The sequence below is a fragment of the Molothrus ater genome, chromosome 11 (assembly GCF_012460135.2).
Source record: "Molothrus ater isolate BHLD 08-10-18 breed brown headed cowbird chromosome 11, BPBGC_Mater_1.1, whole genome shotgun sequence".
In the NCBI taxonomy this organism is placed as follows: domain Eukaryota; kingdom Metazoa; phylum Chordata; class Aves; order Passeriformes; family Icteridae; genus Molothrus; species Molothrus ater.
Window position 1 is genome coordinate 15,323,424 of NC_050488.2, and position 288,358 is coordinate 15,611,781.

The 288,358-nt window shown below is 45.7% G+C and overlaps 2 protein-coding genes across 4 annotated transcripts; one reads left to right on the top strand and one right to left on the bottom strand.

Annotated features, from left to right (window-relative positions):
- Positions 1 to 18,632: 18,632 nt before the first annotated feature.
- On the top strand, positions 18,633 to 103,329 carry SLC25A26 (solute carrier family 25 member 26). 3 transcript variants are annotated; one of them, XM_036391331.2, is made up of 10 exons: positions 18,633 to 18,747; positions 22,474 to 22,630; positions 24,167 to 24,276; positions 37,487 to 37,591; positions 38,779 to 38,826; positions 76,180 to 76,224; positions 86,936 to 87,005; positions 94,851 to 94,915; positions 96,273 to 96,346; positions 100,687 to 103,329. In XM_036391331.2, exons 1-10 carry the CDS (start codon positions 18,715 to 18,717, stop codon positions 100,781 to 100,783), a joined length of 804 nt encoding a protein of 267 aa, XP_036247224.1. In that variant the 5' UTR covers positions 18,633 to 18,714; the 3' UTR covers positions 100,784 to 103,329. The 3 variants fall into 3 exon arrangements, with proteins under 3 accessions (XP_036247224.1, XP_036247225.1, XP_036247227.1); XM_036391332.2 differs by lacking the exons at positions 37,487 to 37,591; positions 38,779 to 38,826; XM_036391334.2 differs by lacking the exons at positions 22,474 to 22,630; positions 24,167 to 24,276.
- On the bottom strand, positions 103,125 to 197,137 carry LRIG1 (leucine rich repeats and immunoglobulin like domains 1). Its single transcript, XM_036391207.2, has 19 exons — positions 196,676 to 197,137; positions 161,653 to 161,724; positions 157,029 to 157,103; positions 139,171 to 139,308; positions 137,996 to 138,139; positions 135,625 to 135,768; positions 134,308 to 134,451; positions 129,834 to 129,977; positions 125,664 to 125,744; positions 120,895 to 120,966; positions 119,552 to 119,623; positions 117,339 to 117,502; positions 115,084 to 115,404; positions 113,039 to 113,320; positions 110,923 to 111,342; positions 109,554 to 109,676; positions 108,818 to 108,964; positions 107,465 to 107,737; positions 103,125 to 107,245 (listed from the first exon to the last, which is right to left on the bottom strand). Exons 1-19 carry the CDS (start codon positions 196,840 to 196,842, stop codon positions 107,013 to 107,015), a joined length of 3,216 nt encoding a protein of 1,071 aa, XP_036247100.2. The 5' UTR covers positions 196,843 to 197,137; the 3' UTR covers positions 103,125 to 107,012.
- Positions 197,138 to 288,358: the final 91,221 nt, after the last annotated feature.

Sequence of the window (288,358 nt, forward strand, 5' to 3'; positions counted from 1 at the left end):
GCACTGCATTTAACTCAGAGTTGATTATTCTGTGCACAGAGAAATGCCTCCTCTCCCTGTTCTGGACTCACGTGTGTGATTAGAGCTCATCAGTGCAGCCCCACGCCTGTGACAAGGACAGACAATGAGCATGGATGCAATTCCCTCTCCTTTCAAGTGTGAACTTCCAAATTAAGGCACTGCAGGGTACAGGGATGACCAGACTTAAAAAGTTCCTGTGCATACTCTGGAATAATAAAAATAATAATTACAGTATCTGTATTTCTGGCACAGCCTCCCCATCTTGTTTCCTGTAAAGAATAAAAGGCAATAAGGAATAAACAGGCTTCACTTAAGGGCACTCTCTGGCTTTGCAGGCTTCAGAAGAGCTTGGGCTCCAGTCTTGACATGGGAGAATCAGAAAGGGGGGATGGAGAACTGAAACAGCCTCCTCCAAAGCCAAAATATGCAAAATCAATATACACACAATAGATTTTTAAGCAGCAGTTGGTGTGTAATTTTTAATTACCTAGAATATTTCCAATCAGACAAACACAAGACACTGTCAGAAGAGCATTAAAACAAGCCTTGAGGCATCAACTGAGCTGCAGAAAAAGTCCAAGGCCCTTTAGAAACCAAATGTACACATTGGAAGATGATGTCATTTTCTGGAAAACAATCTCAGTCTGAATAAGCATGAAGGAAGGATACTGTCAAATGAAACAGTGGTCAGGACCACACAAACCCCAACATTTGGCACATTTGCAAGGAATTGTGATGCTGTGTCAGGGAGCTGCTCCCAGGCTGCCTGGTCAGGCCATTCCAGCACTGTCAGCAAAATCACCTCTTATCTCCCAACTCCTTCCACGCAGATAAAGCAGTTGTGGTCAGGGCATATTTTAGTAAGATTCAGAGTGGTAACATCTGGCAAATTCACATGTCAAGTGAAGCCCCTGTTCCCAGAGCTTTTTGTTTCCCTTAGATAACAATGGCTGAGAGGTTATCAGCAGGGAATGGACACACCTCTCCCAGTGGCACCACAGGCAGGGACCCTCAGAAACTCCCAGCAATGGGAAACTTCCCATGGGAAGCCAGCTCTGATAATCCTGCTGAGAGGAGAAGAACTGGCAAGTTTCTCTCTCTACAAAACAGAAGGAAAAGGAAAAGGGCCCTGGAAAGTCACAGGAAGGTAAATACCAACTTCTTGTCACCAGGCTCCTTCCGCTGGTCCTGGGAAGGGCCTCTCAGCTGCTCTCACCAAAGGCTCTGCTCCACAATGTCAAACAAAACAAGGGGGTCAGGGCTCTCCCTTTGAGATCCCAGCCTGCTGGAGACACTGGAAAGTGAGTCTGTAGGAAAGGGTGAGAGGAGCTGCAAAAGCCACTCACCTGGACCTGTAAAGCTGTTTAGTTTGGGTTTGATGGTGGTGTATGGACAGCCTGACAGGTGCAGCTGGGTGTGGACAAAGACCCACTCCCTGACCTTCTGGAGCTGCTGTTTCACATCTCTCCAGGGGCTTTGCTTTGGCTTTGACTTGCAGTTAACAGGAAAAGGAAAAGGAAAACTGAAGTTAGACAACTTTCCTCCCCACTGCTGATCTCCTCTGTCATCCCCATCCAACCCACTCCTGTCCCCAGCTTGTAGAAGGGAATATGGAGCAGGATTTCAGGTGGTTTTACAGGACATAGGCAGCACTGTGGAGTGATGGCAAAGGGGGATGTGCAGGAGTTCTGGGACAGTCAACATGTGTCCCAAGAGCTGTGAGAGTCTGTGCTCCCTCCAGCCCTCTGCTCCCTGTCCCTACCCTGTCACCCATGTCCTTTGGTTTCTTTGTCCTTCTCTGAGTAGCCTAAGCAGACTGAGAAGCTCTCTTCTTTGAATTAGTGCTGGTCCAGACTGGCTGGGAGGGGAGGGAAAGCAGGTCCAGCACTAATGTTACATCCACACTTCTCCTAGGAGGGACAACCCCCCTCAAGTTTCACTAACTCCAGACCTTTGGAAGAGACCAGGTCTGTTAATACTCCTTTTTAAAAAGAAGGACCTAAATCACCAGAATGAGTGAAGCAAACAGTGGCTGAAGAAACCATGTTTCCTGGTTCCAGCCATACTCTATGGGAATATCAGGGAGGCTTCTCTGGGACAATTTGGAAATGCACAATTATTTGAGGAGCTTAGGGCCATTCTGTTGTAAATTTTTTCTTAGCTCTGCTTCCTGAGTCACTAAGTCATTGCACTGGCCCACAAAATGAGTTGAGAACAGATGTGAATCATTCCAGTGTCAGGGGGCTGGATTATAACCACAACTACAGGCATAATTAAGATTTTCCTTCATTTCTCTTATGAGCTAAAATGGAAATATTAGATTAACTCAGCTGTGCTGTACGACTAACAGCAGAGGGTCTGAAAGACATGTTCATGTGCAAAGGTCACTGCATCATTATTTTACTCACTTTACCCAGTATTTTAAATGTGTGTTTTCTGTCTTTCCCAGGCCTTTCATCTTCAATTGTCCAGGCAGCCAGTAAGGCAGAATAAATGAGGAGCATTCAAAAATTGTACATTTTAAGGCTTTCTATCATTATGCAAAATCTATATCATCATTAATCACTTCTTTTCTTAATGAATTTGGGGACTCATGTTTCTGCTGCTAAGTACTCAAAGGAGTTATTAAATTTATGGCTGTCTGGTTACCCCATCTGTTTCCATAAAAATTTACTGCAATTATTATTTCAGCAGAATTTCTAAACCTTCCAAGACTTAAGAACAGGGAATGCTACTGTAAGCATGAGGGGGAGCTAATGGCATATGAGTGGCAAAAAACCACCTAAAATCCAGATTAAACCAGCCTTGCCTGTAGTTTGCACGAGGGTTAAGGCGAGAAAAGGAAGACTGACAAAATTAGGAGAGCTGGAAAAATTCCTGTCCATCCAGGTCCAGCTGTCCACTGCTGGCTAGGTACTAGGAAAATATTTAGTCCATTTTTCTGAAGCAGGCAGCTCCAGAAGCACGTGGGCAGAGGTTTGAGCACACAGAGAGAGGCCATGGGGCACTGGGGTGGCAGCTGGAGGACAGAACCAGTCCTGGGAGGAATTTCTGGGAACAGGACTCAGCTTCCTCCTGCCAGAGCCCTGGTGTCAGGGGGCCTCTGGATTTTACTACACCAAAGCTGTGGCCAGGAGCATTGCTGCCCTATTCCTGGCAGAAATAAGCTGCAGAATAAAAACCTGTGCTGCTGCAGGAGTCTGGAGGGACCCTTCACCTTGGAGAGTGCACACCAGGTGTTTAAGGCTGTCTCCTGGAGAAGGACCAGGGTCACACCTTTCTGCTGCACAGAGCCACGCTGCTCTCCTGCACAGAAGAACCCTTTGCTCTGCACGAGTTTCACAGGTGTGTGGCTGTTTGTAATAAAATGGGACAAACAATATTTTTATGGTCAAAGGGCTGTGTTTTGTTCCTCATCTGCCATGATATGCTCCTGTGGGGCATCACAGCCTCTTGGGTGCTGTATGTGGTCATATCAGTGAAATTGCCCCTTCAAATGGCTTCTCTGGACCCATTATGCACCTGCTTATTATCAAATTAGGAGGATCCCTGAGTCTTTATTTTCACTGTATTTATGCCAGGATAAATTTTTGCAGCTGATAAATTTCCATCTGCTTTCATGAACAGTGGGATGGGCTTTTCCTTCTCAGGAAGGAAAAGTTGTCGGGTGTTGCCCAAGCTAAAGCAAAAACAATGATCCAAGAAGGATTGACTGACTGGAAGGGGTTGACTCTGGTGTGCCTGAATTGCCCAGAAGGAAGATAATGAAGAGAATGAGAAGAGCAATTGCTTCAATAAATAAACTGGAACATGTGTGAGACCAATACCACCAGGGGCTGATATATGCCAAGAAGTCTGTTTTTAACATCTGCTCTTCAGCAGCCTTAATATGTTATGACCAGATCAATAAATCTTCTGCTGCTGGTGTCAGATATCCAGCAGCAGCCAGAGAATAGGGAGGAAATACACACAAAGAATATAACATGCTTACATATTCACTGATCCACATGTTCAGGCATTTCTGTGCAGGTGCATTGTTGTACTAGTGGAAGGAATAATGTGAAATCAATGCAAAATAAGTGTTTAAGTAGCCCTGATAAAGAGGAGCCATGAGTAGCTTATACTCACTCCCTAAAATCTCTTTTTCTGCAGAACATAAGCTAGAGGGTTGCTGTGTTGCTGGCAGCTCATATCCCACTCAGTGCATCCACAGATGCAGTATTTTCCTTACCCCACCACAATTAAAAGGGTTTTTACCTCTTAACGAGGTTTTTATGTGCTGCAAAAGGCTGCAGGGAAGCAGGTGAGGTAGTGTAGGCATAATGGCCATTTTTAAAAGCATTCTTACCAACATGCAGCCAGGTCAGGCAGAGAAGAAGAGCAGGGAACAAAAAAAAAGAAGATGAAAGGAGGGGCTGAGAAAAAAAATTTTGTCTGTGGTGCTGGCAGAGTTTACAGCTGCAGCAGGATGGACACAAATGTTTGTTTTCTCCTCTGCTTCAGGGTATTGCCCTGCAGTGCCTGGGACAAGCCCCACGGATGCTCCTCAGCCTCCCCAGCTTGCCCTCCAGCCCTGAGCTCCAGCCACAGCTGGACTCAGGCCTGGGAGAAGCTGAAAATAGAGTTTAACATGAATATCTGCAGTTCAGGTGCAGTCAGAGCTGTGCAAGGTTCTGCTGGGCCCATCTCCTTCCCTCACAGTGGAGCAATGCTGGAGAGCACCCACAGCATTTTCTTGCAGGGAAGAAAGGATGTGAGAAACCAGATCTCTTTCTTCACTCCATTTACTTTTCAAGCCCGGGGGGGCTGCACTGAAGGACTTGGCACAAAGATTGATGTCTGGCCTATGGCATTAAGCAGAACTTGTTCATTTAAGACAGGACAGTGGCTTGGAAGAATAGAAGGTTGTGACCTCTCTGATGCAGCAGCAGTTCTCCTGACAGAAGGTGATAAATAAAGGAGTCAGTGCCACAGAGTGTATCTGAAAGCTTTGCACTGAGCAATGTGAAGAATGCTTGCTGTGACCTCAAGAACCTTTACATCAAGAAACCTCCTGGGCACGTGGGGGTAAAAAGGTCTTGTTTTAAGTGCTGCCATGGCTGGGTTCTGGGGGATAGCAGTGAGTCCAAAAGCCTGCTTCATTTACTGCAGATGTCTGATTTTTTTTCCCTCAATATGGCTCCAATGTGCTTTATTTAATGACAGACACGGACCTGGAAAGCGAGGAACTTTCAGCTTTTGAGTTTATTTAGCCACTTAAGAGAAAACCATCTGGAAATGGTAGATTTCAGATTCTTTTTATTTCTGTGTAAATAGCAGGGCTCTTTCAGAAAGCCAGGTGCTCTGATGGGTGTTACTGTAATAACTGCTCAAAGTCCAGTTGTCTCTATATTACAGCTGGAACATGGAACTGTGGCTCCTGCTTCTTCCAGAAACCAGGATCAAAGTTTTTGTAGAATCACAGAATGATTTGGGTTGGAAGAGACTTTAAATATCTAGTTCTAACCCCTGTGCCATGGGAATTTTCAGGAGTTAATTCCTAGGACAGCAAACCAGCCTGCCTTAGACTTCAGGTGCTCAGACATCCATAGTGGGGACAGTGTCCACGGTAGGAATGCCAAAGGAGCTCACTTGTTTGATCATTCCTGATATGAAACAAACAAATGTTTATTAATAAGCACAATACAGCCCAAACTAAGGCAAAGTACTGATAACCCCCAGACTACCATAAAAATTGTAAGTTAGAGACAAAAAACCACGGAGCTGCCTTAAAAATCTAAGGAGGTTGAGAAATGTAACACGCTTGGGTTCTTTTTTTTTTTGCCTGTAGAGCTTTGAGCTTTTCACTCAAAATGAAGACTAAATGAAATGAAGACTGCTCTAACATCACCTGTCTCCAGGGACTGAGGCAGCTCAGAAAAAAAATCAGTGTTGTAGGAGAGCTGTAATGAATTTGCTGGAGCTGGCAATGGCACTTTAATGGCAGTCCCTGTGCTTGCTGTGGGCAGATGTTACAGCCCAGGTCTGCACAGTTGCTTCCCACCTGCAAACACCCTGAGCAGCCTGATGGAGAGCAGCTGAGCTGGATGTGAGGCATCATCACACTCCCAGCATCCAAAACTCCAAAACTCCTCATCCAAAACTCATCCCAAGAGACGTGCCTGCAGCCAAGGAAATCTTGGAATTGGAGCCTGCCTGAATTTTCTGGTTCTGCACACACTGCAGTGCTGTCCAACATTCACCCTTTCTTCCTCCTCTAGAATCACATTTCCAGTAATTCCAAGTGTGGTTTCCTGCTGGGTGAGGACTGTGAGAGGACTCTGTGCCAAAATCCTCTCTGCAGCTTTTGGAACCACTGATTAATTGGATGCCTTTTGTAGAAAGGGGGAGAGCCAGCAGGACACAAACACAGAACATAAAAGCCTTTGGGATAGGGGTGAAAAATGGCATTTTCCATTCCAGGAGAGCAGGCAGAGCTTTGGGAAGAGGCAGGGGCAATGCCCCTGCCCAGGAGGGCTTATTGCTTTTGCTGTGCACTCATTCCTTGACTTTTCCTGGCAGCTCATTCCTGGTTGGAATTCCTGAACATTCCTGGTTGGAACATCCCTGGGGGAACACCCCATGGACAGTGTGCAAAAAGGAGTTTTTTAAGTCTTAAGGCTCATATCAAAAGACATGTGATCCAGATCTCAGGTCTCCCTGCTGAGGCCCAGGAAGACTTAAGGTATGGACTCTGACACCCTAAACAGTGAAAGATTCCCTTCCCTCTGAGGGTCTTACAGCCCATTCTGTCAGCCACCCTGCAGAATCCATGTCTCTCTCCTGCTGCTTTTATAAACAGTAATGAGGGAATGATGCTGCTGTCTAATAATCCAATAATCATTACTCTGTACTTGGAGGGAAAACCAGCCTTTGTGACAATGAGTAATGCCATTGCAATATACAGTGTCTGAGCTAGAGATAAGCATGGCTGAGAAATAAGCTGCAGCATCAGATCCAAATTCAGCCTGCATGTTCTTCAGGACCTTTAGACCTGGAGATGAAAAGTCCTCCAGCTCTGGGGACAGTGGCTGTTCATCTTGGTTCCCTCCTGCTTTCTGGTTTTTGCTGCCTCCTTTCACCAAGTCCACTGAATTCAGTGAGAAAACACTCAGAAAGCTGAGTAGGATTTCCTTTTGCCTTGCCCATCTGGCCATCTCCTTTGCTGTCTGTGTATTTTGGGGTAAATGATGGGCAAAATGGGCTGTAAGTACCCCTGTAAGCAGTCTTTTCCATTTGAGTTCCCATAGCATATATTGTGAGTTTGTGAGAATTATACTAGCAAGATTTTTACAGCCATTTGGTGTGAGCGTATGTCCTTCCAGGGTGCTTTTCAGCAGTTGCTTAAAATATGGGGAGCAGATACCACTGTCCCTTATTGCTTTTTGCAATTCTTTTATCTCATGAGGTGGGATAGCCCCCATGTTCTAGGACCACCAGCTTGCTGGCTGAATAGCACAGGCATAGCTAAAGGATTTAGACTTTCTTTACAAATTTGGCGTCTGAGTTCATGCCAGTCTGCTAGTTGAAAATTATCAAAATATTTTGGTGAGTTTTCTAATTTTTGGATTAATGCTGAAGGATTTTCAGGGTTTCGTGTCTCATTTTGGGTCGAGAAATCTGTCCCAAAGACTGGGGGGACTCTGTTTGGGACCAGTTCTTTTTCGGAATTCTTTTGTGTCGGGATCAAAGGGTTGGCATTTGCAGGGGCAAAATAATTCTCTGTCTGTCCTGTATTTATTAAAGCAGCTGTCGTATTCAACCCCCCCCCCCCCCCCTTCGCCCCCCTCGTTGCAGGGTTTGTGTGCACGGATGTGGCTGTGCGGAGGAATCGTGACACAAAGTAGTCCCACTCGGTGCTGGGAGAGTGGAAGGAGAAAACACGGTTGGGTCTTCGAGGAGATGCGGCCGTGATACGGTGCTGCTCGGGTCGGCTGCGGGATGCGGCGGCGGAGGGAGGGAAGCAGGCGGCGGAGGTGCGGGACGGGGCAGCGGAGGCACATTCGGCATCGGCTGTGCGGGGTTGCGCGCTGCGGAGGGATCTCACTGTGCTTCGGCTTCTCAAGGTCCGGCAGAGCCGGCAGAGGGAGAGACGCGGAAGGATACATGCAAGGCGCTGCAGAATCTGGCTGCTTTGGTGCCGTCTGTAGAGCCGGTGGCGGCGGAAGCGGCGTGACAGGGAACAGGGATGCCGGCTGTGGCTAGACAGCGGCAGGCAGCGGCTCGGAACCGGGACCGGGCTGTACCAAAGCTGCGGCGAAAGCGGGAGGGGGGGAGCGGGGGGGGGGGGGGGTGTGGCGGGGCCGTGGAGAGAGAACTGCTGCGTGCGGCTGATCCCGGAAGCGGCGCTGTGGTTGGATGAGACGGCGCGCAGTGATACTGCTGGTGTGGGGGGTGTAGCAACTGCGCATGCGTAGGTTTCGTCACTCGGTCAGCGTGGAGCCATGGCGGGCGGCCGGCCGGCCGGCCGGCCGCCCTCGTTAGCGGAAAATAAACCCGGGATGGTGGGCAGCAAGGGCAGGAGCGGAAAAGCGACCGCGGGTGGCGGCGGGGCGGCCTTGTTTGCGGGAAATGAACCCGGGGTGGCGGGCGGCAAGGGCAGGAGCGGAAAAGCGACCGCGGGCGGCGGCGGGGCGGCCTCGTTTGCGGGAAATAAACCCGGGGTGGCGGGTGGCGGGAGGCAGGAGGAGCGGCATGGGGGCGGCGGGAGTCTGCTGAGGGGCGGCCAGCCATCATGAGCGGCGGGCTGGTCGGCGGCTGAAGCCGCGGTCTGGGTTGGGGTGCCTGCCGCCCTGGCGGGCAGGGGCGGCGCTGACGGGAGGCTGGGCTGGAGCGGCGGCAGGCACGAGAGACGCTGCAGCCACCGCTGAAGACGCCGCGGCGCCGGCACGGGGGGGCTGGGGGGGCTGGGGCGCCCCGGTCCCAGCGCAAGCAGGGCCATGCCGGGACCAGAGGATTGCGCTGAAACGCCGGCAGGGACGGGATTAAACATGGGAGTTTGCCCTGCCGCGGGGCCCGTGGGCTGCTCGGGGTGTGCTGCCAGGGTGGGGGGGCTGGGCTTCCCCAGGGCTTCCTGCCCCAACGTGCGCAGGGGGCGCTGAGAACGGCAGCGCGGCAGCGACGGACGCGGACGGGATTGCGGCCACCAGCGGCGCTGGACTGGCGGGGACGAAGGGGACTTGGGGGGGGGGGGGGAAGGGGCCGCATTCGCGGGTAGTGGGGGGGAGCGGACAAGGGCGGGGACAAAAGGGGGCGTGGCCGAGGTGACGTGGGTGGGCGGGATTAGAGGACGGCAGCCGTGGGAGGGGCTTCGAGGGCAGGGGGCCGGAGCGGCAGGAGTGAGCAAGACTGTGGCTACCGGAGCCGTGGGGTCCGACGGGCTCATGGCCCGTTCGAGACTCGAGCAGAAGCAGAGGTGGGCGGGGCCAGTGCTGCGGGCATCCCCCCTGGAGCAAAGACTTCAGCCAGCACCCTGCAAGCTGGGACCGGCTCCACGGCAGTCAGATCCCGGCAACAGATACTATTAAAAAACCTTGGTCCCTCTGTGTCCCAGAAATTCCATTTACGACAGTCGCGCTTTACGGCAGTTTTACGACAGTCGCACTTTACGGCCCCGTTTACGACAGTCGCGCTTTACGGCCCCGTTTACGACAGTCGCGCTTTACGGCACCTTTTACGACAGTCGCGCTTTACGGCGCCTTTTACGACAGTCGCGCTTTACGGCACCTTTTACGACAGTTTTGCTTTACGGCAGCTTTACGACAGTCGCGCTTTACGGCCCCTTTTACGACATTCGCGCTTTACGGCCCCTTTTACGACAGTCGCGCTTTACGGCCCCTTTTACGACAGTCGCGCTTTACGGCACCTTTTACGACAGTTTTGCTTTACGGCACCTTTTACGACAGTTTTGCTTTACGGCAGCTTTTACGACAGTTTTGCTTTACGGCAGCTTTTACGACAGTCGCGCTTTACGGCCCCTTTTACGACAGTCGCGCTTTACGGCAGCTTTTACGACAGTCGCGCTTTACGGCCCCTTTTACGACAGTCGCGCTTTACGGCAGCTTTTACGACAGTCGCGCTTTACGGCAACTTTACGACAGTCGCGCTTTACGGCACCTTTTACGACAGTCGCGCTTTACGGCAGCTTTACGACAGTTTTGCTTTACGGCAGCTTTACGACAGTCGCGCTTTACGGCCCCTTTTACGACAGTCGCGCTTTACGGCCGCTTTTACGACACTCACGCTTTACGGCAGCTTTTACGACAGTCGCGCTTTACGGCAGCTTTACGACAGTCGCGCTTTACGGCCGCTTTTACGACAGTCGCGCTTTACGGCAGCTTTACGACAGTCGCGCTTTGCGGCACCTTTTACAACAGTCGCGCTTTACGGCCCCTTTTACGACAGTCGCGCTTTACGGCAGCTTTTACGACAGTTTTGCTTTACGGCAGCTTTTACGACAGTCGCGCTTTACGGCCCCTTTTACGACAGTCGCGCTTTACGGCAGCTTTTACGACAGTCGCGCTTTACGGCCCCTTTTACGACAGTCGCGCTTTACGGCAGCTTTTACGACAGTCGCGCTTTACGGCACCTTTTACGACAGTTTTGCTTTACGGCAGCTTTACGACAGTCGCGCTTTACGGCCCCTTTTACGACAGTCGCGCTTTACGGCCCCTTTTACGACAGTCGCGCTTTACGGCAGCTTTTACGACACTCACGCTTTACGGCCGCTTTTACGACACTCACGCTTTACGGCCGCTTTTACGACAGTCGCGCTTTACGGCAGTTTTGCGACAGTCGCGCTTTTTATTTTGTTTTTTTAATAAAGTTTTTTATAATTTTTGAGGGGTTTTTGTGGGTTTTTTTGGGGTTTTTTTTTTTTTTTTGGTGCTTCTGAAGACCAGCTCAAGCCCTTCACGGCACTTTATGGTTTTTACTTTATTTTGTTTTTTATGTATTTTTAATAATTTTTTTAAATTTTTAAGGTTTTTTTCTTTAATTTTTTTTTTCTAATTTTTATTTTTTTATTTTATTTGCTGCTGCCCAAGACCAGCTCAAGCCCTTTACAGCACTTTAAGGTTTTTACTTTATTTTGTTTTTTATATATTTTTAATTAATTTTATTTTTTAATTTTTAAGGGTTTTTTTCTTTAATTTTTTTTTTTTTTTTTAAATTTGGTGCTGCCCGAGACCAGCTCAAGCACTTTACAGCACTTTACGGTTTTTACTTTTTTTGTTTTTTATGTATTTTTAAGTAATTTTATTTTTTAATTTTTAAGTTATTTTTTCTTTAATTTTTTTTTTTCTAATTTTTTTTCATAATTTTTTTTTTTATTTTATTCGGTGCTGCCCAAGACCAGCTCAAGCCCTTTACGGCACTTTATGGTTTTTACTTTATTTGGTTTTTTATGTATTTTTAATAATTTTTTTAAATTTTTAAGTTTGTTTTTTTTTTTTGTATTTTTTTTTATTTGGTGCTGCCCAAGACGAGCTCAAGCCCTTTACAGCACTTTACGCTTTTTACTTTTTTTTGTTTTTTATGTATTTTTAAGTAATTTTATTTTTAATTTTTAAGGGTTTTTTTCTTTAATTTTTTTTTCCTAATTTTTTTTTTTTTATTTGGTGCTGCCCAAGACCAGCTCAAGCCCTTTACGGCAGTTTATGGTTTTTACTTTATTTTGTTTTTTATGTGTTTTTAATATTTTTTTTTTTAATTTTTAAGGTTTTTTTTCTTTAATTTTTTTTTTTAATTTTTTTTTTATTTTATTCGGTGCTGCCCAAGACCAGCTCAAGCCCTTTACTGGCACTTTATGGTTTTTACTTTATTTTGTTTTTTATGTATTTTTAATTTTTTTTTTAATTTTTAAGTTTTTTTTTCTTTAATTTTTTTATTTTAATTTTTTTTTTTTTACTTTTATTTGCTGCTGCCCAAGACCAGCTCAAGCCCTTTATGGCACTTTATGGTTTTTACTTTATTTTGTTTTTTATGTATTTTTAATTTTTTTTTTAATTTTTAAGTTTTTTTTTCTTTAATTTTTTATTTTAATTTTTTTTTTTTTACTTTTATTTGCTGCTGCCCAAGACCAGCTCAAGCCCTTTATGGCACTTTATGGTTTTTACTTTATTTTGGTTTTCATGTATTTTTAATTTTTTTTTTTTTTTTTTTATTTTTAAGGGTTTTTTTCTTTAATTTTTTTTTCTTTTAATTTTTTTTTTTTAATTTGGTTCTGCCCAAGACGAGCTCAAGCCCTTTACGGCACTTTATGGTTTTTACTTTATTTTGTTTTTTATGTATTTTTAATTTTTTTTTTTAATTTTTAAGGTTTTTTTTTTTCTTTAATTTTTTATTTTAATTTTTTTTTATTTTATTCGGTGCTGCCCAAGACGAGCTCAAGCCCTTTACGGCACTTTATGGTTTTTACTTTATTTTGTTTTTTATGTATTTTTAATTTTTTTTTTTTTAATTTTTAAGTTTTTTTTTTCTTTAATTTTTTATTTTAATTTTTTTTTTATTTTATTCAGTGCTGCCCAAGACCAGCTCAAGCCCTTTATGGCACTTTATGGTTTTTACTTTATTTTGGTTTTTATGTATTTTTAATTAATTTTATTTTTTAATTTTTAAGGGTTTTTTTCTTTAATTTTTTTTTGCTTTTAATTTTTTTTTTTTATTTGGTGCTGCCCAAGACGAGCTCAAGCCCTTTACGGCACTTTATGGTTTTTACTTTATTTTGTTTTTTATGTATTTTTTTTTTTTTTAATTTTTAAGGTTTTTTTTTTTCTTTAATTTTTTATTTTAATTTTTTTTTTTTATTTGGTGCTGCCCAAGACCAGCTCAAGCCCTTTACGGCACTTTACACTTTTTACTTTTTTTTGGTTTTTATGTATTTTTAAGTAATTTTATTTTTAATTTTTAAGGGTTTTTTTTATTTTTTAATTTTTAAGTTATTTTTTTCTTTAATTTTTATTTTAAATTTTTCTATTTTAAAATATTTTTATTTTATTTTATTTGGTGTTGCCCAGACCAGCTCAAGCCAGTGATTGTGGTGCTGTTTGAGGGTCCCCAGGACGAGCGAAGGGCTGAGAATCTTGGCTCCTCCTTTCAGAAGGCTGATTTATTATTTTATGATATCTGTTCTATTAAATGATAATGAGACATTAGACTTTGAAAATATTGGGCTTTGTGTTTTCTCAGATCATTGCACCTGCGTAAGCAGTGATAAAAGATATAATTGTTAGATGTGGTGATTGTTTAGTAATTAAATATAATTCTTATATAACCATAAGAAGATTCGTGAGAAACTATGTTGGAAATTTAAAGGGGCCTATGTGTTTAGGCCTATGAAATCTGTGTATACAATATAACAATATAGGTTTAATAATTAACATGAAAGTTATGTAATGATAGAGTATAAAACACGTTCACCTCGAATGTATGGTCGGAATCAGATTTGGGTGGAAACTACCCCGATTCCCAGAGCTCTTAAATAAAAAGTACCGCATCTAATCACTTATGTGGTTATGTGTTTTTGAATGCTAACAGAACTATACTAAAGAAAGAGCAAGGAGACATCAGAAAGCTAGAAAGGAATAAATAATAAAAACCCATGACTGCTCACAGCCTTGACACAGCTGGACCATGATTGGTCATCAAGTAGAAACAATGCACAGGACACTAATCAAGATGCCCCTGTTGCTAAACCATCTCCAGCCCACACTCCACAGCCAGCAGATTGTTATTGTTTCCATTTCTTTTCAGAGGCTTCTCAGGAGAAAAATCCAGCAAAAGGATTTTCATCAAACACATCATTGCCAGGTGATGGCACAGGCAGCATCGGCCGGACGAGGTCACTGTGTCATCCCTGCCAGCCCAGGTGTCACAGCAAGGAGGAGAGAGCTCACCCTGTGCTCACCCTGTGCTCACACAGCCCTGCCAAGGGACCGGCTGCCAAAACAGAGCCGTGCCATGCATGCCAGTGTCTGCATGGCAGAGAGAGGACATGAAAAGCCACTGAGGAAGCTGCCACCTCCTCCCTGGGCTCTGCCCTGCAGGCCTGGGCCATGGGCAGCCACTTTGAGAAGGCTGCATTTGCTGCCCATCAGCTGCTCTGTGTCTGACAGGAGTTTAAACGCCCAGGTTTGGGTTGGTGCTGAGCAGAGGGCAGTGAGGAGAAAGGGAGAAGGCTGTGCTGCAGAGCAGGTGGATCCAGGCAGAGCCAGTTTGGGGAGCAGCCTTGTCTAACAGCATTTCATCTTCCAGTTCTACTACGTTTCATTTCATTTTGCACTTCTGCTAGAACTGCATGGCAACAGGTTTCAAATATCCTCCTCAGTCCCAGCAGCCTGCTTGAAAGTGCTGTGTATTTATCAGACCATTGATGGTCCTTCTGAAAGGTGAGTCTCACTGGCTGCATCCAAACCTTGTGCTTAAAGAGCATTCCTAATTAAAGCAGTTTGGGCCCTTTTGGGGAAGAAGGGGCTGCAAAGCATTGCCTAAAGCATTTTCTACTCCAATTTCATTGTGAGGAAATACACCTGAATGCAGGGATTAGGATTGAGACAAATATGAGTTTGGTGGCTCAATTTTTCCTTGAGAGATTGAGAAACACAGGAAGCCCAAGTGATGATCCCAGAGGGTTGAACACAGAGGTTTCATCCTCCCAGAAATACAAGGGCCTTAAAACCACTGTTAATCTGCTGACATCTTTTCATTTTAGAAATGCCTTAAAGCTGTTTTCTTCAACAATTTTGGAATGTGAGCTGAAACAAAACCATCCAGGCTGAACCAGAGGGATAACTCCTGAGAAAAACACCCCGTCCCCTCTGCAGGGTGAGGAGCTGAGCCAGCATTTCTAGAAATAAATCATCACCCCCAGCTCAGAGTCTGCGGAAGGATGTGCAGTGTCCCCCTGCTCCCAAACAGCCCAGGACAGCTGTGACTCCCCCAGCACTCACTGGGCTACCCACAGAGCCTTTGCTGTGCTGCCTGTGGGGCCAGTGCCCACCCCTGCTCTTGCCACCATCCTAGACTCTGGCTCGTGCCCCACACCCCCAGGACAAAATTTGCAGTTTGTCCCACAGAAAGAGCCAGGACAGTGAAGGAAAGGGGGTGCATCCTGCCAAACCTGCTCACACAGACATGTGACAGCAGGCAGGAAAGGTGCAGAGCAGGAAGGGCGCAGGCAGCAGTGCTCTCAGGGGCTGCACATCTGGTTCCAGGTGTGGAGATGGCAAGAGACCCCATCTTGGGGGCTGTAGCCCCAAATCCCCAGGATGGGAGATGCTCACAGGCCAGCAGGCAGCCCAGAACAGCTCAGTGTGCCCCGGATTTGGGGTTACCCATTCAGCAGCCATGGTGCTGGGCACGGCTGTGGGCCCAACCCTCATCCTGCTCCCAACCCGGGGATCACCCAAAACCCCAGTGCCAGGGTGCTGCCACCCCGCCCACCCCACCCACATCCCTGCAGCTCTTCCATGAGGTTTTGGCGGTGCCTGGAGCAGGGAGGCGGCCCCGGGCCACCATCCTGCCGCGGTGCGTGGGAGGACAGGCCGTGCTGGTGGCACCCAGGGCTCCGACCCCCCCGACACACACCGTCCCCCTCAGAGGCCGTGCGGGGCTCCCGTGGCTCCTGCGGGGTGCTGCGGGCAGCGAGCTGAGTTTTCGGGGTTCAGCCGAGCGGGAGCGGGGCTGTGATGCCGCTGGGGTCCCCCGGCGGTCACACCGGCCCCGGGGTCCCGCCGCGATGCCCTCGGCGCCCGTCCCACGGGCCGCTCCCCCCGCTCGGTGCTGCTCGCTCGGCACCGCGGCGGCCGCGCTCTTCCTCCTCCTGAGCGCCCCGCTCTGCCCGGCCCCAGAGCGGCCTCCTCGCTCCTCCTCCAGCCCCGCTACCGGGGCCAGGCAGCGGCCACGGGGGCTCGGCACGGCGGGGACGGCGGGGACAGCCCCGCGGCGCGCCTGCCTCCACCCGCTCCCTGCACATCCTCCCCGGGATGAGGCATGGGCAGAACGCTGGGAAAAGGCACTGCCAGCGGCGCAGGATGGCACAAAGCCCCTGAAATATGTTTGGAGGGGTGGGCAGGGCTTGAGCCGCCCACTCCTGGGGACCCGCTGCCCTCCTTGGGGCCCAGAGAGACGGAGCTGCGAGCACCGGGCACCCACAGTGGCACTCGTGTCACCACAGCTGTGTGTGCCCGCCTGCAGGGAGGGAATTTGAGGTCAGAGGCTCCCGGGAAGGGGTCGGGAAGGGGGGAGACTTTTCCCAGCAGGACAGGCTCGGACAGCACCGCAGGTCCTGGGTGCGGCCCCAGAGGTTTTACTCTTCGTGGCCGGGAGCGAGGGGGGCCCACACGGGTGTGGTGGCTCGAGCTGCCAGGGTGATTAACAGCAATTAATTACAGATGAGCAGCGGCCACCCTCTGCTGTCCAAGTGCCTGGCAGCTCCAGAGCTGCTCAGGAGATAGATGGAGGAGCAGATTCCTGGAGGAGGAGGAGGAGGATAAGGATAAGGATGGAGCGCTGTGCCAAGCCCCACTCCTGACTGTTCCTCACCCTTGGCACCGCTGCCCATCCCTGCAGTGCTAAGGACTGTTCCCCCCACCTCCTGCCCCAGCCCTCCAGCACATCTTCTGTAGCCAATGCCTCTTCTTCATGGAAGCAGTTCCAATTTATTTTCTGTAAGGGGAAAAAAAAAATCTACTGCCTCGAAAGCACTGCAAGTATCCACATTGTTCTCCTGCACTGTTTTCCTTAGAAAAAAAGGAATTTTTGGAGCTGCAGAAGCATTGAGTCACCTCCAACTCAAAAATGAGTGTATCCAACTCACTCTTTATAACCCCTCCCAGCTCTCAAATAGTGGCTTTCAGTGACCTTTCCTTTTAGTGAAGGCCAGCTTGTTATTTTGGGGGTGAATTTCCCTGCTGATTCCCTGCTCTGCCTTTCCCCTGTGTTGCTCTGCCATGAAGCTGCTGTCACCATTCCTGTTCCAAGTTGGAAAACCAGGGTGACCACCACCCTGTTCCCATTGTGACAACCAGGGTGACCACCATCCCTTCCCAGTGGGACAACCACCCATTCCCAGGGGGACAACCAGGGCGACCACCACCCTGTGGTACTCCCTCCAGTTGTGTGTAACCATGGGGAGAGCCAAACCCCTGGCAGCCTTTCCCAGCTTCACATGGATGGCCCAAAACCATCACTTTCTGATAACACAGCCATGAATTATAAAATCCTGGCAGCACTGGCCATTTGTACAGGTGGCGGTATAACCACGTGTACAATGATATTGAGATATATATATCATCATATATATATATATATATCAATATATATTCATACATATTGATATATTCACATATATGAATATATCATATTAATATTCAATATATTAATATATTCATAGATAGATATCATTCAGATGCTCAGAAATGAACAGCAGCTTTCTAGAAAACTGCTCTCAAAAAGCTTCACCCATGGGTGTCATAGGAAGACACACATAAAAACCTGACCTTTCCTAGTGAAACAGCTGATCCACTTCTCTGCATGGGAATTCATGGAATCCTGGATGCTGAGAATTGTAAACTTTCTGTGCTGAAAGGCACAGACCCACAAGAGAGCACTGCATTTGATCTGAGGATGTGAAGAAGGCCTCCAAAATTGATTGCTAGTGCTGGATTATGGGTGTAGTTGGTTAGAAGTGAGTAATATCACAGGGTGGAAAACTTGGAATTTGAGATTTTAAAATATAGAAATAAATACGAAGCAAGATGGAGGTTTTAGGGTGGAGGCAGGTTGTTCTTCTTTACTTATTCTTCATGGGTTTGGGTGGCATTTTGTAATTGGGCAGAAAAGTCCCCATTGTGGGCTCTTTGGGATCAGTTACTGGGTAAAAAGGAAAATAATCTAGGTAGCAGTTCTTAATTGGATAGTGTAGTCTTAAATGACTTTGTAACAAGAGATACATTTTGTGCCTTGCTAATGAAAAGCTGCCAAACTCATGGTTGTGAGACTGTTTTACTGATAAGAAATAATATTATTTTATATTAAATTAAATACAAACATTAAATACTGTCTCAAGTGCCTTTCAATGCAGATCCAGAGAAACCCATAGGAATAAACACCTCATTTATATTCTGTAAGAGTAATTGTTTGTCATCCCTGTATATTCTCTTTCTTGTAGCAAGTTTTTCCTTAATATTACAAATGTCTTGGAAGCACATACAGAACCCAGTCCTTTTCACAGAGTACCTCTGCAGGACCTGAACTAGTTTGGATCACTACAAAACACTGAACCCACATGCAAAAAGCACGAGACATGTAGGATTCAGGGTGAGCCTGGAAATCAGTCAAAACTTCTAATATAATCTTTAAACAAAATCTTGGCTACCTGAAGCAGAGAGGTGCAAATCACCTCTGTGCTACAGACCCTGCTGCCGATTTTAGCAGATCTCTGCACCAGCTAGTTAATTAACGCTCGGCGCTAATTAGCGCTAATTACTGGGAACTGCCCGCCCTGCGCATGCACCGAGCCCCGCGCATGCGCAGAGAGATCCGCGCCCACGTGACCGCGGGCCGGAACGCCAATATGGCTGCGCCCATCTGCGCGCACGGGGCAGGCCCGGAGCGCCGGGACGGGCCCCGCTGATCCCGGCCCGCCAGCCCCGCATGGAGCCGCGGGAGTCCTGGGCGGCCTTGGCGGTGAGTGAGTGAGTGAGTGAGTGAGTGAGCGAGTGGGCCAGAAATAGGCTGTTATACCCGGTGTGCAAGAGTAGAGGTATTTTTAGGGAATATAAATTATATGTGTATATATAATATATTTTTATATTTTTAAGATATTATATATATATTTATATATAGTATGTATACATATATTTTAGTATAATATGAATAATGTATATATTATGTATATAATATAGATTATATAATGTATATATGCACATATATATGCACACATATATTCACATATATATCTTATATATATATACATACCTGTGTATGTGTATATATATTTTCTTTGCGCAGAAAGCGTTGCTGGCTGGCAAATCCACAAAAATCCAGCACTGCCACCACCAAAACTTTTCACTGTTTCTGCTCTTTGCTGAATAAAAGCATTAATGTTCATTGGCTACAAGTTGCACAGGTTCTCTTATTAATTAGTATTGTATCTTGTGTTGGCTAATGAGTCTCTGGCTTGCCATGGCAATTAATCCACAGGCTCAGTCATTCTCATCCTTTAGGTCAGTGGGTTTCCTGTGATGTGCCCCTGCTGGAATTCCCTTTTACCCAATGGGAGCTGAATCTGCTCAGTTGAGGAGCTGTCTTTATTAATTTCTTCCTTTTCTTTGGGGTTCTGCCAAATGTCCTTGTGGCCCATAAATTCTGCATCCTTTGTGTCTGCCATCAGTGGTACATCCTTCTCCCCAGCACTTGTTAACCTCCCTCTAGGTCTGACATTATTGAAACATATGGAGCCCTGAAATTAGCAATTCAACTGACAAGTATTTTGGCTTTCTAACACAGGACATCACATAGAGCCTGTTGGTTCCTGTGTTTCAACAATTTGTTGTTGATCAGGCTGGAAAGTTACAAGGCCCTAACATCAAGAAACATCCTTACTTTGGAAAATATTACATATTCCACATTTTGCAGATGTCCTGCCTAGGCATTGCCAAGGTGGTGAGCTGAGCTCAGGGACGGCCACAGTTTGTAGCTTCAGCAGCCACTCCAGAGCCACAGGGAGCTCCTGGCCCTGTCTGTGAAGCATTGCCCTCCCTAAAAGCTGCTTTTCCATGTGTGGGCTCAGCAAGGGGGTAAAGCCCAGTCACCACAGCTCCACTGGAAACAGCCAGTGAGTTCTGTGTGGAAAATCAGGGATGTGGTGCCTTGGGGAAAGCTGCAGCAGAGGAGAGCTCAGCTGCCTGCCCCCCAATGCTCTGAGGCACATGCATGTGAGCAGTGAGGTCGTGGCTCCATGAGCTGGAATTAGGTCCTGGTTTTGCTTAATCATTGTGATGGTGTTTATGGGGTCATTGTATCTCCTGAGTTGGAAGGGACCCACAAGGGTCATCCATCCCAGCTCCTGTCCCTGCCCAAGACACCCCAGCAATCCCACCCTGTGCCCAGGAGCACTGTCCAAAGCCTCCTGGAGCTCTGGCAGCCTCGGGGCTGTGCCCATTCCCTGGGGAGCCTGGGCAGTGCCAGCACCTCTGGGGTCGAACCTTTCCCTGATCCCAACCCCAGCTCCCCTGGCACAGCCCCAGCTGCTCCCTGGGCCCTGTCCCTGATCAGGGAGCAGAGCTTGGAGCTGCCCCTCCACTTCCCTTGGGAGGAAGCTGCAGAGTCCTGTGAGCTCTGATCCCCCTCCAGCTCCTGGTGAAGGTTCTTTTGATAACCCTGCTGTTGCTGACAGCTGGGGAAGGAGATGTGTGCTGGGTACCTGATGAACCAAAAGCCATTTCTCTTTTCTGCAGTTACTGCAAACACACAGCTATTGTCACCCCCTGGCAGGTGCTCTGTTAGCTACCTCATGAATTTAAATGACATTTAAGATACAGAACTTTGAGAACTTAAAGAAGCAATTAGTAACTTTTGATTCATGTTTTAACAGATGGCCAGATTAAATCTGATCAATGCTATTTTGAGCAGATAAGGATTTTGATGAAAAAGAGTGAAGAAGAATCAATGCATTCAAAATAGCCAACTAGATTAAAAGAGTAATTAACTTATTGATTAAACCTTTAGTGCTAGATAGTGAACACCTCTCTGAATCCTCTGTTACCCTGAAAAAAAATCATTGGTGTCACACACATGTGATTTGTTTTCAGGCAGAGTTAAAAATCTCTGCAGCTGTTTCTTGGGATCTATATGAGGTAGCCTTCAAACTGTGTTTTCTGAATAGCACTGCAGCTAAATAATGTCTCATAATGGATTGATGTTAACTATTGATGGTGTTTTCTTTTGAATCAGTTTTTCTGTTTATTTCAGCCTTTTCCTCATGGTTATTGTGAAATAATTATTTTCTACAATCAGCCATGTCATGGGGTAATTAAAAAAACCCCAAAATCCCAGTCATCTAGGAACACAGGTGATGGGAATAGATTGAGCCCTAGTTGAATCAATTTTTTAGGGTTTTATTTTATGAATTCTTTGGATAAAACCCTTCCCCTTTATGAGTTTGAAAACTCATTTAATATGATTTCCTTAAGGGAGTACCTTAAGGGTACTCCCTTTATGAGTTTGAAAACTCATTTAATATGATTTCCTTAAGGGAGTACCTTAAGGGAGTCTACAAGAAAGGTGGAGAGAGCACGTGGTGACAGGACAAGGGGGAATATTTTCAAACTGACAGAGAGTAGGTTTAGATTAGATTTTAGAGAAATATTATTGACTTTGAGGGTGGTGAGGCCCTGGCACAGGTTGCCTAGAGAAGTTGTGGCTGCCCCATCCCTGGAAGTGTCCAAGGACAGGCTGGATGGGGCTTGGGACAACCTGGGATAGTGGAAGGTGTCCCCCATGGCAGGGGGCTGGAGCTAGATCTTTAAGGTCCTTTCCTGTTGTTGTTCTATCTCTAGAGTCCCATACTGCTGCTATCAGATTTCTAAAGTCCCATACCTCCTCAGTGTGTTCTTGTGGCCATAGATCTTCACAGCACAGACTCCTTCTTCTGCATGCTGCTCCTTCTTAGTCCAGGACTCCTTCAAGGCTCTCCCTGACTGCTTAACCTGTCCCCTTTTATCCCAGTTATCTTCATTAGCCACAGCTGCAGCCCATCAAGGACAACCAGGACCTCCCAGGGCAGAGCCTATATACAGATTTTCAAGTACAGATATTCAAGTACAATACATTTCCTCTACTATACTTTCTAATCTAAACCTTTCAATGATTTACCATTTTTGCTTTCTCTCGGATTTTATCAAAAAAGATCTGAAAAAAGAAAGCTTATCTTAGGCTTTGTTTGACAAAGGCAGTGAGGGAGTGTGAACACTTTAAATGAAAACATATGCTGGAAAAATGTGGATGTGCTTTCTAGAGATGCCTAAGGTGGGGAGCAGAATTGCTTCAGTTTTTCCCTGATTTTATCACACAGCTGCTGGAGGTGTTGGTCATTCTGTGCTGTCTCTTCAAAAGTGACATCCACTGTCTGGCTTTTCTATGGATGGGGAAGTGTTGCATTGCTTTGACTGCACTATTCAAAACACCAAGACCGTTTTGAAAATACCTTAAAAATTGTTTAAAAGTTGTAATATCTGTTACTTTCTTTTGTTGTGGAAGCTGTTGAGTTGTGTGTAAGACTATCAGTTTATAAACTAACCTCAGGAAGAACACAGTCAGCAGTGCTCTGGGTTACACATGCCTCAGTTACTCACATAAGCACCACTTATGTGAGAATATTAATTCACTTTTCTCCATGGTTTTGTCGTGTAGGCTGGTGGAGTTGCTGGTGTGTGTGTTGACTTGATCCTTTTTCCCCTGGATACTGTAAAAACAAGACTTCAGAGTCCTCAAGGATTTAGGAAAGCTGGTGGTTTTCGTGGCATCTATGCTGGTGTTCCTTCCACTGCAATAGGATCCTTTCCAAATGGTAAATTTTCTGTGGATTGTGCTTTGTCTTCTTTAAGTAGTAATTTGTCTCACATAGGACATTCATGTCTGTGGCTTCCTCTCCTGTGGGTGCCTGGATTTTTTGAGTCCATGTCCAGCTGTGAGGAGCAGTTTCTAGAATTGCAGCATTGGGCAAACTTGAGCAAGACTGGAGTGAAGGATGCTGCAGATTTGCTCTGGAAAGCAACCCTAATTCCTTGGAAGCATTTCTGGATATAAGCCTGTCCTTACTTACAGGAGCACACTAAAGCACTTCTGGGTGCTTGTGTCTTGCTTGTCCTGAACACTTTTGTCATGACCCACTCTTTCTTGGCACTGGAAATGAATGGAATTTCCAAGTGCTTGAGCACTGCAGGTGTTTGAGTTAATTGCCCTGGGGATGCTCTGCCCATCTCCCTGAAACAGCAATACTTATATTGTAAAGACATCAGGAATACTTTTGAAACTAAGGCTTTACAAAAGTAGATACCTTTAGTCCCTGCAGAGAAAAGGCATCTGAAATTCCTCATGCATTTGTCCATTTTGTCTTTGTAGGGAGGGATGAAAAAAACAGCAATCTGTGCTGTAAATGTTAGGAGAACTTTGCTGACAAATCCACTGACACCTTCAGATGTTTGATGTCCTTCATAAGGTGATATAAAAAAATTCAGTTCTTTATCCTCGCTGCTCTGTTATCTCCTTTTGAGGTGATAAGCATCTTTTGATTAGTAGAAGGCAATTCACATGGCCCTTCTCTACAATTAAAATATGTTCCCCCGCAAGACATGTCATTTTTTCAGTATTTACATCTCCAAAATCTGCACTGTAGTTTTATCTTTCCAACATATGACAGAGAACTGAAATTATCTTTAGGAAAAGGAATAACCCTTAAGGTGTAAGTGCCTTTGTAGTTGACTGTTACAGTGAATAAACAGCTCAAGTTGCTGTGCTCAGTTTAGTTTTGTGCATTTCTTGTTCGTTGCACAGAACTTTTACAAATCCTTCAGAAGCTTGGAAAAAATGTTATGGAGCTAAATTCAAAATATTTAACTGACAACAGCTAGGAAGAAGTTATTAATAAACTGCTACTGAAACAGTTTTGTACATTGCAGGATAACATAACTGTATCAATTTATGTTTTTTGGGTTTGTTTTTCATTTCAATTGATCAACTGATTGATTGTTCTTCCCTTCCTCCCCTAGTCAAAAAAAGAACCATTCATTCAATTCAACCAAGAGATGATCCCTCTACTCTATTTATGGATATGGAAGATATCAGTCTTTCAAAATGTGCTGGCCATCCATGGCTAATTAATTCATCTTTCTGTAGCTCCCTACTAAAAGTGGCCCGGAGTCCTGACACCTTTGATATTAATGGGAGGTTTGCCGGGGTAGCCAGAAGCATCAACTCCTGAAGGAATTCTCTCACAGATTCTGTTGATACTGCTGTACTGTTTTGGTGTAAAAATACCCTGATTTTAACTACAGCCCTGTGATGGAGGAACAGTGCAATGATTGCATGTGTTCTTGAATTTCAGCTGCTGCTTTTTTTATCACCTACGAAAATGTGAAATCCGTGCTGCCCCATGGATCTTCATCTTACTTGTCCCCTGCAACACACATGGTGGCTGCCTCCCTTGGGGAAGTGGTAAGAAGGAAATTCATCTGTTGTGTGTCCAGGGGAGGAGAGGATACCATTCAGTTATGGGAGCTCAGGTTTGGTGTCATATCTTGTGGCAGTTCTTACAGCAGCCTGGTTTCTCACTGTTGGCACAGTGTCTGGGGCTGGGTGTTGAGCTCTGAACACCCCAGGCTGTTCCTGCCAGCCTTGGCCACCTCTGCTCTCCTGTTTTTGGCACAGTGTGTCCTGATAAAATGGGGAGCAGGTGGTCTCTGCAGGTTTGAGGTAAGGAAATGGGCTGTATGGAGACAAACAGGCTTTTCTGGCTCTTTTGCAACTCAAACTTAGCTGATGGCACAGTGCAGAAGAATCTGTTGTGTCTGTGGTTCCATACTATTTACTGCTCTTATTAACTGACTTTTTTTCTTTCCTTTCCCATGGGGTGGGCTTAGCTTTGGTGTATATTGGTCCCAAGCTCCCAGGGGTGTGGAGATGCCATTTATTTCAGCTGAACACCAGGTGCCTCACTACTACAGCACAGCTATTTCCCATGGGAAGCAGCTCAGCTCTCCCTGCTCTCTGTGGGATCAGCTTTGACACCCAAGTCAATTTTATTCTTCTGTGGAAATGTTACTGATTAGATTGAATGAGATTTAGTCAAGAAACTTAATTTAACATACCAAGTACATGAAGATAGATGAGTACAGCACTTATAACCTGGTAGGTTAGATACTGGTAGGGGTAGATAGAAGGTGATAGAGGCAGGGCTGGGTGGGATTTGTTTGTGTGGCTGCCTCAGGTGGATTCTTCCTGAGCTTGGTTAGAGCCTGTGCTGGCAAGTTGTAATTTCTAACTTAAGGCAATGCACAGAACTTATTTCCATGAAGATTCTCTGAAGGCTGTTAGAAATCAGCAGGAGGTTATTTACCACCAATGCACAGCCCTAAAACTCCTTGTTTGCCTGATGTGTCATAGAACAGCAGATCCAGGAGGTGTTTTGAGCTTCTCAAGTGCTATTTGCAGAATCAAGCAAAGTGACAATGGGGCTTATGAACAGGTGCCAGTGCTTTGCAATAAAATCCACCAGAAGAAAGTCTCTTCTTTGTGGAATAGGTTATTCATGGTACCTTCCCTGTGCCTGTGAGGATCCTGTAGAAAATTACAGCCAAGAAATTGAATCAGCAGTAGCCAAAGCCCGGTTGGCTACAGATGACTCCTTCCTACAGAGCCTGTTGCCATTTGTTCCCTGGGCTGGTCTGTGACCTTTACAGCTCAGGCACTTGCTGCTTTCATGTTGGGGCTGGCAGAGGTGGTACAGCACAGGTAAATGAGCTGCTCAGGGCTGTCCCCCGTGCTTGGCTCTGACTACTCTATATGCCATTATACAGAAATGTGGAATGGTAGCCACTGAAATGCCAGTGGCTTTATCATGTGGGAATTATCATGTTGTAACAGCCATTTTCCACCTAATTTTCCTGGCTTTTTTCCACCTCATTTGCTGGCTTTTCTTCTCTTGGAGTGATGAGTGTGAGGAGAGGACTAAGCTCTAAAATAACTGAGATAGCTATTTAGAGATTTGCTACAACAAATCTCTAATACAATAGCACAAAGCAAGACCTTCTCATGTATGTTTTATGTAAAGTCTTAGTTGAGCAATAGAAATACATAAACTAGTCCAAATTGCATCAGGGTGAAAGTTATAATTACAGTTTTATTGATTAATCATTAAGTTTCAATCAGGGCATAACCACTGGGACTATTATTTTGTCAGTAGTCTTTTTGATAATATGTACTTTTCTTCCATTTTATACTTCATGATTTAAATTGCTTCTCAATGTGAAGCATTAAGCCAAAGACTGTCATGTTGGGATTCTTAAGGCATGGCTCTGTATTTCCACACTGTTTTTTTACAAAACAGAGAAATTAGAATTTAGAGCAAGAAAGTGTTGATGAATTTCTAGGTTTGCTGTTACTCACTGGTGAGTATAAATGAGTCAGGTAACCTTCTTGTGCACCAATAAAATGTGAGTCTGTGCAAATCTTAAATGCGTGAGAAATCAGTCAAATGGGAACTTTTAGTTTTTATAACAGCCACTTTCCTGTATTGTTTACAGGCTGTGGAAATTTACAGGAGAAACAGTCCCTGGAGCTGGTTTGGTCCATTTTTCCAGTTCCAGGCTGGGAGAGACAAAGCCAAGCAATAAAAAGGCAGGGGTTGTAGCAGTGTTGTGTTTTGTTTTGTTTTGTTTCCTTTTAGGCAGGAGGAATATAGAAAGCTAATCTCATCTCCAGAGTGAGATAAAGAAAAGTGCACACAAAATCTCACCTTGTCAAGCATAATTATTTTTTTTCTATAACTGAATCTCTCTGTATAGAGACTCTGAATATCCCATAATATATTAAAAACTGCTTACAAAGGCACATCCAAAACTCTAGAGGGCAGATACATGTTGTATCATCTCATCAAGGAAGGAGAAGGTTGAAGGATACATGAGTTGGCAGTAGGGGAAAAGCGCTTATTATACCACTTGTGTAACTGAAATCTGGAGATAGAAAACACACTTAGTGCATCCAGGAATTTGGAATTTTTCATCTTGACTCTGCTTTGCCCTGTATGTTTAGTCTGCCCGTATCTTTACAGTGAGCTGCCAAATGTGCTTGGAAAACGTGATATCATAGGGAGTGGGAAGGAAAACCAGATGTTCTGAAATGTTACTTTTAATATTCTAAGGTGGTATAAGTAACTCTGAGAAGGAGCAGCATTTTTAAGCTCTTAGTGCCCATTTTCAGTAGTAACCAGGTGTGTCTTGCAGGCCCAGAGTTAACTGTACAGATTTTTTAATGTCAGTTTAATATGAGTGTGTGTATTAATTACAAGAAACTTTGCTGAATGGAAGTTCCCCCTCTGAGCCTCTCCTACCAAGCCCCTGCAAATGTGGTTTTATGGGACAAGTTTAGGATTGTCCTTGTTTGACCAATGAGATTTCCCTCAGGAGTGCCAAACGGGTTGGATTCAGCACAGCTAATTTGGATTCAGCACAGATAATTTTCCATCCCACTGGCTTTACCATGGAGGTGAGATTAAAGTTGTTTGACTCACATTCCAGAGGAGGAAGCTGACAACAGCCCTTTTCCATCTAATATTTAGATATTGTTATGGTTACAATATGGGCTTTGCAAGATATTAGTGAAAGTTTTGGGTTGTTGCCTGTAAATTGTGGGTTCTCTCTTATCTTTTGTTCTTGATTGGCTATTTTTGATGACATTGTCTTTCTTTTTTTTCTCTACTTTGCAAGACAGCAAGCCACCTTGACTTTCAGAGAGGAAGTGAGGGGGAGGACTGAGGACCAGCATGGGAGGGAGATGTCCTATATTTTTGGCAGCTGGTGGCAATGACCCTGCTCTGGATCTTCACCAGCTGAGGTTATTGAGCTGCCTTTGTCCTTGTGCAAGTTTCTAGAGTACTTTGGGATTAAAACTCTGGAGATTTGAAAAGCTCAAAAATTTGTCACTTCAGTGAGGAGAAGGGATCAGGTGACTGCACAGGGCAAGGTGAGGACAGGTATTTCAAGGTGAAATTCCAAACTCACTTGGAATTCCAGTGCGTTACCACTTGAGGTACTTCTGTGATAAGAGCAAAGTGTGTGGTTCATCTGTGATTACATCTGACCCTTCATATTAATAACTTTGGAATTTTTTTATCTGCTGTTGGGATGTATCAAATAGGAACACTTCTTAATGCAGGAGTTATCTTTCTGGGGAATTCATTTACCCTTCTCTTCTAGTATGAACTTGTTTCTTAGAAGAAGCAAGCTCACATACAAGCAAGTTTACAGTTTTACAAATCATGATTCTGTAGAATGACTTTTTGAGTGTGCTTTTAATTCAAACAAAAGAGGAAAGTGTATGTTTATTTTATGCTTGTGGGGTTTTATTTCTGCATAAAAAGAGGCATTTTAGACATGATGGACAACACTCTTGTCTATCTCTGTCCATCACTCAGCCACTTCATCCCTCTGCCCTGGCAGCATTGTTTGAAACAGTTAACCAGTTTCAGTTTCAGAGAAGAGGGGAATCTCCAAAAGGCTATTGGTGTGGATTCCAGGAGAGTAACTGGCTAGGTCAGAGAAGAAAGTTGTTATTAATGCCTGTTCTGAGGAGAAGGCAGAAGCGTGAGTCAGACAAATCCGCAGAGTAATGGAATGAAAATCTCCAGCAGGATAATTGGCCAGGGCTTTACAGCATGATAAGCTCTGGAAGATCAGCTTGCAAGAGCCCAATCTAACAGAGACAAGACAGCCACTCACATCAGACATGAAATTAAGATTTTAGGTATTTCAAACTCTAAAACTTGCAGTGTTGGAAGATGTGACTTTTCAGTTCAACAGGAAAGTTGGACACTTTGGGGAGAGCTGATTTTAGTTCAGCAAAGAGATAAAGTACTTATGTCTAGACTTTGGGCTAATGGCTTTGAATATTTTTGCTATCCCTTTTCTAGAAGCTGAACTAATAAATGGACAAAACTGTTCTGCATTTTATGCTTTGCATCCTATCTGCTCTCAACCAGTGTGGCATGTGCTGGCAGATCATAGTATTCATAAGCTGTGTGCAAATGACAGCAGTCAAAGTGTGATGGGACCTTTCCCACAATACTGAAACTTTTTTTTTCTATTTTCATTGATCAGTGCCTGTCATTTTAGCTGTGACTGTGCCTTTTGTGCTGTGCAAATCTGGCTGCACACAGGCTTTGAGAAAGGGAATACTCCAACCCTGGCAAGATGAGCAGTGGTGGGGAGTGCAGCAATGTAGGTGGTCTTCTGAATTAGTTGTGGTGGGGTTTGAAACATTCATACATGAATCTATGTGAGGTCAGGTCTGCAATACAGATGCTGTAGGATTTTTGCCAAATCCTTATGCAGAAGCAGTGGTTAGGAGATGGTTGGGAAGGTGAGACTGCTGCCTTTGAGAGGTAGTGGAGAAAGAGCAGAGGACGGCTGGAAACTCGGAGCAGCGGTTGGGAATTGGTTGTAAAGATGAATGGGGGCATGAATCCACAAATGCTGCCAACAAATTCATCATACAATTAGAGGCTGAAATAGCAAATTAAGAACTGTCAAATACCTAGCCAGCCACCCACACTGATCTTCTCTTGTGTGCTCCATGCTAACTGCACATAGTGCATCCTCTCCATCAGCTGCTCTCCCCACACTGCTTTGTGTAACCTGCTCAGTTCAGGGCTTAGAGAACATGCTGCTTTACAGTACAGCATGGTGGTTTCATGTCTTTTGATCACAGGGCTGATAATCAGTTGCTTTAGAAATATTTGTAGCTCAGAGTGTCTTCAGAGGAAAGCAAATTTGGATTAAAAAGTATTATAAGTGTAAAGTATTTCCTGATGGATTTCCTGACTTACTGTACCAGTCAGCTTTGGAAATGTTTGAGACACTTTGGAATAAACTTACCTTCAGCAATGTTCTATACAGAGTGTGTCAGGAATAACTCTGAATAGCTCCATATGTGGACAAGCCCATAATTCTTTAAGTGAAAGGGCTGAAGGAAAGAGTAAGATATCAATTAAAGGAAAAATACTTAATAAAATGTAGTTGAAATTTCCATATTCTGGGCCAATGTAACCCCAAGAGAGCGAGAAAATTGCAAAATACTAGCCTTCTTTCAGCAGGAGACTTAATGTATTTTCAGAAAATACTGCCTGTGTTCTCTTGCCTGGAATCTCATTACTGTCTGTCCTCCTGTAACTCAGCCTGACCCCACTTGGCTGCTTGGACACAGTTTTATGCTGGATGGGATGCACCACACTGCTTTTGCTGAAAGAATGGTTTGGCTGCAGGATTTAATGAGTTTCTTAAGCCTTTTAAAATAAATTTAACAGACTTTCATGGTGAAAGTGTTGCTGGAATAGATTGGATCATGCAGATGGTTCTGTACATTGACTTAAGGGTCTATTTTTCTTAGGTTTTAAGGATTTCTGTCTTGAAATGTGGTAGTAATTTATGACTCAAGCATCCACCAGGTTAAGGAAGATTTTTTTTCAAGTCATTCAGCTGCCTGATTTTGCTGGTTGAGTTTAAACCAACTGCTTGTGATTGTACTGAGGAACTTCAAAGTCTCTGGGACACAGCTTGTGCTGGAGTACAAGAGGTGTGTAACATCAGGCTACTTTTGGTAAGTTTTAGGTCTAGTTTTAAAACGAAACAAAACTCTACATTGCTTAAATGTTAAAAGACCAATTGATTTTCGCAAAACACAGAAACTTTAAAAACATCTGCAGTGAGAAGTACTTCTGCAAAGCTGTTTTTAGTGTCAGCCTTGTCAGCTTCACAAACTTTCCCTGTTCTCTGCCTGTCAGCTGATGTAACTGGAATAAGAGTTTCTCCTTGCTGTGAACAGAGCTTGGCACAAATTCCCAGTGCTGGAGGACAAAAGTTTTCTGAGGTGTATCTGACACAGCTGAAGGAAAGGTAGGCAGGGAACCCACAGCAGGATTTGCTTGGAATGGATCTGGGCAACTGAAGAGCCATGTGTGGGGAAGGAAATCTGAGAGGGGCAGGAGCCCAGTAGCCCTGAGAGGGCTCCTGAAATGATGGATGATCCCAGCTGGGGATTTCAGGCAGCTGAGGTGAAAAGGCTCAGCCAAGATGGCCATTGTGAAGGAACAAGTGTGTGGTGCTGCAAATGATGCTCTGAAGCAGGAAGGAGGCAGCTCTGGGAAAGAATAAAACAGAGCTGTCATAGATTTGAAATGACAGGATGAAATAAATCTGCAAAACAGCTCTGCAGATTCCAGGTAAAGTCATCTAAGGTGGGAACGTGGAGGAAGTTGAAAGTGTTTGTGCAGAAATTCCAGTTTTCCAAATGCTTGTGACATTTGGTCCCTGTGAATGGTCTCATCTCTCTGAAATAATATGTTGTTAAGCTCTGGGAGGTGCTGAGATCTGAGGGATCTTGCTGGGTGAGATTGTTCTTTGAAGAAATGTTTCCTGCCAGCATACAGGGGAACTGCAGTTAAATTAATGAAGACCTGGTTGTGTCAGTCAGAGGAAAAGATTGGACAAAGAGCTTGGCATTGTCTAAACTTTCCCATCCAGAGCCCATTAGTCAAAACTTGTTCTCTCCGTGGGGTTTAAATTAGGAGTGGAGTCACCTGTTGATGACCCCAGCAGCTTTACACAGGATGACTTTCACTGGGCAGGAAGGGCACTCTGTGCTGTGGGGGGGGGGAAAATAAGATTTAGCATATTCTGAGGCTTTGTGCTGAAGGTGAACGCTTTCCCTGGGGCTGGCATTTAAAGACAGTGGACAGGACATGCAGGGGGCACTTTCTGTCATCCCTGGAGACAATTCCCTCATTAAAACAGGAGTTAACTCTTCCATTCTGCATTCTCTGTGCTCCAGCAGCTGGCACAGCCTGCTGACAAGCACGTGTGGAAGGATTTGTTCACAGCTGCAGTTGTGACCCACAGTGAGCTACTGACCAGAGAAACTTGTATTTTTGTTCTGTCTTGGTCAAAAGTGCAGCAGTTATTTAGATGAAGGTTTATTGGTGGTTGAAATGTTTTGGGTCTGTGATTGCAGCAGTTCAGGTGCTCTGTCCAAGGAATATATGAAATCATATATATGAATATGAGGATATTTCACGTTCCTCCTCTTTTCTGCTCATTTTTCTGGTGATGGGAAGGGTGAGGCAGTTCATCTTCCCTCTGCAGCTCACAGCTCATGATCCCTGCTAGCAAATGTTTCCAACCCAAGAGCTCTAACCACAGTTAGAGCCACTTATTTGGAGGATGAAATACTTTGCTAATCTCATAATATTGCAGTCATTTTTCCCTTCTGTTGATGAGGGGCATCCCAGGGAGAGCTGAGGAACCAAGCATAAATTTACAGGGTTTGGAGAGGCATGGAAAGCTGCAGTGCTGAATTCAAGTTTTGTTGAGAGTCTTTGACGTGAACCAAGAGGGAAATTTCCCCTTTATTCTCCAGATCCAATGGAAATCAGTGCAATTTAAGACCTTTCAGTTTTAAACTTGACTATTATTTTAATAATTCAGTTATCTGAGAAAGGGAAAAGGACATTTTTCATGTTTCAGATTAAAAATAGTAACTTCCTACTTGGAAGGGAGCATCTGACATAGAAACTGATACACTGAGATTATGACATATTAATCTATTTGGGAAGCAGCTTTTTTTTATATTAAAAAAAACCCAGAAACAAAAAGCAAACTTGAGCTCCAAGGTAACTTTTGTCTGCAGCAGTATGGTCAGGGCTAATGCAGGTTACACTTAAAAACCCCAAAACCCCAATTTGTTGCTGCTTCTCTTTGAACGGGGTCTTAGAGTTGTTCTATTTTTCTTGCTTATTTTACATTCTGTTCAGCAGGCAATCCTTCTGACCTTCAGAAATGGGGTGAGAGATTAGGATTTTGTTAGCAGATTGACTGCAGCCTAAACATATGTCCTTTGATAAATCATAGCATCTTTGTTGTTGTCATTTTTGTGCAGCAGCTTTTCCTCCCTAATGGGTTAGTGATTATCTTGCACAGGTATTGGGAGGTTTAGCCTGAAGTTTCTGCTCTCTGGATGCAAAATTTTATAGTGTCATCAATTGTATTTTTATTTGATTAGGAATAAACTTATGCAAATGAAATTTAAGAGAAACCGTCCCCAGGCATATTTTGTGTTAAGTATTTAACTGGTATGGTGAACATCAATTAAAGCTTCCCAGCCTACCTAGACAGATAAAGTCCTTAAAACTAACATCCTGTTGAGAACTTTAAATATTAAAATCCTTTAGGAAATGGTTCTAAAGGGTTTAAAACCGCATCAAAAGAAAAGATTTCTGGAGTTTACTCCATGTTTCTGTACTAAATTTTCATGTAGGCTGATCTATGCAAGCCAGAGATTTGCTCAGAGTCACTGAGTGCAGGTTCCTAAATCACCAGCCACTCACAAATTCCTTAGCCGGTCTTTGTCCTCACGCTGCCCTTCTCCTGCCATGGAGCAGAATGGCTGGCTAATTAATAAGTGGAAAAATATTTGGTCTTGATGCTCACCTAAGCTGAGTGCAGAGAACAGTCCAGCTCATTAGCCAGGAGCTCACCAGGTGCCACAAACGAGGCTCTTGCTGCAGTGGGTTTAGAGCAGGGCTAATGCCTGTCTCTTATTAAAGATAACAAGTGCTCAGACTCGATGGCTGTGGGAGCTTTTGGGAGTGTGTGAGTCAGATCATCAGCTGTGCAGGGTGCTGCAGGAGGAGAAAAATGAGATAAATGCTTCCTCAAGCTGCTCTCCCTAGAGCTGCAGAGCTCAAAGTGTTGTACTAGCTGTGTCCCTGCTTCTGAGGAAAACTGTGCTTAAACCTGTGCACCAGCCCAGCTTAAATGCCCAGCCTAAGCCCTTAACAGCCATTGTGGCACCTGCTCTGTCCTCTTCCAAATGCTCCTGGATACACCTTGTGCCCAGCTCACAGGGTTAGTGGTCAAACTGGAGTGGAGGTGCCTAAAAACAAATCTCTGTGTTATCTTTGATTCTCTACCAAACCCTACAAATCCAGCCAGGGGGAAGACACTTTTCCTGGAGCACAGAGGGTGGAAGGAAAAGGCTGTTAATCCAAATAAGATATGTTAATATTTGGATCATAATATAGCACAGAAGACCAGGAGTTGTTGTGTTCTTTTCTGAAGATGTTGGCAGTGTCCCTTTGCACTGAGCCTCTGTGTAAGCAGGACCGTGACCACTTTGTTCTTTTTTATTATACAAAGAAAAGTGCTGGGTACCCCTGTGCTGAATTAGATGAATCTGCCTGATTCTGAACAGCTGCTCCAGCTTTAGGTGGGATTGGCCCCTATGCAGAAGTTCCAGTTTTAAGATCAGGTGTTTCCAGTAAACTTAGGTGAGCCCATAGGAAAGGCTTTGGGAGGAGGTGCTATTTTTTTTTTTCCTGGTGTTATTTACAGCAGATCTTATTTTCTGTTTGCTACGGCCACATTTATACTGGAACAAACTGTTTAAATCGGTGTATATATAAAGTTTCATGGCACTTTGGAGACTTTATTTGCTCTGGTCATTCTTCACAGCAGCCAGGACAGTCTGGTTCCAACACAAATCCACCAGGAGATGGCAGCGTTGGTTCGTGCAAGGAGTGCCCGAAAGTTAGAACGCTTTCCCTCACTGACAGAGGAAAGGAATTACCTTAATTTAATCACAACATACTCGGTCTTAGCAATACATAGATAAATGTTAATGAAATACACCTGTTTTTAGCTTTTGTTCCCGACTGGCTAATGCAAGTCAGTAAATTAAAATTAAATTAAAAATGCACCTAGGTTTTTGTCTAAATACTGGAGTCACCCTCTGACCCAGTAAAGATTTGAGACAAGGATTTTGAAATTCAGTACTCTCTTGCTCAGAAGTGGTCATTGCATTAAAAAGCCGGAAAGGTATAGATGCTAATATTGTCATTTCTGCACACCTGCTCTGTAAACTATTAATAACTTTGCTTGTAGCTGTAAAATCAGGTTTCCATATGGCTTAAATTTGAAAATTCTTGAGCCTTTTGTTTCAGTATTATTGTTTTCCTGCCCTTGTGGTGTATATACATGTGCATTGACTTTGTGTTACCTGACCTGATAGATAAGGAAGGAGATTACAGGGCAGCACCTGAACTTTCCCAGGATCTTTATTCTGTCTTTTTGCTCCCATCAAAAGATGGGAATAGCCCCTGGCTCCAGAGTTTGCTTGGGAAAATGAGCATGGCCCCAGCCAATGGGGTGCTGCTGTTGCCTGATGCCCTAATGTCAGCTGGGGTGGCTGAGCCCCCACTGTTGGGCCCTCCTCATGGCTCTGCAGATGGTCAGCACAGAGCTGATTTGTCACCAGGTCATCCCCAAATCCAGCAGGAATGGCCTGAGCTTGGTGGGCTCTATTGTGCTCCTCTGTGTCAAGCAACAGGCTGTGTGAACAGCCAAGAGATTCAAAAGCAATTTCTTGCTGGGTGACTGGGGAGCTGGTTGGGCACCCTGTGTGAGTTCTGTCTGTGTTAATCATGTGGTGGGTGCAGGTAAAAGTGTGGGACAGCTGCACGCTGCATCCCTCACCCTCCCTGGGCCTTTGCTCACGACTTTCACACCTGAAAATTGAAGTGTGGGCTCTCTAGGTGCAGTGTTACTGGTGCTGCTTGAACACCCTTGTCCAAGAAAGCAAAGCCTGGAGAGGTGCATTGTGTTCTCTTACCTTTGGCAGGATTACCTGGAGGTGCTGCAGTGATTGGGATCAGAGAGAGGTAGAATTGAGATCTTCTGTACCCACCAGCCAGGCTGTTACTTTTTTAATAAGATACATGTGAACTTAATCTTGCATACTTCCCTTCAGAGCCCTGTTCTCCACATCAAAAGCCTGCAGGGGTTGTTGTTGACAGGAAGGTGCATGTGTAGGAACAAACAAGGCTGTAAGTTCAGGAGCACAGTGAAAATGTCACCCTGCAGTCTGATGTTGGCAGCTGCAACTCGTGGCTTTTTGAATTCCAGAAGTGCCCTATGGAAGCAATCTGACAGCACTGCCCAGGTGACATGAGCCCTTATTTCCTTTCAGAACAGCACAGTGTAATCATTGTTTTTGTTCTTGTGCAGCCACAGACTCCCTTGTAAGCACAGATTCAAATGGAAGGAACATCAAAGTTAATTTGAAATGAAATGTACCCCAAGTAGTCAGGGGGAAATGGAGACATTACTTTGTAGCCACCCTTCTCCTGCCAAAACTGCAGCACCCCAGATGTCAGGAAGCCACGCTGAGCTCTTTGTCTGCTCTTGATTGACTAGATTGTTTTCATCCCAGCCTTTTTAAAGCTTTCCTCCTGCCTCTGTATTTTTAAGGAATAAAAAGCTAATATAAGGACATGGAGTGTTATGAAGCATGAAGTTCTATAAATATTTATGCTGAACTATCAAAAAAACTTGACAGTTCTTATTTTCTTGACAGATTGGGGTCACTTGTTATTTTTGACCCTGAGAATTGAAGAGCACATGGAGTTAGATCTGTTTGTAATGACTTTTGGATATTGTTGTCCAGTAAACTTGTAGGAATGTAACAGGATAACATTTTTTTTCTTGGTGTCTTTGTGAAAATGAAACCTAAACCTTGTACTGTGTTACCCACAAATGACCACTCAAGTTATTGTGTCTGTGCAATCTCCAGTGAATTCCTGTACTTTCTTTGGCACACATGGATTTCCCAGTTAGCTGCTTGGTTTGCCCCTTCAGATGGACAGCTTTCACCTGGGCTGCTCTGCACTTGAAGCACTCTGTGATCACTTTTGTGTCTAGGAGCTACAGTTTATTCCTGAGCCTAGCACAGAATGGTCTCAAGGCAGGCTAAAAATCTGGCAAAGCCCTATGGGGTCTGCAGTGTTTTGCCACCAGTCCCATCACTGCTTTAAGTATCCCTGGAGCCAACTGAAGACAAACTCTGCTTCTAATTTTGAGTGCTGATTAATAGGCATTTTCTAGAGAGATGAGAGGCTTGTAACTCCCACACTTCAGGACCCTCATTCTGTGAAATGATGTGCACACAAGCTTAATTTAACCCTTGTCTGAAGCCAAAGTGGCAGGTGAATATTTAAAATCCAAGCCTGTTTTTTTTCAGCAAAGCTGGAGCTTTGTGGCAGCAGCCACATTATTACATCCAGCTGTAGAGTCCAGGAAATTCATTCTGCAGGAAGGGATCAATCCAATGCCTTACCTTGAATGAAGCATGGTGGGTATTTTAAGGTAAACCTTGGAATATGTCATGTCTAAAGCTGATCAGAATGGCTCCTGCTATCACTAGAGGGCACAAAGGAATTACCAAAGAAAGAAGTTTGTTGGTTTTGTAGTCCTGAATCTCCACTTTAAATCTGTGAACGTGGGGGGAACAGTCAATTCCTGTGACTGCCAACAGAAAGGATGGATTCAAATTTTGGTTTTATCAGTGATTTTCTCAAATCAATTCTACTGCTGCTTTTGAAGTTAAAAATGCCAAGGGTGCTTCCATGTTCCTGTTAGTATAACTTTATGATCAGAAAGTACCTGGCTCCCAGAACAAATACAGAAGCTGCTCATGGGACACCTTTTAAGCCCTATAATGACAAACCTGATTTCCCCATTTGCCAGGTTTGTGTTCTGGGAAGGAGTGTTTGCTGTATGAGGAGAAGCCAGCCCTGGCTGCCTGACCCCAGGTTCTTTTGCAGGTTGCCTGTCTCATCCGGGTTCCGTCCGAGGTTGTCAAGCAGAGGGCCCAGGTTTCTCCTTCCTCCAGCACTCTCCGGATCCTCTCCCACACCTTGTACCATGAGGTGAGTTCAGAGCAAAATTCTCAACATTTTCATCCTTCCCACTCACTGCCATACATGTCCAGAAGCATTCCTACAACTTTATCTCAGTTCTGGGCCTTCCCAGCACTTTTCCATCTATTGTTCTGCTCTTAAAAGTGATTGGCATGTTATGATTGAGGAAACCAAGCCTCCACCTCCACCTGGGACATGTTTCAAGCAACTCTTTTTTCTCCTCTTTTTATATGGGATACCTACATTTGAAGATGATGGGAAAAAAAAAAAAAGGATTTAGCTTCCAGATTCCAAAGCTCTGCTTGTATTTATGCAAACAGTCCTTGTCTGGGGCAGCAGGACATGGAGTCTCTGTGTGCAGTTTGGTGAATGGTTCCCAGTTTTTGAAGCTGGATTTGGAGGGGGTGACCAAAAGGCAAGATTTCAGAGAGGCTCTGGAGGAGCCAGGAGGAGTTCTGGGAATGAGTGCTCATTTAGTATTAGTTACTTCTGAAAAATAAGGGGCTTTGTCTTCTTTTCAGGAGTTCTGCTGGTCCCTCCTGTGAAAACCTGTTCATTTCTGTTTTAGCAGAGTTTCACAAGGGGGGATTTTCAAGCTGTGTTCCATAAGAGAAAGTGGCTTCTAAAAACAGTGTGGAGAAAAATAGTATAATACATTTTCTAAGTGTAAAACCCAGGGAAAGGAAGACATAAATATGACCTTCAAATGATCCACTTGATTTTTATTTGCTTTCAAATGGAAACTGTTGTGATAACCCTGCACCCTTCTTCTGTGACTTGATTCTGCTTTAAAAGCTGATTCTGTCAAAACCATATGTTTTTCCCTTTCCATATAGCTGGCTAGAGAACCATAAGCCTTGCCAAACACTTGAATTAAGTGCCCTATAATAATAAACAACATAATTTTATATGCACTTATAAAATGAGTTTTAATTGTTTTGAGTATTTTCAGCTGGTTAAAAATACAAAACATTTGTCTTGATAAGGGCTCTGAATCAAGGCTAAGGAGGTGAAAATAAAACCCTCTAGCACTGTAAATAATGGAATACAGTGTACAGTGTTATAATCAATACAGTCAATTTGAAGCTGAGGTGTGACACTTTAGGGCTATAATGCTTGCCTCATAATCACCAATAAATTGTGGTCTTTGACAAACTCATTCCCCCTGGATGATGCTTTCTTTTGTTGCTTTACAGGGTATTCAAGGCCTTTATCGGGGTTATAAAAGCACCGTATTAAGAGAGGTAAAACACTTGTCTTTTTCTCTTTTATTTTGGTTTCTTTTCAATTGCTTCCTTTGCCTCAGTTTTCTAACAAGAGATAATAGTACAGCTGAGATCAGGTGCTCTAACCTTAAGCTCTAAATCCCAGCCTATTTCATTCTAGGTAAGTTACCAGCCTGTAATTTCAATAGAATACTGATAATGAGCACTAAGCAAACCTTTGAGTCGTGTAAAAATTCATTTGCCATGCTGTCTCCCAGTTCTGTTGCTGCTGAATTGAAAAAGGATGGAAAGGTATATGTTAACATGGGAAAACCATAAACTAAAGTACTGGAAACTTTCTCAAGTCTTGTGATTGCATCATGTGAACTATATATGCCAACAATGGTGAACTGGTGGCATCAGGCCAAGTTTAGCACAGACAGATTTAGGCTTTCTTTAAATATATTCGTCAGCAGATGCCAAGGGATTATTTGTCATCTGTATATAGAGAGGATTGTGCTCTCTCTAATTTTTTTCTTTTTTTTTTTTTAATGTGTGAAAGAAATGCATTTAGTCACCCAGTCTGTAGATTTGATATGGCATTACTTAACTCTAAATCAGAAGTATTTCACTGTTAGGAAAAAAAAAATAGGGCTAAAAATATTTTGGTCCACTCAGAAGAAAATAGTTCCTAAACTAAAATCTTTTATAAATGTACTGTGAATTCCAGGATTAGTGTCATGGAAGTGCTTGATATACTGTGTGAACTGAAGGGAGTTTATAAATAAGTAGAAAAACCTACTGATAAACTCCCTGTCTAAAATTGTTTCAATATCAGATCCCAGGAGATCATCTTTTGACAAAACAGAAATTGCATGATGTATGTGTACCTGAAATAGAGAGATCAGTTGGTTCCTAGGAAAACATCAAATCACAGAAAGGTTTGGGTTGGAAGGGACCATAAAACCCATCTTGTTCTACCCCTCACCTTCCACTATCCCAGGCTGGGTTACCCCAAGTCCTGTCCAACCTGGCTTTGAACTGGGGATGGAGCAGCCACAGCTGCTCTGGGCACCCTGTGCCAGGGGCTCCCCACCCTCACAGGGAGGAATTCTTTCCTGGCATGGGGCTGGACACAGCCTGGGTTCCAGGAAGGGCACCAGGGACATTCTGGGGCTCTCCATGGGACATTTTGGACGTGCTGTGTGGGTTTGTCTCCTTATGTAACTCAAGTGAATAAAGGTTAGGTTTGGATACCTAAAGGTAGGTTTGGATCTTCCCTCTTCTGTTTTAAACACAGGCTCAGTTCTGTTGTCTGTGTTGCCACTGATAATAAAGCCAGTTGCAGAGGCTTTTTAATCTTCATTCAATAGCTCTGTTTTTTGAAGCCTTGCTTCATGCTGAAAACTGTTTTCAGGACAGTTGTGTTGGCCAGCTCTTGTTACAAGTACAGAATAAAGATGGGTGTTACCTAAAACAAGAAACACCAAACTTAGTGTTCCTAAAGTGCTGACAAATGCACTGCAGTTTATTGTAGCAGTTTTAAGAGTTTAAAAAATTAGTTATTTGTGCAAAGATGACACCTGCTTTTCTGAAATGTAACCCCCACCACAGCTTTGTCCTGTACTTATTTTCTGGCTCACTAAATGTGTTATTCACTCAGATTTCATTTGCTGATGGGCAAAAAAGGCGAATGAATACGAATCATTTTGATTTCTCAGAGGGGTTCTGAATAAATGAATAAATTTAGATCCCATTGAGTACAGATTTTGCATACTAACAGGTAGATAAAGCACATGGATGCTACTGTGTGCTATTCTCCTTAAAATTTGTTTTGGCATATGTCAGGGTGGTAATTAATTTGCAGACCATATTCATGGCACAGTGTGTGACCCTGCTGAGATAACTTTGTTTACTCAAAATGGCAACACTTTGTTGGAAATTTAATGGGAGTCCTCTTCATTATGTATATTCATAAAAGATCCTTCAGAACTGATTTCAGTTGAAGTATTGCTTTTTGGAAGAATCTGTCCAATAGAATGAGAAATAAGTGACTACTAAATGAAATGTGCTTTCTCTTAAAAATGAAGCAAATCATAGGTGATGTTTAAAAAGAAAAAAATAACTTTGAATTTAACACTGTTAAGACTGTTGCATTTTTCTGACACTAAATTTTGTAAAGCAATGTCCACTCGAGTAACAGCTTTTTGCACCTTCAGCTGGAGCTGCTGTAAGCCTGACATTTAATCTTGGTATTTTTCCTTCTCTTTGAGTACACTTCTTCCTTTAGGGTCTTTATTTTCAGATAAAAATCTATATTAATACGTTATTAGACACATCCTGGTAGCTACATAGCATATATCAGGTGGTACTTAATTCCAGCTGACTTTTATACTTACAAGGTTTGTTTACATGCTTTGGTTCTCTGCCTACATAAACCCCTCTGTTTAGTTGTAATGGAGTGGGAATTTTTGGATAGAGAGTCTTCAATACATGATTTTTCATTAAAAGAAAATTGGAAGAGGCTGGGAATATTGATGCTTTTCAGATGATTATATTCTTGTGTTGGCAAAGTTCTTGAGCTGGTGTTTAAGAAAGGTTAATTTTAGCTATTGTATTGGGATAAAATTTTGTGTATTATATCAAGAAGATTTCTGGACAGGGATCTGCTTGCCAGTTGATTGAATTTCAGTGAAAATAAATCTGTTTATAAATGGAGTGTGGTGTGGAAGCCTCATCTTCTTGCTTTGGTGTAGAAGATCTTTTCAGGCAAGCCTTACTCTGCTCCATGTAATTGGCTTTAGCTGCTGTGCTGGTGCAAGGTTTCATCCTTCAGTTTTGATTCTCACTCTGACTTATCCCCTTCATCTTCTCAGAATGTTTTCTGAGCAGATGGATATTAGAAGAGAAAGAAGATGGCTGAATACATAATGCTTTTGGAAATAACTTTGAGTGAACCTCCAGGCTTGAAAGTTTTGGCTGTGACTCTTTTCACCTTTTTGGTGCCTCTTCTCTCACATCTCCATTACATTTTGGTCTTTACATCTTCCTTTGATGGAGTTACACTGAACTAATCCTAAAATGGAAGGGGAGGTGAGGTACAGTGCATCATTCTGTTGGCAGCAGAAGCCTGACAGAGACATCTGTGCTCCAAGAGGAAGGCTTTTGTAATAAAGCACAAAGTGGGAGTATGGTTATTAGGTTGCTCAATGAGACTTTGAATAAATGGCAGAAATCAGAGGCTGTGAAATGATGTGGAATTCCCATGATGTCATTTCCAAAGCAAATCCAAGTGAGAATTGCCCCTTCCTATGGCTGTAGTGTACCAGTGTGCAGCACTGTGGAAACTGGATCATGCTACTAAGATCAATCAATGAACAGGTAAATTTATTCACATCTTCCACGACAGAGAAAAGTTAACTGGTAAAATTTCCAGCCATCTCATAATAAGGCAGGAGCAGACTATAAATCCACTGCAAATCCTTTAGAATTCCTAAATGGGAATGGAGTTCTGCTGCTGAGATCTTATATAGGCAAATGGAGCCAGATTTTTAATTCCTGCATAATTCATTTTATTAACTATGACCAAGTAGAACATCTGTTAAAATTCCATAATGTTCAGTTCATGGGAAAAAGAAAGAAACCCCTGAGTTCCCACTGGAGCTCTTCCATTTCCTTTCCTGTTACAGGACTCCAGCAGATGTCTTAGAGGACATTCTTGTAAATGAGGGGACAGCACAAAAGAAAAGGAAGTGCTTTGTCCCTTTCCCTGTGTACAGTGAGTTACTTCACTGGCATGTCTGTGTGCAGGTTGCAGCTTCTCAGTAAATCTGGTGTCCCTTTTGTCTTGAATTACCAGGGTTTGGAAGAAGTGAATGAATCCAGAGTGGGTGTTCTGTGTGCTTTTAATCCAGTTTGTCACCTGTGAAAATACTGCAGATGGCCTGGCCTCTAGCTTGGAAGTAGATTCAAAAGAAGCTAAATTATTATTAAACTTTCTTTAAGACAAAGGGGATGGAGAATGACTGGCTCTCTGTAACTCACAGATGTCTTGGAAAGAGACTGAGAGTCACTTTCAAATGTCAGTCTTTGCTGTGCAGGTAGCCCTGGCTGAGCTGGTCTATTGTAGAAACAGGGGAATAATGTGCTCTGACTCCATGATTCAGAAGGCTGAACAATTGCTTTATTCAGCTTTACTATATTACTAATAGTATACTAAATTACATCCTAAAGAGATACTGTACTAAGGAACACTATACTACATGGATACTAAAGAAAAACCTGTGACTGTCTGCAGACAGCCAGGACACAGCTTTGACCCAGCTGGCCAAGGAATCACAACAACCTTCTCCAGTGTCCAATTAACAAATCACTTGGGGTAAACAATGTCCATAACACATTCCACATGTGCAAAACAACAAGAGCAGCAAGTAGAGATAAGAATTGTTCTCTTCTCTTCTCTGAGCTTCTCACTACCTTCCCCAGGAAAAATCCTGGGAGAAGAATTATGCCTCTCTCTGTTCAGAGACTGTGAATACCACACTTGTCCTCTTAGACTTTTCTGGGACAATTCAAGCTCTGCTTGTGTTGGCCTCCATTCAGGTGGAGGTGGCAGTGATGCTTTACTTGTTGATGTTGTTTCAGATCTCAGAGCTCTGAGATTGAAAGGAAACTCCTGACAAACCTGACCCCACTTGGGGACCACATGCTCCTGGCTTTGGTTTAGGTGAGGCAGCCCAGCTGTCACCTTGGGCAGTCCCAGCTCTTTAAGGTAGAGCAGCTGTGGGTTGGTTTGGGGTTTGTGGTTTTCCCTTCAGTAAATGCAAGGCAGAGAGCCCTGAGTGGATAAAGGCACTGCTGCTGTCTTGGGAGGGAGGGAATGGTAGAATAACTTTGGGAGGAGAGGGACAGCCAGTGCAAAGTGTGCTGTGGCAGCAGTGTGACAAACAGCAGCAAATTCCAGAGAGCCAAGCAGAACTAACATCTCCTGAGGAGGAGGAGGTACTGCTTGTTGTATGTGTTCCACAGAACTGCTGTCCTTTCACAAGGTGTCTCTCAAAAGGGCTGTGGAGGACCTGCAGCGCAGCCTTTGCAGATGAGGAAGGAGCTAGAAGTAAAAAACCCCAACAAACAAACAAACCCCCCCCAAACCCCACAAACAAACAAATAAACAAAAAACCCACAACAAAATACTCTTAAACAACTTACTGCCTAGAAGAGGAAAACTAAAGCAACTAGCAGCAAAATGGGCCTTAAAGGCACACCTGCTTGAGTTCTCCTAATTTTAAAGGGTTGTTGAACAAAGGATGCTGAGGGAGTTTGTATAAAAATGTAAAACCCAGCTGAGATATGTTGACCCTGTTGACTGAGGGTTGGAGGGGATTTCTGAGGGCTGAGCTCAATAGGGCACACTGCAAACAGGGAGTTTGTTTATCCATTTAAGGTAGTTGTGCATGCTTTTCTTTTGTTAGGACATCTTTATATAAATATCCTGTTCTCTGAGCTGTTAGAGAGGTTTTTTTTTTTTTTAAGTTTATCTCTGTTGCTGTAGGACAGAAAGAATGTTATTAATACATTCTTTCACTTGCACAATTAAAACTTTGATCTTTTGTCGTTCTCTGTGTATTACAGAGCAGATGTCGATAGAAATAGGCAAACAGGACACTATCTTAGTACAATATTTGGAAAAATAAACATCCTCCTTAGTGAAATATGTGCAGTATCTGTCTTTTGTTCCCTTCTGGAAAACTGAGCTGGCTTTTTGTTATTTTGTGACTCTAGATAGGTTAGGTTTAACCAGGAATTTGCCAGGCAGGAGCTGTAACACTGGGTTTTGACTTTTACTGAGCAGCCAGCATTTCTTTGGCTTGGGTGTTTCCATATAGAGCATCAGCAGTCTCATGAAAGGGACAGGGGCTGTAAAATGGATTAAAGAGCTTTGTGGAAAATTGTGCAGAGCTTGTGTGACTTCAGGATTAATGGGAGGAAGTTGAAAAATAAGTCCCTGCTTCCCACTCTAACATCACTTTGTCTTGGAGAGCCCATCACTGGAGTTGTATCAGCTCCTGTATCACTTTTATCATCCTAGGTATCAATATTCAAGGGGTTTTCATTTTGAGGGGGCTGTGAGGGTTAAAGGGGATTCTTCAGGGGTGGGAGCAGAGACAAGTCTGGGATAAGGCCTCAGGCACACCCTAGTTTGTGACCTGGAACAGCAGTAAATGGGTAAAATGAATAACTGCTGCTGTAGGTTGTGCTCATTACCTTCTCCCTGCAAATGCTGGAATAGTACTTGGAGATGAAAATGGAGATCTCACAAAGCAGCTGTAAATGACTTTTACAGACTACAAAATAACCCTGGTATTCCTAATTTACCAGTTGTGGGAAATGGGTTTTGTGACACGCCTGAATGGTGGGCAGAATCCTAAAGCAAATTCCTTGACATTTGGGAGGAAGGAATGAGGGTTTTTTGGCTTTTTTTTGGTCAAGCATGTTTACAAGCAAGATGTTCTGGTTGAACACTCTCTTGCTCAGGTGCAGTGTCCATACAGCCTGGCCAGAAGCAGAATTCAGCCATCCTTGATGCCATGGATGTGCTGTTTACCAGTGGAGCACACAGTCACTGCACCTCTCTGACATCAGTGGGTCTATTCAGATGAAAAGAATTCCATATATGCAGAGTATTCCTGTATTTTGAAAGCCACAGCCTTGCAGCTGGGGTCTTTGAAGAGAAAACCACTTGGAAAGCCATGTGCACTCAGAGCACAGGCTGTGATTTGATAATGCAGATTCTTTCCAGCTCAATGTGGGTGCAAGCAGAGTCTTGCAGGAAGCGTGTCCTGCTCCAGGCTTCCAACAAAGATACCATTTCCATACATTCTCAAAGCAGCTTGCTAAAGTGTTTCTGCAAATGCAGCATTCATGGTGTCGGAATGTGTTTTGTGGGTGGGTAGCAGCACTGTGGGCAAGAATAAGTTGGGAAGAAAATAATACTATGAAGAAAAAGTTCTATTTTTCTCTGTGCTGTGATATTTTTGTTTCTTTTGTTGTTTTTTTGGTTTTTTTGGTTTTTTGGTTGATTTGGTTTTGTCTTTTAAATAACCTAGGAACTCTGTTTGCTACACTGATTGTTTTGATTTCTGTGTTTCACAATGGTTTGAATTTTTGGCTGAGTGGTGGCTTTTAGTTTTAATTCCTCAGCTGCATTCCAACATGGACAACTGTATTTTGTCTGTGTAAATACTTTCTGTAGGTCTCAGTTCCTGTTTTGCTAAGTTGTAGATCCATCCTGCTGATGGTGGAGGTTTGGTGGGCTGTTTCTGGTGAAGGCCACATTTTGTTGGTGGGTGAAGCAACTTCTGCATGTGTGTGCTGAAGTAGGTAATTCTCTAACCCCAGAAAGTGTAGGGCATATGTTTATATAAAATATGTACAAATATACATGGGGATACTTCTATATGTAAAATATGGTATAGCTTTTAATAATTTCTTGTCAAGGGTCTTGGACTCTCTGAAGCAACTAGTCCTGTAAATGTGTGTGATTGGTCTGGAACAGCAAGCAATTTAGCAATTTCCTGAAAGTACAGGACTGTTTTTCAAGGATGAAATTCTTGCCTGAAGTAGACCAAAACATGATTTTACAGTGCAAGACTTCCACTTGCAGGATCACGCTGCTGTCAATTTTAATAGCACTTACCTGTTTTTTCATACTTAGGGTACTGTTTTCTGGTTTCTCTGCACCTGCTAAAAACAGAAGCACAGTTAAAAGAATCAGCAATCTGATACTTGAATCTGTACCCAAAGATTATGGTGAAGGTGTGAAAAAGAAACCAGATCTATGGCAGAGAGCTCATTTAATTTATCAATTATGCTGAGGATTGGAAGAATGGCTAGAGAAGCACTTGTGAAAGAGTGCCACAAGAAAAGTTCTTCCAAGTGTTTAAGACATATCATACTTCAATTATTTTGAAAGACTACCTGCTTATTATCTAGCAGGAAATAGGAATTGCTCCCACTGTTTTGAGTGCTGGAGAAGTGCCCCTCAAAAGAGAAAATGCTGAAAGCCATAACTTGCTTCAGGATGTTTTAAAGGCTGGTTTTAGCGGATGGAATAAATGAAACAGCTTTCTTAGCTTGGTCAAAGGGGAATCTCGGGAGTGCGGCAGGAATTCACCCTTGCATTAAATATTTGGGGAAATATTTGGGGCAGGAAAAGGGAAATCAGAGAATTCCCGTGGCTCCCTGGCCGTGGCACTGCCCGCGCTCGGCCAGCAGAGGGCAGCAGCAACCGCGCCTGCGGCACCCCGGGCGGAGTTTGGGGTGAAATCCGCGGATTTGGGGAGTGACCCCTTCATCCCGGGGATCCTGGGATCGCTGCTTTCATCCCGGGGATCCTGGGAGTGACCCCTTCATCCCGCGGATCCTGGGATCGCTGCTTTCATCCCGCGGATCCTGGGAGTGACCCCTTCATCCCGGGCAGTGACCCCTTCATCCCGGGGATCCTGGGAGTGACCCCTTCATCCCGGGGATCCTGGGAGTGACCCCTTCATCCCGCGGATCCTGGGAGTGACCCCTTCATCCCGGGCAGTGACCCCTTCATCCCGCGGATCCTGGGAGTGACCCCTTCATCCCGGGCAGTGACCCCTTCATCCCGGGGATCCTGGGAGTGACCCCTTCATCCCGGGGATCCTGGGATCGCTGCTTTCATCCCGGGGATCCTGGGATCGCTGCTTTCATCCCGGGGATCCTGGGAGTGACCCCTTCATCCCGGGCAGTGACCCCTTCATCCTGCGGATCCTGGGATCGCTGCTTTCATCCCGGGGATCCGGGCATCGATGATTTCATCCCTCCCCTCATCCTGCCTGCAAAGCAAACCCAACATCTGAAATGTGAAATTGTAGATTTGATGTTGGGAACTAGCCCTGCTGAGTTTCACTTGTGTGAGGTTTAGCTTGGGACTGACTTTATGGGCTCCTATTTTTTAGCTTTGGTGAGGTTTTTATTTGATACAAATAGGTTATATGAGGTCTGTAGCATTCTCTGTGTATTCTTGTCCCATGGAATAATGCCCATGTGCCATGAAAAAGAGAAGGGAGAATGTCTGATCCCAGCACCTGGCAATATCTGTGCTGAGTCTTCATGGGCTGTATAATCTATTTCAAATTTTACTTCAGCATCTGTTAGTATTCTGCATTTCTTTAGTTTATCTGTTTCTAAGAAAAATACAACTAAATTTATAATTTTTGGGACAATGTGGTGTGCACCTTAATTTGAAAATCTCGCGTCACTTCTTGGTGATAATATAGTTGGAAATGCAACTATATTGCATTGCATATTGTGGGAGGTGGAGCAGAGTGGTAACATGATTTTCATAACTTTTATAGAAACTTAGGTAAAGCAGGCCTGGTGTGTGTACTGCAGATGGAAGTGGTGCTATTAAACCAGGCTCTTATCTCACTTTTATTTTTCTGTTAATTTTATGGAAGCCAATAAAGCATAAGCTCTGCACATTTTCTTATTATGTTGGTTGAATATGTGAAAATTGTGTTCTTGCTTTTCAAAGCCAGCAGGTCCAGAGCTTGCCCTGAGTGTTTTGGCATGGCTGCAGTGCTGGGGTCCCTCTGCCAGATCTGGCTGTCCCAGGCTTGAATCCTTCCCAGTTAAAGGCTGCTAGTGATGCACAATATGTGACATGGCTAGATTTCTGTCCTGGGGAGACTGAGGCATCTCAGTGCTCTTTCAGACAGAGCAAAGCCTCAAAAAGAGAGGGAATCATAAGCCAGGATATTACCCCTGCTCTCCCATGGGAGAACAGCCAGTACATTGTGTTCTGTGGTTTCATTTCAGTCTCTTAATGTAAAAGAGAGGGGCAAATGAAGAAGGTTCCGTGAGCATCAGAATAATGTGCTCATACCTCAGTGGGAGGTTATCTGCTCCCTTCTTGCTTTTGCTGATATGAAATCCTGAAGTGCAATAAAACATTTTAGGAGGCTCATGAAATACAAGGCCATAAGGCACTTCACTGAATCTTGTCTTGCTGACTTTAATGTACTGAATGCCAATTAAAGCAAAATTTAGCCCATTATTAGTTTTGCCACTGGCTACATACCTCAGAAGTTTTGGGTGGATGTTTCTTACCCCAGCATTTTGCCTCCTGGCCTGTGCAGCTGTGCTGCTGATATCCTTTCTATTTCTGGAAGTGACCCATGCAGTTAGGTCAGTTTGTTTTAGCCTCACTCCTTGTTGCTGAAGTAGAATAGCACATTTCCCCTAACTGCATGAAATCCAGGGTAGACAATCTTGATAAATATGATTAATGGGCCTCTCTGCTTTGCTCTGCAGCTGAAGGGTTCCTGAGCTCCTGTGTCAGCTGGGCAGCAGCTCCCCAAACCAGCCTTTACACAGAAAGGTTCAATTGTCTCTCTGTGTCTCAGGTTCAATTATCTTGTTAAAAGTATTCCCTGATTTCCCTGATTTTGTCTTTGCTATTGAAATACAGTAATAAGAGACTGAAGGTGTATTATTGGCAGGAAAAGCAGTTCATAAATATGGGCGAGTTTGGATTTCTTAACTCAGTCCTGTTACCTAGAGGTTTGTTTGTTATGGATCCCAGGACAGAATTTAAATCTGGGGTTAGTGAGGTGTAGAATTCCTTGTCCTGATCAGCAGAACAGGAACTATTACAGGGGACAGTGAAAAGTGGTGGCAGCTTTGAGTCAATTATAACCTGTCAATACTTGGCATATATTTCTAAGTTACTGTCGTGTTTATCTCCCATAATGTGACTTAAAGATGGTGTTCATAGAATTTGACAGAAGATGCTTTCTGAAGTATTGTCAGAAGGAAAATCAAATTAGTATCATATTATCTTGGTGAAAAATGTTACCTAGAGACTTCAGCAGTGACACAACTGCTCCTTCACAAATGCAATTAATATGGGGGGAGGGGGGAAATCCCTATAAAATAAAATGTGTGATTGGTATTGAGGCAGACTGAGCTTGCACCTCTCTGTTAATCAGCAAGCTCTCAAATTTGTGAGGGTATTGCGCAGGTTATCCTTAAAATTCAGAGCCCCTGCATGTGGGAATTGCTGGCTGCAGCTCAGGCTGGATCCATCCAGCTTTCCTGATGACTGCTCTGCCATTGTAATTGCAGCACAGCAGCACTCTCAATAATTGAGTACAAGTCTTAATAGCAAATAATCCTCTTGAAGTTGTTCCCCCTCCATTGCAATCAGAGGAGAGCTTTGTTAAGGCATTAACGAACAAATTAGCTACTAAATACTGGTAATAACCTATTTCCCAAAGATTGCTTTTTAATTATAGCCTAAGCTGTGTGATTCCTGAAATCACTTCTTTGGCAAACCAGTGTTGGTGATAATTTCCAACCATAGTAAGTAATTGCCAAAAAAAGTAGTTTTTAAGTCTTCACTGATATCTGAACAGACTTTGTTTCTCTATTCCTGCCTGCAGAAATACTTTTTCAGTGTTTCTTTTCACTGCTGCTAGAATTTTAATTTAAATGTATTAGGCTGTGCTGTGAAATTATTGTTGTACTTCCACGTACAATATGTGGCTTCATTAGATTTTTAGATTGTGTAGATATTTTTTCACTTAAGCATTACAAGAAACTTTTCCTGTGAGGGAGAAGGAATTAACCACTTTATTTTTTTAATGTATTGGTTAATGCAAACTATTTATTTTGCTAATCTGTGTCACAGTAACTAATTAGAAAAGTAAATTATGTTTGGGCTTTGGCAAGAAGGGATGTTTTTGGTATATTGGTTGTTTTTCCTCCCCAGATTTCAATAAAGGCTTCACATCTTCCAGTATATCATTCCACTTCCCTTCAGACCTGACTTTTTTATAAGGGAGCACAGCCATCAAAATTGGCACGCATTAAGCTTGATAATTAGTTCAATATAGTGACCAATTCTGTGAATTATGAGTTCAAAGCAACACATGGACATGGATGAAATCAGATTTTGGCATTTCTCACTTAGATTGTTTCAGGACACTGCTGGAGCTTCTTTGATCTGTAAATAACAACTGTGGTTCAGTGTCTTGCTTAAAATACATCAAACGCATTCATGACTTTTGCTTTTACATGTAGATCTGACTACTAGTTCCAGTTTTGGATCAGACTAATAAAACTCTTCATGTTTTGAGATTTCCTAGAGAAAGCTACCAAAGAGAGCTCCTCTCATTCTTTGTATTTTAAGAAAAGCAGCAAAGACTTCTCTGGTGTGATGTGCACCCCAGAGTACATCAACAGCTGCTTTGTGAAGCCAGAAGTGACCATGTCCTGTGGTGCAGATCCTCTGCAGCCTGCTGGCAATGTGTGTCTTCCTCTCCTCTTTCAGCTAAAACAAGTGAACCAAGGGTTTATTTTCTCTGTGCCATGTGGTAATCTCATTTCCCTGCTGTATCCTGTACAGACCAGTGTTTTTGCTCATTCTGACCTTTTTTGGGGTTTCAGCTGTGCTGTGGCAGCCAGCAGACAAGTGGCTGGAGATGACCAGGCAGGCTCTATTTGCTGCTCCTTAAAGATGCACACAGGTGCTGCCTGGTTCAGTCAGAGCCACTTGCAATAGTTGGGTGTCTGCACTTCCCCAGGCCTTTCAGCTGGTTATAAAGAGTTGTGTGATTTCTTGGTAGCAAAGGAAATTGCAGCTCATTGTCCAGAAATAATAACCAGAAGAGCCTCTAACAAAGGTGTGGGCAGAGATGATGTTTCAGAAAGAAATTCTCACCATTGGTAGCCTTGGCACAGCTTCATCCCACACCTGCCCTGCTTGGCAGAGGTCTTCACTTCTGCATCAGGGAAAGTAAAAAAGCTGTACACATCCACAGTCCCCTGAGTTATGTAGGTACAGTGTGATATTCCCCAGAGTATTTACCTTTTTAGTGCTCTGAAAAATATGCATGTTTTTGAGTGCTTCCACTCCATCCTGAAGTGATGAGTGGAAATTCCATTTTGGATTCACAGCTCTGTCACCAATATTCTCTTATTGTTTTTTCACTTTGCTCATAAGTCTAGATGTGTGTTTAATTTGTTAATTTTGAATTTTAGACGGTTGAGAGATGCTTATTCTGAATATTTAATGGTACTAACTGTTATTTTGAGGGCATGTGGTGTCTGAAGGAATGCAATTAGAAACTAAGCTCAGGAATTTCTGTGGCAGGTCAGGCACTTCTGGCCTCAGCTGTCTTTGACTGGAAGGAGAATAAAGCTCACAGTGCCTCTGCAGATCACTGAAGCATCCCCTTCCCTGATGTTATGATACAGGTCATACACTCTGTTGAGAGACAATATGAATGTGCCTGGTGGGTAAATGTTCTCTGGGTACACTTGGATGTTACTGTTTCTTCTCACCTTTTATGATCCACATCTCTCAGACTGATGGGAATATGTGAAGTATGAGCTGCTTTGAAAACACAGGATTGTGTCTACATCTGACAACCATGGAAAAAATGTCTGAGGCATGAGCTGGATGCTGTGCTGAAGTTTCAAACACCAGCCAACAAAAGAGCCCTGATGTGTTTGTTTTCATTCCTGTGCTTTTCAGAGCCTGTTTCATGATTGTTGATGCTTGATTCAGAATTTTAGGAGGGTGTTTGAAGAAGGCAGTGTAGTTGTGTGACTTAAGAGGCTGATGAACCACCATGGCCTCTGTGACAGAGGGCAAACTCACCTTGCCTTAGTAGTCCAGATGCCCGTGAGAGAAAATAAATTAGGAAAAACAACAATTAGAGAAGCATTTTGAAAACAGTTAAATCTAAATTCTTCAGGTTGGCAAATTCTGCCATTCTATCTCCTGGGATAGAATTCTGCCCAAGTTTCCACTGGGCTGTGCCTTGTTCAGAGGGGTGAAAGGCAAGATGCAAAAGAGCTTTAGTTCTTTGTTTTGCTCTAATATTTGAGTCAATGTGTGGCACAGATCCACGGGTCAGGTGAACAGAAATTGTGCAGTTGGAATTTATCTGGGCTTTAAGTTAACCTGTGACTCACCCCGGCAGTGGTACAGCATTACAAATGTAGCCTTCAAGGAAGGATGAACAAATTTCCTAAGCCATTGGGCACAAACAAAACCTTCAAAATCAGCCAAAAATACCTCCTTGTTGCACTGTTCCCTCACCCCTCATGCCCTGGGATGTATTTATTCTGGCGAAGGCCAGGAAAATTCAATCTGTCCATTTGTGCTCAGAGTGACTCAAGGTACCTCTCCTTGTTTTGTCCAGCCTGTGTTCAGTTCTGTGTCCTGTAAAAGATTTCCTGACCACCAAGTGTGATGAATCTCAGCTCAGCATATGAATATCAGGGCTTTGACAAATTAACCTCTTTTGTTAATGTACTTCAGCAGAAGGGAGCATAAGGAAGGGAGTGCAAAATCATGGTTTCTTGACAGTCCCAGCTGTTTAGGAATTAACTAATTCAGGCCACAGGAATCTTGTGCATTACTAAGGGACCTGAAAAGAATGTGTCCTCTCATCTGTGATTTTATTTTACCTTCATGCTTTCCCAAAACCCCTCAGACACACAGAGCTCCCACTAACAGTGAGGAAGGAGCTTAGAACTTCCAGAAACAAATAAAGCTCAAGTGTATGAGCTGGAAATGGATCTTGTGTGTGTAAGGGTGTAAACTACTCTTATTTCTTTTCCTAACAAAAGAATTTCCTTTCTCTGGATTTTCCCCCTATTTTGAATTCAGAAGGGGAGCAGAGCTGAGTAGCAGTGGTAGGAAGAAGCCAGTCAAGGATCCCATAGGAACTTTGTCCTAAGAGGCCAGCTGGAAGATCCTTCATGGATTATGGGGCAGACACTGAACCATGGGACTTCTTGCACAGGTTCATGTTTGTCCTCTCAGTCCCCTTAGAACTGATGGTCTTGATTGAGAGAAAATGGCCTAGAATGACTTAAAGTATTTGTTTTCCAAAGGCCCATGAATTGCCAACATAGGGAGTACTTTTACTGTAACAAAACACTGTGTATTTAAAGAGAATTCTTTCTTTTTGAGGAGAAATGTGACCTTGATTAAATTACTTCTATTTTTAATCAACTTTAAGGTCCCTGGAACCTCTGAAGTTCTCAGCAGCTGTTCCTCAGATGTCTCATGGCCTCTTGGCCTCACAGATTTCCCCATCTCCTTGGGAGGACTGAGGACTCTGAACATCCTAAACAGCCAGAGATAACATTTTGTGGCCAAGAAAGACTCAGTGGTGCCCTGAGCTCAGGAAAACACTCTGTAAATGTTCCCCAGAGCCTCCCCACAGAGGCTGTGTGTTAGAGAACCCTGCTAAAGAGCACTTCAGCCTCAATAGTTGTACACTGATCCCCAAACACTGGATCTTCTGTCTGCTGCCAATCTTGCTTTTGTGCATTGTGTTTCCTCTGAGAGCAGAGTGCAGGCAGAATCTCTTCTGCTCTTGCTTTGCTCTTTAATCCAGCACCACAAACCAGAAACCCTCGAGGTTTAAGCAGCTTCACCGTTTATTTACACAGGTCTGCAGCAGCTTTTTGTTTTCTTTGCTGTTTCACCTGTGGTTTTCCCCCTCTGCTGTGTTTTGGATGGTTCTGTATTCTGGAATTTTGTTTAGGAAATTTGTAGGAAATTCTGGAATTTTGTTCAGCTGCCTGCATGCAGCCTCCCTGTGCATCCAGCTCATCACCTCTGCACGTGGGGCAGTGCAGGACCAGCATCCTGCTCCCAAAGCCATGCTCCCTTTTCCTTACTGATGTAGCTCTGCAAACAGCACAGCCACAGCTTACCGTGCATCTGTACCCACAGCACCTCTGCTTCTCTTTGTGCTGACTCAAGCTCTGCTTTTGTGGCCCCAAAACTCCTTGCTCCAGCCCTGAGCTGTTGGTGGAGCAGATGGTGCCACATGCTGGCACTTCCCAGGTGCTGCTTGCCAGCCCATTGGTTGCCTGTTGACTCCTTCTGCAATTTTCCTGCAAAATGAGGTCCCCAGATTGAGTCTCTTGGCTCAACCAAGATGCCTACAGATGGGTTTGAGGCATTTCTTTGATGTTCACGTGAGTTTTAAGAGCTCTGTGTTTGCTGCTGTTCTATTTGCCTAAAATCAGATGATGAGTTCAAAAGCTGAGGAGGAGGGGAAAAGAGGGGGATTTGTGAACCACTTCAATAGCAAAGCAATCTAAAAATGGAGCTCTGTCCACTCAGAGAGAAGATGTCACTAAATATCCCATTGAATGGCTCATGTTCCATTACTTACTGGTAAAGCAGTGAAATAATGAATTTTACAGCAAGATTATAAACCTATAGTAGAGATGGAAACCTTAGTACTGATCAAGTATTATTATCCCAGTGATTAACTAAAAGTTTACCATCCAGACATTGTGTAGTTGCAGCTGATGGAAAGCAAAACCCAACAAGGCCAGTGAAATTTGGATCAGGACCATGTAACAATAGTATTACTAATTGGCAAAGGCATTGGGTTTTACTGTATGAACCAAATATTACCATTTATTGTGTGTCAGGTATCCATTGAAAATACATGGGCTGCAGCCCAAATAGCTGTGGAGATTAACAAGTTGAAGTTTAGTTCAGGGCACCCTGGAACCACTGAGGTATGAAAAATGAGGAATACTTGTTGGTGCAAAATGTCCTCAGACTTCATCAGTGCAGATGTCCTTTCAGGAGTTGTTATAGATAATCTGTGACCAAACCATGAGGCACATCTGAGGCACCTTTTCCTGCTAAATATGAGACTTTAATTGAAGATTTAGTTATGGAATTTTGTCTGTATGAGGAGAATTCCGTAGTTTATTATAGTGAAATGCCTGAAATAGCAAAAAAAAAAAAAAAAAAAAAAAAAAAAGCCTATGAAGGAGGATCAGGAAGTCTAAAAGCAAGATATTAGAATTGCATGGTGTTGTGTGAGCATTGGGTTGTTGCCTTTAACCAGTGAGAATCAGACTTGCAAATGCTGTGTGTTTGCAGAGGTGGAGGTTTTTTCATTGTTGGTTTATTTACAATTAATTGTATCCATGCCAGATAACGGTCACAGGTACTTGAATGGGATTAGAAATCTCTTTTTTTAAGAGATGTCTGGTACTTTGCTGTTTTTAAGCTTTAGCACATTCAGTGGAGTTTTATGTAAATCTGTCAATGTCATTTTCACCACTGGTGATGTTATTTCTGACTGCAAGCAGTACTATTTAATTCTGTCAAAGGTGTTTCCGTAATTAAATTTATAGTGAAGCTTAATAACAGTTCAGAGAACATAAAGCTCCCAATGTGTTTTAGTTCTATTTGAAAATGGATACCCAGGCTAGAGCTTGGATCAGAGACAGTAAAATTGGATAGTGTTTTGAGACTCTAAAGTTCTTCTGTTCAATCACACCTTGGCATTTCATGTCACTGGGTTGGAAAAGATTTTTGTACAAGCAGGTTTGGAAGTGTTTTAATACATTGAGAGAAAAAAACCACAATGAAACAGAACTGTTGGCATTTCTGAGTATCAAGAGCTGTTCTGCTCTACAAGCTCCTGTTAGCTTCAGTGTGAACTGCTTGACTGAGAAGTTTGCAGGGTCAGGCTGCTACCAGGCATGGAGGTGGAAGATATCCTGATTTCCTTACTTGATGCAGCATGTTGAATTATCAGGAAGTTACCAGTACCTTGTCTCTCTCCTTCTTGTATTTTTCCACGAGAATAATCAAGAGATAAAAGAAGTTTGTTGCTTAGTAAAGAAATTATTAAATAGTCTTTTGACTATATAAAAGAAATTACAGCATTAGAAAATCCTGTTGACCAAAAGTATTTTTCAAGGTTTTAGGAATAAAGTATCATGAATATGGACATAGTGCAAATGCCCAGATGCCAGAGCTTGAATAAACTTTTTGATCAAGGATGCAGGTGTATTTTTGGATGAAAGAATGCAGCATTGAGCATTGCTTCCTTTTTAGCCTGAGCTTTACCCCAATATATCCTTTAATGCCTGTGCTCAGACTAACAGAAAACCTTTGATTACCAGTGCCTATAAAGAGCAGATGGTATCTCCTGACTGTGTTTTAATATGAGTATGGACTGAGACTGTGCATATTTTAAATCAACTGTGTCTGTAAACTCCATTCAGTGTTACCTGTGCTTTGAAGAACTTCAGATATTTAATATGGCTACAGACATCCCATAAATTCTTATTCACCCCACCTGCTTCCATGTGCAAAGTTCCTGCTGTTGCAAGCAGAGCTTTGATGAATATTTCGATTGCACTATAAAGTTCTTGCCTTCAAAGATATGGATTTTCCTAATGGAAAAAGCTTTGTTTCTGTTCAGAAACACAAGGAGAAAAGGACTGTCTTATGTCTGCAGCTCTCTGGCATTGCAAGTGGGGCGGGAATGAAGAGTTATTCCTAGAGCTGTAAAGAGCAGCCAATAAAGGCTCCTATTACCCCAAAAGATTGATCAAAAAACCCCAAATTTAGTCTATGCTTTAGATCTTTGGTACTAAAGCCATCTCTCTCCAGAGCTCTGACATGACTGCAGCCTTGCTCTGTGTTTGTGACATGCTTGTTAATCCTGTGACCTTCCCTCCCTGCTCTCCTCCACCTTTCCAACCATCCATCAGAAGCATCAGAAGTCCCAGTTATGGGAACCTGGCTGGGCTTTCTTTGTTTTCCCTCTCCAGGAATCAGCTATTTAGAAGGAGATAGAGTTTTACATATGCAGCTGTGTGAAACTACAGCACCCTTTTCTGAAAGGGGATGTTTTACTGCCTCATTAATACCAGCTAGAAGTCCAGCTTTGCAGCATTACATCAACAGGAGCAAGGTGGAAACACTAGTGTCAGCCCTGGGCTGAGGTTTCATTGGTGCTTTTGAGTGTTGTTCCTGTCTTTGTAAAGCTGCAGGGTTCTTGGGAGAGCTGTGTGCCCCATATCTGGCCAGGAGGTTTATAGAACTTCAGACTCATCAGTTATCATCTTCCTTGTCTTTCTTCACAGATGACCTCTTTGTGAGGCTCTCCAGCAGAGAGCTGTTTGATCAGGGTTGACTTTGTGAGGTCTCCCCTACAACTTCCTGGCAGATGTCATAATTTAATGGTTTAATTTTATCCTGGAGCATTTGGGTTCCATGGAAAATCTCTGGTATGTGTGTACATCCACCCCTGTAAGAGGAAGCAGAGATCTTGCACCTATTGAAGATGGTTGTGCTACAATCTGACCTTTTACCATCCTGATAGAGGGCTCAACAAGAAACCTGGATCACCTACTTGCTGTTCTAGGCTTCAAAACCAAACTGGAAATTTGCAGACATAATATGAATGTTCCCTGTGTTGCTGGTGAATAAGATCCACAGATGAGATGCATTCTTAAAGAAAATGCTTATCCAGAGGGTTTTTTCCTTCAGGGAATGAATGCCTCTGAGTGCAGCAGTAATTGTGAACAGAAGGGGGTTGTGTTCTCAGGTGGGCTTCACGTGTGTTCTCATTGCACATCTGAGCTGGCACATTGTGTTTGGGTCCTTCAGCCACTGCTGGAATATGAATAATCCACAGAAACCTCATCAAAAGCAAAGCCTTACTGTTATCTGACTGTCCTCCCAGCAAAAGGTCATCTTTGAGCTGGTGACCTCCCAGGCCAATGGGCAAGATGAAGGGCTGCCATTTTTCCCAGATGTCAGATCCAGAGAGATTGAGTGCTTTGCTTGAGGTTATGCTGTGAACTTCCTATGCAGTTGGGGAATTCTCCTCATTGCCAGAGCAGTTTCAGGAATGAAAGACCATCCTGCTGCCTCACTTAAGGGTTTTTGTTGTGGCCTAACAGTTGAGCACACACGTGGCATTTTGCAGAGTGTGCTGAGGGTGAAGCTGTCACCCTGACTGACTCTGCTGATGATTTTCTCTGAAATTCAGTATACATGTGTGGGGATTTCTCTCCTGCTCACTTTTGAGCCCCAGATGAACAAAGCCCTGCAGCTCAGGCTCCTGCTGCACACACATAGTGCCTCAGACTACAGAGGCTTGCACACTCTTAGGGCTGTACTTGTTTCCCACAATTTTCTGCGTGTTTGTCTCTAAACGAACCATGAAATGATTCAGTGCCCGCATGTGGTTTTAATAACAAGCGTATGTGGGCAAATGAGAAAACACAGAATGTTTGACTGTGGAAGTTTCCAGCACACACAATGGGTTAAAATTGAAGTAGGTTTGTAGTACAGTGTTGTCAGAGTTGGTTAATTACTTTGGGTGAGATGATATTTTAGGTGATATGTTTCTCTCTAACCTTGTAACAACTGTTGAGTGGTGGAAGACTATGCTTAATTAAGGGCAGCTTTGGAGCAATAATCTCCAGCTTGATCTTTACTGGGATCTGATTGTTTTTCTGGGAAGTTTGTGTCATGTTGTTGGTTTTTCGGCTTTTTTGTTTGGCTGCTGTTGTTGATGGCTGTTGGGGGTTTTGGCTTTTTGAGGGAGAAAGAAAGAAAGAAAGAAAGTGCTGCAAGTGGCTTTCTGATTGTGTTTGGCTGAGAGTTATGTCAAGGGCCTTTGCTTCCACATCTTGAAAACTACAACTGTTGTAGATCCATCATGGCTATAGGTGGTCTTTTCAGAGTCCAGAGAAATCCTCCCTTTGCCATGTATCCTTATTTGCAAAATGCTTCTGTGTCCCTTGTTATTATTTTGTTAGAGTCAAATAAGTTCTCAGATTTTTGAACTCTGCTTTTCTGTTCTCTTTTCCTACCTCAGACATGTTCATCTGTGATATTCCCTCTTCCACACTTCACTGAAGGGAGATTTACATCCCACCGCCCTGAGATCAGAAGAAATTTGTTGCCATTAGACAAGAGAATCTCTCAGACCACTCTGAATTTCTGTTTTCTTTTGCTCCCAGACTTGAAGGGTTAATGTTGGTTTAGACTTAAACAGCTTTTTCTAACAATCTGACTTAAGCTTGCTGATGAAAAGCACAGTGAGAATTGCCTTTGGCAGTCTTTGATGTCCTTGTGCAGGAAAGGGGGGGGAAGAGCAATGGAAAAGCCACAGGAAGGTAAAATGATAAATAAAGACAAGTACTTGAAAATTTTCTGCAAGCAGGAGAAGAAAAATCTGTTCCTATGCCCATGATGAGGAGGTGAAGAAGTAATGACTTAAATTGCTCTGGGGAACCATCCAACAAAGCAGCACCTGAGCTGATCATCTGTGCAGCCCATCCATCAGGAGAGGCTGCTGATGCAGGTTAGACAGGCTGGCTGGGAACAGGTCCTGCCCTTGGTCAGTGGCCTTCAGATCTTATTTTCTCTAGCAAAGTAATTCCTGTGAAAGGCAGGTGCAGGTGGAAGAGGAAAAGAAATGCCAGGAGCAGAGCAATTCCTCCTCTGGCAGCTGTACTTGTGGTGTTGTGTAGAATAAGAGATTTAGGTAAAACAGGTGGGTAAAGCCTTTAGAGTTTGTTAAATTCCATGTTTCTCCAGTTGTTATTAGAAGAGTTATTATTGGAAGAGTTGTTTTTTCTCTGGGAGTTTTTTCCACTGTCTTCAGTGTCAAAGTGAGTGTGGAGGTCCCTGAACTAGGTGCAGAGGTGTGTGTATAAGCTGTGCTTCCTTGGTTTCTTCCCACTCATTTTGGAGCACCAAACTTGCTTGCAAAGAGGAGATACATGAGTGTAGCTCTGCTGGATGCTCTGCTCAGTGTAGAGGTTAGAAATAACAGCACAAAAACTGTGTTAAAATTTGCTGTAAATCCTTCAACCTTTATGTGCCTAACATAAGTAAAACTTCCAAAAAGTGTTCTTGGCCCAGGATTTTGAAACATCCAGGCATCTAAGCTGGGGCAGGCCCCGTGGTGTGTGGTTTTGGGGGTACAGAAGGTTTCTGGAGCACACTGAGCTGAGGAAGAGCAGTTCCCACAGCTGCTCCTGCTTTCTGCCCCGCTGTGGAACTGGATCCCACCCCAGGCAGCTTGTGGGACTTCTCACAAAGCAAGGGCTGTAGCATCCAGGCAAATACTTGCGTGTTCCAGAAGGGAAATGCACTTCTCTGAGGCACAAACATCCCACGGTGCTGCAGATGATAACACCTGTATGCAGTTATTTTATCTCTGGGCTCATCGGGCCTTAGGAGCAGAGCCATATCTTAAAGGAGCTGTCACAGCAATCCCTCTTTGCCCCCAAGGTGTCTCCTGAAGTGCTCCTGCAGGTAATTAATCACCTAATAAAACACATTCTTTGACAGTAGGTGGAATTTGGAAATTAATTTGCACCCCTTAAATGAGGCTTCTAAAACTATAATTATCACGAAAGAGAGAAACGAGCTGTGTCAGGTGTATAAATGATTTATTTATCAATAATAAACTGTCACCAAAGTGGCACTTAGCTTGCAGTGGCTGTGCTGCATTTCTTTAAGGTGAATTAAGCAATGACATTTGCCTTCCTTCCTGTATTTGCAGGTCTTGGGGCAAATCTTCAGTTGTTTGTGAAGTGTTTGGTACAAAAGTGACCTGTAGCAATATTATAGCTGCCTTTCCAAAGTTCTCTTCCTTTAATGTGTGATCAGTTCTTGCTGCCCCATCAATCCCTGCTGGATGTCCTTATCCACTGAGGAGCCTCTGGCCTCACCAGAACTTGTGCAGCCCAGCTGGCCATTTGGATTTCTCATTATCTCTCCAAATGGTGGATTTTATGAGTTGGATGTTGGTAGCAACAGGAAATAAAAAAGGGAGGAAGTTTTAACTCATTGGCTGTACTGCATATGGAATAAGTTACCTGGAATAATAGGAAATCCAAGATATCTGCTTCTCTCTCTCCTTTTTTTTTTTTTTTATGATACAGGTTAAAAGATGTAGGTTGAGAGAGAGAGCAATTAAAAAAAAATCCAGATAAATGTGAGAACAGTAACATTTTAAAAGCAAATAGTTCACAAAAATATTTACCTTCAAAAATACCCTTTCAAAAATGTGTTACCAAAGTGTTTGACTGTGCACCAAAGCATCTGAAAACTTATTTTATCTGCATGTGCAAAGGGGACATGGGCTTCACTGCAGCCTTCCCTGCAAAATTGCCACTAACAACTGTTCTAGTTGCTCCAGCTGAAATGTATTTGTTGCTGACAGTGTAATTGGCTGGCTTCAAAGGGCATACAGTGCATATAGTCTGTGGGACATGGAAGAAAATGGTCTCATTATTACATATTAATCTTGCATTATTGGTGCATTTATTTCTGAAAAAGCCCAAGAGGATTTCTATTCATTCGTGTCAGACTGGCTTCTCTAATGCACAGCTCCAGGGAAGGGCCCTGCCTCATTATTTCCCCCAGACTTGTTTGCTTGAATTTGAGTTGACTTCAGAAAGGGGTGAGGGTGCTCAGCATCACTGGCTTGGTTCAAAATTTCTGCACACAGTGAGATTTCTTGAATTAAAATCCCTTGAGAAAAAATGGAGCAAGGGTGCAATCAGTTACAGTGCCCTTCTGATTTACATTTTAGTTGTGCCATTTCCTGCACCACAAGTGACTTCTGCTGCAAAGCATCACAAACACAAACAAAACAGGGTGCCATTCAAAAAAAGCCCCTGTGATTAAATTGGCAATGCCATATTGTAGCTGTGAGAAATGACAGATTGCAAACAACTCATGTGAGCAAAAAAACACTTGTGATGCTGGCTCCTCACTTAGGGGTGTGAGTTGGCATAATGCTCTGCAAAATCCTTTCCATATAAACTAACAGGTTTCTTCTTTTAAGTTTTACCACAAGGTATTTGTCCTGTATTGCAGAGGTTTTTGGAAGTGTGCTGGAAATATTTTTCATGCAAACCAAGTGGCAAAAATTAAACGTTCAGGAATGCAGCTGAAGGGGCAGTCCAAGCACCCTAAGCATGTCCTAGTTTGCTTGAAATATGGTTGCCCTTTCCAGGCACTCAATTCATCTTGAGGCCAATTTTAACAGTGCTCAGTGCAGAAATGGCTGTTATGACATGCCCTAAACCAGCTCTGGTTCAGCTTGTGTAAATTCTACATGTGGGGTGCTTTTGGAGCTGACAGGTGGAATTTTATTGTGATCCTATTTAACTATTCTACCACAGTAAAGGCTTTCGGAATTTATCTTACTGAGCTGCTCTGTGTTGCAAAGCAAAAGCATGAGGTTTTAAAATTTTTTGTTGTTTTTTAATCACATCTTGTAAGGGCTCTTGTTCAGGGTAGGTTCTCCCCAGTGTTCAGCTGGGCACTCTTCAGCTGGTCTGTGGGCACAAACCATCATGTCAGGGTCTTTTGTGTGTACAGGAAATTTCCAACATAACAGGCTGTTTCCACCATGTCTATCAGCATTTCAGAATGAATTTGGGAACCTCCTTTCCACCCCAGATTAGTCCTGGGCCTGTGACAATAATGGAAATTCCATGCCCATGGCAGGGGGATTGGAATGAGATGATCTTTAAGATCACTTCCAACCCAAACTATTCTGTGGGTCTATGACTTCCAGACAAACTCAGGTCATTCACTGGCATCAGGTCAGCTGAGTTTTTAAAATTGCATGTGAGAGCACAGAATCTGCACAGTTCTGCAGGTTTCTTAATTCTTTTCATGATCCCAGAGCCCACTACCAGCACATGGTGATACTATTTAAAGAAAGGTGTTAATGGAATTACATCCTTTGATTGAAAGCCACAGTTGATTTTTGCTCTTGCATGAGTTCTGCAGATTTTGGTTGTTTTGTCTGAAGTGGTCTATTAGCACTTGCCCTGAGATAAAAATTGCTTTTTAAGTGAAGAAAGGATTTTGGCATGAGTCAGAAAATCCCAGGGAAGATAAATGAATAGTGTAATTAAAATGCCTTGAGGCTGAAACATTACGGGAATTGTAATGTATAGTTTGCTAATCTCATTAGAAAAAATCCTGCTTTAAGTCACCTGGTTATATTATATGCTGCTAGCACCAGCCTGCTCCTTCTCAGCCCCAAAAGTCACAAAATTATACTGCAAAAGGCACTTGCTTTGACATCAGCAAAGCAAGTGTATTAGGCAATAGCATTTCTTTCCTTCCTTTTCTCTTTGGTTCTTAATTTGCTTGGTAATTTTTCTTTACTGCACTACCTGGTGCCCAGTTCCCTGAGTCCAAGCTGCACTGCAACTTCTGGGACACCGTGTCTTTGATCAGGATCAATATTTTTTATTTCAGATGCTGCTTCACAGTTTTGTTGAATTAATTTAGGCAGATATATCCCAGCCAGGCTCAGGGTGAAAGGAGCATTATCAGTGCATTATGGGGATTGAGTAGCACCCAAAATAAGCCACCCAATCCATTCATGAGGCTGCAGGAATAGAAACAGTTTTAGAGACCTAAGGGTAGGTTTCCCTGAAAGTTTCTACCCTACTGTCCAGTGACAAGGTGAAATTTCAGGAGATTCCTCATGGCTAGGAAATGTCTGACTATTTATCCAAGCGACATTTTTGCATTCAATTTTCTGTCCTCTCAAGTAATGCCTGTTAGCATGAAAATTATTTAATTTCTGACTGCTTCCCAGCTGGAAAACAATTGGGAAGACTGTGGTCCAAATCATATGTATGTAAATCCCATTGATTTTGTCTGTGTATTGCATTCAAAATCCTGCACCTACCCACACAACCTGAGCCATTGCACTGTGAGTTTTTTACCTGTGACAGCAGGGAACTGGCAAATCTGCTGTGATGGGCATTTGACACGGCTGCAAAACCAGTGAGGAAAAGAAATCATCTCAGTCAAACCTTTTGGGTGCAGAATTTCAATGGATTGAAGCTGTGAGAGCAGCATTTCCCATGCCGTGGCATTTCCCATCCCGTTCCCTCTGGAGGCCGTGCTGCAGTGGGCGTGCAGCTTGGCTTTCTCCTTCTGCTGTCAATGTTTTCCACAGAAGGAGGTTCCTTAAAGGCACCATCAGTGCAGCAGAAGCTGTGCTCAGACCTGCTGTGTGTGAGAGAGAGAGAGAGGCAGTGGTGGGGCCTGATCCCATCGTGGGGCCTGATCCCATCGTGGGGCCTGATCCCATCGTGGGGCCCTGCAAGGCCCTGCTTGGATGCTGGAGCTTCTTGGTGGAGCTCCAGTCGTGTTGTTCCCTTGGCTTGTCCTCTCTTGGGTGCTTGAGATCACTTTGAGCTCCTCACTGTGTATCTAAAGGAACACACAGAAAAGATTAGGCTGTTAGCTGGCTTTTCTCATCAGTCACCATGTTGGTTGCAGCCCCAAATTAGCAGAACACTTTGTTCAGGCTTCAGCTCTACAAAACACTTTGGCCCAGCTCCAGCTCTGGAAGAGCTTTTGCATTAAAGGGAAGTTGGGAGTGTGAAGAAGAGCATGGAGTTTTGAGAACTTGTGTTTGGTATTTAACACTTTAAAGGTTAACCTTGTTGCCATTCGCCAATGGTGAAGGCTGTCATGGTTTAACCCCAGCTGGCAGCTCATCCCCACATGGGGTGGGGGAAGGATTGGAAGGGGGAAATTGAGAAAACTTGTGAGTGGATAGAAATAGTTGCACAAGTAAAGCAAAAGCCAAGCAAAGCTACACAATGAATTAATTGGCTGTGAGGACAGGCAGGTGATCAGCCATCCCCCGGACAGCAGGGACATCTCACCTCATGGGGACTTGGAAGACAAATGCCATCGTCTGAACATCCCCCCCTTCCTGCTTCTTCCCCAGCATGACACCACATGGTCTGGGATGTCCCTTGGGGTGGTTGGGTCAGCTGTCCCTGCTATGTGTCCTGTGCACCCCCAGCCCCCTCTCTGGCGGGATTAGGAGCAGGAAGGGCCTTGTCTGTGTGAGCCCTGCCCAGCAATAACTAAAACATCCCTGAGTTATCAACACCATTTCCAGCACAAATCCAAAACACAGCCCCATACTGGCTGCTGGGAAGAAAATTAGCTCTGGCACAGCTAAGCATGTGCTTGAGTACTTTGCCAAATGTGGAGGGGATGATTTATATGGTAAAGTGGAAACTTGGTAGCATCTACTTTGGTGATCACAGCTCCAAGCAGGATTTCACAGAAGAAGCCTGAGCTGCTGTTGTGCTCTGCAGTTCAGTTCCCTCAGGCCCTGCTGATAGCCCAGAGCTACTCCTGGGCTGTGTGAACAGGACTGCAGGATGAGCAAATGAACAAAATAAGGGTTTGTGTGTGCTGGGATGTTCCAGCTGTTTAGCTGTCTTGCCCACCAAAGCCCCCTTGTTCCCCTTGATCTTATTCCCAGGCTTTTGTAGCCTCACGCACTTTCCTCCCATCCGAGCTGGGCAACCAAGTGTGAGAATTTGTTCTGGTTTAGCTGTATGGTTAAACATTGTGGCTATGAGAGATTCTCAGACAGAAATGAGGTGCCTGTATAGAGTCATGCAAAGGAGCTCAAAGGCTTATGATGAAAGCATCTTCTCCATAATTGGATTAAAACAAATCATTGAGAGTCGTGGCTTTTATTTCCACAGTTCTTACACTGTGATACCATTGTACAAGGAGGGTTTAGGCTCCTTTGAGGCAGCCTGCAAGAGGCTCCTGAAAGCAAACCCTCCCTGCTCTGTGCACACTGGATTTGTGCAGCCAGCACAAATTGAAGTTTTTTCCCAGCTTGCTGACAGGCAGGAAGTTGGGGGATGCAGCCTTTCCCAGGGGCTGGATTGCCATGGATGAGGCTGCACGTGCACACCTGGGAGGGCAGAGAGTCCCAGGTGGCCCAGCAGTGTCCAACCCCACATCCTACAGCTGCTACCTTGGGCTGGGGCTGGAAGAAATGCTCCATTAGGAGCAGAGTAACTCTCCAGCTGCATCAGCAGGGAGGTCTGCTGGGTCCAGGGGGCTTCCTGTTTAAATAGTTACAGAGTCTGCAGAATTGGTTAAACTGTCAGAAAAGAGTTATAGAGGGTAAAAAAAAAATAATAAAGGAACCATCCTTCCTGTATCTGTATGTGCATTGTCTAAGGGCTCCTTTGGGATCAGCCAAACGCTTGCTGGGATTTTTCAGTTCACTGTAATGAGTTTTAGATTAGGTCTTTTGTAATGTAGAATCAGATTAAAGTTTGTGGAATTGTAGCTGTAGTGCAGGAGAGTTTTAATAGGTAAAAGTTAAGGGGAATCTTTGTCATAAGATCATTTCACTTCTGCAAGATCATGTCCTGTGGTTGGGCAAAAGCAATGCAACTGTTAATGAAAACAGCTGAAAATGGCACCCACAGAAGGAAACTTAGTAAAGCCCCATTTTGTGAGATACAAAATTCTGAATCTAAAGTAAAATACCTTTGCATGAACAGTATTTCCTGAATTTGACATTAGTCTGCATTCTTTCTCTCTACCACATGATGGAGATAATGGTGTAAGATACACAAACAGTACTGCACAGGCCTTACACTTCAGGGACAGAAGTTTCAGCTTGGTTTATAGTAGTTGTTCCATTAATGTTGGTTTTTCACTACCACTGATGGAGTAGTTTTCTCAATAATATCCATGAAGCGTTTTGTTTAAAACAATGTTTGCTTATATTTATTTTTTGGTGCAGTTTGGATTTTTCTTTTTTTTCCTCCACAAGGGCAAAGAAGCAGGAATACCCTTACCAAATAAGCAAGGGTAGCAATGGAGCAGAATGCCAAAGTCTGTATTTGGTAAAACATTAAAAAAAACTTGGTTAGCTTGCATTAACTGTATTGGGACTTAAAATTGTACTTAAAAGTTAATGATTTGGGCTCAGATATAATTAAGACTGTTGTGTATTTCTGTAAAAGCAGGGAATTTGCAGCAGTTCCTGTTAAACAAGTTTAAAAAAAGGAGATCCTAGAGCCTGCTCTCACCATGAATGGGGTCCTTGCATCCTGGTAGAATCCAGATTAGTTGATTTTTGTGTTGTGCTGTAGAACCTTTGCATCCACCCTCTCCTCTTTTCTCCATCTTGAGTATCAGTCCTGATCCAGAAGCTGCCAAAGCCACATGTGCAAAATTCCCAGTGATTTCAATGCCTTTGGATCAGGCCAATATCCAAAGGCAGAGATGGATTTCCTCTTGGAAATTTTTTTTAGTGATACTCAGAAAACTCCTGGCAAGGGATGTATTTAATTTTTATGGTGAGAGCTGCTGTGTGATATTTGTAATCATAATGTAGTAACAAGACATTTGTAACAGAACTGGTATAGGTTGAGATATATCCAAGATGGGAGAAACACATGTTTCTTCCCAGTCTGGTTTTTTTTTGGCTTTTTTTTTTTCTTGTGGCTGTTACTCTGAGGACAAGAGTTCCTTTGCTGATGTCAGTGCAATTACAGCTGCACTGTTTTCCAGTTTCTTAGACTGAATATTTGCTGGATGAAGCAATACTCTCACTCCTCTCCACAGATCCACCTGCCCTGTGATTCAAACATGCTGTCTTTGAGTCAAATCCTGGGTTCAGTTTTGGGCCCCTCACTGCAAGAAAGACCTTGAGGGGCTGGAGCTTGTCCAGAGAAGGGAAAGGAGCTGGGGAAAGGTCTGGAGCACAAGGAGAGGCTGAGGGAGCTGGGGATGCTCAGCCTGGAGAGAAGGAGGCTCAGGTGGGACCTCCTCACTCTCAGTAACTCCCTGAAAGGAGCAGCCAGGTGGGGATCAGTCTCTGCTCCCAGGTGACAAGTGCCAGGGGGAGAATGAAAGGCCTCAAGCTGCACCAGGGGAGGTTCAGATTGGACAGCAGGAAAAATTCATTCACTGGAAGAGTTGTCAAGCATTGGAGGAGGCTGCCTAGGGAAGTGGTTGAATTCTCATCCCTGGAGGGATTTAAAAGCATGTAGATGTGGCACTTGGGATGTGGTTTAGTGATGTGCTTGGCAGTGCTGGGTTAACAGTTGGACTCAATAATCATAGGGGTCTTTCCCAACCTAAATGGTTCTATGGTTTTGTGAATCTGTACTGCTTGTTTAATTCCTTGTGCTTAGGTTCTTTTATAACCTGCAAAATTCTCACTTGAGGAATTGTTCAACTCTGATGCTGCAAATCCATCTCTCCAGTGTCCACCAGTGAATGGTTTCTTTCTTTGATTAGAGTTTCCAAATTTGTATTTAGAGGCTTTTCCTTTATAGGTACCTTCCATAAGGCATCTTAAAAAGATATATTTATGTTTAAAATGCCTCATGTATGAAAAACATCCATTAAAATGCTCTCAGAGTCAGGGAACTGATGCTGCCCAGACTGTCTGTGTGTGCACCCACGGGTCAATGTGATAACTCCTCCAAATGTTAGGAGTTTTCCCTCAGAAGACTTCTTCCAGAAATGCTGCTCTCCATGCTCTTGGGTTCTGCCCCTGTTTCTTTCCTGAGAACAAAGATTAGTCCTTCATGCTCCTAAACTCAATGCATGTGCATGACTTAAAGGCATTACCTACCAATAAATGGGAGATTAGCTGTGGCTTGTGCATTTCCTGATCACTGCAGGTTTTTTCAGATGGCTCGTTGTTATCCCGTTTCCTTTAACGATGGGACACTTTAATGAGTTTGCCATCTGACATACATCTGCTTCCTGTTAAACAATACCTTCATTCTTCTGGAGCTGCTAAACTCATCTTTTATCCTACAAGATGTTTATCTGAGCCCTGAAAACAGCATGTACCAATCGGTGTCAGCATATTCATTTACTTGCTGAGGGGTGTTCTTAATATGTTGTTGAAAATTAATAGCAAAACAGGCATCTCCTTTAATGCTTATTTGCTGGAAAATGGGAGAACATGGATATTATTTGTGTAATTAGGGGCTGGTCAGTCCAGCTCATGTTTGAAATCCAATAAAATCGACTTTTGTGGCTGACAGTATACAATCTCTAACAGTTATTCTGTTCTCCCAGCAGAGTAAGAAGGGGGTGGTTCAAGAAGGGGCTGGGGTGGAATGTGAGGCTGTTAATGTTGTTTCTGTGAGGAAAGAGCCTTCAATAGCTCAATGATGGTCTGTCTCACGCGTGTGCAAAGTTAGGGCTCTGTGATCATCAGGATCTCTTAAATCAATCCAGCCTGCATTGAGTTTGTGCATCTGCCTCAGTGCCTCTCTTTTTCCCATGTTTTGGAAACATGCAGTTATGCTGGATCTCTGACGATGTCTTTCCCCTTCGCTGGTCAATATTGCCCCTGCAGAAAGACATTTTTTCCTTTATTTTTCTTTGCTTTTTTAATCACAGAATCTTTTTCTCATGGAGGGAAAACTTAATTTTCCTTTTACTTATCTTTTCTATGTGATATCACATATAAGTTGCTTTTATAATGAGTGTGTGATGCTATTTAAGAGGAAATGTGGATGTGAAGTTCTGCCACACAGGTCCACAGGACATCTGTGAGAATGGCTTGTAACCAAATTAAGCAACCCTGTGGGGCACATAATGTTTTGTCTAGGAAAGGAATTTAGTTCCAACCATTCACATATGCCAGGTGACAAGTGGAAATACTTTGGGGTTAGAGCTGGGGAAACATAGGAAGCAAGGTGCAAATATTTATTTGAGAGTTAGCAGATGCCTGAACCAGAAAAATGACTGTAATTCAGGAATTTTGAATTTTTTCCCATTTATAGCTTGCAGTTTTCTCCCAGCTCACACAGGGTTAATGTTATTTGCTTGAAAATGAGGGAATTGCTGATTACTTCAGGTGGCTGCTGGTGCATGATCTGAAACCTTTGTTTTAATCATACTCTTGGCATTGTTGAGATTGATGTTTCTACCACCCTAAACGCCATTCCTTTGCCTCTGGCAGTGCTGCAGAGCTGGTGTTCTGCACTGAAGGGCTGTGAAAAGTTGTTTGTTGCAAATGCAACTTGATCGTTTTCCCTGTGATGGCTGAGCTTCCCGTGGGGTTCCACCACTTCTCTGGCTTGGGGCAGCCTTACAGGAAGGTGCTGTGTGTGAACTTGGTCCTTCACTGTTTTCCTTAAGGAGTGAAGCCAAAACCTCTTCCCTGGTCATTGCCATGCCAGCTTTGTTAAACCCGCCTGAAAAGCTTTGTTTGTTTTTGCATCAGTGTTTATTAACAAAGCCCTCCATCATTTGTTTAACACATAAACTTGTCCATTCTTTCCCCACGCTCCCAACCTTCCATCTCACAGAGCTAGCTGCAGGAGCACAGCTGATGGCTTTGACAGTCTTTCATTTATGTTCAGGTTGCAAATTACTTCTTTAGAATTCAGTTCCTTGTGGAGTCTGCAGTTTTTCAAGGAGGGCCTGGAGGACAATATTAATTGAAGCTTTGCAAGAAAAGAAGTCTACTTTGTCAGCTCTGGGGTATCCCATCGATGATGGGTGTTAAACACCTTCACCTTCAGTCAGCAGAAAAGTTGTGAAACCTCCAAATCTTCTTGATGGTGGCTATTGCTATGACCTCTGATGTGACCAGGGGCCAGGCTTGCCTCATTTCATGCTGTCTTTACAAAGTCCATCCTGGGGAAAGTATAGTTATAGCTGGAACATCAGTTTATCCTAATCCAGATGTACTGGGCAAGTGTGTGAGGAATTTTGGGAGGGCAAGACACTGAACCAAATTTGCTGGGATTATTAACAGAGATGTGTAACTCGAGTGGGCTGACAGGGTTGTTTTATTCTGCTTTAACTTGAACCTATTAAAAAACCCTTCTATCCTTTATAAAGAAGCTAGAAAAAAAGGGATTGTAAAAGGGACTTAGGTAAAGGGGAAATTGATCTGAAATTTGCTGTGTATGTATCCTTAGAAAACAATATATTTTTGCTATACAGAAGTGGGTTATTAGACTTTTCTTTGCAATTACAGTGGAGAAGGCACAGTTTGGCACAGCAGCTCAGTACTCCTCATAAATACAGACTTGGACAGTGATGGCCCCTCTGTCCCTGTCCTGGTGAGTGCAGGTGACAGGTTGGGTGCAAGTTTGAGAGCTGCCCCTCGAGGATGAAATGGGTTCTCCCTGAAGAGAGCAGATGTTCTTGCTGCTGGCCTTTGTGACATTCACACTCTCAAAATCCTCTTCAGAAGTGTTTGCTTTTCTCTCGTTGCTGTTAATGTAGGGAGCAGTGGGGGTGTGGGTGAGAGCAGTTTCTGGGATGGAGGTGCATTTTCAGGGACACTGAGAAAGCTCTTACAAGGTGAGTCTGTTCCTCCTCTGGCTGTTTGTGCCAATCTCTCCTCCAGTATTTACTCTAACGTTTATAAAAATAGATAAGTCTTCTGGAGAGCAAAGCCTGCTGAACTGGGTACAGGGAAAACCTGAATAAACAAACATGTGCCACAGATTAGTAAGAACATCTGTAGGTTTTATATTGTTTTGAGAACACATACCACAGTTTTTCAATTCTTGTGCTTTTCTAGTTTCTCCCTTTCTTTCTGTCTCTCTCTTTTCTTCTTCTTCTTTTTAAATATATTGCTAATAAAGGTTGGAGGTAGGAAGCACAGCTGGACTCTGCATGACATGCCACTGTTTAATTTCTAGCTCGGAGGATGAGAAGAAGAGTAGTTTTATTGTATCCTAGAAGAGAATAAAGCCACATGCAAATTCCAGCCATGGACATCTGTTTCCTCTTTGTGTGAAAGAATTCTCATATTTGGAAGGGAATCCCAGTTCTGAAGGGGCTGATGAGGTTTTGGGTTTTTTTTCTTTTGGTTCTTTCCCCCATTCTTTGCCACTCCTTCAGCTTGCTGTCCTTGCTCTGGCTGCTGTTTTCCTTGGGACAATGTCAGCTTGCAATTTACCATCAGATATCAACTGGGTGAATTTTCAGTGTTATATATACACAATACTTTAAAGTGTTGTGTTGTAGTTACAAAGAGCATTATTAAGTTCCTCCTTAAATTTCTTTAATTAAACAGTATTTGGTGGGAGGACTTTTACTCTGTCATCAATCTTCAGTACTTACGGGTTGGTATTTTTCTTTGGAAGCAAGATGTGTCTGCTGCTCTGGTGGGGAAGTGCAGCTATTTCTAAAAGTAACTTGTTAAACATAATCATTTAAAATTCTTTGTATCAGGGGAATTAAGTAGATGTGTAGAAATAAGCATCTGCAAAGTTCATTACCTTAAGTTAGGCATCAGGTGCTAAGGACTGCAGGGACCAGAGTAAATGATAATTTCACTAACCTATAAAACATTTTAGAATAATTATTTGCAGCTGTCTGGGGGCTTTAAATTTGCTTTTTGTGTGTGTTTAAGGGTTGACTCTGATGAACAAACAGCATAGTTATATAACATTAGGCCAGACATGAGAACTGGTACTCTCTGTCTATTTTATATTAATGTCAAATGAGAGGTTGCTGGAGCTTGCCAGGGTTTCATATTTGCTGGCAGCAAGTTACCCACATGTGTGGACCACATTTTCATTGTTGCCTTAGCCTATTTCAGGCAGAAATATCTCTGCCTAACAGGGTGTGATTTTGTTCATTGCTGAAGAGCTTTTCTTTTAAGAAGAAGCAAAATACAAAAAGGAATGAAATGCTGTAAGTGTTCAAATTAAGAAGTGTCCCCAGACTGCAGGATTTTGTCACGTCTGCCGTGGAGGAAGAATAAAGGGCAATAAGCCATCTAAAGGCTTTTCATGGTCAGATGAGCCACCCTCTCAGAGCTATTTCTTTTTGCATATATTAATGCTACTTTTGGGTGTGGGCTGTTTAGTCTGGTCTCTGAGGAAGATGAGGCTTATGCAAGCAGGGTGTTTGCACACATGGACACACAGCAGCCTGCACAGCCCTTCCACATCTTGACCACAGAAATGTGGTGGGAGGGCAGAGGCTGCGAAGATAAACAGGAGTTCTGATAACTTTCTTGAGGGGAAAATAAAGGTGATGAAAGGGTTTGAGGGAAGGCTTTCAGTAGGAGATGAACTTCCAACGAGGGCTGTGGAATAGATCTGGAGAAGAAATGTGATGGAGGTCCCTGTCATGGGAAGATTGCCGAAGGCGACTTGGAAATGATTTGGCTTCAGAGAATCTGATGACAAAACCCAAATCCACAGGAAGACAGACTCCCTTTCATTGCAATACCCATGGAATTGCTTGTGTGGGTTTTGTTTTTAAGTCAGGATGTCAGACAGGATCCAATGGGTGACTGCAATAAATGTAGGAGATCTCCTTAGGATCTTAGTGCAGCAAAGGTGCTGCTGCCCTGCTTGGTGGTGGTGGTGCTTCCTATTTTGTCTGTGTTTTGCAAGTCTTTAAACTCCAGTAAAAGCATGACTTAGGAATGTTTGAATGTTTAGAGCCTTATCCTGCAGAGAGGAGGGAGCCCAGTGGCTGTGCAGGTCACCCTGGCACACATCTGAAATCTGCATCCCATGGGGCACGTGGGGAAAAGGGAAACCCAAAATCCCCATCCAGCCCCGAGCAGGACACGGAAAGCAAACACCACTAACACTGAAAATCAAACAGCACTTGTGAACAAGCTTCCCCTTTGATTGAAATGCTTCTAGCTAAGTAGATATAAAGGGGATTATGTCACAAGCTTCCCTTGTTGTCTTATTAACAGCTGCTTAATTTTACCACTCATTCACGAGCATAAAAAAAGCAAAACTTGGAGGCTGTATTTGAAAGCTTGTTTTGTTTGGTGTACAGCTGGATACAGAGCGTTTCCTTTTCTCTTTTTTAACAAATTTGAAGCAAATGTATTGGTTTTATTGTCACTTATATTTCTCTATTTTTTTGGTCTAGATCATAGAAGATTATGTTGCTTTTCATTTTACATTGCAAAGAAATCATTCCATATAATTTCAGTTCAACAATGCTGCAGTAGCATGTGGGTGTGTATATATCTTCTCATAAATATATTACCACACATTACTGTCAAAGAGCTGGGCTTTTTCACCCAGTATTAAAAATGAAATTTAATTGCTACACTAGAGTTCCAAGACCCTGATAAATAAGAGCCATGTCTGACCTTTATTGTGGGGCTCTGAGATGCCACCAGGGATATTGCTCGTTGTCCAAGATGACAAACTTCCTCTGAGATTTCAGTTTGTCAGCTCAATGTACAGCAGTGACATTGATTTCTTCTCACTGCCATTTCCTGCCTGAATAGATAACAAATTTTCTGTGGCAGGTGTCTGTCAAGTTTAGTTTTGCCTGGCAGATTAACTTAATAGACTCATTTATTAATCATTACTTGCAGCACAGAGAAGCAGACAATACTCTTTGTCTCCTGTGATGTTGAATGGCTGTTCCATTTCAGATTCCTTTGTGTAGCCTGAATTTGGCTTTAATAAGCCATTCATATCTCTAGTGAATGTTTTTAACCTGACATCACTCAGAGCAAAGATATCTGCATTAAATAAGCATGATCCATTTTGTGTATCTACTCCTTTTCATGGTAAAAGATGTGTAAGTGCTTTCTGAGACTAAATAATTTGATATATGAACTGCCAAATCAGCCTAAACAAGGGGGAAATGAAGAAAGATAAAAGTAGAAGAAAACAGGTAGTTGGAGGAAGATTTGAGCCTGGGGTTGACTGGCTAACAAAGCAGAGATAATGCAGCTTTAAGAAGGGGCAAAGCAGACCTGCAGATACAGCTGTAGGGCAATCCTAGGACAGCCCAGTGCTTTCCTGGAGACCCTTTCCTCTGAATATCTGGACAGATATTCAGCCTGGAGATTGCAAAGGCAGAGTTGGTACCAGAGGTAGGTATTAGACAGGACTTCTCTGAGTGGTGAAGGACAAGGAAGAATTTAGTGGAGGGCTTTGCAAAGGAGGAAATACAATAGAAGGCATAACCTTGGAAAGTGATGCCTCTTGTTGCACAGTGTTTCAGTGTGTTCACAATGCAAACTGAGTGATGAGCTGAGGTTTTTATCAGGGCAGGATCTGTGAAGGACATGGAAATGCACAGGCACTCCTGGGACAGGAGGCAGCAGGAATGAGCCTAGGCAGAGATGCAGAGGAGCTGCTGCTGGACAGGAGAACCCCGTGTCACAGGCAGTGAGAGCCACCAAGCTTCTCCCTTTTAGCTGGGCTGTGGTAGCATCTCACAACCTGCCTTTAGTTCTGGTTCATGGGAGACCATGAGACATGTTCAGGAGCATTTCTGCAGCTGATGCCCAAGAGCAGAGCCCTGGTTGCAGCACAGGAGCTCAGTATCTGTGAGAGTCTGCGTTGCTGAGGATGTTTTTTGCCAAGCTGTGTTCCTGGCCTTGGGAACGTGTTTCTTGAACCATCCTTATGGCTTTCTTGGCTGGCTGACAAACCCAGAATGTCCCTGCACTAGATCACACTGCTTATTGCACTTCTAGGCCACCCTGGTAACAATACATTAACCTCTCAGCAGGGAATGTGATAAACGAAGTAAAACTGCTTTAGTGAAACCAGTCATTTAATGGCAGCATCCATAAAGTGTCCGTAAAGATTTGTAAGTGTAATAAGCTGCAGTTCACTGGCAGAACAATAACTGTTCCTAATTTAGCTAGTTGAGGAACATGCTAACCCAATTTACTTTTGTAACATTATGTTGTTGTTCTTTTTTTTTTTCTTTTCCCACCTCTCCAGATTCCTTTCTCTCTGGTACAGTTTCCCCTCTGGGAGTCCTTAAAGGTAAGTTCTCTTTTAGAGATGGAAATATAAGTTATACATTTTGCAAAGGTTTGCCATGGTAACTTATCTAACTCCATTATTGTGATTATGGGTATATTCAAGAATCAGTAATAATGTGCCAACTTACCTGTGCATGTGAAGATCATATGCCTGAATATCTGAAAAATAACAGGGAATATCTAACCACTGATCTATGGCATGCAGGCTAGATTTTACTCCCAGAATGCCAGAAATTTTATCTTCAGCTCTAACATTTTTAACTGCTTTAAAAGTGTGGGAACCACCTTGTGTTGTGTGATTTCTTTTTTTTTAATTTATTTTATTTTAATTTTTTTAGTGTTTTGGTCTTCATGGTAAAAGGAAATTGCAAATGAGAAAACTGTTTCAGCCTGGGTTTTGTAAACATCACTGAAAAGATATTTTGGTTGGCTGCATGTACTTTATTTTAAGGTCATTTAAAGAAGGTGTCAACCATGATGTTTTAACAGTGCAGTTGTTGCCATGGTCAGAGACAGGATCTAGATTTTTGAGTGGAGGGTTGGATTTGAAGATGTAATTTCTCCTCTGTATGTCCTTGAACTCACTGCAAAAAGTGAAAGGAAGGGTTTTTCGAGTACTTGGAGGTCATGGGGTGGAAGCAAAGAGAATTATTGCAAATCATTAAAAACATTCTAGCAAATTATATTTATAAAAGAGGAGCTGGAGAGAGAAACTTCTTGGTAGAAGTGCTGGACTCCTGAGCAAGCTCAGCACAGAGCCCCAGAGTGGGACCTTGTGTGCTGGACTGGGACAGCAGTTTGTCCTCTTGCTGTGTGTCTGTAGCTGGGGCTGTTTGGGGGGGACAAGCCCACAGAGTGAATATTTGCATGTGGAGGCTTCAGGGAGTTCAATTTAAAGGTGAATCCACAGGCAGGAGGAGCATGAAAATCATCAAGAGCTTTGGCAGAAGTGAGGATTCTGTGGGTACTCCATGAGCTCAGCCTGCTGTGGGGTCTGGGTCTCATCCCACTGCTCAGGGGAGCTGGGGCTGCCTTTTTAGGAATCTGCTTCCCTGGCAGTGTCCAGGAATGGCTTTCTATAAACTCCTCAGCAGTGGTGCTGGCCCAGCCTGCTGGTGCTTAGTGCAGCAGGCATGTGTGGGAGCAAGAGGTGGCAGTGCTTAAAGGGGAGAAGTGTGGTGTCCATGCCAAAACCACATAAAGCAGCACCATCATGTAGCTGTTTGCAGAATGTAAAGTTGTTTTAACTAATGTCCACCTAGCTGTGACAGTAAAATGTACTGTTTACATTACAGGCTCTAAAGAAGACAGTTTGAATTTAGCTAACTACAGGAGTGAGTCACTCAGGATGAGGCATCATGTTTAATCTCAGGAGGTCAGTGCAGATCTGAAGAGAAACAAAACTTGTGTCAGTTTGTCCCACAAACCTGTTGCATTATATTCTTCTGATGTGAAGTCAGGGGTAGAAAACTGCAAAAATTAGTCTGGCATACTCAGTCACTTTGGCTCAGCCCAGGGAGAGAGCTCAGGGTTTGTCATGTCAAAGCCAGGCAGTGAAAGCAGAACACATTTTGTTTATCTGAGGGAAGCTCTTAAAAATTGTCCTGACAGTATAACAAAGGACAAAAATCATTATGGTCCCATCAAGAGGATGGATGTGGCCAGGAACATCACTGGAGTATGGCTGAGGGTGTTGGGCTCTTCACCTTCTCATGGGTGCACAAAGGGAGCATGAACAGACAGTAATTGCAAAGAAATAGAAATGCAAAGGACAAGAGAAAAGTGGCACAAAGCCTGAACAGAAGAGTTATTGAGATGATGCCTGAGGGACTGTTCTGCACTGGATTAATAGGATTACTTGAGAAAGTAACTGTGGGAGCAGTTCTGTATGATGTGTGTGGGCCATCTCACTGAGGAGAGTAGAACAAGAGCTGTGGCTGTGTCATATTTAAAACCATTACTGTGAAGTGACATGAGCTGATGGAAGAGACTGATTCCCTGAACAAGGTAATCACCATAAAAATAAGGAAAGTCATTCCACTGTGAAAGGACAGTTAGAGAGGCACATGGAAGAAGAAGAGAGGTTCCTTTTCCTTCAGATGTGTGCTGACTGCAGCCTGCAGCAGGGTGTTAAGCTTAAAGAAGCCTAATAAAGGCTTGTCATAGGTAGCAAATGGTGTGTTTCTATACCCCATTTTCTCTATCTGCTTTACTCCAAGCTGCTCTGGTTATTCCTTATGCTTTAGTCACAGAGTTTACATGCACAGTTTTCTCCTGTCTGTGGATGTGCACCAGCTGTCCCCCATGAGAGCTGCATGCCATGCACTGAGCTATGGTAAAAGAAGAAGAACATTGTATAGAGTACTGAACTATAAGGTTACCTTGGCTGTGGGTGCTGGCAAAGGGAGGATTGCAGTAATTAGCAAGAAACAGAGACTGCTTCAAATACTGGCATTACTGATAGTGACTCAGGTGAACACACAGTTCAGGAACAGGCAATAGGCTCCTTCCTTAGGTAACGATGACTCAAGAAACAACAGTAAAGAAATTATGGTGCTTTCAATTTTAAAAAGTATTTTCTTTTTTTAAAAATATTTTATTTAGGTAGCATCCACTTCCATAAGGAAAACAGTCTTGAATTCTTCTCAGAGTTCAGGGAAAGAAATGCTGTTACAAATTTTATTCACTTTCTGCTACACCAATCCTCAGAAGAGCACCATGGTTGAATATCACTGTGACAGTTTGGTCAGGTTTAGGTTCTTTTATGTGGGGTTAATGCTTCTGATCCCATCTCAAAGCCAGGTGGCCCTGAAGAAAGGCAACAGAGCATAGATGTGGTTTGCTTCCCAAATACCAGCCAAGCACAGAGCCTTCCATATTAGTTCAGGTTTTGGAATTAAAGTTGTAAGATACAGTCCCCTTGTTTGCTGCCCTGGAATTTCCAGGGTGCCAGTTTTCAGAATTTTCAGTAAGTTGCTTTGGAAATACTATATGTGTGTTCCTTACTGTGGGAATTTCACATTGTGGGCTGTGTGTTTGGCATGAAATTGTTGTGGGTTACAGGAGCCTGGTGCAGCTCCTGTTCTCACCCTGCTGCCAGGGCTGTGCAGTCTCTGCTCAGATGACTCTGGCCCTGTGGAGCCCATCCCTTCTGTCTCATCTTTATTCTCTTCTGTTCAGACATTTTATTCAGTGCTTACAATCATCATATCCGAGTTCCTACTAGCAGCACTAGTGATTTATCATTTGTTTCATGTTTTAATCCTTCTCTTTTAGAACTAACTGAGAAAAAAAGACAACTTTCAGTTCTGCTGGGGGGCTATTACATACAGGGCATCAGGTGTTTTGTTTTGGTTTGTTTTTTTTTCAATAAATAGCATTTTAAAACCCTACAGAAAATCAAGAGCCTCTGGTTAGGTTTGAGCCCAGAAACATCTTGTCAAAAATGCCCATTTCTTATGTCTCAGTGGCAGTGGTCAGGTCCCTCAGAGAACAGTGCTGTAAGATAAACCCTTCTCAGGTGAAACAAGACTCAGTCCTCTTGGGTTTTATGTTTCTGCATGTTGGCTGTGCTTCAGAGCCTCTGAGAGTTACTCAAATGCAGCTGCACAGGGAGAATGGTCTCTTTATAGAGCAAATGTATTGTATGTCTGCAGAAAAGGCTTTGGTAGCCAGGGAGGAGGGAAGGAGCAGGCAGGACAGGAGGACATAGGTCTCAAATGAGTTGACTTGAAAAACAAGGGGGTTTTTGTTTGTTTAGTTGCTGGATTTTTTTAAGGAAAACAAACCTACTATCCTGGGAACCTTTTGTCTTTCCCATTGGACAGGTCTGACTCTTAAGATGAGACACTTGGACATTGCTAAGACTGTGGAACATCAGGGTCAGCCAGTCCTGCCCCTCTCTGGGAGGGCAGACACACACTGTGCTGCTCTGCTGGCCCAGGAGCTACAAAGAAAGATAAAAATCTTCAATTGACCGTGCTCAAGATGATGTCTGACTCTTCTGGCACTCACTAGGGCCAGGATTTCCCTCTTTGAGTGCTGAGCAAAGTTTAGAGCTCTCAGACTTTCTGCAGTTCTAGTGAGTCCACAAGTTTTTTTTGTCTCTGGTTTTAGCAATAAAATAATTTTCTCAAATCTGTAGGTCTCACAAATTAAAAGGTGTTACACAAAAAGAGAATGGGGAGAGTCCAGTTGTTCCCTGGTGAGGCTGAGCAGGATCAGAAAATTGGTTGGGTCAGAACAGGAATTCCATGGGCTGGTTCTGAGCTGGTTTCTGGCCACACAATGGAGAGCAAATTTGGGATTAGGTCCTTTGCTTTCTGTTCAGGTGCAGCTGTGACTGTAGGCACGAGGCACTTGTGTGGAGGGGAATGTGCTGGCGAACTGAACCATAGATCGAGAGGGAAAAGGCACCTGTGCTCATTTGCTTGGTTCTCTTGGTTCCCTCTCCACAGAGCTCAGCTGCTGGGGGCTGGGGTAGGCAGCAGAGGGTGTGAACTGATTTTAGGGTCAGCTCAGCCTTGCTCTTGGTCATCAGTGCAGATAGATTTTGAGACACATCTTGAAGCTTGCTGCGCAAAGACTGCTTGGTGGCTTTCTGTGGAGAGCGAGCATTCTAACCTTGGTTGAAGCTCATTGCACCTGATTTTTAAAGTTAATAAGAATGAAAGGTTTACAGAATACTTCTGCCCAGGCAGCTGGGGTTCTCAGCAGTAATATGTGTTTATAACTCCACCATTGAATCAATAAACCACATGCTATTTCCCTCCTAAAATTTACAGTCAGATCTGTGGCTGCTTAACAGGGCAAGTAGAAAATAGAGGCATGTAGCCAAACTGGGCCTTAAATGGCTCTTTCCCTGCCCTACAGGTAGGTGACCATTTTCCCCTTTTCCTGGAGAAACAGTCTAGTATTTCTTTGCTCTGTGCTCAGCTGCATATAAGTCAAGAGCAAATGAAAGCCAGGCCCAGCTTTAAAGCCATTTCCTCCCAGGCAGTGCAGTAAGTGTTCTACCATGCCTTGCTCCCTCTTGGACTGACAGTTGGGCTGATTTTGGGATTAAATCCTCATGGTTAGATAGCACTGTCTGCCATTTGCTTAGGTGCTGAATCAGGAGAAGAGCTTTGCACGGGGTGCTGGGGGTGGGATGTAACGTGTCCATGCCATGAGCAGAGCTGCTGCATTTTTCTCACAAAGGAACAATGCACCCAACAGCTGTTGAGCAAACAGCCCTGGCTTTATTGCTGCCACAATAAGTGTCATTCACACCATCCTGGGGCACAGCCCGAGGAATGCTGCACACCATCTGCACCAAAGGCAGAGAAACAAATGCAAGCCTTGCTCACAGCACTGCAGGCACGTTTGGGAAAAGTCAGATGGCCTTGGATCATCAATACAGCATTTCAACAGAGCAGAGGAAAACAGGCTCACACAGTCTGTAGATACAGAGCCAGATTGTGATGCCCTCTTGGGCATGCCCAGGCCACAAGAGGTTCTCTACAAGTTGCTAAGCTTGCCAGTGACATCTGGGGATGTCTGAATATTGAAGATTTGATTTGGACACTGGTTATTTGCTGAAGAATCTTAGCAGATTTATGTAACTCTTCCATGTAATTTATTCACACATACCTACGAAGCACAGATCTGTTAGGTAAGAGCAGTGCAGGTGTTCAACAAAAACCCTGCTGGCTTTAAAGTGATTTTTCAGAAGTGCATTTTCCCCCCTTATATGTCCCTTTGTGCCATGGAAACTGAGTGTAGCTGTTCTGCCTTGCCATGGGAACACTGCTTCGAAGAACATTTCCTTTAACCAGGCTTTTAGCACATCCATTTTGATTTACATCCAAATGGGTCACAGACATCAATGCAGTATTATATGGGCAGAAAAAGGGAATGAAATGCTTTTAACATGAAAAATATGCTCTTGCATATAGGCCAACTTTTGTTCTCTTTCAATTTATCTAGGATTTGGGTGGGTTTAATTCTAGGACTGAATTCAGTACTGGCATAAGTGAGCACAACTCCATTAGTGCAAATGGAGGCTCAGCATTTATGTCAACAGTGAACTTAGATCATTGAATTTTTCCCATGTTTGGGCTTGCATGTTTCCTGCAAGATAATATACACATGTACTTGCCCATATGCTGCACATATGCACATAAAAATCCACTGAGGAGGACATTTGGCTCTTTGCTCCATGTTGACTTTCTGTATAGAAACAGCAATCAACTTGTGAAGTTTTTGCTTCTCCTGTAGCTAATGTGCCATGCATCTGTAAGGGTCAGCCATGCAGAATGCCACGTTGTGAGTAAAATCCCTGGCAGGAAAGGCAAACATGAAAATTGCTTTTCTTTCCTCAGTCTGCAGGACCTCACATGCACACAGATCCATGTGATTGATTTGTACTGATTTTTTTTCTCCCCTGTTACCATGAAGTTTAACACTGTTGTGAACAGAGGGGCACACAGAGATACTATAGATACTTATCATTGGAATGAATTGTAATATTTATTCAGCTGCAGGCCTCAAGGGTGGTATATGCCATGAGTTCTGCTTGAAGAATAGCAAGGCCAAGGCAGAGATGTCTTATTCTCTGCAATGCTTCCTGCAGCATTGGTGGTGTTGGGCTGGTCATCAGGTTTGAGAGATGTGGGTATTGCATTTTCCTGGATTACCAAATCTTAGATGTCCTGAATATAGACCATGACCTGGCTGTGCTGGGAACACAAAGCTGACAGCTGATTTTTGCACAAACTTTTACTGTAAATGTGTGGCAAAGATGACAGGCATGCACAGGTAAGAGTTGTGTGCCCTGGTCAAAGGTTATTGGCCATCTGGAGGCCAGGTGTCCTCAGCACTGAGGAGTCCATGTTTGTGGGCACCAAATACTTCCCCCCACTATTTAAAAGCAGAGGTAATATTTTGGTAATATTTTCTTTTTTTTTTTTTAGATTGAGGGGCCTTTGGTATATCTTGAGAGTGACTTTTCCAATGCTTACTCTACCCAACAAAAAGGGATGTCCTTGTTTTCTCAGTATCAAAAGAGCTAAATAACATTTGTGGTGAGAATTAGGGGACACTGGCCTATGGAGCAGGATGAAATGGGATCTCTAGGAAGAAAAGTAGGGCTCTGCCCACGAATAAAACTTGACCCTTCTCTGTGAACATTATCCCTGTGAATAATTGGAAATATGCAGTCAGGCTTCCTGCTGTGTGCCATCCCCTGAGGCCACACCCGCTGTATTGCCTTACACGTGCAGCAATGCACAGTGAGATTTACATATATATCACAGAAAAGTGTTTACAAAAAAAAATTACCATGTGATTGAGCTGGGAAGCTGCAGAGGGCCCCAACTGTATGAGTTTCCATGCACTTCAGCCAGAAGATTTATTTCCAATTTGTTATTCATAAGGGAAGAGAGAGAGAGATTGGGATGGGGTCCTTTGAAGTGGAAAACAAAGTCTTCTATTCAGCCTTCAGCTTAATAGAATACACATGACACAGGCTTGGCATGGCGGCCCTTTCATGTAATGTGCTCCTTGTCATTCTGCTTCCCTAGGCTGTGAGTGCTAGTGGGAATGGCTACTGCCCTGGAAAAGTCAGGTTGTCCCCTGCAGCCTTCTGCTGCAGGAGCACAGTGTGAGCAGGTAGGAGCCTTTTTGGTGATGGCAGTGGGGGACCCAGGCTGAGCCAGCTGCTGCAGTCGTGTTGCTCGTGATTCCTGGCTTGTGTTTCGTCCTGCAGGAGCACATGGAGACAGAGCAGTGTCCCTGGGGCTTCTGCAGGCATTACATGGGCACTTCTGCCCTGTTTTGGAGCCCCTTGGACTCTGAGCTCTGCCTGACCTGAGCTCTCCCCATTATATCCCCGAGTGAAGGCTTTTCTGCCTCTCTGCAGCACCTAGGATGGCAGTGTCCCCCCTAAGCACTGTACCACTGCAGTACCCAGCAATTTTGTTCAAAGTCAGTGTTTTAGGCAGATGTGTATATGGACCTTCTGTTTCTTTCCAGGAACAAGGCCCTGGTTTTATAGTAATCTACAGGCCCCTAACAGCTTCTGTGCTTTGCCATGTCTTAATGGTATTAAAACCTGCTCAAAGGGCAAGTTTTACAGGCCTGACTTACCAGCCCTGTCAATTAGTTGGTCCATGGGCTATGAGAGAAAACATGTGTGACCTCCAGCACGTCATCCTGGCCCACAGCATCGTGTGGTTAGAAAGAATTTGGACAGGAGTCCTGCCCAGGTCCTCTTGGCCCTGTGACACTTGTTCCTCTTGGCTTCCTCCAGGATCATGTCCTCGTGCCCTGCTTCCCTCTTGCTCTTCTGCATGTTCAGGTTTGGAGCTCTGGGTGAATCACCGAAATTGGAGATGGAAAGAAACACATGAAGTCATCTCATCCTGCCCTTGCCAGTGCAGGATTATTCCCTACAGTTCAGTCTTGAGTGCCTTCTCCAGTCTATTTTTAAATGACTCAAAGGAGAGGGCTTTCCTCTCCTCCCTGGGGAGGCTGGCTCCGTGGTTCAGTAGACCTCACTGTTGGGGAATTTGCTTCCTGTTCTCCAGCCTCAATTCTCCTTTTCCCTAACTTAATTGAACTGTTCTTGGCTCCACCCTTTTAAAGCATTTTCCATCTTGCATGGCTGTTGCAAATACCTGTTGTCAATTTGCAGGCGTAATGGATGGGAATTCATCACTGTTTGCCTTGCTTGGCAGAGGCTCTTTGTGCAGAGCTGCCCTGAGCAGCCAGGCTTTATCAGAAACTAGATTTCAGAGCTACATGCCAAGAAATCAGAATGACCTTTTCCTTCTTCTTTGGACAATGACATTAACATAAAACCCCATCATGACTGAGAATAGGCTGGGCTTCTGGCAAAGCCATGAATGTCTGTATTAATGGGCTGGTTTTCCTCTTAGTCCTCCAGCAGCTCTTGCACAGTGCATTTTTACATGGCAGCAGTAACTGTTCTGAGTTCTTGGGCTCAGCTGTAGATATACAGATGTTTGGAAAACGTGTAAAAAAACCAAATACAATAATTCTGTTTCTATCAAAAGAAAGCTGTGGCTCCAGAAGCTCAGTTTTTAAACCCTGGCTTTCAATTCAAGGTTTCTTAAGCACCTGAAGTGTTTTGCAGATGGGTGCTGAAGGTGAGATTTATGCTTTTACAGTACCCAGATACTCTGGAAGGTAGTTTGTCCAGGGGAGTGTGTCCTTCTTCCATCAGGGCTGAGTTGCAAGAGAACTGTATGTCCAAAGACTGTAAGTTATTCCAGAAAAACATATTATGGTTTTGAAGAATTATGAATCCCTATTTATTTATTTATGAAATGAAAATCAGTTTCTGCTGTGGGTGATGGCAGAATAGCAGCCCATACCAAAAACACCAGGAAAAGAATGGCTAGCATTAGAGAGGCTGGAACCCCTCTAGTGCTTTCGTACAGCAGAGCTGCAGCTATTTAACTGTGGCAAGGTACCAAACAACATTGTGGCTGGCCATTGTTGCTTGAACAGTTTGATTTTTAAAACATTCAACTGAAATATAACCGCCAGCCAAGCTGGGAGAAGCGAGTCACGAGGACAGCATGTTAAATGAAGAGTCAGCAAACGAGAGCAGAGCTCTCCTGCTCCAGTGGAAAGTGGCTGCACTGCAGACCAGGAGCCCAAGAGCAATAACCTCAGCCTAGCACTGCTATCCAGTTGCTTCTAAGAAAATTTTATAGAACAGAAGTAATATGACTTTAAAAAGAAGGAGAATGCCACAGCTATAAATAAATTGCTGATTTCTCAGTGGTGGGCCTCAGAAGGGCTGTGGATCCCATCCCTTTTTGCTCAGTACTGATCCTCACATAAAACCAGAAACCTCTCCTCCAGAGCTTCCCATGTGAAGTGTTTCAGGAGATGAGGAAGGGGTGATGGAGCAGGGTGCAGGAGGGGAGAGCACAGAGACTGCAGCTGCCAGAGAAAGCCCCTGCCAGCAGACACTGGCCATGGCTGCAGATACTCACAGGGCTCATCAGATTGTGTGATGTGACTTGAGAGGTGGCTTTGGAAGGCACTGTTCTTGCTGGGGCTTTCAATGTGTGTGTTTAAATGCTGCTGTGAGGAAATGGATGGGAGCAGGGTGTGTGGGGAGGAGGGTGTGTGGTCCCTAACGACGCCAAGTGAAAAACAGAGCCACACCTGCTTTGGGGTATAATGGGAGTGATAAGAGCAATTTCTTAATGATGGGGTTTTTTGGGGAGTGTGAGGGGAAGGGTTGGTTTAAGAAATGTAGGGGAGCAAACAGGACTTGTGTCTGGTGGAAGCTGTTCATTTTAAATGGGAGCCTTTTGTACGTCTGGGCTGAGCTGATACTGGTTCTTGCATGCCGCCCTCACGCTCAGTGTTTTGCTTTGTGCTGTTTTATCTGCCAAAAAGAAAATAAATTCACAAAATATTTGCAAAATTGCATGGCCACAGGCTTAAATACATACATATGAATTCCCTGAAAGCAATTTGCTTCAAGCCTTCCTCAGTTCCAGACGTCTTTCTCACTCCATCTGCTTGTTCAAGTACACAAGTTCCTTGGGAAAAATCACTTATTACATCACTCAAAAATGCCACAAAAATAGCTTTTCACTTAAGTTCCCATCCTCAGAGTTAACTCACATGGGGATCAGATAGATTCAAACATTTAATAACTTTTTATTTTCCTTTCTCTTTAAACACAGGATCTCTGGTCATGGAAGCAGGGTCACGTGGTGGATTCTTGGCAGTCAGCAGTCTGTGGAGCTTTTGCAGGTGCAAAGGATTATATGTTATACTGGGAAAGACTAAAGAAGAAAGGGAAAAATGTGCAAATCTATTAAGTATAGCAGAACAACATTCCTTTGTAATTCAAGTTTGTTTAGAAGAAAATGGATCCAGTTGTTGTTTTGAAATGGGAAAGTCAGCAAAGGAAAGAGAAGAAAAAAAAAAAAGACTCAGCCAGGGTGTCTGTTTGAAAGACAACCAATTTGTTTTTGACAAATTTCTGTTATTTAAAAACTGTGGGCCTGTCAGTCAGGCTTTGTGATTGTTTCAAAGTTGATTTGTAAAATCCTCATCCAGGAGAAACTCCGTTTGGGTGGGGGTTTGTGCAGCTGTTCGCTCCGAGCGCTTCCCCAGGGGCTGAAGTGATTGCAGGGGCCGTGATTCACCATTCCTGTGACAGCTCTGACAGCCACCTAGATTAACTGGAGGCAGCAGAGCAGAGGGCCAGCACTGCTCAGCCTGGAGGCAAAAGCCTTCTGCAGCAAAAAAACCCCCAGAGGATGAAACATCTGGGCAATCTCCAGACACTACAACAAGAATTAAGGGTGGCAGAACACAATACTGCGCTATTTGTTACCAAACAAGCCAGAAGTTAATTGAATTCTTCAGTAGGCTTCTTGCTTGATTTTAGCCTACTGTACTTGCTTCCAAAAAAACAAAAAGAGGAAAAAGAAAAATCAATTAATGACTCATCAGTATAGCTGACAAGTTTGAGGGAGGAGAGATTCAACTGTCTTAATAGAAAAAACAGATTAATAGTAAAGGGATGGATAGCCAGAGCTTTTTCCCCAAGGAGCTAAAATACATTTTGAGATTCCAAACTAGTAACAGAATATGTGGAAAAAATAAATCCTGTTTAAAGAGAAATTATAGCATTTCTTGAAATGGAGATTATCAAAAGCAAAGCTTGTTCTTTGAGAACTTACAAACTTGGAGCCATTACATTGTATGTAATTTTTTTTAAAATAAGTTCTGTTAGGGGAAATGAAGTATTAATAGCAGCAGAATTCCAGCAGAGACTGAGGATTGTTTTGGAGGGCACTGAAGCTGCACAGCTGAGGGGAGGCAGCGTGGCTGTGGCTGCACAGGGTTAAGACATCGGGTGTGTGAGCAGTGAGGGAATGGTTGAGGTAGAACTGATTCCATTCTGGGGCTGAGGGAATATTTTAGGTGACCTCTTGTAGTCTTGTCCAGCTGTATTTTTTCTGTTTATGCTGATGGGAAGGGAGTTTTATTCTGCTTAAGATCCTGCTGTTGGATTTTACACTGACTTCGTCAATCAGTGCAAACAAAGTAAAAGCAAATGAAGCAGATTGTTCATTTTCGTTTTGAAACAAATCAAACTAACGTACTAAAAAGGCTTTAAAATGCAATCTGTATGTCTGCAGGTGTGAGGGGGCTCGTTAATTTAACACTGCTGATTTCTTTACAGTTAGATTGATACAAAAACTGTGTTCAGGCATGTTCAGAGAGCTGGAAAGGTTATCTGATTTACCCAAAGACTTGCAGAGTCATTTCCTGAGGTCAAATTTGGTGCCTCAATTGGGAATTTAGCTCAGTGCCTCCAATTCTTTTTCTGTATGCCCTGATTCTGACCAGTTGTGCTTGGACTTGCTACTGTTTAATAGATGTTCAGCAGTGTCTGCTCCTTGTCTAGCAGAAATCTTGCAGGAGGAGCCTCCAGAGGCACAGCTGTGCATGGACATGTGGCACTGTCCTTTGGCACAGGCTGGGGACACCAACACTTCGTGTTGGAGGAGACACCAGGTCCTGGAGACTCCAGCACAGAGACTTCCAGGTCTGTGTGGTGGTAGATGAGACACTTCAGCCTGGTTGCCTTCCTAGGCTCTACTCCCCAAGCACAAATCTCTGCAGAGCAGGAGTCCGATTTTGTAGCTCATGTTTTAATTGGTGAGGATAAATATTCTCTGGGTTACCCTTCCTCCAGCCAGCTTTTCCCTCTCTTTGTCTCCCTATTATTTCCTTTTCACCAGCAGTATTGTAATCTTCCTTTCTCATGTGTCCTTTGAGGAGCTGCTTCAAAGCTCAGGAGGTTGAGCTCTTTTTGGATCAGAACCTTCCCCTCTGCCTCCCTCTGAGATATGTTAACAAGCTGGCTCTGATATTGATCTATTCTGGTACTGCATCCATTCTGTTTCACTGAAAATATTTAGCCTTCTTGCTGAGGGGAGGTAGTGGAAAAATAATTTCCTGCATTCTGAACAATGGATTCCAGAGTTAAAAATTATTAACTACCTACATGTAGCTTCAGATGAGGGAAGAAAAGGCCAACCAAACTCTTTATCCCTTTCTCTCCATCCCAAAACAAAAAAAAAAACCAAAAAAAACCTCAGCAGTACCCTGTGAATAAAACAAGATGGATGTATGCACAGAAGTGATTTTAAATCACTGTGGTGTTATCCTTAAAAGGAGAATGTTATCCAAAAAACAACCTTTGCACACAGATATGCCCTCAAATGCCACCATGGTGGTGGTGGGATGGTGAAATCACACAGACAGGCTTTTCTCCCGTGTTCTTTGCTTGAATTCAATGCTTTCTAAAAATATGTTAGAGGTCCTGAGGGGCAGGGTAATAAGCTGAAAGCAACTGAAAGAAAAGTCCTGTTTAGCTTCCCTTTATGGCACACACACATGTGTGTGTGTGTCTGTATGATTTGGTTATAACTATTTGGTGAAGACAGAACCAAGAGCAACAATCTGTTGAATTCCATCCCCAGTGCCTGTGAAATGGCAGCAGTTTCAGCCCTCACATATAAAATGGATGTATGTGATCCATGGGCTTTTTATGGAAATGTAATAGGCATGAACATAAATATCAGAGATTCAGAATCCTCTCTGACTCATCTGTTAATAATTTAATCCCTCAAGGCCTTGTCCAGCTTTATCATCATCTTTGGTGTCTTAACAGAGATGTTTGGAGTATTTGGGGAGTGGGAAAAGGTGATACCTGAGCAGAAGAACCCAAAGGTAGATCTAGATGAGATTTTAAGCCTGAGGTTGTGTTTGAACCAAACCTTGCCTCTGGGCTTGGACTGCCTGGCTGTACCAGCCCAGCCCTGCAGTGTGCCAAGGCAGGCTGTCCCTGGAGAGCTGCTGGGCTTCCTGTGCTCTCCATGCAAGTGGGACAGTGGCAAGGAGATCCTGCCACTGGGTATTAGCTGTTGGAAAAGAAAAGCACTGCCCTGGAGCATTGAGGTGATCCCCAGCTTGTCAAAGAACCTGAATATCCATTTAATGTGACTGCAAATTGCCCCTGTTAAGATGCCTTCTTTCTCACTGCCATAAGAAAAAGTGTGGCTTAACATTAATAATTAATGCTCTGTGGTGACAAAGTCACCAGGAATGGAGGTGCAAGTCCAGTGAGTCATAATGCACTAAGGAGAGCTTTTTGCACATGAACAGGGAGGATTTCCCATCACTTTTGTTTTGATCTAATCGGCTCTGACAAGATTACACACTGTGTCTAAAAGCCTCTTTAACTCTATAGCTCTGAATAAATTTTTGAGTAGTTCTCAAGATTTCCCTGCAGAGTCTGCCTGGAACATGCTCCTAGGCCTGAATTGGTTAAATCTCTGGAGGGAGCAGTGCTTTGTCTTGGTATTTCTGCTGAAATCCAAAGAGGTTCTTGGATCACTTTGCTCTACTATAGGCAGGTGTCGTTCCCACACTGATAAAGGGCCAGAATAAACTTCCTCCTAAAAAAATTGAACATGATACCAGTAAAATAAAAGTTAAAATAAGAACTTATTGATTGAAGAGTTCTGAAAAATGCCATTTGTGAACTTGGAGATCAGTCAGTGTAAGAGGATGCTACGAGGTTTAGCATTGGACCTGAGCCGCTCAGTTTTTCAACCCATGTCTTGGTTTTGAGACAAATTTCAGGGGAAAACGCCCTGGAATGAGCATTTCCTCTAAAGAGAAGGGCTCCAATAATCCCTTTTTGCCAATGAGAGAAATGGATACCAGGGTGAAAGTGAAAAACCCCTGTTTATTAACAAAAAACAAGGTCCTGGGTGACCTCCAGGTGTCAGTACAGAAATTAATAATGAAGAAAGCCAATAGTACAGTTTGACCTGAATAGTTTTTCTTTTCCTAAGATGGGCTAATCCCAACAAGGAACAAATTCCTGTCTCTTGAAATGAGCTTGACCTACAGATCAGGGGTGGTATGGCAGAAGAGAGAGCAGAGGTCTGGGCATATGACAGGAACTCAGACTCAGGGAGAAGCCCTGTAATGGCCAGAAGGATTCCCTGAACCCTGCAGAAAAGGTGGGAGAAGTTAAAATGGTACAGAAAAGCAAGATGCCAAAACTGAAGGAGAATTTGTCTCCCTTCATAGGTTTTATTTGAGGATTGTGTCTAAGTACCTGGAAACATTTTCCTGTAGCAGCAAATTCTACAGGCTGTGAGAACCTAGGGTTATGTATTGTTCCCAGGTGAAGTATTTCCCTCACTTCTGATGCTTTTATTTGTGTATGACAGCTAAAATGGTAAAAAAACGCCAGCAGCAACCTAGGGGAATATTTTAAGTCTTCAATTCTTTTTATTCTTATTGCCAAGTAAAGGTAAATCATGCTCTGCAGATGTCTGTCACCAGCACTTCCATCAAGGACTGGTCACTGGGAAAGTGTGAGTAGCAGGGGGATTTTCTGTTTAACACCCTGCCTTGGTAAAGTGTGAATATACAGTGACCATTGTAACTTCTTGGGAGATGGGTGATGAATTTTCCACTACTGCATGAAGGTTTATTTTCCCAATAGAGGAATTTGCTCTGCTAGAAGTATTAATGAGCCAAGAGCCTTCTCTCATGTGAAAATCCATCTTTAAGCCTGCTTGCTGAGCCCAAGTCATCCCCAGCTCTGTCGAGGGCAAGGGAGAGAGGAGCCTTGAGTTGGTGAGTGAGCCTGGACACAGACTGCCTGCAAAGGTGCCTTTTTCTCCATCAGCTCTGCAGAGAAACCAGGGTGATTTAGGACTGGGAGACTCCATGTGTCTCAGCCTTTCTTGTCCATGTGAAACACTGATGCTTTTCCTGGTTGCTGATTAGTGGAGCAGTCTCCAGCCTCATGTGGCAGCTCTTGGTGAGTTCAGTGACAGCAGGAACTGAATGATTATTAAATATTTAAGTGTTTTAAAGATCTGTTGGGCCCTATTGTGGATTAGTGCAGTGCACAGCTTTCCTATTTTCAATGAATAGACTGGCTTTAACAGTTTATGTCTGTTGTATCAATCTGGTGATTAGAAGCTTTATTCTCTTCCTGGATACCTGTGTACTAAGTTTAAGAGGTCAATCTAAAATTATCTTGGACATTTAGAGTTAAGGCTGGAGAACATTCTTTTTGTCAGACTCTCTGCCTTCAATAAAGAGCAGTCCTCAACAAATGCTAGCTTTAATCTCATGTTTTTGTCAAGCATATACAAACTTGCTTTTAATTTAGCCGCTATCCTGCTGCTTGTTGTGCTTATGAAGCATTTTATTGTTGCTGTTGCCATTCTGAACTGATTGGTAAATCTGTACCAAATACTTCCCAGTGATGGAAAAAGAAACATTGAAATGTTAATAACGAAAGAGTAGGGAAGATCCAGATGTCAACTGCGGAAAAAATGAAAACCAATCAGCCTTGATTAAACTTTTCAGATAAGAATTTGGGAACATGATGTCAGGATAAATTGTGTTTGTTCTAACTATTCTATCAGCCAAGACTGAAGCTGCTGCCAATAAGAAACTCTCAGGAGTAAATGCATAAAAAAGTTACAGGGATCTGATAAGGGACATAAGTTAGTCTTACTAAAGTGTTGCCATCAGAGCTGGGTGATGCTTTGAGATTTTTTTGCTTGACACAGGCCTGACAGCCATGTGGTTCACTGTTTAATTTTAGCTTGGTCTGTGGGCAAAGGAAGGGCTTCTACATCCAGACTTGTAAAGCCACTATTTTCCATGGAGATTATTTTTACCATTCTAAAAATACATTGCTGACATGAGTACCAAAGTTTCTATCCGGACCATTCTCAAAGCCTTTCGGTCACTTACGCAAAAACTGGCTCACAATAAAAAGATTTTCTGACCTTAAAGAAGGTCCAAGAATGGACTGGAATTTGGTTTAACTTGCTCATACTTTCTGCTTTGACTTCTTGCATACAGCCCATTTTTCTGCTTTTTAGTGAGGTATCACTGCTAGAAAGCTTCCGGCAGAGGGAACCACGTGGGCCAACCCGACGGGAGTGGAAGCTGCTCCTAACGCCAGGCATTTGGGGCTGCTCACTAACTCCACTTTCCTGCTATTCTGGTTTGAGATCCAGGGGGCTGCACATGTGCCTTACTGCATCTCCTGAACTGTCCTGGGACATTCCTTAATTAACTGTAAGAAGTCAAGTAGAGTGCCAGCTGGCCCAGCCTGTTCTGTCATAAAACAGGGGTTTAATATGTTCAAGTTAAGGTGGTTGAGAAAGAGAGATGCAGGTAAAAACACAAGCCAGCAGGGTAATTTTTTTTTTTCATTACTTTAAAGATTTTAGAAGAAATGCTTTTTTCCCTTCTCCCATCCCAAGAAAAGAGAGATCAATTTTTCTACATTCCATAAAACTTGGAACAGAAAATAGATTATTTTTAGCTTATTCCCTGGGCACTGTGTAGGCTTCAGTCTTTGGAGTCACTTTGTTCCTGGCTGCAGCAGATACAGGATTTATACAAGCTCCAGAGAAAAGAAAAAATTAGGAGCAAGAAAGATTTCAGAACAAATCTCTTGCTCTCTTTTCTCCCCCCTTTCTTCCCATTTCATTCTTCACTTACTGCTGCTCCTGCATTTTAGAAGTTTCCTTCACTTTGGCTCTTCCTCAGCATGAATTACTCTTGAAATATTTTGAACAGATGAGGGAAAGATTAGAATTGATTTTAGGATGGGGAAATAAGAGAAAGGAATAAAATCTGGGAGGAAAAGCAGCAGAGCTGGTCCCTAGATAGCACAAGAGGCCAGGCTGCAGTAACAGGGTTAAAATACAGAGCCAGACACACACGTTTGGGGGCGAGACATGCAGATGGATAAGCTGAAGATTTCTGGCTGTCAGGAGGAAAGCCACAGCTGAGCTGGCTGGGGCAAGTGACAGTAATGAGCTCCAAGGGTGAAGTTTGGGAGAGAGTAGAGAATAAAAATGCCCCTGAGGGTAAGATGGCTCTTGTGACAGCAGACTTCTGACAATTTCCTGAGACCCTTGTGCAGCCTCACATTGTTGTTATCCAAAGTGGAGCTGATTTAATCTGCTGGAGATGAGCTCCATCCCAAACAATGACTTGTGTTTTTTCCTTGGAACAGTCCCAGATCCAGTCTGTGTGTATCTAGTGAGTAGCCCAAGCATATGTGTTTCAGATACAGAGCATGATTCTGTCTTTCCAGCATTTAAATGGTCAGACTTTAATTCTCTAGGCAGAACACAGTGTGGCTGGTTTATTTTCCCATCTCTGCAAATGAGCAAGCAGTTTTTTTCTTTCCAAACTCGCTGTAGATGTTGGAGGTGGAATCTGTTATCCTTACAACCTTCCTATGTTCATGTATGCACAGAGCACAGAACAAAAAGACAGTAATGTCCCTGGGGGTGTTTGGGTTTACAGTTTAGCAGCAGAGGGCTGTTTTCTAAAATCAATACACGGTAACAAAAGGTCTGTGTCCAGACCTTGGACAGACGTACCTGTGAGGGAACGTGCTGTAGGCATTAATAACAGAGCAGTGTTGACCACAGCCCTGGGAATTATAGGCAGTGTGGCATTCATATTCACACAACAATGTCTCACTTGTGCTTGGTGGTTTAATTTTCTCAGGTGGGTTTGCAGCTGCAGTCACCACACCGCTCGACGTAGCAAAGACAAGAATTATGTTGGCAAAGGTAAGGGGGAGGGAAGGAGGCCACCAGACAGGCCAGGGAATGGCCTGGCCATGCCAGGGTTTCTGTAGGGTCCTTACAGAATGAAATCCAGCACCTATTAATAATCATTTCTGCTCCTGTCCTAGAAGGCAGGAGTAGATGTGAACAGGCACTGCATGCAGAACTAATGAAATTGTTGTGTTCCTTTCCTTGAATGCTTCTCTGGTCCCTTCCCAAGGGAGCTGTCTGAAACAGACCTGGGCTTGTGCTCAGCTTCCAGACTCTCATGCAGTGTCTTTAGAAGAAAAGCCTTGCAGAGTCAGAGTTAACTCAATGTTAAACTGCCCATCAGGGATTTATTCTGCTGTTTTGATATGTCTGTATGTATTTTCTGAGGAGGACTTGGATTTTCTGTTGTAAAATGTTAAACTATAGAGATTGTGATGGCCAACATCAGCCAACCAGGGCAGAAGGAAGATTGCTTGTAAGATCAGTAAGTTTAATAAGTTTAGAAATTGCTGGTGAGTCTGGTGTTCCCATTGTCATCTCACTGACCCAGGGCAGAGCTGAGAGCCACCAAGCTAAGAGCCTCAGCAGGTGGATGTTCCTAAAGCCTTTCCCAGCCCTAAAAAGAGCTGCTGTGTTGGTGAAGGATGGGCATTCTGGAGTTTCTCTGGGTATTTTTTACCCTGTTGCTCACATCTCTCAATTTGGGGTGTTTCTTGTTGCCAAAGTGCTCCTCCCCAGCTGAGTCCCATCTGCTGTGTTATCTGTCATTGCTGGGCTGTGTCTGCTAAAGCTTTTTGTCTTTGGATAATGTTGGTGATAAACCTGTACAAACTGGGTTTCTTTTACCTCTGCCTCTCTCCTGAGCAACCAGGGAAAGAAATGAGTGTGCTTTGAGACCCTTTTGTTTCTGTCAGTCATTTCACATTAACTAGGTATCACATGGAATCTAAGGGTCTCTAGTCCTGCTGTTTGTCAAGACAATTTTCACATGCAATACACTACTCAGAGTTTTTTTGTTCCTTTAAATCTGAAGGAGCAGCAAAGTCACTTGGTGCTTTGAGAGTGTTTTTATTAAGGTCCTACTGCAGTGTCAGCTGCTGGATGTAGAGCTGAGTGTAGTGCAGAAGGGACTGGCTGCCCAGTTCTGAACTGACCAGCTCTGGGACCTTGATTGTTTTGTTCTTCTGTGCCTCTGCTTCACTTTCCACCCTTTTTTTCATTCCTGGAGATGAGGAGCTTTTGCCTGTGCCTGGGGTAAGGAGGTTATGGGGATGTCTGTAATTCCTGTCCTGTAGCACTAACCAGGGGCAGGAGCTCAGTAAATAAATAACCTCTGCCAACATTTCCAATCTCTCTCTCTGTGGTGCAGGCTGGTTCCAGCAATGCCAGGGGGAATGTTCTGGCTGCCCTTGGTGGCATCTGGAGGACACAAGGCCTGTCAGGGTAAGGACGTGCTGCACCTCAGGGGTTGTGTTGTCTGTGTGGTTTAGGGGGTGTGAGAGGATGGGGTGGGATCTGTTTCTGTTTAAATACTGGCAATGCAGAAAAGCCTTTTGATTGCTGCACACCTGGGCAGGGAGCAGCAGTGGGGTAGCCAAGAACAAATCCCTCAGGGAGGTTGAGTGTCCTCACCTTAGCCCTGGCTGGGGGCAGTGTCCAGGGAAGAGTACAGAAAAGGGGCTTTGTTGGGAGTGTATCCAACCTCTGAGCCCAGCTCCAGGTGCCAGAGGTGAGGGTGGCTTTGTGTTAATAACCCATGCTGGACTCCTCCCTATGAACATTTGTGATTTGTGTCCATTTAAATTCAGACACATCTCATTGCAGTCTCAGCAGTTCCATTTGAGGGGTGTCAATCCCCTCTCCTGAGGTGCCAGGGAAGGTCACCATAAGGACAAGCCCATTATGGACAGGTTTTCCTCCTCCTGGCAATTTCTTGCAGATTTGAAAGCACCAGCAAGGTCCCCTCTGTTCAATTCCCCATTTCTGTTGTGAAGCACAATGTGAGCAGGCAAGGCCAGTGTGGTGCCAGCAGTGGGACAAGCTGAAGCAGAGGGAGGAGCTGTGAGCTTTGCATCTCCCCTTAGGTCTGGCCTTTAGCTCATGCCCCCAGATTCTGGCAGCGTGGAACCCACTGCAAAAGTGCAAATTTCCTGAGCCAGGCTTGAGTACAAAGAGAGGTCTGAGCAGCCTCAGAGCAGCTCTGCAGGGCTTTCCTGCTGTAACCAGAGTGTAGAAATGTTCTGGGCTTTCCTCTGACCAGCTGTGGAAGTCTGTGGTGATGTCCATCCCATCTCTCAAGTGCCTCACTTTGTCCAGTCCTGAGACAGAGAATTGCTCTCCTGCCCTTGGAGCAGTGTGGGAGCACAGAGTCTTCTGCTGGTGTTTCTGGAACATTCTGAGATGTCAAAATTATTACTGATTTTTACTGACTCTGCTCCACTTACACCACCTTGTCCCCTTTGAGTGTGTGTCTTATACCAGTAGTTGGCCTCTGAAAGTGAATTTATCTCCTAACTTCTCCAGTCCGTGAGGTTCAGCCTGTGCTGCCTTCAGTAGGGCTTGTGTCTCACCTGCCTTTGGCCTGGAAGAGAAACAGAGGGATTTTTGGAAGGTTTGGGCTTTTCCCTGTGGTTTTCCCTAGATTTTTAGCCCTTTCACTTTTTCAGGTCACTGTCCTAACCTTTGTTGGCCAGAGCACTGTGCACAACACAGCTTTGCAGGGGACAGCTTTCTCTGAACATCTGATCTCTGCCTGCCCAGCTAATAAAAGTTCAACCCTCTTTCTACACATGTGGGAAATAATTCAAAACAAATTGCAGGAAGTTCCTGAGCACTGATTCCAGGAAGGCATCCAGCTGTGCCCCCCAGCAGCACTCAGGGATGGGCTGTCTCAGGTTTGCCTCTGGGAGGGGACAAGGTGACGTGGCAGGGGATGAGTTTTGGGTCCTGCAGGGCTTGGTGGGCCCTTAGGGCATGTTTGGAAAGGGACTGGGAGAAGTGAGGCCATGTCTGCTGCTAGTGGAAGCTCTAAAGGGTGTGAAGAAACATGGATTATACTAAGGAAATTCCCCCCACCCCCCAGCCACCAGCAGAAAGTAAAAATGTGTGTTTGTGTTCTTTCCAGGGTGCTTCAGCAGCGCCCTTTCCTAAACAACCCAGAATTAAACTCTGCCCAAAGATAGCACCAGTGGACTAGGACCAAAGGGAGCACAATTCAGTTGAAATCAAAACAATGAGAGATCTGGAGAAAAAGTAACGTGCAAAGGAGGCCAAGCTGCATCAGCTGCGAGGAAAAGGAAGAAAGTCTTGGGAAAAATAAACGCAGAGGCTGCCATGCCTGCTGCCAATTATAAATCTATTAATCAAAACCAATAAAAATGTCGGGCTTTTTTGGCCAGTTCCAACATGACATGATTTATGGCTCCTCTAATAAATCTCGTACTTGAAGAGGAGGAATTCTGAGGGCAGAAAGACGCATTGCTTATTGCCACCTTATTAAAACCAGAGCACAGGGCTCGGCTTCCTGGTCTGCACCTAGTAAATGCCTCTGCTCCACGCCAAGAAATTCCACATCCCTTTCTGTCAAGGGAGAGCCAGGACTGGCAAGGGTTAGGATAGGGATGGGGTGAGTGGATCTGTGAACCTCTTTGCTCTTGCCAGAGGAGCGGAGGAATCATTCACAGAAAAGGGGGTTTGCATCTTGGCTGATGGCTTTTCTCACAAGGAGATAGAGGTGTTTGAAAGCCATGGATGAAGCTTCACAGTTTATTGGTGAGAAACACAAGGGTTATTGAATGGTGATGCTGCTGAGGTGGCCTGTGTAGAGTAGTGGTGCTGCACCAGGTGTCCTGTTCCTCCCATGAGCTTCCCAGCCAGAGCAGAATTGGCACACGTGAGGTACTGATTTAATTTTGAAATAACAATCCCTCGACATCGTTTGGTTTTATTTGTTGAAGTGTGGGTTATGAATCTGGATTTCAGTGGAAAAATACCAGAAGGGCACATGCCTCAGCAGTAACAGCACATGCACAGAGAAAGCCTCTGTGGCTGAGCAGCCCCTCGAGGAGAGGAGAGCAGGGAGAATTCTCTTTGGGGAGTAGAGAGGGGTCCCATCTCTGGGGGAATTTCACCTGGCAGCCAAGCAGGGGGGAGAAAGCCTCCAGCACTGGGCTGCAAGTTACACACAGTGCTTTTTTCAGCACTGGCCCCTCTGTGCTGTGTCCAGGCCTTGCACTGCCTTGCCCTGTTTCCCAGGGAAGTGGTAGAATTAAAACATGTGTGACTGTGGTGCTTGGGGACATGGGTTAGTGGTGGGCTTGGTAGTGCTGGGTTTTTTTGGGCTTGTCCTTTCCCAGCCTAAATGATTCAATGATCCAAAGGGTAACTGCAGGGTCCTGTTAGGAGCTGGGGAGTGGCAGAGTGCAGACACAGACCAAATCCAGCTAGAACAGCAGACCTCTGCCCACCAGAGCAGTTTCTGATGGGGCCAGCAGAAATAAACCCAATTTGTCTCATCTGCTGATGGAGGCAGGCGTGGTCCAGCAGGGAGCAGTTTGGATCAGACCTGCCACAGAGCTCTTGGGATTTGGGACCTCCCTGCAGCTGTTGAGCTCTGCCCTCACGCAGAGAGGGAGCCCATGGGGGAGGCATGGCCTGGCAGGTGGGAACAGGAAACTGGGAGAAGCAGGGCCAGGATTCTTGGAAGTGATGGTTGGTAATGGGGGTTGCCAGGGATGCAGCTTCTGGGTAACTCAGTTATGGGCCCCTGTTTGTGTAATAGCTGTGTCTCGAGTGGGCTGTTCTGGAAACAAATGTCTGCCCCTGCTCCCGTAATGAGGCTCCCTAATACGGCAGGAGAGGGATGCTGTGTGCTGCTCCCTAGGATTTGCCCTATCAGTGCCCTGTCCATACATGCCTTGTACAAATTACTCTGTTTTAAAGCTGTCATTATGGTAATAGGCCCAATTGCTGTCTAGTAAAGCCATAAAATGTTTCCATCTGCCTGTGTGCTCCAGGCTCCTTAGCAGAGCTCATTACTGCCAGAGGTTTCCCTGTGCAGCGGGAGCAGGGAGCTCCTGAGCAGCCAGGTCTCACCAGGAATTACAGCTTGTTCCACTGTGGACACCCCCTCAGCAGTGCTTGGGACAGCCAGGGACAGGATCCCAGTGGAGCTCAGCCATCAGTGGATGGATCTGGAAGGGGGGTGGGATGCCAAATGGAAGCCTGTAATCCTCTGGGAGGAGGCACTGGCCTGTCCTGAAGTTGTTAAACCAACTGTGAGCTTGGATGTGTCAAGCAATTGGCTTTGCACGAGTTTCCTGTTCATTTTGAAGAACTGTGCAGATCAGGCACCTAAAAGGGTGGCAGCTGAAGGTGCCACAATGGAACATTTCTGCTCCCTCACTGTTGTGTGTTCCTGGGAACGAGGCACTGCAGAGAGCAGGGCTGGCTGTGCAAGGGGCAGCCCTGAGAGGCTGTGGGGGCATTGGGGACAGGATGTTCCCATCTGTGTGCAGCTCTTTGTGGCCATGGGATTGAGTTCCCCATCCCAGTGGTCCACAATGGCCTCTGCCTTGTCCTTCTGCACCTGAGGAGTGTAGAGAGGGGTTACAAACCACAAGCTTTGGGAGTGCTGTGTTAGGGAAGTCCAGACAGATCCCTGCAGTGAGTAGTGGGGTGGGATTTAAGAAACCAGCAAGGGAGAGTTTTCCTTGGCTTTGCTTCCCGAAGCGCCTGCATCCGCTCCCCGCTCATCTCTCAAAGCTCCTTCCCTTTGCCTTCAGCTTGTTCGCAGGTGTTGTCCCACGGATGGCAGCCATCAGCCTGGGAGGCTTCATCTTCCTGGGGACATACGAGAAGAGTCGGCAGCTGCTGCTCTGAGCCAGCCCATCCCATCCTGCCGGAGGAGGAGCCGGCTGGAGCGGAGCCTTCCTCCCGCAGCCCTCCCAGCAGCTGTCCCGCAGGCTGAGAGCCACTCTCCCTGCTTGAGAGAAGTAAATCCTCCAATAATCCAGTTTCCCAAACATGAAATTTTCCTGCATGGAAAGTGGGTGAGGTAATTTGGAAGAGTTGTGCCAAAAAAGTAATGTTTGGGGGGTAAACAGCTAATTACGGTGGCTGCAAAAGGCATTATTAGAACTCCTGCAGGGAAAGTGTTTTGGAAAGCTCTGGCTTGGGGGCTGAGTGGGGAGGCTGAAATAAAGCAAGTTTTCATCATTCAGTGGCACCTGCCTCGTAACAGGGAGGGGAAGGGGCTGATAGAGTTACAGCCTGCTGCCCTCAACAGCACCAAAGGATCCTGGCCTGGGAGAGCTCTTTGTCAAAGACAATCATCCATTTGTTTCTGATTCGAGCTGTATTTGTGGAAGTTTATATTCCTGTTTATACCTACAGGTGCTCAGCAAGCATTCCTGTGTGGGAGCCAGTGCAGCTTTATTAATCACACTCATATTTCTCCAGTAAAAGCACAGGCTTGTATTATTTTACAGCTGTGCTTGTGCAAAGACACAGAGCTCTGCCTTCTTTTGGTCTTCATCCCTCAGCTGCTGAAGCTGCAGGAGGATGGAAGTGCTGGGATGGAAACCTGGGAGGGAAGCTGGGAGAGCAAAGCAGGGAGAACATCAGAGTTCTGCTGATGTAGAGGGAGAACAAACGCCAGACCAGGTCAGTGTGCTGACACCAGTGACACCAGTGACACCAGAGCCCTGCCCAGAGTGCCTACAGCACAGCCTGGATGTCTTATTATATATAAATATATATAATAAAACATATTAGCAGTATTATATATATATATATATATATATATATATATATATATACTGCTATCCATGACAGAGTAGTAAGACTTTTTAGAGGCCAAAACTTAGAAAATAATTGGCAGACAAGTAAAGCATACAGAACAAAGGACATAATTCTTAAAAAATAATCTTCAATTAAAATGGGGAATTCAGCCAAGTCCTGTATTGGCTGGTTGGTAACACTGCTCATTAGCATGGCTTGGTGTAGCTGTGCTTCCTGCCATTTTGAGGCTGTCTCTTTTATGACATTCTATAAATACATGTATCACATTCAATTTTGGGGGCTGGGGGAGAGGGAGATTTATTACTCTGTCCCAAAAATCTACATCACATTTTCTATTGAAGCTCTTTAAACATGGTGAGGGGGTTAACACTGCAGTTGATGCATTTAATTACTTGAGCTGTAAATAATCATCTTTATATCATTGGGTCCAAATGGTGCATTTTTTTTTGTTGTTTTTATTTAATATTGCAGAATCAGTTTTTGTCATCACCTTTTTTTTTAATTAAAATAAAAAACCCCAACCAAAACCCATCCAAAAAATTATTCCCCTTCCTGTGTGCCAGTGGAGCAGCTCTGCACCAAAGGCCAAAGGTACCTGGGAATGGCAGCAGGCAACTGACAGCCCCAGCAGGTGGCCAGGGCTGTTCTGCATGCACCAGTTTGCCTAATATGGATAAAAAGGACATTTTTAGTTTTGGAATTGCAGGGAGAACAAATAGACCAAAAAAAATGCATGGGTTCCCCTATGACTGTTTGCCTTAAGTTTTAGCAATGTTTTATTTCAAGTTTACCAAAATTTAATGTAGCCCATTACTAGGATAAAGTGGGATAACAAATTTTACACCAGACACCAGCCTCTTAAAACCTCTCTCAGTTTTAAAAAATTTTAACTCCTAGATGTGTTAAGGAACTTTGAATATTCTCAGACAACCTGCTTTATACCCAAAGTGATAATTTCAAGGGGGAATTAATTTCAATTTTTAAAAAATCTACAGAAGCTGAATTAATTTTAGTTAAAGCAGGAATTCAGGCTTATCTCCAAAGCTACCTCTGGAATTTCCACCCAGGGTGGGGTTGGATTTTGGGAACACCAGAGGTGTTCACAACTGCAGCTGGGTCTGGTGCTGTCCTGGCCCTGTTTTTACTTGCACACACACACACACACACACACACACACCTACCCCTCATCTGTTCTGTTCTCACTGCCAAAATAGGGGGGACTTGCCAGATAGTAAAGCAAGCTGATATATTGGAAATGTATTTCCTACAAGTTCTGTATTGTATTTTTCCATCCAGCCCCAAATTCCACCCCATCCACATGCCAGGCTGTCAGAGCCCCACGATCTCATGGCCCAATTTCAAGAGCAGGTACTTTGGCAGTTAAGCTCCATTTTCATGACAGAAAGACAGGAAAGAGATATAGCAATGGATTAGAATTTTATTTAATTTCCAACTGAAACTCCCAAAAGCTCACTCTCAACAGATCAGCTGTAATATTATAAATGAACCTTTATTAAAGACACTTCAATGCCGTTTGTTAGACACTTCAATATCTTACATGTTTTTCAATGTACAACATTGTACCAAATTCTCTAATAAATAAATAAATTTGTACACAAAAGTAATACTTCCTCTTTCACATTGCCTCTTAGAAGCAGCAAATTCACATATTTAGTGGAAGTCATAACATTAGGCAGTTAACTTTATTCAGAACCATTATTTTCAATGTTAACATGGCAAACATGCTTTTGTATCTGCACTGGTGATGACATTTCTGCCAGCAAAACGAGCCCATTGAATCATTCCCATCTCCCCCATGTCCCTGGTTCCATGAGTTAGTTCTGGAGCACTTTTCCTTTCAGCAAAGGGAACACTGTGCTCGTTTTATAATTTTCTAACCTCCATTTCCTTTGCTCTGAATAAACTTGGCACTCACCATAATTCGCCACCTGTCTCAAAGTGCAAACGTGTCAATAGTCAGGGACTGGGACAGACAGGTACTGGCTGAATTATGCCTGGCTTCATCCAGGGGCAGCTGCTGCTCCCCCCGACCCCCAGGTCCTTCCCTTACAGGAGCTGAGGCTGGGCAGGACCAGCTTGTGATAAACCAAGGGGCAGCTTGCAGCCCCTCCCTGAAAGCCCACAGGTGCAGCAGCCCTGGGACAAGTCCCTCAGTGATGGAGCTAAAGTGACCATGAAGTGTTTCTGCCCTTGTCTCTGCTGCTTGTTCTGAACCACAGTCCTGGCAAAGGTGGATTCCCAGACTCGGCCTCACTGGAACTGGCATTTGGGTTGCTCCTAAGGAAAAAAGTAACAACACCCCCTCCCACCCATGATAAACCTGCCCCAAAGTAGTCATCACCAGAGTTAGCAACCTCACGTTAGCAGAACTCAAATCACTAAGAACTGGGAGTCCTCCATCCACAGGTACCAACAAACACCAACAGAAAGCAACCTTCCTATAAATAAAAAGCGTCATTGTGAAGTCAGAAGTGACAAAGATCTGTTTGACTGAGGTGGGCATTTCTTTATATACCCCCCCATTAATGGATGAACTTAAAAAGACCACATAAAAACATTTGGGACATTTCCATTTAGAAGTCTGTTCAACCATGAATCCACAGTTTTCCTTATAAAACAAGTGTATTTCTAACTAGCCCAGAATTGCTACACAAGGCAGCATAACTCACTTGAAGGGGATGTTTTCATATAGAGTCTGGCTGTTCAACTACAAAGTGTAATATTGTGTTGCAGAAAAAAAAAAAAAGGTATTGGATGAATTAGTGATACAGCTGTCCCCTCAGGAGTACAGTTCAGTTTTGTTGTCAAAACAGCTCTATGGTTTCAAACCCCCACAGAACAGATGTGGGTTTTGGGTGTGAAAATGCATTACACTGGCACAGGTTATTTATTCTAAGCAGGGCAAGGCTGGATTGCTGCACACACCTCAGACAGGTAGAGCTGGGTCCCTTTGGGAGGGGAAGGGCCTGTGGTGAGGCTGTGGTGCTCAGAGCTGTGCACACATGGCAGGTAAAACCTCTGTGATGACGTGTTTGAGAGGTGCACTGTTGTGAGACCACCCCTGGTTTACTGCACAAGTTATTTATTTTGGTAACAACTTCTTCCCAGTCAAAACAGCCTTTTCCTCTGGTTGTTTTGGGGCTCTACACTGCTGAAGAGCTATTTAGTGCCTCCTGTGTGGTCCACTCTAAAGTCTCACACAGTCACAGTTCAAATACTAATTTTTATGAAGTTTTGAAAAATAATGGAATTCAAGTTCTTCCACCAACAGGAAAATATCAGGTTGCTATGTAATTGCTCACTGCTTTTTTTCTTTATAAATTTCATTTGACACAAGTGAAGATCTCTGTTATTAAATGTGTTAAGTACAATAAATTTCCAAGGGGAAGGAAATTTGTGCTAAGTAATCCAATTGAATCACAGAAAGTCTTGGGTTGGAAGGGACAGAATCACAGGATTAACTAGGCTGGAAGAGACCTTTGAGATGATCAAGTCCAACCTATGACCTAACACCACCTTATCATCTAAACCATGGCTAAATGCCAGATCCAGGCTTTTTTTAAACACATCCAGGCACGGTGACTCCACCATCTCCCTGGGCAGCCCATTCCAATGTCCAGTCACTTTCTGTGAGGAATTTTTTCCTAATGCCCAGCCTAAACTTCCCCTGGCACAGCTTAAGGCTGTATCCTCTAATTCTGTCAGTGGCTGCCTGGGAAAAGAGCCCGACCCCCACCTGGCTCCAGCCACCTTTCAGGGAGCTGTAGAGAGTGATGAGGTCACCCCTGAGTCTCCTTTTCTCCGGGCTGAGCACCCCCAGCTCCCTCAGGGCTTCCTCACAGGGTTTGTGTTCCCAGCCCCTCTCCAGCCTCGTTGTCCCCTCTGGATGTGCTCAGTGTCCCAAGGTCCTTCCCAAACTGAGGGGCCAGGACTGGACACAGCACCCCAGGTGTGCCCTCAGCAGTGCCCAGGGCAGGGGCAGAATGAGCTCCCTGCTCCTGCTGGCCACACCATTCCTGGCACAGACCAGCAGCCATTGGCCTCCTTGGCCACCAGGGCACTCTGCTGGCTCATGTCCAGGCAGGTGCCACCGAGTGCCCCCAGGTCTCTTTCTGAACTCTGGGCACTGTCCAGCCACTCTGTGCCAGCCTGTAACACTGCAGGGGTTGTTGTGGCCAAAGTGTAGGACCTAGCACATGGACTTGTTCAATTTTATGTTGTTGGATTTAGCCCATCTATCCAGCCTGTCCTGACCTTAAAGATGACCTTGTTCCAACGCCCTGCCGTGGGCAGGGAGACCTTTCCTTAGTCCAGGTTGCTCAGAGGTGCATCCAGCCTGAACACCTACAGGGATGGGACATCTGCAGCTTCTCTGGCAACCTGTACCCGTGCCTCACCACCCTCATTTCAATTTCTTCTGTATCTAACCTAAATTTCCCCTTTTTCAGTTTGAACTCATTACTCCTTACATTGAGGGCACCAGAAGTGTGTGCAGAACCCCAGGTGGAGCCTCACCTGAGTGGAGCAGAGGAGAATCTGCTGCCCACAATGCTCTGGATGCAGGCCAGGACATGGTTGGATTTCTGGGCTGTGAGCACCCATGGCTAGGGCACGCCCAGCCTCTGACCCACCAACACCCCCAAATCCCTCTCCACAGGGCTGTTCCTGGTCACTTTTCCACCCAACCAGTACCTGGGATTGCCCCAACCCCAGTGTACATGGTGTAAAGGAACTTCCACTGAAAAGAGGACAATCCCTTTGGAACAGTCTGGCTTTTAAAAGTTCTGTTTATGCATTTAAGGCACCAGAATTATTTCTCTCACAAAGTTTAACAGCAACCTGATACTGAAAACAATATTGCCAAAATTGTAAAATTTCACTCAGTTTTCCATGCACTAAAGATTAAAATAGCCTCTGTAAAAGATATATATTTTTTATATATATATATTTATATATGAAAACTCTTATGTACAATTGTATCAAATACTTTTTCTCTTTACACAATAATCCCTTGCATTTATGTGCTTCATATGCAAGTTGACTTTTGAACACTTCATACTTCTCAGGGAAGTTTTAAACTATGTACAATCAGATGACGCTCGAACAGGAGTTTGTTCCCCATACAAGCTTGTTTCTCATACCTCAGTTGGTTGCCTTTGCCAGGCCATCAGTTCAAGATTCGAGGTAGAAGTAAGTAGCCTATATACTCTGTGCAAAAAAAGAAAAAAAAATCTTAAAAAAGTAATAGTGTGTTTGTTAATTTGCACGTGGCAGTCAGTCTGTGCTCTCAGTCCAGAGACCTGTTGGGCAGCTTGGGCTCGTGAGTGGAGTCGTGGGGCTGGGCTGTGCTGCTGCTGGGCAGGAGAGCCTGCTCCACGTCTGCTTCCCCCTGCAGATCCAGTAGTGCTGGGGATATTTCAGGAAGCACGTTCAGTTGCTTTAGTGACCCTCCTGCAGGCGAAGCTCTCACCAAATTAAGGTTGTTAAGCTCTGAAGGCTTTGCTGCTGCTTGTGAAGAGCCTGCAAAACCCCAAAGGAGCAGCACGGTTAGGTGACGCTCAGCCCGCCAAGCACTCCCACCCTCCATAGCCATGGAGGTCCTTCCCAACCCTAACAATTCTATCCTCTGCCCAAACCAACCCCACCACTGCCATCCCCAGGCTGAGGGGAGCACGTGGGGCTGTGCCACAGCCCTGCTGGTGGCCCTGGGGATCAGAGGCGACCCGAGGAAGGACGTACTGTGCGCGCCCTCCGGCCGTATCCTGTCGTGGTTGCTGGGGTAGAGGGTCCCGTCTGTCTCCACCCTCTTGCCACTGGCAATGCCATTGCAGGGCTGGGCATGAAGAAGGCTGGTGCCTGCACCCCTCTTCCTCTGGTGCTCCCTGCTGCTCAGTGCATTGGGGTGGGTGTTCTCCACAGTCTTTAGGCCCTGGCAGTCCTTGGGGTAGGGGTGGACGCTCTCGCTGTCCGTGCTGCCGCTGCACTCCGTGCACACCACGGGCAGCCCGTAGCCTTGGGGGAAGAAGGGAAAATCAACAGGGTGAGAGGAGCAGCTGGAAGGGGTCAGCACTGGAGCACACAGATCATGGAAGGAAAGGGCAGTTCTGTGCAGTTCACTGGGGGAATCTCTCACTAAATAACTTCGTGGTCTAACACAGGGCTACTACAGATCCACCATCACTCAAGGTAGTTCCAATTAACAGGTTTAGTTAGTTAGGGATTCATTTTCACTCTAAAGTACTTGTAACTTTTTTTTTAAATAAACTATGCATTTATTTCCTTTCCCAAACTTTCTAATCAGGGTAGAAGTGCAAAGTGGAACTTTACTGTAGCTGCTTTAAAATACCAAGTTACCTTTCTTATTTTTGTGCTGCTGCTTTACAGGGAGCAGCATCAGCTTGCACTGTTATCTCAAAATATGTTATTACTGGTAGTGGTATGAACAGATGAGCAGGATTCAAAGCAGCAAGGAGTTTCTAAAAGTTGAAAGTTAATTTCCTTAGTGCACTCAACAACTTTCCATTATTAAACTTCACATTAGTTTCTCCTAGAGAGAAAATTTGTTTCATTGGCTGATTTTCTGTGCCTTTTACAATGCAGTGTGAGAACAGAAAGCACATCCTAAAAATAGAAAAGTATGAGTGGAATACCATAGAAATTGGCAAAGAGCAGAGGCAGGTGTAGTGCCCAAAACAACCTTTAAATTCTGAAAACAAATTAAAAAGCTGAGCTTTGAAGTCAACAGCCCTTTTAAAAGAGCATGAAAAAATTTAACACTTTCAGTTCAGAAAGTGCTCTCATAATTTAAGAATATTTCAAATCAAAATTCCCATCAACCAGCTGTGCAGAATGGCAACTGGGAGCTTTACTCTGCCTCTTTCTGATGGTTCCTCAAATTCCAACTATCCAACCTTCAGAGAGAATCAAAGCAAGCAGGAGAAAGTAAATTTTTTGTGCTTGCACCTGAGAATCATTCTGAGCTTTTTTTTTTTCTCTGAACGTAACAATTTTTTGTGTTAATGCTGTCTGACTTGGAGGGTTTTGTGATCTGTACAAACATGAAATGCCTTCCCAGATTAATGGGTTTTGTACCTGTCTTATCTGGAACAAGCATTCCATCAGCCATGTCCTCAGTTTTCCAAGTGTCTTTGTTATAGCTGACACACAGCTTGGGCTGTCTACAACCTACAGCAGGAGCTTCAACATCTGGACACCTTCCAGCATCAGCCTGACACATCCCTGTAACAAACAAACCATCTGGGTAAAGATCACAGCCATCTGCTCAGTTAAATGACTTGTTGGTCTTACTTACACTGGAAAAGGGAGAAAAAATAGAAATGGAGATAAAAGATAATTTTCAGCAAACATTTAACAGAGTAAGTGCTGCACAATCTCACGAGGATCTTTGTTCAGAACTCTTAACTTCTCCTTCCTAATGTGCTGTGTTTAAATAGTGTAAAACCCCAACATTTAATTTCAAAGCCTGAAGGCAGGGACAGGCAATGTTAATGCATTTTCTGGTATGACTGTGGGTAACTCTGCTGCCAAAAACAGAATCCAAACTTAGCAAAAAACCAGTCCAGTCCTTAGGGCCTGACTGAGCAGTTTCTGAGGCAGTCAGCTTGTAGGAACACTTACTCCAGGGAGAGGAGAGCTCTGTGAAGTCAAACACAGATCCCTGCTCCGCATAAATGCAGGAGTAACATTATAAAGATCTCTCAGATAACTCAGAACAAACACAAACACACAGAAGCACCCTGGGCTGAGATTTCTACCTCCCATATCAGGTTCAGAGCCAGCATCACAGAACAATGAAGCCACTGCTCACCATTGCTGTCGATGTGCCCGTTGGGCTGCTGGGTGTCCACTCCAATGGCCACGTCCTGGCGCTCCGACAGAGTCCCCTGGGAGGACAAGTAGCTTGGCACGTCAGGAGGCACTATAGTCTCATCTAGAGCAATGGCAGAAGGGAAAAGTCAGCTCCCAGCAGGATTTTTCAGAGGAAATTCACATTTTCAAGGGGGATTTGGGACCAGATCTAGAAGGGGTTGTTTTCTGTAGATGCACTGGAAACTGAACTGCCTAAATATTCCTTTCCCTCAGAAGCCCCATTCCTGATTTTTCAAAGCTTAAAGCTGTGGGAGAGAGTGCTGATAAAGGCACTTGGAGTGTTTGCATGTGGCATGGTCAGTACATAGTAGGTGCAGTAGAACTATTTATTCAGAATAAGTAAATCCTTCTCTTTCCTCTGAAATTCAGTCCTTCCTTTGACTCAAGTCTTCTGCCTCCTGAAGTCAGGAGTAAAAGTATTTTGCAGAAAAGGGTGTTTGATTCTCTTAAGCAGGAAATAAGTCTTAAGCCTCTGGCCTTCTCCATTTTCTATCAGGCAATTTCAGTTTCCCTTGCCACACAAAACCAAGTGAAACTCAATTATATTGGGCACAAAGCTGTGGATTTTGAGGACTAAAAGAAGAAGTTAGAAAAGAATCCCACTAATACATCTGCTAATACACACTAATACACTGCTAATAGGCTGTCCAAGACTTCCTACCTAGCCCATGTATTTAAAAATCCTTTTGTACTCTATCTAAAGCTAAGGAAGGCTGGAAATTCCAAGCAGGCTGGGAAGGTCTTAGGCTGGTTCTTCCATACTTCTGTTTTGTTCAGAGGCTGTGTAAGGAGGGCAGGAGATTTTATTCTCACTGCAACATCTATTTCAGCACCAAATTATCCCCTCTGAGCATCAGGAGAAAGCAATATATGCTAATTCTTCCTCTAAAAAGTAACAGAGACCCACCTCCCCATAGCCAACATGGAAAAAAGGGATTCCAGCTTAAAAGTCTTAGTTTTTCAAGTTTTGACTTTGAAGACTTTGAAAATACAGATTTCCAAAATCCAGGACAGGTTCCCAGCATCATGGACATCATCCAGACTGTCTCAAAAGTTATCATTTATGGTCATGGAAAACCAAAGTAGCAAAGCAATGGCCAGAACTACAGCCAAGTGGAAAAGACCTTCCTGAAGAGCAAGCCAAGGGGAGAAATGCAGCTCTGAACGTGCTTCAGCAGCCAGTGAGAGCTGGTTCCAGCCCTGGGAGCCAAGAGAAGCTGCAGTTCCAGGGGACTGTGGAGCTCCCTGCCGAGCCGGCTCAGCCTCGATGGGAAAGGTTAGAGGGGACCTCAGGACACTGCAGCTACCTGTGTTGGTGACACTGTACTCTTCACTCTTCTTCCTGGTCTGGTAGATGATGCAGACCCAGACGAGGGAGGTGAGCACGATGCTGCAGACCACGGCGATGGTGATGATGCCCACGGTGGTGCGGTCCTTGCGGCAGCCCAGCGCCTGCAGGATGCTGACGTGGCTGTGCGCGCGCTCCGTGCCCAGCGTGTTGGACATCTCACACGTGTACTTGCCCGCGTCCTCCAGCACCACGTTCCTGACGATCAGCAGCTGGTTGCCCGAGGTGAAGTGGTGCCTGTCTGTCACCACCAGGGGCTGGTCACCCTTCAGCCAGGTGATGCGGGGCGGGGGGCTCCCCGTGGCTTTGCACTGGAGAGCCACGGTCTCGCCGACGGACACCACGTGATCTTCCAGGGGATGGAGCAAGGATGGTGTCTCTGCGGGAGAACGAGCACAGAAATTGAGTTTTAGGGATGGTGTGTAGGAGAGATGGGGGTAGGACAGTTGGGATGGACGGAGACGAGAGATCTCTGAAGCCAGGGCTTGGAACTTGGGGTTTATTGTAAAGGGCCTGGGTGCAGGGCCCTGCTGGGATTTGGGGTTTATTGCAAAGGGCCTCGGTGCAGGGCCCTGCTGGGAGCTGCCAACCACAGCTCAGAGCAGGCCCAAGAGAAGAGAGGGGTAGAGAGGATGAGAGGGTGAGAGAGTAAAAGGGTAAGAACGTAAGGGAGTAAAAAAGGTAAGAGAGTGAGGTTCCCATTACAATACAATAAATCTTCTTCTGTGTTGAATATTCTTATTCTCACTAACCAATCTACTAAATATACAAATCCTATAGCATTTACATACAGCCTATAAGAATAATTACATTACCATACTGTGTTACATTTTAAACCCTATAAGCTACTCTTTGGACCCCTTCTGCTAAGTTAGCAGGGTCTGCTCTGACCCTTGGACCTGTCTGCAGGCAGAGGGTATTAATTCATCAAAAGGGGATTACCTTCAGCCAGCCACACCACTGTTTTCCAGTTGTTCAGTAACTAAGGTATCTCAAAGCTTGCTTTCATTTCAATCTCGCTTATAGTTTCTATATTCTCAAAATCTTTTGCCAGACAATCATATTTATGAGGCTTTCCTGTTTCATCTTCCCCAACAATGGTGTAACAACTGTCCCTAAAATCCCTGTCAGATTTAACAGCACTGAAAGTTCCTCGTGTTCCTGCAGACACAGCAAGGCACGAGCAGGCACGTGCTCAGGAATATAGCAGACACAACACACCACAACAGATCTAACAACCACAGCCAAGGTTTCACTTCCCACAACCAACTGGTGTTAAGTTTTCCCAACAAGAAACTTCTGAGGACATATGCCAACAGCTGAAAAGTGAAGTATTTCACAGAGCAAGAGAGATGAAGTGCAATTTCCTTTTGAAGTCATTTTCCCAGACAGGAAATAGGCTGGTTGGAGAGGCTTCCTCAGCACAAGAGGAGATGCAACTTACAGCTCCTTCTCTTACTTAACAGGTATTTTTCATTAGTGAACTACAGTGTAAAAGAATGAAACAAGACTAAGCAGACCATTTGACTCTGTCTCTCTTTTATCTGCAACTGGTAAAGGGCTTAATGGCCATCCCTCCCTGTTCCCACTTGCACTTGGCCTTCTGGGGCACTGGTGATGCCTTTTTGGGACTACCTAAAAACAGAGGCCAGACAAAATTAAGGGAATAAAAGCAGTTATATTTATTGAAGGGCCTCTTCAGGTTCATTTAGGGCAGATGAAAGCACCCCCAGGGACTCCACCCAAAAACGGATGATGAGTCATGGGTTTTTACACTTTTATAAGATTAGTCCATTTGCATATTGGGGGTTAATCTTCCAATTACAGCTTCAGGTAATGAAGTCATTTACCCTAAGTTTGCTCTCCCCCAACTGACTTTTGATTCCATCTCTCAGGGCAGGGAGACAGTGATGTGTCCTTGATTCCTGGGCCTAGAGAGGAACTGCTTTGTCTGACCAAAATGGACGAACAGCACCTAACACTCTATATGCACTTTAGAGCCATACACTACAGAACTGCAGGATTACAACCACATGACACAATTACAAACACACAAAAGCCAAAAGGCGTCTCACCCAGCACGGTGAGGGTGGCGTTGGCCAGCACGGAGCCCGCCGAGTTCTGAGCCGTGCAGCTGTAGACGCCCATGTCCTCCACCTTGACGTCGGTGATGAAGAAGACGTCGTCGTCGGGCATGACGTGCATGCGGCGCTCGCGGGCCGCGGGGAAGTCGGTGCCGCCGTCCTTCTGCCAGGCGATCTGCGGCGCGGGGTGGCCCTCGGCCGCGCACTCCAGCCGCGCCGTCGTGCCCGTCCGGCTCGTGATGTCGTGGGGGGTTTTGATAAACGATGGCAGCACTGATGGAAGAAAAGCAAGGAAAGGGTGTGAGTGATTTTCTGGGGAAATATCGTTGTCTGGGCGGTTCTGTTTTCCTTCCCACAGAGGGATTAAGGTGGCCCTCGGCCGCGCGCTCCCGCCGCGCCGTCGTGCCCGTCCGGCTCGCGATGTCGTGGGGAGTTTTGATAAATGATGGCAGCACTGATAGAGGGAAAGTAAGAAAAGAGTGTGAGTGGTTCTGTGGGGAAATAATGTCTTCTGGGCAGTTCTGCTTTCCTTCACACAGAGGGATTAAGGTGGCCCTCGGCCATGCACTGTGACCCTGTTCGCAGGGGTCCGAGGATGAGGGAAGAGATGAGGATCTGACTCCATGTTTCAGAAGGCTTGATTTATTATTTTATGATATATATTATGTTAAAACTATACTAAAAGAATAGAAGAAAAGATTTAATCACAAGGTAAGCTAAGAACAGAAAAAGAAGAAGAAGGATAACAAAAGCTTGCGTCTCGGACAGAGAGTCTGAGCCAGCTGACTGTGATTGGCCATTAATTAGAAACAACTAACATGGGCCATCAAAGATCTACCTGTTGCATTCTACAACAGCAGATAATCATTGTTTACATTTTGTTCCTGAGGCTTCTCAGCTTCTCAGGAGAAAAAATTCTAAAGAAAGGATTTTTCAGAAAATATCACAGCTACAGCGCACTCCAGCCGTGCCATCGTGCCCGTCCAGCTTTTGATGTGGGGGGTTTTGAGAAACGATGGCAGCACTGAGAAAGGGAAAGCAAGAAAAGGTGTGAGTGATTCTGTGGGGAAACATCGTCGTCTGGGTGGTTCTGCTTTCCTTCCCACAGAGGGATCAAGGTGACAGTCACCCACAGGCAGGAGGATGGCTCTGAGCTGCTGGGGACTGACCCCGTGTTTCTACAGAACACACCTGTCTGCAGAATCCATGACACCCCCAACTCAGATCATTACAGCTCATTTTCTTCTGTGAAGAAAATTAAAATGAATCAAAGCTAATTTTCTTCTGTGAAAACAATCTGTTATCTCTCCCACAGAGACCTTCCAACTGCTACATCCCCCTTCTTTGCACCCCTTTGTATTTTCATTTTCATTGGGCAAAGAATCTACCTGAGCAGCCAAAGAGCAGCAGCTCAAGCTGCTAAGAACATGCATGCTGAAGTGCTTGGCTGGATGGCAGCCAACACAAAAGGGTGTGTGCTCCTCACAGGGCATTTCCCAGCATCCACTGAGATACAAACAGCTGCTGTGCAGAGGTTAAGAGCTTGCCATCAGGAACAGACCCTCAGGAGCAAGGAATTGTGTGGCATTCCCATTCTCTGGAAAAATCCCTTCACCCAGGATTTTTCTCCTGGGAAAGCCTCAGAGAAAAGGGAAACAATTATTATCTCATTTGCTTCTCCTGTGTTTTGCTAATGTGGAATGTGTTTGGAGATTGTTTACTCATGGGTGATTGTTTCACTGGATTCGGGTGTGAATTGTTTTGAGTCAATGGCCAATCAGTGCCAAGACTGGAGAGAGTCACGAGTTTTCATTATTATCTTTTTAGCATTGTTTAAGTATCCTTTCTGCATTCTTTAGTATAGTTTAGTATAGCATTCTTTGATATATTATAGCATCATAAAATAATAAGAACATGGAGTCAGGTTCATCCTTCCTCCCTTCATCGGGGCACCCCGCAAACACAACAGAATTGTACCACGATTCAGCAGGAGCTCAGGCTAAGGAGAAGAAGAGGAGGAGGCAGCTGCCACTCACCATTCACAGTGAGCCTGGCCTTGTTGGAGTAGGTGGAGCCGAAGTGGTTGGTGATGACGCACTGGTAGCGGCCCTCGTGCGCGAAGGTGACGTGCCGCAGGTGCAGGATGGTGGTGCACTCCATCACCTCCCCGTCCTTGGCGCGCACGTGCGCGAAGTTCTCGATCTCGGCGTTGTGCAGCATCTCGTTGTCCTTCTTCCAGGCAAACACCATGGGGGAGCTGCTGCTGCTGGCAGCCAGGCAGGTGAAGCGGATGTCCTTGCCCAGGACAGCCACCGTGGTCTCGGGCTGGATGATGATCTGAGGCTTGGGGAAATCGTCTGGGAGGAAAGAGCAGCAATGAAGAGTCAGTGCTGGGCTCTGAGGGGAGGCTGGAGCAAGCCAAGAGGTGAAATGAGAAATAAGCAGTGCTCTGTAGAGCAGGTGTGCCACACACAGCTCCACTGAGTTGTTGGTTTACATGGGACTGTTGTTCCTCTGGTTCCTTCAGTGGGCTGAGGTGGTCACTGAGTGACCTCAGACACCTAAAGACACCCAGCTCCTTCACCAAGTGAATCTGAGAAAGATACTATGGTCTGAAGAAGATATTCAGACCATATTCAGGTTGTCCTTCTCTGTACAATCCATGCATGAAGAGCACAACTGAACTTTAGACCTCACCGCCAGACCTGTATTGGCATGAAGTAGGAGGGGAGAGGACATTTAAAGGGCTGCAAGTGTCACCTCCAGGGAAAATCGCTCACAAGAGGTTTTAGTGAGGTGAGGATTGGTCTCTTCTCCCAGGCAATGGCCTCAAGTTGTGCCAGGAGAGGTTTAGATTAGCTAATAGGAAACCTTTCTTCCCCAAAAAGGCTGTCAGGCACCAGAACAGGCTGCTCAGGGACCAGGGAGGTGCTGGAGTCACCATCTCTGGAGGTATTTAAATCATGTGTCAATGTGGCACTCAGGGCCCTGGTTTAGTGGTGTGTTTGGCTGCAGTAAGTTAATGGTAAGTAAGTTAAAGTTAAAAGATCTTAGAGGTCTTTTCCAGCCTAAAGGACTCCATGACTCTCAAAGCAGAAGCAGCTGTATTTGCCTGTCACCCGACCAGGGTGGAAAGCTCTGCACACTCTCTCTCTGCCCTGAAGACTGTTGGTTTTAGCAAGGATCCAAGCAGATTCATTTATTAGGTTTCTACAAATGGTGTAATTTAATATTTGACTAAGGTTTAATTAAACAGCCAGGCCTCTGGAACCAGGACTACTAGTGCCTGGAGGACTTGGCAGGCACTGGGAAGCAAAGCTGCTTTTGCTTTGTGATGTTGCTGTGGGGATGGAGCTTTCAGGATCTCTTCTTCCAGATGAGCACAGCAAGGCTCCCTCCCAGCCTGCTCAGACAGGGGCCACCTAGGCAGAGAGTGTCACTGGGGGATCAGGAGGGACACTGGAACAAAGCTTCTGCTCCCTGTTCAGTGCAAGTCATGCATTCAGCTCAGTTAAATACTGTTTGCAAAAGCTCATTTTTCCTTCCAACAGCCATGTGCAGCTCCACCCAGGATCCTCACTGGTTGGCTCCACTGCACAGGCTTTGGCTCCCAAACCAAGCCTTTCTTTTCCCCAAAACCTGGATGCCTGAGCAGCACTGATTTGGCCTCTTCTGATGATTTAAATTTCTTTTTCTTTATGAGAAAAGTAGTAGATGTTTATGTGTGCTGGTATTAAGTAAAGCTGCTTTGAAACCATAGCTCAGGTGCAGAGTGAGCTGCAGTATTTGGGTGGGCCTTACTGGTCCCAAAGAAGCAGCTGTGATGGAGGGATTCTCCTCTGGGGTTTGTTTTTAACTCTTTGCTGTCTCCAAGAGGGAGAAAAGATGGGTGAAGAACACAAATCCAAAAAAAGAGCTCAGAACACTGCATATGCAGTGAAGGAAAAAAATTACAGCTGCAGGCTTGATACTATCAAACAGAGAGGACTGGGGAAGTGTCTGTGCAGCCCCATCTGGAAGTGGAACAGGCCTTAGTCCCTTTTGATTTAATACTCAGGGAGCCCTGTAAGGAATACTCTGGATGCAAGCAATCCACTGTGTGGTTTTAGTGGGAAATAAATTGTAGCCAATGACAAATTTTTTAAATGCAGGCTTGGGCTTCCTTTGATCCCACTGAATAACAAAACAAAACAGAAACCCTCTCATAATAACATGCTGGTACTCAAAGAAAATGTTTCCCAAGTGACTCCTACCCTTCACACAACCTCAAAACACGCAGGCAAGAACTTACCACACACAAAACTCTCTGGCTGGATGGCAAAAATGCTCTTGCTCTTCAGTGACTCAGGATGGGCACAGGTGGCCACCACAAAGGACTGCAGCTCCTTCTCCACCAGCCACTGGGGCAGCCACTTCAGCTGGCAGTCACAGAGGAAGCTGTCACTGTTAATGTGGCTGCAGGGAAACAAAACCAACACCAGCCTGCTGTGAGTCCTGCACGGAGGGAAGGCTGGGAAACTCACAGCCCTTTCATGTTAAACACGTTCCTCCTGCCCCCCCAGCATGGGTGGAAGGAAGAAAAAGGACTGCAGGGATGTCCTTGAGGCACTGAAGGTGTTACAGGCACGACACACTTAGAGAAACCCCCTCCTGTACTGCAGTGACACTCTGCAGCTCCTTGTCATTATTAACCAGCCCCCAGAGTGATCCCCAGGAACAGACAAGACACATCAATGAGCTCCTGCTCTGCCCCTCTGGGGTTTGAGCCCCTGGTGGGTCCAAATTCAGCATTTAGCTGATGACCAGAGAGAAAGGGGACACCCAGCTCCCACTGAAAGGCTCTGAGTTCCCTCCATGGCAGAGCAGAAAGCAGAGAGACCCTGCCTTCCATAAGGTGACCCTGGAGTTGTGTTTACTGATTAAAAGAAGCAGCAGAGGAGAAATGACCAAAGATATTTGTATAAACCCCACAGGAACAGTAACTACTCTGGAAAACAAAACACATAAGCATTTCTCAGCATCCTGAATTCCAACCCCACCATTGTAGGATTCTGTAATTCTCTGATCCTACACTAGGAAAAGGGGCAAAGAAAAAGGGAGCTTTGGGATTAATGTGGGTTCTTTTTAATATTCTGGGCCAAATTATGGCTCAGCGTAGCTCTAAGGCCAGTGAAGAATTGTAAATTTACACAAACAGGGCTTTCATACTTTGGTCTGGCTTGCAAAACTCAGTCTGATCCTTGGAATTGAATGTGAGGATGCCTCAGAGACTGGGAAATGCCCCAGAGAGAGCTCCAGTCCTGCAATCCTACAAGCTATGCAAGTGCAGGGTATCAAGAGCCCAGGAGAATCCCAACTCCAGCATTGCACTACAAGATGTGAATCTCCTGCTAATTTTCTACCCAATACCTCAGGAAATCCTGAAGTTTGAAATGAGCAGGGAAGGGAAAAAGAAAGAAACTGACTGGAGAGACAGAGAATATAGGGATTTGACATTTCAAAGCTGTCCACTTTACTGTTCTAGAAAGATGTGTAGCCTCTAACACATATGATGGCATAAAACCCTCCTGGGTACTTGGGACAGATCAGGAGATCCTTCAGCACAATGCATTCTGCATGTAAATGTCCTCTATCTGAACTTCTCCCTTTTATAAACATTCCTTCACAGTATCTGGGATCTCACTATCTCTTCCTAATAAGATCAATCCTTCATCTCAATTTTGTTTCAAGTGCCAGTGCAGAAGATAAAGTTTTTAATCACATAACAGACACACAGTGTTTATCTTCTTCACTCCCAGTCACTGGTATCAAGTGTCACTGCCAGCAGTGACCATCTGATTCCCATTTCCAATGTCAGGAGCAAGAACCAGTACCTGCCCAAACACCAAATAAATGATTTTGTGTTCCACAGACACTGCACTACTCTGGGGCATAGCAACACACTGACAGTGGATTAAATATTTATGGGGAAGAGGAGAAAAGGAAACCAGGCAAGACTGGAAACAGTGTCTGATAACAGTGCAGAGCCCCAGCCTGGAGCACAAGCAGCAGCTCTGATAACACATCTGTATTTTTACACCAGAAGGCTGAATGACAAGTGCATGCAGTTCAAATGGAGCTTATCACTGCAGTATCAGTCCTGTGTGTGAACCCTAAACACAGGAACAGCAAGGGAGCAGATGGGCCACTGGGAATTAAATCCATGGTGCTGTGAGCAGGAGAGCTGGCTAACAGGAGCAGGGCTGGACTTCCTGAACGGAGATGAATAATTGCACAGGCAATAAGAGCACAAACCTGCTGGAAGAACCCGTCCCCATGATCTAGTTTCACTCACTATTACATGCAGTGACAGCTCCTGATGTGTAAAAATACCCCCCAGAGGAGCATGCAGGGGAGGGGGAAATGCCTGAGTGGTGGTGTGGGTAGCACCTGTGCTGCTGCTGAGGTGCAGGGCCAGGAGGATCCCTCCTGCCTGGGGTGGGTGTGAGCAGGACAATCACTTACAGCTGCTTCAGGCTCCTCATCCTGGCAAAGGCATCGGCTTGGATGGAGCGGATGGCGTTGTCCCCCAGGTTCCTGCAGGCACAACCACAGGCAGGGTCAACAGAAGAGATGCCATGGCTGGGACACAGCCTCTCACACTGATTTTAAGCAATGACTCCAGTAAAAGGTGATCTGCTAGGTCCTAGGTAAGGCCTTCAGCACTTACATAGAAATGCTCCTCCAAACATCTTTGTATTATCAAAGTATTGCTGAACAATAGCCAGCCAACAAAAATCACTAAGTCATTCCCTACCCCATCTTCTCACTGCACTTCCTCAGGCTGAGCTACCTCCATCATCCATAGCTCAGAAATTCCTCAGCCCCCTCCATAACCAAAGATAGTCAGGAATGTGGTACCCACCCCAGGCTAGACCTTCAGCAAACATAAAAGAAAGCAAATACTTGCACTAAGCAGCATCTGAGGAATTATTTGAAAATGACTTGGAGAGGACACTGTTTGGTTTAAAAAAACATCCCAGTATTTCTAAAGGAAGGGGTTAAAGCCTTCCCTCACAACTATTGCTAATTAAAAAAAATAATTTGTTCTCTGAAAAAGCACAGTGTCAGATTTAGGGCTGAAGTTTACTAAGTGACAGGTAGGGCAGACAAACACTGCCTAAAGAGGACAATCTCAGTAGAGCACTAAGGGCACCTTTATTTGGGAATGTACTCCCAGTCAGGCAGCCCAAACTCTTCAGCGTGCTCTTGATGGCCATAACATTTCATACAATCAACAGCCAATAAAACATGTAGAGCACAGTCACATATACTTTAACTTGTCTTAATCCAAGAAAGGAGGTTATTCATGAATCACTGCTGGAGTCATCAGCCTTGGGACACAGAAAAAAATTACACAGAGGCAGCCAAAATTCCCTTCTTGCAAATGGGGGTTGTGCTGCATGGGGATGTTGAGTGGGGATGCATCAAACCCAGTCATCTGTAACTCGTGGCACTGCCAGAGCCTGGGTTTAGGAGGGAGCTGGGGCAAAGGAGGAGGGAGTGCTGTGCCTGCACCAGCCTCTTTTCATTGCTAACAGCCTGCAAAGCAGTAATGGGCAAGTCAAGGTGATACTCTCAAAAAATTAAGAGCATGCAAATTTCCCATATGTTCTACGACTTTGTTCCTGGCACAAAAAAAGGCCAAAGTTGAGGCGGACTTATAATGAGAAGGAAGCAGGTGGCCCCCACAAATGGACTGGCTTCTCAGTTTACAAAGACACTATTAAATTGCTAGCAGATTTCTCAAGCAGCTACTTTTGGCAGACCCCCCCTTCCCAAACTCTGAGGCATGGTGGGTTACTCACAGGTGCTCCAGAGCCTCCAACCCTGAGAACGCTTTCTTGGCCACCGACTTGATCTTGTTTCCAAACAGAGTTCTGCAGTTTCCAAACATCCAGTGCCAGATAAACAGAAAGAAAATGGGGGGGGGGGGGGGGGGGGCAAAAAAAAAAAAAAAAAAAAAAGAAGAAGGAACACAATTAGTGTGGCTTTATCTGATATACACACTCAGTGTTAAGTCCCAGGAAATCTGAACTGCACAGAGATTAGGAGGGCTGAAGCACACTCGCTTTCCTGCTCCTGAAATTAAATCCTTTTATCTGTATTTGAATTTAATAGTGATGACAGCACAGAAGGGAATGTGCCATATCATGTAAAAAGGCAGGTTTGCTCCTGTGCTTGGGAACCAGCTTGCTGAGTAACAGAAAGTCCCCTCTGTTCTTCACAGGCTGGCTGTGGACAGGATTAAGTGCAGTGACAGTTTAACAAGATACTGGTTTCTCCCCACAAACTTTTCATTTCTGACTTCTTCCCAGACAGGAAGAAGAGTGGTGATTTATTCCCTGGTGCTTGGGCTAGCAGCTATCAGCACACAGAGCTGAGGGCTGCCCTGGGCTGCACATTCACACAGCAGCTGACTGCAGGCACTGCTCATTCCTTCCTGTTAAATACAACAGCAGAGCAACACCATGCAACAGATCATAGCCAAGGGACAATTTCAATGAGCAAAAGGCAGAACAGGTAATGTCCAGAGCTGAGGAATGGGTTTGTTTGCATCTGTGACCACAGAGCATTCCTCTGAATCAGCAGTGGCATGAGGGGGCTATCACCAGGAAACAGCCAGCTGGAGACATCCCAGCCCAGCTGCCATCTCCAGAGCAACAGTTCTCCATAAATATTGACCAGTGCTGGTGGCCAGGGGCAGGGTTTGTGCCAAATGGATAGTGCCCTCACCTGTTTTAATAAAACATCAACCAGTGTCATCAACTAGGAACTGCTTTCCTTCCCCAGGCTCCCTCCAAGGTTCATCCTCCTTGTCAAGGCTTTCCACAAAGCACTTTTCAAATGTCAGGATAATTTGGTTATATATAGGCTCCAGGAAAGCCCAGTCTCAAATACCCCCAGCACCAAAGGATGGGTGCAATCATGTGTGCCATCATTTGGTAAAAGGGATGTTGCATTAATGAAGGCTTTGAGAAATCCATTAGAATGATTAATACAGTAAATAATTTACTATATGTAAACTCTGGTCAAATGGCTGCATCCATACACACTGATTTCTGCAGCCATATTCCTAATAAATGTGCTTTAAGGACAAGGTAAGGATAAAATAAGGACTAAAGGAAATGGCTTCAAGCTGTGCCACGGGAGGTTTAGATTAGATTTTAGGAAAAATTTCTTCAGAGAAAGGGTTGTAAGCATTGAACAGACTGCCCAGGGAAGTGGCAGAGTCACTTTTCTTGGAGTTGTTAAAAAACATGTGGATGTGGCACTTCAGGACATGGTTTAATGATGAACATGGTGATGGTGCTAGGTTAATGGTTGGACTTGATGATCCTAATGATCTTTTCCAACCTTTATGATTCTAATGCAAGTTAGATGGGCAACTGCTGCTGAAAAAAACTAAATTAAAAAAATTATGCTGAGCTTGGGTTTGATAGCTGCAGATTTCTATCACTGTTCAGTGGATTTTGGTCTTTGAAAATTGGAGACACTGCTGATATCTGTTTAGTTATCTGTGCAGAGATAAGGAGTGCATCTGGGGAAGGGAATATATAACTACAGCACTTGTGTAGGTGCACACAGCTCGATGCCTGGACATGAGAAATACCTAACACACATAACAAGTCAGGCCTCAGCAAACTCATTACTCCTTGCAACTAATTCAATTAAGTGCCTCTACAAATCTGAGAGTTTGAACCTAGAGGCCCCCATCAAAGGGCTGTGGAAGGCTGGAATGTGAAGGCAGCAGAACACAGCCACAATCAGCCATCCCACTGCTGGCCTGAACCTCCTCCAGGGGAAGAGCCAAGCACAAGCTCTCCTGGAGACTGCACCAGTGTCATTACATGCCAAGCACACAATTCATTGCAGCCTTTTCTCCTCCAGCCAGTTTTGCACCTGCAGGAAGACCTCGCTGAGTGAGCCATCAAAAGCTGGTTACATTTAGCAGCTTGAATAATTAGGAACCTCCTTGCTCCGCAGTGATTCCACCGCTGCTTTTTATGCTCCAGTGCTTCTCAACTCCCTCTTTCTTCAAGCAACATTTTAATTTAGGCCTGTGCTCTCCATCCTGGAGAGCTTCATATATAATTCAGGGAAGGCTAAAGTGACTGGCCTCTCTCCATCTCTGTTTAACACCTTCATGTCAGCGAACAACCCTCTCTGTGCTAAATCCTTTCAGAGGCTAATCTGTGCCAGATCAAAGGGGAAGGGCTTTTAAGGCAATCTCCACAGAGCTGAGGTGATTATTAATTCATTGGAAGGTCTCCTCTGAAGTGCCCATTTATTTTTTGTATGCTAATGCATTTAAAGAGGCTGACGGTTTAAACACAGGCCCTAAATCACACAGTGAAATGTTTGCTGAAAGGGCTGATCTTTTATTTTCCAAAAAAAAATCCTGATACCCACTTCAGCCTTAGAAATCATCAGTTTGGGATTTATGTGCTGATAAGCTAAAACACTTCTGAAGAGATCCCTCTAAAAGTCACCACTCACAAGTATTCTCAAAATGCTGCAAAAACAAGTAATAATAAAATAATTTCATGTTCTGAGCGTTTTTTAGCCTTACATTCTGGCTGACAGTGAACAATCCCAGCAAGCTGTCTGTCCCACAGCAGGTAATTAAACCACTCCTGTCTGCCCCAAACCAACCTAATCCACATGCTCAGAGATGTGCTGCAATCCCCTGCACAAACCCTCCCTGCACACATCCCTCAGGCAGCCTCAGAGCTGGCCTGAGTCCGTGTGCAGTGACAGGCATCAGTCAACAAAGGAAATAAAGATATAAACCAAACTGCCTTGGACTTGCACAAGCCCTCAGTGCATCCTCGGCTACCAGCAGCCCAAACCAGCCATGTTCTGGAGGGGCTCCTTGTGCTGGGTGATGAACATCACATCAGGCCAGGGCATTTCACAGGGGACAGCAAAAGCTGCTGTGCCCAGAGCTCCCAGCACAAAACCCCACAGGCTGCCCCTGCTCCCCTCCTTCCTCCTCCTGCTCCTTGCTGCTCCTCCTGGCCTCTGCCTGACCCCCACAGCTCATCAGGGCTCACTGCTCCTGCTTTCCAAGGCAATCCTTTTGCTGAGCTCTTTCCTTCCATGCTGTCCCCTCTGGACTTTTCACCACTCTCCTGTTATCTGCACCCAGCATTTCTAACATATCCCTAATCACTGGGGACCACTAGTTTTGCTCCCATGCCTGTGGCCCTGTTGGAGGGATGCACCACCAGGACAGCTCCCTCTGCTCCTTTCCTTCTCTCCCTGTCAAAGCAGCACTATAGACTCACAATCCTTACAGCCAGCAAATCCCACTGGACACAGTCTCTGCTCCCATCACCCTTCCAGCTGCTCACATGCTCTCACTGTTTTCTTCAGATAAACCAAACACTTCAGTCAAGCAGCCAAGAACTCTTCTACCCACCACATCTGCTCCTCTGCCTCTTTTCTGGCAGTCATGGAAGATTCCCTGACTCTGCATGCACAGCAGTTCTTACTCACTTCTCTCTCACCCCCACACTGCCTCTGCTTCCCTGCCTGGCTCCCCCTGTCCTTAAATCCTGCTCTGCCTTCTGCCCCACTTTACTTGCAGCTGCAGCTTGGGCCCCTCTGCAGCGACTCCCCTCAGCAGCAGTGAAATGCCATCTCTGTCTGTGATTCCGGATTTGTCTCCCCACAATCCCTGCCTGTCCCTCTGCCCCAGGAGTCTCAGATGAGAGCGTGACAATGTCCCTCCTCCTGCCAGGATTCATTGCAGCCATCTGCTCTCCATCGAGGTGCTTTTACTGCACCTCTGGCTGTGCCATCCCAGCAGCACAGACAGCGGCACAGGGGGGGCACTGGGAACTTCAACAAAGGCAAGAGGTAATGATTAGAGAGAGACTCTTGATTTGTCACAAGCCATCAGAGGCTCCTCTGACAGGGCTGATTTATATCCCCCTGCTTCAGATGGGACAGGGATTGCAGAGAGCAATGTGAAAATCCTGGCCAAGGCCAAGCAAGCCATAAACATTCGCAAGGCGCATGCTTGCCTCGGGAGCCTTTTTATCTCTTCAAGAGCCTGTGCCCCATGGTGCCTTTTATTGTCACTGCACATGGAACTGAGCCCAAAAGATCACTCTCAGAAAGAGTATCCCACAGAAAGGAATCCTGTTTCAATCCTCTGCTGTAGCAGGAAGTGGGGAGATTTTTCTCTTCTGTTTATTGTTATTTGCTGCATCAATCAGTGCCTCGCTGCACACTGCAAGGGGTCGGTTTTGTTGCTTGTTTCTTTTAGAAGTGAGGAATGGTTGTGCTGAGTTTTATACGTGAAAACAGCTCAAATTCCTCTCTGTGTCTGAACTGCAGTGTGTGGCACTGTCTGCTCACCATTTTGAAAGGAAATAATTGCCTCATACCTGCTTAAAAACCACATTTGCACTCTTGCAGTGAGCCTGCAAAACTACCACAGCTCAGATTTTCTGCTGATTTTTGTCTTGTTCCAAGGTGAGGCAGGCTGCATAAAAAGGGACAGACCCAACCCCACACAGGCACACAACAAAACTGGCTTGCAGAATCCAAGCCCAGAGATACTCACAGCTTGCTCAGGTTTTCCAGGCCTGTAAAGGCTCCATTGGTATCTTCTATTGTGCCTGAAATGTCGTTGTGGTCCAGTTCCCTGGGGAGAACACAAGAGAGAGCTCAGAATCAGCACCTGGGTCCCAATGCCACTGTTACAAACAAGTGGAGGAAGCTATGTTCCTAGAAGGCTAATTTATTATTTTATGATCTATATTATATTAAAGAATCCTGAGGCACATGAGAGCCTCCCATTTTCTCCTGACAGTTATCAGAAAATGCAGAGTCCTGCAGCAAAGCAGCACCAATCACTTCTCCTGCCCTGGAATGGTGCATTCCAGAGCTCTGGCTCACTCCTAGCTAAAATCCTCTGAGACAGCTACTTTTTACCAAGCAGGTTTCTGTCCTTTTCTAGTTCAGCACATCCAAACAGGAGGAAAGTGAAAATAAAGTGCCAAAATTAAACTGAAACAAACAGCTGTCCTTAAATGCTACTACCATGAAACAAGATCACTTTGGGTATTCCAGTGTATATATTTGTCTATAGCTGAATCTTAGGAAGATGATTTGGTGTATTTTCTACAAAGCTGCATTTTTTCTGGCAATGAACTTGAAAACTCAACAAAGGGGAGTGCCAGCATCACTACACCAGCCTAACTCTGTATAACCATTTGAAAAAAAACCCAAGAGAATTCCTTTTTCAGAGTTAGCTTCTTTTGGCTTTCAAATTGACCATCAATTACAAGAGTCAAAGAGGTCTAAAGAAAAACAAGCACACAGAACAAACAGAGAGATCCACAAAAGCTGTTTAAACAGACTGTTTAGAAATCCTTCCCTCCCAGCTTTTAAATCCAGCTAGCAATGAATACCCAGCATCACAGACAGAAATTCATCATTTCCAATGTTAAGTAAAAAGAAAGAAACACTAAATAGGCTTTGTTGGTTTTGTTACATCACTCTGATTTAAAACCTGGCAAAACACAGCACCAAAGCAAACTTCACCATCCAGATAACCCCTGAGCCCTCAGGTACTCCTTTCACACCTTTTGAAGATGATTATCAGAACGTTTCCAGATAAAAAAATATTAAGACCAAATAAAGCAAAACCAAGTCCCCCTGCATTTTGCAACACTCCAGACACAGGCAACACAGTGTGGCTTCTGGACAGCACAAATACACAGTAACTCAGAGGAAGGGAAAACAAATTTAAGAGAAAGCCCAGTTTCAATATGGGAATGTTTTCCCTCAGCTGGCTCAGTCTTTGCTCCTTTCTCTGCTTTAGGGTGAACTAAAGATGTGAAGGGAGATGGCCAAAAGCCACAATTCCTGTTTCTCAGCTGGCTTAAGCCTGAGACCTGAATCTCACATCCCTGGAGAGCCCTGGCCTTAGCCAGCATCACTGTGGATGTCAGGGTGATCTGTGGGGCTGCTCTGTGCCAAAGGCATGGACAAAAACTCCATATCCCCGTGGGCTGTGGGCACACAGGATGCTGTGGTGGCCAAAGAAATGAGTCCAGGAGAATGCTTTGATGTGCTGGCATTTCCAGCACCATCCTACTGGGACAGGAGCAAATCCATCCTCCTGGAGCTCAGTTTCTACATCTTCCCTAGGCTTGCCAAGCCCATGTCCCTTGTTCTGTTTGTTTTTTAAGGGAAAATCCCTTCTCAGACACTTCTCCTCTTCAGTTTCACCACGGGCTACTGGTCTTTGGAGCAGCAAAGCCTTTCCCATGGCACAGACAGACAAGTGGGAACAGCCTGTAGGAGCTCTGACACACACTTTTATTAATTGACTGCCACACATTGTGCTTTCTTGAAAAAGGGAAAGAAAATGGTATTGCTTGTTCACCCAGTGGCAACTCAAAGGTTTAGTGTTAGAAAGGAGGAATAAAAAACCTTTTTAACAAATGAGTGAAAATAGAGAGAGGGAGAAAAAAGGAGTGGGGTATTTTGGCCCAGCTCTCTTTGTATCCCAACTCCTCTCCCAGCCCCTGTTGCCAATTTCCTATTCTTTCTGGCTGGCTGAGCTTGAATGCTCGCAGCCTTGTTAATCATTGTGCTCAGAGGTCTCCGGGCCTGACCTCTATTTGAATAGCTCCACATTTCAGCAGTTTCACACCCACCAAAGGCTCCCCAACAATAGCCCATAATTAAAGCATGCTCAGCTCTTTTTCACCAGGTGCAGGACCCAATAGGCCTTTCTCTTTATTAAATTAGAGCTCGCTCACACACTCCCTCTCCACCTCCCCCCCTCTGCCCTGGACATAAAAGAGGCTCCACATTCAGTGCAGAGCAAAGAGAAGGAGCAGCTTCCCTTCCCCTCCATTTTTCTTGGGAAACCTTTAGTTCCGGTCTTGACAGCTGCCTCAGAGAGGGCCCGTTCTCAATGCCCAGGGCCTGAAAGGCTTTGGCTTAAGTTTAAAAAAAGCAAACAAAACCCAAACTCACTTTCCAGTCACTTCCTTCACTATGAACTTCAATAAAGAAAAGAGTAAGATGCAAAAAGTACTGTAGAGAGGGGACATTTTTCTGTTCCCATTTCCTTTTAATGACTCAGGCCACAATGGGCTTCTCAAGAGGAATAAAAGTATCAAAGTGTGGTTTTTTTTCTTTGCAAGGAAGAACTAAATCAGTTTGCTGAACCCAAGCAGCCTGGGAACGTGTCTGGTGCTGTCACAGGGGCTGTGAGAACTCTGTGGTGAGCCAGATGAAGGTGCTGGGCCTGCAGCTCCCAGAGAGAGCAGGAGAGCAGCCAGCGAGGAGACAGAACACGGCTGCAGCCATGGAACTGCATCCCCCATCTTGTGACGCTCACAAGGCAAGCCCAGATGTGCTTCAGTCTCACACAGCTCTCGGTGTGCAATGGTACAATGCTACAACCCTGTCACAGTCAAATTCTCTGAAAAAATCCCTTTGCCCAGGATTCTTCTCCTGGGAAGCTGAGAAGCCTCAGAGGAAAAGGAAAACAATAACTATCTGATTTGCTTTGCTGTGTTTTGCTGCTTTAGAATGTGTTTAGACACTGGTTTACCCACAGGTGATTGTTTCATTGGTTTCTGCTTTGTTTTGACTCAATGGCCAATTGGGGCCAAGCTGTGTTGGACCCTGAGGAGAGAGTCACAAGTCTTCATTAGTATCTTTTTAACCTCCTGTCTATATCCTTTCTCTATTCTTTAGTACAGTTTAGTATAGTATTCATTAATATAATATAGATCATAAAATAATAAACTAGCCTTCTAAGAACATGGAATCAAATTAATCATTCCTTCCTTCCCTCCTCGGGGGTCCCACAAACACAACACAACTGCACCCCACAGAGGCCACACTGATCTGTCTCATGGGCTCTACTGCTCCCAAAACCTTCCAAGCTGCTATTTGGACTAGGCAACCTCATTTCCAGTGTCATATTTCCAGGTATTTTATTGTGTCAGTGGTTTTAAAATAGAAGTCTGTGGTAAATGGCCCCAGCCAGCACTGGATGGATCATTTCTGCAATTCAGTACTAGGGCACATGAAACTTTGCCCTTGGCAACTTTTTGGTTTTTCTGGGGTTTCCCACGAAAATCATAGCACACAATGTTTCATGGGCCAAACTGAATTAAAAACTTCTGTTTACTTGCATGTTACCTGCAAAAGCTTCTTATTTCTATGACTGGACTGAAGGCTGGGTGAAGCTTCATGTGTTGTTACACTTCTGGTACAGTCAGATGCCAAGCCCAACCTCTACATTTCTTTGTTTTCCAATTGCTTTTTTTCTTAACATCATCTTACAATAATAATAATAATAATTTTATATTTATTCACAATTTTATATTAATATTCAGGTTTTTTTTTAAAAAAAGAAACACCACAGAAGTGATCAATAGCACATTTAAGAGGATATTCAAATTTCCAGTGTTGTCAGTAGAAGGAATCATTCCCTGCTCCTTCTGAGTGCAGAATGACCCAAAAGAAACCAAGCTTTTCTAAGAATTTCAATTAAAATCAATGTGATAGCAAGAGAAATACTGCTATTAGCTGCAGGAATGAGACCTCAGGGATTTTTGGTCAGCTGAGGTGGCTTCAGGAACCTGAAACTGCCAGACATGGGCACCCAAAGCATCTTCACAAAGCAGAACCATGTGGCAGAACACAAACTGTGGAGGGAGGGAACATGGGTGTGGACTGACAAAAGCTGAGAGCAACTTACAGGACACGGAGGTTTTTGAGTCCCCTGAAAGCACCTTCTGCAATGTGGTTGATGGAATTGTGGCTCAGCCTCAGCACGTGCAGCCCCCCAAGGTCTGCCAGGCTTCCCTCATCCAGCCTGGTCAGGTTGTTGTAGGAGAGAATCCTGAAGGGAAAAAAAAATGCAACAAACAGCTCTTGTCAATCCATCTGGTATTTTCCAAACTGCTCTGTGCCAAGCAGTGCCTGCCTCCCAGAGCCACCTGACACGAGGTGATGCACTGGGGGGGGGGGGGGGGGGGGGGGTGAGGAAATAGGATTGATTGCAGGTATTGCCCCAAAACACCCATGGGGGACACCAAGGAGCAGGAGGCAGCTGGTACCCAGCTCTGGGGCAATTTTCTGTGCAGGCTACAGAGAGAGGCTGCCCCAGGAGTGACTGAGAGCAGCAGCCCAGCACACAGACTCTGTCAGCTCCAGCAGGGAGAGCTCCCCTGCTCCCCTGCAGCTGGGTGAGGGTCTGGGAGCCTTGGCTGTGCTCAATCCCCTCTCCCTCTGAGGCTCACAGGAGCAGCAGGCCCTGCTGCCCACGCCCTGTGAGGTGCAGAGTGATGTCACACTGATGGATTTTGGAGCTCACACAGCCTCTTGGCAGGGTGCAGGCTGCTGTGCTCAGGAGGTGCCTTATCATTCTGCACTTGTGCACAGCCAGCCCCAGGCTCTGGGTGTGGGTGCCTGGGCTCCACCCCAGTGCAGAGCCAAAAGCATTTCACCACAAGGCAATTGAATGCTTCCTTTCACCCACAGAAAGGAGGTGTCTGCTGTAAACCAGCCACCTTTCCTTCCTCCCACTCCCCTTTGTCAAGGAGCACAGTTTGCCTTAAATCCTCTCCACTTACAAGAGACTATTGGAGGGTTGGGGTTGTTGTTTTTTCTTTCCTTAGTTTTCCAGCTATCTCTTCCCCTTGCCTGCATTATCTCTGGTCTGGGAGGATTTTTTTCAGCACTGCTCCTGTTCCAGTTTGGAAGCTGGCAGGAAGGCAGCTGCTTTTCTCTCCCAGCAAGGTGTGGATGAGGCTTTGGAGATGTGACACTGAGGGCAAGCCTTGGGATCTGCTGCAGCCACCCCACACACTGTGCAACCACCTTCTATCCAGAATAAAGCCCTGCTTTATTGTGGAAGGCCAGCCTGGATTCTCAAATGAGAACAGCAGCAGGCACCAGATTTTGAAAACCACCTCCTCGGTGACCTGGGAGTGCCACTCACTTCAAAAGATGTGAGGGTTTGGGCTGCTCAACTTTTGAAAAAGTGAAACAGCTTTGAGCAAGCACTGAAATTCTTCACTGTACAGACAAGAAAAAAAAAATTCACAGAGTTCCAAACCTCCAAATTCCTCTTCTAGCACTGCCTGTTAATGAGTCTGCTTAAAAATGTGTCTAGGGCTTGCATGAAATTCACTGCAAAGCCAAAACCAAAGTCCAAACAGACACATACTCCAGAGCACTGAGAGTGTCATTTACTTGGCAAAGGGGCTGTCTATCTTTTAGCTGTGTGAGTGGGCAGAGGGCAAGCTCTGGAAAACATTCAGCAAAGATTAATGAGTTTGAAGGTATGGGACAACATACTTTCACTCCTAAAGAAGCTATAGTGTTAGTTATGAAGAACTGGCATCTGGTCAAAATTATGTCCTCACCTGCTATTAAAGAATTTGGCTTAAAAAAAAAAAAAGTTGTTCAAAAGTAATCCTAAACCTGGCTGAGAAAATAAATAGTTCCTTTTGAATCCACATACAGGAGTTCCTGCCACAACTGGTGAAGGCATGTTCCCTCTGTTTGTTTGGATGTCACCCCAAGATGGACAGACAGCAGCAGGACGTGGTGACTCTCAATGTTGTCACACATGCAAAGTTTCGGGAGCTATTGCACCTGGCAGTGGCTTCTTCAGCTCTCCAGGGCTCTGCTTCCTGCCCCAGGCCCAATTTGCAAAACCTCAGGTTTCCCCCCTCAGCTCAGCAGTGTGGGTGATCTGGTTGAGAGATCTCTGCTGCTTCACCAAGCTTGGCATCTCTACCAGTGAGAAATCACTGGCATGAATCAATGGCAACGTTTGTCTACACAGCCCTTCCAGCCTGGTGAGAAGTAGGAGATTTTGAGCACCATGCCAGAATTGGTGCAGAATGGGGTTAACCAGAACCCTATTGTGCAACTGGAGCTGCTGCTGCCAGCCTGTTCTGGATCAGGTACCTCTAAGACACTTCACTCCCCCTGACCAAGCTACAGGTAAAAAGGAAAGGAAAGACCCAGCAGCCAAGTCACCATTTACCTCTGATGAAATCCTCTGCTCCCACTGTGGTTTTTCCATGATGCTGACGCTCCAGCACCTGACTGGTGAATACAATCAGCCCTTTCTCATGCTCAGAACAAGGCAAGAGCTTTCTTTCCTTGTCAGCTCTTACATCAGCCCAGAGCCTTGGGTTCACATTTTGTCCCAGCAACTGAATGAGATAACTCCTCCTTCAGATGATCAACACCCTCCTTAGAAGACTGAAATTCATTCCCTGTACAGCCACAGTGTTTTCAGGTAACTGAAACCCAGCAGATTTAGCAAGAGGGGAGGTGAGCAAGGATCTTTCAATCAGGAATGAAACCACCAACAAAGTGCACGAGTCAGTCTGGATGTGCCCATGGCTTCCTTTCCTCACCCTGGCATTTCAGCACAGATCTCTCCTACAGGAGTTTCAGTTTGATATCTGATGGCTCCCTACAGCAGCTTTACCCTAAAGGCAGCACCTGAGAGAGCTTGCAGGACTTTGCAGGGCTGTGCTAACTCCCACACAATCACTTTCCCCATCTCAGCCGTGGCCTCAAACTGCAGCACAACCCTGCCTGTCAGGCCAGGCACACCCCAGTGCCTCACACCACCTCACACCACCAGGCATCTTCCAAACCTACCCCATCCTGCACCCCAGTTTCTGCAATTACTGCTTCTAAGACAGGACAGCTCACCGTTAGAACTGCTTGTTGGATGAGATCCTAATCCATACCTGAGAAAAAGGACTCAGCATGACAAGCAACCTCCAAACTAAACCTTGAGGGTTTGCAAGACAGAGTCATGTAGAGAAGACAAGCTGAGCTCTCCCTAAAAGAGTTCTGCCATTAGCCCTGGGAGGTGCAGGTGGGCCTGACCCACCCCATCCAACCCAGGCTGGAATAAAGCTCAGCACAGGCACCAGATACTTGGTTCTATGCAGTGCAGTGATCTGCATTTGGCTGTTCCAAGGATTCAGCTGTGAGTGCCTTGATGTCCCCTTTTTTTGATGCTTCAGATTTTAACAGATCAAAGGCAGAGCACAGTTCCAGTTCTGATCTGCTGCCTTGAAGATCTCTCCATTAACACTGCCTTAATCTAGCAAAATATCATGTGAGGATCTGAATTGTGCAAGGCATGGGCAGTTCTGCAGCAATTTGAAAAATCAGGTAATTCAACAATCACGTGTGTATTTAATTAGAACAAAAAATAAAGTACTTCCTTGCACCCCCAAAAAATAACCAACATCTGAACAAATAATTTGGGTTCAATAGAAAAACCACAGGGCTAGCATGTTAATTCTTAACATAAAGAAATTACATGTGTCATGTGTATCCATCTCTGAGCCCACATCCCAAAGGTTCAGGACTCACAGCTGGGTGGGCAGATACCAACCTCCAGTGTGAGAGCAAAGTGAGGCCTCTGGCAGCAGGAAGCTGCTTTTTGGTGGATAGGAGACTCCCTGACAATGTTTAGCATTTCCTGCACCAAGCAGAATGAATTCCAGCTCCACTGACCAAGTGTCAAGTTGACCAAAGTAAAAAGCAGAGCTTTGCACAGTCCCACGAGGGGATGGCAGCACCTTCTGTAAATACTGCCAGCATCCCTGTTGTCTCTTCAAAAAGGCATTAAGCAGTGCCACAGATCCAAAAGACACCCTTGTGGAGCTGCCCTTCATTTGCCAGGCTGTATCCCCAGCACCTCAGAAGAGCAAAGCCCATGTATTTACTTTTCAACAACTGAACCCCACAGGAAGGATAAAGTGTAAACAGGAGAAACAAGGAGAACTGCCTTGAAAGGGCCAAATCTCTGCTGGTTGAAAGCACGGTTGTTCTTTGTAAATACAGAGGATAAAGCAAAGCTTCCTTCAGGCTGTATAGTTATTATATGGCAAGTTACAAGTCTTGTAACTCACTAGCTAAAAACATTGGCAAGCCACAGCTCACAAACTCTCCAGGTCTTTTGGCACTGTGCACTTTTAGTGGGTTCTAGCCTTTGTTTCTGGTACAAATGTGTTTTAACCAGGTGCTCTGAAGGTCATAACATCATACATAACAAGGGCATCACTTAGGAGCCTGCAGTTCCTGCGTTTCTACAGATTGATAGAGTGGGAGCTGTAGGTCTTGAGAAAATTCCTTACTCCCCTCTCTCCTGCCAGCATTACACAACACCACAGAAACCAACTCACAGCTCGTGCAGCTTCTGGCAGAAGCTCCAGCCATCGGGGTTGATGCGGGATATGGAGTTGTTGCTGAGGTGGAGCTGGTGCAGAGAGGAAAGGCCATAGAGAGAGCCACTGTTCACTTCTGTCAGGCTGTTGTATTCCAGGTGCCTGTGGAGAAAAACCAGAAGGAATTGACAGATAAGCGGCACTGGTCAAATGCTGGAAGCATTTCCAAAAAGAACTGGGATTTTAGCCATTCCTACACACCTTTCCACATACCCAGGTGGACACATGCATGTGTGGGCATTTCTTGTCAACAAGATAGAAATTCAAGGACACACAAAGGAAATACCCACAAGGAGATGTGACTGCAGAGAGAAGCTCCACTACAAGTAAACTGGGCTTAAAGCATCCCATTCAAGTTTGTATTTGCAGAGTCTCAGTTGTGTGACAGCAGCACCCAGAAACCTGCTGCCTTCACCACCTGGGACCTCACAAACACATCTGGAAGCCAAGGGTGCTGGAAGCTTCAGGTATTTCTCTGCAATGACTAATCAATTTATTTTCTGGGATGGAAAGAAAGCATCACCTAGAATGGCCAGCTTGGTTTCTAAGTATCCCATGAGGTGGAATGATGCTGTCTGCAGCAAAGAGTTTCCATTTATCAGCCAAAACAAATTTGCAGAAGCCAGATATTTAAAGACCAATTGAGATAAATGCTGAACATTCAAACTGTCAAACTTTCAAAGGAATAGTTCCACAGCTTAAAAAATAGTGCTGTTTTTATTGAACACCTGCTGAAGCAGTGAGCTTTTGCAAACTGTGGGTCAGCTAAAGAGAAGCTGCTGTATCAAATTTGTAGGCACCCCGACGAGGGGGGAGAATGATGTGTCTGACTCCATCTTATCAGAAGGCTAATTAATTACTTCATTATACTATATCATTCTCTACTATATTACACTATTTTACATTACTGCCAAGCACTCAACTCTGCACACAACTGTAGGGAATCTTGTGACTGTCAGCTGACAGTCCCGACACACACACGCTCGTAAATAAACCACCATTACTTTAGATAAAAAAATCTCCATATTGCATTCTACTTTTACACAAACACAGGCACAGCAAATAAAATAAGAATTGTGTTTTCTTTCTCTGAGGTTCAGAGAATGTGAATCTCAGAAATATTCTTGAGAAAAATTACGCCTTGCTTTTCTCTGTGAAGAGAGAAGTGGCAATGCCGCTGCAGCAGCTCTGGGCGTGCAGGACAGAGAAAGGAGCACAAGAAGCAGCATGGGTCATTGCTAAAATACAGAGAAGGATGTGACAGCACCAACTTACAGAACTTGCATTTTGGCCAGGCCCCAGAAAGCCCCATCAGTCAGTTTGCTGATGTTGTTGCGCTGCAGTTTCAGCACTTCCAGGCTGTCCAGCCCCTGGAACGTCAGCCCTTCAATCAGGCGGAGGCGATTGCGGTTCAGCTCCCTGAAATCACCAAGGCCATACAAGTTGGTTAAAGCCCAGCCCTTTCTCACCCAGTCATCTGTGCAGCACACAATGGGGGCAGCAATGCCAACAGCTCCTGTGTCAGTGGTTCCCAGGAGACAGCAGAACAGCACCGGAAACCTTCAATCCCAGAGCTATCCAGGGAAGGCAGCTGGGTGTGATCTCCTAAACAAACTCACCCTGGGACAGGCTTTCACTACAGAGAAATTACACAGTGCAGCAATTCCTCTTCATCCCTCCTCTCTCTGCATTTCTTTTCAACCATTGAGCCTTCTCATCAATTCCCGCTCTCCATCCTCCCTCGAGCACAGACATCATTTGAACCAAAACACTGGCATTATTTCCTTTACAATCTATTGTTTTTATAGGACTTGTAATTGCCCACTTAAAATGTGCTCTGAAACATGCAGGTGCCCCAGAAGTGTGGGCACAAGAGGAAACTTTATGGCCAAGTCTGAAAGGAAAGCCTTCAGTCCCCCTGAAAAATGTCACTTTTTTTTTTTCTACTATCAGAAACTAATAAAGAGTGAAAGTGTTTCCAATAACAATGCAGTCTTAATATTTGTGTATACAATCGTTTCCAGCCTGGTTCATTAAATTTCTTTTGAGTTTCCCTGGGTGGGGAAGGACCCCTAAATTTTGCCAATATCTTTTTTCTGAATAGCAATATGAACATCATCACAGCACTCTTTACCAACCAACATCAGTCTTATGGATTGCTTGACCCAGACATACCAGGTGAAAATCCAGTTCTGTTAAGTCAGTGGAGAACTTCAACACAATGCACTAAAAGCTGGAAGCTAAAGCTTTTAAAACTGATACTTTTCCCACACATACAAGATTAAGCTGAGGATAGCTCCCTATTCAGTGTTTGTGTTGAGGAAAATGGTGGAGGTTACAACATCCAAACTTGTTTTGGAAAAGATGAAGAAGCCATAGAGACTTTAAGCTTACTTTTCAACTGCCTAAAAAAACAATGTTGAACTTGGGCTCAAGTTGAGAATAATTAAAGTCAAGTAAGCAATAAAGATTTTGCAGGCCTAAAGTACCTTGTGGTACTGCACTTCCTGGGCTATTAGTGAAACAGGCTTTGCCAGAAAAAGAACTGTACACAAATCCTACAACCCACCAATCTGGGTAACTTTCAATTCATTCATGTTTATCTGCAGAGTTAAACAACCAGCTCTGAGGCAGTCATTAAGAGCACCAATTACTCCATCTCTCAGTGCAAACCATGTTCCTAAACAGACTGAGTTGTTTTCATTACAATTCTGCACATGATGCAGTCAAACACAGTGAATTAGAAGCCCTCGCTCAATGGACAGCAACTTCCAGCTGAGAGGCAGCAGACTTTTCCTACTGTGTGCCCCATCCCATCCCAAACTGGCTGTAAATCCTGCATGTATGCAGACACAGATGCACACACTCTCCTTGGGCACATCCTGGCTTCAGGATTTCTCTCTCAGTCAAGAGGTTGACACTTAGAGGTGCAAGTTCCAACAGCATTTGTGGACTTTATGTTAACAGACAGAGGTGGACCTTTTGTCTTTCAAATTTGATGGAAAGATTGCAAGGAGCCTTAGGCTGGGCCCATTTCTACAACAGCAGCAGAAGGGAAAAGTGCCATTAAGTGGCCACTTTTTTACACATAAAGCATGTTTATAGCTGCAGATGTCTGTGTGTCCCCACACAGGCAGAACAACAACCATGTGTGTGTTAACTCATCTGAGCTGCAATTTTCTCTGCCCAAATATCACCTCACAGTTTAACAACCCTCCCTCATTGCTTTTTTATTGGCACATAAAGATACCTGTGTGGCCCTGAAACACTAACACAGCAGCTGAGTTCTGTCCCTCTCAATGGAAACATCTTGCAAACCTCTCTTGCACCACAGACACCAGCAGCTTGCAAGGGAATGGATTTGTCTCACTCTGTCAAGTGCAAAAGATGCTGGTATCTGTTGCAGCATTCCTCCCTCCCTCCCTCCCCACCTGATCCAAATAATGACCTGAAAAGCCAAGAGTTACAAGACAAAACCCTCTCCCAGTGTGTCTTCCTAGGAGCTGGCAGAGAACTCCTGCACAGTGAATTCTACATTTCAGACACAGGAGGTGAGGATGGGTGACATTTGCTGTGCACACCCCCAGGATCATTTTATCTCCATGAAGTGTGGCTGAGCTTAATTAAACTGGACATTTGTACTCACAGCTGAATTAGCCTGGGCAGCCTGAAGGCCTTGACAGGAAGCTGAGTGATCCTGTTTTTACTCAGCCTGAGTGTCAGCAGGGTCCGGGACAGGCTGTCAAAGGCACCGGGCTCCAGGGTGCTGATTCTGTTGCTCCCCAGGTAGCTGCAATAAATCACAGCAGAAAAATGAATGCTTCTGTCAGAAATTACCTTTGATCAGCATTTAGTTGGTCTCCAGACAAGGTGGTGAAACTACAGAGGTGGCTTCAAAACCAGCTGAATTTCTGGCTGCACAAATGGTCTTTCCCAGAGCCTGTGATGAATGTGGACAATTGCTGGGCACTTCCAAAGAGCTCCCTGACATCCTCCTACTTGAACAAGGCAATCAGGAGTGGAAGCCAGAAACTGGAGACTATTCCAGGGCAGGATGATGCTATTCATTCCCCATTTTCCCCTCAGCAGCTGTCCCAGAGGTCTTTTTTATTTAGATCCTGGTCTGAGCCACAGGGGGCTGTTTCTGCAGGACATCAGTCACAACACCACTCTCTTATACCCTCTTGCAACCAGGAACACAAACTTGGGTGTAAAGTTTAATGCAGGCAGACTACTTGCCTGCACCTCTTCAAAGGTATCTAAAATACAGATTATGTCATATTTCTCTGAATAGCAACATCCTGTGGGAGTGTGTTACTCTGCTTGACCCCATTTTCTCCAAATAATCAGAGACATGTCTGTTCTCAATATTCAGAAAGCCACTTTGATGATTAAATGGTTGCTCTCTCTCCACTCTTTTAGATGCACATGGGTTTGCAGTTGCAAAGACACCTACACATGAAGGATGCAGGATACCTTAAAGATAAGATACCTCTTCTCTTCAACACAATTAATAATAATCTGCATTCTTTATAGAGACACCTACACATGAAGGATGTAGGATACCTGAAAGATACCTTTTCTTTACAACACAATTAATAATAATCTGCATTCTTTATAGCTACATCAGAAACCAAACACCACTCAAAAAATAACCTGACAACAGTGACAACATGTTGCCTTCTCACTCTCCCTTGCACTTAAAATCCTGACAAATAATCCCATACTTCTTATGCTCATGGCTCCTTTTTCTGAAGGTTTGAGGCCCTTTTCTGTGCTGTGGCAACTCCACAAAAGCTGTTCCCAGCCAGCAGAACTCACAGCTCCTTGATGAGCAGTCCCTGTGGGAAGCAGCCGTTTCGGATTTCTGTGATGTCATTGAAGCTCAGGTCCAGCGTTTCCAGGGTAACGTAGGGCTGCAGCTCACTGCCCTCAATGCTGCGGATCCTGTTGTGATGCCTGCAACAGTCAGGAGCAGAAAAAGGGACTGTTTGGTTCTCTTAGAAAAACAGAATGAATATCCGAGTCTGCAGCACGCCTCCAGGCTGGCCTTGAGTTTGTACACTCAGAGTTATGGTGACTTTTTAACAGCTTTAACTTTTTAACCATTCCAGAGAGATTCTTCCCTAATCCCCTCGCTGCTCCTCTGGCTAGAGCCAGCTCACAGGTATCTGCAGGCTTCCACTTTTTTCTTTCTACAGAGCTATTGACTCCACTCATCAGTTTTTCTTCCATTGATCTGGGCTCTCCCACAAGCCTGCGCTTCCAAACTGCATTTGTTACATGCCAGGACTACAGGGCTGCTTCTAAATCCCAAAGGCAAGGAGTGCAGATCAGTGGCTCAACATGCCAAGGCTTTATCCAGAGAATGTGACTTTCAGAGAAGGAAACAAATAACTAAATACAAACTCAACAAAAGTTACATAACATTCTGAATTCCTAAGGATTCTTCAGAAAATTCCCAGCTTTGCACTGTGTTACAGTGATTTATAACACACAAAATTAAGAAGTCTTGCAAACATTCTTGCTGGCATTTCCTTATCTTTTGCTACTTTTGTCCTGCTGTAGGATTAGGACAACTCTGCAGTGCCCAAGCACCAGCTGTAGGATCAGACCTGCACTGATCCCCTGTGTTTGCTGCCTGACCGGGACAGCCTGAGGGATTCAATCCAAGGTTTTTCTTTAGAGAAATTCCTACCAACTGCCCTCAGTTTGCTTCCACAGCCACCAAACAGTTAAATACCTTTAGACCTCATCTGTACTCAACAAGGTATAAGTAAAAATCACCCCCTCACTGAGTCCTTTCCTCTGACTCCTTTCTGGCCTGAGTCAGTAGAGAACAGTAATCAATTAAAGAAATACATTGTGCATTAGTCACAAGAGGCAGAGCACATGCCTGATGTGAATTTAGAGCAGTCACTGATATTACTGGCAAGGCTCTGAGTGAGGCACTCCAAACAGAGACGCTCACCAGACACTTGGGAACTTGCTGAATAATAAGAGATAGTAAAGGGAGTTCAGACAAGTCCTGTGCCTCAATCCATGCAGACACCTACTGGGTGAGCAGAGGAGGGGAGAGCAGCCAGTGAAAGCACTCCTGAATACGAGTTCCAGCTCCCCTGACAAAGCATCGGCCCTTTGAAACAAAAACTGAGGGATGTCTGACACAGCTTTTCAGGCACTTCCAGCTGTTCAGGAGCCCATCTTCTCCAGCTTCACCCCCTCTTCAGGCTCTCCCAGAGGTTCAGACAAGCCCCTTTGGAAGAAAACCTCCCTTGGACAGAAAATGTCAGCAGCACATGGCAAGGGACCTGCTCCCCACACCATGATCTGCTCCTTTACCCTCCCTGTTATTAAAACCAGATTGTTTCACCACAACCTTTGCTGGTGTCCACAACAGGAAGAGTGAAAAATCTGCAACCCCAGAACAATTTGCTCTTGGGAGACTCACCCTTTAAACAGCCAGCACATGGCCCTTGCTTAACGCTGGGGAAACAGGCACAGAAACACTACTTTGACTGAAGAGTTTAAATGATAATTAATTCAGTGCAGGCTCAGAAAACACTAAGGACAAATTTTACAGCACTATAGCAGTGTGCTGCTAATACAATGCAACAAGGTGTCACAAAAAATCAAAGGAAAGTCATAATTTATGTCTCCAAACTGGTTATTCCATGGGTTACCTGCACACAGGTCTCCACAACCACAACTGTTTCAAAGGTAATGATGTGGCTGCTATCCAAAAGACCAATACTCATTTACAGCTGGGAATAAAGTCTGATGCACCTAGTAGGACAGTGGTACACTGAATTTATAGCACAGTGAGACTAAAAGACAGGAAAAATCACTATACCCAGAATTTTGTGACCTCCATTAACTAAAAACACGGGCAAGGGAAATTTCTTTCCCTCTACAACTATTTTTTTTTTTCAATTAACTTGATTAGTAGCATCACAAGGTTCAGATATTTTTAATACTTTTTTCCTCCTCAAAAGAAGAGCACCCATTAAATGTGCTTTCAAGCCTGACTCAGGAAAGTACCTGAACACAGACATAACTGAAAGCAAAGCACGAGCACATTTTCTGGAGCTCTCCTGAAGCAGGGGCTGCGAGTTCAGCTCTGATCTCATCTAAGCTGAGATGGCTGAGATGAATCTGGCTGTAAATTAACAGGAAATGAAGGCTTGTACAAACGAACATGGAGAATCTATAAATCACCTGACAATCCCTACACAGGGCAGCAAAGTCTGCAAGGGACTGAGAGCACAGAGTAGATTTGGACATGAAACGCTCTTCAGAAGCCAATGTTTTTTCATTTTATTATTTTTTTCTTTTGGAATATTAATATTTTTGTGCTTTGGTTGCTCAACATATATCCACTCAGCCTGCCTGCCAGATCTCCCAACCCATCCCAGAAGACAGACTTGAAGAAGGGAAGAAAAGGACAGGAAAGAACTATTTTGTTTGAGCTGTGTTCGCAGTTTCCAGGTGACTTCTGTCTGTTCGCCTCTCGCTTTTCATGTGCTGCAGCTGGCAGATGAGAGGGATACTTTATTTTGCACAGGCAGAAAAACTGGCTCTTTTCTCTCCCTCTCCCCCTTTTGCTTCAAACATGGGCTGACTCCAAATGTAGCTCTCAGCTCCAAACACCATCCCGGGCCAGTCCCAGCTGGGGAATGTCAGACAGTTCGCTGCAAAGCACTGCACCCTCTCAAAGCACTGCACTTCAAACAAAGCCTGCGACTTTTCCTATACACAGCATGTGATATGAAAGCAGCACAGCACAAACCTTTTACTAGCTTGATTACAATTTATTTTTCATTCTTTTGGTAAGGGCCCAAATGTGATTTAACCCTTACTGTTACTACTTGGATCCTCTCGGCTCTCCCGCCTTTGTTCCTCTGTTCATCACAAGGGAGTTTTGCAGAAAAAAAAAAAAAACACAAAAAAACCCAGTGGTGCTATGAATTTGCCTCTCCCTTTTATCACTGACTGGAAAAGGGCTGGATTTCACCCAACCACTTCACACTGGGTCGGCTTCAAATGTGACAGATCAGATTTTAGAACCAATTGCCGAAACCAGGCGTTAAAGCACAAATAATTGGTGCTTGCACAACCAACACCTCCCAGTATCCTTTCCTCTCCCCACTCCTTGGGTATCACAGCCTGGAAACAGCCTTCCCTGCCTCACTTCAGCCAGTGCTACCTCAAGAGTGTACAATGACAGGGCTTCAATGTGAGATTGTGCAATTAGAGCCTGGAGTGGGAGCCAAGTCTCTTGGTTTCTATTCCCAGCTCTGGCACAGACTCATCTGCCTTGGGCAAGTTCCTTAACCCCTCTCTACCTCTGGCTTTCCAATGTGCATGGAAAAGGACTATCCAGCTAGGATGATGCAGCCTTTGCTGAGGACTAAAAACCTGGAGTGAAAGCAACTCAAGCAAAAAAGAAATCATAGGAACTAAGGAGCCCATCCAAGTCCATTTGGGTTTGTTTATGAATATGGGAGGATCTGGCTTAAACAGCAGAACTTCCAAGTTCATACCCAACGTCATTCCCAGAGACACTTCATCTGCAGCTAACACAGACCTGGAACACCTCTGTGCCAAGCTAAGGTAACTGGCAGTCAGCAGTGATCCCTTCCACACTCTCTGTGCTCATGGCACTTGTTCAGGAACTTCTTCACCCTGGGGTCAGCACCAGCTCTGGCCGCAGAGGGAGAGGAGAGCTGGGTGGATGCACCCTCCAGCCCCTCAGTTCAACACCCCAGAGTAGCACAGCCCCTCAGCACTTTGCACAGACCCCTTGTGCCCACAGGAGATCTGGACCATCCCCAGGCAGCTCCTTGCCGAAGCAAGGCCGTGAGGAAACAAACGCAACGCGCGCTCTCTGCTCCGCCGCGCTGAGAAAAACAAGCAGAACGTTCCAGCACAGCCAAAGCCTGTTTGGGTTTGCTCTGAGCCGGGAGGGAGCTGGAGGGGGTGGCAGGAAAATAACAGGTGGCGCAAAGTCAAAGGCTTGCAGCATTTCCAGGAATCTCAGCTTGTATTTTAGAGGTAAAGTTACACTTTAATCCCGGTGCGTTTCCTCATTCGAAGCGTCTTTGTGAATATTTATTTGATAAACAGGCTGTGAAACATTTTCCACCAGAGCTAATAGGGGAAGAATTCACCTTCCTCTTTGCAGCAAGCAAGGAGAACACCACTCAGTTTAATTTATACCTTAGCTTCAAACTCCTCGTGTGAAATGGATGCAAAGAGCAGCACAAAAACGTTCCTTTGTTGTTTGAGCCGCATTCACTCTCCCCAGCAGCTGCCCACTCCAAAGCTGACAGCAGAAAATCAAAGCAAGACCCTCAGACAGGAATGCACGAGGGGCTTTGCTTGGGCTGATTTAAATACAATCAGCAGAAAACCTCCTGGTTTAGACAAAGCTTGAACTAAGGCTGCTGTAGCTGCAGTGTAAATGTTCAGTGCGAAGCGAGGCTAAAGGCAGGCACAAGTCACATGCCTGCCCTTCATGTAGTGTCAGCTTACAGATCTGGCCCGGCTCACCAGAGAAAAGGGAAAGCTGTAATACAGCAAACCTATTAAACCAGCACCTGTTATAGGCATCAAAAATAAAACTGAGCTTCTAAAGAGGGGCTCTGCACCTCGGGCAGGGTTCTATTAATATGCCAGCACATTTTCAAAATTAGCGTACGAGGGAGATCACAGGACTTGGAAAAAGGGAGATTTTTAAAAGTTCAGGGTTTGGTTAGTATTTCCATCCTGACAAAGTATTGAAGAAACAAAATGCTGGAGCCAGAAAGAGTTATGGGGTTTGGTAGTGAAGGACAGGCAAGGTTTGGTGTCACAGACTGGCTGTGCAAAGAGAGGGAGATCAAAGGCAGCGTAACCAGAGATGGATCACACACACTGTGACTAACACGTGCCTGGAACTACCTGCCCTCCTCCTCCTCAGCTCAGAGGAGATGGAGATCCAGTACTGATCCTTCTAGAAACACTGAAGAAGATCAAAGACATGGGTTCCTAAGCTTTCACCTTACATGATTTGCTATTTGATTTCAGCCTGTCACTCACTACACAAACACAAAAAATAATAAATAAAATCATGGTTTCAGAGTAGAGTGCAACGCCTGAGTGATTTTCCTAACAAGGCAAGAAGGGTAACTGATAATCTGGAAGATGAATTTGTGTTTACAACAGCAGCAACATAAATGTTCCTGCTTTTCTGGGTCACCTTCTTACATTCAATAACCAAAGATCTCCTAAGTGATTTTTATTAACATATGCAAAGAAGGAAGGGGAAGAATGTCATTGGGACCTGAACATCAGCTCTGACTCAAAGTTCAAACAATTTATCAGTGTAGAACTTCTTACATGGTTTTAACATTTTACTCACAAATTTTACTTCCAAAGATTTCTTTCAGAAAACTTTTTCTTCTCTACTGTAACTTGTGAAATGTCTGCCTTGGAGTACAGTGAAGCCATCTCTGCAGCTGAAGATGAAGTAAACCAGGCAGGTGACATGCTGGAAGTCTGTGTCACACCATTCTCTAGTTCTTAACATGAGACCTTCCCAGAAAAACTGAACTGCCTGATGTGCATGAGCCCTCACACTCCTCAAGTGCTCTGGTAAGCCCCACTAGTTGTCTGACACTTTGTGTTGTCTTACCAGCCTTTCCAGAATAATCCGTTAGGCACAAGATTTTGTACTGTCACAAGAATGTGTATTTTTATCCAACAAAAAAACTGCATTTGCTTATGGGAAGTGCCCCACTGTCCTTTCAGAGCAAGGCTGCATGGGTTGCTGTTTAGACAGGAAGCAAGGATGCATGGAAGCAGCCCCCACTTTTCTCAGATGCTCTGAATCACTCCTGCCCTGAGGAATCCTGGCGGATTCCCAGGCTGTCACAGATACAGCTCTGTTTGTTCAGGTGCTGGCTGCACACACAACAAGAGCAGAGCAGTGGCAGGCCAGCCAGCCACTGCATTTTAGGGTCAGCCACACAAAACAAACCAACACAAAAACCAAAAAACACCACCCCCAAAAAGCCAAAAAAAAAAAAAAAACAAAAAAAAAAACCAAAACCAACCAACCCATACCAAAACCCCAAACCACTGGAAGAAAAAAAAAAAAAAAAAAAAAAAAAGAGAAGCCACTTGTGTAATTTTTTACAGATATCCAAACTTTCTCCTAAAGTTCATATGCTCTACCTAAAACTGTAAGTCAGGATCTTCCCTCGCCCTAGCACTCCTTCAGAAAAAGGTCTAAGATGAAGCAAACAAAACCCATGACCCTTTTACACTGTTTTTCACTTAAAATCATATAAAAGAATAATGCAAGAAACAAGATGAAGGAGCTATTCCAACTATATCTAACTAAAGCAGAAAACCTGAAGAGGATTTATTCATCTGCTGTACATCAGCTTCAAACCAGGTATATTCCAGGAGGCTTTTATTCATCAGGTCATGTTCTCACCCTATTCTATGGTTTAGGATGGAGTAGCATGAATCAAATTACCCCCAGCTACACACAGCTGGGACAAAACAGAGGGGTAAAAAAAACAACCTGGGCTTTGGGGTTTCTTTGAAGATGGAGGGGATGGGAAAAAAATGGAACCTTTCACAGTGAAGTGACCGCGTCTCTGTTCCAGGTCATGGATGTTTGGAGGCAGAAATCAGTCTGGGAGCTGAGATTTGCTAATTCACCCCTTTGGGCCTGGGAGCAGCTGCCCCCTGCAGAGGGCTGTGCTAGGAACTCTCTTCCCACAAGCAAACTCTCACTCACACAAATAGTTCCACTGCAGCCAACAGGACTGCTCATGTGAGCCCAGTGTGACCCAGGGGCTCTGTTTTCACTGTCTATTATTAAAGGCTACTCTGTGGTCACTCACAGGACCAAGCTCATCTTCCTCTCACACTGATGGACTGCAACCACTGACCCTGCTGCACTCCCAGTGGCCTCAGAGCACCCTCGTGCCCGGGGCACCCAACCATGGGCAGATGTTATCCTGCTGCCAGGCACACTCCCACAGCTCCTTCTAATCCACATGGATAAGAGGAGGGGATCAAGCATTCTCTTTAAAATCTTCCCAGCAGCTGGACATAAGCAAAGGCCTGGATCTGATGAACAATTTTTGATAGGTTAAGTATGAACTGCATGAAGGAAAGCCCTTCTCCTATTGTAACCAAAACACACTGAGCTACATATTCTCTTTGAATATTTCTGAACTAGCACTGTTTATGTAAACTTTCTGATTTCTTACATGACCTTACACTGTGTGCTGATCCATTGAGGGAAGCCATGTCGTTTTTCAAAACTCTCTCCCTCCCTCACTTTGATCTGCATTTCCTTTCACTGGGCTTTGACTCACCACCATATGATTTCGGATATTTTTTGCAACATACAACTTCCTAAGCCTTGAGCATTTCATTCCATTGAGAAAACAAAATGTGTGGGACAGGCAGGATTAGAATTTAGTCATCTTTAAAATAGAGGCTGTCTCATCTCTTCAGCAGATTACACAACCTGCTGTGACATCAAAGCAAATAAAGATTCCTGAAGACAAGACAGTCTCTGTTATGGGCACAGTCCCCCCATCAGCAACTGAGTGGCTCTAACAGGACCAGCTCTCTTCTGGTTACACTGGATGTTTCATCAAGACAGTGCTCTGCAGCAGTTTTTAAAATGATGTATTCACAAGGGGCTCAGATCCATTAAACAGGCTGTGCAAAGCCTCTCTCATTGTCTGGCACAGCTTCTCTGTAACAAGCCTCCCTGAACTTTTGTGAACTTGACCCCAAAGAATCTCAGGGATGATGTGCAGAGCCCTGAGCTCACCCTCAATGGAGGATGCACCTGCAAGGGTTGGGGCCAGGTATCTTCAGCAGGGGCTGCCCAACCTGTGATGCAGTTTGGCCAAAGGCACCAGGGAGGGAATCCCTAAGCCACTGAACACCATCACTGCTGGTTTTGCAAGCACACAGAGCTGTGTGAGCCTCTCACCCCCTCTCTGTCCATGCCACTGCTCCTGTCACTTCTCACATTCCCTGACCTCCATCTGCAGCAAGGACTGAGGAAGGCTGCAAAGGAGAGGAGAGGCTCTTCTGAGTGCTGAACTCTGCTAAGAGGAGAATTGTCCTGTGGGAATAGAAGGAAGGGAGTCACACAAGGTAAATGGCAGTTTTCACACAAGAATGCAGGAAACCACAGGGCTCTGCACCAGCTGTCTGAACGGGGTCGTGGCACTCAGCAGAGCCTCTTTGAAGGAAGGGCTGCATCAGTATTTGAAAGGGGTCATTCAGTTGCTGGCAGATGACAGTCAGGTCAGTGTTTCCATGCTCTACATCTCATATCTTTGGTCTGCTACTCTTTTGCTCTGCCGCTGGCTTTTCCTCTTGTGCTTCTCCCTCAAGGGCTTTCTTCTGCCACTGATCCACGCCAGCCAAACTCAATTTCCTATCACAAATTAAATGCATAAGCAATTCTCTGAAGCCAAGATAGAGGCTACCTTCACCCCACCACTTTGCTGCTCTGATGAATTCCTGCTCTCCACAGCCCCACAGTGCCCAGTGCCTGTGTCAGGGCTGCTGCCCAGGCCCCCCACCTTATCACCGCCTCAAAGATGAGCCAGGTCTGTGATAAGGAAGAACAGAAATCCAAAAATCAGACGTCAACTGAACCAGCACAGAGCAGAGGCTGGAGCACAGACAGCAGCTTCCTTTCATTTCATTGCATGCAAGTTTTGTGCTTCTAATCAACAAGGAGGGCATTTCCATTTGAAAGCCAAGAAGCTCCAAAAGCACAGGGCATGGAGGCACTTTCATCCTTAAATCCTGATACTGATTTTAGTTTCTCTTTGTGTAATACATGATCAAAGTAAATAAGATCCACCACAGCCCAGAGAGCACATGTGTTTTGTGGGTGGTTTTGTTTTGCTTTTGTCTCTCCACGGGAGCGAGGAGGGGAAAATAACACAAGGGGAGAAGCAATTCAAGTGCAAAGCAAATGCAATGGCTCTGCCCATGATGCTGCAATTTTCATCCAAACTGTAACTGCAAGCAGACTTTGATAGCATGCACTGTCTGTGTCTCTAAGCCACAATGTGACACAGGGTCTTTTCCCATCACTGACAGGAACACCATGAAAACAGGTGGATTTAACTACAGTGATGATAAGGGAGGTAAAGAAAGGACAACACACTTGAATTCATCTTCCACACCATCAAACTCTCAGTCTCACGGAACTTGCAGCAGAAGCTGCTAAAAGACCTGCCTCTTGAAAAAGGCAGCATTTGAAAAAACACATTTTTGACTGGCCAGTCAAACTCCTGTTAACACTTGAGAGATGTAGATAGGCTGGCTGTTCTGTCTGCTCCAACATGACACACACTTGAGCTCTGTTGAAAGGGCTTATCTGTCTTGTCAGCAAGGTCACAGAAACAGGGATTGCCTCTGGGCAGACTTCACTGAGCTCTGCTGGGCTCACACTGCTCTGCCTGCAAGAAGCAATAGCTCCTATGTGGAAAAGCAGTAGTCAAGCTAGCAAAGAAAAGAGCAGCTCTTCACAAGAACAGGCACCCTGCTGCTAATGAAGCTCATCAAGTAGGAAGGGTGGCTTTGGGAAACCCCAAAACAAGGTGGCAAAACATCCAGGGAAGAGGAAATTTGGGGTTTAGAGTGGAACTGCCTCTGTGCTAAGCCAGGCTGGTGTAAAACAGGCTGTTCAAGCTTCCCTGGTAAAGATCTTGTAAAGTCAAGGGTAAGCATTCACCACCACTTAGCCAGTAAGTTCTTCAAGCTTTTATAGTAAGACCATTTACATCTTCAGTTCCTCCTATTTTGAAAAAGATTACTGCTCTCTCAAAGAAACAACCTTGAGGGCAAAAATACCTTGGTAAGATCACCAAAAAGTGTGCCTTTTCCAGGGCACCTGGGAGATTACAGAAAGTCCAATCCCTTGGCCTGATGTCTCATGCTAATCACCACCCTGGGCAGCAACTGCTTGCACAGAGTGTGTGATCTGCAGTAGATGGACTGGGCAGGAAATGATTTTTAAATCTAAAATCCATGAGCCATTTATAGATTCTTTCTTTTGTCATCAACTCTCAATTCTACCTCTCCCCAACTCATTTTATCTGCTCAGATCTGACCACTAACACAGTTGTCTTTTCACTTGCACAGCTCTGCACTCCAGTTTCATTTTCCAGCTACCTTTGCTATTTTCCCTGATGTGCAATTGAACATTAAATGGTTTGACAGGCAGAACATGTACTCACCCAACCACTTATTCCCAATCAATATTCACGTGGAATTCCTGTTAACAAGCAGGAGTTAAGCACACAAACCTGAGGGAGCGTGGCCTCTCAAGTGATCACTTCATCTGAAGGTGTGACAGATCACTTTCTCATCTCTCTTAACCAGCAGTCACATTTTCCATGCTGCACACCCCCAGCAGGGCTGCTTTTGTAAGATAATCACTATTGACATGATCTCTATTGTTCACTTCTCCAATTAATTGGGGAATTTGACATGGGTTAAAAATAAGAGAAAATCCAGCACATAGCTGGCTTTCATTCAGTTAGAAATGAGCTTTCTGCAGACTTTTTTTCTGATCTCTGCCAACCTTAACCTAGGAGGATCACACTCAAGTGAACATTTTCTTCACCCTACATTATTCCTAATGGTGCCAGTGTTTTATGCCACCCAATTTAAACCCCACAATTCTACCCCCAGCCCTGTTCTTACTCCTCTCTGGGATCTCTTTCATGCTCTGAACAAGCACCACTGTCTACAACCAGGATAACTGGGGACTAACTGCCCAATCTCAGTAAGGATGTGGGAACACATACTGAGAGCTTCTTTATATTGTGCAATTTTGTTAAAAAGCTGAATTGGCTAAACTTTCAGAGAGGAACATGGAGAGAGACTTTTAATAATTCAACTTGCTTTTACTGTAGCTTCAACTTGACTTTTACTCACCTCTGAGCAAACTTAATTGCCACTGCCAGCAGTTTTTAGGCAGGAAACTCCAATATGCTAAAAAAACTTTCAACTCAGCAAGTTATTTATATTTGAAACCTGCTTGGTCTGTGAAGACTAACAAAGGAATTGCTTTTGTAGACGTGTGCTTTATTTGCCATATGCCATTAAATGAGACAGTCAATCCACCACAGATATTAATAGGAGCAATTTTGGGCTATTCTAAGGCTCAAATATGAAGCTATTTTTCATACTGACCTTAACAAAAGATCATGGTTGCAGATGACCCTAACAACTGATCTAGGCTTGATCTGCAGAGGGACAGAACTTGGAAGCCACTTTGTGCATTGTACACAAAATATGCTCCTGCCCTTGGAGATGCTTTACATCCAGGAGCTCCAGCTGCCCTGAGGTAGATCCTCTTCAGCTTGAGGAAGCAGATTCACCCAAAGGGGTATATATATATATATATATATATATACACATGTATGTATGTATATATATATGTGTGTGTGTGTATGTATGTATACACATACTTTGGGGTATAATGAGTATGTGGGTCATGCACAAAAAGATCCTCTTCCAGTATTCCAACCCCTAACCTTGTGCTCTGTCCCACTGGTGTCCTCTTCTCCTCCCTCCATACACAGATTAACCCAGCATGGCCTGCAAAGCAGCACACAGATGCCAGAGCAGATCTGGCCTAGCTCAAAGCAATTCTCTGCTCACAGAAGAAGCTGCCACGGCTGCACAAAATGCTTGTTATTAAATACATAATAGAGCAGCCTCCAGGGGTATTTCATGAGCTGCCACCAACTTTCACTACCTTTATCCTCTGGCCAATTTTTACACTCCACTGTACGTGCCCAGATTACTTTCTGATGCTCTTTTGTTGAGTCTGATAACTGTGTGCTTTACTGCTGTTGCTTTTCCAGAAGAAATGATTACTCATTTCCCTGGAATAGCCTCAGATCCTTTGCTATTTCCATGCACTCATGTTATATCTAAAAGCTCAAAGAGGACATGCAAATGATTAGAACAGTTCCAACAGCCCAAAAGAAAAGTCAAAACAGCATCTCTTCTGGTGCTTGGGAGTACATGATTAATGAGAGTTTCATCCACTAGGAAAGACTCCTGCAGTCTTTGGCCTCAAAAACTTGCAGACTTTACACACCAGAGCCTTAATATGAACTCTGAGCAAAACAAACTTAAGAGATGAGTTTCAGAATATCTTATGCCTGTGCATTGCTGCACACTGAACAGCCTGTCAGCATTCTTTTCATTTTCCCTTTCCATATTAATGTATTTCACATCCAAACCCAGAAGCTCAGTAGTATAGCCTGTATAGCCATGCTCTCAGAAAGCAGCTCTCTCCATCTCCAAGGGGAATTACCTAAGCAAACACTGGAGAATTGGCCCCTGCAGACATTACACCATGTAGGTGATGCAAGCAGGGGCTGGGGGTGAATCTGCTCCCACTTATCTATCTCCACCACCTCAGTTCCCAGAGAAAGTTTCCTCTGGGCCAGCAATGAGGAAGGGAGGAGGGCAGTGTGGTTTCTGAGCTGCCCAAGGCACGTCCTGCACACAGGCAGAGCTGCTGACTCCGAGCAGACCCCACTGCCTCTGACTCATCTGGATTTGGTGCTTGTGAGCACAAAACCTCTTGCTGCGACCCAGATGGAATTAACAGAGTACTCTCCTTATTTCTAATTGTTAGATCATCCCTTTTTAACTCCAGCAAAGATGACTTGCAGATTAAACCCCTTGGGGGTCAAGGCAGTTGTTCTGTTTGTACAGCAATTAGCACAGCAGGATCCCAGGCCACAAATGGCCTCCAAGGCTGTGTCTGTGCTGTCTGTGAGCTCAAACCTCATTCCTCCTGCAAGCCAAACTTCCCAGCTCTCAACACCGCCCACGCAGAGGTTTTTACTCTGGCCTAGCCAGGAACACAAAGTGAGCTCACACCTCGTGTAGAGACCAGCTCAGGCTTGAGCTGAGCTCTAGGAGCAGCACAGATGGCAGCAGCTCTGAGCTCTTCCCTCTAACAGGGTCACCCTGACAGAGCTGCAGCTGCAGTCCTGATGCTCAACACAGTCTGCAACACCTTAACCTGAAAAGCAAAGATGGAGTGAAGTCACAGATCTCAAGCCCACCACCCCAGCTCCCAGGAAATCTTGCAGAAAGGAAGGTATTTGTGAGATTCCACTCAGAGCACAGGCTGCTTGCATTGTTTCAGCTCACAAAGCAAGACACCTTTGTCTTGGATGAAAGCAAAACAGCAGCTCAAAGAATCTAATGGACCACATGGGTTTTCAGAAAGTCTTTGCAAACCCCATCTGACAACACAACTGAAGCACTGCAAACAGCACTAAAATAACAGCAGCTTTCCCAAGCTTTCACTGTGGAGGAATGAGGCAACAGCTCAATAGTGCAATCCTGATTCTGCCACACTATGGACTTCCAAGACCGGTCAACTTTAATCTAGTACAAAGGTCTAAGGAGAGCCAGAGAAAATCAAAGTTAGATAAGAAACAAGGGTCACAATTTTAACAATGTGGCTAATTTAACTAGAATTATAAAGAAATCCCCAGCACTTAAGAGGAAAAGCTCTACATGAAACCATGCAAGTCAAATGGAAGAGACTGGCTGAAGTGTTTGACCTGTCTTACCTGACATCCAGCTGGAATAGCACTGAGTACCCTCCTTTCCATGAGGATCATGCTGCCCCAACCAGCATCTGAGCTCATCAGCCTTTTCCAAGCAGTCCTAGCATGTTCCCTGCCACTCCCAGTTTCCAATTCTCCAGTATTTAGTTTTCAAATTTTACATGATCTATTTTGCCTGGGGCACAGCAGATCACTTACCCTTCTCCTATTAGCTCTCTGTTTAATTACAGTTTAATGTGAATTGATCTTTACATTAATGAGTCTGTAAAGAAGATTGATTTTCTTCAAGAGACTTTTCTGCTCAGTTTGGCAGCAGAGTAGTCCTATTGATTTCGCTTTCCCCAGTAAATACACTGCAGTGTCACTGCATCTTCTTGTGAATCAGCTAATCCTATTTCACACTCTTTTGCTCTAAAAATCCCTATTCTGAGTTCCTTGTTATCTGTGCTTATTCAGAGCAAGATGATGGGGCCAAAGCATCTCAAACAGCCCTGCCTGTTGCCACCACACAGCTGACTGCTGTGGGTCACTGTCCCCTTTGTTCCTAAATGGCTGGAGGCTTAAAAGACTTACAGTGAAAGAAATGAAAGTTATTTTTAAGTGTTTAATCTGTTAACTTCCTTAATTCCCAGCCAGCTAAGGATGGGGCAGTGTTATCTGTTTACCATGCTTGCTCCAGAGGTCTGGTTAGCACTCTCCACTGAGCCCTACAGCTGCCCAGCAGCCTGTGGCAGAGGATGCTGGATTAATCAGGCTTGGAGCCAGGGCAGAGGACAAGGATCCACCTCCATCATCTGTCCAAATGCCCCAAAACCCCTCCAGGGTGCAGTTACTCACATGCAGGTAGATGCAGCAGCAAAGACAGGCCCCAGAGTAAGGGCTGAGCTTAGGGGTTTGTAGGAAACCCATAACAACAGACCAGTGCAGGGTTGATTGCAGCTCCTTTAACCTGGCAGGCCTAAGAGGTCTTCCATGCAAGTTAGTGAGGAAGCTGGATATAAACAGACTAAGTTCTGCAAATAAATGGTTTCTTCCATCACCCCTTTCCCCAGCAGATCAGGTAACAGGGTCTCCTCGAGAGCCTTCAGAGTTAACACACTGTAGCTGCACTGGGATGGGAAATCCTCAGCCAAGGGCATGTCAGTGAAAACATCCTGCCATCAACTCCCCAATGTCCAAGTCTAGGAACTGTAACTAAATTACAAATGCTGTGGGAATTGCAGGCAAGGTTCTCCTCTCAGCTACTCCGATGTAATTTCGGAATGAATCCAGACTCGGTCTCTCCCCCTCCCAGCTGAATTTCCTGGCTTTTGTTTGCACTAACAGATGTTTGCATTTAATGTCTGTCTTTATTTGGTAACCCCTACATAGATTATTTTTCCCTTCTGTTCTATTAAAAGCCTTATCAAGTCCCTTATGTTTGCTCTTGCTGAAATGAACGACTCTGGCAATATTTTCAACACGCAAGGCAAACAAACTGATTCTTCGAGGAATAACTGAACTGAACCAAACTCCATGGCACTGTATCAGGACAAAGCATTTTTGGTACATATGTTATGTCTGCATTCATCTGCAGCCTGGGACATCCAAAGGCTTGCAGAAAGCTCTGAGAATTCTCTCTTCAACAGATTCTCACATGCTTACATATATATTTAACTGGCCTTTGGTCCTCACACGTGTGGGGTCAGGCAAGTTTTGGGTGATGGAGACAGGTAAGGAAAACCCAAAAGCAGGGAATGCAAAGCAAAGCTCATTAAAAAAAAAAAAAAAAAAAGGCAAAACCCATAAAAAACCCCACACAACCACCAAACTTTATGGGAAATTTGAGTTTGGCAGTATTGCTTTTCCCAGCCCCAAAATGAGAAAAAGTGTGTTCTGCTGTTTAGGAAGAGTAGGAGATGAAATAACTCATTCAGATGGGATGTTTTGAGTGACAAATATACAACCCTTGCTTTTATAATACATTAACAGTCCTTTGGAAATACTTAACCACATGCAATATACAAAACCTACTTCAGAGGTTTGTGAGGTAAACACACTTCACACATTTCTAAACACTGAAAAAAAAAAGGAAATGTATTTATTTTTCTTTAGCGTTAAGAATACACTGTAACACTATACACTTAAACATAAACCAGTTTCTCAGTACACAAGTCTTCATTATGAGTCTTCACCCTGGGTTTGGTTTGGCTGCCTCCCCAATTATTACTTCACAGATTGGAAGGCCAGAAGAAACCAGTATGACCATATCATCTGATTCCTTACATCACACAAGGCTAAACAACTTTACCCACCAATTTGCCCATCAAGCCCATTAACCTAGAGTTGAACTAAAGGTCCATCTTTTAGGAAGCCAACCAATTGATTAAAGACTCCCAAAGATGGAGAAAACTTCACTTCCTCAGCAAATCATTCCAATGTGAGTCAGCAACATTGATTGGAGCAGGTAGTTTAAAACATCATTCAGGTTATTTTTATCTCTGATAAAAATTAAAAGGAAATGCAAGGGGGAAAAGAAGTGGCATTCTCTAATACAAGCTGAACAAAGAGACCCTTCTTGCAGGAGTATGACAGCAGTCTTACAAATCCTGCTATCAGAGTTATTTATGTGCAGCAGCTGAGGAGAGCAATTCAGATTTCTGGAAAGTGATACTAAGCAGGTTTGTTCAGAATCCCATTCTTTTATCATTTGGCTTTGTAGCTTCTCCTTCCTTCTGCACCACTCTGAAATTTCAGAGGAGCTGTAAATCTACTGCCTTCCACAAGTCATTATTCCCCCTTTCCAAACTGCTCATTTCATTTCAGGAATAAAAAACCCAAAGCTCCTGCAATTTGGTTCTTTGCCAACAGCTAAATTAATAGCAAAAAATAACAACAGGGGCTTGTGGAACTCAAGAGCATTTATAGACTTCATGAGAAAGAGAAGCCAATCTGGGGGGCCTAAAACCTTATCCCTGGATGGCAAATTCTATGCAAGCTTTCCATCCATAAATGAGATTTCTGGAGGTCTTTTTCAAAGCCTGGTGCACAGCACAAACGTGGCAGCACAGAAACTCAGCAGATAAAGTCTGCCTCAGACTAAGTCAGAGCCTTTTGAGCAAGAGAGGCCAATCAGCTGGTGATGTGGTCACAGATTATTTTCTACCACAAGAAGCACCAAATCCATGGAGAACAGAGACACCTGCACAGGGCCATGCAGGCTGGAAGCCACCTCTTGAACTGCTCCAGCACTTTGCTGGAGTCCCTGTTGGCCATAAACACTTCCCAGGAACCTGGGAGGTATCGTGCATACCTCAGCAAAATTCCTCCTCAGTCCACAGTACAAGCAGGCACATGCAAACAATCATTTTAGAAATCCACACTCTTCAGATACTAAATAGTTTGATATTTTAGTATTTTATTCCCTTCAGCAGCACCATGGACCAAGATCCTTGGTGGCCAATACACAAGGACTCTCAGGTGTCTGATGCTTCTGTGGTCATCTAAACTACCTAAGTTAGGAACTTCAGACCTTCTGCAGATCATGCTTTACAGTCACTGCTCTCTCAAAAGAAAATGTTAAAAAGAAGTTGAAAGAAATCATAAAAACAGGTCTGGAATGAGTTCCCTAAAAGATAAAGATATGAATACTCTTTGGCTTTAAGAGGAAAGAAGAAATGATCAGAACAGGGCCAGGAATAAAAAGAACAACAAAGAAAATGTAAAATTTAATAGCATAAGTATGACCTAATGGTTGAAACCCAAAGGCAGATGAGAAAGAAGACGTTTTATTCAACCTGTGGAATTTACATAATTTACATTGACATAAGTTACCACTGACCATAAGCACAACACACAACCTCACACAAATCACACTACTCCAGATGACGTTTCTTAATTAAGGTTAATTAATTCTTACATTTCTTAACAAGCCAAAACCCCAACTCTAGAGTCAGCAGGAAGGAGTGTGACACCCATGAAGCTCTCAGAGGCAGCTAAACCCTCCCCAGAGAGAGCCCAGAGCCAGGGGAGGTGACGATGACTTACAGGTGCAGGGAGCGGACGCTGGAAGCAGCAGATCCCAGCGAGGGAATGGCACTCAGCTCGTTGTGCTCCAGCCTCCTGCAAGAAACAGAAATCAAGGTTGAAGGCAAGCAGCCTGTGCCCAGGCCTACAGGAGCAGGGGAGGGCTGGCACTGAGGCAGAAACCTCCATCTAAAGGAGTTTTCTGGACCTGTGCTGGCCACACCTCGCTCTTCAATACCTAAGAGCCACCATCATTGATTCCAACACATTATCTTTATAAGAGCAAGGCTTTTCCCCCCCTGCCAGCCCCTCCCCAAAGTGCCAGGCAGGAAGGCATTGTGCCACAGCCCTCCACTAGCCTGTGTTTCCAGAATCAAACCTGAGACAGGAGAATTCTGCACCTTAAAGCCATGTGTGCCATGGCTCAGGACAGGATTTAACCCCTTCCCCTGCTCACACCAGGTCAGGGCCTGGGGGCACAACCTAATGGCATCCTCTCCATAGCAGGCCCAGCTCTGGGAATCCCAGAGGGATTTCCCCACAAAGGCAGCAGTGCTGGGCACAGAAATGTCACCAGGCACAGAAATGTCACCAGTCCAGGCAGCTGGGGAGCACAGAGAGCCCCTGGTTAATGGCACCACCAGCACAGACACGTCCCCTGCCAGGGCCTAATGCTTCAAAGTGTTTTTCTGACTGAAAGCAGATCCTTGCCATGTGACTGGCTCTTCCTTGCTTTAAAGAGCCCTTGTTTGTACGGTGAATTAGTCAATTAATTACTGTAACAGTCGCTCGTCTGGCTGCCTGAGAATCACCTAATTTCTCAGTCTTCTCACCCACTCCCCCCTCTCACTGCACTGATCACAGCCAAGCCCTGGCCAGGCTCCCCAGCACCCCCAAAGCACCCCTGGTCACTCTGGGCTTTCCAAGTGCTCTCCTTCTGCAGAAAATCCTGAAAAGTTCACAATTTGGGTGCAAAGCACAGTATCCCAAACTGTACAGCCAAGGGTTGCTAAGCCACAGGCATGAGTAGGGGCAATCTTAAATTATGTTGGTTTTTTTTCCCCCTCTTCTTTCCTTTTAACACTATTTTTGGCAGGTGGGATAGGGCAGTGGCACATTTATCCCAGAACTTCCCTTCTGGCTCCTCTGAGAGGAGGCAAGATATTTGATTTCACGAGGAGTTCCAAGCACTGCTGGGATAAAAGCTTTCCTCTGCCTCTGACATTATACCCATGCCTTAAAATGTAAGGGAAAAAAGCCAGATGCATTGCAATTCAGCAAGGAGCTCCACTCTGCAACTAAAAGCTCACTGTTGCTCATATTACAACATGGTCTGGAGCTTCCAAAGGTACAGAGCAAGCTGGAAAGAGCATTAAAATGCTTATTTGAGCATGTTTTCATTAACATCTAACTAAGCATCTTCAGGAAAAGAAGGAGCCTGGGTCAGCTCTGGTTAAGCAGCTCTGACACCAACCAGCATCTAACAACTGGTCAAACCCTCCTCTGACATAAGTGTGATATTCATATATCAGCCTCCTGCCATGGCAGGAATCAGTCAGAAGTGCTTCTCCCACCTCATTTTCTCTCTTGGCTCACAGGCACCATTTGCTGACACAGAGGAGACAGCCAAGCTCTGTATTTGCCTGGGATTTCCCACTCATCTTTCCTTTTTCCCTATGTAAAGGAATTGAAAAATAAAAAATAAAAAAAAAAAGAGGGGAAAAAAAAAAAAACCAAACCTCAAAACAGAGCAGCTGGGCTGAACAACTTTAAAAACTTTCAGTCTCCTTCCCCAGCCCTCACCTTTGACAACACAAACCCTCTGGATGCTGAGGCAGAGGAGGAGGGGGGGCCACCCATATAAAATATTTACAGTCCAGTTGCCAGGCTGGTGTCAAGCTGAAATGGAGCCTGCTCAAAAATAGCACAGCTCTCCAGAGCTTTCAGTGAAAGGCACTTTAGAAAAGAAAAGGTGAGTTGTTTGCAGAGGAATTTTAGCATGATTACTACTTTCTTTGCTACCAATGAGCCTGGAAAGCCTGAGAGCCATGAAACCATCAGTTTGGGGGATTCCATGATCCACATGACCTGAGGAAAGCCCAGAAAGGAGCACAGGGCCCACCCCACAGCAGCACCTTCCATCCATCCATCCATGGAATGAGAATGGATGGACACCAGGGGATTGTCACCAGATGAAGCCACCAAAGGAGATGAGAGAAAGATCAAGTGTCCTGAAGGAAAATAATGTCCCAGTCCAGCCCCTACCCTGAGCCTCCACCACTTATTTCAGAGCAAGTGGGATCACAGGGTTTTGCATCACTTTGAGCCACTAAATTTCATCCTATACAGACTTAAAACTTTTCTAAAAGCTTCTCATAAAGGCCACCAAAACAAAGCACAAAAACAGCTGCCTAAACTGAGGGAGAAGTGTAGGGTAAATTCTGCTCTGACTTTATCACAATCTCAGTAAAGCAAAGCACAGCATTGAAGATAAGGGATGAAGTTTAAATCTTTCGGTCTGCAGTTATTTTCTTGAAATCAAGAGAAAACAAAATGTTTTCAAAATATACCACAGTAATTATTCACATGGAGAGACACACACAGAGTTTTAAGCCTTGTGCAATGCTCAGGAACCACAGACAGCACGTTTGAAGCATCATGGGAGGTTCAGCTCTTATCAATGCTTCTATTATTTGGGGCAATCTCTTTCCCTGAGGGTGCCTTGGTTTGCCCAGCACAGCATGCACAGAGAAACACTGACTTGCTCTCGAGACATGCCACAGCATGATCCTTATTTCATGAATGTTTGTCAAGTGCTTAAAAAAAAACCCTCAGAAAGAAGATGCTCTGGCAATATAGATGTGGTTCTCCTTGTGAAATGAAGTTTATTTCAGTGGTCTGTGGTTTAGCTGTTATTCAAAAGCAACCAAGATTAGTAGATAGGGCTTTTAATAGAGCTTCTCCCTCAGACTGCCTTCCAGGCTCTGCTCCAGACCTCTGCCTCCCCTCCAGTCTCCCATTTCTGACTGCTCCTTTTCCCTCCTACTCACTCTTCTGCTCTCTCCCTATTCCCTAACCCTGCCTTTCTGACACAGCAAGCAGCTCTTATCTACCCATTACACTGTGGCTGCATTACTTATCTCCCCAGAAACCCTGACACCTTTTTACAGCATGGAACTGCTCACTGCTCTACACACACACACAGCACTTTGCTCAAGGGAATTCCCTACCTGGGGAATCAGAAGCCACACACATTTCCCAGCCTGTGCTCCCTGAAGTCACACACCTTCAGGCACTTCCATGAATAAAAGCTACTGCTAAGCCACAGTCATGTCAGGATAATTCTAAATCAGGGCTACAATTATTCTTCTTTAAGCACAGAGCAATTTAAGGCTTTCCACAGTGAAAAGAGAAGTTGAGAAAACAGATCCTGCAGGCAGTGCTCTGCTGACCCACATCACTTTCTCTCTAAAGACCGTGCAGAGCTGATTTCAGAGCACTGCAGTCACTTCTGATTTCCATTCCTCACTTACTCATGATTCCCAGCAAGTCCCTACTATTCATGCAAACAGAGGAGCCAGGGGCAATCAGGCCAGGGGAGAGATGCTGCATGAATCTGCACAGTCCAATCCAGCAGACATCAGTCAGGGAGAATTCCACTTTTTGCCTATTTAAGAATCACAGGATCTGGCCCCTCCATGAGTGCCAACACTTAATGAAAACAGACAGAGGACAAGAGAAAATGCTTGATAGAGCACAGGAGTGTTTCTGAAAGGAAATGTTTTTTCAGTTTCCCATGAGGCACCAGTAGCTCTTCAAACAGAGCCCAAACCTCAAGTATGCCAGCGATTCACCAGGCAAACACAGCTCATTACCTCAGCCCACCGCCTGCAATCTCAGGCACTTTTGTTTTTAAACCCCAAAATCAGAACTCCAGGAACCCCTGTTAAGGGCTGACAGTGCAGCCCCTCTCTGAGTGAAACTGCTGAGCCTTCTCAGAGATCAGGAGCTTGGAAAGCCTGCAGTTCCTGAAATGGGTTTGTTTTACAGCAAGGAGGGTCTGGCACAGCCACTCAGACATTCACCAGCTCCTCTGCTCCCCACCAGAGCAGGGGACAGCTCTGCTGGTTTAGCCTCTTCCAGCCACACTTCCAGCAGAGTTTGTTCTGGTTCCAAAAGGAGCAGAAATGTCTGAGAGAGGAGGAGGCACAGTTAAGTGCTTTGTTATCCACTACACTACACCTTTGTTTCCTGGGAGATTTGGGCTAGGTTGGCATCAGGTGTCACAATCCAGGCTGCTGTGCCTTGCTTCAGGGTTATGCTTTCAGCAAGGAGCTTTGTGTGTGTGCTCAGGTGTGCTCAACTGCTACCTCCAAGCATTGCACAACACCCGGGGAGGCAAACTCCAATGATTTCCAATAACAGCTCTGCTGTTTTAATTGGGATGTTGTGTTCTGCTTATTGATTAGTTTAAAAAAAGCAGCCCAGATACAATATAGAGGGAAAAAAACCTACACACCAAGTCAGACCTGCTCATTCAACTTAGCTAAAGGAAGGTACTGTCTTAGGAAAGTAGATATAATTTCCTCACAGCCCACAAGCAGCCCTGGCAAAACACAATTAAAGCCTTTGAAGGAATACTTACACTTCCTGCAGGTTCGACAGCTCTGCAAAGACAGAAGGATCAATCTCTGCCAACTTGTTGTAGCTCAGGTTTCTGTTAAAATAAAAGACAGTGGGATCAGCAAAATACAGTCACCCTGCTCAGCAAAACAGAGCCATCTTAATTATTCTGGATTGCACTGACAGGGTTTGGGTCTTGGGTTTTTTTTTAAAGAGACCTTAAACAGGAGAGCAGCACTTTTCTGCTGAATACACGAGTGAGTTTAGTTCCATGACAAAAATCTTATCTAGTTCTCCCCAAGCTTCTTCCTCTTTTGCATTAGATTAGTGTGGTTTTAATTTGTCTTCATATTACACAATTACATTTATTATTCTACTATTGATTATTTCCAACCACAAAACTAATCACAGATGAATAGGATGTTTCCTGACAAATTAAAGTCTGAACTGAAACAAACCTTCCACTAAATATTTTATAGCTATATTCACACAGGATATTTTTATACCACTGTGTGTTACACACAAAATACACATATGTACATTTGCTATGTGTAAACATAAAATATATTCTACATTCTCTAACAAGATGATGTAATTAGTCTGTCACTACTTTTTTTTAAATCAGTGAATACAGCTTTCAAGCCACAGAGTAGAACACACTTTGGTCCTCAACAACCCCAGCCAACACTTTCCAGCTATCCAACAGTCCAAATCTAAACCTAAATCATATTCTAGCACTGATGGATGACAAATGGGTTGTGCAGCCTGGTGGGAGAGCAGATCTGCCTCACAGGACATCTCTGACTGGAAACACACCCAGAGCTCAACATGCTGCAGGAAGGAACACACTGCAGGAATTGCTAGGGACAGCAAACAGGCAAAATAATGCAAATTAAGTGCTAATTCCAGAAACCACAAGCAAGAGCTTTGCCGTGCTGTGCTGTAGCATCACACAGTGCAACAGCAGAGCCTTCCCTCCAAGATATGCACTCTCAGCACTCCACACAGGACAGGTCAAACCTGCAGCCAGGCACTAACCAAATCAATTAAGACCAAGTGACTAATGATGCAGAAAAGTAACAAGCGCTTTAATTACCCTTCTGGATGCAGTGCTGGCATGTTTCTGTGAGAGTGTAATCTAAAGAGGGAGGAGGCAAATTGATGGGTGGTAGCAGAACAGCAACCACAGTAAATTGTAAGGAAATTGTGAGGGGGACTTCTTTAATTTTATTTTGCTCCACACCCTGCTCTCGGATATTACCCTGGGTAAAATTCAACCCTCCTGCCTCCTCTGCAGGGAGGTTACACCCTCTTACTGCACCCCTGAACACAACACAAAAGATTCATGGCCTGATTTTAGATAAGCCCTCAAACATCGAGCTGCTTATTCAAACCACCAAGCCAGTCTGACTAGAAAACTGGCCAATCTTCCCCGGTTTGGGTTTTTTCGTTGCTTTAAAACTGTGCCCACAGAAAGCAAGCAGGTCTGGAACCCAAACAGGATCTAAGTCACAGAGGCACCCACTGAACTTCTACCAATGCTCCATGGCCCAAGAGCTGGGGCACACACAAAGAAAAGGCAGCTGCCAGAAGAGCACTGATGGAAAATCCCTCCTGAAGTGCTCACACTAACGCACTGCACTCTCTGGCAATGCACACAGAAATCCAGGCTCACAGCAGCCTTGCAAATACCGAGACTTGAAAGACTACAAAGCTTACCAACTTTGCAGGAAGTGATAAACACCTCTTTCAAGCTAAAAAGCAGATATTGATCACCTGCCCTCTTGTAATGCATTTATGGGAAGTCCTCAAAGCGTTCCCCTGCACCAGGGAATCATTTGATGGCTCTCACATCACACCATTCCCCATCATTTCAGCTCTGAAAGCAGCTCCTCGCATCTTGCCCAAAATGTTCAATTTTTTTTGCCAATACCTACTGTGGAAGAATGCTCCACAAATCAGCAACACAGGCTGGCTCTTAACAGAGCCTAGAAGTGAAATTATAGAGGAGTGTAAAACCTAACCAAGCATCTCAGTTTAAAATATGCTGTCCTGTAAGCCCCTACTGTCTTTTAAAACACTCAAGAGACCTTTAAATCAATACCAGCCTACAGCAGATATCCATTTCACTATCAACTCAAAGGCATTTATCTAAATAAAAGTCAAACTGCAGTTTAAACTCATAGTGTGTTTGAAAGCCAAGTCCATATTCATAGCACAATTACGAATTAAAGTGCAATTTGCCCACAGATTACATTACTACTTTTTTTTTTTTTAACCACACAGTAAGATCATGCTGAAGCTTGCCCCTGCCTGATCTACAGGCAAAAAGAAAAATACAACAGGTAACAAACTACAGGCTCAGCACAATAAAGCCAAGACAGAAACACGAGTGACAAACTAAAAGGGGGAAATGCAGCCAGACATGATGGTGCATGAATCCATCTGTTTTCATGTATTTCTATGCCTTTTACTGCAGCCAAACTTCACATTTTTTCAGGTAATGTATTTCTCCTCAACACATTCCTCTGCAATAGGCTAAGGGGGCTGTTTTATGAAGCAAGGAACAGGAACACGTGCACCAGAACTGATCCTCCCTGCACTTGCCAGAGGGACCAGATCCCTGGTTTATCCTGTGCTCAAGCACTGAGTGATGCTGACATGAACCTCCAAAGTTCACAAGTGAAAAACAAAGATTTTCATAAATTAAAGGATTTCATGGCCACAGTTTAACATCACCCAAAACGACTTTCTGATTATTGCTGCTGCCATTCAGGACATTTGAACATCAAAGTCACTGCACAAGTAGCTGGCTCTTCAGCTAGCACAGAGAGATTTTGCTGCACCAGCAACAGAAAGACTTCCCAGCATCTGCTGCAGAAATGCAGGTGAACTCCATCCTCTTGAACACCAAAGTCTTCAGTTCTCCCCACATTACTCACCCCAACCACCTCACTAAATGCACACTACACTGCTCAAAAATCAGTGGGGAAATGAAACCTAGAAATAGAGTCAGTAAAAAATAAACAGGAGACTTGAAATTACTTAGATATGCCAAAATAAAGTTTACTGAGTTTCTGGCACTAGCTGTATTTTAACTTATATTAAAATACCCAAGAATTTCTAGCCTGAAGCATTAGCAATCAAAGGATGTGTTTCCCAGAACTCTGATCCCCTCACTAGGCAGTGTGTGGCATGCCAGTCACAGCATTTAAGTGAGAGAAAGAATTACCATGTTTCAATAGATAGATCACTGGGAGTGGGAGTCAGGAAACCTCTGTCTGTTCCTGGCTCTCTTCATCTCCTGCTGTGTGACCGGGTCATGTCACATCACCTCTCCAGAGCTTTTGTTTCCACAGCCACCCTTTGTCTGTCTTGTCTATTTAGACTGTAAATAAAATTGAGGTAGGTATTGTCTTGGTTTGCCTGATGCTGATGAAATGAGTCCTCAATCTTGGTTGGGCTCCAGTAATGCAAATAAAGAAGGGAGCTCAAAACTTGAGGTCATGGGTGCACAGGATGCTCTCCCACTCCAAAGTGTGGGTCCCAAAAGTCCAGCAGTGAATGAAGCACTGCAGGATTTTCATTTCAACCCCACCAGGTTGGCCTCTCTGAGCTGAGCAGACCAGCAGTGGAGGCTGATGGAGATGCCAAGCCTGGGGCACAGCTGTCCCATCACTGAAAGCTGGCACATTTGCTGTTCCTCTGCAGCACAGAATGCATTCCTTCTCCAGGAGCCCTTGGGATGAGGCCACAATTGCCCAATGAATCACCAAACAAATGTTCCTGCCATCAGTTTTCCAAAATGTCTTCCTCAAACAAAGCCATCAGCTCCTAACACCAAAACCCTGTCCTTTCCCAAATCAGCACCTGCCCAGCCCTCTGAGGCATCTCTCACCCCAAGCATCTCTTCAACACCAGTTTATAAAGCATCACCTGCAGTGTTTTATGCCAGTTCCAAGAGCCCATGGCTTTGGTGCATGTTCTGCCCATTTCCTGGCACCTAAACCTGAGGTTAGCTGAGCCCAAAAGTGGGGTTGCCCACAAGCTGCTCAGTGCCCTGCTTCTCTGCATGGGTATGTTGAATTACTCATGGAAGGATATTTTGATCCCTCCAAGGCAACTGTGGAATTAAAACAGAAGCCAACCTATATAAATTCAAGAGCCTGAGCTGTGAAGTTCAGGGAAGCTACAAAGATTAGAAGTTCTACAGCTGGCAGAGGAGGAAGAGCAGAACAACCAACCTGAGTGGCCCCTAACATTCAGATTGGGTTTTTTTTCATATCAGCTTCTATTGAAAAGGAAAAGCTGGTAAATGTTTTTAAACTTTATTCTGATTTACTGGCATGAAAAGTGTTCTGCATATTATTTATCCATTACAGACTTTAAGTCTTCCTTGTACTGGCTAATCCAACAGTGTAGGGTTTTCCCCTCCTGTCACTAAGATGCCCGTGATCAGGAACTGAGAGCCTGTAAAATCAATATGGGAAGGGCCCCGATCTGTCTTTTCAGTTATTCTAGTCTCTAAATAAGAAAGCAGTGTTTGCCTTCAGCTGGCATTATGAAAGTGGCATTATCACTGAGCTCTGCAGAGACTGAAGTGAAAGTCTTGTTAAATAACTGGGTATGCTCAAACTACCTCCCAAAAGAAACAGTGCTGTCAAAGAAAGAGTCCTGCTTGCAGTGAGGAGGGACCAGTCAGTTCTTTGACCTGTGAGAGGCCAACCCTGCCCCCTTGGGCAAGGTGCAGGGTAGATCAGGAGTTTATGTTCAAGTTTTGGCCCTGTTTTGGGACCTTGACCAGTGCAGAGAAAAGCCACCTAGCTCTCTGTTGAAAACCAGACAAAGGAACAGAGACATACACAGCTCCTGGTCTCTGTCCACCACGATGATGGCTGAATTCAGTTCTGCAAGGTGAAAGTTTCCAACCCTCACATCAAAACCATTTATCTGTCAGTGCAGAAGATTATGTCAAAAGTGTTTCTGCACCTTTTGATGACAGGCACTGGAGAAAAGGAGGATGGCTTGAAATTCTGTCACTGCCAACTGTGGCTTTCATTAAACACTTTGTCAACCGTTGTCATAACACAACTTTTCATTGCTCCTGCACAAAAGGGAGCTGAGGGCCCAGAACAATTGAGCCCTGCAGTAGAAATTCCTCCAGCTCATCTGTTGAAAGATAGCTGCCTAGTCTGCAGCTCACTGAATAGGCACCATCCTCTTCCCACATGTTTGTAGATGGCTTTACAGCCCTGGAATGGAGGCCCCATGCACACTTGAGTGGGTATGAAAAGCATGGCTACAGCTGAATTAGCTTGGGGATGGGGGCCAGGGGAGCAAGAGAGGGAGCACACTGCCCGTGCTACAAGTGTACAGCTGTGCAGGAAGAAAGCACACTCAGATGTCTCTTTTAAACAAGCTTGTGAGGTGCCAGGGAGATGGCAGTGTCCTTGTAAGCAGCGACAGGGGAGCATTAATGCTGAAGCACAAGGCCATCAGAGATTGCATGGATTCAGGTGGCTGTATGGGCAGTCAGGACAGAAAGAAGGAGCTTTAGTCTATTTTTGATTGCTGTGCACAGGACAGGTCCAAAGTCTACTCCCAAGAGCAGCCAAACAGCCCCTGCAGCCTCTTCAGATTAGAGCTGTGCTCCAGTCCCTTCCTCTGCACATGCTGCAGCTCCTCACTGTGCTCCTGTAGTGAGGGGCCCAGAACTGAACCCAGCATTCAACACATGCCCAGCGCTGAGGATGATCACTGGCCCTGTCCTGCTGGCCACACTATTGCTGGTACAAGCCAGGGTGCCACTGGCCTCCTTGGTCACCTGGGCACTGGCTAGCTCATGTTCAGACAGATGTCAACCATCACCTCCCAGTCCTTTTCACCAGGCAGCTTTTCAGCCACTGTGCCCCAGGCTAAGCCCCATTTCTGTTCCAGGGTACCCTGGGTGCTGCCTACAAGTGCAAAGCATCCAGCTTCAAGAGACTCTGAAATGCAGCCCAGAAATGGCCCACAGCAAGCATGGCAAAGAGCTACCTCCTAGAAGGAGGTAATAAGAGCACCAAAACACAGGGCACCAGCAAGGTGGATGTCCCAGATTGCTGCTCTAAGAGCTTTGGAGAGAAGGGGACTCTGCAGGACACAGCACCCACATGGGTGAAGCTGTGCCCCACACTGAGGGGTTCTCTTGGTGGCTCAGCTGATGTGCCCACTCAGGCTTTACTTATGGCCTTGTTCAAATTAGCAGCAGCAGCAGCATCACATTGGCTTGGGTTGACAGCCTGCTCATATAAGGGGCTTTATGTGCAGGAGGGAGTCAACTTAAGGGCAGCCCTCAAGCCATAATATGAGGTAATTTGACAGTGAAGACAAACTTTGAGAGGTCATCCAGACACCAAGCAAACTGCACCATGAATCACTCTCAGTCATGACCAGTGATACAGGCTAAAGGAAATTCCTGTAGCATGATCCCCAAAGAATTGATACCATGCAGATGCATGCAGCCATTAATGCAAAGAACACTAATTAAAACCACATCACTGAGAGGTATTGTGCCAGACTACAATTTAATTTAGCATGTGGTTGGTATGATTCAAGAAACTTGGGAATGATCTTACCTTCAAGTGACTTTCTGGGACTTTCAGCCTTGGCCCTTCCTCCTGCTCTGCCAGTCTGCACTCACAACTTGGGGAGCACACAGATCACACATCTGGCCTCAGCTCACACAGGGCTGTAAATGTGAATATCTCTGCCACTGTGGACTGCCAGACTCCAAGAGGCAGCACAGAATGAGCAGGCGTACTCTCAGGGCTGAGGAAAGGCAGGATTCCTCTGCAGGAGCACTGCAAGGCTGCTGGGGCTTCCACATCTCCCACACCAAGGATTTTTACAGGCTTATTTGTCTCTTTCAGCAGGGCAGTGTCAGGTTATTTTAGGCCCTGTTTGGCTTCCACAAATGTGTTTTGAAAAAACCTAGGATCCCACTTCCTCTTATTTTAATAACCTTAGCAAAACTCAAGTAGAGTTCTTGTCTGCCTTTTTCTCTTTTCTTGAAAGATCATCTCCTCCAAACACCCCTGATTTATTTCTCAAGACAGAAGGCTTAGATGCAATTTAATCTACATAATCACACATATATGCAAATACCCCATAACACATGCAGAAATCACCTGGGTAACTCAGGTGCTCATGGACCTCATGCTATTACTCTGCACCATCAGAAGGGACACAAGGATACTCATTTTACCAGAGCTTGATCCTGGCCCTCTCAACAAATTTTCTCAGTGTTTCAATTGCTCCAAAAATATTGTCCCAATTGTTCCAAAAAAGGTGAAGTGAAGTTTCAAGAAGTGAAGTGATTTGAAGGTCATGCAGTGGTGTCAGTGAGATTCCCCCCAGGCCCCTCTGTTCCCTGGGCACATGGACAGCCCCTCCCAGCAGCTACTCAGGGACTCAAACCAGCACAGGGCAAAGGAAGCAGGAATGACAAGGTATCCAACAATGCTTTTTCTGCTTCTGAGAAGAGCACTGGCCACAGGCACACAGCCTGCAGCCCCTGAGGCTGCTCATCCTCCTGCTGGGGCCACAGGTTCCTCTGCCCCCAGCCAAAGGGAACAGTGAGGATGTGTGCAGGGAACAGGGGATGCTGCAGGGCTCAGGGCAGGATTTAATTGCAGCAATCTTTCTCTGTATTTGCCTCTTCTATTAAGCTGCACTGCCTGAAGGAGAACAATCCTCTCCAAAACACACTGAGGCATCAGCTCCAAGGATTGCATCAAAGCAAAAACACGTTTCAAAGGGGGAATGAGCATCTAAATAAGAATAACTGTATTTAATTTCAAGTAAAGCAATCCTGCTTTGCCACCTGTGACAGGTAAGCAGTTGGAAGGAAAAGCAGGATGTGGAGGGTTTTTTAACCCACAAATAAAACTCCACCCATCATCTGCCCTGACACCTAGAGGGTTTGTTCTGGGTTTATTGCTTTGATTAAAGTGCTAACTACCACCACGAGAAAGACATAGCCCTAAAACCAAAAGCCTGCAGGTTGGTTGCTTGACTGTATTATGAACAAACTCAGCTTTTTCTAATTTGATAATAAATTTCTTTCTTGGTGATTTTGCACCCACAAAGCAAAGCAGTCTCTTAAACCCTGGAGCAATGGCTGGATAGCCCAGCTCAAAACACCAAACAAATTGCTTTTGCTTCCATCACTGCTGTTTTTCTTTGGTAAATCAATAAAGGCCATAACTTCTTTACTAACATTTTCAATTAAGGTTCCCCACTGTGTATTCAACATATTAAACCAATTTATTGACGATTAATAACTATATAATTTACTATACATATCTACCTTAGAACTGCTTAGCCTCCGTTAACAGTAACAAGCTACATTGATAAATCAGCATTAAGTGCTATTTACAGTTTCAAAAATGGCTCCTTTTGCAAAGCAAATATTTTCTTCTGAAAGTTGTGCAATTCTTCACAAGTACTCCCAGCAGATAAACCACGTTAAACCTTTGGCTTTTTTTCAGATGTTTGGGAAGACCCACAGCAGCATGTTGGACTGCTAGCAATCAAACCCTCCCACCACATGACTTTGCAAAATCCAGCTGTGGGTGAGAGTGCAGAGAGAAGAGATAATTCAGAAATTCCTCAAACACTGTTCAAGATTTCCATGACTTTAGAAAACTTCCAAGGTCAACCCTTCAGTAATACTGAATAATCATATTTCAAGTTTTCTCAAAGAACACAGAACTGTAATGTGCTCTGCTCTCTTTGGGATTCAAATGGTTTCAATCCTATCTGCAAGTGTTTCTGGTAAGCTCAGAGACCTTAACAAGCCAAAATAATATTATTCCACTGCTCCAACACCACTTTTTATGAGAAATATTAATTTAGTAAATGCACAACCTGGCACAACAGGTTGCCACTATCCACCACTACCCAGCAACGCCACATCTGCATTGCTGCACACAGGATGGGGGATCCCCAAGCCCTGAGGATGGAATTTCAGCACACAGCTGGCACTGCCCCTTTGCAGAGCCCACTCTGAGTGAGAGTTGGCCATGGCTGGCACAGTGACAGCACTGGGCAGGGCCCTGCCCAGTCAATCATTAATGGTGGGGACAGGGCACACAACCCTCTCCCACTGTGTTTGCTCAGCCACTCTCTCTGTCCTGGCTTTTATTAATAGTTAATCAGCAAGGACTGATCTCCCCCCAAAACATGCTTGCCGAGAAGTGGCACCAAGGAATATCTGTGCATTGGTTAAAACTAGTCAGGAGAAGAGCGGGGGAAAACAAGTTTTTAAAAAACCAATGTGCAGATTTTCCCTGCGGCCCAGGCATGGGGGCTCACTCCAGGCTTGCTCCAGCTTCTCCTGCACTTGATGCTGCTTTCCACCCACACTGAGGGGCTGCATCACCTCCTGCTCTCACACAGTGATGGTACCAAAGCGTTTTTAGAGGCTTTTCCCAGAAAGAAGCACTGCTGTCCTGCTCTCCCCCCCTGGCTGGCCACAATACCTGGCTGCTATTCCCTGGTGGCTGCTCCTCCCCAGCCACCCAGGGCATGTGCTGGGCTGTCACCAGGGAAACTCTCAGCAGATGGACTGAAGTGAAGCTCTGCCTCCTCAGATGGGCTGCAGAGTTTAATGGGGCCAGTGAGCAGAGCCAGCACAGCCCACCCAGCTGGAGCAGCCAGGACACAGGCACTGGTCAGCCCTGCCAGCTCTGCCTCCTCTCCTCCCCCTGCAGCAGTGACTCTGATCTCACACAACACCCGGGCAACTCTGCAGCTCTGCACACTGGAATAAAGCCCTGTCTGATCGGCCCAAGTGCAATTACAACCCTATGCCCCACCATAAACTCACTCAGTTTGAAACCTACCAGAGCAAGGACATTCCTGGCACCTTCCAGTGCCACGGGCTGAAACTGAGAGCTTGGCCAAATCCAAACATTTTGTGTGTGGAAAGGAATGATGTATATAACCCCAAACCATCTCAAGGACTAGTTAGCTACCCAAGGGCTGTCTGAGGCTGGCAGCACTACATGGTGCAGGGCCAGCTCTAATCCTCCAGAGGTGTGAGGAACACATGGCAGACAGCTCTCCATTTCCAGCTTAAAAATAGTTCTTCTCTGTAAGAAAGAACAGCATTTAAGGGCAAAACCTGAAGATTTTAAGCTAAAAAAAACCCCAAAGCTGACCAACCTGGCTGGAGGTGTATGGTTTACACAAGCATCCATCCCCTTTCCTTTCGAGTAATCAATGTCCAATCATAATGCACTTCCACTCCAAGCACTTTCATACTGCCAACAAAGCACCAAGCAATTTAATGGATTTCTAACCCCAAACTGGAAGCTGTACTACATCCAACTGATCCAATTTGTTCAGCCTTAGAGGAAGCCCCGGGAACAAAATGCTGGAAATCAAACCACATGCACTGATAACATTACAGAAATAGATACACCAAGAAGCAAATGTTCTGTCCCTTCTATCTGACCTCCAACTTGGTTTAATTGACCTTCAAGATGGAAAAACTGCATTTAAAACAAGCCATTTCCACTTAGATCAAGAGTAATACAAGTGTGAGTGAGTGTATAACTGTGTGTGTGAGTGTGCTCTATAAAAAGCACTTTCCTACCTCGCTGTTAACATCAGGGTCAGCTGTCAGAACAATCATTCAGACTTTTTTGGCATAACTCCTGTATTGGTTTTTGCCCCTGGGACAGCAGCAATGTCAAAGCAGATGGAGCTGAAGCTCAAGTCTCTGCCCAAGGAATGCCATAAAATCATTGAGGGAACAATTGAACCTATTGCTGCTTTACATGCCAGCCTTAACATTCCTTACATACAGCACAATCTCACATGTGTGCATTCATGCCTAAATGACTGACACGTGTACATGACCTTCATGTAAACACAAACACATGCATGTATGCATGAGGCAATACAATTACAGTGATTGCACAGCTAGAAAGGCTTTATAAGGGGAGTTTGGGACAGCTGCACAACTTACAACTGAGTTGTGAAGAGTGCTAGTAAAACATCTTTATAGCACTCTGCCCCGGCATATAATGTCACATCTTTTACAGAAGCACTATTTTAAAAATCTTTGAGAGCTTTACAGCTTTTATTGGTGCTGTTTTTCGGCTCCTTCCACTTACAAAGCCAGATTTCTCTATTCGTGCAACTCAGACTGCAGAAAATCTCAGAAGGAGAAAAAGTTATAGGCAATTAAATTTTAGAAAGTCCTTCAAATGAGCTTGCCCTTCCCCAAGTCTGGTATCTCAGAACTTTGCAGTATTAAAAGTCAGTCCTTATTTCCACTGGCTGCAGTTTTTCACTCTTTGGATCTCTCAAACTTTCAGGAGTCCTGAGCAAATGGGGCTCCAGGCAGAGCCAAGGGGAAGCAGCTGCTCCTGAGCCCACGTTTGCTCCTGCTCCCCACCTCTGTTGGGGGCCACTGCAGCTGAGTTTGAACCCGGCATTAGCATCAGTCAGGCACCAAAGCTCTCGTTCAGATCACAAAGGTATTTTTTCATCTACTTCAAAGGGCTCTGATGTACTTTGCTGGATGGATGCCTTGATTTATTATTCAATGAACTCCCTCGGATTTGCAGAGTTTCTCAGCTAAAGGCATCACAGCTAATTCAAAGGGAATGTAGATGTAGTCAAAGAACAAACTTTCCCTTCTATAGATTTTTATCCTTTCCACATTGCAGAGGGGAGGGGAACATTTCCCAGTTCTTTTACTATGGGAAACAATAAAGAACCCACTCTCCCTGCAAAATTGCTGGATTCAGAAGATACTTGGATAAACTAATTTTTTCATCTTTTAACTACTATTACTGGAATCATTCTGCTCCTCTTGGCATTGTAACAATCTTAGTTTCTGCTCACCAGAGGATGTGCATTTGTCACAGGAGCTCCATTCCTAGCTCCAAGGACAGGGAATCCTTCAGCTGAAGGGATGCTGCAGTCAAGCAACAAATTCTGCAGGAAGCTGTTAAAAGGCAGCCAGGTCCTTGCCTCTTGCTTTGAGCCCACCTCACTCAGGCATAACCCAAAGAAGATGCCATCTCAAACTTACCTAATGGCCTCTCAAAATATTTTTTACAAGTCTCATAATGAAACTCCATGTGGGTGGCCACCTGGCTGCCCTGAAAATAGAAAAGCTAACACTGCAATTTGGCCAGGAACAGAAATACCCCTTCCCTCTTAGGAGTGGTCCTTGTGAGCCCAGGCACCGTGCCAGGGGCTCACCATTCACTGCACAACCTGCAGCTCTCACAGGGCCAAGGGCTCCTTGGCTTCACACCAAGCCCTGCTCCAAAATGGGATTATTTGGGAAATGTGAATGCAGAAGGTGCCCCAAGGTTTGTTACTGCACAGTGAGGGACACAGGTGCACTCACTGCTTGGAGAATTCAAACCATGTCCTTTTGAGAGGAGACATACTGGTCTCTGTGAAAATAATAAATGTCACCATTTCAAGGAAATGAGAGAAAGAATAGTTAGGGCTCGTGAGAAGCACTGCTGCTTTAAGCACAGACAGCACTGGGAAAAAGAAATGCAGCAATTCACATGAAAAGATGAAGAAATCCTGGACCATGATGGAGAAGCCACAGCACCCTACAAGAGGGGACATGGAGAGATGGAAGAGGGCAAGCCAAGGAGCCAGAGGGTGACAGCACCTCCACAGCTGAGAAACCATGGGAAAGAACCCCTGTGCAATTCATCACCACATCTGTGCAGCCAGGAAGAACAGGCAGCTGCAGCAAACTGCCAGGCTGTGTGTGACCTGCCTGAAGGAGAAAAACTTCCTCAGTGCTTCCCAAAACTGGGCATTGCCAGGAGCAGGACCCTGGGTCAGACATCAGTGAGGGAGCACATGCTGTGCACACTCCCAGCCTGGCCAGACTTCAGCAATGCCACATTAAAAAAACACATTTTCCTCAATTTGTCACAGTAAGTGAGGTATGAAATAAAAAAAATAAAAAAAACCAACAACTTTCCAGATCTTCCAAACCCTCCAAGTCTTAGCAAACCAATCAAAATTGTGTAAAAATAAATTGCAGTGCATTTTATAGGGGAAAATAACTCTACTGCAACTGGAAACACATAACCTTGCTGTTCTCTAACAAAACCTACAGGAAATGGCTCTGCAAAAGTTAACTAAGTGATACTGGACTTTCTCCAGAACTGCAAAACTGACTGCCCAATTTAACCTTTTGTCCAGACTGCACTACAGAGCCACAGCACAGAGGAATCTGGCTGATGTTAACAATGCTCTGGTGTATTCTCCAGAACTGCAGCAGGGAGAGCAGGTTATCTCACACATGCTCACCCTTGCCACAGCACACAGCCCAGGCAGCCAAGTGTTGATGGAAAACAGCATTCTACAATTTTCCCTTTCTCAGCCAGCCCTTGGGTTTTATTTTGTTTTTTTAAAGATGCCAAAAGCAGAGCAGATGCCTGCATGCCCTGCATTCAGACCTGTGCCAGGCTGGCAGTGCTCACACACCCAAGGGGTCCCATCCCTCTGCACATCTGCCAGGCATCCATCCCTTTGGTGGAGATCTCATCATGTGATATCAGAGTATTTGTGGGTGAAACCTTTCCTTAGCACCCATCACTGACACTCAGTGAGCTTCTCTCCCTTTACTCACCACCTCCACCACCCCAGCAAGGGCTGCAGGAAGTGCCAGGGAAGGATCTTTTGCTCCCAAGGCACCTCAGGAACAGCACATCTGCCAAGAAACCCGGTGTCAATATTTGCCTGGAGCTGTGCAATCACACAATTCCACAAACTGAGCCAAGCTGCCCTCCCCATCCTTTCTCCCCCACCATCCACATGGCTCCAGAGTGGAGATGGTGCTGCTGCAAAACACAGGAAACAAGTCTGGTTTTCAGTCTTCATTTCTTTTGTTTGAAAAGGAGGAACTACAGCTTTATACATGCATATATACATACACACACATCTACTGAGTCCCCAACATTTCATTCAGCCTTCACTTTCCATTAAATACACTGTATTGGGGAGGAAAAAAAAAATCTAAGCAGAAACCAAGGCTGTTCCATATCCCCACAAAGTTTGGGGTCCTGTGTGATTGCTTTAACCAGGACAGAGCTTCAAGAGCTGCAGAATACTTCTTGATCACATTAGCCAGCAGGAAACCATTTCATGCTCCTTCTTTCAGCAAATTTGACACCACCACCAAAGTTGCTCCAAGACACATTAAAAAAAAACCACACCAAAAACCCACACCCATGGGGGAGAGAGCCAAAAAAAATCGGTCTAGAGCAAGAGAGGCTCACAATAAAATGCCCCCCATGGAATGACACTGAATTCAATATACTGAAAGAGCCACTGGGAGGGAAGCCAGTACACAGGAATATTGCAATCAGCCTTGGGAATTAGGGAATTAGCTCTAGTAGGTTGTTTCTTTTCCTGCAGCCCCACACTTACGTCAAGTCACGTGAACACAATTACATAAACTGCACCTTTTCCATGAACACCTCCACTGCGATAAAGGCTCTCATTTTGCTGCACATAAAAAACACTCTCCACAGCTTTATAAGCTTTAATTGCTATGAGAACCCATAAAAAGTGCCCAAATAAGTCTATTTAATGGTTACACATTAACCATCATACACCTCCAGGCTTGTGTTATCCACCTATTTGCTCAATCAATAAACTGCTCGTAGGCAAACTTTTGAAAAACACTGCTGCTGCTGAAAATGTTCTGTTTCTGTGTACCAATAACTTCGTAAAATTAATTGAAAACTCCTAGCCATAGCTGAAGTTTTCTGCTTAGTTCTTGTAGGGAAAAAAGCAAGCTGGTTTTCAGCAAAGAATCAACCTCAAATATCTCTCTCGTGCTTGAATTTGGATGCTGGCCCATAAGGCAGTGTAAGAACAGCACAAATCCAGGCTGGGAAGGACTTGGGTCAAGAGAAATACGTGAGTGTGTGTGCCTGAGAGACAGAGCTCCTCTGATCCTGAGAAGAACAAGTCTCTAGGAAGTGCAATAGGCATGGACAGCCAGGAGCAGGGAAGCTGTTCACACGAGCAGGACAAACAGGAAGCATTAGCAAGGGGTTCTAGGACAGCAAACACCCAAAAAACATCCTGGCAATGAGACCAAGGGCATTGCAGTCGGTGGATTCACCCCTCTACCCTCAAACAGAAAGCATTAGCAAGGGGTTCTAGGACAGCAAACACCCAAAAAACATCCTGGCAATGAAACCAAGGGCATTGCAGTCGGTGGATTCACCCCTCTACCCTCAAACAGAAAGCATTAGCAAGGGGTTCTAGGACGGCAAACATCCAAAAAACGTCCTGGCAATGAAACCAAGGGCATTGCAGTCGGTGGATTCACCCCTCTACCCTCACCTGCCACTGGGTGCAACAGCAGCAAATGACCACAGCCTTATCACAACAGCCCCCCGATCCAGCCACTTCAGAAAATGGAAAAGCTTGGATAAAATACCTGGAAAAGCTTGGATAAAATACCTGGAAAAGCTCTCTTGCAATGCCCCCACACACCAAGATGCAGGATGGCAGGCAGCATTTCAGTTCACTGTCCCCCTGTACCTGAGGGGACAGCAGTGACCTGCTGCAGCCCAGCTGCTCTCCTCATGGCCATAAACGTTCCCTTGGGCACTGACAGATGTCCTGGTGTGCCATCACAGACACGTGGAGCTGGCAGTGGGGGCACAAGGCCAGCCCCAGCACCTCCTGCCGCCTCTGGGGCTGGGAGAGGAGCGAGGCTGGGCCAAGCAGCCTGACTGTGATTAAGTGTTGATCAAATCCAACTATTTCATAAAGTTTCTGGTATGCCCAGCCAGCTTCAGCAGTCTCTGCACTCTGCTGTGAAATCTCTAGCATATTTATGAAAAGGTGGCAAATGGCTCCTCAGACACATTTCCCCCCACCTTAATAAGCAAAACTCAGTCTGAAATCCAGAGATGCACTCTGAAATCCCAGTGTGGCTTTTCTGTCCAAGCACTCTCAGGGCACCAGAGCCCCACTCTGTGACTTGGATCCCCATGGAGAAGGGACAATTCTATGGACAGGACCCTGAGCAGCCTGGTCTAGTGGGTGCACAGGCCACAGGGATGGGAGCTAAATGGGTTTTAAGGCCATTCCAACCCAAGCCTTTCTGTGATTCCAACGATTCCATGACTCTGGAGATGGCTAACAAACCACTTCTTTCCTGAGCAGCCCCCCAGCCCATCTGCAGAGCCCCTTGCAGGGGGGCAGACAGACAGACAGACAGACAGCGGGCACTTCACACCTCCCCACCATAAACCTGCCCAGAGCAATTACCCAGGCCCATTCCAGCTGGGAACACATTGCTGCCTCTTTTATAGCACCAGGGCTGCAAGGGCAGCAGGCAGCTGGCCCCAGCTATGCTCAGAGAGAAGCCAAAGGCCTCCAACAGCAGAGGAAATGCAAACACAGGGGGCTCACACTACCTGCCCCCCTGCCTGGACCCATCTTAAAAATTAATCCCAATTGTAAAAGCTGGAGTGCAGCCTGTATTTCAGGCTGAATAATAAGGCAAGGCCCTTATAAATAAGGAATCACTTACTATTCGGAGGGAGGGGAAATTATAAAGGTTATTTAAATTAAAAACAAGCCACACAAACAAATAAACCTCGGTGTCTTTCTCCCCTAGCCCCACACTGGCTGCCTGCTCTGCACATGTTATCTGCAAACCACAGGGAAAAACCATGCCCTGCTCTGTCCCTGCTGTTTCACAATCTGAACCTTACACCACGTCAGGAATTAAACAAACATTTCCTCCTTCTTCGGGATTTCCCCCTGCCCCATCCAGAGCCGGGCTCCAAAGTCCAGCTGAACAGCAGGCACGGGATTGAGGTGGAATGGTCAGCTCTGAGAGGTCAGCTCACCCCCCATCACCCCTAAAAGCATCCAGGGGCTGCTTGGTGGTGGCGGGGATGGAGCACAGAGATGCCCTTGCATTGGGAAAAAAAAGCGGGAGGAAAGCTGGGGTGGGCATTGGAACCTCCCACAAAATCAGCCCAGAAAACAGGAGAGGGTCTCTGTGAAACCCTGAGCATCCATCCCACTGCACCACCAAGGGAGAGTGAATGCACCAAAGCCACCAAATCTCCTCATTTCTGCATGATCAGTGGAGGGGAAGTTGTTTGCAGCCATGCTCAGAAAGGAAAAGGTCTGTGGATGATGTCTGTCCTCTTCCCCAATAAGTTTAAAAGTGGAATAAGACCAGAGGGCTGGGAAGGGTAAGGGAGGAGCTCCTGCCAGGCTGCAGAACAGGGCCAGGCAAGGAGGGGAGAGCAGCCCAGGGCCAGCACAAAGCCTTCAGCCCTGGATGGCCTGGGCCCATCACTGCAGAAAAGAGGAGCCCCACACTCCCAAAATACACCACAGCCAAGGTGGGAAAGGAGGGCACTGATAAAATACAATCCCGAGGTAACAGGAATACTCTGCACTAATTAAAACCTTACTCAGCCCTGGAGACACAAACCCTCAGGAAATCAGAATTCTTGTGCTCATTTTCATGTGTATTACTGGGATTACAAGTAACTGCAGCAGAAAAATTCCATGAGAATATTTTTCTTAATTTGTCCATGTTACCAAACAGGTTTATGTTACAAATTTGGAGTTTATCTTCCTTGGAAAACTCTGGTCATAGCAGGGAACCAGCAAAGTGAGAGCATGATTTAAACCAAGGGGCTAAACACAGGGGGAAAAGTCAGGTTGGCTGAATTTTTCTGTGGTTGCTGCTATTTAATGGCAATGCCTCATTAAAATGTGGGATAAAGGAAGCTTTTGTTAATGACCTCCTCTTTCCCTCCCTCAATGTACCTTCCCCTCAGGGTTTTGAGATCACATACAAAACACATCCCCAAGCTCCTCAAGGGATTTCTTTTTTTTTTTTCCCCAGCAAAGCTAAGGCTGACAAGACTTGACATTCTTGAAATGTTTAAATGGGGGAAGAGAGAGAAACAACATTTTTTCAAACCCACTTTATGCATCTGAGACAAGCAAAAATTGGCCCAGGGCCAAAAGAAACCCTAAAAAATTTAAAAAAAATATTTGCAAGATCATCTTAAATACTCCCAGTGCTCCTGACAGGAAAGTCCCCAGCTGCACTGGGGACCCAAGCCCCCACACTGAATACTGCACATTCCTGGAGGGAGACAGAACTGACCAGCCACCACACAGAGCTGCCAGTCTGTCCCCAAGCACTCCATGGGGACAGTGCCACCATCACTGGCATCACCCAGGCTCTGTGGGGAAGCCTCTATGGGAGGATTCCAAGCAGGTGGGGAGCCCTAAAAAACCCCAAAACCCACATCCCTAGGACTTGGTAATGAGCTTGGGATGTGGAAACCAGGCTGATGAAAAGGCAAGAGCCAAGATATCCAATTTCTGCCAAATACCAGGAAAAGCACACTGCTATCAGTAGCCATTATATCAATTAATTCATACACCAGCCTATTTTGTAGCTTTTTCCAGGCTGGGGATTTCCTGATGCTGTGGGACAGGACTGGGCAAGGGAAAGGGTGCAGATGGAGCACTACAACTTGCAATAAAACCACTGAGGGTGATAGAAACCAGATGTGGATGGTAACCCCATGTGATGGAGAGGTGTTACAGCTCCATACGTCAAACACTCCAGAGCAGGCACCCACAGTGCCAAAACACACTCAGCAGTGGAGAGCATTCCAAGGGGTACAGAATGGGTTAACAGGAACCCACCGAGCTCCACTGGTCAATTATCCTTCCTCTGGCCAATTTTACTAGCACAGAAATTTGGGCATCAAAGGGGACCACAGTGTTCCACTTGTGCAGTAAACTCCTTTCACCAACGTCACTTCACACTTTCTAGAGTGCAAAGTTCGTGCTGATATTGTTGGCTTTTTTGCTCCCTGCTTTTTGGCACAGTCCCTCCTCCTTGGCTGTTCATTAATATGCAATCAGTGCATTAAAGGCTTCGTTCCACAGGCCCAGCCAGGCTGCAGCAGCCTTTTCCAGCAAGTGCTGTCTTGTGCAGGACAGACGTGCAAATGCGTTTAGGTGCTCCCAAACAGTCAAAATTAAAACCCCAAGCCCTATATTCCTTTCTCAGAAATTGTTGTTTTACAGAGCAAGGAATTATCACCATCAGTGCCAAGAGTGTCCAGAGAAAACCTGGAAATTTACTGAATTTACACTCATTATGCTTTAATCTTCTCTGCACTGGTTACACCACTGATGTTTTGCACCATTTACAGACTGACTGATCGTGGCTTCATGGCAAAGGCTGCCTGAACTCACTGGCAGTGAGAAAGTTTCCACTATTTGCATTTGAATGATGAATCGCTGGGGATGCTGTGAACAGTCTTCCAAAAAATACCACCTGTTTTTTCAGCTATCCTCTAATCTTCCAGATTTGAGCAGGAAGCAGGACAGCCCTACCTCATTTACCATCACCCTGGCTGCATGGAAAACCATGTCACCATAGATCACAATAACTCCTGCTCTCTGGGGAGCATTTTCTGAAGGGCTCTGCTGCCCACATGCCTCACTCCTATACCAGCCCCATCACCGAGCAACACTCATTTCAACCAGGAAACCAACTCAGCTCAAGTTCCCCTGGAGTTCTCTACAAAAACAACCCATCAGCTGCTGGCTAACAAGCTCCTCAATTAAACACCTTGTATTTCCTTCCCAGCCTCCTCTTCTCCTGCCCCTGGGCTTGACTGTTTCAGCCTCTGGTCCAGCCCATCCCCTGCTGCCCACCCAGCATCACCTCCTGCCCTGCAGTCCAAACAGGCACAGAAAACTTACCCCAGCCTCCCATAATATATTATTCAATCCTGTCTTATTTTTCTTCCCTAGGAGACTAAACATAGGCTCTTAGCTCAATATAAAACTAAGTACATGCTCAAAACAGATCAAACACAGTTTAATTGCAAGGAGTACCAGAAAAAGCACTCTGGCCATTTTAAGCCACACTAATAAGTTTTTTGTCCCAGTTTTTCAAGAGTTGCTTATTATGGAGATGAGCCCAACTGGAAAATCAAAATCAAGAATCCCTGAACTCTGCAGGAAGGATTATCTGAGTTTGGGGCCATATCTGCACTGAATGCAGCACAGCCAAATAACATTTTTCCATTACTTTTTATCACTATTGCTTCGTGTTCTCCCCCATGAGCACAAGGTCCCATCAAATTTTCTCCAGACAGCCCCCAGTCCCATAAATTATGAGAAATCTGGAAGTACATCAGTGGGATTACAGGAGAACAGACAAATGTGCACATGCTGGATGGAAAGGGGACAACACAGCACTTTCAAACTGGAAGAGTATTTTTCATTTATAAATAGTTTACATTTTTTGGATCCAGGGGCGGACAACCCGCTCAGTCTTTACTGAAACCAAAGAAATACCATGTGTGAGCACTAACCACAGTGTAGCAAAGATAATAAACAACAGACAGGCAGCCATATGCAATGAGACTGGTGTATTTGGTAGGGGAGGCAAATTAAAAGAAGAAACACCAAATCCAGCAACATAATCACAGTGAGAAGACCTTTTAAATTCCAGAGGGACCCTTCTGTGCAAATTTGGCTGCAGGAAAATCCTCCAGCAGGGACTCAGCTCCCTGCACCGCACTGCACTAAGGCTTTTAGGTCTCAGACCATCATCCTGGCCCAAGGGAAAGTCAAACCCGGGTACCTGGAGCAAGGAGGGACAAAATGATGCCCAGGTGGTCACACCATAACACAGCATGGAGTGGCCCATGAGTCCTGGGGCAAAACTCTGGGTTAATGTGCACCAGCAGAGTCAAAATTCTGATCCAAGACAGACCTGGTGTGCGCCTCTAAATTTATACAAGAAACAGGGACCTAAACCACACTGTGCACCTTGTAAACCATGTTTGCAAATGCCATCTTATGGGGTATGAAAACAACAGCTTGTACTCAGCAGCAGGCAAGCAGGGGCTGCTGTGGGCAAAGGTTTGCTGGGCACTTTTGGAATTCCAGCCTCCTGGACTTCACCATGAGAACTGACTGAGCTGGGCTGCAAAGCTCCCACACCAGCCCCTGCTGTCTCAGCAAACAAAGCTGAAATGAGTGCAGACAGCTGTATTAGCCATGCTTTTACAAATGTTTTCGAAATTACATTGAACAATATCCTTATATCCCACAGAAGAGACGAGTCTTAAAAGGAAGTGGGACAACTCTGCTTGCCAAGCTGAGAAACCTGGACTTGGAGCATCTCTATTGAAATCAGCCTGCCAAGACCAATTTGATGTGTTTTATTACTGCAAGGAATTCCACAAATATGCTGGCAACTTCTGAGCGTCAGTGCGGGTTCCTAGGTAGGAAAAATCCTCCTTAAAAATATGCATTTTCCAGATTTTGCAAACATTTACCAGATGTAAATTCATGGGGACAATTCATCTGCCATGACAAGTGTGTAGACATCAAATCTAGCAGAAGAGGCTGAGCACCCACCTCTGTCGTGAGTGAAAGTCAACAGCCAGATATGCCTGGCTGAACAAAGATTTGTTTTCAATTATATTTCAAATTCTTCTAACAATAACTGTGTGGCATCTGGCACCAACACATCTGAGCCTTTGAAGTGGTTCTTGACTTCAGCAGGAAAAAGGGGGAGGGCAAAAAAGGGAATCAAGCAGCAATTTTAGTGTGAGTCAGACCCCTTCTCTGAAGGGAAGATGTCAGTACCAAAATCCCCTACGACCATGAATGTGCTCGCAAAAACAACAACAAGAAAACTAAAACAAAACCTATACTTGGGCCAAAATAGCAATGGGTCTGCTTTGGGGTTTCACCTTTAGAAACAAGTCAGTGGTCCCAGACTCAGGAGTCTTCCTGCCTCCCAGTGCCCTTCCTGCTCACTCATGGTCCTGCCTCTATAAAGAGCCCATGGCAGGAGACATCCAGTGCATAAATCATAAACCCAATGTCTGGAGCATCCACAACAGCAACTTGGGTGCTGCAGAGCACAAACTATGGGGTGCTGGTGGCAGCACACCCAGATCACCTCTAGGAGAACATTCAGAGAAGAACATTCCCAGGAGCCTTAAGCAGGTTTGCAGTGCCTGCAGGTGCAGGAGTTGCCACACACACCCTTACTTCCCTTTCTTTCAAGTCCACTTTGAAGTATCCAAACTCCTTTTCAGATTTAAATGACACTAAGATCACCGGGGAAGTCGGTGCAAGAACAGGGAAAAGCTCGGGTTTAAAATCTGTATCTTTTTTATCTGGTTTATTCAAATGAGCACAGCTGTGGTTTAAGAACAACAATGTGGCAGAGTGCAGCAGCTCTCAAGACTGGGAATGGTTGTTTTGGTCAGAATGATGCTAATTTAAAGAGGGATAAAAATGCCTTATTCGTTTTTCCTAAGCCATGCCCAAGTCCTACCAACTCTTTCTTAGGTCAGGCAGTTTTTGGAAACATTTTCTGGCTCAAAACATTTGCAAAATTTCAAGAATTTGCTCCACAAATCTTGAGGCTGCTTTGCTCAGGAATGCTGACATGTGGGCAAGGGAAACCAAAACTTTCCTTGAATGTTGCAGAAAACTTTAAACCCTGCCCAAGATGAAAAATGCAAGAGTCAAAACTCTGAAGGAAGTGTGGGTTTTCTGCTGCATTTCAAATATCACCCTGAACCCTTTCTTCCAGGAGGGGAACATGGCTGTGCCAGGACAGCAAGGCTGGTGGCCTCCAAGTGCTCCCCTCAAAGCAGGGCTGGAGTTAGGAATGAACAAGTAAAACAGGCTTCCAGATCAAGTTTTCTTGGCCTTTACAGAGATGATCATGCTGTGAAAAAGTTCTGGGCAGAGTCTCTTTTCCCAGACAGAATCCAACCACATCCCAATCCATAAAGGACAAGCCACACTTCTGCTTGCATGGCCCCTGGACAGTTCTTGACTTGTCCTCTGGAAATACCCATTGCACTCCACAAAACTGAGAAAACTAAATCTCTAGCTTACCCATAAAGCCTAATGTTTATAGGGTTACATTAGGTGAGATGGATCTTCACTGCTTTAATTACAGGGCCATTTCCAGGCTGAGGAGTGTCACCAAAGCAAGGCCAGGTCCTGCCTGCATCAGAGCTTGGCATTTATTCCTGCCCTGCTTCCCAACAAGTCCTCATAGACCCCAGAAGGTGAGGGTTGGAGGGATGACTTCAACTGAGGGACACCAGTGTTGTGGCATTGGGCTAAACAGAGCAAGGATGGAAAACAACCACAGTGCCAGGCTGGGCATGGGTCAAAGAGCCACATACTGCCCAAAACACCATCAAATATCACACACAGAGCTGGTTCACCTTGGCTGGAAAGCCCTCAGTGGAAGTGGCCAGAGTGAATGGTGAAGCCCTGGCAGAGTGAGAGGTGCTGCAGGGCCTGGCTTGTCCCTCCTGCCTTGTCCCCATAGCCCAGACCTAAATGGGCATCCTGCAACCCCTTCCCAACACCACAGGAATGCCAAGAGAAGGACCAGCTCTGCTCTTCCACATTTGGCACAGTCAGGTGGCTCCAAAGCCACTCAAACAAGTCGAGAGGAATTCTGCATTTCAAACCTAAAAAGCAGGAAAACCATCAAAAGGCTTTTCAGTTATGACAGACCATAATCCCCCCCAAAATATTTCAATGCACATTTTCAATTCACTCCCAATCCCAGTCATGTGAGGGCTGTGGCTGTTTTTGTCTATCTCACAGCTGTGCTCAGAAAACTGACTTCCCAGAGGAAACAGGAATTTCCCTGCCACCAGCTGCCATCAGCCCAGGAGCCTGCAGGGATGGGACGGCAGGCAGGTGCTGGTCCAAAGGGAGATCTGGGGAATGATGCACCCTGCCATGGCAAGAGAGATTGTTTATAACCAGCAGTCAGAATTATTCAGGAAACCATAGAGGAAGCAATTGGAACTTGTTGGACAGGGAGACTTCCCCATTTTGTTTCCAAATGCACAGACCTGTAAGTCTGTGCTGAATTCCTCTTCTTTTAACCATGCATCTCACCAACAAAGCAACATTCATTAACACAGCCCCAAGTGTTCAGCTGCCACCTCATCCTCCCCCAAGAGAGTGGATTTGTGTTTTTTGACTTAAAAAAAACAATCTGTGACAAACCTAAATGGCTTAATGGTGCACAGCCCTTTTCCCAGCAAGCCCCATGCCAGCATTATGACTTGCAGTGCTTCAAGCCCTGCCTTTCAGCTATTCCCAGCTGGAGAGAGAAGCAAACAAAGTAAACAGCAGGACACAGAGCCTGGGCAGCCTGAGCACACCATGCTTATCACACACAGAGGGATGCAGCACAGCCCCAGTGTCCCTGCCAGCTGAGAGGACAGCTCAGGCCCTTGTGAAGCAGACCACAAAGTGGTAACACTTGAGACAAGTGCTAGGAACCACGAGAGAAAAGCTGTGGTAAACAGCCAGGGCTGTGATGTGGCATCTCCCAAGGATGCTGCCCAGCTGCATGGCTCTGCCTTCTCCCCACAGGGGCTGTAAATCCCACACCCCTGAGTGGCCAGCAAGGGAAGGAGCAGTCTGAGGGATACAGACAGCCAGGGCCATTCCTTCTCATCCACAGCTGACAGCTCCATGCCCAGCAGAAAATGTGAAGGCATTTTCTTCCTGGAAATTCTACTTCAAAAGGAGCAGCACATCACCAAAATCAATCCCTGGTTGTTGCTGTGGCAGTCACAAGAGCTTGGTGCTTTGCCTGAGATGCTTCCTCCACTGCACTGGTGACAGCCCTTTAGACACAGAGGAATCCATGCTGGTCCCCAAAGAGGCCAGGATTTGGGTGCTCTCGGTGAACAGGCATCGATCCCCTGCTCACAGGAACAATGCAAGGGCTAACCCAGCACCAAATCCTCTGCTCCTGGCTGTGGGTATCAGATAACAAACACCAGCACCATTCCAGCCACACTCTGAACACCTCCCCAAGCAAGCTGATAACAGGGGTAAGCACAGCCCTGTCTCCCAGCTGGAACTCTGTCACCCACTCCTCCTGCAGGGATGGTTAAACAGCACTGCTCTCTTCCACAGAGATTGATTTCTCATACACGATAATCTCACACTGCTTCCCTTCCCTCAGTGAGGATACAGCCTGCTGCCCATGGGAGAGGCAGAAATTCCAAATTTGAGTTCTCCCCTTAAAGTGAAGTTGGCCAACAGCATCAAAAGCTCTGGGGGAAGAGCTTTCCTTTCTCAGGAAACCTGGGTAAAGAGCAGTACCTGCCTCAGAGAGATTATTGCAGCAGGGAGGAGCAAATCCAGCTGTTGTTTGAAGTAGACAGTGCAAGCCTAACACATCCTGTTAGACCTGTACAGGTTTCTGTCCAAGGAATTAACTCAAAGACCAGCACATGTCTCTGCTGGTAGGGTCAGCAAGGATGAATCCAGAGCTCCTGGAAGAGCTTCAGCTCACCAAGGAGCCAGAAGCCAAGCACCTTGACTGGGGAGCTGGACTCAGCCTCACAGCAATCAACAGCAGGAAAAACTGAGACCTGCAGGACCTGAAGGAGTCCCACTGCATCCCTGTGGGATGAGGGACAGGCTGCCAGCTCCCTGTCCAGCAGGTCAAACAGGTGACAATTCTGGATAAAAGTGCTCAGAAATCAGGGTGAAGCCTCTGCAGACCTCCTCCCAAACCAGAGAACTTCTCCTTGCCCACTCACACAGCAAAGGTGGAGTCTGCCTAGGCACCCATTCTAATATTATTTTCTAACCTGTTGTAACAGAAAAAGTTTATTTATCCACTCTTATGAACAGTCATTCAAACCCTTTTATTTAATCAACCTTAACAGCTTTTGGGTGGTCACCACCTCAATAAAAAAAAAGCTGGAAAGTGGGAGAGGAGATACACAAGGTTTATAACCATGTGAAAAAAAGATGGAACAACTCTCACAAATCCTTCCAATTCAGAGAAGTCAAAAAACCCAAACTATCCTTTATTTACTGATTTATATGCAAAATGCATGCACTACTCCAAAAGAATCCAAAGGTGTTCAAAAGCCAGGAATTCTGACTTGGATTACTTGTTCAAGGAGGAAAAAGAATGAACAGAGTTGTTTATAGACCAACAGACAGGAACAGCACAAAAATACACTTAGCAAAGAAAAAGCACAAACTATTATGACACCTTTCAAAATAAAACATCACACGGTTTGTTTAAGTCTCCTAAAACAGGAGAAGCCTCCCCACATTGCCAAAACAAATTAAATACAAGTGTGGATGTGACTCTGCTGCAGTTCAGGAGGGGACAAAGGTTTGCAGTGAGTTACATGGACTAACAGAGCATGGGATGCTCTCAGCAGTTCACAGCTGCCCTGTGTCACAGCACTGGTATTTCTGCCCATTTCTGCCTCTGCCTCCACCAGGCAGAGGAAATGGGCATGAGAGAAGTAGAACATCCAGGATCAACACACACCTCCTCACCCTCTGCAAGTGACAGAGGGGTCATTGCCAACACAATCCTTCCATAGCCGTCCATTCTCTCATTCCCTGAGGCTGCAAAGTCTCCTGAGACAGGGAGAAATAAATCCATGGCTCCATGCACCTTCCACTCCATCTCAAAGCAACCACCTTGTGCTGGGAAACAGCCAAATTCAGGCTGCCTGCCCATGGACTGCTGCAGAAGGGCTCATCCTGTCCAGACTGCTAGAAGACATTGTTTAAACCTATGCTAAAGTTTCTGGTACTTTTGCACAGCTCTGAAAGCTGGGTGGATGGCAGAGCCACAGCAGAAAGGCAGCAAAGGGTGCCTGGGGCTGCTCCCCAGGCAGCAGCAGAGCTCCAGGCTCCCCTGCACACAGCACAGGAGGAGAGGCACCACTGTTTGGACAACTGGAACACATTTAGGGGGCAATTTTTCACAGGGCCTCCAGCCAGGCCGTTTCCTACAATTGCTGTTTTATTACCCAGGACACAATCCACAGACCAGAGGCTTTCCCCCTGCCCAGATCTCCCACCACCCCACTCCTAGATGGACATACACCCACTCACCACACCCCAGCGGAGCACCTACACACACAGGACACCTCCAGCACTGCATCCACAAACACAGCTGCAATCAACACCCACCAAGGGAATATCTCCCACCAATTCAGCCCAAACCTGTCACCTCCAAGCGAATTTCTCCCACCAATGCAGCCCCAGTCCCCATCTGCACTGGGGAGCAGCCCAGCACTGCCACACAGGCTGCACGTCCTGCCCTGCTGGACAGCCAGCACTTTTTAAGAGTATTTTTTAGATAACAAAGAAAACTTGTGTTTATATTGGCATGCAGCAGGCTAAAACACACTCTAAGTGAAGCTGTAAAACAGCCTGAACATCAGCTAGGCAAAGTGTATTTGGAATTTGCAGGTCAGTTTTTTGGAGAGAGGCTTATGGGTAGCTGTTGTTGATGGTCAGCTCTCCAGAGCAGAGGAGCATTCCACAGCATTGAAAGACAACAGGGTTCTACCCTGGAAAGTGCCCATCCCAAAATCACAGGCTTTGGGCAACCAGAGAAACACTTCAGTGGTGAGGATGAATCCCTGTCCCTGTGTGTGGGGGCAAGTGGGAAGCAGCACTGCCCAGACTTGGCATTCTGAATTTCTCATTTCCTCATTGCACCTGAGGGTTTGTCTGCCTTCCTAGAGGGAGGAAAAAAAACCCATAAAAATTGGAGGAGGTGGTCTAGGAAAAAGCTTTTCACTTCAAGATTTCACAGCCAAATTGCCACAGAACTCAGGAGGGTGTGTTCTCTAAAGTGAAAGGATTCCTCTACACCTTCTGCAGTAGGATTTACAAGAATTACATTTAACACTGAACCTCTGCCAATTTAAAAAAATAATGAGACTGCCCCAACAGGTCGAAAAAAAGACCCCAAAGGAAAATTCACACAAGTTACTGCCCCATTATAAGCAGCAACATCAACACTACCCAAACCCTGCCTCCCACCCTGGAAAGAAGGGAAAAAAAAATGACAAATTCTCCTGCACATAAAACCATAAAACTTTCATTTCCAGAACAAAGTTTTAGGCAGATAATGCATTTTCAAATGCAACTTATGTACAACATTTTAAGAATCTGTAGCCCTATATCAAATTGTTCAATTGTTAAGTCTCCTACACTTTTCCTCCTGAAATTTATACAGTGCCACTATGGGAAGCTACAAAACTGCCATGGCAGGTGCAAACAACCAACCATTCTGTCTGCACATCCAGCATGGTTAATAAAAGCTACACTGATGGCTGCAGTTTGAGGCCTGTCCTTCAATTCTTACTCAAAGTGAAAATGGAACCACGTGAACCAAGTGAACCCTGCTCCTGGAATTGGACATGACACGTCATCAGGTCTTGAGAGGTGTCCCCAAAATAGCAGGGCCTGCTTCTAGACATCTCCAAAATTATATGGTTGTGGCCTGAGAAACAACGTGCTGAAAACATAATGAGGGAGTGTAACATATTACATGTGTTGTGGTCCTGCTCTGAAGCCAGAGGAGGCTGGGGCTGTAGGACTTGGGCTGCAGCACAGGACTTGGTTAACTATTAATGGATGACTCAGCTACAACAATAATAGGTATTTCATGTGGTGCATTAGCACAACGGCACCCTGGTCCTTGACTTAGGCCGCTGTCCATGCTACGAAATAAAAAAAAATACATTATTTAATAGCTGGACGTAGCAGGAAACAGGTATTTTTCCAGGGTGTGCAGGAAGAAGCCCTTTGTTTCATCCTGCACACCCTGGAGCCTCACACTCTGCTTCTTTCTTCACAGGCCACTAAAAACCAGCAAGGGAGAGCTGTCAGGGGGTGCCCAGGTTTTTTATGAAACCACAATCCAGACCAAGGTGCTTTATTTATTTACTGTTATTCACCAAAGCTAAATTCTATGTTAAATCACTCCCTCACCCTGCATGAGGTGCTAATTCCTGCTCAGCCCAGGTCCTGCAGAGCTGCTCAACCTGAAGCCCGGATTTTCCACAGATGGCTCTCCCAAGCAACATCAGTCTAAATTATCTGTGCTGCATTCATCCACATGACCCCATCCAGCTCCATGCTGCAAGACAGGGGAGTCACACTAGGTGATTAGGTTAGCAGCACAAAATGATCGTGTTAAAAGCTGATGAGCTGAGCTAACTCAATCCAAGGTGTCTGGCAGGGCAGCCAACGAGATCAATTAAAAGCCCTGCAGCCCTAATTGAGAGTTTCTGGGTGCGGCTAACATACCAGCCAGGGCCAATACACAAATCAGGGCCAATACACAAACCCTGAGCAGAGCTGGCTACTGAGGAAGGAGAGTCATCATCCCAATTTGCAGCCACTCGAACTTCAAGACAAAACCTGAGCCCCTCTGGGATGGATCAAAGCGCTCAGGAGCCAAAGGCAGGCACTGCTTGGGCATGCCCAGGGTGGCACTCAGCAGCTCCCAGCTGCCCTGCAGTGGGAGATGCTCCTCTATTCATGAGCCCAGGTGCGAGCACACTCACAAGGGCATTTCAGGGACAGTTCTTGGGGGATTTGCCTCAACATGAAACCACCTTGAGCCCTTGCAGCAGGCTCTTGTGAAGCTGCAGTCTGGGACCATCCTTCCAATGCTCTGGGACTTGTCTGCACCAGGTGAGGCTCACACACCAAATAAAGCTCCACTTCCAAAAACTTCTACATCTGCCCAAATCCCCATCAGAGCCAGGACTCCAGCAACAGCTTAAGCAGGAAGGTGAAATCACACCCATGATCGAGGAAGCGTTTAAGTACCTGAAGTGCTTTGTTGAAGTGTCTGGGGTCCCAAACGTATTAGTTTACCACTTTTAGGTTCTTGATGCCAACAAGTAAAGGGATAATAAGACAATCAACCTCACATTTGCTCCTTGAATTACAAGCAGGAAATCCTGCAAAGCTCAGCCACCCCCAAACCTTACATCCAGAAGACTGTAGAGCACTTCGCACAAGCAAAGAAAAAAAATATTAAGCTGTACCTAACACATAATAGTTGATTTTTCTAGAGAACACTTGATAGTGTGGGTTTTTTTGGTTTTTTTTTTTTTTTTTCTACTGCCTACTGAGACGCTGCTTCCCCTGTCCTGGGAATTTTCCCTCTGCAGCTCCTCCTCCCCCAGCTCCCAGACCATCCATTCTCCCCTTTTCAAACTGCACCCATTGTAAATGGCACTGAATATTAACACAGCCCATTGAGCACTTGCTTCTTTTGTATGGGACCCCTGCGTTTCAAATTGCAGTCACTGCAGAGAGGAGAAGTCTCAAAGCGATTAAATGCCGTGAAGTTTCTCAAAAGGAGAGAGGAAAATGCAGAGGAGGTTCTAAAGCTTTTCACTAGAAGCCAGGGACTTCTGCAGAGCCAGAAGGGCTTCTAAAGTGAAGGTATTTTCTCCTTTTTTATCAGTCTCGTATTTACTTTTAATCCTAGTCCGATGAGCCCATTTCTGCCCCGGCCGTGGCTCAGTGTGGGATGGAGATGAGAAGCTCAGACAGCAGATGCAGAGTGCTTGTGTTAACTGCTGCCCTGCTGTAGGAACTGATAAATAAATACTGCGGCATGCTGAGGGTGGTCAGCGAATCCACCGACACATGTTCGCACAGGAAGGGTGGATTTACTCGCAGGCACATGTATTTATTTGTGCTTAAGCAGCCGGCCCGGAGAGGCTCTGCTGTTCCCCACCAGGGCAGGCACTGCAATGCTGAGGGTGCAGAGCCATCCCCAGCCCTGGGACTGTCCCGAGCAGGGCCACCGGCAAGGACAGAGCTCCAGCAGCCACCAGAGCTGTGTGGCACTGCAAGCCATGCAGGAGTTCTTTCACAAGCACCTCCAGCTCCCAGCACTGTCCCACCTGAGCAGGAAAACCTCCCTGGAGCACCACCCAGCAGGGTGTTTGGGTGGCCAGAGGCACCAGGCACCTGCACCAGGGCACATCCCTCTCCCAAGGCATCCTCCAAACCCCCCGGGCAGCCGGCACTCGCTGAGAGCTGCACAGCTGCAGGGGCAGGAGCCCAGGGTGACCATGACTTAATCTTTGTTCCATTATTTCAGCAGGCCTGGAAACAGGACGTGCAGGAGAGGTACTGCCAGCAGCACTCCCCCCTCTCAGCAGGAGAGTCCCCCACACCTCCTCCTCTCTCCTCCAGCATCTGCAGGAGCAGACTTACTCCAGAGCCCGAGAGCGAGTAATGCCCTTTTCAAAAAAAAAAAAAAAAAAAATTAAAAATACCACACAACCAGCATCAGCAGAACCCCTTACCAAGCAAGCAAAGCTACCCTAACATGTGAAAACAAAGCTACAGGACCTGACACCCAGTTTAGCAAGAAACTTACAGGTAATTTTGAGCACAAACATTAATTTTCACTGAACAAAAATCTTTGTATGCACTTGAGCCCAGAAAGAGACTGCTCCCGACTCCTACTTCAAATGCACTTCCAGACCCTGAAACCACTGACAGGCACCCACAGGACTTTAAAAAGCATTCAGACACTTTGCCCTGATCTCTCCGGAGAGCAGCAGCACCGTGCAAAGAGCCAACAAGCACGCAGCTGGTGCCTCGGGGCAACTCATCCATACAGCCAAACCCTGGAGCCTTCCTGGGAAACAGAGGGCAGCTCTTAGCCCAGCTCTCCTGGGGACCTGGGGGTGCTGCCTTCTCCCAGGCATGCCAGGCACATGCACACTGACCCAGAGGCAGAAGGGTCCATGCACAGATGGTCAATAGCCCCCAAAATATCCCTTAGTCATTCGGGTCAAAAAATGAACAATACTTCTGCCTAAAATAAAAACTTTCTTTGCTGCAGACCACGCTAGCAATCAATTAGCTATCCAGCCATGGCCTCACTGTCCCTAAATCTTCTCACCAAAAGCTGTACCTAAAATACTGTTGCTTTTCTTTTACTGTTGCTTATCACTAAATAGAAAAGGAAAAAACCCTCAGTCATACCGATGCCTAAAGGAAATACCTCTTCTGTCACTCCTCAAAAATCAAGATGCATGGAGAGACAGAAGCAGAGGATGCAGGGGATGTGCCACATCACCAACACTGCTGGAGCCCTGGCTTTTTGGGGGCATGAAGCATTCTGTACTTAAGCTTAGCCCTAAACTTGATGCCACATGTAAGACTCTACTGTAAAAACAAACTTCAGACTTAAACACCACAAGACACTAAAGCACCTCCAAAGGGAGGCACCGCAAAGGAGCTCCGTGCACCCTTCCCAGGACCAGGAACCCTTCCCAGCTGCAGCTGGGTGCTGCTGAGAGGACGGGATGGGTCATGGCAGTGTTGCAACGTGCCCTGTGCAGCAAGTCAAGAACACTTATATAACTGCTACACAGTGCTGAGCTGCCTGTTGCTTTTAAGGAAGAAAAAAAAAAATCAAAAACAACCCTGAAAAACATCCATGCTACACTACATTAAATGTGAGCCACTGCAGCCCCTCCGTGTACCAGCTATTCCTTCTGAAAGCTTGGGAGAAAAATGACAACTCCGAGCTCTGCTGCCAGCAGAGAAACAACAATAGTTTCAAAAAGTGCTTTTCCTCGGTACTGATAGTCCTGTTGACAAAATACGCGGCGTGATTAAGTCTGTTCCAGAAGCCTCCCCGGCTGCCGAGCCGTATTTCCAAGCCGACAAACAAAAGCTTTATCTCCAACACGCTGAAAACCGACTCCAAGCACTGCCCCGGCATTGTGGCACTCGTTAGGAATAAAGATAAACTGCTAAGCAGGGATTGTTCAATAGAGCCTTAATGAAGTTAAAGCACTGCCACCAGAGTCACTGGAAGCTGGGGTTTATCTCGTCTCCTATTAGCGATCGAACATGCCCCAGCTTATCACGGCGGGGAGCGAACAGCTCCGGCGGGACCCAGCCTGCCCAGCAGGGACGGAGATGGGGATGCGCAGCTCCAATATCGCCTGGCTCTCCCAAATTTATGGCAGGAGAACCCGCACCCCCTGGGCTGCACTCCTGCATCAGCCATGCAGCACTGCGGACCGTCACATTTGCCTTCTTTTTCTTTAAAAAAAAAAATCCAAAAAGAAACAGAGATACTCGCACAGAGGTAACTTTTCGCTAGCACATGGTGCTTTTATAGAGAGAATTAAACCAGTAAAGTGAGTTATCAACCCTCTGCACAAAAAATGAACATTTACGATCCCACTAAACCTGAAAAACATGCTTCATCCTTGTGCTTCTAAACTGAAATGGGTAATTGTAAGTAATTTTTAATAATTAGAAACAATATTATTCTAAAAACAAAAGTACTTGCAATAGCTTCAACGTTGTCTTTTTACACGAACTATGGAGAGGAAAAAAGCCTTAATGTTGCATTTTCAAATACAACAGCCGTCATTTAACCAACTCTTGGTTAGTTTCACTATTAATCGTGCAAATCGTATTCTACGTGTCTAAAAGATCAACAGCCCACGAGTCCAGAGCAGAAGATTTATACGTGCTCTTACTTCACCAATAAAATTTGAACTGAACAAAAGACACTCCAAAACCTGTTCCATTTGAAAAAGACACTCCTGGGTATTAGCACTCCGGAATAAAACACCTCACAATAAATTTGTTCTGTCTGGGTTATTAACGCCCTTCCTTGCCCAAACAAAGATACACTGTCCTATTTTAAGAGGTGCATGGGAATCCTGGAATTATTAAAAGCTTGCTCTGAAAGGTGAGGAAAGATCCTTCAGAGCAACAGGTGAATGGGATGAGTCAGGGCTTTAAAGCAGAGGTCACACGTTCCTCTCAATACGAGACACGGTAATTTAATGTAAAACAATGCGTTTCTAAATGCAGCTAAAAGTGAGTACCACCAGGAGAACCCGACAAACCTCTAATAATTCTTTTCAATAAGGAGCTGGATGATCTCCAGCAACACTTCAGTGACCGTCCTCTTTCCTGGCCGGGCTTAGGAGTATCTATTACAACCAGGGGTTTCAGAGATTCGGTAATTTATGAATCTGTTCAAACAGCAGAAAGGCCCCGCAACAGAAGCGCTGTTTCCCTGTCCTTTTCTGGATACTGATTTCCCGAAGTTAACTAACAGTTCAGGGCACTTTTTAACAAGTTTGTGAGCGCACACAGATACTCTCAGTCCTCCTGGACTGTTAAACCACTTGAGCTGTCAATGCTGAGCACGCTTTTCCCCCGAATCTCCTGAGCATCAAGTGTCCGATGTTTTATTTCGGTTTCCACGAGCAGCGGTCACACCAACGAGCTGCGCTTCCCGGGAAATGGCAGAGACACCGTCCTGCACTTGGACACGAACCTGAGCACTTTACAACACCTTTCCGGGGATAAAAAAACATCTCAGGGTGCCGCAGCAAGCACCAGGTGCGGGGCTCTGAGCTCACTGCCGCCCAGGACACACGATACAGCGCAGCTGAATGACTTCGCTACACAGCGAGCACAGAGGGAGCGCAGCCAGCCACGGCTGGAAAACACCTGGGTTTTACCGAAACTCCCCAGAAGCCCTCGACCGCCTTTCTTTCCCCGAATTTCCCAGCCTAAAAAGTTGGCAGCGTTAAAAGCCAGCATTAAGAGAGCGGGCGCGGGCGCGGCGCTGGGGTCCGGATTGGGGCGCGCCCCGCTCCGCAGCCCCGGGACGGCGCGGACGGGCGGACGGACGGACAGATGGACGATGCCCTAATAAGGATTCGGAAGCCCAAGCTAGCCGTTATCTCCAGCAGATCCCATCGCTAAGAGACCAAACCCGCTCCCGGCTCCCTTTCCTCCGGGACACCGGAGGCCAACCCCGAAAAGACCGAGGTACGGGCAGCCGCAGCTTTCCACCCGGGACCAGCACCGCACCGCCGCCTCCATCTCCCCCATCCCCGGGCCCGTGGGTGCCACAGGGGACACCGGACCACGGGACAAATTCCGCACCGCGCAGCCCAGTTGTTTAAGTGAAGCTTAACCCGGGGTTTCGCGGGGATTTCTGTTTAAAGTTCTCCTGCCTTGACAACAAGCCAGAGAGCGCCGGTTTGGCTGCCCGAACCCCTCGCCCCGTTCCCGCGGGTGCCCCCGGTACTCACACGTGCCGCGGCCAGCGGGGCAGGTCCCGGGGCAGGGCGGGCAGTGCCAGCCCGCCGCAGCTCAGCGTGTCCCCGCCGCAGGCGCAGCCCGCGGGGCAGCCGGCGGCGGCCGAGCGCAGCAGCCCCAGCAGCAGCAGCGCCGCCGCCGCCCGTGACGGCAGCGCCATTTTGTATCCGGCACCGGGCAACGTCCGCGGCGAGAGGAGGCGGCGGGAGCGCTCAGCGCCGCTCCGCCGCCCGCAGCATCGCCTCGGCCGCCGGCCCCGCGGGGCGCTACGGCGCCGGCATCCACCGGGCACTGCCGGGCGGGTCAAATCCGCGTCCCCGCCGCGGGAAGCGCCGCCTGCTGCTGTTGCTGCTCCTCCTCCTGCCGCTCCGCGCCGCACGGCTCGGGCTCGGCGGGCGCCGGCCGGTCCCGGTGCGCTCCCGCGGGGTCGCAGCCGCCGCCGCTGCCGCCCGGCCCGAGCGCCGCTCGCCGCGGACCCACGTTGGCGACACCGCAACATGTAGCCGCGCCGCCCCCCGCGCGCCCGCCCATTGGCTGCCGGGCGGCCCCCGCCGCGCCGCCATTGGCCAGGAGTCCCCCCCTCCGCGGCGCCGCGCCGTCCCATTGGTACTCGCGGCCTGTCAATCACGCGCGGCGGGGCCCGCCCCCCTTTCCCACTCCAGGTGTGAACGCGGGCGGCCGCCCCCCCCCAGCGCTGCCGCTCTTAAAGGGGCCGCGCCCCGCGCTCCCGAACCCTCCCTGCCGTAAATCCCGACAATTCCGGGAACACCCGGGCCTGGGGGCATCCCTGCACCCCGGACTGTCCTTCTCGGCACGCCACGAAGCGGCCGTGGGGCTGCACTCCTCAGGGACACGCGTGGCAGGAGCGGGTCAGTCCTTGACGCGTGCTCCAGAGCGCTCCTGAGCGCGGCTGCGGGTCCCAAATGTGCCCGTAGGGGGGGAGCCCAGCACGGGGCCGATGGCGAGGGCACCGAGCCTGACCCACCGGGGCTGCCCCCGGAGCATCGCGGGCACGGCTCATTTCGGAGCATCCCTGCGCCCCCAGGACCGCAGCGAGAGGCGCTCCCGAGCTCGCTGGGGAGCATCCAAGTGCCCGGGTCAGGTTTGGATGTGGCCCAGCACAGCATTCAGGGAAGGAAGCTCTCGGAGTGCTCAGCGCACCCGCGGCCGGCGGGATTGTGATTTAACCCCTTACAGCAGGAGTTACGTGGGGAGAATGGGATATTTTAGATATCACAGGGGAATCCTCCTTCTACTACCTTTAATTAAATTTGCAACTTTCTAGTGCAGATCCCTCCTGCGTGCAGGGACAGAGCCGTATTTCCTTCCTGTGACAGAACGGGGCATTGCACTGCAGGATGCTCCAACCCTGCTGCTCATCTCTTCCCCAAAAAAAACCAGGGCAATGGCATTTCAGGCTGTTCAGAGTGGGAACTAAGCTGTACAAACTCACAAAACTCATCAAAGCTGGATTGCTGTCACCTAGAGAGTAGGTTCAGCTGAGCAAAGTAAACAGGTATGATGGTGAATTTGCTGCTATCCCAACCAAAGAAACTCCATTTAGCCCACAGGTTGTGAAAAAGTCCCGTGTCAAAGCCTCAGTGTCTTTTCCCCATGCAGGACGTGGAGTTTTGGCAGCTCCATGAGTATGATGAGGAGGATGAAGGCACAGCTGTTCTCCATACCCATGAGTAAGAACCAGCAGCAAGAAAAGGCAGCACACTGGAGCCTTATCAACAACTGACAGGAGAGGAAGGCAGGTGACAAGCCAGCCTTTAGAGTGATGAGCAATTTAGCTTTTGAATGCCTGGCCTTCAGCATTCCTGCCTGTAGTCCCAAAACTGAGCAAAAAATCTTGCAAGGTCTTTCTCGACAATCAGCATCAGTGCTCACAGTGATGAAATGCTGCCTTGATGGTGTGAGGGAAAGTGTGAGAGGAAACACATTTTTGGGAAGCTGTCACTCTGGGTGAGGACATTCTCACCCCCTGCCTGTTCTCCTTTTCTTCTAGATTTCTTACATATTGGTCAATGGAACCATGAATTGTATTTGACACAATGCACAGGGATTTTTTAGCTTCTCAGCCAGGTGCCTGACACAGACAGCAGTCAAGTCTTCTGCTGGACCCAAAAGCACTTTTATGGAGAGGATTTCTCCTGCTCAGTAGGGATGGTATCATAGAAATAAAGAGACCTTTTGCTTCTTTTAAAGTGTTCTCAGATTTGACAACCAGGCTTTTTAATTAACTTCAGCAATTCATGTCAATATTTTTCAATATTAGGGCAAGAGGGTAAGTATGGGGTTTCCCATGGGGAGAGAGAGAGATCCAAAATCTTTAGATAACCTTAACAAAACAGAAAGCTAGAAGCAAATCTGCTGGAACCTGGGTCCAATCACCTCAGATGTGCACAAGATATCCTTGCACAGAGAAAAGGGCAGCTGGGAGGAAAGGAGGCTCTTCCCAGTTGTGCTCTCCCTCATGCCCAAGTCAATGCCTGTGCTGGAGCCTGTGTGCAGCATGGAGGATGTTTCTTCCTCAAACCTCATTAAATCTAATTAAATAGGTTATAAAGGTATTTATGAAAACAAATTTTAAAATGGCAAAGGCATGCCAACACGGAAGATACTTCTAATTCTGCCGGTGTCTTTTTGTGGATTTGGAGTTGGTTCAGAAGTGCACACTTGGAAGGTAATTGCTGACAGCATGCAGAATCCATCAAGCTATAATTAACACTCTACTATTATTCTAATTGCCTCACTCAAGCTCCTGTGTTTTTTAATTGTAGAGCAATTTGCCAATAGAGAATTTAATTGCAATACATATTTTATACATTTTGGGACAAAGTACCATTATTTCCACTTCAGCAAAAATGTTCCTCAGTTTTTAATAGCTTGCTTTATTCCTTTCTGGAATTTTTCAGAGGTTTCTGTCCCCCCTATACAGGAATTTGATTGCAACCTCTTGTGAAATTAGCAATGATATAATATCCAGGAGTGCCTGGAGGCTTCAGTTTGGTTCATGACTCTATTAAGCTAGGAACTGTACATACATGTATCAGACACAGCCCTGAGGAGCTTGAAATCTAAACAGAGAAGACAAACTGAGGTGAGAACAGAAGCATTATCCTGCTTTACAGCTGGGGAAGCAGCCCCAGATGATTCACCTGGGGTGACCCCACACTCCTGGGGCACTGCCAGGAACTCACACGAGCCCCAGGCTCAGGGCACCCTTCATCTTCAACATGAGCTGAGTTTCTGTCTCCTGGTTCCTGCAGAAGTATCTCTCTCTCTCTGGTTTGATTTGCAAGCTAGACCTGCCAATTAACTTCTAACCACCCAGGATCTACAGCTGCTTTTCACAGATGTCTTGGCTTTCAGAGCATTGAGGAGGAGCCCTGGGGATTGCAGTAGGTGTCACACTGCATGGGCAGCAATGGCAATGCTGTCAGGCTTTGGGAAGGATCCATTTGACTTCTCCTGGGGCAGGCTGAAGGTTGGGGACAGCAAAATAAAAACAGGTGGACCTTTGCTCTTTTTGACCATCCTTGCATCTGACATCTTTCATTCACTCCTCCATTTACTTCTATTTGCAGGGCTACAAATCCATCTGTAACAACATTTGTCTTCTTCTAATAACTTTCATATGGCTTTACACCCAACACCAGTGGTGTTGAGGTTTGCAAAATGACTGCTGCCATGGCTTCAGTCCCTTGTATTGTCAACGTGGGTGCACTGAGGTTCCAGTCAATATTATCATCGTGATGTCGAATGCTTTAAAAGTTTTCAGCAGGTATAACAGAGTCACAGTGATTATTCAGCACAGCAACAGTCACATTAACACACCTCTAGCAGTGGCCTTTGGTATTAGCTGCTCATGATTTGGCTCCTGCCATCCCAGTTGCAAGAGATGGTTTCTCTGGTGTGACCAGATCAACCACAGCATCAGCATTCCAGAGGTTTATTAGCTGTTCTGGTTACACCAGACCTGCAAGGACAATTCTATGGCTTGTTGCCACCCAAAGCTGGTGTCTGGTCTCTCTTGGATGCCAACCCCCGTCCTCAGAGCTTGTTTTGTTGGTACAACCTGCAAGCTGCATGACGTGATGCACAAGTGCCTGGGAGCAATGACTGGTGATAACATCACTCCTCACTGCTGAAATGGGGGAAGCCAATTCAGCTGAGCAGGAGGCAGAATATGACAGTGAGAATTAAAGGAAGAGATGATCAAGTGAAGCTTCAGCACAGGGTCACTAACAGTGCTGACATGAAAGTTTACCTTGGCCTCAAACTCTGAAATTTACCTTGCCATGGCACAGAAACCTTTTCTTCTCTGGAAATTAGAGGCTGGTGCTTGAACTCTGGTCCTCCAGGAACACAAAGTCTTTGATCAACAGCAGATCATGCTTGCTTAATGTGAAAGTTCACTCGAGTAGCTGCTGTCATTTCATTTTTTCACAGGCAATGAGTTAAATTGCTTTCTCAGCCCAGGACTGACACAGGCAGTTAGTAAAAAATGGTGCAAATAAGTAGATCCAATTAACCACATCCAAATTCTGTCACAACTTTGCCACCTCTGATTCCTTTTTATCTCATACTGAAGGACTTTTCATAAAAACTGTGGTATAAGTGTGTGTGTATTTATCTCATCTTTCTAAAAGCAAAATAGCATGAGAGCGGTTTCTTGTCAAGACAAAAGGGAGAGAGAAAGAGACAGCACTAGAATATTGCCTGCCATTTGGATGGGCAAAATACATGATAAAAGTGAGGGTTTGAATGTAAACCTGTAGTACTCAAACCTGGAAATTACACTTAAAAGCTTTTCTTTTTTTTTTTTTTTTGGTAGACAAGGCAATGGACTGAGTCCAAGTGCAGGAAGAAAGCTGGTAGACCTGAAGTCTGAGCACTGTCTGCTTGGATCACACATTTCAGCACAACATTACACTAATCCTGCTTGAACTCCAAAACCCAGAGGTTTCCCCAAGCCCAGGGAAAGGTTTGGCCCCATGTGTGAGCTGGCAGGGTTTGGGCTTTGCTCTTCAGATCTGGGCTTGGACTCAGATCCGTGCCAAGCCTCCAACAGCAAGAGCAGAGCTGTTCTCAGCAGTGTTTATGCCATGAGGAGCTCTATTAGCTGGCATAATAACCATAATTACATGGTGCAACTTCTGCTCCTTGCTCTCACCTCTAGGCTGAGAGAGAGGCATGAAGTTCCTGCAGCCACAGAGGAATGTGTTGGATGAAAAGATACAAGTGGAGCAAGGAAGACTGGAATCCTGCTGCAGATAAAATTGGAGTCACCTGCCCCTGCTTAAAGAAAAATAGAAAAGAAAATTAGAAATTTTGTTGGAGGAGTTTAATACCTTTCAGATAGGGATGCTTTAATCAGGACTAATTATTCATACTGGATAAGTCTCTAGAAAGGGCTGGGGAGCCATGTGCAGCTGAAAAACAGTAGATGCTTTATTTTACTGTGAGCTCTTGCCTCTGTGTAAGGGGAAAAATGAGCTTGAACGAACAATCTTGAGAGTAGTGGGCTCCAAAGGGTTTCCAGAGTAAAGTTTGTATTTCCTTGCTGATGGCTGTTGACTTGACTTCCATGGCAAAAAAGAGGAAACTCACCATGCCCCAAAACAACCCTGACCTCTCTGTGGGCTCAGATAAGGAAAAGCCCACATGGAGTAAATGCAGGGTGCCTGCTGGAAAAAAAAAAAAAAAAAACACTACCAAGCTGAGTAGTTATGTTAATAATTAATAAACATTTAAATCTAGAATTAATAAACATATTTATTTAATAGCTCACTGTCCAGTCTTCCTTGTGCAGCTGAAGGGCACCATCAGCAGGGGTGGTCTCTGCCTGGCAGGGTTTCCAAGGCAAGCTCAGCTGAGGGTTGCACAAGTTGGGGCTGTTCTCAGAGGTCCAGATCCCATATAACAATCAAAGGAAGATGATTGCAGAATGTCCACAGCAGCCAGGCTCTGGAAGCATCTGGCAAGCAAGCACTGCCTTTACAGGTCAGAGCTAGTTTTTCCCAACTTGTGTCCTTGATCTTTATCCATACTGAAAGTGGGGCAAGATACCTTGTGACAACTTTTATTGGGACTCAATTACTGCCTCTGTGATTACTCTGGGCTGTTACTACCAAACTGTCTTTTGTTGCTTCATCTGGCTGGAAGATATTAAGATTTGTCCACTGCTTCATCATACTTTGATCCCTTGTTTAGGAAAGAAATCTGTTTCCTTGCTTGAGTGCCTCATTCTTGGCTAGGGATTGAACTGCAGGCTGATATTTCTGTTTGGCCCTTGAAGCCAGCTATTAACCACACTTCTCATCCTGCTGGTACCACCCAGGAGTGCATCAATACTGCAATACAAATGGCACAGCATCATTATGGGAAGAACAAAATATGTGGCAGGGCCCTGCTGTGGCTTAGAGGCTCCGAGAAGAATCTCTCAAAATATCTTAGACATCTGCCATGTGTAAAATCTCATGATTGTTCTTCAAATTCTTCTGTGGATACATCAGCCTCTCCTCCACTCCTCTCTTGGTGTCCCTGTGCCAGCACATGTGTTCTTACCAGCAGCCTGTGACACAAGGCTTGTTTTCCTCCACAGTTATTCTATTTGTTCAGTACCTGAGGGATGATCCTCTGATTTGAGGCACCCTAAATCACTCCCATAGTGCAACAGTTGGGATGCCATGAAGGATTATGACTTCATGTGGGAATAAGGAAGAGCAGATGAATGCTTAGTAGACACAGATCCCAGCTTATGCCAGCACCATAACTAATTAGAAACAGGGGAAGCAATGGATGGAAAATGTCTCAAACTTCTCTCAGAGCCTGCCGTGGCACATGAATGAGTCTCTGGCAATACCACACCATCATGCAGTAGCTGGACAGCTTTGTCCACAGCTCAGTGATGGATGTTTGGGATTTGTGCATCAGCTCAGTGTGTGACACCCATTTCTCAGCACACGCCTGCATCTCCCACAAGATGTGAGTGACCACGGGGAGCTCCAGGGATGCAGAACAACTGTTTCCATTGTATCCCATGAGGATTGCATTCCTTTGGCCTTAAGGATGCTGCTCCCAGCAGCTCTGCAGAAAGGCACACTGTGATGAAGAGCTCCCACAGAAATAATGAGACTGAATCCCCTACCAGCCTGTGATCTGAGGAAGCACTGTGTGAAGAGGCACAAGCTGCCACCCAAATTTAAAGAAGAAAATACCCTCAAAACTGAAACACTCCAGCAGGATGTGATTTGTCTCTGGGTTAGAAGAAACTACATAGAACTATTAGTCTCACCTCTGCTGCTCCAGAGAGGAGCTGAATTCAGCTAGGATTTCTTTTGTTCTTTAGCTTTATGCTTTTCTGCAGGAGACCTCCATTACTCCCTTCCATCCCACTTGGCCAAAGCCTCTCTGTTCTGGTTACCCTGGACAATATTTTCTTTTGGATGATTGAAAATCAGACCCCTTGAAGGCCAGGGCAGACCAACCAACCCCCTCTGCTCCTCACAGAGCTACAGCAGCATCATCTGCTCCTGGGGCACTGAGAGGGAGATCTCCCTGAACACAGCTTAGGGGACAAGCAATGTCCAACAGAACCCCCAGGCAAGAAGGTATAAGAAAAAAACCAAAAAACACCATTCTTACCTTCCACTTACCCCCTTGTGATGAGGTTTTTGCAGTCGCTGACTCCAGCTAGTAACAAAGCAGTAAATAGCCACATACCTGTGTACAGGCTTGGTGAGAGGAAAAAGGGGAAGCTGAACTCCATCCCTTCTCCATCACCACCATCTGATACTGCACAAGCCCTTAGCTACACAAACCATCCCTCTGAACCAGGGCTGGCTGCAGCAGAGGTGATTTGTGCTGTCTCCAATATTTATGGGGTGCAGGGTGTGTTTGCTTGGGTCCCTGGACGAGCTACACCTGTGGGGAGAAAAAACAGCTGTGGGCTATAACCTCCCAGGCACCACCTGCACTGCCCCAAGCCTTTATCCTTCCAGGGAGCCCTGAGGCTGAAGTGGCAGGTGGTGCCTTTTTTTTCTTCTATTTTCTGGCTATTTTGCCAGAAATACCAGAGCTATGCTTCAGGTGGCTTCTTGTTTTTAGCCCTTGGACTTGTCATTTTTTGGGGAGAATGGAATGCATCTGGGGCGTGCTGGATATTTTTGAGTGCATGGTGAATGAAGCCTTGTGATACTTGGAATATCTGTCATGGTCCCAAGCTACAACACGAGGGCTAAGTGAAAGAGATTTCCTTCTCTTGTTAAATGCTATTTTATCAAGTGCTATCTTGTTTTTGGCTGTTTACCTCCAGTTTGACTAATTATTGCTGAATGGCATTGTCTGAAGTGGTGTCTCTGTGTGAGGTGTTTCCTTGGGACTTCAGCTGCCTTCTGTGCAGGGCCCACACTTGGATGTGGTTAGGAGGGATTGCTGGTTCTAGAGTGGGAGCATTTTCAGATTGGTTCCATCAGGACTGATGGTTTTCTTTGGCTGAGGGCCTTGAGGCTTGGGCAGTAGTTGTCCCAGATGTCTTCCTCTGGCAGAGAGCAGGGCAGGCAGGAGCTGTGTGTGTCTGTGTGTGTGTACCACAGTGATTGTAGGCAGCGCTGAGCATCACCTGGCTCGTGTCTGAGGTACCCATGTTGTGTAGGCTGGCACAGCTTCCTTACACGTGGCAGCCTCCAGGTGACTGAATCCTCCCACAGACCATCCACAATTTGTTCAGGCTGGCTCTCTGCACTAACGCAAGGCATTGGAAAGAGCCATTAATCACAGCGAGGGTCGGCGCTGCTGAGCGCACCTGGAGGCTGCAGCCCCAGGTCTGAGCAATCTGCAGGGCTCTGACACTGCCTGGGAGCTTTTCCCATTACATCACTGCTGGGGCCAGCACAAAGGCTATCTGGGTTGCTCAAGGAAGTGTGTTGTGGAAAACAATTCTACTTTGATGACTGATCCAGGCATTTATTTAGGTAAAGCTGAAGCAGTTGTATTGGCTCATTTGATCTGTGCTGTTAATGGGAGACAACTCAGTGCATGCTTTTGTTGTGCTTGCTCTTGCTTGCAGAAGTTGTTGAGATTTTTTTTTATGAACAGAACTGTCTATCCCTTCACATGGCAATCATGCCAGTGTCACAACCTGAATTATCACTCAAATTTTCCACATGGGATTTTTTCCAAAATCTGGCTCAGAAGAATTTGCCCAGGTTTAAGGAAGTCACTGAACATGACACTGAAAACCTAGAAAAGCATCTGATTGTTACAAGAAAATAAAAGACAGGATGCAGCATGTGTAGGCATGGGGTGAAAATAAAACAGTATCTTGATTTCTAGAAGCATGCTTTGCTTTTACAGCAGGAATGTGTCAGTAGCCCCTTGTGTCCTTTTGCAGCATGGTTCCTTGAGAGAGAAGGAAATCTGTTCCATGAATCACACTGATCTCTGGGGCTGTGGCTGGAGCACCTTGCAAAATACTTACTTTTTTTTTAACATTCATTCTCTGTTAACATTTCTCACATGTTAGTGGCTGTTATTAAAGGTTTGATAAATGGCTTGAATGAAAGACTTGCAGAAATGGCCAAGTGACCCCTTTGAAATTTTGTTTGTTCTCTATCTAGATATTAGTTAAGTAAAATAAACTGACCTTCCAAAAAAAGAAAAACCAAAAAAAACAAGTGGGTCTTTTAACAATGTAATATATGAGAATAAAAGGTGAAACTTGATGGGAGAAGCTGACAACTGGATGTTTTGCTTTTCTCAGGTTTATATCATATGGTAAAACATGGTGTTACTGCAGGATTTTTCTGTGTCATAGGAGTTTTGTCCTGTTTTAAATCTCTTCTAAGGGTTGATGTTTCTCCCCCTCAAAGCTGTGGGAGAGGAAGGGGTTTTCAGCTCCTTATTTTAGAGAAATTCTCAAAATTCTCCTCATTTTGGAGAAAGACCACTGTAAATGACAAGGCATAACTGGTTGAAATTGCAAGAGAACACAATGAGGACAAATCTCCTCCACCCTTCATTAAGGTAAATCACAGGAAATAAATCTTTCCTCTCAGCCTGGTCTTTGAAAGTCTCAGCAGGATTTGTCCATCACTGTTTCTTGCAGAAAAAGCTAGTTCTGGTCCAGCTCTGCACTCACAGGTCCACCAGCACTGCCAGGGCAGCTCCAATGGGAAGGGGCTCTGTTCCTTCTCTTTCTGCAACAGCTCAAGCAAGCAGTGGGCACTGAAGGCTTTCAGAGTTTCCAAAAGCCAGGAGGGCAGCCCAGGGCACAGCTCCAGCCAGCACTCCCTTGAATGCCTCTCCTAAAACCCTGCCCACCCTAGTGGGGAGGATCATAAACGGGGGCTCAGGACAGCTGGAAGTCATGACTTTGGGATAATATGGGGTGTGCAGAGTTGCACTGTGGTGGTCTTGATCCAGACTGAGTGTCAGCTCCTAAGGGTGCTGACAGAGCCCATGCTGAGAGTCCCCTCCACAGTGTCCCTCATCAGAGCAGCCCTTCTCATCCTCTGCTAGATCATTTGTCTGCTCTATGGGCTCCAGGAACGGCGCATCACCATCTCTTCCCAGTTCTTGCAATTAATTTCCATAAACGTTATGGGGTGTGTCTATTTAATTTATTTACTTATTTATTTATTCAGAAGGGGTTTTTACATAGCTTCAACGTGACCTCAGAAGCCTGCTGCAGCGTGAGGCTGGAGGAGGGCAGAGCTGTGTGCGTGCCTGGTATCGCCTGCATGCACCAGACCCTGCAGCTACTCATTCCTTCTGGTGCAGGCAGCTGAGAGCGTGACAATAGCACTTGGATTTCATCCCATTTCCTCCCCCTTAAACCTGAGCGTTGTCTTCCAGGTGTTACAGACGTTTTTGAAGTCAAAACACTTGCCAGCTCCAATTAAACTTGTGGTTTGCAGACAAATTGGGAGCCGGCCGGAGAGGAAGCTGGCGGGAGAGCAGCTTTGTGCAGGGTTCCAGGACAGCTGAGCTTCCAAAAATTCTGTAGAAATACTCATCAGGGCAGAGATGAGACCATAGTGATCTGCCTCTGGTAAGAGAGGTATAAATACACAGCTGCATAGTCTGCAGTGAGGGACCTGCTGTGCTTGGGTAGGGAGAGCTCCTGTTAGAGGTTAAAAATTGGAGAATTCAGATTTCATTTGTCCACCTCGTGGTCCCAAAGCCCAGGCTCAGTGCCACCTCTCTGGCTGTCCTGCTAGGACACCAGGGGCTGGGAACAGATTCTGCATGGGCATGGTCTGCTGATGGTTTTTTACAATGAGAGTGGTGAAACACTGGCACAGGTTGACAGAGAGGTGGAGGATACACCATCCTTGGAAACGTCCAAGGTCAGGTTGGGCAGGACTCTGAGCAGCCAGATCTGGTTGAAGATGTCCTTGCTTGTTGCAGGGGGGTTGGACTACATGGACTTTAAAGTTCCCTTCTAACCCAAACTATTTTGTGATTTTTTTTTTTTTTTGGGGGGGGGGGTGGGGAAGGGGTGGTAACCTCTACATTTTCCTTCTTCCTTTTCTATTTTGGCTGCTACAACCTCCAATTCTCCCTTATTCAGTCCCAGATTCCCCACTTATTCCCTGCAAGACCTGATCAGAAAAGGGTTGATTTACTCTCACCTCTTTGCAAATGATTTCTGGACACTTGAGGTCCCCTTTTATGCAGTGCTAACCAAGTTAAGAGGTAGCTTGGGTCCATTTGTAATGCATTTCTTTAAAATGGAGCAGGAAATAATTTTCCCAAACTGGGAATATTTCAGACAGCCTTTGAACAGGGTTTTTCAGATTGCATAGTGACCATGTTCAAACACTTGGGTTTTGTTTGGGGACAAGGGAGAAGTTATTCTGATCCTTTTCCTACTTGCAATGTAGGGAACACATTTTAAACAGCAACATAAAAAAGACCTTCAATTTTGGCACTCACTTGAAATGAGACACTTCACCTGGATTTAAGAAATGGATCAAAATGGCCTCAAAATTAAACATTTCCTGCAAAAATGTTCATTGTGAAAATAGATTTTTTTTTCCGTGGGAAAATATTATACAGTGAGGAAACTGCTCATTAGTTCTAGCATTTGATACTATTGGAGAAGCCTTTAGAGTTGTTAAAAAAAAATTGCTTTTTTTTTTTTTTTTCGTTCACTCTGCCAGCCAAAGCGGAATCTGAGACTGAAGTCAGACACAAAACCAGGAGGAAGCAGTTTGTCAGACCAGGGCTGAGTTTTGCATCTCACTGTCCTGGCTTTAGTGATCTTTCCAGCCTGGCTGGCAGCACTGCAGGAGCACCCCCAGCAAACGTGTCCCTGGTGTTGTTGCAATGCTTCTGCCCAGGATGCTGGTGCAGCTCTGGGGGATTTCCAGCCCTCCTGCTGCAGCTCCTGCTGTTCTCTGCCTGCAGGCACCACAATCCAGCTCCCCAGGTCTGTGTGTGCCGTGCCTTGTGCCATTCCCTGTGGGATTTTGCTTGCTGCACCCCGTCTGCCAGGCACAACTTTCATTTACTGCCCCTGCTAGACCTGAAAAACTCCAAGCTGTGCCTCTGAGAGCCTCAGAGGGAGCTGGCCTAGGGCAGGAGAGAAATGCTTGATTGCTGTGGTGAACGTGAGGATAAAGAGGACTGGGGAATAGTGCCAAATGACCCCTTAAAAAACACTTCCTACTGCAAATGTAGGATTTTGTATGTTCCTTGTAGGAAGTGTTTCTGGTCCAGGCAGCACTGGGGCATTTCAGAGGTCAGACCTGGGAGGTGTGGGGATCTGGTGGCTGGAAACAAATCCACATCCCCACAGTTCTTCTCGCCAGCAAGACTTTTCCTTAGCCATTCCCAGTCCTGGTGACCATGTGGTGTCCCAGGGGGCCAGGCAGCACCTGAGTTTCCAAAATGAGTTTCTTTGAGTGTCCCCCAGTGCCTCATCCTGTGAGCAAGAGCTGTGCCCTGCTGTTTGCCCACAGCCCAGGAGGGCGTTCAGGTCTGGCTGGGTGAGACTGGTTCCTCCTGGAAGCATCTCTCCTCCTGCAGCCCTCTTCCTGACCAGGTTTCTGTTTTTCCTCTTGTCTCTTTCTCCATCCTCCACCTCCCCCTGCCTCCATCTGGTTTCTATCTGGACTAAACAGATGTTTTTCCACTTCTTAAATGTCCTGTACACTCACCTCGCTGATGTCTAACAGGGGCTGCTCATTCTTCTTTCCCCAGGTGTAAAACTTGAAAAACTGGAGGGGCTGGGGGAGAAGCAGCTTCTCTTAATGCCTTGGTGTGAATTTAGGGCTGGTGGAGGGATGAGAGAAACCTTTCTAATTATTCACCTTGCAGCCTAGAACCCTCTCACTCCTCCCAGGTCCCCTTTCCATTGCTAGTGTATACAGAGGATCAGACCCGTGATTTATGCCAGGGCAGTGTGTATAATATTCTCACTTTCATGTTATAAATGTTTAGCAAATCCACAAGGTATCAAAAGAACTTGTGGAGGAGATTTGCTACAGAGGGCTTGTGGATAAACCTTTTGGACTTGGCTGCAAAGCAGACATACACAGTTTATTGCTTCCCCCTGCTGCAGAGTGACAATAGGTTAAATGGAGGCTTTTCCTTAAAATAAAGGTTCTTGCTTGGCAATTCAATCAAGTGGTATCTGTCATGCTGAGGTCTCATGAAGGATTTATTCCCATTTTAAGTAATGTTTTGGAGGTGCAGGCTCCACATGGAATACATTAGGCAGCAGGAAGGTTTGCTGGCATGCTCGTGGGGCTGGGAAGGTGCTTGTGCTGTGGGCACAGGGGCTCATCTGTGGGATCTGCTTTCCCCTCAGCCATTTTTCTCCCTTTTTCCCCTTACATGGCTCTGAAGGTCTTTGAGGGAGGCTTTTCCCAGCCTTCCCAGGGAGGGAGCTGCAGCATCAGAGCCATTGCTGGGGGGCAGGCAGGAGAAGGTCCCCATATCCCTCTCCACTGAAAGAGAACCCAGCAGCTCTCCCAGGGACTGTGGGGCAGAAATCCCAGTGCTGATCCCAGCTCAGGTCCCTGAGGCAGTGTTGGCCCAGCAGTCCCCATGCCCTGCTGGCCTTGCTGGGGTGGCAGGGATGGTTTCTGAGCTGCTTTGAGCCCCAGAGGTGGTGGCAGCCACTGCTGGTGCCTCTTCCTGCTCAGCTCCCACAGGGGGGACTGAGGTGAACAACCATCTCTCTTTTTTTCTTTTTCTGGAAAAAACCAATTGCTTTCTGTGATGGGAACTGAAGGACCAAGTAAAATAATGTAATTTGGAAGCTACTCTCCTCTTGGCTTTTGTATTTATTTATATTTTTTTTTGTTGGCTGGACTCTTTCTCCAGTGAAAACAGCAACCAGAGCTAGGGTGAGCAATCAAGCGGCTGCCAGGTGTCACAGCTCTGTGCCACCTCAGGAGATGGATGCTGGCCCATGGCCACCCTGGCCTCTGGGTCAGGCTCTCCTGCTTTGCTGCAGCTTGTGGAAACTGTCCTCCCTGGAGACCATATCTGTGAGCAGTGGCATTTTCCACGCTGCCTGCCAAGGGGGGCTGTGCACCGGGGATTAGGGACTGAGTGTGAGCACAGCCTGCCCTCCTGGGGAGTTTGGCTTCTGTCAGGCACTGGCTGCTGGGACAGGAGCACCCCCAGCATTCTCTGCAGGTGCCCAGCTGCAGAGGGCTCTTTGCTGGGACACAAATGAGCTGGGAGAGGTCCCCATGGTGTGCTTGGGCACTGGTGAGGAGCAGCAGGGAGTGGGAATTGCTTCTGCTGTGAATTTGCCCTCATAGGTGCCCTCTATAAGATCCATGGTCAGAGGGTTGCACCCATTCCATGCAGGTGTGAGCACAGTGCTGCACTGTTAGAGGGGCACAGAGACAAAAAACAATGGATTGCTTGGAATATGAACACAACCAACTAAAAAACAGCAACCTGAACAACTTGATGACCCATTTTAATCCAGATTTACCTGTTATGCAGCTATAGGTTTGCAGCATTGTGCACCTTGACACTGCCTTACCATGCTATCTCACAAAGTCTGCAGGTTCCTGTGGGACTGTGGGCATGGGGCACACTCCCTGCCATTGCTGCCAGTCTCAGAAAGAGCAAACACAGCCCCCATGTGCCCCCACAGTGTGGGGGCAAAGGGAAAAGAGGGTTTCAGTTGCTTTTATGGAAGTTCATTGTAATGGCAGAGACTCACTCAGCACTGCAGCCACGTGAGGTCCCTTTGGAGAGGGGACCCTGCTCTGGTGAAGCTGGTGACCCTCTGCTGTGTGCCACCAGCACCACTGATGGCAGCAGACAGGTTTAGCTCTTCACAGAATGAATTTCCCTAAACTTCTTCCTGACCCTGAAGTTTTCAGCCAGAGTTTTGGTATTTCATGTTCCCCACCCCAGTGAAAGCTGAGACTCAGGGTGGAGCAGAGGGGCTGCTGCAGGCTCGGTGCTGATGGGATGTGGAAGGGCCATATGGCCCTGAAACATCACTGTCAGTGAGACAGCACTGAGCAGCCCCCCTCAGACGGGCAGGGAGAGGCAATTAATCATCCTCACCTCCTAATAAGCATGTGAGCTCCAGTACCAGCCAGGGCTCTCGTTGGAGGGGCCAAACTTCAAAGCCTGTGGTGCCCTGCAGATGCACAGGGCAGTGCTGAGCTGGGGCTGTGTCCCACTGGGGTACAGTGAGGGCATCTGAGAGCACTGAAAATCAGTGACAAATGTGATGGGGGTGGCTAAAAATGCTGCCTTTGGACGGGGATGTTGTGTGTTACAGGGCTTCACCAGAGGAGTGCAGCTCACAGCATCCTCTGCTCATCCCAGCACTGTGTCTGGGGGATACTGTGCTCCTGGGGTGTTCAGCTGGAGAACTTTCACTTCCCTTAAAACATGAGGGGTCTGTAAAGCAAGGAAGATTCAGCTCCCATGAGCACTTGGTTGTGCTGGTCTCCAAGTTCTGAGTCCTCCTCAGATCAGTTGTGTGAACGTGGTGCCTTAATAAACACAGCCCTGAAGCCCCCAGCTGAGTTTCCCCCACTGGAAAATCAGCAGCTCCTTTTCCTTTTATCTTTAAGCTCTGGCTGGATGAAGCTGAAAGTGGTATTTGGGGAAAAAAAAAAAACCAACCTGTTTATTCAGGCTTTTCTTACTTTAACAGACTTCCCTTTGTCCCAAGCACCTCTATTTCACACACCTGCCTCCTGCAGTACCATCCTCTCCCCTTTCCACTGTTTTATTTGTACACTTTGCTGTCAGGCTGGAAAAGTCCCAAGCTAATCGTGTTTCAGCTCATCCCTACTTCCATTGCTCGTGGATAAAATAATAATTCCAAACCACACAGCACTTCATCAATGCCCCTGCCTGTGTGGAGAGCAGCAGGACACTTTCCAGAGCCCTGCTTGCCCCGCCATGGAGATTTGGAATATTTATTGGGAAACTGGGCAGGATCTGTGCCTGCCCAGGAGCTGGCAGTGGCTGTTTGCTGTGTGCAGGAATCAGGGCAAACTCCAGAAGGGTTTATGCATCCAAGTCCATTATCTCTGGAGCAGAGGGATTTGTTCCTCGCTGGGATGACAAGGAGGCAGGCAGTGAGGTGCATGGGGGTGCTGCTGCTGCAATTCCTGTGTGCATGCAGCTCAGTGAGTAATGATGGCTCTGGGAAGAGGGTGCTGGAGGAAGAAACCCTTCATGTGCTTCAGGGAGTTTTTCCCCTGCTTTCTACTGAGACTGGGTCTCCAAGAAGGACCTTGGGGGCAGCTTTGTGCTTGTCCTCCTGCGTTGTGCCACCCCTGGATCTCCCTGATGGTCACAGCCCAGCACTGGCACAGCTACTGCAGCAGCCACAGTGCTCCATGTGGGCTACCCAGAAGAAAGGAGCTCAAACCAAGCTGTCCTTGGCTCGTGTTTAGCTCTGGTTAAGCAAACAGGCTTTGCAAATTCTGTGGTCTGAGCAAGCTTCCACTTGCATTTCCACATGCAGCATCATCCCGAGCAGTAACATAAAGCAGATCCCACAGAGGGTGGTGTGTGGGAAGACCTCTACCCAGGCAGGGACCAGCCACCAGTGTCCTCCCCCTGGCAGGGCTGTCTGGGCACAAAGTGCAGCCTGGAGTGCAGGGACCTGGGGGTGAACGTGTGTGGCATGTTGCTTAACCATAAAAACCAATTCCCAGCCTGGGGGATGGCTTTTGCTGGGATTTTTTTCAGATGTTTGAGCCTGAAAATTTGTGTGCCTGCACATATGTTCTTCTCCCTCTAGTCCACTGTCAGGCCAAGTAACAATTTCCTTTTCTCACAAACTCTGCCTCTCTCCTGTGCCCAGGAAAGCATCGCTCTTCCAAGCAGCACTGCAAAATGGGTGGCTTTGGTTCCCTGCATCCACCCTGGTGTACCTGTGGGGGAAGAACATCCATCTGATGAGCACTGTTGTGTCATCAGTCACGGGGAGGGCCCAAGAGCAGCCAAGCTGGAAGCAGCTGATGCTCTGAATGGGTTTTGGAGACCTCCCACTCACTGTGAGGAGGGACACTCCACACCGGATTCAGCTGAGCACACAGGGCTCCAGTTGGGATCCAGCAGCAGCAGTTCTATATCAAGTTATTCCTGGCAATTCACCATATCCTAAAAATACAGTTTCATTAAAGCTTCTTGCTGAAGCAGCTCTCGTGTCCCAGTGAAGGGAGGTAGGCTACCGAACCAGCTGTGGGTTTTTTGCGAGCTTGCTCACTGGAGTTTTGAACTCTCTTGCTCAGTTTGCCAACTGCTGTTCTTTCTGATGCTACCCAGTTGTTTTGCATGGCCTTGAAGTGGTTTCCCAGCTATTTGAACTCCCTAAATGACAATGCTTCATTATTGTCTAATGGAGAAGTGGATTCTTCTGTTTATATGTAAAGGTTCCCCTCCTTCCCCCCTACCTCCCTCAACATATGCAAAGGCACTGCAGAAACTGGAACCAGATAAAAAGAAGAAAACAGGCTTTTAAAGCAAGTTCTGAAGTGTAAAGATGTGAAGGCCACTTAGAAATCATTGCCTTGTGCTTTCTCCCACACTGTGATTCATTTGGTCCAATCCATCATTGATTCAACATGCTCATGGGCCAGAGCCTTCAAAGGCAACTGTGCATCTGCTTTAGCCATTCATCAAGGAGGAGCACAAAGGAGAAGGGCAAAGGAAAATGTATTGCCAGCTCCCTTTGGTGCAGTTTAATGGGTGTGAAAGAAGGACAGTGGAGAAGCTGGGTTAATGAAAGCCAGGATGACCAAGGAAGTGCCCCCAGGACAGATATTTTTCCAGCCTAGGTATGGACCTTGCTAAATTTGATTCTGCACAGGAACTTCAAACACTAAGCAGGAGAGCCAAAATGAGGTCGACACCCAGAAGAATAATCCAGTGCAGGTGGATGTTCTTCCCCAGATGTGGCCACCAAGTGGAGGGTGGCTGTGGACCATGCAGAAACAGCAAAGTATTTTCAGATGATGCTCTGCTTCTCCAGAGAGCTCCCACAGCCTGATCCCTAAAGATCTGAGGCTCCTCATTCTGCTGCAGTTCTGCCTGCACGTGGCTTATCTTGCATGTTTGCTGCAAGGTGGGTCCCTGCAGCACAGCCCTGGTCACTGGACCATGCCCAGGGGTGTGCACATCATCCTGGTGCTGGATCTGAGGGATACCTGAGCTCCCTGACTCCCTGCTAGCACAGGCATCTGCTCTGTGCTCTGGGGGACAGGAAACACTGAGCAGCAGCAGCAGCAGCACCTCCTCTGACCAGCCCAACGTGGTGGCAAACCCAAATTATGATGGGCTCCAGGGGAAAGTATCTTGTCTTAACATGACCTGGACAATATTTCCTTGAGGTTGCTGGCCTTGTTGCTCGTGTCATCTGTGACCCTGCTGAGCTGTTCAGTGATTAAATCAGGGTTGGTTTACCTCATGTGTTTCTATTTATTTTCTTGCCTTCTCACATTGTTTCTCCTGGCCCTCCCACGCTGCCATGTTGTCCTCCCACACTCTCTGTCCCTCCTTCTCGTGCACCCTTCCTCATGAGGAGTAGAGGAGAAAGAAAGAGATGGATGGTTTTTAGGAACAGGTTTGACCTTTGTTCACCTTAAAAACCAGAACACGTTGGAGGTAAAATACTCTTCTCATGATTTTCAGCCTGTAGGAAAAAACAAAGGGAAAAGTAAGATTATAACCTGTGAGACACCATCTGCCTGTACAGCCCCGTGACTCTCCCTACACCCTGGTGTTCAAATGATGCCAGTGGACAGCAGCAAGTGGGACAACAGAGAAGAGACTTGGTCTCCACCTTTCCTCCAGTCCAAGCAGAGCCAGAACCGTGCAGGTGGGAGGTGCATGGAGGTCTTTCTGATGCTGAATCCAGAGTGCCACCAGCTGCTCAAGGAGGGTGAGTTCACAGCTGGCCTGAGCTGTTCTTGTGTAACATCTTTCTCAAAGCATGTTAGGTACTTGAGATGTGGCTGTGCTCTCCTTGGCAAGGACAGGAGTTAATATTAACAGGGTGTCAGATTTTTTTTCTGGGCATCCTTGAAGCTCATCCCAAATTCCTGGGCCAGCCAACCCTTTGTTAGCAGAGTGGGATTATTTGTCCTTTTTTTCTGTGGGTTTTTCTTGTTGGAGGAAGGTTGTTACAAGTTGCACAGAGGAAAAAGGACATTCTGTACAAAACCCCTGGGAAGGCTCTTGGGCAATTTATTGGCTGCTATGGAGCAGCAAGTGATAGAACATGTCTGATGTTACTTATCTCACTTTTGGGGGAGGTGAAAGCCTGCTGTGTTCTCACCTGATATTATTTATCACTGATATTATGCTCTTTTCAATCAAAGATACTTTGCCTGAAGTTTTGTGAAGATTCTTCCAAGTAGTTGAGCAACAATTTGTTCTCGGAATAAACCAATTTGCAGCTGGGGCCTGAAATGCTTTGAAGAAGATGAGTTTATACTTGCAGGCATTCTGCTTTGTGCTTATCTTGATTTGGCCTTGCAGATCTTAGTCCAGATTTATAGCTGAGTGCAGTCTTCAGCTTCAGCACGGGGAGGGAAAGCCCTGTGCTTCCCAACAGCATGTGGATGGGTAAGCTCTTGTCCAAAATCCAAAATCTTTCTCCTGAGAGTTAAATAGAGCTTCTGGACTCCAGTAATGCATGGTCCAGTCTGTGCTCCTCTCTCTCCTTTCCACACTGCAGGATATAGATGGAAGCTGCTATGAATTATTAATCTTTGTGCTTCTGTTCTGTAAATTGAGAGAGTTTGAGGTTGAAACCTCTGTTGGAAAAGTTTGGGAACTCTGGACAAAAAACATGTAGGAGTTCTGTGAAGGTTTTTTTTTTTTTTTCCATTTTAGTGCATCTATCAGAGAAACCCTGCTATATCTATATTTCTGTGGTCCGCTTTCCAGTACAACTGTATCGACTTCCTTTTTTTTTTTAGTTTGCATGTAGCAGGTTGGGATTTGCTTTTCCTGGCTGTCTCCCCTTCAGCCTCCCTTATTAATGCCCTTGCTGAAGCTTTTTTTCTCTTGAATTTCCTTGACTTCACTCCATTTTTGAGCTTTAAAATTAAGAACCAGGACATCTCCGCTAATTTGCTCGCAGCTCAAATCAAACACAGCCACTCTTCCCCACAAGTTCATCATTGTTACAGAAATATTGTAAATCATCCTTGTGAGTTTTCAGTTTGCTAATGAAGAAAGCAAGACAATGCCTGCTGCTAAATGAGTGTACTCATGTTAAAAGGCTCTTGATGGGAATCCGGGGCAGTGAAGTCACACAGCCCTAGCCTGGGTGCGGTCAGAATTGTGAGCAGACATCGGGTTTAGATAAAACACAGCTCTAGCACCAGTGAGCTTTTATTGAAAGTTAGTAGCAGGGATGTTGACCTTATGTTTGGCAAAAGCAGACTACCCAAAACATGTATGCAAGGCAGATGGGGAATGCGATTTAATTAAAAAAGAAAATATTATGATATTCTGAGAACAAAGTGGTAAAATCTTCTGGCTGTGCAGAAATTTCTTTTGGGAAATGGAAGGCTCTGAAAGGCAGGGAGAGGATGGGATCTGGAATGCCCTTCTGCAGTGGGGAGGAAGAAGAACCATCCCAGGGTATCTGGCTGGCAGCAGGGTTATCAGTGACTCCTTGGAGCATGCCTGCTCCAAGGAGACCTTCCAGGCACATTTTTCCATAGGAGGGTGCCAGCTTGCTGGAGCCCAGGCATTTCACAGGAGAGGGTTTGATTGCAGGGTGATAGTGGCAATGGCTCCCTGCCCTGCTGGCACCCCCCAGCCCCACCTGTGCTGCCCACCTGTGCCTGGCCCCAGGGCTCTCCCCAACCCCCGGGTGCTGTGCCAGGAGCTTTGCACTGGCTGAGCCTCAAGGCAGCAGGTGATGTAATGGGGAGGAGGGAGCTGAGCTCAGTACACACCAAAGGCCTTCACCCATCCCTGCTCCCATGCATCTGGATTTCCCTCTATCCCTCAGGGACTTGTAATGAAGACCCAGAGCCTGGGACTGCTGGCTCCCAGATCCCCTGCTCCTGGTGAGGAGTGAAACCCTTTGAAGTGCTCTGCAGCAAGGCAGGTTTTTGGGAGCAGGGAAGGACACAGCTGTGCAGTCCCCTCCCGGTGGGAATGATGTGACCCTGGATTCCTGCGGGGTGGGACAGGGCAACAGAAACCTCCTCTTGTTCCCCTGAGGTCCTGCACCCACGCTCTGCTCTCTGCCTGTCCCCTCCTGCTGGCCTTCACCCCGTGCAGGGACAAGGCTGCAGCTGCACCCCAGGAGCAGGGGGGCAGAAAATGGCTCTGAGTGGGGCAGCTGCAGCCCACGCAGGCACAGACACAAACTGGGGCTCTCCTGAGGCAGGGAGTGCAGCCCCAGCTCTGCTGTGCATCCTCACTGCCATGACTGATGCCTCTCTGGGGACTGGAGAGGATTGCTGAGTGGGCAGGAGCTCAGAAAATCAGGCAGTTTAAGGGGCTTTTGTGCGGATTGAAGAGCCCCCAGACAGACACCTGCTCCTGAAAATACATGCCCAGGGCACCAGTTGGGTGCAGGAGGTGGGAAAGGATCTGTGAGGGTGAGTTGGGCTGAGGCTGCTGTGTCAGAGCAGGGTCCCTGAGCCAGAGGGAGCTGGCAAGGGCAAAGTTCTGGCTGCAGGGACAGGGGTGACCTCCTTCCCTGGCAGAGAGGGTCTCTGGAGATGGAGATGTGTCTCAGCTCGAGGAGAACATCCCTTGCCATGGGGCTGCTCAGGCACAGCCATCAGCCCTGCTCAGAGCATTGACTTCTTGGTGTCTTGGTGGCTTCTGTCACAGGCTCAGCCCTTCAGAAAAAGGTCTCCCAACCTCTGGAGACCCCCACCTCTTGAATGACCTCTGAGACCTGCAGACAGTCCAGCCCACAACCCTGCTCCTCCAGTCTGCCATCCAGTCCTGTGCAAACCCTGCAGGCTGCCTGTGCTGGCCCTGGGGGCCTGTGGGGAGCAGGGGAAGCAGATCTGGCTGCAGCTTCCAGGCCTTCATTTGTAAATAAGCACCTAGCTGCTATGGTAATGCTAATTTAATTTAGGCTAAGCATTTCTACAGCTGTTCTGGGGGAATCATGCTGCTTTACTCCTAGTGTTAATTCATGGCTGCTCACAGCTGCAGAAGTGTATCAGACAGGCAGTCCTAAGGTTCTGCTGCTGGTATGGCACAGCCATGTGGGCTGTCCCTGCTTTGGGCTTCATGGGGAGTGCCAACTGCTCCCCAAAACCACTGCACACAGCTTACACCAGACAGACACCAGTACTGATCTGTGTTAGTAAAGTAGGCTGTAGATTGTATGTTACCTAAGGCATTTTAAAAGAAAAAGGATGCTGGTACGTTTCCCAGGTGTAGCTGTCTTTTCCCCTGCCCTCTGCCCAGTCACACTGTGCCAGAATTCATGCTGGGTTTGCCTGCCCCAGCTGCACAGGATTGAGTCTCCCCTTGCTCCTCATCCAGGGTTTGAATGGCCAGGGTGGATCAAGGTGCAGAGGTCAGGGGCACAGACACAGCGCATGTGGCACGGGCACCTGTGTGACCCCAGGGGTTACAAGCAGTGGGTGGAGGCAGGAGGGTGTCAGGGACCTGCTGGGGGTGGTCCTTGCTTTGGATCAACCATCAGAGCAGAGCTGCTTCAGAGCTGGCCCTGGGAGCCCTGTGCCACCAATTCCTCTTCCTCAGAGCTGTGGGGACACAGCAAGCATCCCCAAAGAGCCACAGAACCCCCTGCTCCACTCCACAGCACACCAGAGGCACACTGGCTCCTCTGCAGCTGAAGCCTCTCCCAGCCATGGGCTCCAGGGCTGTAAAGCTGCCAGCCCATGCTGCTGCAGCAGGTGGGCCCTGCTGGCCAGGAGGAGCTGCAGGGAGTGCTCCCAGCTCCCAGTGCTGGCTGCTCTGCTGCTGACAGCAGCTGGGAAGATGCTGCTGCTGGCCAAGTGTGATAAAAGTCTCCCTCCAGCCTCCCCTGGGCTGGGCTGGCTTGGAAAGCCTGGCTTAGCTTGCACTGGGGATGAAGGCACTCTGCAAAAAGCAGATTTTAGGCTGTGATGGGCTGAAGTGAACTCTCTGCTGAGGAGTTTGGGGCAGGCTTTGGGGAGCTGCAGGGTGCTCTGCAGCTGGCAAGAGCTCAGGCTGATGGCTCAAGATTGCCATGGGCCAGCGTGGTCTCAGGGGGCACAAACCTTTGTGCAGGTGAGGTGACCCTGGGCACAGGTGGTGCTGGGTCCAACCAAGCTGTGGTTTCCATCACCTGAGGTGACCCTGGGCACAGGTGGTGCTGGGTCCAACCTTGCCGTGGTTTCCATCACCTGAGGTGACCCTGGGCACAGGTGGTGCTGGGTCCAACCTTGCTGTGGTTTCCATCACCTGAGGTGACCCTGGCTCCAAGCCTGCTATGGCCCATGGTGGCCCCAGGTTCCAAGCTGGCAGGACCCCAATCATTCTGCAGACCTAACCCCAACTCAGGTGGTGAGCAAAGCTCTGCAGGGGTGCTGGGTCCACGCTTGGGCACACCATCACCTCCATCCACGGCTTGGTTGGACCCGGTGCCATCTCAGGGGGTGCAAAGCTTGCAGAACACCCTTTGCATCCCCTGGGACAGTGCTGGGTCCATGGCATGCTAAAATAAGCCCCTCTGGCAGGAGTTGTCCTGCAATCTGTTTATGGCTGGGGTTTGTACCAGAATTTAAACACTGTGGCGAGGAGTAAACGCAGCCAGCCCCACGCAGGCTTTGTTATGACATTTTGTTGCAGGCAGGAGGCAAGCTCCAGCTCCAATAACAAACACCCACTGTTATGACACTTTTACCTTTCCAACTATTTATGCAAGCACAAATATTTTATTTTACGTTTCGAGACACACCGTTAACATAAAGCAGTCTCGTTCCTGTCAGTACAGGAGGTTCTCACTTGGGGAGCTGTTGTTTAATGAAAAGGTTAATTGTGTTTTATGGGGCTCTATCCCCTGCCTGCCCAGCAGCCTCTGGCTTGGAAGGAGGTGAGGTGTGGCTGCTGGTGCTCATGCCAAGTTATGGGCTGTGAACACAGGCAGTTTCTGGGAAGAAAACAAAATGCATGGCAAGAAGTGGCTCAGAAACCACTTGGTTTTGTGGTGCAAATCTGTTTAGGTGCTACAGAATTAATTTCATGTGAAATGGTTTCCAATGAGGCTACCCCATGACAACACCCGGGGCAGTGGAGGATGAGAAGGGTGTTTCAAAGAACAAGGACTGTTTTCTGCTCAGCTGCAAACACATTCAGCCTTTTCCTTCCATAGCTGCACCATGTTAAATCCTACAAGTATTTTCCTCTCCTGAGGTTGAATTAATTAACTTGAAATTTCTTAACAGCCTGTAATGAGTGCAGAGAGCAGAAGGAACTGAAAGTTTAATCTTGACTTGTCAGCAAATTCCTCCTCCAGCAGCTGAAGGAGCAGCAGCCATGCACTTGCATAATGCCCTGGTGTGGCCACCGGGCTGTTTTGATTAAATGGATTCTGGGGGTTTAGGAAAACTACAAATTTTATAGCTCTGGTGTTCTCTGCAAAAGTGATGTAAAACATCGTAAAGCTGCCAAACCACCAGTGTGGTGCAGGGATCCATGCTGGCCTCCTGTGCAGCAGGGACTGTCAGCCTCAGAGAGCACTGCTAACAAAACAATCCAGAGGGGATTGGCAGAATGGTCAGGGGGGAGGTTTGTGCACTGCAAACTTTTGTTCCCTCTTTCTGAACAATTAATGTCTTTTGATCCGTGGCACTTAGGAGCCACATCTGAGTTTGGCTGGTGCTTGAATTGGACACTGCAGAACCGAGTGCTTCTCTGCAGCAGCATCACTCACAGCAGCAGTGATGTATCATGCCTGAACTTCTCCAGTTTGAAGAGGTTTCACACTGTCTGTATCACAGTACTGCCCTTTACTGCCCTCAGAGTGCATTGAAGATGGATCCAGGGGAAACTGTCTGTCTAAACAGTGGTTCCAGAGAACTGAGAGAAGGTGCTATTGGCCCAAAAACTCATGCAGGGAGTCATCCCCTGCCCCTTATCCACCCCATGTTGCCACCTGACAACTGCCCCAAGCAGTTGTACCCATCTCCAGCTGCTCCTGAGGGGTGAACTCTCACCTGGGTGTCCCCATCAAGCATGCTGTGGTCCCCAGATCAGTCAGTGTCCCCTCAAACCCAATCCAGCTGTCAGATCTTGCTCTGTTTTCCACTCATGAGTGGGGTGATGACCTGGCACCTTGCAGAAGAAACAGGCTGCAATATACAGTCTGGCTCCAGGGCTTTGTCAGCTCCCTCTGTTGCCTCCTTTGGGCTGGTGGGAGCCCTGGGAATGGTGCACCCTCCACTGTGAGGGTCTGTCTCTGAGATTTTGGGGAATGCTCCCTCTTTTGGAAAATTTTGATGTATTTTCCTAGGGGTTGGAGAGATTAAATGCAGTTCAGCATTTCTTAGGGAAAAACTGAATTCCTGAAATCAAATCAATTGCATTAAAATTCTAGTTGCAATTGTAGCCACTCTTTCTTGAGAACAGTGCCAGAGGGATGATTCTAATGGGCAGGAACTGAGTATTCCAACATCCCAGGCCCTGAAGAAGAGTCAAACTCAGAGCAGAAGGGGAGAAAATTAAGCCCTGTTCACTGCCAAGAGGCAGCAGGGAGGATGGGTGGCCACAGAAACGATGCTCTGGTCAGCACTGCCACCAAACTGTTCACTTGACTCTTTCCTTCATTATTTATTTTATTTTATTTATTTTATTTTATTTATTTATTTTATTTTATTTTATTTATTTTATTTTTTAATTTAATTTAATTTTATTCCTTCTTCTTGTCATCAGAGCTAATCCTGCTGCCAACACCATTGGGACAGAGTGTTCAGTGATGGGAGGTCACTGGCATGGAGCAGGGGGTGTTCCCTGCAGCCCAGCCATGGCCCCAGGTGAGCTCTTGGACCCAGCACCATCCCAGATCCGTGGCACACCTGGAGCCAGCCCTTGGACAATGCTGGTCCAAGCCACACTTGGGTCCAGCATCACCTCAGATGCCAACAGGACTCGTGTGAGGCACAGTTGTGCTCTGGATAGAACTGGTGGAAAAAATTTAGAATCAAAATACTGTTAAATGCCTCTAATGTAGAAATGTAAGTTCTTTAAACCTGAAGGTTTAATTGATATTTTTTCTTCAAATAATGGACTAATGTCAAGTAATTTAAGCCATTTTACAGCAAAGGCAATTGAATAATTGCTAATGGCTTTCAGCTGAATGTATTTAAAGTCAGGTCACAAATCTGAGCTGATTGAAAGACCAAGGGGCATTCCTTTCTCTTGAAAAAGAATTAGATAACAATGACAATTAGAAGGTGGGATTCAAAGGAAAGTTGGAATATGAGTATGAGCTTTGGCAGACCAAGAGGGAAAGAACTGACCTGATGAAGAAAAATTGTTGCCAACTATCCTGTGGAGTGATTGAGGAGAGAAAAAGAAAAAAAAAATCTGAGACTTTGCCATTAAATTTTTGAATTATCTTAATGTGCTTTAAGGAGGGAAATAAGTTTTTTTTAGCCTGGTGCAAGATATCCTGGGCTGTGGCTGCAACTTTCATGCATTCCCAGGCTGGAAAATGATCTGGATGTGGGATGATGGGCACTTTGGCCGGGGCATCCACGGGCACAGCGTGGCATGCAGAGCAGTGCAGACTGGGTGGGCAGCACTGCCATGGGCTCTGTGCCTAGGGGTGCTCACAGGGTGAGGACTGAAAATAACCCCCAAGCTCAGGAGAATTATTCAGAGAAATACTGCTAAATATTTGCACGGGTGTTCTCAGAGCAAATAAACCTCACACTTTCACAAAGAGCAATTTATTGATACTGTAGACAAGCTGGAACTGCAGCCTTGAGTTGCTGTTGGGGCAAGTCAGTCGTTGTTGTGTTTGTTTCCTGCTGCTGGCTGAGGAATTTGCTGGCTCTGGGAGCTGGCAGGTGCCTGTCCTCACGTGTGTCACCTGGCACTGAGCACTGCCACGTCTGCTCCTGCCCTGGCCCTGCTCTGGGGGCTCATCCTGCTGCTGGGGAGGGCATTCCAGCCTGGCAGCAGGCAGATCCACGCACAGCAGCTCTGCAGCTGCTCCACAGAATAATTCCAAGGTGTAACGTGCCCAGCCTGGGCTCTGAGGGGTAATTCAGGATATTCACACCCATCTCAGCTGCAGCTGAAGCTAGAGGGGACTTCAGTTTCAGTGACATCTTACAGTAGTGGCCTCCATGTCCCAGTGATGAGAATGAACAAATCTGTGCCTTTACTGTTCTCTGGACTGGTCTTGCTCTGGTAGTTCTGGGAGGAGGAAGACGGGAATCCCTCATCAGCTTTCTTCATATAATAGAAAGTGGATTCCTTTGTCTCCTCCTTTTTTGATTCCTTTTAAGGTAACTGGTTCTGGCTCTTCAGAGGGGAACTTACTTTTTACCTCAGTGTTTGTTCACTTCTCTGAATCCTTCTGTGCCCTCCAGGGATGGAGTGTCCTGTGGCAGAGTGGCACACCCCTGCTTGTCTCTGGCTTGCTCTCCTGGATGGAGTTTCACTGGAGGGTGCTCCCCATTCAGCTCAGCTCTTCCCTGCCCCTCCTGCCTCTGCAGGTCACTGTGCAGGGCTGTGAGCACCTTCCAGCACTGCCTCTCTCAGCACTGAACTTCCATTGCTGTTGCTCTGGGTCCTAAGAGATAGTCCTGCCTCTGGACTGTGGCTGTTTGGAAGGTTTTAACCATCCTGGCCTGCCTTCTGCTCTAATCTTCTGCTCTTTTCTTCTGCCAGCTACCACATGTGGCACGTGGAGGTGTGAGCTGTTAGCACAAACCTGCACTGAACGTTGTCAGCATCACCCAGAATGTGCTGTGGGCAGTTTTTCTGTGGCTTGCAGGCCTGGGACTCCTTTCTGGCAGCACAGTAGTGCTCATGAAGTGCTCTTGCAGCCCTTCATGGCAGTTCTCATGGGCTTTCCTTCTGCTTTATTGGCTCCTGGCAGAAGATCCTTCCTTACTGGATCCCATCTGTTCAGCATCCCAGCTGAGGCAACCTTTGTTCAGGTCTTCTTCCCTGCAGATTCCCTTCTGGATGCTCCTGTTCTCCACCAGACTTTGGCAGCCTTCATCCTCATGCCATTGCTGTGGCTCCTCATCTGCAGTCATGGCTGCTCTTCATTTTCTTTCCCTTGTCCTTTAACTTGCTCCCCAGGGCTCTCAAGGCATGAGATAAGAGAAGCCAAAGAGCAAACAAAGCTACCAGTGGACTTTTATCCTCCTTTTTCCTTGGAAAAGGCGCTGGGTGTTGCTCTGTGCTGTTTTCTTTGCTGTCACCCAGCTTCTAGGGCAGTCCAACATGGGAGCAGTTAAGCAGTGTAAATAGCAAACAGGTTCATGTGCCTAAGCACTTCCAGATGCCTGAGCAGGTAATGCTTTGAAATGTGTTTTAAATGAGTGCTGAGTTTTGGCCTGCAGGATAAATGCTGGCTGCCATGACACAAATAATACCAATCTTGAAAATTATCTCAAATTATCCCCACTGGTTGTAATGGAGGTAACAGCTCAGGGACTGCCCCTCAGAGGGTGATTTCCTGCCAGGGTCCTGTAGAGCCCTGCAGTGGCTGTCACTGACTTGTACATTGAATTAACACGTCTCTGCTAATTGTCCCTGTTTCCTCAGGAGGTCTAAATACAAAACTAATTTTTAATTTATTCTCTGTTCATATATCCCTACTCAGCCATGCCCAATCTGTGTCCTCCTGATCTGGTCCTGAGGAGCTGAGAGCTGCGTGTTGAGCACTGCACGTGCAGAGCTTTTTCCTTTGGTTGACTTTCCTCCTGCAGGGATTTTGCAGCTGGTCCCTGCAGCACAGAAATGTTCTTTTCCCTCCTCTCCCTCTCAGTGCAAACCTTTTTTTTGAGGCGGATGGTGCTTGTCTTGCTGCGAGAACAGCATTGCAAAGCAGTGATAAATCAAGATGCTTACATATCTCCCTTACAGCTCCTGTTGGTAGGCTCCAAACAGCTGAGATGGCTGCAGTACATCGAGGGGCATAATTAGGACATGTTGTGTTTTGTGTCATTTTAGGAAGAAAATTCTTTGTAACCTCTCACACTTGAATTATCCTGTAAATCAGAGCAGATCAAGCACCATATCAAACTGATACCAATGTGAAAATATTCTTTTTGCCTATGAAATGGTGGAGAGTGGGTGGAGGTGAAAACCTGGACTCCACTCCTGGATCCTTGAGGAGGACTTCTTGTCCTGTAGAAATCTTGGCATCAAACCCTGACTCAAATCCAATGAGCTCATGAGAGACAATTTCTATAGAAATTCTCATTATCTACATGCTCAAAAAATTCCTCTCTGTGTTCATTTTTCCTTTTTAATTTTTTTTTTTCTGCTGAGAATGAGTATTTCATCTTCCACAGGAGAGAAATTTATGGGCAAAAACCCTGAGGTCTGTGTGTGGGATAAACCAGTGAACTGGACCATACACTCTAGTATTGCAGAGCAAAAGCAAATTGTATTTCTAGTAACTGTTTACAAATGCTTGCTTCTTGGAAACTGTCTTCTGTATGTGAACAAGGAATTAACCTACCAGTTTAAAATTATTGTGAGAGGGATCACTTTGCTTTCTGCTGAGTGATAACAAACATCCAACAGAATTTTAGAGCCTTTCCTTCCTCTGGCTGTTAATATTTAAAGCTTAATACTAAAATAAAAACTTTAAATGAATTATTCTCTCTTAACTGCATTCTGTCTGCTCCCACTTTCTCCTGCAATGGCTGTAGGAGACCTTCCCTAATCTTTCCAATTAACTCGGTATTTCCTGCAAGCCTGACACTGAAGAGGGTAAGAAAGGAGTGTAAAGCGAGGAAAGACATCTGTCAACTATTGGAAATACTTTCTGTGTTAGAAATTGAAGGGAGCCCACACTGCAGCCAGATGATCTGAGGAGAACAATTGCAGTGTTGGCTTGACAAGAATGTGGGTGATTTGTTATAGCTGTCCTCACAGTAGGCACCTGGTTGTCATGTTCATATGAGAATACCTTGGAGATATGCTAAACACATATCCTGTTCCAATCAGGAGTGCTGAAGGGCCAGAGCAGGCAAGGTTTGACTTGTATTTTCTGAAAGACATAAATTATCATTTGTTCCTAAACCTCCATCTTTTCAAATTCCTTCTCATTCCTCTCCTCTGTCCCACGACTATTTCAGAGCAAGCAATGAGAGTTTGTTTGTTGGGCAGGCAACTGAAAATGTGTGTTTTACCAACTGTGGAGGCTCCTGACTGACCCTTTTTGGGGGTAAGGCTGTGTGCAGAAGGGTTTTGGTGGTCTGGTTTTGACTATGAGCTTTATATAATAGGCCAGCAGAGGTCCGTTTTGGTAATGCTGCAGTAAAAATATTAAACACTTTCTGGAGAGGAGAGACCCAGTTTCTCAGCTGATCTGACACATAAACTTGTTGTTTGCTTGGTTTGCTTTTTGATTTACTCTGAAGTCTGAAAATGGCTCCAGTGTAGCTTGAAAACGAGCTGGAACAACAGCTCATGTTTGGGAGCCAGGACACGTTTTAATTAGGGAAAGACACTACAGATTTCCAGGGCTCTCCTACTTCTCTGCTCCTTGCCCAACCCAAAGTAAATTAATTCTAGATGCAGAGAGTAGAACCAGCTTCATCCTTGTAAAAGAAAAAAACAATTTCACTGAGATGGTTTCTGCATCACTTGGTGTCCTCCTCCCTTCCCTGGTCTGATCAAAGCCCAGCTTGTCAGCAGTCCCTCCCCATCCCCATCTCAAAAAGAGGCCTATGAAACAGTTGAGTCATGGCCCCACTAGTTTTGTCGTTTCACTCTTTTGTTCTCCTGCATTTAATCTCCCTCATTGTGCCAGGCTCCAGGAAAACAGAGAAAACTTCTGTGAACAGCTGGATTCGTTTTAAGGGCAGAGAGTATCGCAAGATCAACAACTGGAAGTTTACATTTCATGAATCATGGGATTTACCAGTCACACTGGCAATGAGCCCAATAACTCTTATTCCAAAATGGCCTGCCAGTGGAGACATCAAGGGATGGAGGGTGTTTGTAGCTCCTTGTTATCTCTGTGCTTAGTCATGACGCTTGAATTGGAGGATGTTCATCTCTAACACAAATTCACACCAGTCCTTCCTGAATTTTGGCAGTGGATGTTACAGTGGGGTGAGAAAAGGAGAACTGTGGAGGTCACTGCTGCATGTTTAGGTCCACCAGATCAGCCTGTGCTCTGGATCTCATGCAAATAGAACAGCCTTGCCTGAGGGTGCAAACTGATCCAGGATTATCCCTGAAAGCAGCACATCTCTTGTAGTTGTGTCCTCCCCTGCTGGCTCGAACACAGAGGGACCTTTAAGTCAAAACCTTCTATAAAAACTGTTCAACATGTTCTCCTTCAAAGGCTCAAACCTCTGTCTTCTTCTGGGCATTTTCCCTGGAGCTGTCTCTCTCTCTCTCTCTCTGGCATTCGAGAGAGATGAACCCAGCAAGGACAGGAACTGGTGCAAGGCTTATGTCAATGCACTGTAGGTGATACTGAGCAGGGAATCTGCTCCACCCCATGCCTGGACAGTGCTCCTTGTCCATCATGAGTGGCAGACCTGTCCCACTGCATCATTTATATTATAAATATTTCACCTCTTCCTTTGAGTGTTGCTTTCCTTCAGCCTGTTGGCCACAGTTGGTTATGCTGACCTGGACTGTTGGGTGGGACATCCTGGCCATCCCCACTTCCAGCCCCTGCCTCCATCCTCAGGATTTAAACTCCTCCCTGCCTTGCACGCCTCCCCAAGTCCAGCCTCATGACATATGTGCTATTTGCAGAAAATGTTTGTCAAGACCAGGTGGTTGAAAGTAAAAATGCCAACAGATCTGCCTTTTGTAACTGTGCAAGCAGCTTGTTAAAATTAGTCACAGGCTGAGCTGCAGCACATCTGTGCTGTCAGCCTTCCATCGATCCCGCCCCACGGGAGCTGTGTTCCAACGCCCATCTGCAGGGCTGCACTGCTGGAATCACTGCTGCAGTCCCTCCCAGAGCCTTTCCCCCCTCTCCAGTTCACAAACCTTTGCCCAAATTTAGCCATGAGCCTCCTTAGAAATGCATAAACACTTGTGTGTCCTGAGTTTCGGATACCAGCAGACAGAGCATCCCAAAACAAAACCTGGGAGATCTTGACACTGGCATTTGCTTTAGAAGAATTTGTACTTGGCTGCTCCGAGAACTTTTTTTGTTTTTCACTTAATTGAGCAAGGACTGTGATTTCCAGGGTTCTTTGGTGAGTGAGGTACCTAGCTGTCATTGGAAGATTTATTAAATGTGTGCCCACCTCTCATTTTCTGCTTGTAAAACTGAAAATCAAAGTTCCTCCCTGCTCTTGTACTGGGAAAACCCTGCTGTCTATGGGAAAACACCAAAGCAGCTGGTTATAAATAGCTGTCCCAGGTGTTGAGCAGGGACCATCTGTCCCCACTTTCTGTGTAGCACCCAGCACCAAAAACCTCTGGAAACTTCACCCCAGCGAGCTCAGCATGTGGGATCGAGATGGCAGGGCTGTGCCTCAAACCCTCCTCTTCCCCACTGGGGCTGCCTTTGATGCAAGTCCAAAATTACAGCTTGGATTGGCTTCTTCAGGCCCATCGTGCTTAACTGCTCTGTCAACATTCAACATGCAGTTGTTGTCTCTCTACAGACACATGAGCAGTTTGCATGTCTGTCCTGGAGCCAAGGGTCTTGATTTCTTCACATCCTAACTTTGAAGATTTTTCCTGACATGCTGTAAATGATGCTATGCTTACTGTCCTGCATCCCTGCTCCCACCTGCAGCCACCTGGCACAGTCTGCTCAGCTTGGGAATTGCTGCTCCTCCTCATGAAGCACAGAAACGTGAGGGGTTTGTTCTCCCACCACTAAAACAGGGATTCTCATGGGTTTGACCAAACTTCCTCCCACCACCACCAGCAACAGACCCAACAGTCCGCCCTGGCTGGGGAAGGGGAGCACACTGCTCTGGCTTTGCCTGTCTCTGAGCACACTTGGTGCTGACTTCCGGACATTTTGCACACAATTCCCTGCCTGTGTGAGAGCCTGCTGCTGTGCTGGAGGCCGTGAACACAGAACCTTTGTGCTGGGCCTTTGTGCTTTTCCCGCGCGGGGCTCTCGGCTCGCACGCGCCGTCTGGCCAGCCCCCCGAGCTGCCTCGCTCACATTCCACGCTCTCCTATGGAATCTGGATTCAAATGTGAAAATTCTCTGCCGCACAATAAAAGTGGCATTTCCATGCCCTTTAGCACATCAGTCTTTTCTTGTGAATAGAGCCCTGAGTTCTTTGGCTTTTGCCGTATGGAACAATTGATCCCTTCAGTTCACTTGCCAACAGTAATCGGTTTCTTCTAGCCATAAATTTTAGCCATTCTTTTTTTTCCCCCCCTGCTTTTTGGGGGGCATAGAGGTGAATAAAGTAATAAAAAGAGACAGCCATAAAGTAGGCAGCTGTTACTAGCCAGATCTCAGTCTGGGAAAGAAGGAAAATCAAATATCAACCTGCATCTTACCTGTCGCTGTTTGCTCTACAATGGGTTCCACTGCCAAGGTTCCTGCTTCCTCTGTAATGGCTGGTCATGTGCAGTTTTCTTGTATTTAAAGTAGAGGAATAACCAATTTGAAGCACCCTGTGGATTTTAGGGCTGTTGATGATACTCAGCTAATAGAATGTAAGTGGGCAAAGCAGTAGTAAAACAATTTTTTTAGGATGGAAATTTTGTATTAATCACTTTTCTACCTGCTGTCATTATTTGTTTGCCCGTTCTCTGCCTTGCATAGACAGGCTGTGCTTGGACATTTTAGCCAGGCTTTCCTTTCCTGTTCAGTGCAGTATCTGCTCCAGGGCTGCTTGTTCTGGTTGGTCACAGTGAGCTGCAGGTTTCATGCTGGGTGGCACTGCAGGGGCTCTCCAGAGCACCACGGCATCCTAACGCCAATCCCTGCAAAATCTCCCTCTCCTCTCCCCTCCTAGGGACCACATGTGTGTTTTGCTTTCCTTCTGTCTGCAGCTGAGGCAAAAAGGGATGGGAAATGCCAAAGAAAACAGTTCCCCTCTCTCCTCCAAAATGAGTGCTGCAGAGTTTACTTTATAGGCTAAACCTAGAGTGTGTCTCGAGAAGGGGTTTATTGAAATACATTTGTCTTGGAGACAGATTTCCTATCCATATGGCCCAGTACAGCAAGAGCTGTTTCACACTTCTCTGGTGGTTTACAGTAAACTGGGAACACCTGCCTCTGCTGGGCTTGAGAAGAGCTGAGCAGCTTAGGAATTGTTGATAAAATTGTTCTGTGAGAGGATTTGATCTTACTGAGTTTCCTTCCTCTGCCTGCCCAGTGCTCCATGATGCTGGTATCAGAGAAGGAGGGTGAGGGCCTCTGTTTTGAGCAGCTTATCAGAGGAAACACATCAGATTTAGAGTCCAATCCCTTGGAATTGCAAAAGAAAACATTCTGCTGCTCTGGAAGGGAGCGACCTCCTACTTTAGACCAGCCTGTGCCTCTTCAGCTGCTGCTGCCACTCCAGTGACAACCAGGAGGCATTAACTAGATATGTGATGGAGCCTGGGCATGCTGGGCAACCTGCAGACAGCCAGAAAACTCCCCTGCAGAAAGAGCTGCTCTTTCCCCTGCAGCTGAGGACCTGCAGACATTTGCTTTCTCCCCAGCAGGACTCTGATTCCTGCAAAGTTCTTCCAAAGCTGATGTCATCTGGGCAGAGACCTGCCAGATTTCCTGACCTCTTTGACATGCTCCCAATATCCACATCCCCCAGGGACTCTGTGAGGATGTGTGCCAAGGCCAAAGGCCGTGGGGCTGCTGGCCCTCAAGCAGGCACTTGCCTCACAGGCTGCCCCAGGAGAGCCAGCCCAAATATTCAGTTTCCCACCCCAGCCTGGCTAAATCACTCCCACTGAAACCACTTTATTTCCCTAATAACTCTCTTTAGCTACATTTTGATTTTGGAGAGGGTTTAGGTTCCTTTCCACCACCCCCACTGAGGATTGGAAAGAAATAGATGTATTTTAAAACCCCTAGCTTTGGCAGAATCAGCTCTTTCCAGGGCTGTCCCAGTTTGTATGCCAGGTGCCAACATCAAACCACAATGTCACCTTGTTTCCATCAGTTCAGCATGAGACTTTTAAAAAAAAATCTGGGACAAACCAGGACCACCAAGGAGGTCTGCAGTCATATGTCATTAAACACTTTCTCTTGAGGAGTATCCATTTCAGGGCCCTGTGTAACCATGGATCCTTTCTTCCACCTTAGACACTTGTGCTGGTGTTTGTAGTAAAGCTGGATGACCCCAAGGTCCCCCCTGTGTGTCACCAGCCACACTTAAAAGAGGTGGATGGCACTGGAGCACAAATGGGAGGCAGCTGGATCAGCCAGCATGGGGACAAGCCTGGAAAGCATTGCCTGAGGCTGGACACATCTTGGAGGCATTGCATGCCAAAAAACTTCAGCATTTGTGAGGACATTTCATGCACTACAGCAGAATTTGAGATGCTGTTTCAGAATCCTGTTCCAGATCTTGACAAGCTGGAGCCACCTGGGCTGAGCAATGGTTTTTCACCTTCAGGTGCACAAAGCTTGGAGCATGGTCTTGAATCAAGATGAGCTTTTTTTTTGTCCATGCCAGGGATCTGCCTGTGTGTGAGCCTTCTGACTTAGTGCAGGGTCTGGTTTGAGAAGAGACCTGCTCAGATGGATCACCAAAATGCTGCTGACACCCAGAGAAGATTAACAAACTCAAGGAAAGGCCAGAAATAATATATCCAGTCCCTACTCACATTCTTGTCATGAGCAGTTAAAATAAATAAATATACATAACAGTCAGTCTACCACAACTGAACACAGTTGTATTATCTGCTCCACTTTCTGATTTATTTGTTAAAGTAGAGCAGGGCACTTAATGCTCTGCACAGCTCAGAGCTGCCCTTTCACAGGCAGCAGAAATGCTTATGCATTCCAGTAGTTAAATGATGCAATATCCAGGTGGATATTTAATGGCCCATGACAAATCTGGAATGACACAGCAGACACCATAAATATCTTCACTTGAACAGATAGAACAAAACCGTTTTTATGAAGGCTGTTCCAAATATTTTCCACGTGCTGGCCAAATTTTTAGAATACCCTTTAAGGACAGTCTGGGGAATCATCCCTGTCCTCCTTGCAGCCTGGTCCATTCTGAGCTTGGAGCTTTGGTACTGCAAGAAATGGAGCCCTTTCCTACATAACAGATAATTCTTGGCATTTCTTTACACTCACAGGAAAACCTGCACAAGTTCATTCACGTGAATGTGCCCAGTTTGTTCAGGGAAACTCCTCAGGTTTATGTGCTTTCCTGAAACATTACTTTTGGTTTTAGATTAATAGGTACATTTAACTTATTTTGTTTAATCACTCATTGAATTATTTTTTTTTTAAATTTTCTTGACTCTCTTACTGAAACAGTGTCATGGCATCTCTGTTTGATGCTTAAATTATGAAGATCCTATCTCCAAGTGTGTGCAGCCCCCCAGTGCTGGCACAAACAGAAAACAATTGGGTTGTTGTCAAGTACATCTGAAAACTTGGAGCTTAAAAAGGCAAAAAAGTGTGTGAAGGGCAGAGCAGGGCTCATAGTGACCAAATCCTGCTGGCCACAATTGCCAGGGCAGAGCTGTGATGGTGCCAGGGACCTGCTAAAGGGGTGGAGGGTGGTGAATCCCTGGAATACACCTTGGACAAAGAAAGGTTTTGGGAAGGTTTTGGCATTGCTCAACACAGGATTTGACTCCTTGTGGAGTGCATGGCAGAGCTCACACTACTGATCCCAAACAGGCTGTGAAGACCCAGAAGAATGTATGTACTGCTGCTGTCCTCGTTTATGGGCCTTTTTTGTGTACTTCTTTCCAAAACATTTGGAAAGCAGTAGGATTTCATGACCGAGATGTGTGTGCTTGGAGGCAGCTGCTGAGTCCAGTGGAAACACCACTGTTTTAGGTATATTGTGGGGATATTTGTCCTTTTGGACAAACAGGTATTAATTAGTCTGTTAAGTTCAGCAGCCCATGCTGGTATGAGGTACCTTGGAGCCATTTTTCAAGCCAGACAAGTCTGAAATGCACCACACTCAGCTTAATGGACTATACAAAACTCCATGCCTGCACACACCTCCCCTCTCTAGAAACTCTCTATTTATTCTTTGAAATACTTCCTTTATTCATAAACAGTGAAGAACTTGTCAATTTGTCACGGTCTCTATGTGCCCTTCTCCTCCCTGCAGTTAAATCCTTGTTACAGGCTAACAACAACTGATCTTTATCTGTTCTTAACCACTTACCCTTTCTGCTATTTTGCAGTCACTTTCACTGATGCTGATGTTTATTTCTGTTTAATCTCTAGTGTCAAAGCCCTAGAAATCTCTCTTGGGCTTGAGTTATGGGATACTTGTCTCTACCACAAATTAATGAATGATGTAATCACAGCTGCATCTTGAAGTAGCTGGAAAATACCTCAGCAGTGCTCTCCAGACAGGACCACGTTGCATTTGTCCTCCAAAAACCACGTGCTCAGGCCAAGCATCCATGGGAGACCCTCTCAGATGCACATGTGGAGACAGAATCCCAGAATGGACCAGCTTGGAAGGGACCACAGTGGGTCATCAGGTCTGTTCAGAGTTGTCCCAGAGCACAGAGCACAGGACTGCACCCACACAGGGCTGGAATATCTTCAGAGCAATTGTTCCATCCAGTCAGGGTCTACTGAGTGCTCCAGCTGCTCCTGGTGGGGTGCTGGGTTTGTCCCAGGAGTGGCCCTGTCCGTGGCAGATTCCCATTTGGAGAGATGGAGGAAATGTCCTGGCCATGGCTCAGCCTCCCCAGCAGTGATGTTTCCTTCTCATGGCTTTGAGCTTGCAAACTCCTCTCTCCTCCAGCAGGCTTCAATGTTTCACTCAATTGCATGGAAATGTTTGTGTTGCTCTGTGAAACATTGATGATTCTCTTATTTTTTCTTTTGCAAACATAGACAAAACAACCCTGTTTTCCATGAGCTCATTCTACCAAACACAAGACTTATTTCAAGTGTTTTCCCCCCCAAGACTCAGACTGTAGCAGATGCTTGCTTGGAAAATTTAAGCCTGGATAGTGGAATTTTGGCAACAGCAACTGAAAAACCAGTGTCTTGTCACTGAAAGCATCTGACAACCGTAACCATTGAGAAGTGCAACATAAAATAAACGCAGGGAAAGCATTTAATGTGCAGGGGAGGCTGTGCAGATGAATGAATGGGGAAGGATATCTTCAGGCATGTGGTTTTCTCCTTGATTTTGGACTGTGTATAGTCTCCCACTGGCCAGTGGGGCTGGGCACCACTGGAACAGCCCAGCTGCAACCAAGCCTTGCTCCTATTGCTCAGGGCAGTGTTAGCAGAGCTCACAGTGACTTGTGCTGGCCAGCAGAGTGACTTGGCCTGGCCAGCATCCCGTGTGCTCTGCTGGGGCAGCAGCTTCTCTCTTCTCCTCCCTTCAAGCAGCATTTCCCACAAAACCAACCAGGCTGCAGATGTGGAGCTGTCCACGGGCAGGGGCTGCAGCAAGGGCAGGCTGGGCACTGGCAGAGGCTGCCCCCAGCCAGGGGAGACCTTCTGGGGTGTGGTTTGACACTGACCTGCCCCATTGAAACACATCAGGAGAGATGCTCAGGCTTCCCAGGACCCTCTGGACCAGCACCAAGATATCTAGTTGGACCTAATTTAAGTTTGGGGTTTTTATTCCTATTACCCCATCTTCATTGATGGCTTCCTTTGCTCATCTTTGTTTTCTTTTTCTCCCCTTTCCTCACTGGTAAGAGTGTGGCCCCTTCCCAGGCCAAGTCTGGGAAGATTTGAATTTCCATTACTAAAGTCCATCATGTGTTTGTCAGGTCCAGTACACAATTCTTGCTTTGTATACCCAAAGTGTTAAATTGCACTTATTAGACCAGACACTAAGAGAAAATTGCCAAAGCAGTTGATGGATAATTGTGTTTCTTTTATTTTCCCATTTTTCCTCCTGTAGAAAAGATTTGTTTGGTGAAAGGACCTCTGCATTTTTATCCAGTTTTTCTCCCACTGTGATGGAGCTGTGCTTTCATTACTCATTCAGTTTTTATCTTTTATGGCAATGAGTTTAGGGGCTTTTTGGCCATGAACTCATTTGTTCTGTCTTTGCCCTGATTAGCTCACATTTTCTTTTCCTTCTCTTCCTGGAAGAACATCTTTTCCTACCAAAAAAATTAGTACGTTTATCTTTAAGGCATTTGTTTGTAAACCTCCAGCAGGCCTTTGTACTTAATCCAAAGGAAAAATCCCCAGGATCTCCAGGAGATGTTTGCAATCTGACCACAAAACAGGATCCTGTATGTGGTGGGTGTTAGGACCCTTCTGAAGCCAGATCAGAGCTTAGTTCTGCATGTTGGGGACTATGGAGCAGATGCTGAGACAAAAAACCTAAGGGCAAAGTAAAAGGGTCCTGATAAGACCCTCAGCATTGTTTTGATCCACAGCAATCGATGGCTTTGGGGCTTCCCACACCAGAAGTTGCCTGTTGGTATTTAATGTCCACGTCTCTAATCCCAGTTAAACACTGTGTTTAGTAACATTTGTCTGTGTGGTGGCTCACAAAGCCTTCTGTAAGTGGCTTTTTTATTTTCGTTAGCAAAATACTTTTGGGTTCCATAAAACGTTTTCCTTAAAAAAACAAACAGAACAAATCTTGGTAATCTATCAAATTTAGGGCTGTAAAAATCACAGCCATTCCCAAGCCAACCCCATTGTCTCAGGCTCAGCTCAGACTCTCTGACAGTTTTCCTGCAGGAGTTTTCCTGCAGGGATCTCTGGGGGAACCATGCATGCCCCAAAAATGCCCCAAAAATGATTTCTCCATGCAGGAGTGGTTCTTCATGGGCAAAACCTCCATGGGGTGGAGTCACTTCCACAGAGCTTTGCTGGAATTTTCCCAAGAAAACTGATTTTTCCAGGTGCTCTTTGTATTGCCCCGAGTTGAAGGTGCTGTTTTTTTGCAATGTTGTGGGTGTTCCTTGGTGACCTTGCTGCTGATGACCCTGCCCAGCATCTGATCTCCTCAAGGGCTTCTCTGTGGCACTGCACTGACCCTCGCTGCATCCCCATGATCCCAACTCCTTGTGCTGGAGAGTGGGGACAGTGCCGGGCCTTCTGCCCCTCCTGGTGTCTCCAGGGACCTTCTTAGAGGAAACAGAACCCTTTCTGGGTTTGCCCCAGGTTGCTCTTTATAGGATTATTTTCCAGACTGGGATTAGTTTCTCCTGGGTGCATCAGGTGGTGTTCCTCTCCCAAGCAAAATCATAGGATTGTTTAGGTTGGAAAAGACCTCTAAGATCGAGTCCAACCATTAATCTAACACTTCCTTCTGGTTTTGACTCTTCCCCCTGCGTCTTTTTTCACCTTTCAAGCAGTTTAATTTCCAGGGTGAATTTTTGGAGTGTTGTCTCTGCTGTTTAAATTTCTTGACTGATAACACTGGAGAAGCCTGACCTTTACCACAGCCAAAATCTCTGTACCCCTCTTCTACCTTCCCCTGTGCTTCTGCACGCTTGGCTCAGCTTTTCTCATGGCTGTTGGTCTCCAAATGAGTGACTCCTTGGGACTGTCCCATGGCTGGAAACCCAGCCCCAGCCTCACAGGCTGCCCATGAACATCTGGGAATCAGGCAAGGAGCAGGATGCAGTCCTACCCATCTGCCTGAGCCCCATGGGATTTGAATGTCCTCTGCATCTGTCTGTCCATCCCCAGCTCAAATGCAGCATGGAGCCAAATCTCTGCTCTGAGCACTTGGGCAAGAGTCTCTTTTAGGAATTTGCTGGGTGCCTTGGCAGTGGTGGTTGTTTTCCAGCCCAGAGCAAGCCATCAGTGCAACAGATGATGTTTACTTCATGTGACATAATACTCAAGTCAAATATTATTTAGTAGCGCTTGCTTTCATGTCCTGACAACTCTGAAAGTGCCTCTGTATGACAAAAAGCTGTCAAGCAACGTTCTGCAGCTTTGCCTTGTTTTGTGTGTGGAGGGAATATTTGTCTTTTCTTTGGCCAAGTCAGCCTGAACCCAGCAGAGCTACATCAGGTCACACTGAAGCCATTTGCCTTCAGTTTTACTGGTGCAAGTTTATCACATCCCTCAAAAGAGACTGGAAAGGGCTCTGGTGGGGTTTGAACTGGGTTTAAGGTCTCCTAGTGTGTTTGGTGAAGTGGGAGGGGTGGCAGGAAGAAACTCAAATTATGACCCAAAAAATGTGTCAGTGCTTCCCAGCTGTGTTCAGATGTTTGGGCCGAGGTTCCTGCTCCTACTGACATCCTTCACTGGGCACCACTGCCCTGGTGCCAGCTCAGGATTGCAGAAATATCTGCTGCACATGAGCACTGAGAGACTCCATTGCAGTAGTGGCTGCTTTATTAACCTCTGCTAAACCAAATTTTCACAATAAAACAACACATTTCAAGGACATGACCTAGCATCTTGCAATATCACAAGCTGACTGAATTTACAGAGCCTTTCCCACTAAAGGTTTGTGGATCCAACAAACCAAACACCCTGGCAATGTGGTAGCTGTGATGTAATGGATGTACTGTTTAATTTTTATGGTGTGCTTAAACATATTTTATTGTCATGTTCACTGCAGCAAGCAAACATTATCTGTCCTAATGAAGATGTCTCTCTGGAGATGATATTCCAGGTGGCTGAGGCTGCCAGGGGGAAGTGTGTCTGTTCTTCAACCACAGCCCTTCTCAGTAACAAGGTTCCCATGAACAAGGAGTAAATATACAAAAGTTTTGTTAAAATTTTTGTTGATAAGAGAAAATATTACTCCTAGCATGCCTTCTAGCAGCACCCAGAGGACCTGGCTGAGCTCAGGCTCTCTGCTCTGTGCCAAATGCTCCCCAAATCTCTGTGAGAAAGGCAGCCCCCCACTTGCTGTTTGGTGTTTAGCAGAGAAATCAGTGGATCTGAAATTACTTGGAGAGGTTGGTGTTTGCCCTGTGTTTTGAGGCTGCAGGGGTAAAGTACATCAAGCATAACTGGGGGGAACTGGGATTGAGGGTTGTGTTTAGGATGTTTACAGGCTGTGCTAAGTGTTGGAAAGTAAACTTGCATTGGTCCTCATTTAGCAGTGGAGGGTTGATAACTCCTGTGTGAAGAGCAAAACTTTTCCCCTTCCCCACAACTGGCTGTGATGCTGCTGGGAGAAGTCCAAAATACTGTCGATGGTTGAATGCCACAAAAAATGTCATGAATATTCATTGGGTTTTACCATGAATTTGCCAGTGATCACACCCTTTGCATCCACTTTTCACTGATACCCAATCCATCAGGTTGTACTGGCAGCAGCAGGCAAGCATAGAAACCAGGATGTCATTGCCATAAGTATTTGTAGAAACTGGGCTTTACTTTCCCATGCAGGGAAAAAGAGAAAAAAAATAATCAGGAAAAAAAAAAATCAAGATATTGCTGAATAACGACTGCCAGGAAAGTTGGACTCTTGGAGTTGATTTTGTGATGGCTTCTGGAGTGCCAAGTACAAAAAGGGTAATAGCCACCAAGTAATAGCTCAGTTTTTGCCAAGCAGCATCCCTGTGCTTGTTAGGCTGGGGTGTCTCTGTGTTTTAATTGCCCACATAAAGCTTTCCCCTGGACACCTTAAGCACAACCCTCTGTGCAACTCGTCAGAATCCAAAACATCCAGAAGCGTTGCATTTGTGCAAGCTGTAAATCAATTTTAAAGCTGCAAAAAAAATATCTGCATGCTCTGGAGTCTCATCAAGCCCTCTCTGTTTTCCTCAGTGCTAACTGTGTGTGGCAGTTCAGGAAAATAAACTCCAGGCCATTAAAGTAGCCTTTGCTAAGACTATTGGACTGACAGAACCTATCTTATTACAATAAAGTTCCTCTCCAGACAATGCAGATATAAAGTCACTAATGCTGGTGTGTTTGGAAAAAAAGATGTTTGGTCTGCTTTATGGGTTTTATTGTTTTTAAGATGATTGATGTTGCAAAAGGCTTTATCATGCTGTCAGCAATAAATGGGGAAAGGACACAGCACATGCACAATCATGGAGCTGGTAGCTCAGGCTGGGTCTCCTGACTTGCAGCTGGGTCCCTGCTCTGCTTGGCCACCCCAGTCTTCTCCAAAGTGCTGGACTTTTGTCAGAGCTCCAGCAGTGAGCCAAAGGCCCACAGGAAGGAGAGGGATGTCTATCAGCAGCTCTGGTGGGCTCTGCTTGGAGAGCTTCAAACCTTGGGGGATTTTCAAAAGGGGGATTTTCAAACCCAGACAGTGTCCCAGGCTCCACTCAGGGCTTCTGCAGACATGCTGTAGATGATTTGACTTCACATTCTGCTTGGAGACAGGCAGCACAGTTTAATCCAGAAAAGATGGAGACAGAAGTTCTTTAAAGTGGAGTTTATAGAGCTCCCTACTGCTTTAATGCCAGGAGGGGCATTTTAAGGAGACAGAAGGTTGGGAATCTCTCCCTGCTCTTCCCTCCCATCTTCCACAGGAAGGTGCAGATGTGTCCCCGTGGCTGTGCACACAGCAGGGGCAGTGCCTGGTGTGCCATTCCCTGGACCCTGGTGTGCCATTCCCTGGACCCTGCTGTGCCATTCCCTGGACCCTGGTGTGCCATTCCCTGAGCCTGGTGTGCCATTCCCTGGTGTGCCATTCCCTGAGCCTGGTGTGCCATTCCCTGGACCCTGCTGTGCCATTCCCTGGACCCTGCTGTGCCATTCCCTTAGCCTGCTGTGCCATTCCCTGGTGTGCCATTCCCTGGTGTGCCATTCCCTTAGCCTGCTGTGCCATTCCCTGGACCCTGGTGGGCCATTCCCTGGACCCTGGTGTGCCATTCCCTGGAGCCTGGTATGCCCATTCCCTGCTGTGCCATTCCCTGCATCCCTGGTGTGCCATTCCCTGCTGTGCCATTCCCTGCTGTGCCATTACTTGCTGTGCCCATTCCCTGCTGTGCCATTACCTGGATCTCTGGTGTGCCCATTCCCTGGTGTGCCATTCCCTGGACCCTGGTGTGCCATTCCCTGGACCCTGGTGTGCCCATTCCCTGCTGTGCCATTCCCTGCTGTGCCATTCCCTGGATCCCTCATGTGCCATTCCCTGGATCCCTGGTGTGCCCATCCCTGCTGTTCCATTCCCTCATGTGCCGTTCCCTGGAGCCTGGAATGCCCATTTCCTGCTGTGCCATTCCCTGGATGCCAGTGTCCAGGCCCAGCCATGGCACAGACCCCAGCCAGTACTGAGGGGCACCTCTTGCTCTCCTTCTCCCTGCCTGCTTTTATAGGGCAGCATTTTTCTGCTACGTTGGCAGCAAGACAAGCTTTGTCTGGGCAGGCAGGAGGCAGCCTTTGTTGGCAGCTTCCTGTCTCCTTTCTTGCTTCCCCTGGTGCTTTGGCTCTTTCTCCCCTCTCTGTTTATTCCCTCAGGAGCCCAGACACCAGCAGAGCTGTTGAGACTCCAGCAAGGGTGCAGCAGTCACAAACATGCCATTACATTTCTCTCAGCCTGGAGAGAAACAGAGCAGATGCTGTGTGCAGGGAGCTGCCCTGGGCATCGGGGCATTGGTGCACATGCAGAGTCAGACCTAGGCTGGCACCACAGCTCAGGTCATTTCCATGCCACCAGCAGTGGAGAGCACTGTGCCAGCCTCTCACAGTGCCAGCCAGGACAGGCCAGGCTGCTGGGATGAAGCTCAGGAACAAACTGCAGTCCTCTGCTCTGCTGGAAAACTGCAGGGCCACTGTGGGAGCAAACCTGCCCTGCAAAGGAGCATTTGTAAAGTGCTTTTGACTCCCTTGCTGACTCTTTCTGCCTTTCCTGTCAGGAATTCACATTTTAGATGCTGAAAGGAGAATGTGGGGTCTGGATACTCACAGGTTTGATTAATTCAAGCAGGGTTTTGAATCCTCTCCCAGATAACTGGAAGCTGGAGGTGCAGTGGTGTATTGCTGCCTCTCTCCTGTCATAGCAGGAGATGAGGATGTTTGCTTCTTCACTGCTCACCTGTAGGCCTTGAGACAGTTCTTTGGCTGACACAAGATGCCCCAGGACAAAGAGCTCTTTGTTGGCTTATGCCAGTTTAGGAGCTGCCTGTCCCACCTTCTTTTGGAGCTTTTGATATATTTATTTTTCTCCTTAACTGGAAGGTGGGCCGAGCTCTGCCTTTGGAAACCTTCCTGTCCTACAAGCCTGGGACAAACAATGACAGCTAAACCCCTTTGCTTTTCCAAAAGGAGCTTTTTTGGCTTTGAAAGAGATTTTATGAGTTTTTTTTTTTTTTTTTTTGTGATGGCAGGAGACTGGATTCAAAGGTCTTTTCCAGTAAATCCAAAGATTGGAACTTAAGCATTAGTTTTACCGAGGGGGGCTGGTGTTCCATGTTAAAAAGAAGCACAAAATCAGTACTGACAAGAAGCTTCTCACTTGGCATCACCTGAGGGGGAAACGGGGCTGATGTGACTGTTAGATAAATCCCCTCCAAGGGCTCCTGTCAGTGGCACTGACACCATGAGGCCAGCAGCCCTCACAGAGCTCCTGGTGGGGCTCTTGGTGGCACCCCAGCAGGACAGATGAGAACCTGAAGCCTCCCTCCCAGGCAGGCAGGAGCCCACATCCAGCCCTGGTGCCTCTGCCACCCATCCACGCCTCACAGGGATGACTTTGAGCCTTGCCTTTATCTGGTGGAGCTGCCTGGCTCAGGCCCCGCTGTGCTCATCCATGGGGAGCATTTGGCATGGGGCTGAGCTGATGTCCCACCCCACGTCTGGCAGGATGGGTGACAGCAGGGAGGGCCAGCTCCCCTTCCCTGTGCCCTCCCCAGCGAGGCACAGAGCTGCTCTCAGCACAGCCCAGCTCCCCCAGGCACGGCCAGCAGGGAGTTTGTCCTCTCCACAAACCACCCCTGAGCCTTTCCTGTGCTGGCCCTGGGCTGGAGGCTGGGTGCTTTGAAGGGCAGGACCACACAGGCAGTCTGTCCATCCCAGCACTGCTAATTATCTGTGTCTGCCCTGCTGTCTGGCTACTGCTTGGCAGGAGCCAGCCCTGCCCACGGAGCAAGGTGGGCTCAAACACACAGCCCAGGCAAGGGCAAGAGACTTGTGCTGTAAATTCCCCTATAAATAGCTGAGGAATTACCTTTCCCTTTCTCTCAGGAAGATGTGCTTGGCTGAACAGAGAGCAGCACCGAGGGGTGGCTTTGTTTGTTGACACAGTTGGTCTCCATGCAGTCCGCAGGCTCTGCCAGGTTGGAAACCCCAGCAATATTTTGGTGACATGGAGTTACTAAGCTACTGTCAAACCTCCCTGGGAGAGTGAGCAGAACACCTCCCTGAGCACAGCACACTTGCTTGGCTCTCCTCTTGTCACTCTGAACCTGTTATTTCTTTTATGGCAACCTGGTGCAGTGGCTTTGTCTGATTCTGCAGAATTCTGGTTGGAATCAGGGTGCTCTTTCCTTTCTCCTGAAGACACCAAGCTGATAATGTTCCTCCCTACAAATGCCCATGGTGGAAGGTGGGACTGGGAGCTGGAGAAGCCTTTTCCTTAGGAAACCCAGCCCAATCCAGCTCCCAACCTGGCTGTGGTCATCCCACACGAGGCAGGAGAGCCGGGCTTGGCTGAGCAATGTTTTGTTTGTTCTCCTCTCCATGCTTTGACTTGGAGCCTTGGCAATGCCTGCAAAAAATGCCTTGGGGTTAGAAAAATCTGAAAAAATATGTTTGTTTCAAATATTTGGCTGGGCTTTTTCTAGGCAAGGTTCCCAGCACAGGTGTGAAGTTTTTTGGGTGTCGGTTGTAATGCAAACAGTGAAGGAAGTGCTCCCAGATGCTCCCTGGATTACATAACATTCCAGCTCACTTTGGGGTGGTTTTTTTTTGACTTAGGGCCTTTGGCAATGTTTGTTTTATTCCTTATTTATACATTTATTACTTAAAAACCACTCTTCCTTCCCTCCCTGCCCCAGTCCTAAGCCACATTTGGATGTAGATGGAGAGGCAGGAGAAGCCATGGTGATTTTCCTGGCAAAATTTTCATCTTCATTATGCCCCAATTCATTTTGTTCAGTCTGAAAGACTGGAAGAAACCCCAAACCCTCAAAACATCCTGATGTCCTCTGAGCCCCACACCTCTAGCTGTTGGCTTTGTCTGCCTCTCTTGCTTTTCAAAAGAGACTTGTTTTTTAATGGCACTGCCCAAAGATACCACAGATATTTTGATTTAATGGGAAAAATTCCACAAATTTTAATTAAAATAAGTGAGAGAGGGCATCTGGGAATGCTGTAACTCTTGGTGTACCATGGGCTCTGGTGTAAAAGGAAAAGTGAGTTAAATTAACAGCAGGACCAGATCTTGCCCTGCAGACCAACACTCCTCCTGACTGCTCCGGGACTTGTGGGCTAGAGAGGCTATGGAGGATGGGGAGAGGGAGCTGCTAATCTGCTGAAAAGGAGATTTCCTGGAAAATCTCTAATGCAATCAACTCACCAGCACAATGCAAGGCAGGAACTGCAATGGGAACAATGCACTTCTCTGGAAGAGCTGGGAGGAGAAATGCAAAATATCTCTGCTGTGGCAGCTCCCTTCAGCCTCACCCTGCTCTGCTGAGAAGAGGCTGCACGGCCCAGGGTCAGTTCAAGGTGCTCCAGGCTCCTTTCGGAGCTCAAAGGTGGCCATGCTTCACTCTCTGCAGCAGAGCACGGAGTCTGGCTGTGCTCTCCAGTGTCTTGCTTTGATCCACCTCAAGGCTGCTGGGAATACCAAACCATGCTACAGATTTCAGGAACTGAGGCAGCATCAGAAAAAGTGGCTCAAGTGGGGAAAGCCAGGCCCCAGTTTTCACCCCCTTAGCTCACTGCCTTCTGCTGCTCTTTGTGGATAAACCATGGGACTCTTTTCCTTCTCAAAGGGTTTTGAGCTCTTACTAAAGGCTCCTTTGAAAAAGAACCAATTATAGCTCTCAGCATCATTTCCTTGCTCAAGCGTGACCCAGAAGTTGTAAGGACTCACATTCTCTATCTGTACTTCATTTCAACTTCAATAATTATTCCTGCTTTTAATTTGATGCTGATTGATCATGAAGCTGTGTGGAAGCCACATGGCACAGCGTGCAGAGTTTTACGCCATTCCCATTTTCCAGCAATCATGTCAAATGATTTATGTAGCTTCAAACATGCTTAAGGGACAAAGAGTGGCATTTGTTTTGATTATCTTACTAATGCTTCATTCCATCAAGAGAAATCACAGTGAATGGGGAACAGACCAAATGTGTACAAACATGACTGCCCAAATTCACGAGGGCCAGCGAGCAGGAAGGAAGTGGGGGGCACTTGATAGGGCCTTACACATCTACTTTCCAAAAAAAATGAAAAAATAGGTATTATCTTTGCCAACAAGGCCTGAGAAACTCTTACTGAAGGCAAAAGACAGTTTGCTTTGGGTTGCCCATTTCTGGATGCAGTGGGCACAGCTGGTGGGAGCAGTGGTTTGGGCAGGTTGGTGCCCATGGGCTGGAGGACACGTGGGGATGGGGTGGGTGAGGAGGAGCCCCCAGTTTGTGCCCCATCAGCCTTCAGCCAGCTGAAACTCAGAGCCTTCTTAGCCAAAACCTGTGGCATTGTGACAGATTGGGGTGCCAGGTGCCCCCTGGGCCCTGCCTGTGCCACATCCCCAGGGGCAGGGCTGATCCAGGCTGTGATTCCTGCTGGGCACAGAGCAGTGCCCTGAGTTCCAACTGCAATTCCTGCCTTGGCAATGCTGCACCCAAACCAGGCTGGCACCCCGTGATGGGCACGGTGTGTTTTGGCCAGCTGTGCTCAAAATCAGGAATTCTGAGTTTCCTCAGAATCTGACAAAGGAGGGAGGGAATCACCTCCTGCTGAACAGATGGGGATGCTGCTCCCAGCCCAGCCTCTCTGAAACAAAACTTGTCCTTTTTTTCTCTCTGCACACCCATGAATGCAGCAGCCACAAGTGCTTAATATGCATGGCCTAGTTTAATCCTGTTCAAAGCATAAAATAAAATGGCAAAGAGGCAGTAAATCATGACAAATACCAATATTCATCCTAATCTCATTCCTGACAGTGTCTGGAGCCTTTTATCATAGCCAGGCATCTCAGAAGAGCAATTCATATTTAAAAGATTAATTTCGTAAAGGTAAAATGTACAATCAAGAAAAAAAATAAAGATAAGGGGAGAAATCTGGGCTGGAAGCCTCATTCAGACTGGGGTCAAGGTATATAAATACAGTTGCAGCATGAGGTTTGCAAGGATGTTTTAGGGATGTAGTGCTCAGTTCCTGTTTACTTCTAAAGCTGTTGATCACTCACATCCTGCAAGCAGCATTTTCCTTTTTGGATAAATGCTGTTTCATTTAGCTATTTAAACAAAGATAATTGTCTTTATGAAGGAGATCCAGTTGGTAAGAATGAGAATATATTCCTTTCTAATAACTGGAACGCCAGTTATTTAGTCAGTTTAAAATCCACTAAACTTTAAATAACCCCCCCTATCAGTTTCATACTTTTTTCCAATAAAACCTCCTTGCCAAAGATAATGATTAATCCAATAGTGAATTGGCAGTTGCAGGCATAAAGTGGGACAAGACATGAGACTGTCACTAGTAAAAGTGCTCCAATCTGCTACAGATATTAGAATTATCTCCTGCCATACTGGGAAATAAATAGTTACTGACTGTTTTGCCCTGGGGAATGATTTTCTCAATGACAGTAAATTGTTACCCAATATCAAATATGAAATGCTGCATATATATATATATATATATATATATATATATATATATATATACACATATACACACATATATATACACACACATATATGTATATATATGTGTATGTAAGTATATATATACATGTATATATGTATATATATACATATATATGTATGTGTATATATATGTATCTATATATACTATTACACATTTCTCATTATTGCATGCACTGTTTTCTTCTAACCCCTCAGAGTTAAAGAAAATGAGAACAAAACGCCAGCTTTGCTAGAAAAACCTTTTCAGTTGCACTTTGCCCCAGGGCAACTTTCAGCTGTGCAGCACTGGGAAAAACTTTACCTGCAGGAAAAATCTATTACAGCCATTCTAAGAGGCTTTTGGAATCAAGAAGCCCCCAGGAACAGTAAGGTGTTCTGAGTGGGACGAGCAGGATGCCCAGCCAGGGTGACAACACCTGTGAGCACTGAATTGAGCGTAGGGACATCAACTGAGGGGGGTTTATCTGCAAGCAGCAGCTGCACTTGTATTAAAGCACTCCTTCATGCTGCTGTCAGCAGCCTGTTCTCCCTGGTCTTCTGTCACCAGGCCCAGCTTTTGCTGCAGGCAGCATTTGCCTGCCACTCTGTGCTTCATGCCCAGGTGATTCTTTACAATTCCAGGAGTGATTTTTCTCCCTCACAGCAGCGTGGGCAGGACACCCTCCCTGCCCTCCCTGCCCCCTGCTATTTTCCTTTAAGACAAAGCAAAAGCCCAAGCAGGGAATTCAGAGAATGTTTTTTCTTCCAACTAAGGACATCTCAGGGGCTTCTTCTAAACCTCTGGTGAGTGCCCTGGGCCTGGCTGCAATGAGCAGCATTTCACACTGGCTCAGCCCCTTCCCTGGAAAATGTGCCCCAACCTCTCAGGCAGCAGCTGGGGAGCAGCTGGGATGGGCCATGCTGGGCTGGGACTCACAGCCAGAGCAAAGGAGGGTTTCTAAATAAGTGTGGGATTTTTTTTTTTTTGGATGCATATTGAAGGTGATCTTCCTATTTGTGTGTTTCTTTTCCTTCAGGGAAACAACTCATGGGCAGAGTTGTTGCTCCTACACCCTGCACCCCTGAACAAAGAGGGTTTGGGCAGAAATGAAGCCCACAGTCAGTGTGCAATGAGCCGAGGCATCACCTTGCCAGGTGTGATGGAAAAACCCTTGTCATCCTGCTGGGCTGATGCTTTCCTGGTCCCTCATCATCAAAGTGCTCACTGCAAACAAACATTTTTGGCCTGCCTTCCCCAGTGACATTTCCCTGCATTTCCCACTGCTAAAGCTGGATGTTGGTTTGGTTTTCACATAGAGTGTTTAGGAATGGGTGTGTGAAGTCTCCTGACTGTCACCACAACTCCAGGCTCTCCCTGTGTGGCCCTGATGCTCCTCCTGCAGCTTCATTCCTGGGACAGACACACAGAGCCTCAGCCAAAATGGTCCAGAGCTGGTTCAGAACCTCTGACCTGTCGAATTTATTTATAGAAAAATAAATTTCTCCTCTTCCTGCAAGAAAATTCAGTGTTTCTACATGAAACTTAGATTGACTTTATGAGTACCTAAGCTGAAATCTCCCAACATAAACGCAGTGAATTCTTCATGTAAATCTGCAGCAATTTATTTGACTTAAGCCACAGGAAAATCAGCAGAACTTAGCTTCTATATAGATTTTTTTTTTTCTATATCAGAGAGGTACAGAAATAGATTTTAATTATTTTAAAAACAGAAATGGTTAATATCAGAATTGATTGAAGTATTTGCTTTCTGGTAGGAGCAAGGAGTCTTTTGAGGTCTCTTAGGCAAGCTTCAAAAACACCTAAAAGTTGCATGATCGAATTGTTTTCAATTATTCATTTGCTTTCAATATCTGAAGGTCATACAACAGGCTGTGATGGGGAATGCAGCTGTCATTAAAAATTTACTTTCTTTTTGTACTCCAATTAAACTTACAGATAATAGCAGATAAAAACAACCATGTGATTGCTTTCCTGATGAGGGCACTGATTTATTGACACTGGACTTGGCTTCAGTGTACTCACACCAGGGATGAGTTTGTCTGCAAAGGTTTGCTTCCATTTTAGGAAGAAAAAAATTGGCAGCTGTAAAAGCAGCAGGCTGTGATGCTGTCCTTGGTGAGGATTCTCTGGGCAGCATGGCACACACCATGGCATGCCCCATGCCCTCTGAAGGTGTTAAATGTTAAATTAGGGATTCAGTCCCTCCTTTCCTTCTGCTGTCAGTGAAAGAAGAAGCAGGTCTGGGTCTCTGCTGGGAATGGAGGAGCTGCCTTCAGAGTCCAAACACTGAAGCTGGGAATTTTCCCACATTGAAAGGCAGATCTCTCCCAAGAAATCACCCACCATTCAGTTTCCTAGACCTGGAGGTTGGTGTTTCAATAGTTCACTGGGCAGTCAGTAGGACAAAGTTATAGAAACGGTGCTTTTGGAAATCCAGCCATGGAATTTTGGCATTTGGACAAGGCCTCCTTTTACAGAAGGAAGAGGAGATGCTGCAGGGAATTGATGCATCCTGCACATATCCAACAGATTGACTTACAGGCCAGTAGTACCCAGGAAAACTGCAGAAGTAATTGGGATATGCAGCAATAATGCAACCTTTTGCTCTATGTGATCTAAACAAGAAATGAGACTCAGCCTTGCGGGCCCAACTTCTCCTGCCTGAGCCAGGGCTGAATTTATAGAGGATGTGCTCAGCTACAGCCACCTCAGATATTCTTTGACAGAAAATTGGACTGCTACACAAAGGCAAACTCTCTAGGAATGCCTCCTCCCTTACCACTGATGGTCAAATCTGATTTATACTCAATATATGTGCATAGGTCTGTGGACAAATAGAAAGAAACCCAAATGCAAAAAAAAAAACCAAAAAACAAACCTAAAACAATAAAGATTGGATTTGGAAGCAACTGTAAAAGAAGAAGATGGCACAGTTTATGAAGAAAGATCAAGAGGAGGGAGCTTTGTGTAGAAATAAAACAAGGAATTCATTCTTATGCCAATGTCTCAAGAGTCAGGATTTCCCAGAAAAACCCAGCAATTTTAAATGGAAATGGATCAGACCAAAGACAGCTTCACTCTCATGCCTAAGGCTTCTCTTCTTCTAAGTGGTTCTCCATCTCTTCTTGTGGTATTATTTGTTTTGTCTCTCTCAAAACAACATCTCAGCTTATCAGTAATATTAGGGAGTGATCTTAAGCATTGGATCAAAGGGATCCTTTCACTGTGAGATTTCTTGTCAGTGAGCTTTGACTTGTGCACAGCAGCTACCCCCACCCACAGCCTCTGCTCTGAGAGGGAGCTCAGCACCTGTGGAGGTAAAGAATCAGAAACAATAGATAATTTGGTAAATGTTCACTATAAAGTGGGCGTCTAGTGTGGTTAAGAATGCCAGAACTGACGCAAAATCTGCTCAGGATTGGTAACAGGACAGGCAAATGATGGCAGGAATTACACAGATAACAAGGTCCCATTAACTCAGGAGGTCGGATCATTCTCACTGGCCTAAACTTTCATCCCCTTTTTAAACTGCTTCTCCAATGTGCTCTGTATGAGCTTTGAATTTCATGAGACATCAAAGATGTTATCACCATGGTGCTCCCAGAAAGACTGATGGTCCAGGCTTGCTGTCATCACACTGTCATCCTCCCAGAGTGCCTGGATTGCAATAAATTACAGCCCTGGTCGGACCGAGGAAAGGCTCCTATGTGCTCTGCTGAGGACAAACTCCTGTGCAGGCCTGTAAAATGACTAAGATGGATGAGGAGGGCTTAGATTTGAACTCATCTTTAGGTCCTCCTCATGCCTGTAAGCCTGGCTGATACAACTACATGCAACGAGTGAGAACATTGGGTCTAAATTATGAAAACAGCTGCAGCAGAAGGTGGCTCTTAAATCTTCCCTGGATATCTGTGTATGTGTGCATGGAGCAGTCAGCTCCATCTTCCTGCTCAGCATCCTTCCAGGCAAAGCTCAGGGAACTGTTTGCCTCAGATTTGATTTCAGCCAAACTCTGGTATAAAGTGGATTTTGTAAGGATTTTAAGTGCTTGCTAATAAGTTTTTAACCAAGAAACAGCTTGTGTGCTATTTTTCATCAGTGTGTGATGCACTGAGTGGAGCAATGGGCCATTTTGACTTTTTTGGTGTCTTTCATACATGGTAGTGCCCAAGCTAAATATACTCACCCCAAATTGTCATTAAAGAATACCAGAGCAAGCACTGTTGTAGCCATGAGGAAAACCTTCAGCTGGTAGGAATAAGGGTTAAAGAAACATGAGCACTGAACAAAGAGGAGATCCAGATCACAGCTGAGGTGAAGTCTGGGGGACCATGGGTTTGGGATCTCTCCTTACCAGGACAATTGAGTGTCCTCATGGGGTTGAGCAGTGTCTGGGGAAGTCTGTTGGGATTGCCTTTTCATTTCCATGCAGTTATTTCTGCACCCAGCCTGTTTTCTGCATATCACTGCCTTGCAAACTCACAAATTCCCAGTGCCCCACTGAACTCAGGGTCCTTTGTCAGGGAACTGCAGCTGACACAAAACCAGAACAGCATGCTGAAGTTCAGGGCAGGATTTGCCTGGGAAGGAGAGAAGTGCTCAACTTGGTTATTATGCAGACATAAGCAAGAGAGGGTTAAGGATTCTCCCTGTGCAGTTTGAATTTTGCTATGGGCTTTCTGAAATTAAAGTAACTTCTGGAATGTATTATTTCCCCTTTTTTCTGCTGATAAGAATTGTAATACAGGGAATATTTTGTTATCCACAGAATGTTTAATTTCCCGTATAGACAGGATGTTACATTTTTGTATTTTCTTGGATATTCCCAGAAGCAGCCTGAGATCTAGATGCTTGTAGGGACAAAAAGATGAGCAGTTTTGGTTTTCTTCCACTGAATTTTCATGAGGTGAAAAATTAAAAACAGCCTTTAGGGAAAGGACAGTTGTAAAGAGGACAGCCTGGAAGCATAAATGCTAGAAGCTAATTGAAAGGCACAATTACTTTTAAAATCCCCTTTATCTTACTGCAATGTTAACATTAGTATAATTTTTTCCCTTTTCTGGGAGGCAATGTCACAGCAGGTTGATATTGGTGTGATTAGATAAATGTTACTCTTACATGTGCACCGCCTCAGAGGCGCGTGTGTGTACATTTTTAATGACTGAGGTCTCCTTCCCATTAGAAAATATCCTTTTACACCTTAGCTAATGTAAAGGACACAGCAAAAGTATCCCATGCTGGGAAGTGCAGTTTAAAGTATTCAAAAAGCTGGAATTTATCAGAATGAGCATATCTAAATGGGGAGTGTAGTTGGTGCAAGGGAAAACTTTTTTGATAGAAAAATGGGAAAACATTTCTCCGTAGTAAAATGGAAAAACATTCTGCTGGAAAAAAATTCAGACTTGGTTTCAATTAGTGAACTGTAAAATTTCCCAGAATTTCTGGGTGGTGTCAGATTTCAATTTTTTGGCCTCAGTATTTCAAGTAGGTATTAATTTGCTGATGGAAGAAATCTCCCTGAGTTCAGCAGCAGCACATCTTCCACAGATCCTTTCATGGAGGGGAGCACTATCCAAACCCATAGGAATCAAATCCAAGCCACTTGTACACAGGTACAAGCACTAGGAGGTGACCATTATTCAACCAAGCACCCAAATTTCTTCTTCCAGTCCTTCCCTACATACTCCCTGTTTGTGCATTCAGAATAACTCTGTTCTCATGTGAAAGAGAACAGGAATCTGGGAAGCTGATACCGAGTTTCCAAGACTTTTTTTTTTTTTTTTTTTTGCTGCTATTGCGGTCGTCCAGTTACCGTTTCAACAGGAAGGTGTTTAATCAAGGCAAAAGGCACAGAAAAGAGCTGGTGATTTCCAGAAGGAGAAAATGTCGTGCTGATTACAGTGTTTCTTTCTCAGGATGGAGTAGACAATACAAAGCGTGTGATAACACGCTCGAGATATGCCTCAGATCCCCAGCAGCAGCAGCAGCAGCAGCAGCAGCAGCAGGAGCAGCCCTGTGAATGAATGGCACATTTCCTATCACTGCTTTCACAGTCCCAGGCTGATAAGGAATGTCTGCTGCTGCAGAGGTGTTTGTGCCAGAGCCTTGCATACACCTTTGGAAAACCTCAATCTTCTCCCAGGCAACAAGAACATGAGGAGTTCAGAGAGAGGGAGAAGTTCCCTCTGAATTTTTAGCTTGTGAACTTGCTGGTCTATTTATTTTTATTTTTAATATTGGATAATTGTATTCTCCAGCTCGGACGATGGCAGGAGGACAAGAAGAAAGAGGATATTTCCCTTAAGTTTTGACCCAGAGAAGTGAAATGTTTGGTCTCCAAGTGGGTACAATGTCTTTTTTGTGCTTTAAAATTTGATTGACACTGGCAAAAGGGACATATTATGCACATAGCACATGTAGCCCTTCATATCCTGTTCGATGTGTGACTTGAAGTTGTTAATCTCATGCATTTCCTATGCTCAGCACTGTGTGCCAAGATGATCAGAAATAGCCAGGGATTTGGGATGCCTCAGCTATTGGGTGTCCAGCTGAAGAAACTTCTAAAGGTCTTGGTTTTCAGAAAGCTTTGAATATCCATCCTCTGAAATTGGGCTTGTAAAATGTCTGGACCCAGTCCTTGGAGGTCTTTGTGGAACAGACACTTTCATATTTGCAGGTTGGGTTTGGTGGAGCATCACTGGCATCCTCAGATGCTCTTCCAGAGTCATGCTCCATGAGAGCAGAGAGGTTGAGCTCTAAATGTCACCTGGTATTCTCTGATGCTTTAGTTGTCCTTGGAATTGTACTTGGCTGGAGTGGGAAAAGGGCAAAACTTCCCCTTGAGATAAAATCTGTGATCCTTAAATATAAAACAAGGGAAAAAAGTACCTTCCTGAGATATCCCAGCCTTATCTTCAGTGGGTTGGCAAAGCTGTGATTGACCTTCATGCTATGAGGTTTAGAGACAGAGGAGTGATGCCTCTGCTGTGTATTAAATTTGCAGACATCAAGTTTAATAAAAATGTCAAGTTCATCTTTTTCTAATTGGTGTTCTCCAACATCTCCTCTCCTCTCCTCTCCTCTCCTCTCCTCTCCTCTCCTCTCCTCTCCTCTCCTCTCCTCTCCTCTCCTCTCCTCTCCTCTCCTCTCCTCTCCTCTCCTCTCCCTGTTCCCCCCTCTGCAGCCTCCCAGCATCTTCTAGAAGTGTTGGTTGGACACATTTCACAGATGAACTCAAAGGTTAAAAGCACCACCAGAGAATAAACAACGTGAGGAACAGAACTGGCGTGAACCAGCTTGTCTCAGAGGTACAAAGCTGAATAATACCTGGGTAAACACAGCAGAAATGGCTGTTGACAAACCAGCCCCTCTAGAACAGTGACTGCTGAAATGCTGGGGCCTGCCAGAGTCCAGCAGTGCCCAACGTGATGAACCACGTGTGTTTGAGAGTGAGGACGTGGGGAGAGATATCTGTCACATCCTGGGTGTTGCAGTGTCCCACAGTCACACCTCTGTTATCTGCAGTGCTGGGTGTATAGCACAGTTACACACACTTAATCTGGGAATAAATATGTCAAGGGACAGCCAGTTTTCATCTCTCTGCTTCTAATGCTTCCTTCATTCTTTTTTAAAAGAGAATAATGCAAAATAATAACAATAAAATCTGCTCTTCAGGATGTTTGCAGTCAGTTTGGCAGGTTCAAAAGATAATCCTTCACACTTTTTGGCTTTAAATAAATCACCTTTTGTGTAGAGAAGAAAGGCAGCCTAGCCCCTTTTTCTGCTTTGAGGAACCGAGCCACTGCAAAACCTCCCAGCTATGTAAATGCCCTGGCCATCCTGCAAACACATTTCTCAGCTGGGCTGGGGGATAACACATTTCTTTCCATCTCAAGGACCCAGAGAATAAGGTTTGTTCATTCTGCATGATCTCAAGTAACCAAACCCTTAACTCTTTGCAAACCTTTTGTGAAGGCAGAGCAAGGATGCTTGTTCATGCCAGCAGGCACTGCTGGGTTTGCTTACAGAGCTCTGCAGTTTGCCTCCATGAGCTCATGTAACATGGAGGCCTTGCATTTTTCCTTTCCATATTCTGTTTCCAGACTTTCCACTGTCCTCCTCCCCCTGAAAGCTGCCTTGCAGGTAGGGTTACTCATGGAAGTTAGGGGTGCTCATTACCTCAGGCTGGGGAGGCACAGTTGGCAGCAATTGCTGCTGTGAATATTGAATGTGCAACACGAGTTGGGTCCTGAGCCCTGTGGAGAGCCTGGCCTGCAATAGAGATGCACTGGGGGAAAATCTGAAATGTCACAAGTCCCTGCAGGTATTTACTTCTTAAGGGACATCTTCAGTGGTGAGCTTGGCTGTGCCAGGTTGGACTTGACGATCTCAAGGGTTTTTTTCCAACCCTGCTGATAATGATAATGAAAGATGCAGAGGAATTACATGCATTTCTCAGGGAATAATACTTGTTGGTTTGTTTGGGTTTTTTTAAAACCTCTATCCCTGTCTTCCATGGGAAAAAGCAAGATGCTTCTATACTCAAACCAGCAAATTTTTGGTCCTGGGAAGATATGTTTCAGGACAATGATAGTCACAGTTCTTAATAAGGGTCTTGGTGGGAGAAGTAGGAAAATGGGAGAAGGCTCTGTCTCAGTCCAGCTGGGGTTTCTGAAAGTTGATTTCGTGACCTCCCCTGTGCCAAAATCAGCCAAAAGAACAAGTCATGTTTATGCTTTATGCAGACCAAATGCCACTGATTTTTTTTTCTTTGAAACAGCCAAAATCCTTCACTGGCTAGATGGAAGTGTGTGGATAATGCATTTTACCAACACCAACGCTTCATGTCTAGAGCACAGCATAGATGCCTTTGAAAGCAACTCCTCTAAAGATTTATTTTAACTTGCTCTTACTCCCTGCTTGTTTTTTGGCTCAGGTCTGCACTGAATTGCAATTGATTTTGCTTTTAAACATAATATCAGATATTTAAAAAAACCCCCTTTGTCCTCCACCAAAATGAAAAAAAACCTCTTCCTCTAAAAAATGAGATATTTATTCTCCTGCTCTTGTGCGAATTCGTGTCTGCTTCCTTCCAATTCCTCACTTCTGGCCAGCTGCAATTCACTTTCTCTGCTGAGATGGGCTGGAAGGGAGGCTCTTCAGTGGGACATTTTGAAGCAGTTGTTTGCAAGCCCACTGTTAAAAGCTCCTCTTCCTCCTGCTGCCGAGCGTGTCCCGTGGAGCCGTGTCCCCTTTCGTGGCTGCAAATCTCATCTTCTCGCCCGCCTGGGGGGCAAACCATCTGACCTGTGACCTTCAGCTGATCCGAAACCTCCATCAATCCTTCTGCAAAGTTTCACTGGAACCAGGCCTTCCAAATGACCCTTTGCATAGTTCCTAAAAGGAAAAGGAAAAAGACAATAACCGGCCTGAAAAAACCACCCCCCAGTCCTGCGCTGTTTTCTGTTGTTTTAGCAGAAACCAAACATAAGTCAGAAAAACACAGGCAAGAAAAATAGAGCACGCTGGCTGCCAGAAAAACAAATCAGAACAGAACATAGAGGGGCCTCTCACAGGGAGGAGGCAGGGAAGAAACACCTGTGATTTCCATTGAAAATCCCCTGATATCTGCATTCCCCCCGTTCTGCTCCAATGAAAGTTCTCGTTGCTCTATCTCTGACCCCGGGGCAAGGTCCTGATGCAGAGAAGTCCCTCCTTGCTGGGCCAGTGAATCACAGCTGAGGAGCACAGAGAGTGCCTGCCAACTGTCCTCATGTCATTGCTATGGTTATCTCAAAGTGCTCTGCAGATGTTTGCCTGCTTAAAAAACAAAAGGAGAGGAAAAAGGAGCGGAGAGAGAGAGAGGGAGATAAAAACAAAGCTTTAAATTTTCCCTCCCAACAGTTACACCACAACAGCTAAAAACCTTGGATGGAGGCAGAGCTGAAGTTGTTGATTTGGTTTTGGATGGTGATGGTCCCTCGAGGCTCTGGTGGAAGATCCCCAGACAGCCCACAGGGACATGCTGAGCACAGCCAGTGACAAGTGAGCAGGGATGGTGCCCAGGACATGTGCACAGCTCTTAGACAGCCTTGATTCTGCTTTGGCTCTTCCCAGAGCAGGGGGACATCCTCAGGAGCTGTGCTCAGCCCTGTGACATCCCCTCCATAACAGCTTGTAGTTCTCTTGCATAGACTTTTCCTAAAACTCCTTTATTGCAACTGAAATAGGCACTTCTGCTCATGTTGGGCACAAATCCTCCTGGAAGCTGTCAAAAATCAAGCTTTGGTTGTTAGAAAGTGTGCTGTATCAGAACAGCTCCTCCCTGGATAAAGAGCCAGCACAGCTGCACTGCCTCCAGGACTCCTCCTAGGACTGCTCTGCAGGGCAGACCTGGCCATGGGGTAATCACAGCCCTGAGCTTTAGGACACAAGCAGCCAGTTTTCAGCACTAAGACACATAACCCCACCTGTGGATGGTGTTTGCAAACACCATCTCTTAGTTGCCTGTTACTGTCCCACTGAGTTCCTGATTGTCCAAATGCTCCTTAACCAACATGCAAAGGGACAGTGGGACTTGGAGAAGAGATCCAAGACATTACAGAGACCTGAACGTGGTGATTAAACATTTTTTGTGGTTGTTTAATAACATTTTCAGAGGTTTACAGGAGGCAGGAAGATAACTGAGGTGCTGTGGGTGTAATTTGGGTGAACAGGAGGACATCAAACAGGCTCTTAAGGAGCTCCTTTGCCTTAGAACTGCTGCAGCACTTGCCCTGCTGTGTCCAAATGCCCCACAGGGACGTTTTAGGGGTGTCCAGCCCTCCTGGAATCAGGAGGAGAATTTTTCCATCAACTCACACAAGCCCTGGGTCACGTTAGCAATGAGTGTGCATGCTCTCAGCAGCAGCACCAGCCTGCTGGGCTTGGGTGTGTTACCACAGGACACAAACCACTGCATGGTGGAATGGCTGTCCCTAAACCACACTGAAAGAGAAACAGCCTGGGGAGAAAGCTCCCTCTGTTATTCCATGGGTGGTAGGTCCAAGCACACAGTGTTTTCAAGAATATTTTCTGAGGCTGGGATGGCTAAATGTTGTTTCAAAATAGTGCAATTTCCTTTGCAAAATGGGGTGAAGAATCCTTATCAGGGAGGCAGAGCCCAACCAAGGGCTGAATAGAAAATAGTCTTGCTATAAAAAGCATCATTGCCTCTCTGAAACATAAGCCCAGGCACATAAAGAGCTCAATTCAGCAATACATCTGACCTGGGGTCTCCAAATTGTTTGCCTTGCTGTAGGACAGGAAGAGAGCCTCGGCTTGAAAGAATTTGACAAGGCCTTTCTTTGGAGCTGCCTGACTTACCTTCAGCAGGGCAAAAGAGGGAGCTCAAGTTAAAGGAGACAACGAGCTGTGCTGTAGGTCATGGAATCACAGAATCCTTCAGGCTGGAAAAGACCTCTGAGAGCATCGAGTCCAACCATGCCCAAAAACTGCCACAATCACCACTAAACCATGTCCCCAGGGCCACATCTCCACGTCTCTCAAATCCCTCCAGGAATGGTCACTCCACCATTCCCTGGGCAGCCTGTTCCAATGCTTTCCAAAACAACCCTTTCTGTGAAGATTTTCCTAACTCCTCACCTAAACCCCCCTGGTGCAATTTGAGGCCATTTCTTCTTGTCCTATTGCAGATAAAAGTTTCTTCCCAGGACAAGGAACATTCCAAGAGTTCTGGCATGTAAATCTCCCCTGATCTCATCAGATCTGCCTGAGCATCTCCACAGCAGCAGAGTGGGGGTTCTACTGAAACAAGTTTTGCACCAAAGGCTGTGGGAAAAAAATTGCCTATTTTATAAGAGGTGCTTGATTTGGGATAGTCTTTGAAGTTTATGAATTCATTGAAGATGCTCACTAGTGTTGTTACTTCCTCCTTTCCTTCTCTTATCCTTCTCTCCCTATGTGAAAAACACCAAACAACCCAGATGGCAGGAAGAAGTGGGCTTCAGGCAAGAGGAGAAATCAGGAGATGTTTTGGAAAGCACTTCAGTAAACATTGGCTGAAACTCTGAGGAAGTGGATTTCTTCACGTCTTGGAGTGGAGGATGCACTCTGATGCTGTCTGTTACATGATTCCCCATTTCTTGCACACACCATATCCTTCTCCCATTTTAGAGAGCTGTGGAGATTTTTGGAGCACACATTTGGAGCTGTGGCTTTGCCAACAGGGACCAGGCATGTGCTGAGCTGCTCTTTCACCCCTGATGTTTGCATGTCCCTTGTGCAGCCTCTGCCCATTCTCCCTCCTGGGCATTGCTCAGGCTCAGCTGTGACAAGGGGATGTGCTGGGGGACCTCTCCTGGGTGCCATTGCAGCCAGGACACCTCTCCCATTCCCAAATCCCTTTCTGATTTCATTTTGGGGTTTTTCTCAGTGCTACAGTGTTTGGCATCCTCATATCCAAGACAGACTAAAAATAAACCGACAGACTTAAAAAGAGGAAAAAAACCAAACTTGAATCAACACCAAAAGCTGCATGATCTGGTAATAATTCTGGGAAGGTGATGTTTAAAGGAGAGCCTGTCTCTGTGGTCAGTGCAATGCTTGTGCTTCCAGGGCCAGCAGCACAGACTGTCTCTGGAGCTTGCAGAGGTTTGGTGCAGCCAGAGCTCCCCAGCCTGTGGCTCTGCACTCAGGCTAATGTTACCCAGAGCTGGCCACTTTGGGTTGGTTCTCCAGCTGAGGAGATCACTGTCCAAAGAGGGATAAAGGGTTCCTTTCTTCTGGGTAACATCTGAAATCACAGCCTGAGCTCTGGTAACAGGATACTGGAGGCTTCAGTTCTGCCGATAAGGGGAATTGCTTCTTTTCCTTGTTGTTGTTAATCCTGGGAGTGGAGATCAGTTGCAGTGCAGGTGTCTGATTTTCATTAAAATTGCAAATTGGACTGAATGCTTGATCAGATAACAAAGACATCATTGAAACCATGTGTCTTCCTTCAGCAGCAGAACAGGACAAGACAAAGAATTTCCCAGTGTGTGTCCACTTGTGCATATTTACTGCAGAGAGAGAGAGTCTTAATACTTTGGTCATGGGTGAATAAACAGCTTCTAAGAAATGCCATCTCTATCAAACATGCTGCAGCTTTGGAACAGCTTTAGAGTTGAATTGAAGAACTACAGTATGAGCCCTTTGGGGAGAACACAGGCTGCTCTCAGAGGAAATCAATTAACTGTAGCATCCCTTTGGTCCCAATTCATCAGATCCTCCCTTTTTATCAAAGTACTTAAGTGTTTTCTTAGCTTAAGCATGAGCTTAAGTGCTTTGATGAGCAAAGATGTACTTTCACACATGCTGCTGTCCTCTCCAGAATCAAGACCGTGTGTTTTTCACTATGGGAAAGAGAACAAGTTCAATAGAGAGGTTCAACCACTCGTTCTGCTTGGGAATCACATGCAACAAACTCATCTGGAGTAGGAAGGAGTGGGGGCTGATGGCATCTACACAATGTTTGGAAAGAAAGTTCCTCATGCAATGTCCTCCTGGCAGCTAAACAAAGTGATTTTGAAGTAAACAAACACACAAACACTGTGTTTCCTACAACAACATCTCCTGACAGATGCCACTGCCTTTATGTCTTCATTATGTCGTTTTAGATCATTGTCCTCTCTTCTTCCTCTTCGTGGCAAATACCCTTGGATTTCCCTTTGCAATGATGGAGTAGCTAAAGAAAGGTTCCTCCAATCCAAATTATTAGCTAGCAGGTGTCTAAGATAATCCTTTAAACACTCCAGAAACCAGGATCAATGAGAAGGGTGCTGAGCTGTGCCTACACACAGTCAAGCATTTGTTTAAAATCTGTGAGACAGGGTTTCAGCTGTGACCCATGTGTTTGGTGTTTGCAGAGCTTCTGAAGGTGTTGTATTGAAAATGGAACATGTTAAATGGGTACTTGGCATCAGAGGAACACTGAATGATCTTCTCTTGGCTGTCAGTAGGGTTAGATACAGCCACAAGAGTTTAGGGGTGAAAGAAATTCTGTTCCTGGTGCAGGGGAGCAGTGATATCCTGGGCTAAAAACTTTGTATTTGGAGGTTCTTTACTAAGTCTGCCCTGCTCCATGGAAATGTTGCAGGAGGAGTTCCTCAAGGAGTTTAGACACGTTAGGGTTAGGGAAAATAATTCTTGATTTTCACACAGAGACAGTAATGAGGAGTTCCTCATGCTCTGCATGCACAGGGAGCAACTCAGCTTTGAAAACATAACTTGCTGTCCTGTGTCCTTGAGTACAGCCTGCTCAGCCACAGCTGTCTCCAGCAAGTCCCATCTCATTTTTGGGACAGTTTGCTTTGCTCTGGGTGAAGGACACAATGCAGACATTGCTCTGGCCATGGGGACAGCCATGCCGGGATGCTGTTCTGCGGTGCCTTAGGACACTCTGGGTGCTGGTAAAATGGGCAAATTCAGATAAACTGCAACCCTGAGAAAGAGCAGAACTCCCTACCCCCCATTGCTATGAAAAGCATATGAAGGCTGTGAAACAAATTGTCTTCTGAAGAGCGGGCATTATTTAAATTTTACAGAAACATGCGAGGAATTCCTCTGGGACTAGGACACACAATACAGACATACAAATGGATTTCTCTGACAGCTTCCCATGCAATGAGCACTCAGTATTTACTGTTCACTTTCATCCCTGGGTAAATGGGACATAATTTGAAAATATTTTCATTCCTCTCAGAGCATCACTTGGGATATCTGTAGAATCACTCAGCGTCACGATTCCAAGAAATCTGCCAGGATTGTGTTCTGAAGTTTGCTTTGGATATAAAAGGGCTCAAAAGGCCATAGATTATCCCAGGACATATCAAAACACGCATTAAAAATTTCCGTGTTCTTGAACTTGTGGTAGAAGTCAGCCACATTCAGTCAGTTCTGTTCAAGTTTAAACTCAAGGGACTTTCTCTGTTCTTGCCAGTGTGTCAGTGCCTCGGAGGGAGGTGCAAACTGCTCACTGGACTCTGCCCTGTCCTGTCAGAGGAGAAGCAAGTGCTGGAACAGGCGGGGAAAGCATTTGGGCTACAAAGCGTGAGAAAGCGCTGGCCCGCAATGGGGCTGTGTCGAGTTACAGCATTAATTAGTGCAGAGCAGCAGCAACCCAGGCATTTATAACCTTCTCTCATGGCAGTGGAAATCTGGCAGGAAATTGCTGGGTGCGTGGCTGTCAGATGTGCCATGAGCCCAGCCCGGGGCTGTGCTGCAGCAGGTGGTTTTTAAGGACAGCAGCCAGCCAGAAGCTTTGGGAAGCAGCTGCTGTTGTCACTATGGGGAAAATGCAGTTTGCTCCAGCTCTTCTCTGCTGTTGCCTAAAGGGATGAACATTGCAGGGAGCCAACATCCCCAGCCTCACCTTTTGCTTTAACTTAAAGGATTTCCAGTGTAGAAATGCTTTAAGTTAAAGCAAAACTCCTCCATGTGCAGAACATCACCAAAGGATAGCGGTTCCCTTTCTGGTTCCCTTGTTGCCACCTTCTTACTCCCTCTTGTATCAGCAACAACCTGTGGTGAGCAGTGAGGTGAAGGCGCTGCAGGGTGGGACACTCCTGTTGTACCAAGGTGATGTCACAGGATGCAGCACAGAAATGGATGTCACAGCTCATCACTCATGGAATTGCACCAGAAAACTCTGCCCAAATCTGTTTGAGATATAAGCTCTGCCCGCCCCTCTGTTTCAGACCTGTTATTAGATGACCATTTCTAATCACAGCAGCATGGTGTCAAGAAGCAGCTGCAATCATCACTGGGCAGGAGGTTACAAGCAACAGCCACAAGATCAGCAGGAGCCCCTTGGCCAAAACTATCTCATAAAGAGAAGTGGGCCAGAACAGCAACGTCAGTGACCCTGAGATTGTGTGAGGTTTTATCAGTTTAAATAATCTTATCTGGCAACTCTGTTCTAAACATGAGCTGAGGTTTCATGGCCATCCTCAACGCTTTTGCCTGTGCTACAGTGGCAAGTTGCATTTTGGGGGGGTCAGTAATGGAAAACAGATGTTTAAATGTGTACAACAAGAAGCAAAAAAGGAAATACTGCAAGCACAGAGTCTGACGTGAGCAGGATGGTATCTCTGAGTTGACAAAATGAGACCCATGTTCATGAAACACAGGATTAAATAAGCTGCTATTTTCTAATTGTTGTGCAAAGCTGCTTTTGTGACAATAAAATTTCAGTCCTTGTAATATATTCACATCAGAAATTTATTTTAACAGAGCCTGCTCCTAGTTCATGCAGGGATAAACTTTTGTCCAAGTGGTGTTGCAGGAAAGGGCTGCACTGCCCAAAAGACAATGCAAGATTCATTATTTGCCCAGCACACTGCTGCCAGGCTATGAAAAATGCTTCTAAGTATTCTTTTAATTAAGAAGAGATACTTCCACTGAGTAATGAGGAGACCTACTTTCAAATCAGAGAGATTCCAGTATTTCAAAATTAGTTTCCATTCCAAGTTGGATTTCTGAAATGTGCCTATTCAGAAAGTTTTTTAGTAGTGTCAAAATATTATGCCAGTCAAAATACGTGTCTCCTACAATATTTAAGCCTTCAGTGAGCATTTGTAAATTATTACCATGAAAAATAATCCAGTTGAATAATGTTTCTTTTCCTTTAAACATCAAAACAGCCTCCTGAAGTACATTACTTTGGACATGCTTCATTTTTGCATAGAAAACTAATTATTTTTTTTTTTACACCAACAGTAGCAGTATCTGTGAGTTTCAGTTTTATTTCTCTTCATCAAAGGCATGTGATGAAAAACATGAAAAGAAATTATTTCATAAAGCTGCTTTTATGGCATGCATTAAAGCATGCAGAACTGTGAGATGGTTCAAAAAAATTGAAATTTGCTCTACTTAAAATGATAAAGATCATCTTGTCCCTTTTCAGCGTGTCTCCCTGTTATTCTTGGATGAGGAATAAACAGTCTCAGAGTAAATGTTGCATTGAAATCCATTGAGAAAAAAATTAGACTTTTATATTATTTGTTGGGAAAAATGATGATTCTGCGAGCTGACATTAAGGGACAGATTTTCAACATTATTCACCCATTGAAAATAGCTCCTATTGTTCCCAAGTTCAAAAGCCTCTCTGGTTATTGCGACTTTGTCCTAAATGTGTAGCTGAACAGTTGGGCTGGGACTCCTCAAATCCAGTTGCACACACATGACTTCCCATGCAGTCTCTGCCTAGAGCGTGCAGGGATGCTGCTCCCACCTCCAGTGATGCCACAGACACTGAGTTTGTACTTGCATTTCACAGGAGGGTGACTTTGGCTGCAGCAAGAGCCCAGAGAGGTTGTAGGAACCTCTTTTCCTCACTCAAAGCAGGGCATTGGCATTTTACCACGTTTCTGATGAGTGCATGAAAAGAAATGCGGCTGTTTTTGTCAGATCAGCCGGTGGTAGATATAATTGTTGCTTTGGGCTCACCAGGAGATGAAAGGTCTCCTTTAGGTTGAGGGATGTTCTGTGGTTTGGGCACTTGCTCATCCTCCTGGATCTTTTTTGGGGAGGCCCTTCAGGCTTCATCTCATCTCCTGCTCCGTGTCCACATAGACCAGGCAACGGGGTTTCACCACGGGGATGCTGCTCTGGGATTGCAGCCCTTATTGAGACAGGACAAGCTGTGATCACCAAGGGGCTTTATTCCCAAACAGGAGCAGAACCCACTCCCATGTGGCGCTGGAGGGCTGGAAGAGCCCCCATCCTGCCCGGAAGGATCCGCGCGAGGCAGCGAGCGCTGCAGCTGTGGCCAGCGATCCTCAGGCCCTGCTAAAATTTCACACATGATTTCTCAGTGAAACTGCAGTAAGATAAACAAGATTTGGTATGAATTTAAACATAGCACTGGTTATATTATTTGGGAACAAAGCAGTTGCATAACCCTGCAGAAAACAGCCCAGCTGTTCTTGCCGGACAGCGCGCCAAGGGCTGCGCTCTGCTCCCTGCCTGAGGTGCGTGCCTCAGTTGGGCTGCCTTGCCCTGTCCTGCATGGTGACACCCACTCCCAGTCCCAGGCTTCCAAGGAAAATCCACCTCCAGCCCCTCCTGTGTGGTTTCAGGAGGCACCAAACGAGTGGATCCCGTGCTGCAGAGCCCTGCTCTGCGCTGCCCCTGCCTCGCTGCGCACTCCCTCCCCATCAGTGTGCACAGCATGACAATTGGATTTGCTGTGAGATTAGGGCAGTGTAATCTCATTAAGGATGACAAGCTCCACTGGGCTGCTCTGTGTATCCCCCTCTCTCACACACACACACACAGAGGCAGGGCTTTGATGAACAGCCACAGCAGAGGTAATGGTTCTGCCAGCCCTGCAGCACCATGGGGAGAGGCTCTGGATGGAGCTGGGCATCAGCACAATCCCACAGCAGTGAGGTCTACCTGTGTGTGCTGGGAGGGTTGAGAAGAGGTCCAGCTCCCAATGAGTTGTCCTCATAAGTGGCAGAGGCCTCTGAAGGTCAGTGGGATGGGTTAACCCCCACCCTGAGTGGTGCTTATGGTCCAAGCAGACCCCAGACTGCATTCAGCAGAGCTGCTCTGCAATGTCACAGCCTGCATGGGAAGGATGGGTGACAGGGGACTGTGCCAGTCCTAGACAGACACTGTCAAACCTCTCCTGCTCACTTATCTCAAAGGGGACTTCCTGCCATTAATGCCTGAGTCTGTGTGCAAAACATTTTCCAAAATATCCCATCTTATATGTTAATATAACCTAACATATTTACAATGTAATCTATTCCTGTTCTTCTCTTTGCCTGTTATTTTTATGTGCTAAAATTAAAATCGAAAAGGCAAATAGCTTATTTGCATATGCAAAACAGAAGTTAACATGCTAATGATTGCCTGCAAATAGTGCAGGCACTGATTCTTAAAGGCAAATGCTTAAGAAGGAAAACCAGGACCCAAACCACATGGCAAGCATTAAGGCAAACAACTGTCTCAGTGACAACAAAAAGAGAAAACTAATCCTGCTAGTTTTCTGGGAGTTCAGTTTTATTCACATTCCCTCCCTGGGCATTAGATGGAAATCCTTCTTTGGTGAAAAACTGTGAGCTGGGCTGTGCATGACTGTGTGCTGCCATGCCCACCCTATTTCCATGAGCCCCACTAATCTTACTTTGGGTACAACCATCACTCAGTCATTTTGGGACATGTCATGGATGCCCCCACACAGAAAAGAGAAAAAACAAATAGGACAGTTTCTGTGTGCTGATGCTCTTCCTTATTTCTTCTCAGAAAAGTTGCTCAAATACTTCCCTGAATTGCAAAATATTTTGGAAGCTAAAGATAGTCCAGGCAGAAAAGCAGACATCTAACTGACACTGAGCAAATAAATACAAGTTATGAAGAATTCTCAGTGAAAATAAAACCCATGAGGAATGGAGCTTGTAACTGAAAACATGGCAGGAGGCTGGGATGATGGCAGAGTCTGCTGATAAGCATTGGCTCCATCCACAGGATCCAAGCTGGGGCTGGAGAGTGTCCACACTTCGTGTTAATGCTACCAAAACCATGCTGCAGGTGAGGGGAGCTGCAGTACTGCCAGATGGTGCAGCCTGTGAGTAGTGCTGGTGAGCAGAGTGTGTGCTCTGCGTCCGTGGGATACCTGAAATTATTGGACATGAAGGCTGTGGCTGGGTATGAAAATGCAGTATCACATAAAGAGACCAGGAGAGGACTGAGAAGGACACTAAAGGCTGAGGAATAGTTTTGCAGAGTGGGCATCCTCTTGTCTGGGGTTTCACTTGTGAGGTGGTTTGGTCTCATGGGCTGAAGCCTTATTCTTTCATGGGCTCAGTGCTTGGTTCCCCACCATTGGGCTGATTTCTATGGCTCAAGGGGGTCAAAAGCACTGGCTGTTGTTTGCAGGGATATATTTGTGGTAGTGCCAAGATAAAAGCCTATTTCCACCCACAGTGCAACCAAGGCACTTTCCCTTCCTCGATGCTGGGGCACTGAGCTGAGCCCAGCTGCTCCCCTGGGACAGGCTCTGCCCAGCACACGCAGCTCTGTCCCAGGGAGGAAGGGCTCCTTTCCACAAAGAACCGATGAAATGATGTAAAAGACTGGCGAAAACAGAGGAGAAAAATTCTCAACTACTTAACACTTCCGATAGCTGCTGCTGTTGTTATTCCCTGGGGCTGAACCAGGGCTATTTTGCAGAGTGGGAGTAAATCCCATATTGAAATACCACAATGAATATTAGCTATTAGTAATGCCTCGATAGAAACACAAGATACAACCACAGTGATCGAGAGGGGTATGCCAGAGATGATTTCACTGTTCCAGAAGCTAATGAGCTTGTTAGAGGAAGACACTATTATTAGCTCCTGCAGATCCTTGAAGCCTGTCTGTTCAATAAGCTGCTGCTCGTGGGGTTTGGTTTGCAGCATGGTTCATTGCAGAGCATGAGCCCACATGGTTTCCATCCTGTGACAGCATCCTGCAAAGTCCAGGCTGGTGTCCCTGGGGATGTCAGCTGTGGTATGAGCCATGCTGCAGACTCCCCAGACCCCTTCATGCACCTGCTTCATCTCCTTGGGCTTCATCCCTCTGCACCTTTCACCTGGAGGAGATGGGGGGTGTGTTCAGCAACTCCCATGGGAAGATGTTGAGAAAAACCAACTGCAGTGTTTGAATTCCTGGGCTGCTTTTAACAGGGCTGTGGCTGCAGCTTTAATCCAGCCTTGCAGACCCCACAGATTCCTCACCTTACATTGGGGTGAGTCCCAGGCCATGCCAGTCATGCTGGTGAGTTGCAGGTTGGGGAAGTCCATATGGGCCAGGATAGAATTATAGAATAATTGAAGTTGGAGAAGAATTAATGATTGCACTCTCAGATTATTGAGTGCAATCATTAGCCTAACACTGCCAAGCCCACCACTAAACCCTGTCCCTAAGCATGACATCTACCTGCTATTTGAGCACTTCCAGGGATGGTGATTCCACCACTTCCCTGGGCAGCCTGTTCCAATGCCTGACCACCCTTTTCAGTGAATAAATATTTCCTAAATATCCAATCTAAACCTCTCCTGATGCAGCTTCAGGCTGTTTCTTCTTGTTTTTGTTACCTGGAAGAAAAGAGTGACCCTCACCTGTCTACAAGGTCCTTTCAGGGAGCTGTAGGGCAGTGCCACGTGAGGGACAGGCTCAGCTGACGGGCGCCGCTGTCACTGCTCCTTCTGCAATCTCTGACCATGTTTGATTTCAGGGGGATGTATATAATGGCTCAACTCAACTTGAAAGCCCTTGGATGTGATCCTTCTCCTTGTCTGGTTGTTTTTTCCTTAATGCAGCCAATGCTGCCGGGCAGGGCAGGCAGGGAAATGAGATCAAAGTTCAGCCGAAGCCTTCAAAGCCAAGCAGCAGAGTAACCTCTGATTGGGCTCTTAACTAAAGCTGCACAGCCACCCTTTGAAAGTGCCTGGACCCAGCATAAACCTTGCATTATGCATGGGAAACACCCAGAGCAAATGCTTTTATCACCCAGAGCAATCAGGGCTGGTTATTAGCTGAACACAGCATTAAGAGGACAAAAATTTGGCCTGTTGATGCTGCTGAGAGAGGTTATGAGGTGCAGTGAGTTTTCCACTCCAAGAAACAAGGCTGGAGTGGGAACATGGGCAGCCATCTCCATGGGCAGCAGAGGCGAAGTGGGATCTCCAAAGAGGGCTGGACTCACAGCCCATCAGGGGTGGCTCAGTTATCCCCAGCACTGTCAGGGCAAGCACATCCCGAGGCTGCTGCTGCTGCCTCACTTCTGCAAGCAGCTTTGAAAGCAAATCCGTGGTGCCCACACCAGCCTGGCAGCCTCACTTTGAGCCTCAATATGGCCAATACAGCAAAGTCTGAGCACCCCTGTGTGTAACAGAGGACACTTCCAGCCTTCCCAGGTCAAATAGTTTGTGTGAAACTGGCAGCAAAGGGATCTGCAGCAGCTCTCAAGGTTATGGGAACCAGGAGAGAAGGCTGAGATGTTGGGGGGAAATCATGGACCTCTGGAGGCTCTTCTTGGCCCTGCTACAGGCTTTCTGCATGACATTAGCTCTACTTTTTTTTTTTTTTTTTTTTTTTTTTTTTGTGAAGAAATGATTTTAATTTGCTGACGATGGGGTCCTTCATCTTTTCTGGTCTGGGTTCTCTCTTGGTAGATGGAAAATGCTTCCTTTTCTCCAAGGGGCTCTCAGGATGCACGTCTGTTCTCACCACTGAGGTGCTTGCAGACTGAGGTGATGAGAAACCTATAAAAACATATCCAGCTCTGTCAGAACTGGAAATGAAATAGGAAACAAATGTTCACCCCATATTAGAATAAGCGCAGAGGGATTTCTTGCTCCGCTGGAAAAAAAAAAAAAAAGAAAAAAGAAAAAAAAAAAGAAGAGTAATTCTGCACATTTTGGTCTCCATTTGGTGTGGAACTGCACAGCTGTGAGTACTCCAGGGTGAAATGACAACCCATCCCCGAGGTCGCTCTTAGCAATGCTGCGCCTTCAGAAAGACGACAGTTTTAAACAATTTGTTCCTAATTGAAAGAGGTCACATGAGACTGACTTTACAAAGTTTACATAACAAAGAGTAATTCTGTTAAGTAAAATGATTAATTCCTGTCATTGCACATCAAACGGCGCAGTTACAAAACAGTATTGTCTGTGCTGCCTTGCATTGAAAGCCATTTTCCCTCCAGTTTCCCTTCCCAGAGCGCAACCTTTTGACAAAGCCTTAACTCTTTGGTGTTATTCAGGCAGGAATTTGTGAATGGGAAGAGAGTGGGCTGCCATGGATGTGTGAGATATGTTATGGTGGTGTGGTGGCAAGCAAAAGACAACAGCCCTTTAGAGTGGGCCCAGCTCAGGCAGGGCCCCAGAGCAGTGAGAAACGCTGGCCAGGACAATGCCTTGGTTGTCGCCCTTCCTCTGCACAATGAGGCATTGAGGGAGACCCACAGCCCAAAATGGCACATTTGGACTTGGAAATTTTTCCATGGTGCGTTGCACAGACGTGTCAAGGACCCAGAGCAGCAAACAGCTGAGTAATTTGGTGTTGGGATAGCCTGGGAGGACATGGATAGCCCCACACCCATCACGGTGTATGCTTGGGGTGTGCACAAATCCTGGGGTAGCAGAGAAGCTGGCTGCTCTGAGGAACTGAAAAACTTGCAGAGCCCCAGTGTGATATGTGGGGAGTATTTGCCCCTGCAGACTGGGATGTACTGGGGGGCACAGCTGTGCTGGATGACTGTGCTTGAGGCATGCATTGGCATTCAAACCCACTGCTGGGTTTTAATATGATGTCTCCTGCACCCCATGAAGTTTAGGGGCACTTATTTTCTTTCTCTGCTCACATTTTTAGCCCTAAGACAGCCTCTTGCTTGGTAAGAGCCACAGAGAAAGGAGGTGCTCATAAGGGCACAGAAGACACAAATTTGTGCTTAATCAGGCTATAGTTCTGCAGCTTCTGAAATTCCTTGTTTGTTAAAATAATTAGAGATTTTTTTTGTGTGCAAATTTATCTTTCCCCAGTCTGTGAAGTAGAAGTGACTTTCCTGTAAGAAGTTATTCTTGCTTGTTTATTCAAATAGAGCATTTATATGCTCTCTTCATGTTTTTTCTCATTACAATCCCTTTCCTTCCCTTTCTCCAACCTCCCCTTGGGTCTCTCCTTCCTTGCTTGCATTTCAATTCAAAGCCCTGTTGGAGTTTTCCATTCTCTTCTAGGGCTGAGTCACTGACTTTTGTCAGCCTCCCACCATGGATGGCAAGGGAGAGGAGGAAGAGAAAGAAAGAAGAAACAGACAGAAATTGCTTCAACACCAGCCAAAAGTTGCATAAAAAGGCCCAAATGTTATGGCTTCTGAAATAAAATCAAGCACAAGCGAGCCCTGCCAAATCTCCCTTCAAATGCTGGAAATCTGGAAGTGTTCAGCACAGTTAAAGAGCAGATTTGTAAATGTCACTGGAGGGGTCAGGGCACAAATCCTGCTGTGCAGGTGGGATGGTCCTGTCCTTTGCAGGCACAGCCAGGCTCAGCATCCCTGCCCTGCTTGGGGGCATCTGCTCTGCAGGAGATGATGCCATCCATGGCTTATTTTGTTTGCAGGGATGCCCTGACAAAGGCAGGAATGAAGCATCTGACTCCATGTTCTCAGAAGGTTAATTTATTACTTGATGATACTATATTATATTAAAGAATACTATATTATACTATACTAAAGAATACAGAAAGGATACTTACTAAATGCTGAAAAGATAATAATGAAAACTTGTGACTCTTTCCAGTGTCCTGACACAGCTTGGCCCCAATTGGCCAAAGAGTTAAAACAACTCACAGCAGAATCCAATGAAACAATCACCTGTGGGTGAACAATCTCCAAACACATTTTAGACAAGTACAACACAGGAGAATCAAATGAGATAAGAATTATTTTCCTTTTCTCTGAGGCCTCTCAGCTTCCCAGGAGAAAAATCTTAAGTGAAGGGATTTTTTTCAGAGAATGTGAATGCCAGACTGGCTCATGCTGCAGTTTGGTGGCCTGGCAGCTCACGTGTGGCAGTTTGAGTGAATCCCTGGGTGAGCATTGTTGGAGCAATGCAAGGTCTGGCTGAACACCCAGGCCACCCCCAGCCCCAGTCCTGCCCTGACACTGCAGGGGTTGCTGCTACATCCCAATGTCATCTCAGCCCTGGCCATGCACAGACCAAGCTCTGGACCCTGTGACTTCCAGGGGCTGCTCCCAACCAGTGCCCAGGCTGCATGGGCAAGCAAGGCAAATACATCCCCTGTACCAATCACCCCGTGCCTCTTTTCCCCCTCCTTTTCATGGCTACAGATCTCATTTCCAGCCTGTGAGACACCTGCCAAGTCTAATTAATCTGTCTGCAATGATGACAAATTTCCTGATGTTGAAATCAGACTCTTTACTCCAGCAGAAAGCCCTGGGCTCAGTGTGGCACCCGGAGTGGCAGAGCCCTGCTGCTGGCTGTGGGCAGCTCTAACTCACTGAGCACCTTGTGGCTGCAAGGAGGCTCAGACAGAATTTTCCAGAGCATCCAAAACTCCTGTGGCCAGACCTCTTCCCTCCCTGTTCAGATAGAAATGATGGAGCAAACAATTCTGTGTCTACAGGGAAAAGTTCCATCTCTCCCAGGGCTTTGCCTGGAGAGGGAAGAGTTGGGAATTGCTCCACAAGGACATTTGAGCTGGGTTTTGTCCCTGTCTTTGATTATCTCCTGGAAAAGCCCATTTATTCTCCATGGACTATATGAGTACTAATCTTCTCCCCATCATGTTTCCTGCATTAAACACCACCCCTCTCTTCACCCACCACCTTTCAGTGGTTTTCCAAGCCCAGGACAGACCTTGCATGGTTTGCTCTCAAGGCACTTGGCTCCCAGAGTAGGTGAAGGTTCATTTCAATGTAAGTCCAATAAAATCTACTTCTGCCATAAAAGGCTATCACTGGCAAGTCTCAGGCATTTTCTACACCTCTTGCCATAAACCTAAGCAGTTCTAACTGCATTTACTTATTTATTTGTGTCACCAGCTAATCTGTTCTTTTGGGAAAGCAGATTTTGTATTGTTTGTCATTTCAGAGACATTTTTTCCATCTCTTTCATGTGCTAAATCACAAGTTCTCTAATGTTGCAATCCATTTTTCACCATAAAAGTGTTTAATAATGATAGATTAGATTGGCCTTTCTGACAGATTAGATAGGTTTTTAGGTTTGGCCTTTGATGAAATTACAAGGGAGAGCAGTAGACAAGTAGTAAAAAACCTCCTCGTAGTGAAAGGTTTGACTTCTTATCTCCATAGATTAGCACCCTGCCTCTGCAAACAGCTTCCAGAAAGCTTAATGAGTCTGTGGGGACTGACTTTTATCAGAAATAGTTGCTCTCTGGGTACTTGAAGGGCAAGGAGCAGCCACTTTGATTTAATGAGTAAAAATATGCTGTGCTGCCCACTGCAAGGGCCATTAACCAAAGGGGGCCATGGCTTCCTCAGTGCTGCACTCACACTGTCCCTCCTCCCTGTCGCCAGCTACAGCACTTCCACACATTTTGGGAAATGCCAGCACAGCCAGTGGAATGGGATGGGTAAAGGTTGGTGGTTTAATTCTCAGTCCTATCCATGGCAAGGCCTGGGGTCTGAGGTAAGACATGGGTGGGCAAACCAGTGTGGTTTCCATCTAACAAAAAGGAGCCTGAGGGCATCCTGTCCACCTGCACCTCTCTCATGAGCTGTATTCATGGCAGAGCAGCAGGGTCTCCCTCTGCCTGCCTCCAGGAGCTGGGAGATGAACAGACCCAAGAGCATCCTTCTGTTTCACCCATGCCTGTGATGGGCTGCGCTCCCCAGCTGTCAGGGCTGTGAAAAGAGACTGGGCTCCAGAAGGAGATGGAAAAGATGGAAAGCAAAGCCCTCAATGTCCTTCTCAATCACGATGGAAAAGGTGGAAAGCAAAGCCCTCAATGTCCTTCTCAATCACGGTGGAAAAGATGGAAAGCAAAGCCCTCAATGTCCTTCTCAATCACGGTGGAAAAGGTGGAAAGCAAAGCCCTCAATGTCCTTCTCAATCACGGTGGAAAAGGTGGAAAGCAAAGCCCTCAATGTCCTTCTCAATCACGATGGAAAAGGTGGAAAGCAAAGCCCTCAATGTCCTTCTCAATCACGATGGAAAAGGTGGAAGCAAAGCCCTCAATGTCCTTCTCAATCGCAGAAGTGTTGTGAGGTCCTTAGAGAAAAAGTTCTGCAGAGAGTCTGTGATGCACAAAAATGGTCTGAGAGCGATGCAGGCCAAGTGTTTCCAGGAGGAGCAGGGATGGGAGGATCAAGCTTGCAGAAGCTGTGGGTGAGGCACCATGCAGGACACTCACAGACTTAGAGAGGTGCATGGGAAGGCTGTGCAATGGGCAGGCAATGGGCAGTCTGTCAGAGAGGCAGCTAAAGCAGCTTGTTTAGTCTGGCACAGATGAAGGGTGAGAGGGTGGTCTCTATAAATGGTCTCTATAAATACACATTTACAAAGCAAGGCCCCAGATTTATTTATATTTTAATTGAATCAGTTTAAAAATGGGAACCCTGGTTTTGTTATTTTGTTGGGGATTTTTTGTTCTTTTTTTCTTTTTTGGGTTTTTTGGGGAGGGTGGAGTTGTTTTGTTTTTCTCTTGTAAAGTAAATACAGCGGGGTTCACAGTCATTTCCACACATCAGTATCCTGAATTTGCTCCATCCTATAGAAATTTTCAAGTGTTCTCATTTACTTTTGTCCTCTTTTCCAGGAGGCTGAGTTCACAGGTGGCAGGAAGTGGTGGAGGGCTGGGAGGAGTGGGTGCTGCCAAGAATGCCCTGTACCTACAGGAGCTGTGTGGGAGCACACAGGAGCTCCAGGTGCAGCCCATGGACCTTGTGTTTGCTCCTTGGTGTGTCCCACTGAGCTCATCTCCCTGAGGCCAAAACCCCCAAGGCAGCCTCAGCACAGCAGTCGAGGGGCTGGGTGTTTGCTCACTTACAACAACTTGGGCATTTTCAGGCCAAAAGGAGAGTGTTCTCATCCTGTGTGGACTTCTCTGATCTCCAGATCTGCCCATGGCTTCCTCCAGCAGCAAGGAATATCTCATGGCAGGTTCATCACAGGCTTTAATTAATACAGAATATTCTCCTTTCAACATCTCAAAGCCCAGAAGACATCCTGGGCCTTGGCATTGTGTCTTTAAAGGACAGCCCAGTCCTGGAGGGGCTCCAGGACTCATCTCATCTGGATGTGTGGTGTGGAAGTGCCACAGCCCCAGGGATCTTCTGCAGGGCTAAGATGGGCCCTGGGCTGCAAATCCCATGGGGAGCTCCACAGGGGAGTGCCAGAGTGTGGAAAGGACTTTCACAAAGCTCAGGAGATGAGTTTTCTGAGTGAAGATGTCACCTCCCTGTCTTGGGAATGCCAGTGTCTCTTTTTCTTTTTGCCAACCAGGAGAAAGAAGAAATGGTCATGAAGCTCGTGCAGGTTTCTGAAGCTGCTCTGGGCCTGCAGCTCCCAGCCAAGGAATGCTCAGGGGCATCAAGGCAGCCTCATTTTCCTCTGTGGGAAAAGGAGACATGCTTCCCTGCAGCAGAGAAGGCAGATTTGTCCTTCTCTATCTTAAATATCAGAGATCAGAAATATCTCCTGTTATGGAGGTGGCTGGGGTGCTGCATTCCCTGATCCTGATTCCAGCAAAACAAACAGCTGGATGGATTGCTGCTTGGTGGGAAGAAGTGTCTGAACAGCATCACCAAGCCATTCTCCTCTGGAACAAACTCCTCAGGGCTGCAGGCTCAGTTTTACACTGGGAGCACTTGGAGAAACCCTGTTCTGGCAGGGAATCTGTGCCTTCCCCTCATGCTCCTGGATTAATTAGAAAAGTCTTCAAACATCCCAAACACAATGATTGCCCTGTGATTTTTCAAATAAGCAATTTATTTTAGAAATAACGCCTCAGCCTCAGGGACCTCCTATCTATGCAAGAAGTTTTTATTAACTGCAGAGAGGAATCCTTTGGGGTGAAAACATCAGCTTTCAGAAGACTGTAATACACTGCTAATTTGTACTTATTTATTTATTTGACAAAAGCCATGAAAACTGAAAGGCATCCCAAGGATTATTTTAATCTCCTTGCCATTCTCTGGGTATTGTTTGTATTCTGGGGAGATCACTTGATATTTCAGCACTGTCTTCTCATACAAAGGATATGTTATTAACATGCATATTCTTTGGCAGCATTTCCACATGCTTTTTGAACCAGGAAGGCATTTTTTATCTTGCTTTCATTTGAAAGGTGGAAAAGCTGTTTTTCCATTAGGGCAGATCATCAAGGGAAATAGTTCAGACTGGAAGGAATCAGTCACAGCAGTGTCAATTCAGCTGCACAGGGCCCCAGAGGAAAGATTGGAGGAGTTTGGCTCTGTCTGGACTTTGTCTAACACAGCAGACTGTCCAGGCCTGATGGCTTTTTGGTGTGGGCAGTGACATCCAGGGGGCCTGTGAGGATCTGTGGGGCTGGATGTGGCATGGAGAAAGAGGGACCAAAGCACCAGCCATGCTGCTGAGCACTCTGAACCTGTGACATGTGCTGAGCCTGGCTCCTTGTGGGCTCAGTGAGATGCTTTTGGCAACAGAAGGGATTCAGTTCCCCTCTCACCTGAGCTGAGAGAAGCTCCCTGGAACCCAGCCCTGCACAGCTCAGCTCTGCTTGAAGGCTTTGGCTCAGGTACTTTGGGTTAATCTGAATTAGCAGCTTTCTCCAGACATGAGTCTTTTTCTGCTGCAGCAGGAGCATGGGCTGGTTTTACCGCTGTGGCTGGATCCAGAAGGGAATTTCTGTGCACAGGAGGGGTTTGGAGCAGAGGTGCAGCAGTGAGATTCCCCCAGCACAGCTGCCCACCCCAGCAAGGGGCTGCTCTGTGTTCCCCGTGCTCCTGGACACCCCCAGCATGACTTTATCTTTTGGCCTAAAGGAGTGTGCAGCTGTTTCACTGCCTGCTTTGGGCCTGGAACGAGCTTGCCTGATAATGTCTCACTTTGGCTTTCCCAAATCTGTTTGCTGGGAGTGATCTTGTACCTCACCGTGTGCTGCCAACCTCATCTGCAGCCAGGAAAATGAATGGCCCCAGCTGGCTCCGTGTTTTTTTTCCCTAGAGAAAGGGCACAGGTGAAAAGGGAAGGTGCCAGCAAACAGCCAAAACTGGGTGTCCTGGGAGGTGGCTGGAGCTGTGTCCCCTCCTCTCCCACGGGCAGGCAGTGCCCTCTAGTGCTGCTGCCTTTCGGACAAAGCCGGGAATGCGAAATACGGAGAAAAACAAAGCTCTGCTCTGAGCTGGCACAGACAGATGGGCACGAATCCCTAAGTTCTGCCAGCGCCCCGGGCAGGGCTGGCCATGGTTGTCCTTCTCCCTGGAGGAGCTGCATTGGTGGTGGCCATGGTGCCAGCGGTGAGGAGACACTGGGACACTGGGAGAGGTGAGACACAGAGGGAACCCCGTGAGACACGGGGATTTCCCCTGGAATCACAGGAAGATCTGGAGTGGGGATCACAGGAAGAGCACAGATAATGGGTGCTGGGTCTGCAGGGATGTCCTCTCCTGGTGCTCCTCGTGTCCTCACTCTGGTGGCAAGGATCCCTCCAAACTGGTGGCACACTCGTGCTGGGAATCTCCCTTACAACCTCTGCTGCCACCAAAACACCACGTTTCAACCAACAGGTGATGACAGTGACACTCCTGGGGAGACCGGTGCCGTTGGCAAAAAGTTAAATCATTGGAGAAAAGTTAAATCTGTTTTGAATTAGGAAAACAGCAATGTTATTTTAGCTAGAGACTTCTTTTGTATCTTTCTTCCTTTTATTTTTTCCATTAAGAAATGTTTTCATTGTCTTGTAAGTGTTGAACATTTTATTGCTTCATTTTCATTCCTTGATCACAGTTTGTTTGTTGTTGGCCCCTGGCTCTAATCAGCTCTGCTTTCTAGAAGGGAAAAAAGGTTTTCATTTTCTGAATGCATGTATGTTTAATGAAAAAAGAAAGCCCAAAAACTCATCCTACCTCTGGCTTGAAGAAAATTTTCATTGGTACCCTTGGGAGGTGAAAAGCTTTTCTATTAAACACAATGAGAAAGGAAATTTGATCCATATGATTCCACACAGCCTCTTCCTTCTTATTTCTGGCAGCATTCTCAGAGGATGTCTTTTATCTTCATCTCATCCTGACACCAGCCACAACCCATGTCCTGCTCTCAACATACTTGAGCACAGTCTTGCTGCTGAAAACACCTCCCATTTCTCAGCCAGGAAGGTGTCATTCATTACTTCTGCCCCACTGGTCTCTGGGGACTGAGTGGGGAGCAGGTTTCTTCTGTTAGTTGATGTAAATACACACAATTAAAAATTGCTCACTGCTTCTTAGAGATGGAGACCATTGGGAATGGACAGAGCCTTAGCACAGTCCCCTAGGGCAGAATCAGGGCCAGCTGAGGAGCTGAACTGTGCTCTGGAAAGTTTCTTTTCCTCTGCCTGTGTCAGGCCCTTGATGTGAAGGCCATAGCTCCACCTCATGGTCCCTCCACCCCCAGAGGTCCTGGGTGCCAGCAGTGAGATGCTCCAGGTGAGGCTGGTGGGCCCCAGAGATGTGTTCTGAGAGGTGCCTTAATCTTTCCAATTAATGCTATCCTCAACAGCCAAGTTTTTTTGTCCTCAACAAGTTCAGATGGCTAAATTGCCTTCACTGGGACATCCTTTCTGAAAGTTAGAGGGCTGGATAACTTCTTGGCTGACATGGAAATATCCTGGCCTCATACCAGAGGAACAGGAACCAGGGTGTCTCTGCCTGAAGACCTGGGCACAAGTGCTTTGTGGATTCCTGCTGAAATTGATACTCTGACATTGATTCCCAGTGGAGATGGGGCCTCATTAACAGAAGAGTTTTAATGGAGCCACATCCCCCTGCCAGCATCTTCCTTGGCCAGAAAATAACTCTCTTTCCTTGTAGTGAGCTGAAGTTCTTAGTTAATACTCACTTTTCCTTAAATGATATTTCACTGGTACAGTAAATGATCAATTTCTGTTCCTTGTAACCAAGGTCAGGTGTGAGAGAATAATAGTCTCCTACCCCAGCCTGGCACACCACATGGAAATGATTTATTGCTTTTCTAAAAGAGGATTCTTGACATTTTGAAAATGCAATGTAGTCCAACAGTAATTAAGCAAAAAGCAGGCTGCTGAACAATTGATTGCCACTGTCAGCAAAGCCTGATTAACTCAGATGCTTGAAGAACTGTTTCTGCAGCCCATGAATTAAAGGTTAGTAATTAAATTTATGGGCCATGGCCACTGTCTCTGGATGGCACTTCACTTATAAGCATCCCCATGAAGAATAATCAGATAGAAAAAAACACAGGTTGATACCTCAAAGGCTTTTTATTGAGAGACAGTGAAAAAGTGGCAGAGGATTGTGCAGCCATTGGGTGACTTGTGGCCAGGAAAGGCACCTCAGGCAGGACTGATGTCCTGACAGGGTGATGGAGCCTTGTTCAAGCTGAGAAGCAGAACCTTGAACAGGAATTTTACTTTGAAAGGATGAGCAGCAGTAATGTCTCTTCCACTTGAGCCTTCAGGGTGGGTTCTTGACCCAGCAGCCTGATGCACAAAGCCAAACCTGACACAGAAGCCACTGGTTGAGCTCTCCCAGTGATGGGAGAGGCCAGACAGTGATGGCAGGAGCTCTTTTGAAAGAGCTGCTCACAATCACAGCAGCTGCCAGGGAGCTTCTTTTGGGCCCCCCTGGTCAATGTGGAAAACATGATGGACAGAAACTGCCTTGAAAAATCACTGTAAAGCCAAGGGGCATCCTGATGTTCCAAAGCCCTCACAGTTCAGCTCCTCCCTTGTGCTGGCTGAGCAACATGAAACACTTATGGGAATTTCCCATCCTTTAAAAAGAGCTAAAGTTATGCCTTAGATATTTGGGGTTTCAGGTTCCCCTTTGGGCTGTCTCATGTGGGATGAACCAGGGTAGCCAAAAGGCAGGGATGAACCAGGGCAGCCAAAACCCAGCCACTGGGATGTGACAAACATTTCTGTGGAACAAGACTTTGGATTTGGGAAGCCATGGGTTTTTACTGGATTCATGAAAGCTGTGCCTTCATCATGCAGGTTTATTGTGTGTTTGTTGAAGTTAAGGAGGTTTTGGGAGATGCCAGAAGTTCTGTTCCTGAGCAGAAGTTAACAGATGTTATTTGATTGCTTTGACAGTGTTAGGCATTGTTTTTGCAGGTTTCTTCCCACCACTGGGCTGTCATTCTTCATGAAAGCAACTTGAATTTAATTGCAAGGCTACGTTGGACTCCTGCAGAAGTACTTTGTAGTCTCATTTTCACATTAGGATAAAAACTAAAAAAATAAAATCAATGCATAATGATTTTTGCAATCTGCCATCCTCTTGGGTGAAACTCATCCAGAACAAACTAAAGAACAGTAAAAATCTACTTCTTCTGTGAAGACTCAACTCTGCTCATTACACATGGAAGATTCCTGCAGCTTTTCCCCCCTTCCTGCCAGTCTTGACAGACACATTTAAAATCCTGCATTTTACTGACAGCAGATTGAAAAGCAGTGTGACAGAGCTGGTGCTGCACCTTCACTGTTCTCTTCCCTCATGAACACAGGCCTGCAAAGCCTCCTGTGCATTCAGAGGGTGTTTCCACAACAGCTGCAGTGTTAGCCAGCAGGATCAGGATTCACTCCTTTGTGGGTGCAAACCCAGCATCTAAAGTGCCCCCTGCCACCAGGTTTGCCCTAGCATGAGTTGCCTCTCCTGATAATTGCAGCTCTGTAGCTACCAGATCCAAGCAGCAGAAATTTCATGGGATTTTTGATGATTTGGGGTTAATTTTATCAGGGTTATTGGGAATCTCATGGCTGGCTTTCAAATTTTGCTGTTAGGCTCTTCCTAACTGATACCTGCACTGAATTTGTCTTTCTTCTGTAACCCAGCAAGGGGTTTTGGTCCATTTTATGGCACTTTCAGGACCCTCTGCCTGGTGCTATTGCTGGTGGAGCTCCATGATGAGCACACACAGCTCTCATCTCACACCACAAGAACATGAAAATGTCACCATGGGGCAGACAGGGGTGGCCAGGGACATGTGGCCAAGGCAGCAGCATTTACTCACACAGCCTGAACGAGATAAATAGGCTGTGATTCATATTTCCATGGGTTTGTGCACATTCACACAGCTGTACTGAAAGGAGAAGAAAGAGTTATTTATGATGTGTTCTGAAATATAAATTATATCAAAGTCAAAGCTCAGGGTAATTGCTGCTGAAGTAGATCCAAAGGTTGGCATTATGATTAAATAGTGCTGCTGCCTTTAAGGGGAAATCTAGTTACAGACAAACAACATGGAGGTCAGCAACAAAATATAATTCAATTCCTAGCTATGAATTAATGAATGTGCTTTAGATTCATTTAAATCCACAAAGAGACTTTGTGTTGCAGAAATATTCATTAGGAACTTTACCAGATTATTCCTCTGGCAGGGGCTCAGCTTTCTGCACTCCTCCAGGTGAACCCAGTTCCCACAGAACATGAAGAATGTGCCAGTTTCCTTTACCAAATCCAGCTGCTGTGGGTTTTGGTGCTGTCCCTCTGCTGCAGCCCCTGTGCAATGCCTGTCACTGCTCAGCAGGCTCTGAACAGGACCCTGGCAGGGAGCAGCAGCAGGGTGACAGGCTCAGGGTGCTTTGAGCTCAGCTTGATTTGGTAGCAATGGGGTAACAGTGGAATGGAACCCAAAAACCCTGCTGGAGACACCAGCCAGGGACCAGGTGAGAGCTTTCCACCTTTGCTCTGGGACTGTGGCCTCTCTGCAGGGTCAGTTAAGTGTGCTCCTGAATGTTTCCTGGGTTAATGAGGCTCTTCCCAACCATTGCTTATGAGGGCATGTGCTGGAAGTCTTTAATTTTTGAGGTTCTTTGTGGCATTCACATTCTCTGAAAAATTCCTTCACCCAGGATTTTTCTCCTGGAAAGCTGAGAAGCCTCAGAGAAAAGGAGAACAATTCTCATCTCATTTGATTCTCCTGTGTGGAATGTGTTTGGAGATTGTTTCCCACAGGTGATTGTTTCATTGGATTTGGTGTGAGTTGTTTTCACTCTTTGGCCAATCAGGGCCAAGCTGTGTTGGGACTCTGGAGAGAGTCAGGAGTTTTATTATTATCTTTTCAGCATTGTGTAAGTATCCTTTCTGTATTCTTTAGTATAGTTTAGTATTTTTTAATATAATATAGTATTATAAAGTAATAAATTAACCTTCTGAGAACACAGAGTCAGATGCATCATCCCTGCCTTTGTCAGGGCATTCTCTGCAAATACAAGTTATTTGGAGACTTTTCTATGTTTAATAGTCTCTGGCCACCTTCCTAAACATGCAAGGAAAAGAGCTGATATAGCCAAGGACTATCCAGGGGAGGAAAATAAAATAAAATCCTCTCAGTGGTCACAAGAGGGGACAAAGTGGGGACAAGTCACACCAGTAGGTTACAGCCCTGCCAAGGGGTGCTGTGCCCCAGTCCTGCCTCCAGGAATGATGCCAGAGTGGGAAGGGCTCCTTGACCCACCCCATCCCTTCTCTGGAGGGAGCTGGGGCACTGTGCTGGCAGGAGATGAAAGCAGCTCTGACTCTGCCTTGGCTTTGCTGTCCCTGTCCTGGTGGTGAAGGAGGGATGGGTGGCAGGACAGAAGGCCACCTGCTTCCTTCCACCTCCTGTGACCTTCCTTTGCTTCTTCCCAATGCTGCAGGAATTTATGAGGGGTCTTTACAGGGGCAGAAGGCTACACTTGAAATGGGATGGACAGACCCCTCTGTCCTCACTCACAGCTTCTGTGGCTTTGGGCTGCAAATCAAACCATGAAGAGCCCAGAGGGCACGGGGGAAGAGCAGACAGCACCTCCCCAGAGTGAAATATTTGGATATTGACAGCCAGATCAGCTCACCCCAAACCAGACAGCTCTGAGCTGCTGCTGGCAGAGACAGGCTGTGCTCAGCCCTGTGCTCATCCTGGGCAGGCCCCTCCTGCAGGGGTGAGTGCTGGCCACAGCAGCCACCAGCCACTCCTCGTGGGTGACACTGGGAGCTGTGGCATTGCTCACTGTCCCCAAAGCACTGCTCCAGCTCCATCCACCTGCTAGGACCAAGCACTTGGCCACACGTCCTGAGCATGGCTGGGAGCATTGCCTCTTCAGTGCACTGCTGCTGCTTTTCCTCTGGGCTTACTTTTTATTTCTATTTTGTTTGCTTGGTGTTTTTAACCAGAACACATTGTTCTTCTCCCATGGCTTGGTATGGTTTGCTGCAGGGAGCTGCCCCAGCCTCAGGTGGCCTCACCCTTCCCAGCCTTCTGCTCCAGGGGGTTTTGCTTTCCTGCAGCACCAAGATCTTGTGCCACAGAAACCAGCAAGTAATAACTCATAAACCATTTTTGGCTTTTAGTTCACAGTTAAGAGCTTGGGGGGAAAACATTTACTGTGGACAAGCAGTAGCCATCAAACTTGGACTTTGCCTTCCAAGCACTGTGGTAATTTCTCACCCATAAGTTTCACTCATTATTTATGGTAGAAAATCAGCTGCAGCAATTTAGGAACCTCAGGATGTGGTTTCCTTCACCCTTGTGCATACTTAGACCTCAGGGGACAGGTGGAGACTCTTCCACACTCATAAAATGGTGATTTCCAGTGAGCACAGATTTCATCCTGGGGTTTCTGGAAGGTTCTCACTTGGTTGAATATGAGCTTTTTTTTTCCAGGCACCATTCATATCCCTGGGGTCCCTGTGGAGATGCCACAGAATGAAAATCCCTGCCCTGGGGTAAAGAAGCAGGTGGACCAGGGCAAGAATCTTCTTCTTGTATGGCAGCTCTGATTCAGAGAACAAGATTCATTGCTGGCATGAAATGCTACAGCTCAAATGAAGTCAGATAATATATCTGCTTGAAATGAGATGCTCTGATTTCCAAGCAGCAGGAAAAGCAGCTCAGGTTGCTCAGCTGCAGTCTTTCCTTTTGAGCACTAGGCAAGCAGCAGGAAGAGGGTGGGGAAGGCAAATCTGCTTGTGCTGCTCCTGGGGATCACAGCCCTGATCCCACCCTCTGAGATTAAATTCATTTTAATTCAGGCATGAGTCCCAACCTCCCTGTTTGTGGGTGCTGTAAATTGCCTGTAAGCTTTACCAGGAGATTTCCTCTCCTGACCTAAATGCCATGGTAGCATTTGAGCTGTGCACCTGCTCCCAGCAGAAGCATTTCAGGGCACTTCTGAAACACAAATTTAATATCCTGGCAGTCCCCAGGACAAGTGTGTGTGCCTGCTATCAGCATGTATCTGCTATCTATTACCTACATATGTTAAAGGGTCAACGTGGTATTTGTAACCCTGTCCTTTAAAGGGCCTCATGATGGAGGAAGGACCTGTGTTGACAATGTTGCAGATGCTTGGTTCAAAGTGAAGTTTATTAAAAAGCTACCCTAATTTCGAAGGACTTTTTTACTAAGAAATAGAAGAAATCTTTAATTAAATCTCAAACAGCAGTGAGAGGAAACACCAAGAGTGTGAACATTTGAAATAAGCAGCACACCATAATAGGTTCAGGAAATAGCTGTTTTGGGCTCATGGAGAGTTCTCAAAATCTATAAAATTAATTGAACAGGAATGAAAGTAGTGATTCCCAAGGAACAGATGGAGCAGAGAAAGCTTGGTTACTTGGCTGTTGCTGTAAATTCCAGCTCAGTTTCTATTCCCACTCCCACCCCTCTCTGGAGAGCAATGCCCTGGTGTCACCACACCTCCCTTGGCACAAAGGCCACTGTTACCATCCCCTGCCTGGTTGGACATTTGGGCTCAGCTGGAAGGTAGAGAGGGAAGCAGAGACCCTGTCCCATGGAAAACATCAGCTTGAGATGTGTCCCCTGCAGCCCAAGCATTCCCAAAATGCTGAGTGCTTCCCCTCCATGGGCACCTGGCTCTGGCAGGCCTGGGACGAGCTGTTCCCCTGCGCTGCTGGCAGCCCAGCCAAGTGCTCCTGACCATGGAATGCAGAAGTTTCCCGGCAGGTCTGCAGCCCCTGGGCTCTGTGTGTGGGTGTCCACTGACCTCTCCTGGCCAGACCCAGGCAACTCCCAACTCAACACCATCCCTGGGAAAATATTCCTGCTGGGAAGCAGCAACTCAACACAACTTCCAGTTAAAAGGCAACAAAAGAGGCAGAACCGACCCTCTGGGACATGCAGGAGATCTTCTGTGGTGTCTTTAACAAACTAAAGGCATCTGTGATTGTGGGTTATTGTTGCAGAAATAAATCACAGTATAGGGACAAAGGAAGACCTGGAAGCATCCAAAAATCCATCTCAGTCCTACAGTCCTCACTGGGGAAAAATTAGGGGTAAAACTGAGGTCTGCAAAATTATGCCTGTGAGGAAACTGGGCAACCTGGGAAATATTAAATAAGTATTAGGAAGAAAGGAGAAAATACTTTATTATTAAATATTATTAAATAATATTAAATATTGTTTAATAATAATAAATCTATTTAATATAATTAAATATATTTAAATAATTAAATATATTTTAATAATTAAATGTATTTTAATAATAAATATTATTAAATAATACTTATTTAATATTAAATAAGTGTTAGGAAGAAAGGAGAAAATCCTTTAATATTAAATAATATTAAATATTATTTAATAATAATAAAGATATTTAATATAATTAAATATATTTTAATAATTAAATATATTTAAATAATTAAATATATTTTAATAATAAATAATATTAAATAATACTAATTTAATATTAAATAAGTATTAGGAAGAAAGGAGAAAATACAAATCACATGTATTTGAAAGGGCATCATTGCCTGAAGGAATCTGGTAAATCTCTTAGCTGCACCATGTAGGGCCATCTGTAAAAACCTGTATGAAAAATGGTTGTGGTTATTGTGCACTTGTAATAAGAATTCAAATAAGCAGCAGCAGTAATTTTCCTGACGAGATAAGCCAAACATCTCCCCATTCTCATGGCTGTCTACAAATCCTCTTATTTATGTAACCATCTCAAAATACCTCATTCAACTGATATTTCTCAGCTGCATATTTCAACACCTTGCACCTCACAGCAGAGTTGAGCTGTGAGCTGGGCACTGACATTTGCTTTCAGGAAGGGGCAGCACTGACCCCTCTGCAGTTCCCTGGCAAAGCAGGGACCCTTGCTCTGGGTCCAAACAGATCCACATCTCCCTTCTCAGCTTGCTTTCTAGATTTTTTTAAATTTGTTTTTCCTGCTAGAAGACAAGGAGGATTGGCTAAACCTATAGCTTAAATATTATAATTAATTGGTGCTTTTTGATTTTTTTATATGCCTTCTGCTGCTATGCTAAAAGTGGGTTTTCTTTGTGTGAGAAAGCCTTTGTTTGCCTGAAGCAGGCTTTTCCCACCCCTGCATAAATAGCACTTTGAAAAATTGCATCACAAAACCCACAGCACTGGGATTTTAGAAAAAGAGCCTGAATGGCTGGAAACTTCACATAGCTGTGCAGCTGGGAGAGTGTGGCTTTCATCTGACAGGCTCTTTAAGGATGGTTTGACCTCTCTCTTCCTTTACATGCTGGGAGTTAACTTCTCCTGTAAGTGTCCAGCATAAATTATTTTAATGCAAATTTTCTTGTCAAAACTACAAACAGACATTTGATCAAAGGTCAGCTCTCCTTTGTGTTCCTGTTTGATATAGAAATTTCTATTTCATCTTTGACTGTCATGGTCAGTTAAGGGAACTGTTGCCTGATGGGAAATTACTGATGCATTTCATGTCCTCTCTCCAACAAGGCTTTTTCCCCCCTTTTCTATCTTATGGGTGTTTTAATTTGAATATGTTTTCATTTTTTAATGGAATAGTTAAATTAGCTTTGAAAAATGTCGTGGTATGACACTGAAAATTGTCTGCTTTTTAAACTGAAGCTCAATTTACTGCCTTTTGATACCCTGGGAGCTGATCAAATAATTACTATTCCCTTACTGCTGGTTGTATTTCATGCTTAAATTCTGGAACTCTTTTTTTTTTTTTTTTTTTTTTTTTTTTAATGGGACAGTGACTGAAGAACAGGAATTGCAGCAAAAGGAAGGTTTTGGAAAAATTTTGTATGTATTTCTTGGGGTTTTTTGGCTCTGCTGTACCCAAGAGAGGCTGGGGAGCCTGGAGCTCACCCAGACCTGGGGGAGCACAGTGGAGGGGTGGAATGATCCTGGTTCCATCCTGCCCCAGCTCTGGCATCTTGGGCTCTGAGTGGGAGATGCTGCAGGGAACTGGCCACACCAAGACTGGGGAGGATACAGAAGCCAGCTAGGGAATGATCCCAAAAATCACATTTCTATCCACACAGACTCTCCCAAGAGATTATTTTCTTCTTTTCTTGAAGCAGTTTCATGGTTTGACCAGGCTATACAGGTCTGCCCAGGCTGTTTTCCTTTCCAGTCTTGCCCAAGGCCTCTTGACTGACAGTCCCTCTTTCCCCATTAGCTTTGCACCCAAGTCCCATGACGAGATTTAGCATCAGGGCACCTTTGGGCAATTTCACTTCAGGGCAGGGGAATTTCATTTTAGAGCTGTGGCTCTCAGGCTAAGTCTCCAGGGGTGTAAAAGGCTGACTCCCATGAGGCTTTGAGGTGCTGAACCTACATCATTTGCTAAAACATCACAGGAGATTTCTGCCAAAGCAGGGAATTGAGCACAGCTCCTCCTGTGGCCAACACCCCAATCCCCATTTATCACCCTCCTGCAGCTTATTTGGAGCTCTTCACAGTGTGTAAAGTCAAGTCCACATCTAAATCCTTGTAGGATTTACTACCTTGTGGGATTTACAACCTTATAGGATTTACAGCAGCAAACCACTGCTGCTGTATCCCTTGACTTTTCTCTATGCAAGGGCAGACATGTCTGACATGTCTGCGGCTCTGGGGCTGCAAACCCCGGTGAGATTGGAGGACCAAAACCCAGGTCATGATTAAAGTTCAGCTGTCCAAACCTGGAGCCATTTTGGGGGGCCTTGCCTGTGGATGAGTTCTGAAACCATCCCCCTTGGGGTTTTTACTGATGTGCACCATGACTGTTACTTGAGAAAATCCCTGGAGCCATAAGCCCATCCAAGGAGGTGGATGCCATAATTAGACACCACCCTCTGGGAAATGTGAGGTGCATTTTAGTCCTAAGAGAATGTTGGCTTCTTATGCAAAACTTCTTAAGGCCAAGGACTGAAGAGCTTGGAGTCATGGCAGAGGCACTGCCTCCTCCTCCCCACATGGCTCCAGTCTGAGCTCCCAAGGACCTGAACTTCTTGCTCTTCTCTGCAATTTGCAAACCTTCCCCTTTCATGAGCATTTCCTGGTGCTTTTTATGGAGCAGGATGTCCAGAGCTGCTGATCCATAACTCACTCTGCCAGGTTGTGTCTCCTGTCAGCAAAAAGTCTTGTAACCAATTTCCCTCCTTTCTTGTGTCTCCTGCTGTAACCCTCAAGCACACAAACTGGTTCCTTTGAGATGGAGAGGGACGTGGGGCAGCTTGGATGTGCAGAGC

Excerpts from the sequence above, each read along its gene's own strand:
- SLC25A26 (XM_036391331.2), top strand. The coding sequence starts at position 18,715 with ATGGAGCCGCGGGAGTCCTGGGCGGCCTTGGCG. Across the intron at positions 18,748-22,473 it reads AGTCCTGGGCGGCCTTGGCG|GCTGGTGGAGTTGCTGGTGT; the intron begins GTGAGTGAGTGA and ends TTTGTCGTGTAG. Across the intron at positions 37,592-38,778 it reads CCCACACCTTGTACCATGAG|GGTATTCAAGGCCTTTATCG; the intron begins GTGAGTTCAGAG and ends GTTGCTTTACAG.
- LRIG1 (XM_036391207.2), bottom strand. The coding sequence starts at position 196,842 with ATGGCGCTGCCGTCACGGGCGGCGGCGGCGCTGCTGCTGCTGGGGCTG. Across the intron at positions 161,725-196,675 it reads CCCCGCTGGCCGCGGCACGT|AAACCTGAGCTACAACAAGT; the intron begins GTGAGTACCGGG and ends TTATTTTAACAG. Across the intron at positions 157,104-161,652 it reads CTGTCGAACCTGCAGGAAGT|GAGGCTGGAGCACAACGAGC; the intron begins GTAAGTATTCCT and ends TGTTTCTTGCAG.